A 284,188-nucleotide genomic window follows, 5' to 3' on the forward strand; every position below is an offset into this window, starting at 1 on the left:
CAGCTCAGGCTCCTTCCCTGCCAGTGAGGTGACATTCCAAGTCCCAAAAACCAGAGTTGGTGCCCGAGGTTTGGGTCGGCCGGGCACTCGGCCCCGACCACCGCCCAAATCACAGTGCACCGGCCCCTTACGGTCTCTCCGGCAGCTGGTGAGCCCACCGAAGAGCGGCTCCACGTCTTGGCTTCGGGCTGAGCCCGGCCAGGCCCCATGGACATAGACCTGGCCACCAGGCGCTCGCATGTGAGCCCCCCCCCAGGCCTGGCTCAAGGGTGGGGCCCCAGTGGCCCCATACCGGGCGGGATAAATGAAAACCTTGATTTAGTAGTCATCATAAGGGGCTTTTGAACCGCACTTTGTCTCCTCTGTCATCCAGGACCTGTTTGCCATGGGAGACCCTACCAGGAGCATACAGCCCCAGGCAACATAGCTCCTGAAATCATTCAGGCACTCAAACCCTTCCACCACATTAAGGTGGCGGTTCAAGGAGGGGTCCACTTGCCATTTTCGCCTTTTTCCCATTGCTAGAGGACCTGACTTAAAGGAGTCACAGATGTATCCTAAAGCCTGTGCAAAGGAGCTTTTAGGCGGAATGCAGTGTGCATGAAACTGATCCCACCCTTTAAGCCCGAGGTTCATCTGCCATAGCCTAGCAAGCTGGGATGGTGACAATGAGTTCCTCAGGCCATAGGTTTTATCTCTGAGTTTCCTTCTCCTAGGCAGACTGCTGACCAAAGCTGAAGAGCTCTGCCTCCCCAGCTATTTCAACCATAGCTGGTAGGCACCTGTTACAATCCACAGTTAACTGGCAGTACGCTTAGTCGTTCAGATCTCTGTGGGTACCTGACACTCTTCTGGTGAACTCATCATGGACAATCATGCCCCGGAGACACAGTGTTAGCATCCCCCTCTCGTGTGGTTTGGCCGGCCAGCTGAGGCCGTTGCCCAGGGTGTGAAACTTGAAGCCAGCAAGTGAAAGATTTAGGAGATGGATGAGGACCAGTTTTTCCATCCATCTTACTAGTAGGATGCAGCTGTCGAAAAGCAAAGGTGCTACCCCTACCCAGAGCCCCCCCACACATGTACTATTTATTGATAATATAAAAATCTGTGTCATTGGTTTCCTGCATTGTATTTGAATTTTAATGGGTTAAAGAGCAATCTTTCAATGGACTGGGAATTTTAAATGTCACAATTCCCAATACACAGTGGCCTATTTGCATTAGCCACACCTACTGTGGTGAGTGCTGTCATGTTCCGTGTCATTTTAAAAAATGCATTGTTCCTCTGTTACATCCCACTCATCACTGGAACCAGAGCTTTGGTGGGAATTTCATCTGTGTTGGCAGTCCTTATGCAAGTTTTATTGAGGTCTGGTTAGTTATCACAGCTCAGTGTGAGAGTCTGTAAATTTCTCTCTACTTCTCTGAAAAATCTGCATATGAGATTCCCAACACCATTGCAGCCAAATAGAGACAAACTGAACACCCAGCAGCAAAACTTAATCAGCATTCATGTCTTTCATAACTTTCAGTGCTGCTGTTCAGAGCTGATGCCTGTGTCTTTGCTTTTCTGTTAGATGGGTTAAGAGTTAAGATTAGGGTTAGGGTTAAGGGTATGAGTAGGCTTAATTTTGAAAGGCCATTACTGGAACAATGAAAGCATGACTGTGCTGTGCTACTGCTCTTGCTTTATATAACTATTTCTTTCCGCAAGGATTGTAAAGGGTCCTTATTCATTTTACTGACAATGATCTAGTTTTTGCCTCTGCACAGATAAAATTATGTCTTTAATTTGTGAAGCACAAGTGGCAAGAAAATAATCCCAAAATATCATGTTGAATAAAATGCTGTGTGGAGCACCAGAGAATCTCATTCATGTCAGTGCATCATCGGTGTGCCAAACAGTCTAATTTAATCTGATGTCATTTACAGCTGCTAAATGTCAAGTCTGTTACTGCTACCAATACAGTGTGGAACCACTCTGGTACCTAGGCACAAAACCTTAGCTGGCAGTCCCATTTCTTCCCCTTCCCCCTTGCTGCTGTTTCTGCTGTTGTTATTGTGCAAGTGGACAAACATAAGCACATGAAAAGGCAATGGTTTCAAGGTTCCATCCACTGCCTCATTCAGCAGCACAATGGGGTAGCAGATATCAGCTGCACTTCTCTCTAAGGCCAAAAGTAGCTTGTTTGCACCTGTAACCATCCACAGCGATCAGGGTGGGAACTTTCAGTCCAAATTTTTTGCTGCCATGTATGACTGGCTAGGCATGCAGAAAATCCACACTACACCACTGCACCCCCAGACTGATGGCCCTGTGGAGAGGTCCAACCGCACAATTTGACTGCAGCTTGCTATCATCACTGCCGATCATCAGCATGACTGGGACAAGCATATCTCTCTTGTTCTGATAGCTTATCATTCTGCGGTTCAGAACTCCACAAACTGCACCCCTGCTCTGCTGATGCTGGCAAAGGAAATCAGGACACCCATGAAACTTGCTTTTGGTGAACCGCCAGACTCTTGCAAGCTGCAGGACCGCTTAGAGAGCGCCCACGCTTTTGCGAGAGACCAACTGGAGAGAGCAGGCATACAGCAAAAGCACAATTAAGACGTCAGAAGCAAGGGGAGACATTTTGAAATGGGAATTAGTTTGAGTGTATACCCCTAACCAGAACAAAGGCAGGTGCCAGAACTTGCCAGCCACTGGGAGGGCCCATGTAGAGTTCTAGAGCAGGTAGGGGAGGTAGTCTAAAGAGTACGGGTTCCTCCGAAGGGTTGGAAAGTTGTCCTACACAAGAACAGATTTGCTCCATATAGAGGAAATGCCATCCCTGTGTTTGAAAGAACCCCACCCTTACCATCCGTGCTCTCGAAAGAAATGGATCCCCTGCCACCTCCTGATTTGGCACCTCCCAGTTCCCCTAGAGCCACATCTGACTTTTCTTAGGACACTATTCTAATGGGGAATCCTGGTTTTTACTCTGAGGAGGCCCAAATAAGGCCAAGGAGACAAAGGCAGAGGCCTGCCATTCTAAATGACTTTATTGTGCACCCACGGGGTCAGGGGTTTTCATAAGGGGGAGGGCATGGTAATACCTTGCGGTATTATTCGTTATTTAATTGTAAATAATTGTTGTTACGATTGTGTTTTATACTGTCCTTTATCTAGGGCATGGTTGAGAGAATGCAAGTAATGTGAGAGATGTGGGAGTGTGCATGTGTGAGAGCATGTGAGAGAGTTGAGAGAGAAGAGCTGTGAGATTTGAGAGGGCACGCATGGTCTGCTAGACTTGTTTTAGTTGTTACTGTCATTGGTTAAAGGTGGGGCATGGTGGTGCAGGGGGTTTGGCTGGGGCCTGCCATGTGGTGGGTCTGGGGTTCCAGTCCTGCTTGGGATACCCTGCGATGGACTGGTGTTCCGTCCAGGGTGTCCCCCCTCCCCCTCCAGCCTTGCACCCTATGTTGCCAGGTTAGGTTCCAGTTCGCCGCGACCCCGCTTGGGACAAGCGGTTGAAGCCATTGTGTGCGTGTGTATGTGTGTTGTTGGTTACAGATGACATAGCAGTTCATCTTATTATACAGAACCTCAATAAATCCCAGTCCTGTTAGAATTACCCCAGTGTGATTCCAAACTCCTTTGGGTTCTGTACAATATGGACAGAACCACTTCAGAAAAATGCCCCTTAGTCCAACCAAGGATTCAAGTCTGAGTAAGATATTATGGTGAAGGACATATGAGCAGTTGCCGCCTGCTGTGTCTCTTCATTGTTCCAGTACCAGGCATCTACAGCTGGGACTTCAGTGCATTCAGGGTGCCAGGGGAATAGGAGAGCCTGATAACTTAGGATACACTGGAATGGGGTTAGTCCAGTAGAAGTGTGTGGGAGAGAATTATGGGGGTATTCTGCCCACGGTAGAAACCGGGCCCATCGATGTTTTTGGCCGCAGTAGCTCCTTAAAAACCTACGAAGGTCTTGGTGTAGCCTCTCCACTTGTCCATTGGCCTGTGGGTGGAAGCTGGACACTCCCAACTTCCTCCAGAATGCCTTCCGCAACCGCGACGTGAACTGCGGTCCCCTATCGGACACTATGTCCTCCGGGAGACCATAGAGGCAGAATACGTTATGAAACAAGGCTTCCGTTGTCTCCAAAGAGGACGGGAGCTGCAATAACGGGATTAGCCAACAGGCCTTTGAAAACCGATGCAGGACGGTGAGGACGACGGTTTTACCTTGGGAGACCGGGAGTTCCACCAAGAAGTCGATCGATATGTGGGACCAGGGCTGCGTCAGGACTGGTAGGGGCTCGAGCAACCCCGTGGGCTCCTGATTTGAGGCCCGAGCCTGGGTGCATATCTCGCAGGCCTCTACGTATTATGTATCGTTGGAGACCTGGGCGTCCCGCTGTTGGGGAGTCGCGCGCCCACTGAAGGAGAGATAGTCGAAGACCAACAAGAACATACTCCTTACCTGCTGGCTTGTCCGTTGGCCCCGGATCTCCTTCTTAGGCTGCCTGGAGCTCCTACTGAAACTGCCATCAATAGATGGATAGGCACCACCACCAGCCGTTTGGGTAGGATGAGTTCAGGTACCCTCGGGTCTGGATCTTTGTCGTAGACTCGGGACAGGGTGCCGGCTATGATGTTCTTCATTCCCGGCCTGTACGACACTGTGAATCTGAACCAGGTAAAGAATAGTGCCCAGCGCGCCTGGCGTGGATTCAGACGCCTCACCATCTGCAGGTACTCGAGGTTCCGGTGGTCTGTGAAAACAAGGAAAAGGTGCTCAGCGCCCTCCAACCAGTTTCGCCACTCTTCCAGGGCTAACTTGATTTCCAACAGTTCCCAGTTATCAATATCATAGTTACTCTCTATCAGGGTCAACTTATGTGAGAAATACGCATGGGGTGGAGCTTGGGTGGTGTACCCTGTCATTGGGACAGAACTGCGCTGACTCCTACCTCCAAGGCATCCACCTCCACCACGAATGGGAAAGATGGGTCTGGATGTAGTAGGATCCAGACATGTGAACTGTTCCTTGAGGGTCTGGAAGGCCTTCAGTACATCTCCTGTCCACCCCAGCCTCATTCCCTTTCCCCGCAGCAGAGCTGTAAGAGGGGGCTACCACCGAGCTGAAACCTCTGATGAACCTGCAGTAGAAATTGGCAAACCCCAAAAAAATGTTGCAGGGTCTTCACGGACGTGAGTTGGGGCCAGTTCAGCACGGCTTGGACTTTCTTGGGGTCCATAGCCACTCTGTCAGCCCTCAAGATGAACGAAAGGAAAGTGACCTCCTCCTGATGGAATAGACATTTTTTCCCTTTTACGTAGAGATGGTTCTCTAGCAGTCTCCACAGAACCTGGCACACTAGTTGTATATGCTGCTCCGTTGTGCGAGAATAAATCAGAATATTGCCCAGGTACACCAAGACCCCGTGGTTAACCATGTTCCCCAACACATGGTTAACAAATGCCTGGAACACTGACGGCGCGTTGGACAGGATAAAACGGCATGACTGTGTACTCGTAGTGATCTAGGGAGGTGCTAAACGCAGTCCTCCACTCGTCGCCCTCCCAGACCAGATTGTACATGCTGCACAGGTCCAGCTTTGTGAATAACCATGCTCCGTGGACCTGTTCCAGTGCAATGGTGATGAGAGGCAGAGGATGTGGGTATTTTATGGTGATCGCATTCAAGCCACGGTAGTCGATACAGGGATACAGCCCCCCTGTCGTTTTCGCAATGAAAAAAAACCTGGCGGCTGCTGGGGATGTGGACGGCTGAATGATCCCGGAGGCCAAGGCCTCTGTCATGTATTCCTGAAGAGCCTGCTGTTATGGTAATGACAATGGATATATTAGACCGCGAGGAGAAGTGGTGCCCGGCAACAGATTGATCGAGCAATCCCAGGGTTTATGCGGTGGGTAGAATGGCTGCTTGGCTCTTACTCTCGGCTCTTACTACTCGGCTCTGTGAGGGCCTGATATTCCGCAGGGATATCATAGGCCATAGCGGTGTCAGGGCTCTCTATGGAGATGGCCCAGCAATGGAGGGCTAAGCAGGTGTTTGTGCACTGAGGTCCCCAGGCCAGCAGTCCCCCCAAGCTCCAGGAAAACAACAGGTCATGCTTGGCCAGCCACGTGAATCCCAGTATTAATGGCGAGTCTGGGGCCTGGATCAAAACGTGAGGTCCTCCGTATGCAATGCATAAATTGTACCTTTGCTGAGATGTACGTCACTTTGGACAAAAGCATCTGCTAAATGAATAAATGTAAATGTAAATGTAAATGTATGGGGCAGGGAGTTGGACCAGGTCCTGCTCTCTGGTGGGTCTGGGGTTCGAGTCCCACTTGGGGTGCCTTGTGGCGGACTGGCGTTCCGTCCTGGGTGTGTCCTCTCCCCCTCCAGCCTTACGCCCTGAGTTGCCGGGTTAGGCTCCGGTTCCCCGCGACCCTGTATGGGACAAGCGGTTCAGAAAATGTGTGTGTGTGTGTAAATGTATGGCATACCCTGACTCCTACTCACAATGGCAGAGTCTGCCTCTCCACCACACCCAAGCCCAAGGACTGCCCGTCCAGAGCACTGATCCTCAGGGCTATACCACACTCTTGCACCAGGATGCCCTGCCTTTGAGCAAAGGCCGCATTCATAAAGCAGTTGGCCGCCCTCGAATCTATCACAGTGCGCACCTGTACCCAAGTGGACCCAAGGACACCTCTATCGGCACCATTAACTGGGTATTTGAGCGGTCTCAGGCACTCACCTCAACTCCTGGGTGGGGTTTCATGGAGGGCCGTCTAGCAGGGCAGTCTGCTCTAAGTGCCCAGCCTCTCCACAGTACAGGCACAGGCAGCCCCAGAGCTGTCGCTGCCACTCTTCAGGAGTCAGCCGCCCTTGTCCGAGGTGTAGTTGCCCTGGCGCCTCCTGGTTGCCAGGAGCGGGGGGGCCCGGGGAGCAGCAGTTGGTCACACGCAAGGTGGTCAATGACCATTTCTATAAAACGGTGCAAAGTCCAGTCCTCTCCCCCGGTATGCCAGTTTGGCCTGGATCTGCGGGTGCAACCCGAGCCTGAAGGTTGCCAGAAGGGCAGCTTGATTCCAGCTGCTCTGCTCCGCCAGGGTCTGGAATTCCAGGGAATACGCTGCTTTGGTCCAACTGCCCTGCTGTATCATCATCAGGTTGCTGGCTGCGCGAGCTGAGAGAGGGTGGTCAAACATCGCATGAAAATGGGTGTGGCCCAGTCTAGAGTGGGTCCAGTTAATAATGATATTACATGCGCTATTCGGCTGGCGTCCCTCTGATATACAATATGTAAGGCTGGCTCACAAAGACAAGCTCACAGTGCATGAGGAACCCCCGGCATTTCTCCAGTGAACCAAACCTTTCAGGCATGGCCAACTGGGGGTTCGTCACTGGTGCACGCGTGGCGGCGTCTGATGATGTGGGAAGTGCTGTGGAGGCGACGATGAGGGGCTTCAGCTGCAGCTGACGCAGTAGCAGTGGTGGACGCCTCGGCAAGTTCAGGAACTGGTTGCGCTGGCATCAGAGCCTGTAGAGTTTCCAGGATCTGCCACAGCATGTGATTGTGAGAGCCCAGCAGGACCTCCTGTACAGACACAGCCTTTTGCAGGCACTCCAGCTCAGCTGGATCCATAATGGTGGAATCTACTGTCAGGGTCACGGACAGGAGACGGCAGATAGGGGTTGGACACAAGTGTGGGTGCTGTTGTTTCGGTGCCAAAACACGGAAGCAAGCAGAGACCAAGGTCGGGGACAGACAAGGATCTTCTGAGGTGCGAATGTCGTTTTAAGGGGGGAAGCAAAACTCAAGAAACTGATAAACAATCCGAGGTCAAAAAGCCAGGAGAAGCAGGAACTTTAAACAGGGAATAGGATACTGGGAAACCAAGCTGCTGAATACACAAGCCAAAGGAGAGGCGTTGTAGATTATGCACCCGTTGCTGTGACGGCACTGCCTTTATACTGGGCCATGTTAATTGGCAACACGTGCTGTCACTGAGCCGGTGGTTATGGGCGTGACAGATGATTAAGATATTTTACAAATTTGGGAAGCTGCAGCTTTTTCTAAATTTTTGGATAAAATGCCAGATTAGAGTTAATTAGGGCTACAATTAATTGGATCATTACAGAAAAGTTCAGTTTTCTTCAATAACGGTCCAATAACGGCAACTTTAAAGGCTTCGGAACATAGCCATGAAGTAACAAAGTATTAATTATATTAACAATAGGTTCCGCGAGAACACAAACTTCGTTTTTAAGTGATTAAGTGGGGATTGGGTCTAAAGGGTAGGTTGTACAATTCATTTAGCAAATTAGGACTGTAAATTTTTCTAAAGTAATTAAGTTGAATTAGCTGTAATGGTGCAGACAACTTGTAATATTATCTAAGCCAGAACCCCTTAAACTGGCTAGGAATAGAATAAATGGTCACTGCCATGTTCCGTGTCCAATTGTGAGAGGACGGACCCTAGTGCAGGGCGAACAGGAAGTTTATTAGGGAAATCCAATAACTGTGTTCACAGATAGGCAAGGGTCACCGAGGGACAATCGTCGTTGAAGGGGAAGATCCAGGAGGCGAAGTGGAAACTAAGGCAAGGGTCCAGGAACACAGGAAAGCCAACCAGGTAGGAGAGTTTAAAGATCAGGGAGCAAGGAGCAGGAGGGCGAGGGGCAAGGAACAAGGAACGATGAACAAGGAGTCACAGAGCAAGGTGTTTCGTGGGAAGCTTGGGTGCGAGAGAAATTAGGTTCCACATCAGACTTGGTCCTGTCGCCCCCTTTTATGCTCCCGTCCGGACTGGTTCCCAGGTGTAGCTCGTTGCACCAGTAGCATGGGCATGGCAGTATCCCCCCTCCAGGAGCGGCTCCAGATGCTTGGTGAGGGCCCGGCGGACAGCCCCAGGTCTGGGAGCGGGCCGGTCCAGGTGTTCCCTATGAAAAGTAGAAATCAAGTCGGGGTCTAAAATGTCTCGAGCTGCCACCGATCTCCGTTCTTCTGGCCCGTACCTCTCCCAGTCTACGAGGTACTGAAGGGTCCCTCCCTGGCGGCAGGAGTCCAGCAAGGAGTGGACGGTGTACACCGTACCACTCCCGTCTGGTAGGGTTATTGGGGCAGGCAAGGCCAGCTGAGGCTGATGTAGCGAGGTGGCCACCAGTTTCAAAAGGACACACGAAATGTTGGGTGAATTCTTAGGTGTTGAGGCAACTGAAGTCTATGAGACGGGCGTTATCCGGCGGAGTACCTTAAATGGGCCTAAATACTTGGGGCTGAGTTTCTTTGAGAGGTAGGACCCTTGGAGACCCCGAGTGGACAGCCACACTCTGGCCTGGCACAAAGGAGAGAGGTTGCCGGCAGCTGTCTTCCTGCTGCTTGATACAGGTCTGTCTTTGAAGAAGATGCTTCCTTATCATCTCCCATACCTTCCTCCTGTCTCTGTACCATTCATCCACAGCAGGCACATTACTGGGACCAGGGTGCCACAGGAACAGCAGAGGTTGATAACCTAGGACACACTGAAAGGGAGAGCACCCTGTGGAGGTATGGGTCAGTGTTTTATGAGCATACTTGGCCCACGGGAGGTATCGGACCCATTAGTGGGGCTGGTTGAAGCAGTAGCTCCGAAGGAACCTGCCGATATCTTGTTGAAGCCTTTCAACTTGTTCGTTTGCTTGAGGATGGTATCCTGAGGTTAGACTTACCGTGACCCCTAGCTTCTTCTAGAAGGCCCTCCATAGCCTGGAGATGAATTGGGGCCCCCGATCAGAAACAATGTCTTCTGGGAGACCCTGAAAGTGAAAGACATTTTGAAACAGCAATTCAGCCGTCTCTAGGGCAGTGTGTAGTTTCGGAAGGGGAACCAAGCGGCAACCCTTTGAAAACTGGTATAGCACTGACATTATTGTGGTATTACCTTCCAAACTCAGTAGGTCCACCAAGAAGTCTAGAGCTATATGGGACCACAGGCAGTTAGGAACAGGCAGGGGTTCTAGGAGACCTGTGGGTTTCTGGGTAGACGCCTTTGATTGAGCGCAAGTTTGGCAGGCCTGCACGTAATCTTGCACATCTGCCTTAAGTGACAGCCACCAAAACTTTTGTTGCAACAGCGTCTGAGTCTTGCTAAACCCTGGATGCCTGGCTGCGGGATGGTCATGTGCCCACCGGAGGATGGTGGTTTGTAAGTCCGGAGGGACATATTGTTTGCCGGAGGGTTTACCTTGGGGGTTCTGGCTCGGAAGCTTGTGCTTGGCTCAGGTCCTGAGAAAAGTCCCATTGCATCGGTGCAACCAAGCAGATTCGGGGTAGGATGTAATCAGGTTCCTGGTGGCCATGTCGCTCCTCATGCATTCAAGATAGGGCATCCGCTTTGGTGTTCTTGGACCCTGTAGGTGACTGTGAAGACAAAGCAAGAGTAAAAGAGCGCCCACCGAGCCTGTCGGGGGTTTAGGCGATGGGCAGACTGAAGTATTCAAGGTTTTTATGATCAGTCAAAACAATAAAGGGGTGTTTGGCACCCTCTAACCAGTGCCGCCATTCTTCTAACGCCAATTTTATGGCGAGCAGTTCCCGATTTCGCACACACACACATTTTCAGAACCGCTTGTCCCATACGGGGTCACAGGGAATCGGAGCTTATCCGGCAACACAGGGTGTAAGGCCAGAGGGGGAGGGGACACACCCAGGACGGGACGCCAGTCCGCCGCAAGGCACCCCAAGCGGGACTCGAACCCCAGACCCACCAGAGAACAGGACCGTGGTCCAACCCACTGCGCCACTGCACCCCCTCAGTTCCCGATTTCCAATATTATAATTCCTCTCTGCTGCAGACAGTTTTCTAGAGAAGAATGTACAGGGGTACATTTACTGGGCTGGCCTTGGCGTTGAGATAGGACTGCTCCCACTCCAGTCTCAGAGGCATCTACCTCCACGACGAAGGGCAGCTCCGGATCTGGTTGACATAGAATGGGCGCTGTTGAGAACCGATGTTTGAGGTCATCGAAGGCACGCAGGGCTTCTTCCATCCAGGGTAGTCAGGGTGTCTTGGTAGCTGTCAAGATCATTAACGGGGCAGCTATTGAGCTGAAGTTTCTAATGAATCGACGATAAAAGTTAGCAAAGCCCAGGAAGGGCTGAAGCGCTTTAGTGGTAGTGGGATGGGGCCACTCTAGGATGACCCTTACCTTCCTGGGGTCCATCGCTATTCCATCACAGGTGAGTATGAATCCAAGGAAGGATACCTGTTTCTGGTGAAACTCACACTTTTCTAACTTTACATACAAGCGGTGTTGTAGCAACCTTTTGCAGTACCTGTCTGACTGTATGGGGGTCCAGGGCCGCAGAGTAGATCAAGATGTCATCTAAGTCACCTCACCTGTCACCTCAACTGGCTCCTCTCGATGCGGAGGAGCAGCAGCTCTACTCCGAGCTCTTCCCGGGTGACTGAGCTCCTCACCCTTGATGACGTATATATAAGCTTGCAAATAAAAAGAGGCAATGCAAACCGACTGGGGAGAGACACCCAGCTGTTTGGGGCTCTCCCATCAGCCAGTGTTGTCGTGAAAAGTCTCTACATGTCTGAGTGCTTTGTACGGATCTCCTGCGGATGATCGGTTCCAGAGAAGGAAATACAGTTTCTTTCACATAACACACTTTGTCTTTCTTTACACTTGGAGATTTAATGCGTTAGAGTAATGGTTATGCAATAAGTTACTTCTCATATTACTGCAGAAAATAAAAATAGAATGAGAAATTGCTGTTCTCTTTGTTTGTATATTTGGGTGCTATAATATGCAATGCCTTAAACATGCCATGTGTGATCCTGAGAGAAATGTGCAATCTGCTGTTGAGAAATTGTGTTCATCCTTGTAATTCCTGAGAAAGGAAAGTTGACCAGGGCTGCTGGCTAGTCTCTCCTCAAGTTCAAGTGCATCTGCAAATCTGAGCCAATCATGCGCTCATCCCCTCTAAGACAGATTTGTTGCACCTTATTAAACATGTTTGATTTTTTACAGATATTTTGCTATTCTGTCTGTTTGACCACAAACACCTGAAAATATAACTTTGAGGGTCACCATGTAAATCCATTATGTCCTAAGAACAGTTTCTGTACTGTGATGGCAGTGGTGTTAATCTATTCGTCGCAGGCCTGCTGTGAGGGCAGCCATAACCAAGCATCTACTTAATCTAATAGTATTACCAAGGCTCTTTGTGACAGCCCTTTCTTTCTTTTACCTTTTTCAGCTCCCATATCTTTGTGTGCCTTTCCCGCAGATGGCTCACAGCAGCACAGGAACAAAGCACATTGTGGATGCCTCCACCTACTGTCTAGTATGAGAACACATGGAGTTCCAACACCCACTGGATGAAGCCAGGGTCCATCAACAGTCAAACACTTGACATCCAAGAGTGTACAATAATCAATACATTGTGTTTGGTTTAATTTCCACACAGTTATGTTAGATTGGACAAATGGTAGCCAGGTGGGCTGACCAATCAAATCATACACATAATCCATGCAGCTATATGTGCATAGTCTCTCTGAATATGTCATGTGTATTTAAAATGTGTATCCTGCCTCAATTCCATCTTGAATGCATAATACAAGTTAGTTCATGTCCATGTGAAAATACATATTAGGTGAACATTATGTTCTTTGCAGATTCCTTTTTTATAAGTGATTTACTACAGTTTTAATGTATATATTTATAGAAGCAATTCAGCGGTACAGCATTTACTGTATTCCTGTTGTAATAAATAGTTTTCTTTAACTCTGACATATGCATTCCCCTCTTTAGTGCAATTCATGTCTTCATGTGTTCACTAAGTAAAACAAACTAAGCAACAGCATCCATACGTGAAGTAAGTATGATATAAAATGTACAATATTGAAAAATATTAAAGAAAACTATTGAAAATATACAAAAATCTGCTTTAGGTCCTTGAGACAAACTGAAATAGGAAAATTTTCGAGATCAAATTGTATTAGTTTATTCAAACTTCTGTCTAATTTGAACATAATTATGGAGATATCCACTGCTGACAAGGTCGTGCATTTATTTACATAAACACTGGAACTCTACAGTATATATAGAGTATTTTTAATATGGTCATTTTTTTCTAAATCGCTCTTAGTTGATAGATGTAAAATCACAAGTGGTAGCAGTAATAAATTCCAGTATGTAATTGTCACGTCCACACCCACACTACGGTCAGCAGCACCTGGCTCCGATTAAGCACCTGATGGTAATCGGAGCACTCGACTTTATAAGACACTCCTCAGCCCCTTCTCAGTTATGGAATCTCATTGGGACAACTGGCCCCTCTTCACTAACAGCACTCATCACATTCCATGGCCTTTTCCTCCTTTGTCCTCGTATCCTGTTCTTTGTTCCCTGGTTCTTGACCATTCGCCTTGCTTCCCAGCTTTGTTCAGGGAGCTTCACTTTCAGCCTGACTGCCAATCGATTGACCATTTGCCCAACCCCAACAATGAGAACAAGTACATCCTCTTGGCCCTGAATGAACGATCCTGCACTTGGGTCATGCCTTCCCCATGTCCTCTGCTACACATGACAGAAGATTCCATCTATGACATGGACCCAGCAGCAATGGAACAACTGCGGCAGGTTGTCTCTTCCCACGGAGTTGCCCTCAAAGCCCATGATCAGATACTAAAACAGATATCGGGCACCCTGCAGAAACTCATGCGTCGGTTTCAGCCAGAGAAGGACCTGAAAACCGAGGCGCCACCGGCTTCAGTGCGAGAGCCCAGGTCATTACCGGGCGCTGTTCCATGTCCCAGCAATAGTCCTCCGGCTCACCACGCCCACACCGTATGACAGCGACCCAGGAACATGTCAAGGGTCTCTTCTGGTGTTTTCCAGCCGACTGCAGGTGTACAGCACTGACACCAGCCGGATAACTTATGTGGTATCCCTGCTGATGGGGACCGCCCTGGCCTGGGGCACCACTGTTTGGAAGCCAAGTTCCTATGAACAGTTCAGAAAGCAGTTTGAGGTCATTTTTGATCACCCCTCTGCCAAAAAGACTGCAGATTGTCTTCTGCTGAACCTGCAACAGGGCGAACAGACCAGTTCGGAGTATGCTCTGCAGTTTTGCATCCTGGCTGCAAACACCCAATGGAACACAGCCACACTACTAGAGGGTTTTTGGCAGGGACTACCGCTACAGGCTCGGACCAGGACAGCTAACTCTCACAGAGAGACATTGACATGTCCAAGGGGGCCTCTACTGCAGTGGTTCTAGCCACTTTTTTGCAACCTGTCCTGAGTGCCCGTCCCCAGGGGCTACCCGAACGCAGCATGCAGGGAGTGACCTCTTCCATCCAGTCTTTCAGTTCACTGTTCCCATTGTCCTTTCCTGGAAGGGAGGGGCCCGCCAGATAGTCACAAGCACGTTCATAGACTCCAGAGCAGCCAGTTCTCGTGTACCTTGACAACATTTTAGTGTTCTCGCGCTCACTGTCCAAACACGTGCAGCATGTACTGCAAGTCCTCAGCCACCTTTCAGAGAATAGTCTCTTTGTCTAGGGTGAAAAGTGTCTTTCACCAGGAACGTGTGGCTTTCTTGGGCTTCATTCTTGCCCAGATGGTGTGGCAATGGATCCAGCTAAGGTATAGGTGGTGCGCGATTGGCCTCATCCCAATTCTGTGAAGGCTTTACAGTGGTTCTTGGGGTTTGAAAACTTTTACCGCTGGTTCATCTGGGATTTCAGTAGATGCCTCTACAGTGCGAGTAGGGGCGGTTCTGGCGCAACAACAGGAGTCCCTTGCAAAGCTCCACCTCTGTGCATACTTCTCCCATAAGCTTTCACCCATCAAGCATAACTATGATATCCAAAATTGGGAACTCCTGGCTATCAAATTGGCGTTACAGTGGAGGCACTTGTTTGAAGGGTCTGCTCACCAGTTCTTGGCCCTTATGGACCACTGGAACCTAGAATACCTTAGAACACCCTGTCGACTGAACCCTTGACAAGCCCATTAGGCCCTTTTCTTTACCAGGTTCTGGTTCAGCATCTCATATCGTGCCAGCTCCAAGAATACCAAGGCCGATGTTCTGCGCTAACAGCACTCACCACATTCCATGTCCTTTTCCCTTTCGTCCTCGTGTCCTGTTCTTCGTTCCCTGGTTCTTGACCATTCACCTTGCTTCCCCACTTCATCCACGGACCTTTGCTTTCACCCTGACTGCTGATCAACCGACCAGTCGCTTCTCCCCAACAACAAGAACAAGCCTAGCCCCTTGGCCCTGAATGAACGATCCTGCACTTGGGTCCTGCCTTCCCTGCATCCTCTGCTACGCATGACAGTAATTATTTCAAGTTTAGCCAAACAAGAAATAATAAACTGTTAACAGCACTTCAGCTATGTGTATTTATTCCAGTATATCACATAACAATATATAAATTCTACAATATATACAGAAATAAAAGATTTAGAAAATAATACAAATGAAGGCATTACAGTTTTTTAGTTTGTATGGTCACAAATTTACAGTCATTACTAAAATCACAGAAATGTGGTTAGTTTAAAATAGTAACACATGGGACAGGATTTCTGTACTTCCATTAAAAGAGGCACCTAACAAACAGCTTGTAGACTTTGAATAAAAAACACTGACACATATGGTATGTGAACTCCAAAGTACAATCACTTGGAGTCTATTCAGCCATAGATGACACCATGGTATATAAAACGTTCTGACTGAGGCCTTGGTCTTCTTAAATCTTTGTCGTCGATCCCACACATACAGCACTTTGGATGTAAAAATCACTTTGTTTGCAGAAAACTTCTAGCAGAACTAAACAAAAGTACTTTGTGATCGTTGTCATCAATAGCAAGCATGGGTATTAGTTTGTGAGAAACAGTCTACAGAAGCTGGCATGTGTCTTTATTGCAGCTCACCTGACATCCATCCACTACATAGCTGTCCTACACAGAGTTTGTCACTCAACTTACATATACCATTTAGTGACACTGTCCAACATGTCAACTTACAATGATAAATTAGTCTTAAGGACTTCCTCATTTATACAGCTGGGTAATTTTTACTGCATTGATTCAGGGTAAGTTTCTTAATCAACAGTCCTATAGCAAGAGGTGGGATTCAAACCTGGGTCCTGTGAATGGAGAATAGGAACTTAACCTCTGTATCACCTGCAGCTCTGCAAGTATGACTGATACATGAGAGACTAATGTGAGACGCTGGTAAAGGTCACAGGCTTTCTATGTAAAACATTTTGGGACGTGGGAATGAATGAATGAATGAATGAATGAATGAAATTAACAGTATTTAAATTTTGTTATATACATTTTGTTTTTATTTTATGTTAGTATTTATTACTTTATATGTGTAGCTGTATCTCGGAAATGTGTTTGTTATAATTGGAACAGTTTACAATTTGAAGTATAAAACATTTGTACTATACCTAGTTTAGTATGTCAGAATCAGGGAATCCTGATGTTCCTCAGGAAGTTGATTGTTCCACCACAAAAAACTTAAAGCCCTGAAAAATATGTGGGAATTTGGTTTTTCTTAAATTTGTAAGTTTTGTTTCCCCAATGTATGCAAGATCACAAACAAAAATGATAGTTAACTATTAGTATATCACAGCTGGAAACTGGGGAGAGGAATACAAAAAATTCATGGCTGTGGAGAAAGAGAGAAAAACCACCCTCTGGAGGTCTGAGTACCAGTGGCTGCGCCTCCATCCTGGGAATTTTACTGTCATAACATGGGACCTGTGTGGATATTTCTAGTGTAAAGTCCACAATGTCCATTACAGGAGAGTTATAGTCGAGGGTTTTGAAGCTGTTGCCCAGGTCTGTGGTGTCCAGCCTATGAATTGCTTGCTGTATTTGCCTGCTAAAATTAGTGGAAACGAACAGAAAGTGTGTAGAACTGGCAGTGGTGAGCTTTTGGTCAATGTGTATGCTAGTGGTCCATGTGTTCATCTGCATAAAGAGCCTGCAGCACATGTTTACATGCTTCTGCCACTTAAAGAACCTCATGCTTTGCTGGTCTTTGCCTGGCTTATGCTACTTGATTCGAAACACTCCTCACACAAAAGATATCAACAGCTTGTGGCCATCAGGGAATTCACAGGTAAATGCACAACATTCCCTCAGCATGGCCTGGTCTCTCATATTCCCTAGACTCACATACTCTGAGGCTGGACCACCCACGGGAAAATGCCAGCACCCCCTGAGAATGCCATTGCAATGTGCATTCTAAATCAGGTCATTGTTGTAGAAAAGGAATGCAAAAAAAGGTTCTGAGAGGTCAGCATTGGATCAAAAATTCCAATGTTCCTGTGGGTTCATAAAAATCTCACAGTCCAGCTAACTTTTTAAATGAACAGTAAAAAGTCAATTTTTATGTTTTTTTGGGTTTCTCAGCATCTCTTTCTCATAGATGTTCTTATACTGGTTGATGTTTGCTGAGTACAGCCTCATACCGCAAGCCAAGAGCCCCTCACTGTGGCATCCAACAGTACTTCACTTCCAAGCAAGGCAGGAGCTCTTCAGACACATGCCTTGTCCTCCTCCTGCTGCTCACAGTCTTCCAGGCTCATTGTGACAGCCATGACCATACTTTTGGCTCCTTATGATCCATCCTTTCCCTCAGAACCCTCTATGGGAGCCAGGGACTCTTCTGTGGTGGGCGACTGAGCAACATCTGGCCCATCTGCTAATAGAAAGGGGTTTGGGGGACCACATACACGAAAGTTAGTGGGCTTAACAAGAAAAAGAGATGCATTCTTGTCAACGACTCTACAGTAACTGCTGACGCTATTGAGATCCTGATCTATCTATCTATCTATCTATCTATTGTCTGTCTGTCCATATTTAGATAATAAAAGGGTCAATTTGTTATCAAGAATGACTAAGCAAAACTGTATGGTTGATTGAGAATAAATAAATGCAGCATTCTGAAAAGTAAAATAATTTCTGTGTCTATGGCCCAAAAATCTGCTAGCATTTAATAAACCAGACAAATTACATATTTCATTCATGGGTTTTATATTGTACTTTAGGCCTTTCATAATTACAAAGCTAAAGAATTCAGTCAAAATAGAGCTAACATCAGCATTCATATCATCATTTTTATCTCTGAATGAATTTGGACTAGATACTATACTTAGTATGTGTGGCAGTTTCAGAAATTACACTGTGAGGCTCAGGTTGGCCTCAAGTCAGATCACAAGTGTCTTCCTCTGGTTAGAGCTTGGAGAGCATCATGTCACACGTGTCAAATCCAGTAACTCCCAAGAGTGGGGGATGAGTCTGTGGGGTCACTGGAATGCCTCACCTGTGAGGGAGAGTTCAGCTAGCTTCAGTGGCAGGTCGGAGGGGCTCACTCCTGCAGGGGAGCCCAGAATGTCTGGGAGGGCATTGCGGCGGCCCGAACGCCCCGAGGATGCAAAATCTAGTACTGGTTCCACCTCCGTCATCTCCAGGTGGCAGGAAGTAAGGCTTTGAGTGACACAAAGAGAGAGAAAGGACAGTGATGTTATGCAGGACAGTACTATTATGTCTTCACAGTATATTACACAGCACCCAACACACTTTTTGACACTTCAAAGTGGGTAGCTCAAAACATCTTTGCAGCAGGTGGCATAGTGGTTAGAGATGCTACCCTGCACTCAATGAACCAACCTTCAATACCCCCGCTGTAGTACCCTTGATCAAGGTACTTACCCTGAATTGATACCGTACAAATTACCTGGAGGTATAAATGGGTAAATCAATGCAAGTAGACTTAACAGTGTAAGTGGCTTTGCATCATCTAAGTAAATTTATGTAAATGCACCATGAAGCAAGGCACCTGAGTAGGCTCCAGAACTGGAACCTTCTAGGTAGAAATGGGTGGGAGAGGAATTGTGGAAAGCAGCACAGAGGAAGAAGTTAGGAGAGAAAGTAGAGAGTTGTGTAGCGATGAAAGTGAGGGAAGAGGGCAATGGCAACACAGGGGAGGTAAAGCACAGTAGAGACCTTGAGATCTCTGTGCTCTAGATAAGCCACTCCTACTTCTGCATGCTAATTACTTAGAGGTGGAGTGTGTGAGCAAAGTAAACTTCAACCACACTCTACCAGAGGGAGTGCTATATTGTAAAAATTTCTATTTAACATCCAAAGATGTTGCATAAAATACATAAATAACACATTTATGCAGCCATGAACAATGTTATCCAACACACACACACACACACACACACACACACACACTAGCTGAAGCCACTTGTCTTGAACGGGGTCACAGTGAACCGGAGCCCAACCCGGCAACACAGGGCACAAGGCTGGAGGGGGAGAGGACACGTCTATGTTAATGTTAAACTTGCTTTTCAAGGATTTTGATATTCCCTTTCTTGTCAGCAATAGCCCACAAATCCATGCTCTGCTTTGGGAAGGAAGGATTTGGTCAATGCCCTGGCTTTGTGCATGTTTCCATGGCAATCCTCAGACCATGTGTCTCAGTAGTTCAGGGTTTGGGGGTGGGGCTGGACCACATGTGCACATCCTGTGGTACTGTCCACAGACACACAAACACAAAAGATGAGCTGCAGTTTCTATAGCAACAAGCAAGAAACCAGCTCTGGCATAGCAACAGATGAGTTCACAACTTTGCTTTTTTTCCCCAGAGAGTTCTTTAAATAAATCCCTGTCTCTAGCATGCTGAGTGTAACCTCTTTATTCCTATCATTGGAGCCAAGGACAAAGAGGTGAGGCTCCATAGAGAAACACTCAGCGAGACGAAGCCACACTGTGTGATGTTATGATAACCCAGCACTCTAACTAGAAGCTTCCTGGGCTGGAGGTTTAAGAGGTGCACAGGGTGGAGGCCCACCTATCAACACCGTCAACGTGACCCACCCCAGCACTGCACCCCACTGGCTGGTGATATTTCTCTTGATGCAGAAGGAGGGGTATGTGAGCTGAGTGACTTTAATGACACTCTCAGCAAATTACATTCTCTGAAATAAATTGAGTGAGGCTTAACCAGATGTTACAGGGACAATATGGAACTTTATTCCAGCTCAGATTTTTTTTGAGAAAATTCGTGGCCTTCAATTTTTCCTCACTAAGTGGCCATGCAACTTCAAAATTACCAAATACATTATACATGTTTTACCAATAAGCTCTTCTCCCTGGGAAGATACGTATGTCGCTGCCACAATGCCCCACCATGAAGTCACACGGTGGAATAACTCTGGTATAAGGAGGATGACTAAGTGTCACTGCTCCTCACTAGATGGGATCAGAATGGTGTTAACCATTTTTTAGACATAATGAGAGAGGTAATATATTATCCTATGAACAGTTCAATGACTTGCATAGTTTCCCTGTCCAAAACTGTAACAATAAATATATGTGTTTAATTTTTTTTTCGAAGGGGGTGCGGTGGCGCAGTGGGTTGGACCACAGTCCTGCTGTCCGGTAGGTCTGGGGTTCAAGTCCCGCTTGGGGTGCCTTGCGATGGACTGGCGTCCCGTCCTGGGTGTGTTCCCTCCCCCTCTGGCCTTACGCCCCTGTGTTCCCGGGTAGGCTCCGGTTCCCCGTGACCCCGTATGGGACAAGCGGTTCTGAAAATGTGTGTGTGTGTGTGTGTGTGTGTGTGTGTGTGTGTGTTTAATTTTTCAAAAAACATATTAAATAAGCCCAAGAGGGTAACTGTTTTGGAATTTCTATGCTATGAAGATTAACTGAAGAATGGCCTGGAACGTGTTGTTTAAATACTGCAACTCAAATAAAATAAAAGAAATAGAGTTCAAAACTCTTCATAACATTTATTCAGTAAACTCTTGATTCTGTAAAGTGTGGAGGATGTGTGTGCATACAGAGCAATTTACAGTGTAAATAAATCATGGAATTGGATTGTTTAAGAAAAATTAACCTACAACAAAAAGCAAATTACTAATATGCAAATACAACCCCCTTTTCCAAAGAAGTTGGGAGAGTATGTAAAATGCAAAAAAAAAAAGCAATTATTTGTAAATTGTCTTTTACCCTTATTTAATTGAAAACAGTACAAAGACAGATATATAGACATTATATAACAGATAAGATGGGATATTGTTTCTGGGTTAAAAAATGCAGTTTTTTTTAAATGACAAATTATGAATTAACTATGCTTAAAAACCATTTTTTGCTCAAAATGTAAAATATCTTCAGACAAATTGTAGAACAACCTCACACAGCACCATGTTGTACTAGATTGTCTGCGATCTCTGAATATGTTGCTCTAGTTTGTATTATCATTTGCGCAAATGGTTCCAGAGTGGACATTTTTTTCCGAAGAAAAAACCGCCAACGAAGCTCACTTTCACGTCCAGGTTGGGCTACTTGTTAGATGTTTACATTTATTTTTTTAGCAGAGGCTTTTCTCCAAAGCAACTTCCAATGAACTCTGTGTAGTGTTATCAGCCCACACACACCATTCACCGCGGTGACTTACACTGCTAGATATACTACTTACAATGGGTCACTCATCCAGTGGAACACACACTCTCTGTCACTCACATACTACGAGGGAATCTTAACAGCTTGTCTTTGAACTGTAAAAGGAAACCCACACAGACACGGGGAGAACATGCAAAGCCCACACAACGCATGGATCGATACGGATGGATCGTAATCATGGTAATCGATATGGATTGCAACGGATCGAACCCACATCTCGCACCACCCAGGTGCTGTGAGACCAGCGCTATCCCTGTGCTATCCTGCTGTTAGATTGTAAATACTGAGGGCATTCATCATATTTGGTATTGTGATATTTTGATTTCTACAATTTGTACGATAAACAAAAAGAGAAAGTTAATAACCAAGTTGCCAAGTTCTTCTTGTTTTCTTGTGTGTCAGTCAGTGTGTGCACAGAAACAATAAAAAGCCGTTTTTCTCATTTTATGCTATTTAAGTCACAATTTGTTTTTCATTTCTAAAACAAGAAGCGAATGGAGGCATCGTAATTCACATTTTGTTTTTCAATTTCGAATCAAAGAACGAATGCAACGTACAGCACACGGACCGATCGATCCAATCATTCCTAGCTGCGGATCCCTTTTGTTGTACTTCAGGACAGACTTGCATATTTTGCAAGTGACAGTAGCACAAGCTTCATCTTTACTGAAGTATTTTCACACACTTGATGAACCGCTGCTGGTTTGCTGCAATGACCCACCATTCATGGATGCTCCCCACCTGTTGTCTTCTCAGAAGCGTCCATGTTGTTAGTGTCATAGAGCAGTATTGTCGACAAATCGACTAGTCAACTAGTCTGTCCAACCCCTCCAGTACACATTTCCATTTTGCGTCAGTCCATCTCAGATGAGCTTTAGCCCAAAGAAGTTGGCAGCGTGTCTGGATATAGCTGTTGTATAGCTTTAACTTTATGTAGTATAGTTTTAACTTGCACGTGTAGTTATTGGGACAAACTGTGTTTACTGACAACAGTTTTCAAAAGTACTCTAGAGCCCATGTGTTTACATTCATTACAGAAAAATGGCGTTTTTTTTCTTCAGTGCCGTCGAAGACCACGGACATTCAATACTGGTTTGTGGCCTTACCTTTTACACACGGATTCTTAGAATCTTTCAATGATGCTATAGACGGCAGATGGCAAAGTTCCTCGCAATTGTACGTTGATAAATGTTGGTTCTAAAGTGTTTTAAGTATTTGCTCATGGAGTTTAGAACGAAGTGGTGAGCCTTGACTCATCCTTGCTTGTAAACAACTGAGTCTTTCATGGATGCTCCTTTTACACCCAGTGATGACACAGTCACCTTTTCCTATCCACTTATTTACTTGTGGAAAATTCAGGGTTTTTTTTTATGTTCCACAGGCAAACAGATGCCTAAATATTGCTTATATTTACAAATTTTTAAGTTTATGAGGTACAACATTAAATATCTTGTCTTTATACTGTTTTCAATTAAATATGGGTATAGCCAATGGTAGGGAACAAACTAGGTTTGCTTGAGACTTTCAGGTCTGAAGCTATGTCTCCTTCTCCCAATGTAATGCATAAATTGTACTTTTGCTGAGATGTACGTCGCTTTGGACAAAAGCATCTGCTAAATGAATAAATGTAAATGTAAATAAATGTAAATATTTGCAAATCACTGATTTCTGTTTTTATTTGCATTTTACATACTGTTCCAACTGTTCCTGGAAATGGGTTGTAGAAAGCAATACTCACTGATACCCCTTAATTGATATTCATTTCTATATGTGCAATTGTAAATGTACATGTACTTATTTGTATATACTGATCAGTTTGAAGTACTCTTTGAATTTTATAGAAATTGCCTTTATTTTTTTTTTTAGAGGTTTATAACTCAATTTGCAGAATATGCTTCATTTTGATACTAGTTCTTTGGAATGAATCCTGTTTCTTTATCTAGTCTGATGTGTATACTATGATGTGCTTAAGGCCTCCTACTCCTGCTTGTATATAAATATTATTATTATTTTTGTCCTTCTAAATTAAAAAAAGGTGTAAGCTGTTGTGGCACTGCTGTCCATCTACACCAGGACCCCCTGTGCGGGGCTCTGAAGGGTACTTGACCATGCTAATGGACAGTGGTTCCAAACAGCAGGCCACATGTGATTCTGATCACAATGGGTCTTTCTAGGCTTGCAGAGCTTAGAGGTTCCCTCACCACCCTCGTAACCCTTGCTTTTCCCCAACACAGCACTGAGTTTGTGGTGTGGAGGACGGAATGGGCAATTAATGTGTGGGCTAGAAAGTATCTCAGTATTTTCAGTTCCAGAGAGCTTTGTCAGTGGTTCACTTCCTGAACATGTTTGCACTGTTTTGAAGAGCTGATCAAAGCCCTGGATTGTTAGGCAGTCACAAGGGCATGAATTAGGTCTTCACATACTAGGACAGAAGACATGAGGGAAAATTAAGAGGAGCAAGGATTGGTGTGGAGAGCAGACCAAATCTAAGTATTTACACAAACAATAACATGGCAACCTGAGGACTCTGCCCCTGTGGTAAAGTAATTGAATCAGTGACATTTGACAAGGAGCAGGGGCAGGGAACAGAGGGATAGGATGCAGGTGGGCTTGGACAAGGGGGTCCCCTCAGGATGCTTGAAAAGTGGCTTGGCACGTGGGAAGGACGGTTATATGAATGTGTCATTACAGTATCTGCCTGCTGGCATCCTTGGTCACTGGGGAACAACAGGAGAGGAATAAGCTCTGAAGGACAGTAGGAAGGTAGAGAGGTAGAGCCACAGCCAGCACCATGTCAGAGAGGCCTGCAATTAGACACATTCCTCCAGTTCCCTCCAGCCACCACACCTCCCTACCTCCATCGCTACCACTTCCTTTCTTAGATCTCTCATCTTCCTTTGCATCCCATTCATAAGCTCTTCCCTTTTACACCCAACCTCCCTCACTGCCCTTCTTCAGCACCTGTGCCCTTAATATACCACCTAGGCTTAATAGCGCATCTTCTCTGGTTGTCCACTTTTAATCTGTCCAAAATATGTAATTTCTCCTAGGAATAAAAAAGTATCTATCCACTTTTTTTGTGTTTATTGTATCCTCCATAGGGGGTGCGGTGGCGCAGTGGGTTGGACCACAGTCCTGCTCTCCGGTGGGTCTGGGGTTCGAGTCCCGCTGGGGGTGCCTTGCGACGGACTGGCGTCCCGCCCTGGGTGTGTCCCCTTCGACTTCGGCCTTACGCCATGTGTTGCAGGGTAGGCTGCGGTTCCCCACGACCCCGTATGGGACAAGCAGTTCTGAAAATGTGTGTGTGTGTATCCTCCATCCCTGTCTTTATCTGTCTGCAATTTCAATTTCAAGAGTTTGTCATGTGTACAGTAAACAGTTCGTTACACCGTACAATGAGATTCTTATTCTGTGAATCCTCTCCGCAGTCTATGACATAAATTATAAGGACATAAGGAAAGAAAAACACAAGGAAAACAAGGAAAACACAGGGCGTAAATCACAAATTTACAAAAATTACTGCTAGTGCAAGGTCACAAATTACAAAAGTTACTAAAATTACTAAGATTACTATTAGTGCAAAAATCCAAGAAACGAGGTTATATACATATATAAAGTGTGCAGTGCGCAATATAAACATAGAAGTCATACACGTGCAAAGTCCTGGAGAGGTAGATTGGGTCTATTCACAGTTGAGGTGGGGTGTGCATTTGTGTGCGCAAGGTATGTGAAGGTAATCTGTGGTCTCTGATGTTATTGGCGTTGTGGATGTGTATGTGTGTGTAGGAGGGATGAGGGGTAGTCGACACCTCTCAGGCTCAGAGGGTGAACTGTGTCTGCTGTGATGGGTGGAGAGGCAGTGGATGGGTATTGTTCTCAAGCCTGATGGCCTGTGGGTAAAAACTGTTTTTCAACCTTGAGGTTCTGGCTTTAACACTCCTGTAGCGTCTGCCTGATGGTAAGGGTGTGAAAAGGCTGTGCTGGGGATGACTGTTGTCCTTGATGATGTTAATGGCTCTCCTGATGGTTCTGGCCTGGTATAGGCTCTCCAGTGATGGTAAGGATGTTCCAGTGATGGTTCGAGCAGCTTTCACCACTCGCTGTAGTGCCTTACGATCCTGTACGGTGCAGCTTCCAAATCACACTGTGATAGAGCTGGTGAGGACACTTTTGATTGCACACCTATAGAAGCTTCTGAGGATTTGGCTTGGAATGTCAAATTTCTTCAGCCTTCTCAAGAAATGCAGACACTGACCTGATTTCTTGACCAGACATGATGTGAGACCAGGTGAGATCCTCAGTAATGTGAACACCCAGGAATCTGAAGCTGCTCACCCTCTCCACCACTGTCTCACCAATATGCAGTGATGAGTGTTGCTCCCTCCTTCTCCGTGGATCTATCATCAACTCCTTTGTTTTGTTGACACTGAGGGAGAGATTGTTGTCGTGGCACCGCTTCACTAGGTCGGCCACTTCCCTCCTGTATGCCGACTCATCGTCTCCCGTTATCAGTCCAATGACTGTCGTGTCATCAGCAAATTTGATGATGCTGGTGTTGTTCTGGGAGGCCACACAATCATGGGTGAAGAGTGCGTAGAGCATGGGGCTCAGCATGCAGCCCTGCAGAGTTCCTGTGTTTATGGTTATTGACCTGGATGTGTGATTCCCAATTCTAACGGACTGGGGTCTGCCCGTTAGAAAGTCCAGAACCCAGTTGCAGAGGGTGTGTGGCACACCAAGATTGTGAAGCTTGTTGATGAGCTTCGAAGGTATTACTGTGTTGAATGCTGAGCTGTAATCAATAAACAGCATTCAAACATAGCTGTCCTTGTTTTCCAGGTGGGTGAGGGCAGTGTGTACTGTTGTGCTGATGGCATCCTCTGTGGATCTGTTCCGTCTGTATGCGAACTGGTGAGGGCTCAGAGTGTCCAGAGTGATGGTCTGGATGTACCTCATGACAATTCTTTTGAAGCACTTCATCACTAATGGAGTCAGTGCAACAGTTCGGTAGTCATTGAGGCAGGATGCTTTGTTGTTTTTTTGGGAGCGGCAAGATAGTGGTCCTCTTTAAGCAGGTGGGAATTGAGACTTGTGCAAGGGACAAATTGAATATATCCGTAAAGACATCAGCTAGCACCGATGAGCAGGCTCTAAGTACGCGTCCAGGGATGTTGTCTGGTCCGGCTGATTTCCATGGGTTTGTTTTCCCAAAAGTCTTTGCCATTTCTGCAGATGTGACCGTGAATGGTGGGTTCTGTGTGTTCCCACCAGTCAGTTTACCACCCAGTGGTTCGTTGTTCAAGACCTCGAAACGGGCAAAGAATTCATTGAGTTTGTCAGGTGTGATGCGGCTGTCAGTGATCTCATACCTGCTTCTGCTCCAATAATCTGTGATGTTCTGTAATCCCTGCCACAGGCGCCGGGTGTCAGCAGTAGTGTAATGACACTCCAGTCTCAGTCTGTATTCCCTCTTGGCAGCCCTAATGGCTCTTCGAAGATCATACCCCCATCCCTCCTTCTTCAATTAAGAAGTTTTATATTTTCTGCAGGGGTTTTGCATACCTTTTGCAGCTACAAAGCTAAACAACCAACGTTAACAACTGCTTGTCCGGAGCAGGATTGTGGCAAGGCAGAACCTACCCGGCAACACAGGGTGCAAGGCCAAGGGGGGAGGGGACACACAAAGGACTGGACGCCAGTCTGCTGAAAAGCAGCTCAGACCCACCACACAGACATGGGCCAAACCCGCAGCTCCACCGTGCCCCCCCTCAAAGCTAAACACTGTAGTCAATAATGGAAACCTCATATACATTAATCTTAGTTTAATTGTGTCTAATTTTGGATTAGATGACATTCAGTACATCTGACTATTCTTCCACCAGGCAGCAGTGTTACAATGAGAGGGATGGCAAAAAGTCACCCAAATGGCAGGTGCCACTGTGCCACCCTCTGACACACTGGAGGGTTCTACACTTCCACAATGGCTGACCAACCTCAATGCGGTACTGATTCAGATAGTGTTTGGGGGCAGGGTTGACAGGATAAGAGATTTTGCTTTGCATGACTTTGCCTTTACATTCCTCAAGAATACCAGAAAACCACAGCACCACCCATTGCTCACATAGGATGGTGATTGCAGAGATGCTCGTTTGAGCATCTCAAGATGCAATGGGTGCGAGGTGGTGATTGAGGGACATGGAGGTGCTGCCACACTTCCTGTTTGAACTTATGGCACACAGCCCCTGTAGCGGAAGTTAAAGTCTATTTCCAGTCCTAGGAAAAAAAGCAGGCTGCCGGAGACACAGAAGGGGCAAGCAAATCTCCTTGCTCCCCCAAATGTCAGCGCTCACCCCAGCCCAACCCCTCAGGCCCACAGAAGCATGCCACAATTAGCATCCAACAGGTTCACAGCAAGGCAGCAATCAAAAGAGAAAGAGAGGGCTAATGAAGTGATGAGAAAGATAGAGGACAAGATGGAAGTGTAATCACAAGTGAGACTTACTGACAAACCATTTCCTTTGGCCATAGAAATTAACAAACCACTGTTCCTTCCTTATTTGATTCACTTAAGTGCCATGCACCGCTGAATATCAAAACAGATGGAATATAACATGAGGAAGGTCACCCCAGAGGCAGGTCATTGAGTGGGAAGCTAAGTAAAGACAACTGGAAAGAACTCAAGGTTAGATAAAGGCCACAGACACTGGAAGGATAAGGTAGTGGTTAGAAGTGCTGCCTTGCACTCAAAGTATCCAGGTTTGAATTCCACCTCCTGCTGTAGTACCCTTGAAAAGGTACTTACCCTGAACTGATACATTAACAATGATGGTTGATGTACTTACCCTGAAAAATGAGAGCAAACAAGCTTACTAGAATAGTCTTATATTTCATATAGATGCATTTTGGCAGGAGGCCTTTGTTGTATCTTTTATTGTTTGGGTTGGTGCTGTTTGATGTTGTGTGGAAAGGTGTTTGTATTTGGTTGCCAACTTGTAATTGCTGACAAGTGATTGGCACCAAGTTAAAATTGTACAATTTAGAATGTGATTTATAGAACTTCCACTAGATGTCCATACATTAAATACATTCTTTGTTTTAGCAAAAATGCAATAGTAGTAGAGAAGAGAAGTTTGCCTCAGATTGTACAAGTGGAGCGACAGATGTTTTGTTGGCATTTTAATTAAATGTAACATTATTAGAAAACCCAGAAGTTGGTCTCATCATTTGTGAACTCAAGATGCTGCAATGGGGTTAGTGACAGCCTTCATCAATATCAGTTATTCTGTGCAGCTTGTGTGTGCTTTTTTATTTTATCCTCACTTTGTATATACCAGGGGGTCCCAAGCACTTAACTTGCTCTTTACATCCTGTTGAGCACATCTGTTCTTTGAAATAATTTCCCTAAAGAATAAATAGCTAAATCACTGCAAGCTGCCTTGCACAAAAGCATCAGATTAATTAACAACAACGCATGTGTCACAACCCACAGGGGTAATACCCTTCAGGTCAGAGGAGGCGCCACTCCCTGCCGCTGACCCAGAACCAAGCACATGTCCACGATTAGGTACTTGCTGGGGTATAAAGGGAGCAAGCGGCAGATGATGGGTTACGGATTCTTGATCAGCATTTTCATTATACTCTCCTAGCAATTCATAGTCTGGTTCCTAGGTGTTTATGTTCCAGTCCCGAGTGCCCATTCTGTCAACTCCTGCCTCTTGTTCTCCAGTCCTGGTCCAGCGTTCCAGTCCGTACTTTCATCACACCTCAGGGTCCAAATCGTACTCAGATTCGCGTTTCACTGTTCACTTTTGTACAAACTGTTTCCTTGTCAGGGGGTGCGGTGGCGCAGTGGGTTGGACCGCAATCCTACTCTCCGGTGGGTCTGGGGTTCGAGTCCCGCTTGGGGTGCCTTGCGACGGACTGGCGTCCCGTCCTGGGTGCGTCCCCTTCCCCCTCCGGCCTTACGCCCTGTGTTGCCGGGTAGGCTCCGGTTCCCCGTGACCCCGTAAGGGACGAGCGGTTCTGAAAATGTGTGTGTGTGTGTGTGTTTCCTTGTCCTGCATTTCTTGTTTCACCTCCACAAAGTGCTTTCCAGTTTGCACAGTGCACTTTCAATGTCACTCTGCATGTGGGGTTATTCTACTTTACGTCTAACAGCAATGCGCGTCCGTGTCGGACTCCCGTCCGGACGCTACAGCATCATGGAACTTGTGGCACTGAGATTCAATGCTGCATTTTAGTGATGCAATTCATCTGCTACACAAATATTTATAAATTTGAGATGCTTTTAAAATAAATTGAATACTTTTCTCCTAAACAAACTAATTTAGCCGACACCTGGTCCAAGGTGTGTTATAGTGCTGCAGTTCCCTACAATTTATCACACGTTTAAGCAGCATGACCATGAGCATAGCAATGCAGCACACTGGTGTGGATATTGAAATTTTATATACTGAAAGCCTGTTTCCCATTATTTTAAATGTGAATAATGCATTCCCAGGGGGTTGCAGTGGTGCAGTGGGTTGGACCGGGTCCTGCTCTCTGGTGGGTCTGTGGTTCAAATCCCACTTGGGGTGCCTTGCGACGGACTGGCGTCCCCTCCTGAGTGTGTCCCTTCCCCCTCCAGCCCTACGCCCTGTGTTTCCAAGTTAGGCTCCGGTTCCCCGCGACCCCGTATGGGACAAGCGGTTCGGAAAATGCACGTGTGTAATGCGTTCCCAGCCCATCCAAAGACAGTGTTTGTGACCCCTGGGAAAATGTGAAACACCTATAATATATAACCATCAACCCATGATTTCAGCATAATATAAAACTCATATGTATACTGATTCATTTAGCAGATGCTTTTATGTTAAGTGATGTACTTTCTCATTGTTATGAGAGATACAACTGTTACCTTTGCTGTCCTGTTTCCAGACCATGCTCAGAAAAAAGAGGGCTGTTTTTTGAAGTTATTACTTCAGTCATTACTAAGGTTATTTGCACTTTTCCTTGTGAAAGCGCAGTCCTCTGCAGAATGAGCAGTAACTCAAGTACAGATACACTTTGGATAAATTTCATTATCCTTTTGTTACTACAAAAACTTAATGTTCTGTAAAACATGAACAATTGTCAAAAGCCAAGACCCATTATACTGAAATTTTGGATAAAGATTTTGTAAATTGAAGGATGCCTGTGCTTAGCTTCCCCAGTTCACCTGAAACACAAGCCTTTGTACATGGTAGGAAACCAGAGCACTAAGAAGTAATTCATATGAACATGGTGAGAACATGCAAACCACTGAATAGCGACTCAAAGTCATGGTTGACTGCATGGCCTGGCACTGAAGCACAAGTACAGTAGTCACCCAGTATCTACGGATTTGTTTTCCGAGGTTTCAGTTACCCGTGGTCAACCACAGTCCAAAAATATTAAATGGAAAATTCTAGAAATAAACAATTCATAAGTTTTAAATGACCTGGTAGGGTCTCCCATGGCAGACAGGTCCTGGATGACAGACGAGACAAAGTGCGGTTCAAAAACCCCTTATGAAGGAAAAATCAAGGCGTCCGTTTACCCCGCCCGGTATGGGGTCACCGGGGCCCCACCCTGGAGCCAGGCCTGGGGGGGGGGGCTCGCATGCGAGCGCCTGGTGGCCAGGTCTATGCCCACGGGGCCTGGCCGGGTTCAGCCCGAAGCCATGACGTGGAGCCGCTCTTCGGTGGGCTCACCACCTGCCGGAGAAACCGCAAGGGGCCGGTGCATTGTGATTTGGGCGGTGGTCGGGGCCGAGTGCCCAGCCGACCCAGACCTCGGGCGCCAACTCTGGTTTTTGGGACTTGGAATGTCACCTCACTGGCGGGGAAGGAGCCTGAGCTGGTGCGGGAAGTTGAGAGATACCGTCTAGATATAGTAGGGCTCACTTCCACTCACAGCTTGGGTTCTGGAACCACTCTACTCGATCGAGGGTGGACTCTCCACTATTCTGGCGTTGCCCAAGGTGAGAGGCGGCGGGCTGGTGTGGGCTTATTAATAGCCCCCCAGTTCAGCCGCCATGTGTTGGAGTCTACCCCGGTGAATGAGAGGGTCATCTCCCTACGCCTTCGGGTCAGGGAACGGTCTCTCACTGTTGTTTGTGCTTATGCGCCGAGTGGCAGTGTAGAGTACCCGGCTTTTTTGGAGTCCCTGGGGGGCGTGCTGGAAAGCGCTCCCACTGGGGACTCTGTCGTTCTACTGGGGGACTTTAACGCCCACGTGGGCAGCGACAGTGATACCTGGAGGGGCGTGATTGGGAGGAACGGCCTCCCTGATCTGAACCCGAGCGGTGAGTTGTTATTGGATTTCTGTGCTAGTCACGGTTTATCCATAACGAACACCATGTTCATGCATAAGGGTGTCCACCAGTGCACTTGGCACCAGGACACCCTAGGTCGGAGGTCGATGATCGACTTTGTAGTCGTTTCTTCTGACCTTCGGCCATATGTCTTGGACACTCGGGTGAAGAGAGGGGCTGAGCTGTCAACTGATCACCACCTGGTGGTGAGTTGGATTCGATGGCGGGGGAAAAAAGCTGGACAGACCTGGCAGGCCCAAACGCATAGTGAGGGTCTGTTGGGAACGTTTGGCGGAGGCCCCTGTCAGAGAGGTCTTCAACTCCCACCTCCGATAGAGCTTCAACCAGGTCCCGAGGGAGGCGGGGGACATTGAGTCTGAATGGACTATGTTCCGCTCCTCCATTGTCGGTGCGGCGGTTCGGAGCTGCGGCCATAAGGTCTCCGGTGCCTGTCGCGGCGGCAATCCCCGAACACGGTGGTGGACACCGGAAGTAAGGGATGCCGTCAAGCTGGAGAAGGAGTTCTATCGGGCCTGGCTGGCTCATGGGACTCCTGAAGCAGCTGACAGGTACCGACGGGCCAAACGGAGCGCGGCTCTGGCAGTCGCCGCGGCAAAAACTCGGGCTTGGGAGGAGTTCGGTGAGGCCATGGAGGAAGACTTTCGGTCGGCCTCAAAGAGATTCTGGCAAACCGTCCGGCGAGTCAGAGGGGGGAAGCGGTGTTCCACGAACACTGTTCACAGTGGAAGTGGTGCGCTGCTGACCTCAGCTGAGGATGTTCTCGGGCGGTGGAAGGAGTACTTTGAGGATCTCCTCAATCCCTCCGACACGCCTTCCGTAGAGGAAGCTGAGGCTGGGGACTCGGAGGGGGACTCGTCCATTACCCTGGCTGAAGTTGCTGAGGTAGTCAAAAAACTCCTCGGTGGCAAGGCTCCGGGGGTGGATGAGATCCGCCCCGAGTTTCTCAAGTCTCTGGATGTTGTGGGGCTGTCTTGGCTGACACGCCTCTGCAGCATCGCGTGGAGTTCGGGAACGGTGCCTCTGGACTGGCAGACCGGGGTGGTGGTCCCTCTTTTTAAGAAGGGGGACCGGAGATTGTGTTCCAACTACAGGGGGATCACACTCCTTAGCCTCCCTGGGAAAGTCTATGCCAGGGTACTGGAAAGGAGAATCTGACCGATAGTCGAACCTCGGATTCAGGAGGAGCAATGCGGTTTTCTCCCTGGCCGTGGAACACTGGACCAGCTCTATACCCTCACTAGGGTGCTGGAGGGTTCGTGGGAATTTGCCCAACCAGTCCATATGTGTTTTGTGGACCTGGAGAAGGCATTCGACCGTGTCCCTCGTGGCATCCTGTGGGGGGTACTTCGGGATTATGGGGTTCGGGGCTCGTTACTATGGGCTGTTCGTTCCCTGTATGACCGGAGTAGGAGCTTGGTTCGCATTGCCGGCAGTAAGTCAGACCTGTTCCCGGTGCATGTTGGACTCCGCCAGGGCTGCCCTTTGTCACCGATTCTGTTCATTATTTTTATGGACAGAATTTCTAGACGCAGTCAGGGAACGGAGGGTGTCTGTTTTGGTGGCCGCGAGATCTCGTCTCTGCTTTTTGCGGACGATGTGGTCCTGTTGGCTTCATCAAGTCAAGACTTGCAGCGTGCACTGGGGAGGTTTGCAGCCGAGTGCGAAGCGGCGGGGATGAGAATCAGCACCTCCAAATCCGAGGCCATGGTTCTCAGTCGGAAAAAGGTGGATTGCTCCCTCCGGGTTAGGGGGGAGTTGCTCCCTCAAGTGGAGGAGTTTAAGTATCTCGGGGTCTTGTTCAGGAGTGAGGGAAAAATGGAGCGGCAGATTGACAGACGGATCGGTGCGGCGTCCGCAGTAATGCGGTCATTGTACCGGTCTGTTGTGGTGAAGAGGGAGCTGAGTCGTAAGGCGAAGCTCTCAATTTACCGGTCGATCTACGTTCCTACCCTCACCTATGGTCATGAACTCTGGATCATGACCGAAAGAATGAGATCGTGGATACAAGCGGCAGAAATGAGTTTCCTCCGCAGAGTGGCTGGGCGCACCCTTAGGGATAGGGTGAGGAGCTCAGTCACCCGGGAGGAGCTCGGAGTAGAGCCGCTGCTCCTCCGCATTGAGAGGAGCCAGTTGAGGTGGCTCGGGCATCTGTTCCGGATGCCTCCTGGACGCCTCCCTGGGGAGGTGCTCCGGGCTTGTCCCACTGGGAGGAGGCCTCGGGGCAGACCCAGGACACGTTGGAGAGACTATGTCTCCCGGCTGGCCTGGGAACGCCTTGGGGTTCCCCCAGAGGAACTGGAGGAGGTGTGCGGGGAGAGGGAAGTCTGGAGTACTCTGCTCGGACTGCTGCCCCCGCGACCCGGCCCCGGATAAAAGCGGAGGAAGATGGATGGATGGATGGAAGTTTTAAATTGCGTGCCATTCTGTGTTGCATGATGAAATCTGGCACCAGCCCACCTGAGATGTGAATCATCCTTTTGTCCAGCGTATCCATGCTATATATGCTACCCCCCCGTTAGTCACTTAGTAGCCATCTGAGTTATCAAATTGACTGTCGTGGTATCGCCGTGCTTGTGTTCAAGCAACCCCCTTTTTTTCAAAAAAAAAAAACAAAGCCAGTACTTATGAAGACCTGGGCATTGGTCCTTAGTCTTTATAGGGGAAAAAATATATAGGGTTCGGTACCTTCTGGGGTTTCAGGCATCTGTTAAGAGTCTTGGAACATATCCCCTGCAAATAAGGGGGTAACTACTGTACTACCCACTGAGCCACATTAATGTATAGACATAGAATGCATCACTGGTAACTACACACACACACATTTTCGGAACTGCTTGTCCCATACGGGGTCGCAGGGAACCGGAGCCTACCCGGCAACACAGGGCGTAAGGCCGGAGGGGGAGGGGACACATCCAGGACGGGACACCAGTCCGTCGCAAGGCACCCCAAGCGGGACTCGAACCCCAGACCCACTGGAGAGCAGGACCCGGTCCAACCCACTGCGCCACCGCACCCCCCACTGGTAACTAATAGTAACAAAATTTAAGTACACCTGGGAGGAAGAGCCTCTGTGTACACCGAGTACTCCAGTTTGCTTTTCAAAGCACCACAAAACTTCTACTGTGGGAAAGAGGCCATAAAAACAGGAATACTGCCAAAAGCTCTCCTATTTAACCATGCTACGGATATGGTTTCACAGCAGTGACACAACAACATCTTACAAAGGAAGAGAAGCAAGGGCCAAACAGTGTAATTTTCAGAATGTGCCCATAGTGTACTAACCTTTCGAAGGTCCATGTCAGTCTTACAGACTAAGATGAAGAGCTCCATAACCAGGACGAAGCTCTCGGCCCCTGGCTGACCATCTGACAAGGTGCAGCTGGAATACATCAGCCATATACTGAGCCAGTTTGCATTTATGTATTCATTTAGCAGATCCTTTTCTCCAAAGCAACTTCCAATGAATACTACATAATGTTACCAGCCCACACACCTTATTCACCAAGGTGACTTACAATGGGTCCCTCAGCCATACATCAGTGGAACACTGTCACTCACACACTGTGGGTGAAGCTGAAAAGCATGTCTTTGGACTGTGGGTATAAAGTATTGAACATTTTGCACATATCTGTGCTGCACACAATGGAGTCACTCCCATGAGGAATGGGGCACACCAAGTACTCACAAGCAGTATTTCTATTAGGTGCTTTGACACAAGTTTGCAGCAACTTACTTTCACCTCAACACATATTCAGGCACAAAGCATAAACTGGAGCCATAAATGCTACGACGCTCATTTTTACAGGTTTCTCACGGACCACAAATATACAGTTTCTGAAAATAAACTTCTTGTTGGCCAACAGTCCTTGCTTCACCATGTGAATTAAAGTTTTGAAGTTGCTATGGGTCCACATGTCACCTTGCACAGCACACATCTGGAATTATTCTCATCACGTTTCTCGGTCACTTCACAGACACCTTAAAGTGACTGACATATATTTTACAGACTTTAAGCTGATACGCTGAGACGGACATTTTACCAAAGCAATCTGAAGTAAAAATTTAAGGGTACAATGGCAGGCCCGTTCTAGGATATAAATGAGCACATGTTCTGCCAGAAGAGCAGTTATATAACCACCACTGCACCCACAGCCCTGCACCTCTGGGATACATTGCTCTGAGTCTCAAATCCATGGACAAATAGCTTCTCTGTACCAACACAAAGACCAGAATGTGCATTTATTCCTGCCACTCATTCTTAATTTGACCTCCCTGCATTATGCCAAATACCATCCTCCTGTTAGTGGCGGGGTCTCAGAACAGACAAGTAAGCCATAGTGTGAAGAAGAAAATCCCAGACCATACTAAATACTTAACTTCCATCTCTCTCACCCAGGCCTTTTATCTTGGTTCAGCACATCTCCTTCAGTGATCCCTAGCTGTCTCACAGCCTCCATTGTGCTACAACACACGCTTTCACTTAGGCCTCACCCATGGCTTACACTCTAGTTGTTAGCCAATGCTGAACACATGGTATGGTGCGTAAATCCCAAGTTGGTTTGTGAATGCTTTGAAGCCTTTCACAAATAGCAGCTTCACCAGCCCTGGCTCTAACCACCACACTGCTCCCCTCACACACTCCCCAAATTTTCCCCTCAACTCTTCAGACTAGCTGCTTAAAAAGTTCTCTACAACTGGCAGTAGCTTGTCCTTGTCAGTCCATTAGGGCAGTAACACGGGCTGGCTGTCCATTAGACAAACCCTCCTGTCTTCCATCATGGGCTGCACTGCCTACCCACTTACACTGACCCCAGCTACACCTGTTAATGCTTAATCTTGCCACATATTCCACCTCTATGCCCATTTTATTTAGACATCTTCATGCACACTACTGTAATTACTTGTACTGTACTGTTTGCATATTATCTATTATGTCTTTCTCAAACTGTGTCACTTTATGGTCACGCTACCACTTCAATGCTGATAGTGTCTGAAGGATCATCAAACATGTCAGATTACTTCTATGTGCAAATGTACTTGGCCATGGTGGAGGGTTGAGACACTGGGACTTACAGTAGGTGCTTTGTCTGATGGTCCTGCATCATTCCTATAGATTGTCATGCGTCTGAAGTGTGACATACATGCAAATCCTCCTCAAAGTCATTGTCAGGAACCTTCATTATGCAAACTTCTCGCACACTTTTGTTATGGACTGCTCTCTTGTGTTACTGAGATCTAAATGGAGTACTTTTACACTTACACTTATCAGTAAAATAGGAAGTGACTTCCTATATTAGGGCCATCATGAGTCATTAGCGGTAGTCTCCTTTTGAGTTACCCTGATTATCTGAAATGACAAAGTACTCCTGATTCCCCATGCCACCACAATAATTAATACATTACAAGAGTAATTCATTTTTAATGTTACTGAATGTCTCATGCTGAAATTGCTGAAAATAATGGATGCTCCCAGGTGGTACAGCTTTTTCCAAGAGCAACCTGATGCACATGACTCAGGGTGGAGACATAAAGCCTTGTGATGATATCAAGGACTCTACTATAACTTAGATGAACATATTACAGGGACCATTATACAGTTACAGATAGGTACATATCATTTGGGTTTGCCAGTCTAACTTCAGGCATATTGCTATTTTGGAATCATCAGCAAAGATTAATAAGGCCAAAGGACAATTAAATCCTGGACATTACATTTTGAATCCTTGTTGCACTTAATGAGATTTCTTATGGGAGTATTTTCTAGGAAGTTTTGTACACATTTTTTGTTGGTGTTGTTAAAAGAAAATAGAAACACGGATTAACAGAACAGCTGTACTGCAATGTTTCAACAACACAATGGTTAACGCATGTGTGGCCAACCCTGGTCTCCAAAGCTCACTAGATGTGTTGCCTCTGTTTCCAGCTGAGCTGTTAATTACCTTATTGCCTATACAGGCTTTATTGATGAAAATTTTCACTGAATTCACTGCGTAAAGTTCAAACTGGTAATGTGCATTTGACAACAAAATATGTCCCTGTCATGTCCCACAGGGTCACTGCCCCTCCTGGTCAGAGGCGGTGCCACTCAGTGCCGCTAGGGAACAGCCACGTATCACCTCACAGTCTCATAGGACATGGAGGTATAAAAGGAGCCAGCGGAGCAGAACCAATTGCGGATTCTTAATCAGCAGTTTCATTGTGCTCTCTTGGTGATTAGTAGTCTCTTGTTCCCTCAGTTGGTTTCCTAGGTGTTCATGTTCCAGTCCCGAGTGCCCGTCCTGTCAGTTCCTGCCTCTTGTTCTCCAGTCCTGGTCCAGTGTTCCAGTTCGGTATTTCATCACGTCTCGGGGTTGCGGTCATACTCACAGAGTAGCGTTTCGCTGTTCACCGTAGTTCAAACACCGTGTGTGTTTCCTGGTCTCGTGTTTCCTGTTTCACTTCCACCGAGTGTCTTACAGTACGCACAGTGCACTTTTAACATCATCCTGCACGTGAGGTCATTTTATGTTTCATCCGTGTTCGGACGTAATAGCACATCCATAATAGCGCATCCGTGTCGGACTCCTGTCCGGATGCTACAGTTCCCTTTGCTTATGTACATAAATTAGCAAAATAAACTAGTAGTTTAGTTTAGAACACTTACTTATTCAAGAATGAAAAATGGTTAAATACAATTTTTGTTCCTGGGTAGTAAGTGTTATTTCCTAATTGCTTATGCCTAAAAAATATAGAAATCGGCAATTATTCCCTTAAAACTTAGCTTTTGTGACCAGAATAATGACATTTTGAAATTGACCTATTTGCACATTTTTATTTACATAAAGTCAGAGAAAAACAACATATGAATGAAAAATTAACATGCATTTATACCAACCAACATCAACAACCGCTTGTCTCGAGTAGGGTCCCAGCAAGCCAGGGCCTATCCCAGGGGCGCAGGGCATAGGGCTGGGTGGGGTTGACAGCCTGGACAGGACGCCAGTCCCTTGGCAGGGCACCCCAACCACACAGACCTGCCACACAGCAGGCACCAGCCAAAGTTATACAAAAATGAACACAAAACATTTAGAAATGAGTAGTTTTTGATATTAACAATTGTACTGTAAATCACTTTCACAAATCAGCCCCCCACGGTGGCACAGCAGGTTTGGCCGGGGCCTGCTCTCTGGGGAAGTCCTGCTTGGGGTGCCTTGCAACGGACTGGCGTCCCATCCTGGGTGCGTCCCCTCCCCCTCCAGCCTTGCGCCTTGTGTTGCCGGGTTAGGCTCCGGTTCGCCTCAACTCTGCTTGGGACAAGCAGCTTCAGCCTGTGTGTGTGTGTGTGTGTGTGTGTGTGTGTGTGTGTGTGTGTGTGTGTGTGTGTGTGTGTGTGTGTCTGTCTGTCCGTGCGTGCGCGTGCGTTTGAGTATGAATTAGCCCTCATATATAGTTTGTCATCATGTTCTCATTATATGCTCCTTGGTGGCGGCATTCAAAATCCAGTATATCCTAGTGAAAGCACTAGCCTTGCTCCTCTGAATACACTCCCATGTTCTCCTTGAATTTATCAAGATGAGCATCAAGGATATGGACTCTGAGGGGCATCCTGCAGCCCATTTTGGGACAAAGCTGTCCCAAGCTGCTTTCTCTTTCCTAGTGAGCTTCCTGCGGAATTCCTTGCACCCGAGGATTTTCTTTATCTGTGGTCCAACAAGGACAAGTCTTTGACCTTTGCCTCAGACAGCTTAGCGAAGAAGTCTTGAAGATACTTGAAGGCCGCAGACTCGTTATCTAGAGCTGTGACAACTTGCTTCATAAGACCCAATTTTATGTGCAGTGGTGGCATCAACACCTTTCAGGGGTCCTCCAGTGGCTCTCACTTGACGTTGTTCCTCCCCACGGAGAACTCTGTCCAGTGTGGCCAGTCCCGCCTGTGGTAGTGTGCTGCGGTGTCCCTGCTGTCCCAGAGGCAAAGATAGCAGGGAAACTTGGTAAAACTGCCTTGGGGACCCATCAAGAATGCCACCATTTTGAAGTCTCCAAAGACCTACCAGCGGTACTCATCATACTTCAAGGCATCTAGCAAGGTCTTGACACTGTTGTATTCCTCTTTGAAGTGCACCGAGTGAGCCAGGGGAAGAGACAAGTAGTTGTTCCCAATATGAAGCAGCATGGCTTTGAGGCTCTTGGATGAGCTGTCAATGAAGAGGCACCATTTGTTTGGGTTACAGGCAATTCCGATTGCCTCGAACAGACTGGTCACATTGTGGCAGAAACAGAGCCAATCTTGATGGGTGAAGAAGCTGGAAAAAGCTAAGTGACGCTTCCTCGGATCTGTGACTTGCACACTTTCATCTAACAAGTTCCACTGCTTGAGCCTAGATGTCAAAATCTCGGCATTGAACTTTGTGAGACCAAGATCTCTGATCAAGTCGTTGAAGTGTTTTTGGTTGGGGAACTATGGATCTACAACATCTTCTCCCCCTCTGACTTGTTGCTCTCTTCTGAGTCTAAAGACGGCTGCTCTCTGCCAGTGTGGCACCTGGGCGATGGATGATGTGCGGATACATGATATGTGCATACTTGCCAGTCCGAAGGTTGGAATGGTCCACCATGCAGAAGTAGCAACTGCTTGAGTGGTCAGTGGGTTCCTGCCAAATTCTTGGGATAGCAAACTTCATGGCTTTCTTTTCCCCTCTGTACCATCCTGCAAAAGAACAAAATAAAAGTGTGATTATAAAAAAATTATTTCACCCATGACTAATGTGTAAAAGATTCTTGTAACATATTTCAAGATATATTTTTTCAATAACATAGAAATTTTTTTTAAAAATTATATAACATAAAATTCCACCATCCAAGCAAGAAACAATTGTCTGTCTTACCTTCCAGAGTTTTTTGCAGTGCTAGCAGGTGAAATAAGGTGCCCAGGGTTTGTCTTGATCCCCAACAGGCATGCTGAAATATGCCATGTAGGTCTCACACCTCTTAGCAGATGCTGCCACAGAGTACTTTTTTGCTCCTGGCTTGATAAATTGGCCACAGACATAGCAAAATGTGTCTGCCGGATGCTTGCAGTCTCTTTATGCCATCTCAGAAAAATGCAGATATGTATCCACTTAGGCAGCTAGAACTAAACTGAACTGGTGGGCTTAAGGCTCCTGTATTTATACTACTATAATTTATATTACTGGAAAGTTCTAGAAAATTCTATAAAGTTTTTAAAAGTTCCCAAAAGTTCTAGAAAGTTCTATATCAGATACTTAGCACTGAATCTATCTGGAATGTTCTGGAAAATAGGTACATTTCAAAATATCAATGTCCTGGTCACAGAAGCAAAGTCTGAAGGGAATAATAGGCATTTTATATACTTTTTAGGCATACACAATAAGGTATTAACACTTACTGCCCAGGAACAAAACAAAAGTAAAAATTTGTTACACGGTGTAGTCATATATTGAATTGAAATAATTAGAATTATGCATTTTACAGATTAAAACAAAACGCAGGAGAAGCTTCTTTACTCATTTCTCAGTTATGACAAGGTTGAGCCACACCACTGTGAGCCCTTTGTGATGTATACATACCATCCCACCTATCTTTTTTGTTAAAATAAAAAACCTGGCGTTTGCTGTTTCCATGGAAACGTATTATACAGCCACGACCAGGGAAATGAACATTGAAAGTAAAAAGTTGCTGCCTGCATGAATATGACAAGAAAAATGTCAATGCATTTGTTTTATCTCTCAGCAAAAGATGAGATCGATATGACTGTTGCTTTGGGCATCTGAGGGTACCACAGTGACAATGATGGATGAATTGAGCATGCTCTCATAACTGCAATACATAAACTGAACAAAAGGTATGACTTCAAAGGGATAGTGCCCTTGCTAAAGGTATATATTAAGGATTAGCTAGTACTTGTTATGTAACATGGCCTCTGAACGTTACACTGCATTGCAGTGGTACAACCATCCCCCACCCAGATGACCTACATGCCCCAGAAGGAGAGCTTCTCGTTGCATCATAAGGGTGCAGGAGTCCTGCCACGCTATGTTCCTGGGACCTGAGGTGCCAACCACAGGGGGCTACAATACCATCATCCATAACCCTAAACACACTCGGACGTGAGATTTTAGCAATGCACAGTCTACAGCAACTGCAGAAGAGCCAACAAGCTTTGCTGTTCCTGGGGCCAGTGGCTTCCACTTGGGCACAAACATTCGCCATTTAAAAAAAAAAAAAAAAAGCACTCTTTTGGTTGTAATCAGGGTTGAGCCATTGTATCCAGCAGGGTAAATGCACCACAAATTTTTTTTTTGTCCATTTAACAGCCTAACAAGCTGTAGGAAGGTGTTCTTCAACGCTTCACATAATTTATTAAAATTACCCCACTTTAGTTGCTGTTGGAAATAACTGAAATTTAGGTCAGGGGAGGAAGGCCTGAATTTTTTGTTCTTTACACTCCCTGTGTGAACACTGCAAACATTTAGTTTGGTCAATCAGGTACACCGACTGGTGAGGCTGGACACCGGAGTTGTCAAGGCACCACAAAATGCTCAGATCCCATGTCCGCATCCCTGAAGCTAAGCCACATAGCTACACCCCTGGTGGAAAGAGGACCAAGAGTGTATTTCTCTGTTGTTTTGCTGTTGTATTACTATTATTATTATTACTAGGGCACAGCGGGTAACACCAATATCTCCTGGGTTGTGCATCCAGACATATGTTTGAATGCATCTCTGTCTGTTTAGTGTTTGGATGTTCTGTCCTGAGTTTCTTCAAGTACTGTGGTTTCTTTGTACAGCCCAAAGACATTCATTTCAAATTAATTGAGGAGTCTAAATTACCTGCATTGTGAGTGTGTGAGTAAATGAGTATGTGATTTGTGACTGTGCATGTGACTGGCATCCTATCCAGGTGTACTGTACTTAAGCTTGAATCCTGTGCATTAGACAACAGGACACTGATACTAGATGGATGCATGAAGTACTATTATTATTACATTCAGTATTATAGTCACTTTCGCTAACTGCTTGTCCTGGCCTGGGCAGGCTGGAACCTATCCCAGAATCACTGGGTGGTATACCTCTGACAGGATGCCAGTCCATTGCAGGGTAACTACACATACTCACAAACACACAGATGTGCGCGCGCACACACACACACACACACACACACACACACACACACACACACACAACTATTCGCACACTATAGGCAATTCACCCAAACTGCATGTCTTTGGACAGTGAGAGGAAACCAGAGCACCTCGCAGAAACCCACTCAAACATGTGGAGAACATGCAAACTCTACACAGACTGAGCCAGATTCAAACCCATGTACAAACAGCCCGAGCACTGTGAGGCACCACTGTGCTGCCTATATTTGATTATACATTTTTAATTAATTATTTGACAAAAGCAATGTATATCTACGGTGACAGCATTTTACATTGCTGAATATTTCACTGTTGAAACTGAGGCTGTCTTTCAAAAGGGTACAACAACAGCATCCCTCTTTGGACTTAACCCTGCAAACTTTTTGTCCTCTGGTCTAATTTCCAGATCAAGCACTAGAAACAGGCAAGGACAAAAACCAAGTAACAAGTACCAAAAAAACCACTCCCCACACCATTATACCATCACCACTAGCCTGTACCAGTTAAGTGTGCCTAATAAAGAGGCTGTTGAGTATATATTTGGGTATAGCAAACCTACTTACATATATAGTTCTCTCGCTGCCCTTTCATATCAGGTTGCTGAAACCAAGTAATACAGCTGGAATGTAGTAGGGGAAGCAAGGTGGCATAATGGTTTTACCCGTAGAATTGAACACAAAGGACGGGTTTGATTCTCACCTCTTCTGGTAGTACCCTTGAGCAAGGTGCTTACCTTGAATTCCTCCAACAAAAAAGTACTCAACTGCATAAATAGGTAAATCATTATAAAGAGCTTAACATTTTAACTTGCTCTGGAGAAAATTGTAAGCTAAAACATAAAAGTAAATGTAGCCACGATGTAATTGAACATAAAAATGCCCTGGTTCTGTCCATCATCCAGAACCAGGGTTTAAGCTATGACAAACCATAAACTGTGGGGACCAGCAGGTGGAATGACTGTGGAACCAATATGTAGATGAGCAACAACAGCTGGTAAGCAGTTAAACTATCCACAATAACATGTTTTAATCCATACAGTACAAAGTGGGAGAATTAGGTAAGGAGAGCTTTGAAGCAAAGTCCCACCCCTCGCCTGCCACAAGTTTCCTCTCCATTCCCAGACTCTTTCAGACCTGGATTCTGCTTCATAGACACGGAGGTTAAATATACCATAACATCACTGTTATTAACAACTTCAAACATTGTAATTCACAGCGGCTGCACCGGTACCTATTTAAACCCTGTACATAAACAGGAAGCAGCAGTCACTGTCACTCCCTATGAAAACTAATGGGCAGTACCGGAACACAGCTGAGGAAAGAGAGTAACAAGAGGAAAACAGACATGGGATGGAAAGAGAGGGTTGGGAGAGGTAAAGCATAGCACCCATTTGCACAGAAACACACATTTGAGCCAACAGCAATATACATCCCCCAGTGGTAATTGTTACCATGGTTGCTTTGTTACAAGAATAAGGCACAACACTTGCTCCCTCTGTAAACCACCTTCTCAGAAATAGTTTTTGGAAACTTGAGTATAAGTGGCAACTGGCCCTAGGGGATTCTGGGACATCTGTGCACCACAGAATCCTCACCCTGTCAGAAGAGCTCTTCCAGGTTTGGATAGGTCTGGGTTCCTGTTTCTTCTGTCACTGGGTATAGGGCAGTGTGCCCACATTGCCAAGGGTCACAACAGGCATGCAGACATTCAACCTACAGTGCGACCACAAAACCATTTCATACACATTCTTACAGATAAAGTCCCTTGTCATTCCTTTATGGTTCAAAAAGCAATATGTTGACTAGCATTATCAAATACCGTGTTTTAAATGCAAATTCTAAATGTTTATTTCTTGATTCCACCAAGGAAACTGTTTGACTGATGCATTTCTCGATCCAAAAACAAAATGTTAAATATGCTACTACAGACTGACCACAAAATAATAGACTTAAAAGACCAAGAATTCAGAAAGGATTTAGGACCAACCACACACATTTTCAGAACCGCTTGTCCCATACGGGGTTGCGGGGAACCGGAGCCTACCCAGTAACACAGGGCGTAAGGCCAGAGGGGGAGGGGACACACCCAGGACGGGACACCAGTCCATCACAAGGCACCCCAAGCGGGACTTGAACCCCAGACCCACCGGAAAGCAGGACCGTGGTCCAACCCACTGCGCCACCGCACCCCCGGATTTAGGACCAATACTTTCCTTTCCTTACCTTTAGCTGACATGTCACACAAAACCTTGCTGAGCTTTACCATGTTGTCAAAGAACTAGTTAATCAAAGCAGTACATTAATGTCGTATGACATATTATAAATAAGGCCATAGATGAAGATTCTCTGACTGACTGGGACAATGTAACATTCGTTTTTTTTCCCTGAAAAAAAAAAAAAAAAAAAAAAAAAAAAAAACGCACACTTCCCTGAATGTATTTTCCACATATGTGCATAAATAGTGATTCATTTTGTTGATTCATTTCACTGCAGAAAATATGTTTTCTAATTAGGTATTTTACACAGCTTTTTGTCAAGAGAAGCCGAGAAGTTGAGAAGTTTGCAGAAATAATCTTGTTTTTTTTTTTTCACAAGCCAAGCCAAACATTGTCCTTGATAATCTCTGGTCCAGTGGATTGTATTTAAAATATGAATCCAAAGTTTAATACACTAAAGGGGATCCATCGATCTGGCCAGAGATGCTTAAAAATTGAAACCTGTGTTCAGCACCCCTTGGGCTGACAAAGTCATTATATATAGAAATCACTACGGTTCTGTATTATTATGATTGTGAATTGTCATTGTGAATGATTAGCATGTAGTCTTGTTTACAATTCTGCCAGACCAGATATGGCGCATAAGCACAGTGCTATTAAGGGTACAGCCAGGCTTCAAAAAAACCTCCAAGTTACACTAGGAATCTGCAGCTAAAGCCCATGCCCCTCAAATACTGGACTGGTTTTAGCATATGGTTCAAAATATCATATATGAAGTTTGAGTCCACTTATCTAATCCAGGATCAGAATCTGGAAGCACAATCTAATTCTAGGTTTACATGGTAGTGGTTAAGGTTGCATCCATCTTACTTTATCTGTATAATGTCTGTCTTCCTTCAGTGATGGAGAATCTCCTGATCCATCAGTCTGAAAGATCACCAGACTGAGTGTGCGCTGGAAATTGTGACTGGCACCCGTTACAAAAAAATCTATCACAGCTGTATCCAGTAACAGATCGCTGTAGGTCAGCACGTAAGTTAATTATTTCCAACAGAATGCTTCATGTTTCATTCTTACCAGTATGTTTTCAGCATTGGTAAAACCTGGCCAACATCAAAAATCCCATCACCAAATAGCAAAAGATCAGCATCTTTGGAAGGTAGCTGACATAAAAATACACATACACTTTTTAAAAGCACATTGTCTTGGTGTTTCTGTGACTTTGTTCTCCAGAAACACTCAGATGTAGTACAGAGGAACACAGTTTTGAAACAAAGCATTAGCAATTCTCAACAAACAAAAGTATTTATGTTTGCCGACAACAATCTCATCTGAAATTTGCTTTCGAAATTGTATTGCTCTTTCTACATTGTAACCCAGACCGATAACAAGAGGAAGATGAAAGAATATGTAAAGGTGACATATAGGGTGTTTTTTAACCTCAGGGTATCAAACACACGCATGTTTGATCCAAGGAAGGAGGGCAGTCATGACAGGGAAATTGAGTGACCAAGTACTTGCAAAGCCTATCTCAGGAATGTTGTGATGGGGCTGACGAATCAAAGGAAAAATAACTTCTCCTTGGGGAATTCATCTCGGAAGCAAGAGTGAGCAGACACATTCCGAAGAGAGAACTTCTACATCCTCTGATGCCAGGTGTCTTTTATACCATTACATAGCTGCTGGTTTCATCCTCAGATATCAGCTGTTCCCAAAAATCCTTTTCGATTCCATTTTGGTCTTGAACAAATATTCGGTAGGATGTTTTAAGACAGGTCCCATGCAATTAACTAAAATAACATTAATGAATGCAGGTACGAAAAGTAAAGCATAGAGGTTCTCAGTTCTGGCTCCATTGTGGTGGAATGACCATCCCCTCTCACTCAGAACTGCAGAAACTCTGTCTACATTCAAGAAGAGTCTGAAAATTCACCTTTTCCGGACTTACTTCGCCCAAGATCTCTCTAGCTCATGTATGGTGTAAATGTTAATGCACTTTATGATTATCCCCAGATAAGCCTTTACACAGCTGGTACTCCTGCATTGTATGTGAATGTTCATGTGCCTTTAAAAAAAAATAATAATAATAATTGTAGGAAGGTTGTCAGGATTCATCTATCCTGCTTTTATGCACCTACTCGAGCAATGAACATCGGTGCATCAAGTGGAAAGTAACAAACTAGGTTTACTTAAGAATCACGTCTGCCGCTATGTCTCTTTCTCTTAATGTAATGCACAAATTGTACTTTCACTGAGATGTATGTCACTTTAGAGAAAAGCATCTGCTAAATAAAAAAATGTAAATGTAAATGAATTAATAACTCTCCAACGTCTTTGTTTCCATGTCAGGTGTTTAAGGCCTTCACTTATCTTCACTACCATCCCACGTTTATGATACCCTCGAAGGTCAAGGTAACAGGGGAGTGAGAGGTTAGCATTCTTGCTCCGAATTCAATTCAATTCAATTCAATTCAATTTATTTTTATAGAGCGCTCTTCTCACACAGTGACACAGAGTGCTTTAACACAGGCGTAAATCAAGAAAAACAAATACATCAGACACAGAAAAAAGAAGACAGTTGACTACCAACTATCATAATATAACGCTTTTATAAGGCTGTAAGTATGCCTACTGACCACGGAGGAAAGGAACAAAAACTCCCAAATGAAAATCAAGGGAGAAAAAACCTCTGGGAGTCCAAGAACGAACAGCCCCCCCAAGTAGATAAGTGGACAAAGACAAATACATTCACATCCCCTGCCCTTCCCTACCCAACTTGGCCGTCTACCAGAATCTTCTAGAAAGAATACATTAGCTTTGTCTGGACACATTTATCTGCAGATTAAGCATTGCCCGGGGACTGCACTATGTACTGGAAGAACATCGCCAATTAATGATTAACTATTACTCATATTTCTTCCTTATTAATATTTGATGAAGTCTTTTATATCTTGCATTGTGGATGGAAGACATGAGTTAATAACTTACAAACGATAACAAAAATTTTTACGGCTACAGATGGGAGAAGTTGGGGGAGGTCACAGGTCAAAAGTATATACTCAGACAATAAGGTTGTATCATGTTGCCTTGCCAACTCTCTATGTTGCTTGGGTGTTCATGTGTGTGCGAGTGAGAGGATTTGCATGACGGAGATGGAGAAACAGAGTCATTTGGACTATGCCTGTATTTGTGATTTTTGCTTCTACTAGTCTCATGAGTGGTTTGATGAAAATACACTTAAAATAAACTTGAAGTCTTAAGACATGTTTAGACCCCACACAGCAAACAGGCATTGAACAGTACAGCTGCAATGAAAGATACAGCTGCCCATTATTTGTACTATATTAATCATGCAACATGTGACCAGGGACTCACTACACACTAGTAACTGTGTAACAAAAATAAAACCTCGACTTGTTCCTGAACAGACCATATACCTGCACCAGCTGACTTGCTAAAAGAGACTTCATTTGACTTCACTTCTCTTTGTCTAGTAAGCATCACTGACATTGTTACCCTTTGTGTGTGTGTGCGTATGTGTGGATGCATTTATGGATACAGACTGACACTGGGTAACAGTGCAAGCATACGCAGATTGTAGTCATTAGAGACTAAGACCATAGTGATCCATCAAGACCCCCTCGGGAGCACATAAATGAAAACCTGCACTTGCAGTAAAACAAGCACTTCTTTACCTTCACATGATTCATTGTTGCATAGATTTCATCACTTTCAAGAAAATGACAAGCTAAATAAACAATATACACAACCTTATACTGATTTATCCATTTAGAAGACAGCAGGATATTCTACTGTTTCAATTCAGGTCAATACCAGATTCGGGGCACAGAAGCAGGAATGATATTCAAATCAGGGATCAATGAGATTGCAAGAAGACAGCACTAATTACTGCACTGCCCATTATACTCAGAAACAAACATAATACCAATAGTTGGTACAACCGTTTGTCTATCAAACACAAGACGGCTAGGCAACATCATGCCATGGTGGTATTTGGACAAGAATTGGAAAACAGTTAATGTAAATAAATATATAAAAAATTCAGCCAGAAAAAATAAATTTATTAAATCCGCACATTTTTGTATAAAAGCTCAAAACACAGTGACACTTTCCAAACTAATTTTACTAAATCACATCGTCGTGCATCATGCATTTTTGAAACTGTAAGTGGGAGAAACTTCGTTTCAATAACCCGCATTCAATTTCTGTGTGTTATCATCAGACGATAATTACACACACACCCGTCCTTCAGTGAAGCAGAACACACAACAAATAGGAGTAAAAGAAGCAAAGACCAACCTATTATGAAAGCGACGTTAGCGGATCGCTTCACACAGTGTGGATTTTTTACCTTTCGATGGTGTAAACATAGAGCAATGCTGGAGGGATGAGCGCCGACCACCCGGAGCTCACATCGTCTTAAACTCTTCGGGCTCCGGGACCCTGGAGAGAGAGGGTCGGTTGGTACTTACCAGGTATCACTGAGGGGACTATACCAAACCAACACTCGCGGGGGGAAGACCGCATTCAAACTACACACTCCTGTAACGACCTAACGAAAAGTGCTTTATCTGTAATATAAAATGTATGAAATTGGAACTGAACAGATGTCTGTGTCTTGTTATCTGTAATTTAGAAATTACTGAATGTCATTCTCATTCTCGACCTCTTCACAAGCCCCCGTCCATGTTTCAATGGTACGTCTACAGTCAGGTTCCATCAAGGGCATTTGCCGAGTAGTGTTGAAATCCAGTATGCGTTTTATCAAAACTGAGTAGATTGCCAGAGTCCCCGAGTTTTTCAACAGGTCTTTTTTATTTAACACCTTTTAATTTTGTTTTGTAATACCTGGGACAGCAGGATGCCCGGTGGTTATTGGCTTCATTTCAACTTAAATCTGAGTTGTGGGCTTGAATCCCCCCTGTGCTTCAGTGGGTACAGCAAGTGTGCCCTGCTATAATGATTGTGGTCGAGTTGGAAAACTTTGAAAAAGGAACCTGAAAAATAAAGGTTTATAATATTTTTTCTTAAAAACATACATCCACCTGAGCCAGGTTTTGTGCAAAACTGGTTGTCCGCAGCCCAGGCACTTTCACTCAGATGATGCTAGTTTTCCGAATATGTTCTGAAGATAACTAGTCCATCATCCTGAATTGCAACACACATGTAGGTCTGAATATTATTATGTAGTGATGTCAAGATGGCTTCAGTGAAGTCACTTTGTACACCTCTCGAACCTCCAGTGGTGGCTCACTGCTTGATCCAGTGGAGTGAGTCCTTGTGATCAGTCTTCGGTCCTGTGGGACACAAGAGTTTACATTAGTATGCAAATGACAGAGCTTGGTCCTGCACTCCAAGGTTTCAGGCAGTCTACATTACCATAAACTAACAAGGAATGACTGCAATGAATTGGTATGTATTGGGTCCAGGAAATGGCTGCAGTCAGTAGTGGGATCAAATAAGAGCACCTCATCTGAGAGAGAGTTTGTAGCCTATTTGTGTGTGTTATGAAAAACCAAAAAGAAGAGCACACATTTGTTCCCACAGAGGCCAACCATTATCAGCTGTTTGTTGTGTTATTTCTCAAGCTCCAGAACTTTTGGAAGTCTCAGGAGATGTATAGGATAGTTAATTAGAACAAAGACAGCAATTTTTCCCTTCATGGTCACGTTGATCTCCATGGCCTGCACCGTGCTATCTGTAATCGTTCTGCCTGAAAGGCTGCTCTAGGTTAGAAAATTAACTAGTGACAGAATCCTGTGGTTTTTAATTGAGGTTTCACTTCCCAGTTTACAGTGTATTGGTTATAACACAGGGGGGGCGCGGTGGCGCAGTGGGTTGGACCGGGTCCTGCTCTCTGGTGGGTTTGGGGTTCGAGTCCTGCTTGCGGTGCCTTGCGGCGGACTGGCGTCCCGTCCTGGGTGTGTCCCCTCCCCTTCCGGCCTTACGCCCTGTGTTGCCGGGTAGGCTCCGGCTCCCCGTGACCCCGTATGGGACAAGCGGTTCTGAAAATGTGTGTGTGTGTGTGTGGTTATAACACCAGTTTGAGTGAGGGTGGGGTGGACTGTGTGAGTCACTGTCCTCTTAGATCAAAGAATTTGAGTCCTTAGTTTCATTCTCTATGAGCATCCAGTGATTTATATTTTATGACTAAACAAGATTTGAAGTAGGGCACTGGGATGAGATTTGCATCGTGTATATGACACTGCTAGAATAGAAACACACACACTTTCTGAACCGCTTGTCCCATTCAGGGTCGCGGGGAGCCAGAACCTAACCTGGCAACACAGGGCGTAAGGGGAAGGGACACACCCAGGACAGGATGCCAGTCTGTCACAAGGCACCCCAATCGGGACTCGAACCCCAGACCCACCGGAGAGCAGGACTTGGTCCAACCCAGTACGCCACCGCGCCCCCCATCTAGAATAGAAACATTTTCATAATTTATTTTTTACTTTCATAAGGTGTGCTGCTAATTCTAAATAACTCAAACAACTCATGCATGTGCATTCACTGTGCATAAAGAGCATGAGCCAGTGACACTGGTTATGAACATTTGTTTTACTGATGCAAATTTCATAATTTTAAAGATGTTAAAACTAGTTCCACAAGAAATGGGCCAGGAAAGGGGGGCCGGCCCTCCAGGAGGGTGGAGGGGTCACATGGCCATGTTTTGCACCATACCAGCTCTCCAAGCACAAGTGGGCCAGACTGGGCCAAATAAGCCTTGTGGCTTCTTTGTGTGTCCCAGGTCCACTGACATTTAAATAATGCAACAGTTGCAAAAACTCTGGTTGTGTCATTGTGTACTATCAAAGTACTGTGCTTTCTTATTCCAAAATTTTTGCAATTATTTTCCTAAGGAATTACTTTATGTCTTAACTAAGGACATTGTGGCAACGAACAACTTAGGGAAGCAAATTTGGATTTGTATTTTTTTGCTGTTTTATTTGTTCATCATCAGCCACCTCGTCTATTTATTCTGCACAGCAAAGCAGCAAAAACAAAAAAAAAAATCTTACATTTTCTTCCAAAACACACACAATCCCACAGGGAGGACAGAGTGCAACAGAAGACATACTTGCAGGGGGAAACCAAATATTACAAACACATACATAATAACCCCCCCAGGAATTTGCATCAACAATACAAAAAGAACAAAGACAACACATCACAGGTTTATTAAATGCAATTAAAACAACACAAATACTCCATGTGGGGTAAAGGCGGTGTGAAGGGCCCCACCACCCCACTGGTAGAATTTTTTGAATTTAGCCATTTTTAACTCCAAGTTTTTTAACATCATGTTAAAAGCCTCTGTGCTCTTCAAGAATATATTGAATTCAAGTATTGAATATTTGCCAGAAGTTTGTTATGAATTTTTGTTGGTTCTCCAGTAATCCTGAGAAATGTCCCAATGGTTTGAAAATGGAATGTGTTGAGAAGTAAAAAAAGAGAAGAAGGAAAGTAAAGCAAAGTAAAACAGCTTAATTTTCACATGGTTTTATGAATAATGGTAAAGAGGTGTCAGCCACATACACCCTCAAGCTGTCAAATACATTGAGTTTAAGCAAATTGACTTCCTAACAACTGTTTAAACCCTTGAACCCCTCAACTATGATCCATTTCTGGTGTTAGTGCAGTTTTTTTGTCACTTTCTGATCTACTTAACAAGAAGCCTAAGGGTAATATCAAAAATAAAAAACCAAAAAGCGGCACAAAAACCAAAAAACTTCAGATAATACGAAACATACAACGACATTCACTGCAGACCGGGCGTGAGATCCGCTTTGAGGAGACTACAGTACTTGCACCTGCTCCTGGGTACAGGAGCCGCATAGTGAGGGAGGCAATCGAGATAGAGAAGCACCCCAACAATTTCAATCGGGAAGAGGGCTTCAGACTTTCAAGTGCCTGGACACCACTCATCTCACGTCTTCGCACCAGTCATAAAACAACCCGACCACCTCTCATTAAAACTCGGTTGATCGAGCCACCCTGTTATGAACGAAACAGCACAAAGAGAAAACACAGCAGGGGCACCACCTATTAGGACCATCCGCTATGACCTCCGGCCGCGTTCCCGTCCATAAATACAGCCACCCTCGTCAAACACGCCATTTCACATTTAACCTCCACAAGATGTGATCACACCCTGATGATGCTTCCAGCAAGAGAAGTGAAACGTCGGAACCAATGTCCCATACGCAGTTTAATCCAGAGGAACAAAACCTTCAGCAAGTTTCAAAATGCATAAAAGTTGAGTTAAAGTAGATGCAGAAAAAAGAATGTGAGACACTGGCTTAGAAATTAGGTCACGGATACAGCTTTTTCATTGATATAATGCTTATAAAGAGTTGGAAAGGGAGCAGAGCTGTCACAGTGTGGAAGGAAATGGGTGAGGAGCAGCTCTGCACTATTCCTGCTGCAGTCTGCCATCAATGATTAATTGGTGTCAATACGTTGCTTGTCAATCAGTCTTCTTGGGGCAGCAGGAGGGTATGATGCTTAGAGCCATTTTCTTGTAATTGGAAAATCCATCTATTTTCTTAACCGCTTAGTCCTTCTAGAGTTGCGGTGGCAATAGGGAGAGCAGAGAAGCCTAGACAACCCTGTCTCTTGCAACTTCCTCCATCTCAACCCGGGGGATCCCCAGCTGCTCCCAGGCCAACTGGGAGATATAATCTCTCCGGCGACTCCTGGGCCGACCTCAGGGTCTCATCCCAGTTGGCCATGCCTGGTATACCTCCAAAGGGAGGCACCTGGGGGCATCTTTACCAGATGCCCGAACAACCTCAACTGGCTCCTCTCAATGTGGAGGGGTAGTGACTCTACTCTGAGCTCCTCCCGGATGACCGCACTCCTCACCCTGTCATGGAGAGTGAGTTCCACCAGCCTGTGAAGAAAACTCATTTCAGCCGCTTGTATCCGCAATCTTATTCTTTCGGTCATTATCCAGAATTCATGACCATAGATGAGGGTAGGAATGTAGACCAACCAATACACAGAGAGCTTTGCCTTATGGCTCAGCTCCCCCTTCACCACTACAGTCTGGTGCAGCGACCGCGTTACTGCTGCTGCTGCTCCCAGTCTACAGCCAATCTCACGCTCCCTTCTCCCCTCACTTGTGAATAAGACCCCAAGATACTTCAACTCCTCCACCTGGGGCAAATTCTCTCCCCTTACCTGAAGGGGGCATGCCATCCTTTTCCGTGAGAGAACCATGGACTCAGAAATGGAAGTGCTGATCCTCATCCCAACCGCTTCACACTTGACTGCAAACCATTCCAGTGCATGCTGGAGGCATCCATGTGATGGTGCCAAAAGGACAACATCATCTGCAAAAAACAGAGACATTACCTTCCGGCCCCAACATAGAATGCCCTCCAGACCTTGGCTGCGCCTTGACATCCTGTCCATGAAAACCACAAACAGAAGTGGGGACAAGACAGAACCTTGGCGGAGTCCAACACTCACATTGAACAGCTTGACTTAATGCTGAGTATGCGGACACAGCTCTCGCTCCATGTGTACAGAGACTGAATGGCCTGCAGTAGTGGCTTCGGCACCCCATACTCCTAAAGCACCTCCCACAGAATTTCTCGGGGAACACAGTCATAGGCCTTATCCAAGTCTACAAAACACATGTAGACTGCATTAGCGAACTCCCACGCTCTCTCAATTATCTGTGAGAGGGTAAAAAGCTGTTTCACTGTTCCACAGCCAGGACGGAATCCGCATTGTTCCTGTTCAATCTGAGGTTCAGCTATCTGCCAGAGCCTCCTTTCCAGTACCCTGGCATAGACTTTCCCAGGGAGGCTGAGATGTGTGATACCCCAATAGTTAGCACACACTCTCCAGTCCATTTTCTTAAAGATAGGGACCACCATCCCAGTTTGCCAATCCAAAAGCAACTGTCCCTGAGGTCCATGGAACATTGCAGAGGTGTGTCAGCCATGACAGCCCCACAACATCCAGGGCCTTAAGGAGTTCTGGGCAAATCGTATCTATCCCCAGTGCTTTGCCACTGTGGCGTTTTCCAACTCACCTCACCCACCTCAGTGGACCAGGAAAACGGACTCTGATACCCTGGAAGCCTCTGGTCCTGACTCCTTTAACGGAGGCATACCTCTTTGGTTTAGGAGTTCCTCAGAGTGTTCCTTCCACCTCCCGACAATGTCCTCATTTGAAATCAGGGTTTCTCAACCTTTGCTGAGCACAGCTTGAGCAAAGCTCCTCCAACCCCTCCTGAGCTGCCAGAACCTTTTTGAGGCAGACCGAAAGTCATTTTTCATGGCCTCTCCAAACTCCTTCTATGCTCCAGGTTTTGTTTCTGCGACCGCAGCCGATACTGCCTCTTCTGCCTGCCAGTCCATATCTGCTGAGTCAGGAGTCCCCAGAGCCAACCAAGCCCTAAAGGCTTCCTTCTTCAGCTTGACAGCTTCCCTCACCACTGGTGTCCACCAACCAGTTCTTGGGTTGCCACCCGCTGGCACCAGTGAGCTTTTGGCCACAGGTGTGCCTGGCTGCTTCCACAATGGAGGTTTTGAACAGGGTCCATGTAGACTCCATGTCCTCTACCGCCCCCGGGGCATGGGAGAAGTTCTCCTGGAAGTGAGAGTTAAAATCATTCAGGATACGGTCCTCTGACAGTCGTTCCCAGTACATCCCCACGTACACTAATAAGCATCCTAGTGTTTGGACATGGTGTTTGTTATGGACAAACCATGGCTAGCAAAGAAGTCCAATAACATTTCGCCATTCAGGTTTAGATCGTTCAAGCCGTTCTTCCCAGTCACCCCACTCCAGATTTCCTAGTCATTGCCAACGTGAGCATTGAAGTCCCCCAGCAGGACTATGGAGTCTGTAGGTAGGGACCAATCCAGAATCCCACCCGCTCTCTCCAAGAAGGTTGAATACTCTGAACTTCTGTTTGGTCCATAAGCACAAACAATAGTTAAAGTTTTCCTCTCTGCAACCTTAAGTCGCATTGAGGTGACCCTCTCATCCACTGGGACAAACGCCAACTGAATGGCAACCAGCCGGGAGCTTGTGAGTATGGCCACACCTACCCGGCACCTCTCACCCTGTGCAACTCCTGAGTAGGAGAGAGACCACTTCCTATCGAGGAGTTTAGTTCCAGAGGCAATACTGTGAGTGGAGGTGAGCCCAACTATATTTAATTGGTATCTTTCAATCTTCAGCACCAGTTCCGGCTCCTTTCCCCCCAGTGAGGTTACATTCCACTTGCCAAGAGCCAGTTTCTGCTACAAGGGTCTGTGATGCCATCCGCCACCCTGCCCTCTCCTGCTGCCTGAAAGTCATTGCACCCATCCCCCATGTTGGACCTTGCAGGTGGTGGGCCCATATGGCGCCCCCATGTTGCCTTTTTGGGTTGAGCCCAGCCGGGTTACGTGGGCTGCCCGGCCACCAGGTCCTCACCTAAGAAAATTACTCCCAGGCCTGGCTCCAGGGTAGTTCCCGGTGACCCTATTCTGGGGAGGGTACATGTTGTACTCTTAATCTTAATGAATGTCAAAGCTACTCTGAAAACTACTCTAAAAGCTATTCTGACATGTTATACTTTAATTACAATTTCCATTCTTTCTCATGGAAAAAATCCTACTATACATTGCATGATTATAGGACATGTTTTTGATCTAAATTATCATCATATAGCAGGTTTGTGTCCTATGAAAGCAACACAGACTTGATTAAAAAAATCAGCTCACAAATTTTGCCTCAAGCCTTTGGTAATTCTCAAAAAGATCTGAAAACCTACACATTCCTGGCTTCCAGGATGTTAAAAACTACTCTCTTAGCACATTTTTGCTGAGTTCCACAAATTGTAATGTTTTTCTGACAAACACATATTGTCTCTACGTCAGTTTGATGATTGCAAAATAAAGAACTATCCTCAGTGTTCAGTGTTAGTGTTCAGTGTACTGCACAGAAATATTAAGTGCCTTTGAATCTGTCTCTTGGCAACCACATACTGAACTGTATTTTGAATCTAGAATATTCTGTGCACCACTTGTGTCTTTATGCTGTGCATCCACTGAATAGGTCCATCCATCTGATCCTGGTTGTCCTTATCTTTTTTCCCCTCCAACTTTTCCAAGCACACAGAAATTTAATATTGCATATTCTAAACATATACTGTATGTGGCCACAGCTATCAGGTTGTCTTTGTTGTTTAGTCGTGTTAAACATACAAAAAGTCATTCAAGAATTTGCTGCATTTCATTAATTTCTTACATCTCTAACTCCAAAACATGCTGTTTGAAAGTATCCCGCTTGCATGGTCTTCCGAACATCCAAATATATATGTCATTCAGCGAGAAATGAATTAAGTCATTTATTTGCATGCAAGATGGTGCACAAAAGAGGAAAGAACATGGTGACAATTTTTCGTATTGATTGAATAGGCACAGGAAAAGTTGAGTTTTGTCAAACATGTTATTGCTAGTAGCCTGGCCTGGTAGTGTTTTAATCATTCCGCATTTTAGAACAAGATTGCCAGGTTGTGATATTGAAATTATACTGACGATGGATTTTAGCGTACTGTAGATATTTTGAGCAAAAATGCAGTTGTTTATATATGTTATACACACAATGACTGAGGCTGCTTGTCCCAACCAGGGCCTGGCAAGCCAGAGCCTAACCCAGCAATATAGTGCACAGGGCTAGAGAGGATACACCAAGGGCAGGACACTGGTCAGCACCTCAAGCAGGACTCAAACCACAGATCCACCAAACAGCAGGCAGAGGCCAAGCCCGCTGCACCACCACAGCTCCCCTGTCGTATATATTATAGATATTGTAACGACCCGCGTTACTGTTTAAATGTAGATAGTTGCATTATGGGAAATAATGTTAAATGTGTGTAACCACTGGGGGCACTTAGGGGGAAAATGGTGGGGTGACCGTGTCTCTTGGTGTGTTGAGAGCTTAGGGGCGCTAAGGCAGGCTGGCTGTAAGTGCAGGTCTTGGAGGAAAAGGGGTCCTCGGACCAAGAGCATTCTTCCCTTTGTGTTGGTGTTCAAATAAACCGTTCGTTATGAACGCTGCCTCCGCGTCCTCCTTCGCCCCATCCAAACCCACGGCGCTGCGCGCCACAATATTATAATTTAATAGCTTTAAAACACCTAAATGTTTTGATGATACGGTCAAGCACGAGACGCATTTCGTTGTTACAGTGTCAAAAAGTCTACGGACAGTTGTGCAGACTGAACAGCTTTCCCTTCGCTGCGTGGTGTCTGATGACGTCATCGTCTGACCCCCCCCCCCGTGACGGTAAATCCAGCCAACAGTTTGGAAACCCGGCTAACAGGAAGTGTCCTTCTCTCCAAGCTGCGATTCAGCGTGAAGGAGGAAAAAGTCTCTGTGGCTCTTTCCACCCTATTGGCACGTTTTTGTGACAGATTGTGAGGGGAGAAGAACGCAGGAGAAGAGCAAGAGGTGAAGATGGGCGCTTGTCTGGCGCTCTGCTCCCTGGCCAGCTGTGTGAGTACAGTAACACGACACGTCCTCACGCACGGACGGAGCCGTAGCGCGACGCCTCTATCTGAGTCCTTTGCTTTTTCTAATAATCGTTATTCCCACGGACATCATCATGTCATGTGTAAAGCGCGTATTGTGTGCTTTCACCTGCCACCGGCCTCAGTTATGAGGATTTTTTTTCCGTTAACTAACGGTCTTGTCGCGCGACATCATGCATTCGATGATGTGCTAACCGAGTCTCGGAAACGCAGTGACAAGTCACAATGACCTCGAATAATATGGCATTCACTCTTAAAATATGAATGGTTTCTGGTGTTTTCCCAAATGCCGTGACGAGCGGAAGCAAAATCAAATTGTAAATTTTCCGTGTCGCTGTCAGTATGCCAGCTTTGTGCCAGGCAGTCCCCTGTGTGTATTTGGCCCCCCGGCGTCCCCCAGACCAAGTCACCAAACTATAGGCGTGAAACTAATTTTCAGAAACAGAGATGAATAGCGTTGCTGGTCAAACTTCCTGGGTTATTGTGAAATAAAATGTACATACAAGTATATGAGCACGCATACTCAGTTTTTATACTGTATTTAAGTAATGCGTAAAGTAAAAATTTATACGTATAAGTACCCTCTGGCAAACCTTGTCCATTTAAACTGAATTCTTTAGAATTCGATAAATCAGCAGCAGAACACCTGTTATACTTATTTAAGTTGGAATGAAATCTAATTTAAAAATAACTTCCTGCCCTCTGTTACTTTATAGTTTTATTTTTTGGCTAAATGCGCTATTTTAACATTAATTAACCTTTGACACAAATTGTAAATGTACCAGGGGATTTGCAGGATGCTGTGATGCTGTTCTTTGTTTCAGTAGGCATTATTGTCACATTTAAATAAAACAATTTTTAAATGATTATTAAAAATATTTATATATGGACCTGTTTATCTTAGACAATTTAGTAATCCACCAAGAGGCTTAGTATTTAAGGCTGTTTTCTTGCAGTCTGAAGGTTAGTTTAAACCCCTCTCCTGTACCCTTGAGCAAGCTGTTTACCCTGAATTGCTCCAGTAAAAACGTGTGTAAATATGTAGATCCTTGTAAAGTTGATCTAATTTTGTAAATTCCCTTGGACAAGATGAATAATGCATAAGAATCCTGATTCTGTCTGCAAAAGAAAAATCCATGATGCATACTAGTATTTGACATAAAACAAGCTTTATCTGCATCTGAACTGTTTCAAGAGAGTGTATATTCATTCATTCACCTAGTTGTTACTCATATACTGGGGACATGAACAGAAGCAGTAGCATGCATTAAGACTGCAGAGTTTATGGTCATTGTATATGCTTGACTACAGCATGTGTTAATATGCAATATGCAAGTCAACTGGTCATCTTCTGTTTTTCTCACTGTGATAAGGCAAGTATACTTCAGTGCTCTCACCTCTTTCACTGTGTCCATGCTGCTCCAGGTATACACTGATGTAACTAATGTCTGCACAAAACTGTTTTGGCACTTTCTCAGACATAACTTTATGATGTTCTGCCTGTCTCTTTATTCTCTTTGATATCACATGCATTTACCAGACCATCTCGCTCTCTCAGGCCTCGTGTCTCTGCGGCTCAGCCCCCTGTCTGTTGTGTGGCTGCTGTCCCTCCACCTATAACTCCACAGTTACACGGCTCATCTTCTCCTTCTTCCTGCTGCTTGGCACCCTGGTATCGGTCATCATGATACTGCCTGGCATGGAAGAGCAGCTACAGAAGGTAAGAGGGTCTTCTTTCTCTCAGAGGTCATACAAAGTGTGATAAACAGAGAGCTTAGGTTGTTGCCCTTTTTGAAAGGTTACCTTGTGGCTAAAACTGTGGCCTGCTGTCATGTTGACTGAAAGTAAAAGTAGACTTAGAAATGCACCAGGGCTTTGAGAGACCTCCAGATCTTACCTTACTGCAGCCCATGGTCTGCTCAAAAAAGCAGTCTTCTTCACAGGAGAGCTGTTTTTGCCTGGGTGGTTCTCTGGGAGATAGATAGCTTATTTGACCATTGTCCTTCAGGGCACAAGTGGAACCTTGTTCCAAATGTTGAGCGCTTAAATGACTGGACTCCACATCTAGTGTTAACCTTGAAGAAGTGTTCAGATACAAGTAATGGGAATATGAATCAGATCTTCTTAAAGGCATAGCTAGTTAATCCAGATTGTTTAAGAGAAGAGTTAAAGGTAGAAAGCCTCTGTGGAAACAAAAGGCTGTAACTCTGCTTAGAACAGCTTGACAAGCACTTTTATTGTAAACTGTGGAATTAGGTCTCATTAACACAAGGGCTTTATTTCCTCTAAAGCAGTGGTCTCCAACATGGTGCCGCGGACACCTGGTAGCCCACATGTAGTCTGCGAGTCGCCCACCAAGCACGTTCTATAAATAGACTGTTTTAATTATTGATTTTAGTTTTTTTATTATACTTACAAAACATTTAAAAGTGTTATGTTAACATTTCGTATAACATTAAAACATCAAATAATCATCATCTAAAAATTTTAAATATTTAGAAGTTTACGCATGTTATTGTTAACGTACGTTGTGTACGTTTCTCGTAGGCTATTCTGTGAGTGGAGGCGGTAGCGAGCTGACGGCATAAACAAGGTGAAATCAGCTATAACAAAATAACAACAAAGGATTAATTATGGCTGATGGTGCAACCGGTCCTGCAAAAAAGAAAAAGACTTATTAGCTTAACGAGGAGTGGGAGACAGAATTTCTCTTCACAAATGTCAAAGGCAAAAGTGTATGCCTCATCTGTGGGGCTAGCATCGCGGTATCCAAGAGACACAACGCAGAGAGACATTTCACCTCAATCCACAGGACCTTCAATAGCAGTTATCCACTAGGTACATCACTTAGAAAAGAAAAAGTTAACGAGGTGAAAGCAACATTAAGCAGGCAGCAATTATTTTTTACCAGACCCGCTAAGAAGTTACAGGCTACAACCGAAGCTTCATTTAGGGTTGCTCATTTTTTGACAAAGCACAAAAAAATCCTTCTTGGATGGTGAAATTGTCAAGGGAGCAATGACTGTGATAGCCAACACACTGTTTAAAGATCACAAGAATGGAGATGAAATCATGTCTGCAGTCTCCAATGTTCAGCTCGGGGCGAACACAATCGCAAGATGAGTCACGGCTGTGTCAGTGAACGTAACGAAGCAACTGGAGAAAGACTTAGGTTCGTGCAAATGGTTTTCCATTCAGTGTAGATTTTAGCTGATGGTTTTCATTAGAATGGTTTTCAGTGAAAGAGGAATTCCTGACATTACTGCCCCTTAAGACAACAATGAGGGGTGTTGATATTTATGATGCAGTTAAGAAGTACTTCATCAACCAAAACGTGCCATTAGAAAAGCTGGTATCAGTGACAACTGATGGAGCCCCTCTGATGACTGGCCGGCACACTGGATTCGTTGCGTTATGCAGAGGGGACCCGGATTTCCCAAAGTTTCTACATTACCACTGCATTATACACCAGCAGGCAATGTGTGCCAAAGTGATGGAATTTGATCACGTAATGACCCCTGTAGTTAAAATAATTAACAGCATCTGGTCAAAAGAAAAACAGCACAGGTCATTCAAGGTGCTTCTTGCAGAGCTCTCAGCTGAATATGGTGACCTGTTGCTTCACACTGATATTCGTCGGCTGAGCAGAGAAAGGATTTTGCAGCGTTTTTCTGCACTTTTGAGTGAAATCAAGGTGTTCGTGGAATCCAGAGAAGAGGATACCTCCACATGCTTGAAAACACTGAGTGGCTACTGGACCTTGCCTCCCTGGCATCACTGAGAAATTGAATAATTTGAACTGTGAACTGCAAGGCAAAGGTAAGACAATCAGTGACATGATCAGTGCTGTAAATGCATTCAAAGCCAAGATCAGCTTTTTCTCCACATATTTACAGAGGAAGAAATTGAATCACTTTCCATCCATGCAGTCAATGCTAAGCAACAATGCTTCTGCATCTGAGGTCTTTGACAGAGCATTGAATAAGTACTCTGAAGGCTTGACAAAGCTTGGACAAAAATTTGAGGACAGATTCAATGACTTTGATAAGCTGCAAACATGCGTGTCGTTCATTGCAAATCCTTTCATGCAAGTGGACATATTGTACATTTCTGAGGAACTAAGTGATGCATTGAACCTGGATTCTAGTGAGGTTGAGATGGAGATTCTCACTCTGCAAAGTGACATTAACCTCAAAGCCCATCAGGGGGCCGCAGACTTTTGGAAACTTGTTGACCCAGAGAAATACATAAACATTTGCACGGCAGCCATGAAAGTTGCTTGTCTTTTTGGTTCAACTTACCTGTGTGAATCTGCATTTTCAGATATGAATTTTATTAAGAACAAACACACAAACACAGAATATGCCTTACTGATGCACATTTTGAGGATTAAATTAGACTTGTAGTGTCAGGTTATACTCCTGATTATGGGGCACTTGTGGACATTATGCAATGCCAAGCTTCCCATTAAAAGGCTATTAGATGACCACTGTATTTTTTTTTTTTACCTAATAAAAGCTGATTTGGACAGAACAAAACACAGTCATTTTAAAGAAGATTTATTGTTGAAGATTTATTGTTGCAACTGTGACAAATGACTCTTGAAATTGAATGGCATTAAATTATTTACGGAAATGTGTTCAGTGCAATGTGAAAGAAAAAAATTATAAATATATACACACACACACACATTTTCAGAACCACTTGTCCCATACGGGGTCGCGGGGAACCGGAGCCTACTCGGTAACACAGGGCGTAAGGCCAGAGGGGGAGGGGACACACCCAGGACGGGATGCCAGTCCGTCGCAAGGCACCCCAAGCAGGACTCGAACCCCAGACCCACTGGAGAGCAGGACTGTGGTCCAACCCACTGCGCCACCGCACCCCCAAAACGAACATGGAGGATGCGGGCACAAATTATATATTTTTTTGAGTATATCAAACAAGTAGCCCTCTAGACAATTTTATCCCTTCAGGGAGCCCTCACTCACAAAAAGGTTGGAGACCCCTGCTCTAAAGGATGGTGTTTGTGTGTGTGGCTATATCTCTCACTCTTTATATCTTGTACATCTCAAGATCCCAGGCTTCTGCAAGGGCAGCAGCTCCATACCGGGTGTGGAGAATCATGTCAATTGCAACATCATTGTGGGCTACAAGTCCGTGTATCGTGTGTGCTTCGCCATGGCTTGCTTCTTCTTCATCTTCTCCCTCATCATGGCCCGGGTGCGCAGCAGCAAGGACCCCCGTGCAGCTCTCCAGAATGGGTATGCGCAATTGCAAACCTCTTTGGTTAAGTTGTGGGTTTCCAGCCCTCATCTTGGCCGGCTGGAATGTTTGCATGTTTTCAAGTTTGATTTAAATAGCTGACAGATTCAGTGCTGAGATAGTAGGGTATATTAATTTGATTAAGAAAGTAATTCAGGGCTTAAGTGCAAAGACGGAATGAAAACCTATACCACTGTGAGAACTGGGGACCGTTGGGCTAGCTGGCAATTTGTGAGCAGTAGCTCTCTGGTGGCTAAAACTGTCACAGTCACTAAGCAAAGCATGATATTCTTTTCCCTTTTTCCTTTGATGCTTTTACTGCAGATAGCTGCCCCTGTTTCAGAGGGGTATGCAAAGCTGCTCAGTAATCAGTGCACTTGTGGCTCACTGAGCCCATAATCTAGTCCTCCTTCTGCTAAGAGCTGCCAAACAATTTGCAGTAGTAGGTGTTTCACATCAGAAGAAAGTGAAGAGATAAAGGACTTTGGTAGCACTTGGCATTAGTCAAGGCCTACACAGATGAAACAGAGTATTCTCTGGTTCAGCTCGCTGCATTTCAAGGTTTATTGTGGGGTTTTGCTGAAGGCTTCAATGCTGTTTTCCCAGGTTCTGGTTCTTCAAGTTCCTGATTTTGGTGGGTATCACAGTGGGAGCATTTTTCATCCCAGATGGCACCTTCAGCACAGGTACTGTGGAAGAATAGCAATGACTCTTGCAGCTACTAAAGTAAAATATTAATATAATTGAGATTCAAGTAAAGCGCTATGTAGAATACTGCCAGCAATAGGAAGTCTGCCTAGCATTTCCACGAGAGACATCATCAGTCAGATTAGTGTTAGCTTCACATTTAACAACCGCAAGTTTGGAGGATAGGAGAACAGCAGAAAAAAGATTCCGAATTAGTACATAATGCTTAATAGGGGTGCCTGAAAAGTTCAGGAACCCATACTGTTTCCACAAGGCTCCAAAATCACAAGCAACACCAAAAGCGTACCTGAAGTCAGTGTCTTGAGGTAGTTTTCCCCACTTACACCAAGACAAAACAACAGGTTCTACAAAAGAGTTAGGAGTTAGTAAGGGAAAATCTGATCATGTCTTTGGACAATGACCCTTGATAAGAAAAGGGGTTGTTCGTGGCAAAAGGAGCACATGATCCTCTTATTTTCTTCTTGGGACAATCTGGGGTCCAGTGACCAGGCTTCCCAGAGTAAAAACACTGATTTGAGTCAGTTTTGGGGCCTTTGTTCTGTCCTCCAAGTTAACGGGCCTACCTCATCTGCTACCCTTATGCTGTCTTTGATGTTGACCCCAACCCTTAGGGTTCACCTGAATGGACATGAACTTGTCAGCCTTCTGCTCCTTTTTATTTTCTATTTGTTTACACAAATGGATAGCACACTAAGAACCTCTTCAGCTGGTTCCCCTCCAATGTCATACAGTACTTCTTTACTTCATCGCCTACCAAAGCATTATGAAATACCCTTAGTCTATCATCCTTTTCTGGATCCTCACCTGGCCACTTAGCCTTATTTGTCAAAGCCTCAATATATCTATCAGGTACCATGGCATCCAGCAACTGATTAGTGTCATCTCAGGTGGGTTTATGGCACCGAAAAATAACTCTGTCGCTTCTTAAAGTGTTCAGGGTTTGCCTTTATATCTCCCAACTGCAATGCTATGTCCCTAAATCTGAGACAGTCCATGGTGGATATATATGCACTTGGGTACCTAATGGTCTTGGAAACACCCTCTGAGGGAACAGTCTATCTGCCTCTGTTCCCAAATCAGTTGGCAGGGATTCATTAGGTTGTATACACTTTTTAGTCTTAGATCTCATAAGCACTGGTTCTGTTTGTGTATACTGAGGTTGTTTACTTTTAAGAAATTACTGTCTCAACTGAGCTTCGGGAGATGGGGGAGCCACTTAATAGGAGCTGGGATGCAGAGATGGACCCTCACCAACAGCTGAATTGGGGGTAGTTGGTTCAGGTTTAGATCCTCTGTATTCTCAGTTAAAGGTATAAGCCATGCCATAATGGCTGTCTCTAAGAACTTCTCATTTTCTCTCTGCCAGTTTGTCCTCATCCCTTACTTCAAAGACCCTTATAACTTTATTTCCATTCTTTATGCCAGTGAGAGCTGGGTGTACACTGGTTTTAAGCTGGTTCACTTAATTTTTTTTTCCCTTTTTCTTTCTCTTCTCTGTACTTTCTTTTTACTAGCCTCCATGGACTTTACCATCTTTCATCTGTTTTATCTCTCCACATTATAAAAGCCTTCCAATTAGCTCTTTTCCCTTTCTGTCCCAAAGCTTTCCGCAAACTCTCTAACTTGTCCCAGTCAAAACTTCCACTACAGACCCACAGTTTGTCTGCATCCTTTGTCAGCTGCACCCACCTGTCTAGTTCTTGTAACTACTTCAAGACCATAATTAGCATGCATATAAGACCTTTGAGGGGGTGCAGTGGCACAGCGGGTTTGGCCAGGGCCTGCTCTCCAGTGGGTCTGGGATTTGAGTCCCGCTTGGGTTGCCTTGTGACGGACTGGTGTCCCATCCTGGGTGTGTCCCCTCCCCCCTCCAGCCTTGCACCCTGTGTTGCCGGGTTAGGCTCCGGTTTGCCACGACCCCACTTGGGACAAGTGGCTTCAGACAATGTGTGTATGTGATAACACCTTTGAGTACCACACTGCGGTGGATCCTCCACTTTACTCTGCTTACCAACATTAGACCACATTGTGTTTTATTCTCTTCTATCCAACATACCACCACTTATGATAACCTCTAAGCAAGCAACCACTTTACACTAATATGCCTATGTTGACATTTACCATTTACCAAAACATAAATACAATATTCCCGCACCACGCAGAGGAATACAAAAACATACATGTACAGAAAAACATAAGACAAGTCAACATAGATGAACCGAAACATTGAAACAACACTCAGCCAAGAAAGACACTCGAAACACAAAATCCGCTCAAGCTTTTTGCACCTCTGAGGTGCTGACTGACCTCACAGTGGTCAGCCAGGCTTCTCTCCTGACCCACTGTAACCTGCCCATTGGGACTCGAACCCTTGGCAGTACTTACCTGCAGTTATCCATTCTTAGCGGCCTACAAGGCTTTCTCTCTCACACACTAGATCTGCCTGCTGGGACTCAAACCCATGGCAGTACCAGGCCTCGATAACAAACTTCAGTGTCTTTTGACCTCAGAGGATAAAAAAAAAGGCTTTGTGTCACCAGCAGACAAAGGGACTACCTTTGGCTTCTCCAGCAGAAGTGTAATGTTATAATTTGTAAGGACATTGTTATTAGTAGGGTGCTCGATTTCCTTGACTAGAAGATGCACACCACCAACTTGATGGTGGAGGGCATAGATTTGTAAACTGAGGTTCCTTGGAAAAGTGCTTAGTTGATCTGTTTCAATGTGAATATTCAACTGTACAAGTGGATACAATTTGCAAGTTTTCAGGGATACCATAGTAGCAGTACAGCCCTAAAATCTATGTAAATGTTGTTACCTAAAATAAATGTCTTGGTCACATGTACCATGTTAAGCCTAGCTTTTTTGCATAAATCCATGAATGTTATGACAGACTTCAGAAATTGTTAAAGAATATCTTCCAATGGAGCCTCTTGAGGAAGTCCTCAAGCTGTTGCTAATTTGACACGCCTCCACTCTGGCAGTAATTACGTTGCTAGTAACACTGGAGCCATACCACATTCTCCATAGTACTGAGCACATAGCACATTCCATATAGAATTGTAACAGTTGTGGCTCATTGTGTAGGTATTTGTGCTGGATGAGCTTCTTTAGAATTCAAATGACTTTATGCAGTTTTAGACTAGATGTTTGCAGACAGACTGATTCTTTGTTTTTTATTACCCAAGATTGAGTAAACTTTGAAATTGTAATTTTTCAGTTTCTTTCGGCTGCTATTCCTGGTGTGGGTCGCAGTGGTAGAAAGCTGAGCAGGCAGGTGCAGAACTTCCTCCTTTCTTCTTTCCTGGTAACAGTTCCTAACTCCTCCTGGGGAATCTCTAGAAGTTCACAAGCCAGCTGAGAGTTAGAATCCATCCAACGTGTCCTGGGTTTGCCCCAGACATGGAATATGCATGATGTAACTACAGTGAAATGACACAACCAAATTACCTTCACTTATTTGTTGCAATCCAGTGGTGTAGTGAATCACACACCTCTTCACCGTGTCGTGGACAGTGATCCTGCTGAGAGACTCATGATGGCTGCAAAATCATTTTCTTTTAGCCGTCACTCAAAGCTTATGACCATAGGTGAAAATGGGGGCGTAGACTGAGCTGAAAACTGAGAGCATTGTCCAAAGGTTGAGTTCCTGCTTCACCAGCACAGATTGGTACAGTGATGGTTGAATTACCTATGCTGCCACAGTCTCTTTCAACCTCTTTCCCATCACTCCTCAGCAAGACCTGTACTTTGAATTGTCTACTGATTGTGGGCAGTTTGATGAGCAGTTATCCTCCCCAGCTAGAGAGAGCAACCCACTTTTTTACAGCAAAGGATCATGACCTCAGACTTGGATTTTCATTTTAGCCAACATCACATTTGGCACCAAAATTTTTGAGTGTGCATCCAAGGAGATGTTTTGCTAAAGCTAAAAGGACAACACAGTTATAGGTTGTAGGTTATATTGACTTTTAGGTTGTATGCTAGTCAACTTTAGTACTAGTAAAGTCTGAGTTTAGTCACTAGTACTGCTAAACTCAGAAAACATTCACACTATTCAAAAGTTATATTAAACATTAAATTATGATAAAATGCAAATAAGTTCCCAGAATAAATGCTCAAATATTTGTTTTAACATTATAATAGGTGAGCATTTATTCTAACTTTTTTTAGTTAATGGAAATGGATAATTCACTATAATTCTGTCAAATGCTAAACAATATCAGATATTTTGATGATGTTGATACCCTCTAGTTTATGAGGCATGTCTAGTTAGTGTGTTACCTTAATGAAGCATTAAAATATCTCCAAACTGTTCAGAACTTAGTTCAACACCATGATGCTCACTTGCAAATGTGCATTTTGTTTACCCCTCACTACTTACAACTAGAACACCTCAGGCCAGTAGTCTTTTATGTGCTTTTGAAGTGATTTGTTTTTTAGAGTGCCATTGTAGTTCAAACCCAGCTTAGTCTGTGTGGAGTTCATGTTTGTTGTATGTGTGCATGGGTTTCCACCACAATACAAAGACCTGTCCTTCAAATGAACCGGCTATGCTAAACTGCTCATAGTTTCGGAATGGATGAGTAAACGTGTGTACAAGGTGTACCATTCTTAGCCATACGCCCTACCAGACTGCCACAACCCTAACGACAAGTGGAAAATGTGTGAGTCAGTGATTCATTTTTTAACCTCCGTAATGTTGGACTTATTCCCAAACATTTCACTTGCTGATAATGTTTAAAAGCTTTTATTCATACAATAACTCTTTAACTCTTACAGTATTTGATTCTCACAATACAGGAAGAAAAACCCATTGCTAATGTAGTAAATGTATTTAAACCCACATTCTTTTTCTGAGTTCACCTCTTTGGACACAGATAGTAAACTGGCTGTCAGTTAAGGTGGGATAAAACTCAATTTACTCTGATTGATCAGCACAGAACTCTGATTGACTTCAGATTCCACTTAGCAGAACCAGTTTATGTTGCCAGGGTTTAGTTTGTCTAGATCCCAGTGGGTCATGTCTGCCATTTGCCCAGGACTGCTCCTGAGTGCCACTTCATTTTACAGGTGCTGAATTTCATATCGCCGTTTCAGACTGAGCCCAACCAGGTTATGTGGTTGACCCAGCTTCCAGGCACTTGGGGCAGAGTCCAAGGCCTTTTTGAACTGTTTTTTGTGTAGACCCACCCCGAGCCTATTCACCAAGGGAGACTATACCAGGAGCACAAGGCTCCAGACAACACAGCTTGTGGTGCACTGAGACACAGGCCACACGCGCACGCCTAGGCTACAAATCTGTGTACTGGTATTAGTTGTATGTAATATGAAGTTTAAAAATGCCTATTCTTCCAATTATTATTCTTAACTTCAGTCTGGAGTCTATGTATAAAACAAAGTAAATATAGAGTTTGATTTATAGAGTCAGCATTGGGCTTTCCTTTACTATGCTTGATGCTTATATGCTGTAGCTCCTTCTAGTGGTTGATCACGGATTTGCTTCGATCATTTTTAGCATTGTACTCTTACAATTCATAATTAAAATTATTTAGCTGTTGCATTTTAAAAGAAGTTGTTACACAATTTTACAGTTATTTATACTGCGTTGTGTTCCTATTGTATCAGTTTAGGGTAAGTACCTTGGTCAAGGGTACTACAGCAGAAGCGGAATTTGAATCAGCAGCCTCCAGATTACAAGGTGACTGTCCTAGCCATTACCCTTTTTGCTGCTCATGTTAGTCTGTGCTACAATTTTTAGATTTTCTGTTGTGTTCTCTGAATAAGGGGGCAGTGTTTAAGTACATAATTCTTTTTCTAGCTTGCTGGTGTCTTAGAGCTCCTGAGCTCTGAGTTTGAAACCAGCTCATTCTTCATGGATGCTGCACATTATGTCTGTGTTCACATGGGTTTTCTCTCACAGTCCAAAGATGTGTTTCTGGTGAATCAGTAACTCAAAATTGCCCTGTGTGTGTGTGTGTGTGTGTGTGTGTGTGTGTGAGAGAGAGAGACTGATGGGCTAGTATGCTGCACAGGGTTTACTCCACTTCATGCCCTAGAATTCTGGGGTAGGCTCTGGATCACTGTGACACTGCATTAGTACATGTGATTATTGATAAGGGTTGGATAGATAAATAACTGGAGGTCAACTTGAGCTTGGTAAATTACCTCTAACAACCTAGCTGTGCCTTTGAGAAGGTGTTTCTGAGAGTCAGTGCTACTGCTAGTTCATCTACAAGAGTCTGCTGAAGGTCACACAGTTCATGTCTTCTTGCAGGCATTTAAAATCAAGAATGTGGTATTTCAGATCTGATTACCATTTTGGGGTTACCATGCTTAACCACTGTTTTTATTCATGTTTACATCACATGGTCCATCCTGCACTCATCCCAACAAACATTTCTGTTCTCAGCATCATTGTAAAGCTCAGGCCTTTGTACAGTCTTTAAGGTAAAAATATTATTGCCCAACAATATATAATATCTTGGGTTGTCTAGCACTGTTTGCATTGTGAAGTTCCTTAATAGTTGTTCACATAGAGATAAGAAAAAATCTGTCTTAGCAACAAGCCATTTCTACCAACCCACAAGAAGTACTTGATTCTCAAATGCTAGCCTCTGTTACAGCATCTAGGCTGTGGCACAGAAAGCAAACTCAGGGTATTTATTAAGAGTACACAGTGAAGTAATGGTTCTTTTCCCTTCTCCAACCTTTGTGACTGGCAGTGTGGTTCTACTTTGGAGTGCTGGGATCTTTCGTCTTCATCATCATCCAGCTCATTCTTCTCATTGACTTTGCTCACAACTGGAATAAGACCTGGTTGGAGAATGCTGAAGAGGGTAACAGGAACTGCTGGTTCGCAGGTAACAGTTCTACTGTGTTTGTGCAGAAGTCAGTATAACAGCACTGAGGCTCCTTTTGATCTTGTGCACTTTATCTATCTGGTTGTCATTCATGAATTGTGTTAAAAACATGAGAATGAGCCCTTGTGTCACAACTGTAATTTGTCCTCAGGGTTAGCCACTGTTAAATCAAATCCTGTCCACTGTGTTGCTCTTTTCTTTACATGACTGGAAAGCAAGTTGAATACTTTTAAGAAAGACTAGTGCTTGTGAATGAATGACTCTTTGTGGCCTGTAGGCCTGCTGTCCTTCACCTTCATACACTACACCCTGGCCTTCGCTGCTGTCGTGCTCTTCTACTTATACTACACCCAGCCAGATGCCTGCATCGAGCACAAAGTCTTCATCAGCCTCAACCTCATCTTCAGCATCATTATTTCCATCATCTCTGTCCTACCCCAAGTACAGGTACTGTGTTATAGTATATTTACATCAGGCCATCACATGGTAGGCACACACAGTCACTGTTACATTAAAAGGCCCGTAGTTTGTGAATGTCCCTTTTTGTACTGTGGGCGGAAACCAGAGCACCAAGAAAAGCCATGCAGGCTCCACACTGACAGGGTGGGAATCAAACCAAAGTAGAATAAGTTTATATCTGTGTGTTATCTGCATCAGGAAGTACAGCCTCAGTCCGGCCTGCTGCAGGCCTCACTCATCAGCCTGTACACCATGTACGTTACCTGGTCCGCCATGACCAACAATCCCGGTAAGTCCTTCAAGTCCCTGTAGACACTCTCCTCCTTGGCTAGGCTTCAGGTCTATTGCACACTGGAGTCACGCTTGAACCTTTTTTCTTCATGCAGCAGCATCAGCTGTAATGGTGCACGGGTAAGTTTGGGGCAAGAGCTACAGCTCAGTCCAGCCTTTAGGCTCCTTAGTGCTGGTGATTGTAGAAGTGCCTTGGAAATAATGTCAGAGCATAGCCTGTTTGTAGTGCAGTAGATCAACTTGCAGCATATCTAGCAGTTAATTAGCATGGGTGGTGGTGATTTTCACTTCCCTTCATGCTAATGGTCTACTTTCTACCTGTATGTTCACAGATCGTAAGTGTAACCCCAGCCTGCTGAGTCTGGTGTCCAACACCACCAGCTCCCTAGCCCCTACCACCTCCCCGGGCCAGGTGCAGTGGTGGGATGCCCAGGGAATTGTGGGACTGGTCATCTTCTTCTTCTGCACCCTCTATGCAAGGTATGAGGTACATTGTAAGTAGTTTGACGCAAGGGCATGGAACTGAGCTTTTCCCCCTTTGAAGGAAACAACTCCCTGACTAAATCTGCTTTGGGAATAAAACCCATTTTTATTTTCCAAGATTTTTTTTGTCAAATCATGCTACATAGTTTTGCTTTCATTGACTTAGGAGTGCTTTGAGTGTATACTCACTCTGTTCAATCTTTTGTTTTAGGCTAAATCTTTTTGTCCATTACAACATGATATATACACCTAAGTCTGCAACCCTGGCTTTGTTGAGCTTGATTGGATTAGTGCTGATTTGATAGCCATTAATGTACTAGTTAGTTTGCAGTGAGGCTCAGCCAGTCTGCGGTGTAAACTGGAAGCAGTGATTTCTGCATGTCTCACCCATCTACTCCCGATTGGTCAAATTATTTGGGGACTTTTTATTCTAGTCTGAGTGACCAATTTTGTACTGGGGTCTACGTCATTTTTGTCCTTCACGTGAAAAAAAGTTCCAGGTAGATTCAGCTTAATATTCATCTCTTGCCATGCAATGCTGTCTTTGCAGTGCAGACCTTTGGCATCTTTCTGTCCCCCTTCCATAGCATCCGCTCCTCCAGCAACACACAGGTAAACAAGCTGATGCAAACAGCAGATGCAACAGGGGCTGAAGGTGGGCTGTGTCAAGCAGTGGACAACGAGGAGGATGGCGTCACCTACAGCTACTCCTTCTTCCACTTCTGTCTGTTCCTGGCCTCCCTCTACATCATGATGACTCTCACCAACTGGTACCAGTGAGTGTCTTGGTTAGAGCAGTGTGAACCTCAAATGTGTTATGATATAGGGAAGCTTTTTACAGGGCATCAGGAGGGAGAGTGTTGCCTTCACTTGTGCTATAGCTGCTGCTTTGGCAAAAACTAATGTCCATGATATTTGGAATATAGATTTTTGATTTCTTTACTATTTTTATAAGGCCTTTTTGTGGCGTTCTCCACATCCCATATGTACCTACTTTCTATTCTCCTCGCAACCCTCTGTGTATAGGCCCAATACCACTTCCCAGGTCATGCTAAGCACTATGCCTGCAGTTTGGGTGAAGATCTCTTCCAGCTGGCTTGGCCTGGCTCTCTACCTGTGGACCCTGGTGGCACCACTCATCCTGACCAACAGGGACTTCAGCTGATCACAGGGTGGCACTGACAGCCAAATGTGTTTCTGTGTGTGTGAGACTGATGACAGGGTGAGTATCAGCACCTCAGTGAGAGGATGTGATCCACTTGCACTTTGGCATCTGCCTCTTACATCAGCCACACAGTCACACTGGCCAAGCCTAAGCTGTCAATAATCAAATCGATCAATAACTCAAAATAATGGATATTGAAAAACATTGTGTGTTTAATTTTCTCATTTTCTAGATGTCTACATGTTCTGAAATTTCTTTGGATGATTCTATGAGTGTATTAAGAGATTTGTATATCTTTATACAGATTTTTAATGAATTAAGTTTTGTCATAACTGTACAGACTTTTCAAAACTTGCAGGTAAGAGGCTTTTAAATAAAAAAACCCAACCCAATAAAATGCAGGTTTTAACCCTCAAACCAGAGGTCAGACCCTTAAAAGCAATGGATGCAACCAACACACACTACCTGTTGACAGAGCTTTTCACTCTGTTTTTAGCTCATTTTGCATTTTATTCAACCTTATTTAGCCAGGGCCAGAGAATGTATGTGTAAAGTATTAAGATTCCCTTCTTGTTGAGGTTATGAATAGCAACCAGTCATTACTGGAACACCACTTTTACGTCAGAGAGGCAGCGCCAAGATGATTGACAGGGGTATGATAACTATAAAGGGTGGTCAGCTGCTTTCTGTAGAGCTCCCTGTAGCAGCTGTGTAAAGAGGAGATAAGACTGGCTATCACAGTGATAGAGGCCCAGGAAATTGCAGAGACACTCTCTAACATTCCAGCAACATTTCTGTGATGTAGCAAGAATATGACAAGATGAACAGAGCTATACTGTGACTTATTTACACTTATTAGCAGTCGCTTTTCTCCAAAGCAACTTCCAATGAACCCTATGTAGTGTTATCAGCCCACACACCTTATTCACCCAAGGTGACTTACAATGCTAGATACACTACTTACAATGGGTCACTCATCTATATATCAATGGAACACACTCTCTCACTATGAGTGAACCTGAACAGCATGTCTTTGGACTGTGGGAGGAAATCCATTCAGACATGGAGAAAACATGCAAACTCCACACAGACTGAGCAGGGATCGAATCCACATCCTCTCGCACCACCTAGGAACTGAGACAGCACCACTCCTTGCTGTGCTACCATTCCACTGGTGGCATGTTCTCTGTAAAGTGTAGGATGCTGGTTCAGATGTACCCCAACCCATGGTTTTGAAGCCTTTCTTACTGTTTCGTGGAAAATAAGTGGTAGTTGTAAGGAGTAGTGGTTCAGGTTACTTGGCTGCTTTTTTGATATTCATATTTTCTTGTTTTTTATGCTAGATCTTATGTTAAATTGGTTTCTGCTCTGATAATTGAAGTTAATGCTTTTGTTAGTAGTTGTATAGATTCTCATTCAGTCCAGTGCATTTTCAGTGGAGGAATTATAAATGTTACCACTTCCTAAATTGGAGAGCTAGGTTTGATGAACTAAAAACAGGCTGTGTCTGTATAGTGGGCCAGCTACAGTATAGTGACATTTTTTGTATTCCGGTGCATGGATAAATTGTATCACCTATAAGTACTAAATAGTAAAAGTTGTGCAAAATTACGTGTTTTTTTTAATTGGTTTTTTTGAATGGTTACTTCTGAGGACAGCAGTTTTTGCTTTAAAAAGCTGTTAAATGACTAAATATGAAAATGAACTAATTAGCATGTTAACAGTCAATGTATCCCATTGTGAACAGTGAATAAAGCATGATTTTTTAATTGCTTTTAACTTATCAATAACAGGTGCTGTAATCCGTGTCATTAAATCTTCAAGTGCCTTTTTTTGAATCACCATGAATGAGCTAGATCTGTCAACGATCCATGTAGAAGTGCCTTCTGTACTCTGCTCCAAAAAACCCTAAATGACTGCAAGACTGTCATTGAGATTGTGGTCATGTGTTTCTGAATTTTCAGAATGTTCCTGATTCTCTCAAGTCAGGGGATGCATTGACTACTGTTTAATGCAATAAATATATTCCCTCTGGAAATGTATAATTTTAGTGGCTGCATTTGTGTTTGTTGTGCACATGAATCTTGTTCAGAATGACAATTGTCATTTTGACCGCTAGATGGAACTACTCCATCAATCTGAAATTACTCCAGTGAAACAGTAACAATGATGTGGGTTTTGCATTAATGATTAAAGTTTTTTAATATTACAACATTGGGAAACACGCATCTGAAAGAGTTGCACACTTCTCGGCTGACAAATTGGCATTTTGTTGTCAGTGCTTTTTCACCCTGCTCATTCAGTTTGTAGCCTAGAAATGTTAATTATGTAAAGGCTATGAAGACAAAAGCACTGAGAACTTGGTTATACACAACCAATAGTTGCTGTAAAAACTAATTATCTGAAAGTCCAAATCAGACTATTTGGTCCAATCCCAAACAAGAGCTGGTCCCCAGAGGAGGCGGTCCAGGCTCTGTAGAGCCCAATTAAGTCACACACACACACACACACACACACACACACACACACACACACACACACACACAGAGTCTGAAGCCACTTGTCCCAAGGTCGCAGTGAACCGGAAACTAACCCAGCAATGCAGGGCGCGAGGCCGAGGAGGGAGGGGACACACCCAGGACGGGACGCCAGTCCGCCACAAGGTACCCCAAGCAGGACTTGAACCTTAGACCCGCCAGAACGCAGGCACCTACCAAACCTACTGCGCAACCAGGCCCCCAGTTTAGTTACAGCCAAACATTTATTTTCAATGTATTAAAGGGTGTTATTCAATGTGAAAAACTGTGTCTAACTGATATGATTAGCCTGGGACAAACAAACCAGATGAGTCACACAGCGGCACGGTGCCCCACATGCTGTCCGCAGTGTTTGTCTGTGACTCTGCCTTCATGTCTCTGCTCCAGGAATGCCTGTCCTACTCACTTTTACCTCTTTCAGATACCAGAGACACTGAAGACAAGACATGTGTTACTTGCCTAGTAAACAGAACCACACCAACCCTGAAGCATTTCCCACAGCCCATTTCTGTGTGTGTGCACGCGCAAGCGGGCATGCACAGGTGCCCCAAAGCAACAAGACGTTACCCAGTTGTACGGTTGGTTGTTTGTACTGCAGCAATTTTAGGGTGAGTACCTTGCTCAGGGGTACTTCAGCAGGAGATTGGAATTGAAGCTGAATAAATTGGGTCCAAAGGCAGCAGCTCTAAGCACTATGTTACCCTGCTGTCTCCCAGTGGAATGTTTCTTCTTGCTGCTCCACACCATTGCTATGCAGTGTGCACCTGTCTAGTAGTGGCAGGTCTTTACTAACCCTATCAGCAGCAGCACCTTGCCCTCTCCAGCCTGGCTGAGCATTTACATATGACCTTTGACAGGGAAACAGTAGTGAAGGACATGGGGCAGTTTAGCCAAGGTCCTTACAAGAGGGGGAAACAAGGAGAATGGGTTCTGACCACACTGTGTCTAAAGGGCAGGAGCCATGAGGTCATGGATCCCCTTTACTCTTTGGCCCTGTGTGTGTCTGCACACGTGCACAAACCCCATGGAAGGGAAGAGAGAGATTGTGTCCAGTTGCCAGAGTACAACTCATAGACAGTTGTGGAGACTGAGCTTTCCACAAATGGACACCATTATCATACATGTAATGACACGTAGCCAGAGACCGTCTTTCTGACATATTAGCAATAATCATAGAAATACACAGTCTGACAAATGGCTTCTTCCTCTCTTACATACTCAGAGTTACAGACACCTAGCAACTGGCACAGCTTCGCTCAGGTGGGATGCTCCTTTCCTTCCTCCACAGACCTGTTGTGACCCCCTTGTGTGTAACTGTCCCTGTGTGTCTCACTGGCTCCCCTCACAAACATCTTAAAATTAGCTGCAGTCCCAGAGCATGTGGCAGCCCACATGCTTTCACTCCACCTCTTTCTCACTCTGTCCCTGCTTCCCCGCCTATCCTTCACCTGTGTGTTGCTGCACAGCAGACAGTGAGGGAGGGAGTTGTGGATACATACTGCATGTGCACACACTCACTGACCAAGGACCACCTGAATGATGGGGGTCATGCTTCATGCAGCTGCATCTGGGTCCCCCCAGCTCCCTCTGAGATGCTGGTAATTTCCTATTGACTCAGTGGCCCGGACCAGGACTTATTCTTTTTGTCATATGAATATGTTTCCATGCCTCTTTCTTCTATTAAGATTAGCAGAAAATGCATAAATGCAGGTAACATAATGAGGACAATTCTGCTTTTCTAGCTCAAACTCAACTTTTTCAGAGGCTTTGTATATCTTCATGAGCAATTGCTGTGAAATCTGAGAACTTCCACAGATGACCTGACTCGGTTGTACCGAAAGACAGAGATGTACAAAGTAAACAAGATGGGAGCCAGGACTGTCCCTTGAGGGGCCCTGTTGTGCTGCACACTGCCATGTCCAGCACATAGTCAGGCAGCCTTATCAACTATGGCCTGGTAGTCAGGTTGCTCACCCATGACACAATGGATGGGTGGGTCCAAAGCTTCTACCATAAAAGCCCAGATTCTATGGGTTGAACACACCGGAGAAGTCAAAGAATATGATCTTCACAGTGTAGCCTACCTTGTCCAAGTGGGAGTACGCTGTGTTCAAAAAGTAGACGATGGCATCCTCCACACCAATGTAGTCCCTATATGCAAACTGGAGGGGCTCCAGTGCAGTCTTGACCAGGAATTCAGGTGAACTAGGACCAGCATTTCAATGCTTTGTATTTTATGTGAACTCAGAGCTAACAGCCAGTAGTAAAGTCAGTTCTGAATGCCCAGGGGGTATGCACAGTCATTGGTACATGGACCTCCAGACATTTGTCCCCTCTTCTTCACAGCTGGCAGTTTTTTTCCTCTGTTCAGTTGCCACCTGGTTTATCTTGATATTGAGCTATATCTGTGACCTTAAAAAAGGTAAATCTGTACTGTACCATTCCCTTCTCTATTAGAACTATGTGGCACTACAGTGAGAAGAGCATTCTATAGAACTAATGCAATTTATATTATATTTATTCCCAAGCCAAGAAGAAAATTGTGAAAGCTGTACTCATATCAACTTTAAACCTTCCCTAGACATAGTAACTGCTGCTTAAAAACAGTGCCTCTGACCACAGACCAGACAGGTGCAGCTTTCTAAAGAAGATGACCACAAGCCAGATTCTTTGAAAGCCACAAAACAATTAATCAGACAAAATGGTCACCACCTTGCCAACTTCACGTCCCTTAGATATCCATATGTTTCACCCACTATGAGAGAAGTATCTCTTTTTCATCCATGCATAATTAGTATAATTTGTACCCAAGAAGTGAATGATACAGTTTTAATTGATTAATAATGAACACTTCCTCTGAAGTCCCGCAATGTGCTCAGCAGAACATCACAGGAGTGTTAATTACTGGCAGCACATTGCCACAGTGATGGCAGGGAATTGTTCCATCTTATCACTATAATTAGAATGGATCACAGTCATGGAAAGCACCTCATTCACTTCTCACTTCTCCTGGGGTTTGAACCCTGTCGTATCACCTTGTTCCATGATCCCGGTGGCTACTAGACCAACACTGGCCCTTGTCATAAGCATCTGAGACACCATATGTTGGAAAAACATAGTGACCTGCTGACAAATGTTGGGTTCAAGAAGTGACCAGGTGGGGAGTAGCGGTGTGGAAATTTACACCAGGTCTTCCTGTAAATCTTAAATAATACTAACCAAATAATGAAAGTCAAATGACTTTCTTCTCCTTAATAAAGAAACAAATAGTGATATTCAGTCACCACCCACAGGGACGATACCCCTACGGGCCAGAGGAGGCGCCACTCATTGTCACCAGCCCAGACCCATGCACCTGTTTGTAATCTGGTGGTTAGTGTGAGGTATAAAAGGAGCAAGCAGCCAAGGCTGGACTGTGGATTTTTCACCACTGTTCCCTTTGTGAGTGTCAGTTGCCTGGTTCTATAGTTGTTTATGGTCCAGTACTGAGTGTTTGTCTTGTCTACCCCTACCTCTTGTTCTCCTGTCCAGGTCCATCATTCCAGTCTGGTATTTTGTCACATCTTTGTATTGAAGTTCTGCTCAGATTTGTTTTATTTTTCACCTTTGTAAAAATCCACTGTTTCTTTGTCCTGTGTTTGTTTCACCTCTAGACTGTCCCTTACAGTTTACACTGTGCACTTATAAATACACTCTGCAGGTGGGGTCATACTTTTCGTCCATGTGCGGCTGTAACAGCAGCACGTGTCTGTGTCGGACTCTTGTTGGGATGCTACAGAATCAAGCAGAAGTGAAGATCACAGGATATAAATACAACTTAAATCAAACCTTTACACAAAGTTCTCAAATTCTCTACTTTAACATCAACCCCAGAGCCAAAGCTCACCCTTACAAAAGTGTTCTCTGAAGTTTCTCTTGCTGTAAATACAAAATAAGAGAAACTTCACTCTCCATTCTGTATTTTTAAAGTCCCTGTTCTTCTGAATTGGTTGCATCTGGTACTTTCCTCCTCTCAAGCCCATGCTAGGTGCAGCTGTGAGTCTCAGCAGAGAATGATGGTGGGTGGGTGTCAGCTATACAAAGAGACCTACAAATTGACAGAGGTAAGATGAACTTGTGTGTGTTAAGGGGGGTTCACACAACAATAGTGATTATGGTAAGCACTGTCAACATAGTAGATGCTCACCTACTTAAAAAGTGAGGTGTTTTAATTCATCCAAATGGTAATTGCATTTATATCACATTAAATTACACTCTGGGTGCTGTGGAGTACATTGAATTTTGTTTCTGCTGGTCTGTATGTGCAAACACATATTTACCTGGCATTACCTCATAGGAGAAGCAAAAAAAGGGCACTGGCAGGCTTTGGCCACTGCAGGCTCTGCTCCCCTGGCAGCTGCATTATGTCAGGCTCTGAGAGACAAGAATAGAGAAAACATGGAGAGTGAGCTTTTTCCTAAAAGGCTGGTAGAAGTGTGGGCCAGGGTGGGCCTGGATCTTTCACAGCTTTTCAAGCAGAAAGCAAGACATCAGCTTTTAAAGTAAAAGCTGATGGGTAGCTGCTTGGGAACAAACTGAAACAAGAACATACTGAAATGCTAAGACAAGCACTAGTCACCATGGTCAACTTTTCTGTGCATTGAAACTGCCAAATGTAAAACATGGAAGGTGACACTTTGATTAGTTTGTTGCCCTTCCAGTCTCCACCATCTGCTGAGGATCCCAGTCTTCTGTGACCCTAGTGACCCATGGCCATTGACTGTTTTTGTATTCTACTCTTCTACACTGGCGCATAGCTCTCTACAGTTGGCTGCATAGCTCACAGCGACCTCTAATCCAGTTATGTAACAGGGCAGAGCAGCCAGGACAGCGATGAACTGACAGCAGCCGCTCTCTTATGTAAGCCGGCTAGGATCATATTGTGGTGGTATGTGTATGTCCCTATCAGACTTGTACCCCTCTCCCATCCTCACCCCGGCCTGTTCTCTCCTGGGGCCCTAGCACTTAATGGGGTTCAGACCCACAGTCGAAACAAGAGGTGCAGTGATTACAAATGAGCTCCATTGAAGCATTGCTTTGATTCAACATTTCTGTTTTGCTGATTTAACTTACTTTATGCTGTCATGGCAACTGCCAACCAACCAAATCACCTGCCCCATCAGTGCCCCCATCCTCCCACTAGGACACTTGCATCATGATGACATCCAACAACACGAGACATGTTTTGAGGGGGTGTGGAGACTGTGACTCACACCCTATGGATGATAGAGACTGAACTTCATGTTGTGTGTCTGATTGACATGAAAGTGGCAATAAAGGAGGGGAAGTGCTGACAAAATTGACTGCTAGTGCTGGAGTCATGATGACATCCCCAAAGTTGCTGAAGCAGTGGCTGGCATTTGGTTATGCGGCCACAAAGATCCAACAGATCATTGCCGACTGAAACATTGTCCCAGAATAGTGTCAAACACGCAGTATTTACCCAGTAATACTGTACAGATCAGGGCAGATACAGACACAGACTTATTACAGATCATGATCAAATCCCTGGTAGTGAGAAATAGTAATGGTGGTATGGTCTTTATAATTCCATGTCTTCATAAGTCACATATGTCATAAATGAAGCACCACCTTTATTCCAGAAATTTCCACAGCAGACAAAGAAAATAGAGGGCACCAAGTAAGGTGTAACAGAGCCAGAAGACATAAATACCATAAAGTGACTAACAGAGTTAGTTTGAGAGTTTGGCCTGTGCCTGCTGTATGGTGGGTCTGGGGTTCAAACCCTGCTTGGGATGCCTTGTGGCGGACTGGCAACCCATCCAGGGTGTGTCCCTTCCCTCCTTCAGCTTTGCGCCCTGTGTTGCCTGGTAGGCTCCGGCTTGCCGCGATCCTGCTTGGGACAAGCGGTTGTAGACATTGCAAAAAATAACACAATAAAGAGTAAGTAAGGCATAATAAAAAAAAATTCATAATGATAGAATAAATTATAATGTAATTATGTAAAAGTATGAACATGCCAACAGTTCTCAAATGGTTGAGATAATGTTAGAGAAGTAGCAGGGTTTGGAGAGCAGGATGATCACTGTGACAGGGTTGACCTCATTCCTCAATCTGACTATAGGTGTGTGCAAACAGTGTGTTCCCCATGGTGAGGCAGCTGCCTGCTGCCAGGCTTGAACATACAGCTGTGTAGGAAGGTTTTGTGGTGTTCTCCAGGCAGCCAAAAATCTACTGTCTGCTTATAGAGGAAGGGCAAGAGGTGCTGGCGAAGGGGGGGTGCTACACAAGGCTTAATTCTCAGTAGCTCTTGCAGCATGAAGGAATATCTGAGGGGACACACACACACACAGAGACTTAGTTAAAGACAAAGCAAAGTGAACTAAGTGGAGATTATACCCAGGTGTATTACATCTCCATTGTGATAAACCTGTCATCTGTAGGAAGGAGAGTAAAGGCTTTGGCCAGGCCCACAGAGAAGGGAGCCAGACCCACTGCTGGTGTGTCCCTGATGGATAACCCAGGCAGCCCAAGCCTGTCATCATCCTAGAGCGCTCATCCTGGAGCGCTCATCCCACAGCCATTAGACCAGACACACTTCAGTTGTCATTGTAAGGACTGCACTGGACCAGGGCATGGGCTAAGACTGACTGTTCTTGCTGTATCTCAGGAAACAGTGAGACACCCCAAATGAGTGGAATCTGTGGGTCAACGGTGTTGAAAAGCAGTTGAAAATCAGCAACATAGTCCAAAACAAAGGTTAGCAAATAAAATAAATTTGTCTTTGTATAAACAGGATGGACCTATTTTTTGATGTCTTTAGTTTCACAAACAAGGTTTATATGACAAAAACAGATCATTTGTGGCTTATTTACAGTGCTAATGTGTCAACAAAGATCTCTGAAAGGAATCATATTCACATCCATAAAATGGAAAAAAAACAGTGAACTGATACTGATGTGAGTTCTGGAAGCCTCCTGACTCAACATTTTAGCCCAAGGCAACATGCAGTCATGTCCACGACTGGATATTTTACTGGGGAGATTCTGGGTAGACATCTAATATCAATATACAACAGTAATGCTCCTACTGGGATTCAAACCAGCAACTTTTAGGCTACAGGTTTGTGTCCTTTGCTAGGCCTATAATCTATAATTTAGCCCCATCAGAGGCATAATTTTGGGGGATATGGGGACAAATCCAAACTCAGTAAGTCCCCTCCAGTGTTTGAAGATGACCTTTGGTCCCTCAGTACCAGACAGTTTGTTTTTCCACTGAGCCTTATAACTATCCCACTAAGTAAATCACACCTTCAGATGCAAAGAATGTAAAACCACTTAGTGGTCTGGGTCTGTGTACTGGTCCTATCCATTGGTGGATTACTAAACTTTCTGGTATCAGATATTTCCCCACAGTTCTTGCGGAGTGAGTGCAATCCCCAACATGCCCTGAGGGGCTTTCGACACATTTAAATCACTTAGCACAGAATTAATGGCAAGAAAATGCATGGGTCACATGGGGGCTGTTATAGGGGTTAACCATAAGCAAAGGCTGCTGTTCAATGAGCCATCTCCCTTAGGGGGTCCTGGGAGGGGAGGATCGTGGCAATGTGTGTTAATTCACTCTTGTTTGCTGACAGCAATCCGAGTCTATGACAAGAAGTTGTGTGGATCATCATAAGAGAAAGGGGGTTAAAGAAGCTGGACATCAAAATTCCTATGTGGCCTGTCGAACTGTTGTTGTTTTAAGCAATGTTTCTTGTTTTCAGCAAATTTTCATTTTATCACTTCCACCAAATCAAACGGGCAGTGTTGGACAGGCATCGTAGTTAATGGACAGTGGGGTCCATCACAGAGCTCAAAGTGTGAGTGACTCATTTGCACCCAAGCAAACAAACCACTCAACTTACTTACACCACATTCAAATGAGAACAGTTTCTTGCTCCATTTTTAATTTCTGATTTTTGAATACCCTCAGACATAAATTACACAGTACAGTGGCTGTAGTTTTCACTGAGCACCAGGAGGCAGAAATAGGTTTGTTCTTTCCCTCTGGCCTCAAAAACTCTTGCTGTGGGTTGTCACTTGGTCCCAAATAATGCTCCCCCAGCAGACAGCTGCTCACAGAATTGCAGAAGGACACTGGTTCCATTTACAGTATCACGGCACAACATTATGTGCAAGCAATGAGGCGTGTGCCATATTGAAATGGTGGCGGCTTGAAAGGGAGTGATGAGTGCACCAATGGCCCTGTTGGGACCCTGCACAGGGAGCCCCACTGGCTTGTGCCTCTTGACATTTCTGAGGTGGTGCAACTGGTCGCTTTTCAGTGCTGCGGCTATGGTGTCTTCCATTAATTTGTAACAAACTATAGATCCAGTAATCATACAAGGTAACCACAGGATCTCAGTGAATGTAGGAGCAGATCCAGGACTAGACCCTTTGTTTTCTTAATTATAACAGAACCCAGTCTGGGAAAGCCCATGTGGTCACAGGACCCTTCTCCAGCAACAATGCAGCACTTATGGACTTCCTGGTGTTTTCAGACATGTAGCAGGAATGGTTCATGCCGGTCCATACCAGCCCAGGCCCTGGTCCAAATGTGTCTCATCTTTCTCATTGTGTTGTTCTGGATTGATATAAATACAAACACTATTTGGAAGAGAATCACTGCACTTACTGTTGGAAGCTTCAAATGATGAAGGATTACTAGCCTAAAGTCATGTAGGCTAGTGCTGCACTGGGCATGTAGGTGGCAGTCTACATTTACAGTCAATTGTTTAGCTGTAACACAATTTATAACAACTTACCCATTTATACAGCTAGGTAGGGGTGGCTGGTGGCGTCATGGTTGGAGCAGTTGCCTTTGGGTCCAAGGATTGCCAGTTCAATCTCCAGCTGCAGTGCCCTTGAGCAAGAAGCTCATCCTGCAATTGCTCCAGTACCTTTGCCTGGCTGCGTGCCTGGGTAGCTAGTTATGGACTGGTGTCCCATCCAGGGTGTGCCCACCTCTGTCTCCAGGATAGGCTCTGGCTTGCCATGACTCCAATTGGGACAAGTGGTTCTTGAAAGTGGTTGGTTGCTAGGTATTTTTTCCCACTGGAGCAATTTAGCATAAGCACCTTACTCAAGGGTAATAGGGGCAGTAGGTGTGATCCGAACCCACAACCTTTGGACTGGAAGGCAGCAGCTCTGCACTTATGCTACCTGCTACCATATATTGTGTGGATCATGTTTACATCCAACAAACAGGGATTTGTGTTATGTACAATTAAAATGTGAGCGCCTTGGGATGAGCGCTCCTGGGTGACTACAGGATTGACCTGCATGGGCTGTCCAGCCATGATGTAGAGGACAGGCTCCTGTGCTCTTCTTTGCAGGTCTGCCCAGAAGCTTCACTCTCTTCTGTGGAGATCAGAGAATGTCCAACTATGAGGTGTGATGACGTATTTCCATCTGCCACCTTTCTCAGTCCTTTTCTCTTTCACTTTCTGCACTGTATGCATGTGTTAGCTGTACTGATGTGTCTCTATTATTTGTAATTACCTGCTTGCCATGAGTCTGGAGTCTTCCATGCTCTTTTGGTAGGATAGGATAATACTTTATTAATCCCTACAGAGAAATTCATAGCGTGATGAAGAAGGTCCACATTTCTCCTTGGCTTGTGTCTGGAATTCCCCTGTGACTGTAGCTATGGCAGCTTTATTTACTCTTCCCCAGCACAGCCTACAAGACAATAATGTGCCACTTTATGAGTCACTTCTAAGCCACACCAGTAGATCTGCCAACAGCTATCCTCCTCTTGGTGTTGCTCCCAGAGGTTTTTCTCTCTGCATTTACTGTTAACAGCAGTGTTGTCGAAATGATACGTATGATCATATGTGCGTGTATGTGTTTTGTCTATTGTATGCTGCTGCAACCACACTTTCCGTTTGAGGTTAATCGTTTCATTCAAGTCATGTGAATTCAGCAGCGCTATACGAAGAGGCGCCATTGCAGCAAATAACACATTTTTTGTGTGCGCCCCTCCTCCCCGACTTCTGTCGACGCCCCCCACACCTCGCGCCAAACGAGAGGCCTTGGAATTTTCGGAATGTTCCATGACGTCACCTGACAGCGGCTCCCGTTAGTTAGGAGGCGGGAATTTGTACGGGAAATTGCGGAAACAGCTTTCGGCCAATGAAGCAGCGCTCTTCGCGTAGCCTTTTTTTATGGTTATTAGTAATATGCAAAAAGAAGGAAGGAGGGGTGGGGCCAGCAGTGCTGTCCCGTGCTGGGCGGCGCGGCGCGCAGTGTTTGCGTAGCGCAAGACGGGTGTTTTTGTTGTGCCGATCAGCTGGACGTTGTGGGGCCACGCTTCCAGCTGACAGTTAAAAAGGGGGAAGAGAGAGAGAGGAAGAGAGGGGAAGATCACCGGTGGTCTCTACCTGGATCTGCACGGACAAACGCACACACTCCGCCACATTCCAGAGGACATACTGCACCGGGGAGCGCGCTGCTTTCGCAAGTATCTTACGACACGGTCGCCTCAGTTACGACGTTCCCCGGTTTTATCATATCAATTCATAGGTTTTTTAAGTTTGATGAAGTATTTTATTTTTGTTAATTTTCATGGCCGCTTTCGGGTTGAAGAGGTTTACCGTATGAGGAAGGAGAGATGGACACAGCCCGAGATGAAGTCATGATAAACACACTGAACTCGCTGATGTGTTTTCACATGAATTCTGCACGCACGGTTTTATTTCTTTGATGTAAAACATGCAATTGTTCAATATTTCAGTCTACACTCGGTTTTGCTGGTACATCCCGCAGGTTCTGCTGGTGACCATTAAATTTGTATTTCTGTGTGGTGCGAAGCATCTGCGAACCGCTTGAACTAAGATTTTGGTGGCCAGATCGCTCGTTTCCTGCAAAATACGCACGAATAAGACGGTGCTGAATATGTCTGATCGACGTTCGGACTATACTAGATGTGAATGTTATTGAGCTGCAGAGCCGCGCTGTGTGTCGGAGTGTTGGCGATGCGCGCCGCATCCGTAGCCGGGCACGCGCAGGACGTGCGCAAGAGTCGTAACAGGAGAAAAGAGCATCGTTGACGTTGTTTAAGATCTTAACGTGTTGGTCATGTTTGCATTGCGTTTAAATAAAAACAAGACAAATGCTTAGAAAGGCAGGAGCTCTGTCGATCTGGCGGGTGGCCAGAGTGTGCGTATGTATTGCGCATCGAGCGGACCGTGTGGAGATACAGAAGAGCGCGCATGTGTCGTATGTGACAGACAGAGTGCAGCCAGCGGTGTGTACTTCATTACACCAGTGAGTCCGGCTGCGGGGTCTCTGCTATGTCTTATTTGTTTATTTTTTTCCTTTGGCTCAATTAGGACAGAACACCTTACGTTCCCCGTTTGGTTATTGTAATGTAAAGTACAGCGGTAATTTAATGTAAAAGCATGCAGTACCGAGGTGTTTCACAGCACTGGTGTCTTGGTAGACATTCACAGAGTGTATGTATAGTCTTGTGGTGTTTCATTGTGCAGTAATGTGGTGTTTTGCTGTACGGTACAGTACCATGGGGTGTTGGGATCTACACAAAGAGCATCTAAGGACAGAAACAGTCCTTGCATTATGTCAGTGTACACAAAGGACTAAATTTAATATTCAGATTTGGTGAAACTACTCAGTATCTGTGTATGAAGTCAGTCAGTCAGTTTCAGGTGGGTTTCCTCAACATCCTCTGGTTTCATAATGTTTATAAATGTACTGTAATTCTAAGCAATTCAACGCAAACGGACCACAACTGTTTTCCCTTAAAAGTCAGTAATGATTTCTGAAAACAGTCTTTGGACAGAAATGAAGAGCATACTTGTGTTACTGACCCACAGTTAATTTGAGACACATTTTGTAATATTTTTGCCAGCTGAAAATGCACAAAATGTGGTATTAGGTTACCACTCTAGGGTAAATTAGGCTTTTGGACTGGAGTTCAGAGTAGTATTATACTTGCATACAGGGCTGGTGTCTTGTTTACTATCGTACATTTTGTGTTTATGCTGCACTTAGGAATATTCATGCACTCAGAAATAGTGGTGGTCAAACAGAATTGAATATGGACTATGGGACAGCACTCGTACATTCATTTTTTATTGTAGGTGCATATAAGGGACCGTTATACATAGTTGATTTTTTTTTTTTTTTTTAGGCAGACTTTTTTTACATTCTACAAAAAATTTATTGATTTTTTTTTTCCGTTCTAAAGTGTAAGAGTAGAGTTCCTTGTAAGACTTGAACTGGCAAACTTCTTGGTTAATACTTACAGCTCTGCTGCTCAAATATGCTGGATATTCAGGTTCACTGAGTTTTGGTTTTAAGTTGCAAGCCTCAAAGCTCCCAGTACTTTATCAGTCTCTCTATGAGACTATTCTTTCTGACTGTATTCTTGTATTCTTTCTCCAGTTATAGACACTGAGAATTTTCTGACATTTTATTTGTGTTATTGTTGTGCATGGTCACGATGGGGTTGGTTAGCTTTACCTGGTCTTGGCAGGGTTTGCTGGGACATAGTAAATTTTCTATGACAGCTGTGGTGTCCAGGGAAAGGGAGAGCAACTCACTGACCTGTCCTAGATAGAGAGATTGAGATTTTCACCTAGCATCTCAGCTGAAAACTGTGTTGTTGTGCTTACCAATAACGTGGGTTCAATTTGCATATGATCAGATCAGTTACACAATGATAGGATTGTTTTGGTGTATGTCTTGCTCCAGTATCTCGGGCAGTTTACAACTGAGGTGTCAGCCACTGATATGGAAATGAGTGGCTGTGTGTTTTGGGTATTTCCTTTATTTCTTTGTATTGTTGAAGATGTTTCCCAACTGTAATTTTTAAAGGCCCTGATTGGCTTACATACACACAATGTCTACAACCACTTGTCCCGTGCAGGGTCGCGGTGAACCGGAGCCCGCGGTGAACCGGAGCCCAATTTGGCAACACAGAGCGCAAGGCTGAAGGGGGAGGGGACACGTCCCAGGATGGGATGCCAGTCTGCTGCAAGGCACCCCAAGCAGGACTCAAACCCCAGACCTCCCACAGAGCAGGTCCCGGTCAAACCCGCTGTGCCACCATGCTCCCCTATTGGTTTAATCATTAACAATTCTATGTGTGTATTTTCACTGGCAAATGGAACTGTGTGGTTCTTGCTTAAGAAGTTAGAGTACACTTGATTGTGATGGTGATCAGTGTTGGACCTCTCTGCTTGGTAGCTGTCAGTCCCCTCCGGCTATGTGGTTTACAGTTACATGTTATGCAGACTGTACCCATGTGTTCAGTGTGCAGACTAGAATATGCCCGGATGTGTGTTGCTCATGCTGTGTCCACATGCACACTGCACAAATGTCCATGACACAGAGCACATCACGGTAGCACTTACGATTAGGCTACTTTGACCCCTCTGTGAGCAGGTAAAAAAAGCTTCAGCATGAGACAGGAACAGTACTCCTAGGTAAACCATCTAGACTTATGCTAAGCAACTAGAAGCCTGGCTCGAGTGATAGCTATGATGCCATGATAGCTGTGACCCTGCAAGGAGGGAGTGTAGAAAGTCCTGCTGCCTCTTGAAACCACAACATTTACATTTATTCATTTAGCAGACGCTTTTGTCCAAAACGACTTACATCTCAGCAAAAATACAATTTGTGCATTACAGAGAAAGAGACAGACTACATTTACCTCTGAAGCAGCACTATTTTTATGATTTCATGTGGCAGCCTCTGCTTTTGATTGAGATATTCCTATGCTTTTTTCTTTTTTTTCCAAACTGGATGGAATAATGCACTGAAAATGACAAGAGCTCAGCTCAGATCCTCTTAGTTGTGTGACTTTAACTGAAATGTAGTCTCTGGAGTGCAGGCTAAGAAGGAGCTTGTGGAAGCCAGCTCATTTCATTCTACTACCTCATTTGCCTGAGACCAGGTTCTCTCTGTCTCTCTGCTGATCGTAATAAATGTAGCACTTTTTGTGATAGTTTGTCTCCAGTCACCTTGGGTTCCTTTCCATGGATGGGGCATTGAGGTGTGGGCCACTCAGAGAGGATGGCAAGTGAAGGGCCTGGCCAGAGCTTCCAGTGGTGGTAATGCAGCAAAGCTTTCCAGATGCAGAAGTACCATAAGAAGTAACACAATTACTTTTTATCAAATCAGAACAAAACGTGGCACACTTGCAGAGCCGCTATTTCCCCTGGAATGAGTGGTTATGTGCCATGCCGACTGATACAAGTGGCACAGACTCAGCATGTGGCCAGGAGGAAACTGCACCGTTATTTTCCCCAAATTACAAAATGGTTCCAAATCATGAAAAAAGTGCACTGCTTATGCACCTAGTCTTCTTTTTGATTCATTTTATTGGTTATGTGATTCATTTCAGCCACACAGTTTTATTGATCACATCTCATGCAGAAAGAAGACTATTTTTGCGTTTTTATGCTGGACTTAGATAGAAAGGCATCTGCAGGGGTGGGGGTCTCTTGTGCAGGCACTTCTATGAGATACATTTGAAGCTGGCCACTGCTTCACCTGAGATGGCCAAGAGATGGCAGGGAACCTGTGCCTGCCAGGCCTTCACAGGAAGTTTGGGATTCTGGATCTGAGGGCGTGTTGACAGCCTCGTGCAGTGTTGAGTGGCCTGGAAGAACTGCAAATTAGGATTCACTCAAAGTTGCTAATTAGGGATCAATAGCATAATGTTGGACATTGGTTTGCGCTGATGTCTGAGCCGGGTCTAGTTATGTGTATCCCTAAAACTATTAGCCAAAAAATAAATAAATGACATGACACCAGGAATTGTGTCATATGTACCCTTTCTCTTAGGCCTCAGGACTAATTTCTTCAAATGAATTGAAAAATAAAAATGGAACTACATTCGTTGAGAAATGTGCAGTAGGTATCTGGCCAGCCGCGGTGGTGCAGTGGGTTGGACCGGGTCCTGCTCTCTGGTGGGTCTGGGGTTCGAGTCCTGCTTGGGGTGCCTTGCGGCGGACTGGCGTCCCGTCCTGGGTGTGTCCTCTCCCCCTCTGGCCTTACGCCCTGTGTTGCCGGGTAGGCTCCGGCTCCCCGCGACCCCGTATGGGACAAGCGGTTCAGAAAATGTGTGTGTTTGTGTATCTGGCCAGCAGCTGCTGGCTTTCTTATTTGATAGTGTCAGTGGCTTATGCCTGTTTTACTGTCATGTGAGATAAGATGTCACGGTGAAATACAGAGCTGCTGCATAACCATGGGCACAGGTGGCCAGAGGATCCCTGTCCATCCTGGGAGACAGTTATGGGTTTGTCTGCTAATCCTCTGGGCTGGACTCCCATCAGAGTTCAGCAGCGGTCCTCTCTGGGCTTGGCCAGTTATGCCAAGGGGTAGTCTACCATTTTGTGTCAATGGCTTCAGGCAAGCTTGATGACCCTGGGCCCTTGCTCAAGGAGAACAGATGGTGATGGATTTTGTGCTCCTGTAACACATGAAAATGCAAATAAAACCTTTAAGGGTGTGGTAGTTCCGTGTAACACTGTGTGCTTTACTTGCATTTTTAAAGGCCTGTGGAAGGAGAGTGAAAATGAAAGTGACATGAGAACCTTACCTTTGTGGGGTTGCAGTTGAACCTTGAGGTCTAAACTCTCTTTGTTCAAGAACTTTGTTTTAATACCTGTTCTACTTCTTTTTCATTTCAGGTTTTCTTCTTCTGTTATTATTCTTACTTTAATTTATGTAACGGATACTATTCTTCAGAGTAAGTTACAATCTTTAGCTACTACTCACATTTACCTAGCGGGATAATTTTTACTGGAGCACTTCACAGCAAGTACCTTGATCAAGTGTACAGTAGCTTAAGGTGGGATTCAACCCAGGGTCTTATGAGTATGAGGGTTTTTTTTTTATTTTATTTTTTTTTTTATGGTGGTTAAACACTTTAATCCCATTTTATAAGATATTTTACAGTTTCATTAATTTTTAACCATTTTTACCCATTTTTGCAGCCAGTTGTTTTGAAACCATTCTTCTGAGTTCCTTTCTCAGTGGTGCAATAACAGGAACTTAATAAACTTTGAGCCTTAGCCTGTTGTTGTTGTCTTAGGGCAGTGTTTTCCTAGGACAGCTACTGTCAGTGGATGTCATGGATGTTGTGGATGTCGTGGATGTCCCTGCATGTAAGCACTGTGGATTAAATCAGCCTCTTCCCCAGAAGAGAACTGTTCCTCCAGAGCCCCTTGTTCTCTGCTTGGATTCAGTCCCAACATGGGAGTTTGCCTGCTGTTACTAGATGCAATACTCTGTGAAACCAGAGGCCCCATGTAACCAGAGCCCCCCGTGAGGCTGGCTGTATGGGCACTTTGCTTTGAGGATGCACCCCCGCCTCTGAACGGCTGGTAGTGAGCCCATTTTAAATGCATCAGATGTCAGTGGGAATGATATGACAGGTTTTTCAGCAGTACAACATGATGTCTCCTTAGGACACAGGAGAGAGAGAGGCAGAGAATGGAAATACAAAATGACACATAGCCCTAATCATCACCTCGGCTGATGGCTGCTTCCCTAGCCACTGCTGGAGGACTTTCCTCAGTACTGCCATCCACTAGCTGATACTGAAACAAAGCGGGATGAAATGCAATGTTAAGGGACCTGTCATTCTCCAATGTTTTCTTGCCTGCTTCACAACAATGCTGAGAGCCTCATTCTGCACATGGGCTTGATGGCATCTTTACCACGCAGCTATCCTTAACGTGCTCTAGAAAGAAGCTTCAAGGTCAATATCACTCTTGGTTGACATGTCACTTACGACATGGAGCAGTAATGTGCCCATGGAAAACGTTTGGGCAAAATTTCAACATTTGCAATGTTTTGGATTTTTATGAAGTCCCCTTACTCCCAAGTCCATGCCAGTCTCACGTATTATGCTTGTGTATGTTTGCAAGTATGGTTTTGTTTTCTATTAGTGGCCTTGCTTATTGGTACAGATTAAGTCTGAAAAACAAGCTATGATATGAATTGCATCAGTGAACCCTACAGGCAGCAGATGGCATTGTACTTAAGGGGCTAGTCTGGGTGTGTCCTCTCCCCCTCCGGCCTTGCACCCTGTGTTGTTGGCTTAGGCAAGATCTGTTGATGGCTTTGTAGGCCATAACTAGAGTCTGCAATTTGACCCGGGTAGCTAAAGGATACCAATGCAGAGAGACGAGGAGGGTAACATGGAAATGCTTCACTAAGTCAAACATGGCTCATGCAGCAGCATTCTATATCACCTGGAAAGGTTTGATGTCAGAGGCTGGAAGGGCAGATAAGAGAGAGTTGCAGTAGTCCATAGCCTGAACTGGGAGTTGCTTAGAGTTTATGATGTAAGGTCGGATCCTGCAGATGTTATGCAGGATGTATCTGCAGGGCTGGGTTGTGGCTTTGGTATATTGAGCGAAGGACAGACTTGAGTCGATTATTACTCCCAGGCTCTTAGTCCATGTGGTAGGCAAAATGAGCGAACTGTCCAGATTGATCGAAAGTTTGAACAGTAGGATTAACCAGCTGGGAGGTGAAGGATCTCTGTTTTGGAGAGGTTGAGTTGTAGGTGATATCCACACAGCGATGTCCAAGTGACAGGCAGCAATGCATGAGGAAACATCTGTAGCTCTCGGGGGGGTAAAAAAAAGAAGAGCTGGGCATGGGATAGCATCCATCCATCCATCCATCCATCCATCCATCCATCCATCTTCCTCCGCTTACCCGGGACCGGGTCGCGGGGGCAGTAGTCCAAGCAGAGCCCCCCAGACTTCCCTCTCCCCGCACACCTCCTCCAGCTCCTCTGGGGGAACCCCAAGGCGTTCCCAGGCCAGCTGGGAGACGTAGTCTCTCTAACGTGTCCTGGGTCTGCCCTGAGGCTTCCTCCCAGTGGGACATGCCCGGAACACCTCCCCAGGGAGGCGTCCAGGAGGCATCCGGAACAGATGCCCGAGCCACCTCAACTGGTTCCTTTCGATGCGGAGGAGCAGCGGCTCTACTCCGAGCTCCTCCCGGGTGACTGAGCTCCTCACCCTATCCCTAAGGCTGCGCCCAGCCACTCTGCGGAGGAAACTAATTTCTGCCGCTTGTATCCACGATCTCATTCTTTCGGTCATGATCCAGAGCTCATGACCATAGGTGAGGGTAGGAACGTAGATCGACCGGTAAATTGAGAGCTTCGCCTTACAACTCAGCTCCTTCTTCACCACAACAGACCAGTACAATGACCGCATTTCTGCGGACGCCGCACTGATCTGTCCGTCAACCTGCCGCTCCATTTTTCCCTCACTCGTGAACAGGACCCCGAGATACTTAAACTCCTCCACTTTAGGGAGCAACTCCCCCCTAACCCGGAGGGGGCAATCCACCTTTTCCCGACTGAGAACCATGGCCTCGGATTTGGAGGTGCTGATTTTCATTCCCGCCGCTTCGCACTCGGCTGCAAACCTCTCCAGTGCACGCTGTAAGTCTTGATTCGATGAAGCCAACAGGACCACATCGTCCGCAAAAAGCAGAGACGAGATCCTGCGGCCACCAAAACAGACACCCTCCGTTCCGTGGCTGCGCCTAGAAATTCTGTCCATGAAGATAATGAACAGAATCGGTGACAAAGGGCAGCCCTGGCGGAGTCCAACATGCACCAGGAACAGGTCTGACTTACTGCCGGCAATGCGAACCGAGCTCCTGCTCCGGTCATACAGGGAACGAACAGCCTGTAGCAACGAGCCCCGAACCCCATAATCCCGAAGTACCTCCCACAGGATGCCACGAGGGACACGGTCGAATGCCTTCTCCAGGTCCACAAAACACATATGGACTGGTTGGGCAAACTCCCACGAACCCTCCAACACCCTACTGAGGGTATAGAGCTGGTCCAGTGTTCCATGGCCAGGGCGAAAACCGCATTGATTCTCCTGGATCCGAGGTTCAACTATCGGTCGGATTCTCCTCTCCAGTACCCTGGCATAGACTTTCCCAGGGAGGCTAAGGAGTGTGATCCCCCTGTAGTTGGAACACAATCTCCAGTCCCCCTTCATAAAAAGAGGGACCACCACCCCGGTCTGCCAGTCCAGAGGCACCGTTCCCGAGCTCCACGCAATGCTGCAGAGGCGTGTCAGCCAAGACAGCCCCACAACATCCAGAGGCTTGAGAAACTCGGGGCGGATCTCATCCACCCCCGGAGCCTTGCCACCGAGGAGTTTTTTAACTACCTCAGCAACTTCAGCCAGGGTAATGGACGAGTCCCCCTCCGAGTCCCCGGCTTCAGCTTCCTCTACGGAAGGCGTGTAGGAGGGATTGAGGAGATCCTCAAAGTACTCCTTCCACCGCCCGAGGACATCCTCAGCTGAGGTCAGCAGCGCACCACTTCCACTGTAAACGGTGTTGGCGGAGTACTGCTTCCCCTTCTGACTCGCCGGACGGTTTGCCAGAATCTCTTTGAGGCCAATCGAAAGTCTTCCTCCATGGCCTCACCGAACTCCTCCCAGGCCCGAGTTTTTGCCGCGGCGACTGCCGGAGCCGCGTTCCGTCTGGCCCGCCGGTACCCGTCAGCTGCTTCAGGAGTCCCATGAGCCAGCCAGGCCTGATAGAACTCCTTCTTCAGCTTGACAGCATCCCTTACTTCCGGTGTCCACCACTGTGTTCGGGGATTGCCGCCGCGACAGGTGCCGGAGACTTTATGGCCACAGCTCCGAACTGCCGACCCGACAATGGAGGTGTGGAACATAGTCCATTCAGACTCAATGTCCCCAGTCTCCCTCGGGACCTGGCTGAAGCTCTGTCGGAGGTGGGAGTTGAAGACCTCTCTGACAGGGGCCTCCGCCAAACGTTCCCAACAGACCCTCACTATGCATTTGGGCCTGCCAGGTCTGTCCAGCTTTTTTCCCCCGCCGTGGAATCCAACTCACCACCAGGTGGTGATCAGTTGACAGCTCAGCCCCTCTCTTCACCCAAGTGTCCAAAACATATGGCCGACGATCAGAAGAAACGACTACAAAGTCGATCATCAACCTCCGACCTAGGGTGTCCTGGTGCCAAATGCACTGATGGACACCCTTATGCATGAACATGGTGTTCATTATGGACAAACCGTGGCTAGCACAGAAATCCAATAACAACTCACCACTCGGGTTCAGATCAGGGAGGCCGTTCCTCCCAATCACGCCCCTCCAGGTGTCACTGTCGCTGCCCACGTGGGCGTTAAAGTCCCCCAGTAGAACGACAGAGTCCCCAGTGGGAGCGCTTTCTAGCATGCCCCCCAGGGACTCTAAAAAGGCCGGGTACTCTACACTGCCACTCGGCGCATAAGCACAAACAGCAGTGAGAGACCGTTCCCTGACCCGAAGGCGTAGGGAGACGACCCTCTCGTTCACTGGGGTAGACTCCAACACATGGCGGCTGAACTGGGGGGCTATTAATAAGCCCACACCCGCCCGCCGCCTCTCACCCTGGGCAACGCCAGAATAGTGGAGAGTCCACCCTTGGTCGAGAAGAGTGGTTCCAGAACCCAAGCTGTGAGTGGAAGTGAGCCCGACTATATCTAGACGGTATCTTTCAACCTCCCGCACCAGCTCAGGCTCCTTCCCCGCCAGTGAGGTGACATTCCAAGTCCCAAAAGCCAGAGCTGGCGCCCGAGGTTTGGGTCGGCCAGGCACTCGGCCCCGACCATCGCCCAAATCACAACGCACTGGCCCCTTACGTCCTCTCCGGCAGGTGGTGAACCCACCGAAGAGCGGCTCCATGTCATGGCTTCGGGCTGAGCTCAGCCAGGCCCCGTGGGCATAGACCTGGCCACCAGGCGCTCGCATGCGAGCCCCCCCCCCCAGGCCTGGCTCCAGGGTGGGGCCCTGGTGACCCCATACTGGGCGGGGTGAACGAGATCCTTGATTTAATAGTCATAAGGGGATTTTGAACCGCACTTTGTCTTGTCTGTCACCCAGGAGCTCTTTGCCTTGGCAGACCCTACCAGGGGCATTTAACCCCACGCAACATAGCTCCTGAGATCATTCAGGCACTCAAACCCCTCCACCACTTTAAGGTGGCAGTTTGCGGAGGGGGTATATGGGATAGCAGTGGTGGAAGAATCCATGGAGGCAATAATAGTACTGAGCCCTGTAAGATGCCAATTGAAAGAGTCTGAGTAGATGATTGGGAGCCCTGCCGAACCATTTGGTAGAATTTACCTGGTTGGTAGGACTCAAACCATTTCAGTGCGATTCCTTTGATGGTAAGCAGTCCAAGAGAGGAGAGTAGAATTCGGTGGTTAACAGTGTCGAATGCTGCAGACAGATCGTGGAGGATGAGGAGAGAGGAGTGGAAGGTTGCTCTAGCCAACTGGAGAGCCCCTCATACTGCGAGGAGAGCTGTCTTGGTGTAATGTGCAACTTTGAATCTAGACTGATAGCTGTCGAGGAGATAATTCTGAATGCAGATAGTTGTTTACAGGTTGCCTGTTTCAGAGTTTTTGACAGAAAAGGGAGAAGGGAGACTGGTCTGTAATTCTGGACTGAGTCTAGGTCCACAGAGGGTTTCTTTAACAGCAGTGAAATGAGGACAGTTTTGAAGGTGTATAGGGCAGCAACCAGAGGCAAATGAGGAGTTGATCTCAGAGATAAAAGAGAAAAGTTGTGGGGAAACGTCTTAGGAGAGGCGAAAGGATTGTGTTGAGGGAGAAGGTGATCAGTGATTTCAATTTCTAACAGGAGTTCACATGTGGAGAACATGACTTTGCAGGGAGGTCCAGCATGATCAGGGCAGGTGGATACTGAGAACATGTCTGTGATGGAGTTGACTGAAGAGCAAGGCAAAACTGCCTGTTTTTAGAGAGTAAAGAGGAGGAGGAGGGCAGAGTAGGGATGAGAAGGTGGAAAAAAGTCTGTGAAGAGTTTTTGTAACATTGAGCATGGTACTTGAATTGAACTAACCTGAAAAGAAACTAAGCCTCTACATTTAAAGTTTTTATAAAAGCACTGCTAAGTCTTAAAGTGAGCTTTGCATTGAAGCAGGACTGAAAGAAGTGTATACACATGCTCTGGTCATTTGTCACAAACACCTTGCTAGTATTTGGCAGGACCGCATGAGGACCGTGCAGGACATTGAAGTAAAGTAAAGGCTCTGTCATACTCTGTAGAAGGAGATGGGGCGTGTGCTTTGTGACATGGCACATTATCCTGCTGGAAGTGTCAGTCTGAGAAAGGCTGTACTGGCCATGAAGGGATGTATCTGGTTGACAACAGTGTTGTGGTACTTTGTGGCTTTGAAGGTAATGCTAAGTTGAGGAAAAAACCTAATTCAAAAAAACATTCCGCGCACCATTATACCACCAACACCAGCCTGTACCAGTCAGGTGTGCTCAATAAAGAGACCACAGAATGTACATTAAAACACTTAAATCCAGTGTGTAATTTTATTTATGTGTCTCAAATCCTTGTGTGTTCCTGGTTTCCGCTTGGCTCCTTAGCAACAGAGGATTATCAGCTCTTCATGCTTGTGCTTTCCTAAATGTATCCTTCGGGTGGAGCAGATGCACTTAGTTACCCCCTCATGATACTTTAGCTGTCCATCCCCAGGCAACGTGCTACAAGCATATGAGATCCCTCTCTCTTGGTGGGGCTCTTTGTCAGACATGTGTCAGCACTGTTTCCACCCTTTCATTGCTCATTCTCTCTCTAGCTTGGCCGCATACCCCTCTCTGTCTGTCTGCTGCTCTTGCCCTCATTCCATAGGCTGTGTCCCTTGTCTCTGCCATCTCTCTGGCATGTCTCTGCCTGCTGCTAGACCTGGGAGGGTGTAGCCATTTTCCTGCTGATTCCTGCCATTACCCAGTGTCCCTGCCCCTGAAGCTACATTTCCTCTATTATTTTCCCTGGCAGTACCAGTTAGATGATGCTGCAATGGTACCATCAGATTTCTCCTACGCACAAGCTGCTAGACCACCCTTTCACTTTGAGTCAGTGCACTATGAAACAGGAACCTTCTGGGACCTACAATGTTTTCATTTCCTTATAGAGAGGGACCCCTGTGTGGTTGTTGGAATAAAGACGGTGTGTGAGGTTGTACACATGGGCTTGCGAATCACCTCAGAAAAATCCTAAAAGCAGACTTTATTGGGTCGTGGTTACATTACCATGACATAAACTTCCTTTTTAATGCCACACAGTTTTAAAAAAACTCTTTTTTTTTTTTCTTCAACTTAAATATGCTTTTAAATTCCACTTGTATGGGGTAGAAATAATTTATTTTAGCTTTTCTGGTTCCAAGTTTTTTTTTTTTATTTGCATCATTTTATATAGTGGTTTTAATGTAGTGATCTTAGCTGTGGTGCAAACCAAATAACAGTTCTGTTGTACAAGATATCACACATTCCCAGTCAGGATACTCATCAGTGTGTTACAGCGTAATTTAGAAGCTTCAAAACCACTTTGGCCTTGTGAAAGGGAATCATAACTGGCCGAAGGTCTGGGATGATTGACAGCTGTTGAATATGCTTTTAAATTCCCCTTATATGGGGTAAGAATAATTTATTTTAACTTTTCCTGTTCTAGGTCCCCTCCCCCCCATCATTTTGGATCGTGGCCTGTTGTCATTCTCCTGTCACTACTTGCTATCCATCACTAACGTGAGATCAGAAAGGAGGAGGCAAAAACAAGGAAAATTAGAGCATTTCATGAATGAGCCTAACAACAAGGAAGCAGGGTGAATGGGTAAATCGAGGAACATTAGACATATTTTTATGCTTTTCAACCATATCATTGTTGAAATATACTGTTTCATACATATCAAGGTGCTTAAGTCCTTTTGGTTTGATCAATGTGAAGTTGCTGATGAAGTTATAGAGTCTTAGGTTTAGTGTTTTGAGTTATGTGCATTTTTTGTAAATGATGGAAACAACTGGGGCGCGGTGGCACAGTGGGTTGGACCGGGTCCTGCTCTCCAGTGGGTCTGGGGTTTGAGTCCCGCTTGGGGTGCCTTGTGACGGACTGGCGTCCCGTCCTGGGTGTGTCCCCTCCCCCTTCGGCCTTACGCCCTGTGTTGCCAGGTAGGCTCCGGTTTCCCGCGACCCCGTATGGGACAAGCGGTTCAGAAAATGTGTGTGTGTGTGTGTGTGTGTGTGTGTGTGTGTGTGTGTGTGTGTGTGTGTGTGTGTGTGTGTGTGTGTGGAAACAACTAAGCCATTCATCACATTACCACACATGTAACTTGATGTGATGGGGGGATGTGCACCATATAAGTTGGGTGGCACAGTGGTACAGCAGGTAGCACTGCTGTCTCATAGATAAAGTGTGTTCCACTCTGTATGGATAAGTAACCCATTGTAAGTAGTGTATCTAGCAGTGTAAGTCACCTTGGCCATTAAGGTGTGCTGGCTGATAACACTACATAGTATCCATTGGAAGTCACTTTGGAGAAAAACCTCTGCTAAATAAATAAGTGTAAATGTTATTAAAAGTGATATGTCACAATTATAGAGAAAGAACATGTGTGCAGGGATGGGGGTAATTGCTTGTTATTTGAGTCCAAAATAGTGTGATACTGTAAATGGATTGCATTCAGTGTGTTCCTGATGTGAGCATGCCGATTAAGTGTATAGGGTCTCTAAGTGAGGTCCTACAGATCCAGGCCTAGTAGACTGAATTTGTACTGTTGGCGGTTCAGTTACTCTGCTTACTTGTGCTTTCACCTGAACCACACTTTCAACCAGCCAATCCCCAGAATGACAGCAGAGTGGCAAATGCCACTTTTTCAAGTCTCTGGTGTGATCATTGATTATGTTCAGAGAACCTCAGAGGGAAATGCCGGTTGTTGTGTCTCCAGTTTAAAAAAATTTAAGTAAAAGAACACCAGGATACAACTTTACAGGCATCTACACATACACACACCCTTAACTACATGAACAACTCACAGAACATATACAGGGCTGCATATGCATTTATACAAGTAACCATATGTAACACTTACTAAAATATTTCAATTGCATACACTTTCTTGGACAAGTGTGGCTAGACAGAGCAATATTTGCTTTTCTCAGAAACTCATATACAGTCAAGGTATATAAAAACATGACAGACAAATATGTGGAATATACAGTATATGAACACTGGTGAATATGTACTAGCACATCACTACAAATGCACAATCACAGATGTGCTGGTGTTGGACACACGATCACAAAATCACATGTGCTGGCACTCGACTACATGCTCTTCTGAACAGATTGTGTGCAGGTGGTAGAACCGCTATGTGAGCAGTTTTCTAGAGATACCTGTGATCAGTAATGCAAGGCTGCAACACTTTGTTCTAGTGTTTCTGTGCTAGCTGCGTGTGACACCCCTCCATCAGGAAGTCATTGCTGAACCATTATCCAATACTGTGTGAGGACACTAGAGGTTCTGTTCTTGAATGAAGCAGGGCATGGAAGTATGAGGGACGGAGGCTCCCTAAACCTGCTGAAAATGTTCGTGAAGGACAACACACTTATCCTAATGTGAGCCAGTCCTGTAAGCACAGTGTACTTGGCTAGGTAGGGTGAACAATATCAGGATGATTATTATTATTATTATTATTATTATTATTATTGTTATTATTATTATTGTTGTTGTTGTTGTTGTTGTTGTTGTGTTGCTCATCTGACAGCGTTACAAGAAATTAATTATTCCAATTCCAGTCAAGTACACTGGCAGTATATGTTACTGGAGCTGTTTGCAGTAACTACCTTTCTAAGGACTATAACAGTAGCGTGCTTGCAGGTTTCAAGCCCATGTCCTTAACCTTGTCCATGGATTTGTGTGCCCATGGGGATATAACCTGTTCTACAGCAGCCAGTAGGTGTGTGCAAGTTTTTACCTCTTCTATAGTCCAGATATGAAGGTCTGGCTGAGGTTTAATGATTTTCTGAGTACTTGCTGTTGAGATAAGAGGTTAAGAAGGAGAAGACAGCTGTCTGTGTGGGGTGTAGCTGAACTCTTGTTTTGGCTGGATCTGTAGTAACTGTTTATGCTCCTGTCTAATAGGAGCAAGAGATTACGTATAGGGTAGATAGCCTTCCGGTGGATCTTTTGATGTTTATTAGCTTATTTCGACACAGTAGGAGCAGGAGTATATGTGGTTTTGCTCCAAGCTAACAGCACCTTCACTCAGAAGCACAGTTTGCCATCTGAATTGTAGCATTCCTGTGATTATTGTTACCTTAGTTCATGTCTCTCCCCGGGACCAAGAGTGCCGGACATATTATAGTAAAGTCTGCAGTTTGAAGCAGGCTGTTCAAAGTTCTCCCCCAGACTATATTTAAACACAAGAGGTTTCTAGGAACAGAAAATAGGATTTACTCTAAGTCCAGTTAACATTCTTGTGGGTTGGTTTTGATGCTCTCTCTGAACCCGTGACACTTGAAGCAACATGTGGAAAGGTTACTCTGTCATGACAGTGTTCAGGTACAATAGAGCTACAGGAAGCGCTTCTGCATTGACTGGAGGAAGGGCTAAAGCAGTGAGGCACTGGATGTTTTCTGGCTAATAAAACCCACATCTTTTTCCACATGCGGGGTGTACCACCTAATGAAGATGTCATGACTTGTCAGGTGGTTTATCTGATGTATTTTTTTTTCTTGCCTTATGCCTGTGCTAAAGTGCTCTGTGTCACTGCAAGAGATGAGCACTCTATAAAAATAAATTGAATTGAATGGTGGGGGAAGGAATATTGTTGGTGGGACTATGGAGACTTTGTCCATTAGAAGAGACCCCATTTGGAGAGGCAGAACCTGTACAGACTTTGTTGGGTGTTAACTCGGCAGGTGCTGTTATGTAACCTTTACAAAAGAGGCTGGGACTGTTGGAATCCTCAAGATGCTGTTGTGTGCTGGCTAAATTCCATCAAGGCAAATAAATGGATTTGACCAGTCTGACATTTTTCAATGAGGTGCGCTATCGTCTGTCTTATCTTTAACTTTGGTTAAGGTCCATTTTGGCAAACTGCTGTGTTGATATTGGGAGAAGCTGATTCTATGTGCAGAGCTGGGGAAGCACTCCAGGGCTGTTATAATAAGTATTACAGCGGGTGAGGCACATTCCTCCCAGCTAAGTCCTCCGAAGTTTGACTGCATAAAATAGTGGTGGAAATCAAAATTCTGCTTACTTGAGGCATTCCTGTAGCAAAACCTAGAATTCTGTAGGGAACTCAGAACAGTGACTGGGATTGTGCCTTACTGTGCACAGTTGAGGAAATGGCGTGCTCATTTCCTGCTTCTGTAAGTGTTTTCAGTTGCTGGCTGAATTCTGTTCATCCATCTCTTTATAGACCATGCTGATGGCTGAGCGACCAGTGGTCTTGTTTCAGATCGGTGTTGTGAAGTCTTCAGCGCAAGAGTTCTTTAGTTCCCCAAGATTGCTTGCTTGCTTTAGTAAAATTTGCATCAATGGAAAGTCATCACAGAATGATCACATGGTTTGGCTTCAGTGCGGGTGAGAATTATAGGTTGTTTTAAATTAATGCTAAACAAACTTTGACATATAGCAACTGCTCCGTCCTTGGAAAAAAATATACTCTCAGCTTTGATCAAGTACACACACACACACATTTTCTGAACCGCTTGTCCCAGACGGAGTGGTAAACCCCATCCCCTGTGTTTGGCTTATTGCAAAAGCACAGTAGTTACAAACAAAAATGTGTGTACAGAGAATGTGACACATCAACAATTAAAAAATCTCAGGCAGGGAACTGCAGGTGTCTTTCCTAGTCTCACTACATATAATCACTTTGTGGGAAATGGACCTTTTGCTGCCAGATCTCTCAGTGGTTACTGAAAATGTTTTCCTTCTCTGACCAGTCCTCCTCTGAACCCCCAGCCTTACCGTGTGCTCCTGCACTTGCGGCAGTCTGTCACAATGGCACCAATGCAACACTTTCCCCCTTCTCAAGATTGTTAGCCTGTCCCTAATGCTGTTGGCTTTTCCTGTGGTTTTATTCATGACTGTGTTTTGTTTTGAAATGCCATGTCTTGAATAGCAGGGGAGCGTGGTGGTGCAGCGGGCTTGCCCTGTGCTTGCTCTCTGGTGGGTCTGGAGTTGAAGTCCCACTTGGGGTACCTTGCGATGGACTGGCGTCCCTCCTGGGTGTGTCCCCTCCCCCTCCAGCCTTACGCCCTGTGTTAGGCTCTGGCTTGCCGCTACCCTGCTTGGGGCGAGCGGTTTCAGTCAGTGTGTGTGTGTGTGTGTGTGTTTGTGTGTGTGTCTTGAATAGTAGTAGCCAGACAAATATTGAAGTATATGAATGCAAATATTTGACTTTAAATGGACACTTGAGCCATTTTAAAAGGAGATGTTCAATTTTATACTGCTGTTTTTTTCCAGTGCGCATTACAGGAGTAGGGGAGCCAAGAACCTGTAGACTCTTGCTTTTGGACCCTTTGTAGGTGCGACAAGAATGGACTGTAGTGCTCTCTCAAGTTTTTTACATTTATTTATTTAGCTGATGCTTTTTTTCCAAAGTGACTTGCAATGTTAAGGTACAACTATTTACCTGTTTATACAGCTGCATAATTTTACTGGAGCAATTTAGGGTATGTATCTTGCTCAGGAATATTAAAGCTCTAGGTATGAATTAAACCTGCAACCTTTGGGTGAAAAGGCAGCAGCGCTAACCACTGTGCTACCAGCTGCCCTCAGTGATCAGTGATGAGTTCTTGTAGGTGTCAGGGAGCAAGGTCTTGTATGCCATAACCAGAGTCCTGAATGTCATACAGGCAGATACAGGAGGCCACTAAAGACAGATGAAGATGGAAGACACATGGGGTGATTTGACAGGTTGAACACAGCTTGTACTCTGCTTTTCTTAATCAGACCATACTGTTCACCTTGCCGCTGTCTTGAGGTCTTATCTTTCACCTTTCCATCATCTTACAGTCTAGCCACCATTTTTCAATACAGTAAATGCTTCCTTTTTTGTTGTCTTTTACTGACATTGTCTGGTAGTTAGTCAAGAGTCAGTATTTGTGTAGTTCTGTCTCGTCTCTAAGTCCCCATGTTGTTTTCTTCAAGGCAGGCCCTTGAACTCCCCATTGAGGCAGATTGCACTTCCCCCACTCAATTCTGAAAGTGTACAGATTTCTCCCCTTCCCTGTCCCTCAAATAGTGGAACTACCAGCTGTAATGCTGCTGAAGGTAACATTATGGAATATGCAGGGGATGCAAGCAATGTCAGTTATGTAGTCATTATGGGCAAACCAGATAAGATACACAGCTTTGGGCCTCATGATTTTACTGTGTGTGGGTGGTTTGGAGAATGCATGCAATGCAACCAAGGCAGCCTCTGTGTCCACCATCTTGAACATTGCAGTTAAGGATCACTGGTAACACTAATGCCAACACAGACATTACAGTAACAGTGCAGGAAGAAGCCAGCATTTATACTTAAGATATAATCCAGCAAGAATAAAGCATACAGAAATTTATTGTCCATGATAACTGCCACTCAGCAGAGTGTTTCACACTTTAAGGAGAGTGGTCATCTATTTTGCTTCATCTGCTCTCCTGGAACAATTAAAATGACTCACTGTGGCATGGTGCACGCATGCTAATGCTAGGTGGTGCTTGCTCACTTTGGACACAAGAGGGTTCTTGAGCACCAGTGTTGAGGTTATCAGGTGAAGAACATTCAGAGTCTAGCAGTCTCATTTGTGATGTTTGGTCAAAGATTTGTAGTGAACTTGATTGAAATGTTTCGTTTAACAGCCTGGTTTGCTGTTGATGCTTGGAGACACTGATATCAACAGAATGTAAGATCTCACAGCAACATGGAGGCCTGGAATGGACTATTAAGGGCTTAATGTTTGAAGGTGGCAATGAAATGGCTTTGTTTCACCTTGCCTTGGTGTGAGACTGTGTTTATGCATCTTCACCAGTGCAGTGTAAGTTTCTAGGTTGTGCGAGTTTAGAGTTCCTGGGTGTTCTGTGCCTTGTAGCTCAGTAGGATGGGTTTTTACCCTGGCTTGTAAAAGATATTCCCTGCTGATGCTATAGTGTACATATCTGTCTTCCCACTGACAGTTGATGAGTTCAAATGTTTGGAATCCACTTGGCCTCTCTCTCAGGAACATGACAACATGGCAGGGAAGAGGGGAGTCGGCACAGAATGTAGGTGTGCCAGGTGGCACTGTGTGGGAGAAATTGATGAGTGACCCTTAGCGATATGTTGGTTGGTGACACGCCTCAGGACTCTTCCTGGCTGCAACCTAGCAGGCCTTCAGTGGGAGTAATATTGCTATGGTGTCCACTCTGAATCGCTCTGCCTTGCTTCCCTGCCTGCTGGACCGCCTTCTGGATCCAAGATGATGGACTGGCTTGTTTACTAATGCACTTATTGGATAGGCTGAAGGACAAGCATGGCACCGATTGTAAATCTCCAGTGGGAGAAATTTTCACTTGAAAGTGCTTGACCTCTGTCCTTAGGCTTGACCTGTTCTTTAGACTTAGCTGATTTTGCTGAGCAGTTTTGATAACCAGTTGATAACTAGCTTTTTGGTTTTGTAAACTGGCTGATGGTATGCCAGTTGGTTATGGTAATCTAATAGCCAGGTTTGTCAGTTCATTTTTACGTTGTCTTTGTTCATTGCCTGCCATCCAACCCACCCCTTCAGATGAGTTGTGGAAGGGGGTGGTCTTCTAGAGATAGTATTACTCCATATGGAGCCATTTGGCTCACATCACTGCTGTTGTGGCTGCAGGAGAATGGGTGTCAGCTCCCTCACCAGAAGGAACAGTGCCTTCTTCCTTCCATGCCTATTGATTATTTCACATCTGTCTCACATTCTCCCTGTGTGCCTTTCTCTCTCACTGTTGTGCTCTCAGAGCCTGTGGATCTGCATGTGTCTTCACATACTGTCTGGATGCATCGTCTCATGTAGAGAGAAGAGGGATGGGATAATGTGTTCAGAATCATTGTTTGTGCGTGTGTGTGTGTATGCGTATATTGCTTGTTACTGTGTATGTGATTTTTCTCTCCTTGGCCCCCTACCTAACACATAAACAGGACCATCATTCTTCAGGCAATATAGGCAGTGTTTGTGATCCCATCTTTCTTCATCTATTTTCATCTGCTTTTGTTGGCTCAGGTTTCTCCTTTATTGTTCTTGATAATCTTTCTCTCTTTGTATTTCTTGTTCTTGCTATCACTTTCTCTGTCCTGTTTTTCACCCCTCTATGCCTCATAACCTTTCTGCATTCTTTTCATCTGTAAAGCATGCTTTCTCTCTCTTTTTATACCCAAAAAATAGAAGGTTCTCTTGTCATATTATGCACAGTTACTGTGCAGTGTTACACAAACATAACAAGAACGCTCCATTTTAAGTGCTACGGTGGACTGGGACATCAGTTGGCAAAATGTGTGAAGACTGCCATGGGAGGAGGCTTTCTCTCCACTTGGGGAATTGTGGTCCATCTGGCTTGGTCCTGGTATTTAAAGTGTGACTATCTGGCACTAGACTCTGTTTAAGGTGTATGTTGGAGTAAACTGCACCGTTCTAGCTGTGGTGGTTAAAGGTTGTATCTCTCTATGTGGAATTTTGCTTATGAGCAGAGATAGGTGCTACTCAGGCTAGCTTCTTGCCACTGTTTCTAATTATTTACTGGGACACTTGTTTGGTAAAAGTTATGCAGTAGTCCCCCCCTTATCTGCGGAAATATGTTCCAAGACCTCCAGCGGATGCCTGAAACCGCGGATAGTACTGAACCCTATATATTGTATACTATGTTTTTTCCTATACAGAAGAAGAAGAAAGAAGACTAAGGACCTAGGCCCTCATAAGTATTGATTTTTTTTTTTTTTTTTTTTTTTTTTTTTTTTTTTAAAATAAAGTTATTTTATTTAAAAAAGGGGGGGGGGTTACTTGAGCACAAACACTATGATACCATGACAGTCGATCTGATAATAGAAACGACTACTAAGTGACTAACAAATGGGTAGCGTATACAGCGTGGATATGCTGACAAAGGGATGATTTATGTCCCGGGCGGGACAGCACGAGATTTTATCACGTTACTCAGAATGGCACGCAGTTTAAAACTTATGAAGTGTTTATTTATGGAATTTTCCATTTAATATTTTCGGACCGTGGTTGACCAGGGGTTACTGAAACTGTGGAAAGCGAACCCACCGATAAGGGGGGACTACGGTGTATACAGAAAATATTGAAAAATACAGTATGCCATTGCATTACAGCTCTCTACAGCCTACATAGCTGTGGGCCTTAAATGACTGTACACATGTTTTACAGCACAAGGTGGCATGTGTGTTTGTTTGCATTGCACAGGTATGGGGCCTTGTTCTTCTTTATGTAATCCACGGGCCACCAACTTCATGAATCCTTCTAACAGGACAATCCCCTCTGTTATGAGTGAGGGACAACCAGAAGCCCTGATCCTTCTGTGAGACATTCTGATTAACCCTTGAGGGTTATTAATAAGTGAATGGTGCTTTATTAATCTCAGAGGGAAATTTGGCTTGTTGGCGGCAGCAGCATACAATATACAACATACAAACACAGAAATGTACATGGATACATAAAGTGAAGTAACAGAGATAAATAAGTTGATAAATATGTTGGGTAAACTAATAAGTTATGTTAGTAAGTGAGTGTATTTACGCAACTGAAGTCAGGTGGTGCAAGGTGTATTGCGATGGCACAGAGCAACTCATGAAGAGGTCACCCCACCAGTAATGTGTGAACTCATTGTAGAGCCTGATGGCTGCTGGTAGAAATGATCTCCCATAGCTCCTTGGAACACCACACCTAGACCATCCTGTTGCTGAAAGTGCTCATGTGTTTTACTGTGGTGGTGTGAAGAGGATGGTAATCGTCCATGATGAATTGGTGTGAACTCATTGTAGAGCCTGATGGCTGCTGGTAGAAATGATCTCCCATAGCTCCTTGGAACACCACACCTAGACCATCCTGTTGCTGAAAGTGCTCATGTGTTTTACTGTGGTAGTGTGAAGAGGATGGTAATCGTCCATGGTGAATTGGACTGCATTTAGTATCTGTTTATGTGAGTTGTTCACTGGGGAGTCCTGCTTCACTCTCAAGATGGAGCCAGTCTTCCTGATTAACTTGATTCTGCTGGCATCCTGTGTGGTACTGGTTCTGCCCCAGCATTCCACTGCAACAAAGATTACACCAGCAACAATAAGTGCTAGAACATCTCCAACAGAGTCCTTCACACTCTTAAGGCCCTGAGCTTCCTCAGAAAGTAGAGACAACTTTATCCATTCTTGTAGAGGGCCCCAGTGTTCAGTTCAGTTCAATTCATTTTATTTTCATAGAGTGCGTTTCTCACTCAGTGACACAGAGCGCTTGAACACAGGCATAGAACAAAGAAACAAATGCATCAGGCAAGGAAACAAAGAAACTACAGAACTAACGTAATGCAGTGCTGTGAAAAAGTATTTGCCCCCCTGCCTGGTTTTTTTTTTTTGCATATTTGTCACAGTTAAATGATTGAGATCATCAAACAAATTTTAATATTACACAAAGATAACCTGAGTAAATACAAAATGCAGTTTTTAAATGGTGATTTCATTTACTAAGGGAAAAAAGCTATCCAAACCTACCTGGCCCTATGTGAAAACGTAATTACTCCACCCCCCCCTTGTTAAATCATGAATGAACTGTGATTAACTACATTTTTTGGAAAGCTGAGTTAAATTTCACTTGCCACACCCAGGCCTGATTACTGCCAGACCTGTTAAATCAATAAATCACTTAAACAGAACCTGTCAGACAAAGTGAAGCATGCTAAAAGATCTCAAAAAGCAACACATCATGCTGCGGTCTAAAGAAATTCAAGAACGGATGAGAAACAAAGTAATTGACACGTATCAGTCTGGAAAGGGTTACAAAGCCATTTCTAAGGCTTTGGGACTCCAGCGAACCACGGTGAGAGCCATTATCCACAAATGGAGAAAACTTGGAACAGTGGTGAACCTTCCCAGGAGTGGCCGGCCTACCAAAATTACTCCAAGAGTGCAACGACAACTCATCCAGGAGCTCATAAAAGAACCCAGAACAACATCTAAAGAACTGCAAGCCTCACTTGCCTCAGTTAAGGTCAGTGTTCATGATTCAACAATAAGAAACAGACTAGGCAAAAATAGCATCCATGGGAGAGTTCCAAGGCAAAAGCCACTGCTGACCAAAAAGAACACAAAGGCTCGTCTCACATTTGCCAAAAAACATCTTGACTATCCCCAAGATTTTTGGGCAAATATTCTGTGGACTTATGAGACAAAAGTTGATCTTTTTGGAAGGTGTGCGTCCTGTTACATCTGACGTAAAACTAACACAGCATTTCATAAAAAGAACATTATACCGACAGTCAAACATGGTGGTGGTAGTGTGATGGTCTGGGGATGCTTTGCAGCTTCAGGACTTGGACGACTTGCCATAATTGATGGAACCATGAATTCTGCGCTCTACCAGAAAATCCTGAAGGAGAATGTCCGGCCATCAGTTCGTGACCTCAAGCTCAAGTGCACCTGGGTTATGCAGCAGGACAATGATCCGAAACACAGCAGCAAGTCCACCTCTGAATGGCTCAAAAAAAAACAAAATTAAGGTTTTGGAGTGGCCTTGTCAAAGTCCGGACTTAAATCCGATTGACATACTGTGGCATGACCTTAAACAGGCCGTTCGTGCTCGAAAACCCTCCAATGTGGCTGAATTAAAACAATTCTGCGAAGAAGAGTGGGCCAAAATTCCTCCACAGCGATGTGAAAGACTCATTGCCAGCTATCGCAAACGCTTGTTTGCAGTTGTTGCCACCAAGGGTGGCACAACCAGTTATTAGGTTTAGGGGGCAATTACTTTTTCACATAGGGCCAGGTAGGTCTGGACAGCTTTGTTTCCCTTAATAAATGAAATCATCATTTAAAAACTGCATTTTGTATTTACTCGGGTTATCTTCGTGTAATATTAAAACTTTTTGTTTGAAGATCTCAGTCATTTAACTATGACAAACATGCAAAAAAATTAAAAAAAATCAGGAAGGGGGCAAATACTTTTTCACAGCACTGTACATTATCAATGCTTTTATAAAACTATAAGTAAGCTTACTGGTCAGGGAGGAAAGGAACAAAAACTCGCAGCTGAAAGTCGAGGGAGAAAAAAAACTCTGGGGGTTCAAGTGCCAGTGGCTGCCCATCCCTCCTTGGCATTCTAGATTTAATAAGAATTCTAAGTTTACAAGTAATAATGGCATTGTTGCTGTATGGTAGCTTGCTTTCCCAGTTCAGCAGGGTACTGTATATCTCGTCCATCATGGCGGTTGGTCATCATCTTCAGTCAGCATGGGGTGCTTTTGTAATGGCCTGCCAGCCTCCTCAGGTCTTATTGTAGGGAGACAATGCTCAAAAAGAAGAAATTGTTAGTAATTTATAACTTAAATAAGTTTAATACGCTTTGACACATAAGTGGGGAAAAACTGAAACACAGCCAAGTGGAATTAAATTTCGTTGCAATATGCCCGAGTGAACATGTAAGACTTTACTTTGGATTTGAAGTCTGATACAGACGGGGCATTTCTGATAGTAACTGGTAGACTATTCCACAGTTTAGGTGCTCTATAGCTAAAGGTGCGATCTCCTACTGAGTTCTTATTAATCTCAGGTTCTTTAAAGTAACCTGCATCCAATGAACAAAGATATTGTCCTGGGATATAAGAATCAATAATCTCACAAAGGTAAGCTGGAGCAATGCCATGTACTGCCTTATAGGTCAAAAGTAGGATTTTGTAATCAACTCTAAATGTAACCGGGAGCCAACGCAGCGATTTCAGTACCGTGTTATATGGTCATACTTCCTGCTACTAGTGACAATTCTCGCAGCAGCATTTTGTACCAACTATAACCTGGATACAGTTTGGTGTGGAGAACCTGATAGTAAAGCACTGTAGTAGTCCAGCCTGTGTGAAACAAAAGCGTGAACCAGTTTCTCAGCATCCTGCCTACATAGGAATCGCCTTAATTTAGCTATATTTCTCAGCCGAAGGAAGCATGATGTAGTCAAAGCATTTACATGAGATACAAATAACAGCAAGACACCGAAATACTTAACACAATCTGTACGCTTGAAACTTATACCATTTGTGATAAAGATTAGCGTGATTGTGTCAAGAGTTTTGGCATCGCTGCCCACCACAAGTACCTCTGTTTTGTTGGCATTTAGAGAAAAAAAAAATTTTTACTCATCCATAGTTTTATATTAGTAAAACAATTAGCTAAACACACCACGTGTGAGGGGTCATCAGGCTTAAACAGTTTTTTTTCCATATGAATGGAAACTTACATTGTGTTTACGAATGATGTCACCCAATGGTAACACATAGACTGGCGACAATAATGGACCCAGCACAGAGCCCTGTGGCACACCATATCGAACCGTAGTTGAGATGGAAGGGGTGGAGTCATCTGATTTCGATACAAATTGTTTATGGTTAGTTAAATATGAGTCAAACCACTTCAGGACAGTACCCCTGTTGCATGTCCCCTTTAGCCTGCTCTCCAGGAGTACCCACTGGTACTTATATGCCTATCATTTTTCCCAGGCACATGAACCTCCTGACCTCCACCATCATGCCAGTCCCTGATACACCCTACAGTATCTTTAAAGATTTATCTACTGCAGGTTTGTCCAGCTAAAACAAAACTGTCAACTCGTGTCTGTCCTGATACAGTGACTTGTGACTTAACAGCACATCATACACAAATAGATGCTTGTTGGTTTTAATATTTAATGTTTCATTCAACAAAGGCAATATAAGTGCACGGCATGTAACATCTTATATCAAAGACTGTACACAAGGCCCAGTCCCAGTTGGACTCACGGGGTACCAAAACGTGTTTTTTCATTGGGGTTTTCAAGTAGGCCCCTCCCTTCGTCGGTGTTTCATTGACATTGGCCTGTGATGCCTCAGGAAGGCTCAACAATAAAGTGTGGCATCCCAAGCAACCCCCATCCGCACACAGCAGATGCACCATTTGCAGAAACCATTACCGTAACTCAAACCATCCTCATCAACACCAAACCTCAATATGTACTACCAACATGCTACTCCTAATTGCAGGTCACTCCCTGCCTACTTTACCAAAACATTACTAACCTCCCTCCAATGTTGCAAATATTGGAGTTCTTGCAGTGAAAACAAATAAATATATTTTTCAAAACCACTTAATAAAAATGACAATCTGTTTCCCATTCAGTAAATTCAGATTAGACACATCCGTTTGAGATTGTTTGTTTGATTTATTTCATATCAGGGTTTTATTATACATGGTACCTTACTATAAATACCATATACAGTAGTCCCCCCTTACCCGCGGGGGATGTGTTCCAAGACCCTCAGTGGATGCCTGAAACTGCGGATAGTACCGAACGCTATGTAGTATGTTTTTTCCTATACATAAGAAGACGAAAGAAAACTGAAGCTCAATGCCTAAGTCCTGATAAGGATTTTTTTTTTTTAAAAATTGTTTTTTTAAATAAAAAAGGGTTACTTGAACACAAGCACTGTGATACCACAACAGTCGATCTGATAACCAAGACGGCTACTAAGTGACTAACGGATAGCGTATACAGCGTGGATACGCTGGACAAAGTATCTGTATTATCTTTTGCTGCCAGATCTCTCAATGGTTACTGAAAATGTTTTCCTTCTCTGACCAGTCCTCCTCTGAACCCCCAGCCTTACCGTGTGCTCCTGCACTTGCAACAGTCTGTCACAGTGGCACCAATGCAACGCTTTCCCCCTTCTCAAGATTGTTAGCCTGTCCCTAATGCTGTTGGCTTTTCCTGTGGTTTTATTCATGACTGTGTTTTGTTTTGAAATGCCATGTCTTGAATAGCAGGGGAGCGTGGTGGTGCAGCGGGCTTGCCCTGTGCTTGCTCTCTGGTGGGTCTGGAGTTGAAGTCCCACTTGGGGTACCTTGCGATGGACTGGCGTCCCTCCTGGGTGTGTCCCCTCCCCCTCCAGCCTTACGCCCTGTGTTAGGCTCTGGCTTGCCGCTACCCTGCTTGGGGCGAGCGGTTTCAGTCAGTGTGTGTGTGTGTGTGTGTGTGTGTGTGTGTGTGCGCGTGTATTATCTGTTTATCTCTTTGTTTACTCTATTATCTGTTTAAATAGTTTTAATTTTCTATTTTTATACTTTATACTTTTATACTAGCGTTTGTGTTTTATATTGTTGTCTAAAGGACTCAGGGAATACCACTATAATTTTGTTGTATTGAACAGCAGTACAATGACAGAGTCTTCAATTCATAGGATGATTCATGTCCCGAGTGGGACAGCATGAGATTTCATCATGCTACTCAGAAAGGCGCACAATTTAAAACTTATGAATTGTTTATTTCTGGAATTTTCCATTTAATATTTTTGGACCACGGGGTAAGTGAAACTGCAGAAAACGAATCCGCGGATGAGGGGTGCTACTGTACCGATTGTTTCCTAATAGCAACCAGTTACTGTATTGCTTGGTAACATCTAGGATTAGAAACTACTTTTTAATGAGATAAATTAACTGGAGAATTTGTTTTGTCTTTTTTTGTGCAGCACCCCCTTAAACACATTTTTCTGAGGTGCCATAGAACCTGAGGAATTTCTTGATTTGTAGGGTGATCATGGAATATTTTCATTTTAAAATTTGTATCTGAAGACCATGATACTCTCAGAGTAACAGAACGCACACTAATCTGACTGATAAGTTACCTAAATGTAGAGCACAGTTCTAGAACACTGTATGAATACAGAGAAATTACAGATTTCAAGCAGGGGAACTCAAACCAGTTCATATCATATAGGACATTGCAAACACACATCCCAGTTACTGTTTTTGGCACTGTTCTCTGTTTTTTAAACCAAAAGCCTGCAGTTTAAACTTTTTGGAGTAGCTGCAATGATCTATGATGATATTTATTTACATTTGACAAACATTAACAAAGGTGTCTGTAAATTGACCTCCATTGTCTGCTTTCCACGGGAATCTCAGTAGGGTAAAAAAGGGGATCTGTAGAATGGGGAACACAAGCACCCTTCTCTGTTAAAAGAACACACCAAACCAGATCTGTTATTTATAGTTTATAGTTATGTTGATTGCTATTCTATATGGAATGTAATGCTTTGGGTTTCAGTCATTTTGGGTAAACCCTTTTAGGGTTTTCTAGATGAATGTACTGTCTGAAGTGCTGGACAAGGGTTTAGTCCACATCTGTGCCTGAAATTATGTTTATTGTTATGTTATGCAGAAATATAAGCTACTGTGGTTAAAGGTGTCTGCTTAGCAAAATGGTAATGTAACCAATGTATGAATCTAGTGGCTCGTTGCCACTTAAAAGCCACTTAAACAAAACAGTAGCTTTCTGTGCTCAGATCCTGCTGCCAAAACTTTGTTTCTGGTTGTCTGGTAACAGGATGTTGAGAGAGATGTGGTTATAGGGTGGCACTGAAGATCTGTGCAAACTGAAACACCAGTTTCCCAGTGTGCTGGGGCTGTCAGTGTGCCACAAGCAAAGGAGAAAACGTGCGCAAAGAAAGGTGCTGTCTATTTGTGTGAAAATATACTGTGCAATTGAGCGCATGGTACCGATTGTTTTCAGCCATGTGCGGAGTGTACGCCGTGATTTGTGGGCGTTGGCTTTGGACACAATGGCAGGCAGTGTGGGACGATGTGCTTTATCACAGTGCCAGTGGTTCCTTCATGTTTTTTCACACCTTGTCCACATCCTTGTCTTGGATGAGCTGGTGGTAGTCAGAATGTTACTGCACCATTGCACTCGTATGAACTGAGACATACAAACTCAAGTAACAGATGAATGTGTGGTGCTGAGCAGGTTGTCATAGGCTAGGGTGCAGACTAGGATGCAGAAAACAAGAAGACAACAATTAAGTTTTATATGCTATCCCAAACCTGAGCTTTAAGTTGCATTACTTTTATTTAGTGAATTCTTTTCTCCCAAGTGACTTACAATGTTAAGGTGATTTACCCATGTATATAGTTGAGCGGGGGGGTGCGGTCCTGCTGTCCGGTGGGTCTGGGGTTCGAGTCCCGCTTGGGGTGCCTTGTGACGGACTGGCGTCCCGTCCTGGGTATGTCCCCTCCCCCTCCGGCCTTACGCCCTGTGTTACCGGGTAGGCTCCGGTTCCCCGTGACCCCGTATGGCACAAGCGGTTCTGAAAATGTGTGTGTGTGTGTGTGTGTGTGTGTGTGTGTGTGTGTGTGTGTGTGTGTGTGTGTATAGTTGAGCAGTTCAGGGTAAGTGCAGCAGGGGTGGAATTTGAACCTTTGTTCTTTGAGTATAAAGCAGCAGGTCTAATCACTACACTGCCTGCTGCCCTTTGGTTCCAGTTTTGACCATATATTGTCAAATTTTAGGTTTTCATATTTTCTCATTTTCTGGCATAACATTGTGTTCTCAGTTTAACATTCCTCTGTGATGTGCCCTTTCTGCAGAAAGACCTTGGACGACTTCTGTAACTGGTACCCAGATGATGGGATTGATACTCACTGCATGGACTGGTTCATCAAGGAGCTGACACAGTGGATAAAGGAGCAGTGACAGAGTGAAGACACACAGCGGTAGGTCTGCCTGTGGTACTTCAGTTTGACCATTGGCTCATGCCTGTGAAGTTCAGCTCTGCTTGCTGGACAGGGTCTGAATTGAGATTTGATGGTTTTCCCCATTTTCTACCTTAGGACAGGTTGTGTTGGCTCCTGTTGTTGTGGAGGGCGAATGTACATGGTGGCTGCTGGGATGTGGGTCAAGCTGAAAATGGCTGGAATGTTCCTCAGAAACCAAAGATAATTGTTTGCTTGGTTTGCTGCCTGGCACTAAGTGCAGGCTTGACTTCAAATCAAGTCAAATCACTTTATTGTTACTCACCATAATCACAAGTGTACAGGTGGTGAAAATCTTTGGTGTGTTCTCCACAGCTGTTCGCCATGAGTTACAGATACCAACCAACCAACCAACCAACACAATAAATGCCTGTACAGTATGTACAGTGTGTACAGTATTCACATACTGAAATATGCAATGTTCAATGTTAGTGGTAAAGCGCAGTGCATGGGAGGTAGAGTGAGTAGTGCATGTGGTGGCATTATTAGTTATTTGTTGGAGATCAGTAGTCTGATGACCTGTAAGAAGAAGCTATGCCGCAGCCTGCTGGTGAAGGATTTAAAGCTGCGATTACTGTCTGCCTGATGGTAGCAGCAGGAACAGTCCATGGCTCGGATGGCTAGAGTCTCTGATCTGCTGTTCTTTCCTCACACACCGCCTAGTGTAGATGTCCTGGAGGGAGGGAAGCTCACCTCCGACAATGTGCTGGGCTGTCCACACCATTTTCTATAGAGCTTTGTAGTTGAGTTGAGGGTGGTGCTGTTCCCATACCAAGCGGTGATGCACCCAATAAGGATGCTCTCCACGGTGCAGGTGTAGAATGATCTGAGGATGTTGTGGCTCATACCGAACATCCTCAGCTGTCTGAGGAAGAAGAGGCACTGGTGAGCTTTCTTCACCACTGCCTTAGTGTGTGTGGACCATGTGAAGTCCTCAGTGATATGTAAACCGAGGAACTTTGAAGCTGTTGACCTGCTCCACTGGCATCCTGTCAATGGTGAGGGGGGTGTGCACCTCTTCTCTGTAGGCCGTCTCATCATTGTTGGTGATCAGACCTTCCACCGTTGTGTCATCCGTGAATTTGACAGTGACACTGGAACTGTGTGCGGCCATGCAGTCGTAGGTGTATAAGGAGTACAGGAGAGGGCTGAGAACACAGCCCTGCAGGGCTCCAGTGTTAAGGGTCAATGGGGATGAGATGCTGCTGCCAATTCTAACCACCTGACATCTGCCTGACAGGAAGTCCAGGATCCAGCTGCAAAGGGAGCTGTTCAGGCCTGAAGTTTCAAGTAAAGCTTGGAGGGCACAGTGGTATTGAATTGAACAGCATTCTCACATATTTGTTCTTTTTGTCCAGGTGGGAGCGGTGTGTAGGGTGAAGTGTTTTACAGATATTTTACATGTATTTTACACATTCAAATATGACCATGAATAAATCTGCACGAGTGTGCCCCCCCCCCACAAGCCACCATGGTCCCACCCAGGAGTGCATCCAGCACTACCTTGGGCCTTTTGTTTTCTTTCCTTGTTAGGTCTTTCATCTCCTATTTTTCTGGTCTGTATTTCCCAGTGTGAGTTCTTTCCTCAAAGCCCTCCTCTTACCTTTTTGTCTCTTCTCTTTTTGCGTTGTTTGTTCTTTCCCCTCTGCTGACTTCCCTGTCTTTCACATCGTGTCTTAACCTCACTGGTTCAGAGCTTAGATCAAGGATGTTCTTAACCCCTGGTCCCCTTCAGCCCACCTGGTGTGCTCATTAACTAGCTCCTGCTGTCCCACCAGTCAAAGTCCTTTGGGTGGCTGTAGACCTCACTGAAGGCCTGCTGTGGCTGGCTCATACCCCCACACTGGTGGTGTGCACAAGTGCTCTTTCCAGGGAGCAAAGAAAAGGTGTGTTCAGATACTGACATAAGGTCACACAAAGGGCATATAATTTTAGAAGCTTTAACTTATGCACAAATGGGATGGGCTGCAGAGGGGACTGTCTTTGTTAAAGGTCATGCAACTGATGTGGTTTCATCTGAGTATAAACACAGGTTGATTGAAGGGACATGAAACGATGCCTGTTGAACAGGGACTGCTAATAGCAGAGCTGTGTGTGTGTGTGTGTGTGTGTGTGTGTGTGTGTGTGTGTGTGTTGATGGGGTGGGAATGAGTGGTGTTCTTGGGGACCTTTTTGGCATCTGACCATTGGTGGGGGTCTTCCCTCCTTCAAGCATGTGCAGCATGTTGCCAGTGTTTACAACCATATTCCACAGGGGGTTAGGGTTAGAGATCAGACATCGGACAGTGTCTGCAGCACGTGACTTTGTCTGAAATAGAGTAGTGAATTGTAGGTGTTGCAAGGCAGGCCTGAGTCTGTGAAGAGGCTCCTGAGGGCTGCTGCTTTTATCAGCTAGTTTCGTAAGGTGTTGCAATGCCTAACACAGGAGGTATACCCAATGTACTGACAGACAGAAGGAGGGAAGGTAGGAAGCCAGCAATCACCAGAGATCCCCCCTCTGTGAGTTTGTGTGTCTATCTGCGTGTGTGAATTAGAGGCCTGTGCTCGTAACTTGACACCACCCTGCTTGCTTGTTTCACCCACTACTAATGAGCTGTGCACTTCTCTCCCCAGACACACACAGCTGACAGTCATGTTTGGGGCTGACCGAAGAGCACCCCCTCATACAGGGTGTCCCCTGGAGCTGTGGTCACACTGCAGTGGTCTGTATCCTAGAACAGTTTGTGCTCTGTGTTGCAGCCAGGCTGCTGCCCAAACCTAAACCCCCTGTGGGCACATGGGGGTGGGGATGTTGTTACACACTCCCTGTCCCCTGCTGTACAGGCGCCACTCTTATTGATGGTTTTCTGCGACCTACTGATGCAAAGTAAAGCGGCATAAGTTGGAAAATGAAGAGCAGGTCAATGTCCCACAAGAGTTGTACCCCCCAGAAGCCATGTGGATGTGTGCTTCCACTTGGCTGTAGCAAACGTGTTTGGCAAGTAGGAAGGCTTAAGATTATACAGCTGTGCTACTCTGGAATTGGAGCAGAGAAATGCTGCAAGTTTCTTGTATGGCAACCTTAATGTGACATAAATATGACTTGAAAACTGTAAGACTGCTGTGCCATATGTGTTTTTCGGAGGAGCCTGACTTCTTTCTGTGGCGTTTGGTGGAGTACACCTGTATCCTGGAGAAGCTCTTAGTTGTGTGTAGCAGAGTGGCCACCGTGTGTTTCCTGCCCATACAGTGTTCTCCAAATGTTGCCATGGCATCATAGCAAAACTAAAGCTGAAAAACAGAAGAGAAACCGGAGCAAGAAACGACACATTTGGCCTGTACAGACACATTTAGACATTGCGTTTTTTTTTTTTTTTTTAAAGGTGCTCCTTGGCATGTTACCACGTTCCATTCTGACAAGTGTCAGTTGGTTGAAAATCCCCTTATACTGTGTTATATAAGCCATAAAGATACAGAAACAATCAACATGCATGAATGCTATACTGACTGAAAGGCTTTGTTATATTTTTCACTAATTTCACACATTATTAATAGAATAATATATTGTATGTACAGCTATGTAATTGTTTTCATGCTGCAATATTATTTTCACTTTCATTTCTAAGTCTCTTAGTTCTTTCTTTTGCTTTTTCTTCTCAGTGCTGCCAGAACTGTTTTTTTCCTTGCTATTTATTTTAAATGTAAAGTAAGTTAGAGGGAATCGGAAATTAAACGTTTTGTAAACAAAAGCCAAATTGCTGTTAGACACAAACTCTAAAAGAGACTCAAACAGTATGAAATATGATGCCTTGTGGCAGCGCGGCTAGTAGATGTCATTGCACACCAGGTGGAGCGTTTGTCCTTAGATGTTACAACCAAACGTCAAGACTCACAACGCAGGAGACAGCCAGTACGTACTTGTGCTCCTTTTATTTAGTTGTGTTGCAGACAGTGGAAAGGGTCATGGGGGAGGGAGTGGAGGAATGGGGGGAACGGGTACAGAGAAGGGGGGTCTCATTGGGCGTGTGGGTCTGTGCGGGGTCATCTTGGCTCCTTATTCTCAGTGTGCGTATCGTGCATCCGCCTCTGGTTCATTCGCCGGCTCCATCTACAACCTTCACTGTTGGGCACAGGGGTTAAAATAGAGATGGTTATTAGCCCCAGGTGTGGCGAGTCCCTCCCTTTCTCCTCCCCCATCTCTGGCAGCCTGGGCATGCCACACTGATCCACCACCACTCCCACAGCTCCACCTGGAGGGTCTCTCCCCTCCACTGCGAGAGAAGATCAAGGACACCCAGATCTGACCTCAGCTGGTGGACAGTTTGAAAGGCTGCAGGACCAGATACCAACGGGTAATACGCTGATTAGAGTCCTTCATGGAGTGTAACCACTGTAGAGGGGTGTGGTCCGTGCAGAGATGGAACTGCCATCCCAGGAGGTAATAACAGAGGGAGAGGATGGCCCATTTTATCGCGAAGCACTCCTTGTCAATAGTGCTATACTTCTGCTCTTGGGGAGCCAATTTCTGAGTAATGTGCAGAATGGGCTGACATACCCCCCATTTTTTTGGACAGGACCGCCCCCAAGCTCAGATTGGATACATCCGTCTGCAGGAGAAAAGGTACAGAGAAGTCAGGATAAGCAAGGATCGACTCCTCCACAGAGCATTGTCTTAATACGATGGAAAGCAGTCTGGCACTCCTCCATCCACTGGACCAGAACCGGGGCTCTTTGTCGGGTGAGATCTGACGGGGACGGTCAGGGTGGAAAACCTCGGAATAAACCGTTGGTAACAGCTTGCCACCCCCAAGAAAGACCTCACCTATTTTTTGGTCTTGAGAACCGGATAAGCCGCAATGGCAGCTGTTTTGTCGATTTGAGGCTGATTTTGCCTGTTTCCTAAGAGGAACAACAGATGTCGTACCTCACTCCTCCCAGTTGCACACTTCGCCGAGTTTGCCGTGAGGCCCATCTCCCGCAGGGACTGAAAGACTGCTCGTAGGTGGGTTACATGCTGTGGCCTGTTTGGACTATAAATGTTAACATCGTCCAGGTAGGCTGTAGCATAGCTGGTGTGGGGTTCAAGAACCTTGTCCTAAGTCACTGGAAGGTGGCTGAAGCCCCATGCAAACCAAACAGGAATGTAACAAATTGGTATAAACCAAGAGGAATGGAGAATGCAGAGATTTCCTTGCACTTAGGCAACAAGGGAATCTCCCTGTAGCTCTTGGTGAGATCCAGTGTCGAATAAACACAAGCAGTGCCCAGTTGGTCCAGCTGCTCATCCACCTTGGACATGGGGTAGGCATAAAATTTAGTGACTGCATTGACCAGTGGTAATCCACACAAAAGCAAATGGAACCATCCAGTTTTGGATCCAACATCACTGGGCAGTACCTTAAGCTTATAAAGGCTGACTAACATACGTGACATAAAAGTGGTTCCCTGACCTGTGAGAACTTCTTTTGGTACCCCCACCCTTGTAAATACCTTAAACAATGCTTCTGCCACCATGCAAGCTGGCATATTCTGCAGGAGCACCGCCTCTGGGTATTAGGTGAAGTAATCCACAATTACCAGCACAAATTGGAAAGTGCGCGCTTCGCTCCAAGAGTCCAATGAGGTCCATCCCTACCTGATTGAATGGGACGTCCATTAACGGGAGTTGGCCCAGGGGCATGCACGGGACGACAGGTGAAGTCACAAGCTGGCACTCAGGACAAGCCGCGCACCACCAGTGGACATCCCTGTGAATACCTAGCCAAAACAACCATGGCTGTAGATACCTGTAAGAAACGAAGCGGGAGACAAGAGGTGCAGTGCTCGTCGGTGAAGTGTTTTATTTAGTGTGGGGAGAAGGAAGGGGGTGGAAAAGGGGGGCCAGGGAACAGGTAGGATGGGGCTTCGTGCGGGTCAGTGGGACAGGGAGCCTCGGGTCGGTCCGGATGCCAACTTCATCTTCGGGTTCGGGTTCAGGTTCGGGTGCGTGCCTGTCTCTCTGAATTCGCTCTCCTCCTCTGTCTCTTACCCCTACTGCCAGGGACCGGGGAAGAAATAGGGAGGATAATCAGCCCCAGCTGTGGCTGCTTTGCCCCCGTCTCCACCCCCTTCCCGGGCTGCCTTGGCATGCTACAATACCATAGTGTTTTGTCCTGCTCAAGGTGCCCTGCCATGGGGTTAGAATGGGCTGCCTGGAACAACAACTCCCGGCGGTCCTGATGAACTAATAATTGGAATGTTTCCTTCTCCGTTCTAGGGTCCTGGTGTACCCTATATTCGTGATCATTTATTCAGTTCAGTTCAATTCAGTTTATTTTTATGGAGCGCTCTTCTCACACTGTGACACAGAGTGCTGAAAAATGACAAAGGGCAAAGAAACAAATACATCTGGCAAAGAAGCAAAGAAAACTGTTGACTACAGACTGATGTAACACATTATCAATGCATTTATTAAAACTATAAGTATGTTTACTGGGGGGGGCGCGGTGGGTTGGACCGGGTCCTGCTCTCCGGTGGGTCTGGGGTTCAAGTCCCGCTTGGGGTGCCTTGCGACGGACTGGCGTCCCGTCCTGGGTGTGTCCCATCCCTCTCCAGCCTTACGCCCTGAGTTGCCGGGTAGGCTCCGGTTCCCTGCGACCCTGTATGGGACAAGCGGTTCAGTAAGTGTGTGTGTGTGTGTGTGTGTGTGTGTGTGTGTGTGTGTGTGTGTGTGTGTGTGTTTGTTTACTGGCCATGGAGGAAAGAAACAAAAAAACTCCAAACTGAAAGTCAAGGGAGAAAAAACCTCAGGTGTTCCAAGTGCCAGTGGCTGCCCATTCCTCCTGAGCATTGTAGATTAAACAAGACTTCTAAGTTAGTTTATAGGTAATAATAGCATTGTTACTGTATGTGGACTTTATTTCTCAGTTCACCAAGTTATGTGTCGTCCAAAAGGGCAAAGAAAGAAATACATCTGGCAAAAAAACGGGTAGGTGACCCACTGCCTGGGGTGCATGAGCATCCCATCTATTTTAGCAACCTACATGTCAAAGGGTGTCATCCCGAGATTATTTGGGTAGAAAGTCATTCACCTTTTCGAACCATGGTGTCTGAGTTAGTAAGCCAGAGGAGTCGAGTCAAGGTGCACTGTTTCCAGCAGGGGAAAAGAGAAGAGGGATACCAGGCAGGGCAGGCCGAAGGCCAGGGACCGGAAGGGGTCCGAGGAGGGGCTGTCACGGCTACAGGGGAAGAGGTGCCCAGCGTTGCAGCCAGGTGATTCTCGGCTAGCCTGATAACCTCAGTGAGTGATCCTGGACGATGGCACTGCAGCCAGTTGTCATGGCAGCTGACATGGCTATCATAAACATCCCCAAGGCCATCAGCTCCACAATTTTTTTCCGGCTGCTTTTGGTCCAGCTGCAGCCACCTTTGGGCGAAGTCCAGTACTTGCTGGGCAAGAGGGAATGGGTGGGCCGTCTCATCCCAGTGCAGGTTGTGCAAACCTTGTTGTTGTCCTTTGCGAGTAATCCCCACCTGCTCCATAATCGCCTCCTGGAGGGCCCCATAGAAGCCTACCACAGCTGCAGGGACCTGCTGGGCCATCGTCAGGGCCTCCCCCGTGAGCAGAGGGTTGAGTCGCAGAGCCCACTCCTGGCCCTGTCTATACCTCCAGGCCCTGGTGGTGCACTTGAAGACCTCTAGGAAGGTCTCCAGGTCATCCTCCGGGGCCATTTTTGGAAGATGGATGGGGGCAGTTGATGGCTGAGCGGTGTGGTCTGCGATCACCGCCATAGCCTTCAGCAGTGCTTGCTGCTCCGCCAGTTGAGCCACCACCATGGCATCTATGGATTCCTGCTGTTGGAGGTAAATCTTCTGTAGGAGACGCTCCAGCTGCTCACCATCCATCGAAGCACTCCTGGGCTTTGGCACCAATGTGACACACGATATAGGAGACACCTGATACATGTTTGTGCTCCTTTTCTTTAATTGTGTCGCAGACAGTGGAATGGGTCATGGGGGAGGTAGTGGAGGAAAAGGGGGGACTGGGAACAGGTACAGAGAAGGAGGGTCTTGTTGGGTGTGCGGGTCTGTTTCTCCTCCCCCTTCTCCGGAAGCCTGGGTGTGCCACAAAAGCCTATGTGATAACCATCATAAGTCCGGGTTTTCATAAGTCGTGGATCAATTGTATTTAGCTGACAGTAATAATAATCACACACACAAACACACACACACACACACACACACACACACACTTGCTGAAACCACTCGTCCCAAGCGGGGTTGCGGTGAGCCGGTGGCTAACCCGGCAGCACAGAGCATAAGGCAGGAGGGGGAGGGGACACACCCAGGATGGGATGCCAGTCTGTCACAAGGCATCCCAAGTGGGACTTGAACCCCAGATCCACCAGAGAGCAGGGCCTGGCCAAACCCGCTGCGCCATCATGCCCCCCAATAAATAATAATAATAATAATAATAATAATAATTTTTATTAATATGTTAACAGACTTCTCAGCACCTTTTGTAGTGATTTTAGATTTTTTTTCTATCCTAGATCCTTACCCTAATTTGACCTAAATCCTGGAATTTACCCCTTAACCAAGACATTCATGACTCTTGAGCTGGTATAGTTTTAATACCAGCTACAAAGGTGTGAAATCCAAATAACTGTAGTAGTAGTAGTAGTAGTAGTAGTAGTAGTAGTAGTAGTAGTAGTAATAATAATAATAATAATCTTTCATTTTCATTCTGTGTCTGTTTTTGCCTTCTTTTCAGTACTGTGGTTGTCCTATCCTGTGATGTAAACACTCTAGTACTCTAGGGCCTCCTAGAGAATTCCCTTCCTGGGAATTCTGACATGCTTGCAGTGTATCTTTGTAGGTGTGTATGTAGCTGAAAGACCAGTACCACAGACAACACAGAGCTAGAGTCTGTGGGCACAGGAGCCGTTGTCCAAGCCCAGGGGGCTGATCCATTAGGGGCTGTGAATGGTCATTCGTTTCATACATCAGACGGCTGGTTTGGAGGGTACTCCGCTTGGTACTCTGTTTCATCTGTGGGCTTCCTGGGAGGCTTAGGTGTCCTCAAGGGCATTGTGGCACCACTAGGAGAGGTAGGAAGACAGAGCTGCAGAGTGAGGGTTTTACACAGAAGCAGCCAGTGTGTTCCATAGTTTAGGAACCCTGTAACACTGATGTCGCGAACAACAAACACACTGGTGTCTTGCAAACAAAGAACATGACTTGCAATGTAAATGGCGAGCAGATTGCTGAAGTAAGACGGAACTAAGCCCCCCTTGTAGGTGATAAGGAGTGATTTGAAGTTGCGTCTGCATGACACGTAGCCAGTTTAGAGAGCAAAGAAGTGGGTGATATGACATCATTTCATGGAGCAGGTGACAATTCTCACTTCTGCTTTTTGCTTACCGCCTTTCTCCAGGGTAACTTACATTGCTAGATACACTAGGCTAAGCAGCTGACAAATATCTACCATCAGAATGAGAAAGCAATGTAACACACAGACACACATTACAAGAAATTTAGAGCAGCCCATACACCAGAAGGACTCTTTAGGGAAGCTCCTAAAATGTATTGTTTTTATGATTATGATTATGAGCATGTTATTTTTTCCATTTGCATCAACGGCTTGTCCAGTTCAGGGTCTTGGTGGGCTAAAGTTTATCCTGGCAGCATTGGGTGTGAGACGTTGTACACCCTGGATGGGACACAGGTTCATCACAGGGCAGTCACGCAAACACACACTCATTCACACAGGATGTGCAATTTAGAACCAACAGTTCACCTGAAACATGTTTTCTGACTGTGGTAGGAAGCCAGAGCAGCTGGAAGAAATCTGGGAACAGAGTAAGTTGGATATGAACCCATGTCCAAACCTACAGGCCAGGAGATATGAGGCACCAGTATTACTCTCAGTGTCACACTGCCGTTTCATAATGTGCCAAATATACTGTATAGCATATGCAATAAGGTTATGGTTGATACTCCTGGCTCTTTAAAACTGTGGCGCTCTGTTGTTCTGATTTGTTTTGAATCTTTCCTGGCTGTTTGCTAAGATGTGATGTGGGCCTCATCAATTATTTAAACACATAGGTCAAGGAGTGTCAAGGAAAAGCTGGGAAGTGGAGGGAAGTTGGGGAGTTCATCTTGAGAGACAGGCCAGAGAGGTACAGCTAGCAAGCACACTAATGAGGCAGCTGCTCCCCAGGGGGTGCTAGCCGGGCCAGGCCTGCAGTAGCGCTGTCAGTCAGGGAGGAGGCAGGCCTACCATTGACACCTTCAGCATGATACTTGCATCACAAGCTGCGACAGGTGGCACACAGTCCTCTGGTGCACTGCTGATGCTCTGACAGGGTATGTGATGAAACAGTAATGTGTTTTTTACATCCAGCTGTTGCAATATAAACATTTGCAGGAGTCTATAAAAGTACAGTGAGTGCGTTTGAGTCCTGAAACTTTGCACGGGTCCTCTGGTGAGTTTCAGATCTCCTGGACAGTTCACTTCGGGTGAAGAAAGCAACAAGTCTATTCTGGTGTGTGGTATGAGAGAAGGCTATGCTGGTAACAGTAAAAGTGGCTGATACAGCAGAGCCTTAGACAATCTGTGGCTTTGCACATGTTTTATAAGCTTGTGAGCACTTAATATCTGCAGAGCGCTGGTTTTTGGCCCCCCTCTCTGGCCTGTGTGCTTAGCCGCTTTTGGAGAACAGAAGAGATGAAGGTGCGTGATTGAAAGACCTGATGAGTAGCAGGTGGTGTCTTAAACTGAGAGCGGATGCTTGTTTTGGGGTGCTTGATTGTCAGGTTCTCGCTACATTAACGTTTATTTATGTGACACTTTTTTCCAGAGGGATTTACAAAGGTACCTAGAGCTGATTGGCATGATTTACTCATGCGTACAGCTGGGTGATTTTTTTTTTTTAAAATAAACAATCCAGTATAAGTAACTTGATAAATGATGATTACACCACATAGAGTTCATTGGAAGCTGTTTTGGAGAAAAGCGTCTGCTAAATAAATGAATGTAAAAGTAAACGTAAAGGGTAAAACAGCAGGAAGTGGGATTTGAACTTGGTTCCTTTGAGTGCAAGGCAGCAGGTCTGAATCACTATGTCTGTCACCTGCTGTCCAAGGTTTGGTACCAAGGAATCTGTGAGTTAAATCCTGAATAGCAAATGCTACTGTTATGGCTGAAGAGGGGCACCAGTGTGTTGTAGGAGCATGATCACATTACAGTGAAGCAGAGCAGGGTTGACGCAGAGAGCAGTATTTGTTGTGAGGGTTGACACCTTAGTTGGGAAGGTGGGGGCTGGGGGGGGATACCCTGCTGATGTGAGAGGAAACTATGGGGTGCAGTGGATTCAGTGAATGCCTTACTGTCTGAAGGGCTCAGAGTCCAACTTCATTTGACTTCTTATCCCCTCACTGTGCTGTGTAAGGAAGGACACTGTCTGGCAACATGAGTCTGAGCTTCATAAGCACTTGTGACGGGGGGTTCATGATAAAAATGGCCTAAAAAAAAAAACCCATTACAGTGGGGTCCGTGTACGTTGCGTTCATTAGTTTTTTATTCGAAATTGAAAAACAAAATGTGAATTAGGTCCGTGTACGTTGCAGAAAAATGAGAAAAACTGCTTTTTATTCTATGGGGGGTGCGGTGGCGCAGTGGGTTGGACCACAGTCCTGCTCTCCGGTGGGTCTGGGGTTCAAGTCCCGCTTGGGGTGCCTTGCGGCGGACTGGTGTCCCGTCCTGGGTGTGTCCCCTTCCCCCTCCGGCCTTACGCCCTGTGTTGCCGGGTAGGCTCCGGTTCCCCGTGACCCCGTATGGGACAAGCGGTTCTGAAAATGTGTGTGTGTGTGTGTGTGTGTGTGTGTGTGTGTGTGTGTGTGTGTGTGTGTGTGTGTGTGTGTGTGTGCTTTTTATTCTTTCTGAGCACATACCAAAAAGAAAAGGACTTGTTTATTAATTTTCTCTTTTCGTATTATCATACCAAGTGGAGAAATCAAAATCTCACAGTACCAAATATGATGAATAAAATGTACATCTCATCATGCTCTACCACCACTACTGGCTAGCAGTTAAAACTTCACGATGCTTCACACACACACACACACACACACACGCACACACACACACACACAATGTCTTCAACCGCTTGTCCCAAGCAGGGTCGCGGTAAACCAGGAGCCTAAGCCAGCAACACAGGCACCTCTATCAGGACACTTGAACCCCAGACTCACCCCACAGCAGGCCCTGGCCAAACCCCCTGTGCTTTTAACACCTTCACTTTATTAGTAATAAGATTCTTAAGAAGTAGCACCTGAAAAATCCTGCCGATATTCTTGGTGGACATGTCATCCTCCCTTACTATCACTCTCTTGCTGCTTTTGAAAAGCATCTAGTGATCCATATTAACTAATGATTAACTCAGGGCGAAGCCAGCATATTCGATGAAACCACTGATGGTTTATGCATGGTTTAAATTAGTTTACATCCACGTTGTTCAAGAATTCCACAAAACGAAATAACTCAAAGTCAAAAAATAAGTTGGCAAGAAACTGTAAATGAGGCATATTTGAAATATTTTGCATTTTGAGCAAAAAATGGTTTTTAAAAATAGTTAATTCACAGTTTGTTTTTCATTTTTAAAACAAAAAACAAATGAAGGCATCGTAATTTGAATTTTATTTTTTAATTTCGAATCAAAACACGAATGAACGCAACATACATGGACTGAGTGGCCATCTCCTTTTTTTTGAAGTGCTTATGCTCATTTTACACATAAAGCACACAGCGCCTTCCTGGGATTCTCCCATCTTCTCCTCCAGTATTATCTACCCACCATCCTCTTGCTTGCATCCTGGCCGCTCCCTTTGACAGAGAGACAGACGACTGCTGGTCCTCTTATGGTGCAAACCTCTTTTGGCTGTGGTTAATGCAAAGCTCTTCATCAAGCGTGCAGATTCCCTGCCAGGTGGATCAATACAGACTTGGCGATGGGAATTAAGCGGCCCTCACCAGAGCCCATCCCTTTGATTTTTGTTCTTCTGTCTGAGATGAGGCAGTGCATTCTGGGTAACATTGCCTGCCTTCCCCTTTAGGCTTGGCTCTTTGCTGCAGTTTCTGTGCTCAGCCTGGGGCTTCTTCTGAACTTCTTGCCAACTGCTCTGCTGTTTTGCGTAGTGAAAGGCCAGGGTGGGCACACCCCCTACCCCCCATGTGTCCCCCCCACCTCTCACTTTGCTCTTAGCCCTTGGCAAACTCCTCTTGAGTCTCATGCTGTGTTGAGAGTACTTGGGCGCAGTGACCAGTTACCATCCTGGAGGATAAGTTTTACAGATTGCTCTTCTAATAATAAGTCTTTCAATTTTCCACATTTCTGGAGCTTGCTGGATGTTTATTTGAAGTTGTGAATATTATCTTGTCATCGGCAGCTTCCCATGACTGTGTATGTTTCCAGTGCACTGTCCGAACTTGACAGTTTGTGTAGCATCCACTGTACCCACATTTTGCTTTTGAGGTGTGAAGGTTGAAAAGCAGTGGCTGCTTGGGAGTTGAGCCTGTAGCCTTTCAGCAACAAGTCTAGGTCCACAGTGCTAAGGAAGTAGGAAGGGGGACCTTGCTGTGTCGAGAGCTCGATGTGCGTGTGTGTGTATGTGTGTGTGTGCATATGTGGGAGGGTGCAAGGTCAGAACACTTCATCCCCAGCCACTAACCAACCTTGTGCTCTATTACAGTGCCATTTTAATCCTGGAAAACCAGCGGCGGGTGTGTGGTGTACACTTGTTTCAGAGAGCAAAGTGGATGCACCCTGGCAATAGTCCACTGTGTCTCACATGTGGAAACATTTCAAGTTTATTGGCCTTTTGCTCTTGCATTTGTGCTAAGCTAGTTATTAATATATGGAAAACTAATTATTAATATAGGGACAGCTTGTAGCATAGTGGTTAGAGCTACTGCCTCTGGATTTAAAGGTCGCAGATTCGATCCCCACCTCTGGTTGTAGCACCCTTGCGCAAGGTACTTACTTTAAATTGCTACAGTAAAATTACCCAGCTGCATAAATAGGTGAATAGTTGTAACCTTAAAATTGTAAACCGCTTTGGAGAAAAGCGTCCGATAAATGTAATACACAAATTGTCTGAAAAGTTTTTTCAGCATTGAAGTCACCTAAGGTGTGCCTTCTGCATGTGTTGTGAGATAGAAGAGTGTGTGTTGTGTGAGTGTGGCGGTCACTTTCCTTGTAGGTTACATGCTGGTGAGGTGAACACATCTTTCTGGAAATCTTGTGTCAGTGTTGATTAAAGCAAGCATATATTCTACACATACAAACACTATGCGAACCGTGTAGACATGAGGAGAATGCAGAGATTTCCATGTTTGTTCCAGATTTGCTTTTGGATCCCATCCTATCTCACCAGATACACACCTGATTGATTTGATATCCAGTGACTGGCCAGGTTACCACAGTAAACAGCAGACCCATTCATGGGCAATTCCAGCCTTGTGGTACAAATAATAGTTAGGCAGAGCAAAGCTGTTGCCACATGGTCACATTAGACTTCTATGTTCAGTTATATGAAGAATAAATGATAAAAAAAAAGTTCTGAATTATTCAAAGGATTTGATCATTAAAAGGGTTGTAAATAAAGCGAGAAAATAATGAAATTTTTCTTAAAAAAATCACTGCTTTGGGGCACGGTGGTGCAGCGGGTTTGGCCAGGTCCTGCTCTCTAGTGGATCTGGGGTTCGAGTCCTGCTTGGGGTGCCTTGTGACGGACTGGCGTCCCATCCAGGGTGAGTCCCTGCGCCCTGTGTTGTTGGGTTAGGCTCCAGTTTGCCATGACTCCATGCGGAACAAGTGGTTTCAGCCAGTGTGTGTAAATCACTCCTTTGCCCTCCTTTGGTCTAATTCATGTGTGTAATTTGGTCTCATATTTGGCTTAGCGGGGCACTGGTTGAGAGTGACACATCTGCTCTTTGAATTGAAATGTTTTTAGTAATCAGAATGTGGGTACTGTGTTTATGGCAGCACAACAAATTAAATTTATCATTGCATTTAACAGTAGTTGGAGTTTCAAAAGTGTCTGGGCAAAGGAGAGCAAACAGCAGTACACATGTTTGCTGCAGTGCTCTGACAGCACGTTATGTATTCACACATAAGTACATGTATACGAGCAGAGACAATATTTGCCAGTTGATGAGGTATGAATACGATTTTAATCGACTCTGCAGATTGTATTGGTGCGGGATCTTTCTTTTTGGCAATACTGGCCAATGTCTGGCAATATCTGCCTGCCAGAGCTCATTTGTGTTTTGATCACTTCACTTTTGAGCATACACAATTTATACCTTTTCTGCTCAGTAAATTGAAGCATATTAGCTTGTATTATTTTTAGCATTAATACAAATTGCATGGTAACCCACTTGAAAGGTTCTATGATCTGTGCTTTGAGAACCAGTTTGACTGGGCAGAAATGACTAGGGAGAAGTAATTTACATGCATCTGTCATTATGATTGTGTGTTGATATTGTGAGTTACATGAAGTGCCTTTTAAGCACTGGTGATGAACTGCTATCTTCTCTGCTTTGTCATAAAGTAATTTTGTGTCTTTTTCTAGTAGAATCCCAATGGGCTGTCCCCTGTTGTTTTCCTCACTGGAGTTGGGCCATCCTCTTTCTTCCTGTACCCATAAGGATGCATCATTGGCAACTTACCTCTGGTCACTGGGGCCTGTACAGTAAGCCAGCTACTCAAAGCTTTGGACAAATCCATAGGTAGTGGCCACAGAGTCCCACTTCACATTGTAAGGCCTTTGGGGTCATTGCTCATCATCTGCCAGCTGCTGCCTCAGCCACAACTTTGTCTGCTTTCATATTCCATCCTGGTGTCAGGGCGACTGGCCCTATTGGTAGAGCTACTCTTTTTTTTAATGTTTATTTATTTACTTGATGTTTTTCTCCAAAGCAACAGGCTGTGTTAAGGAACTTCTACTGATTTCAGTGTTTATACAGCTTGGTAATTTTGATTTGAACAATTCAGGGTAAGTACCTTGCTCAAGGGTCTTAGAGCAGCAGCAGCTGCTTTAACCACTACACGGCTGTGATCTAAGACTTAAATATTAGTATACCTCTCTGCTGCTGTCGCCTGCTTTTACCTTGTTGCATACGTGTAATTGAATTTATATCGATTCGTGAAATGTCTGGAGGTCGATTTATGTCAGTCCAGTGGTGCCACCAATGTGAGGAATGATAACACCATCAGTTCCCTTTGATAAGTGAAGCAGGATATCGCATAAGTGTAAGCTCCGCTATAAATTTTTAATCATGACTGCAGTTGTTGGTAAACATGCTGGAATGTTCTCAGTGAGCCTGAGAGCTGTGCAGGCGCACTGATTGTTTTCTGGGCATCCGTTTTGGTTGGGACCAGGCTGCGCAGAAGAAGCACTGGGAGTTTTGGCATTATAGGTCTCCTGAACACGCACGCACGCCATGCCTCAGTGTGTTATCAGCGCAAAATAGTCATAAGTTAGAGCTTAGTCATCCATATGTGCATTGATTGCTCCCCAGTGGCACAAGTTATCATGGATTTGTGTGTGCATGTGTGTGAATGGCTGACCTCGGGGGACTGAGGTCTCAGAGCAAATTTTCAAAAACTTCCATCCATCCATCTTCCTCCACTATCCGGGGCCGGGTCGCGGGGGCAGCAGTCCGAGCAGAGTCCTCCAGACTTCCCTCTTCCCGCACACCTCCTCCAGTTCCCCTGGGGAAACCCCAAGGCGTTCCCAGGCCAGCCGGGAGACATAGTCTCTCCAACGTGTCCTGGGTCTGTCCCGAGGCTTCCTCCCAGTGGGACATGCCCGGAACACCTCACCAGGGAGGCATCCAGGAGGCATCCAGAACAGATGCCCGAGCCACCTCAACTGGCTCCTCTCGATGCGGAGGAGCAGCGGCTCTACTCCGAGCTCCTCCCGGATGACTGAGCTCTTCACCCTATCCCTAAGGGTACGCCCAGCCACTCTGCGGAGGAAACTCATTTTTGCCGCTTGTATCCGCGATCTCATTCTTTCGGTCATGATTCAGAGCTCATGACCATAGGTGAGGGTAGGAACGTAGATTGACCGGTAAATTGAGAGCTTCGCCTTATGGCTCAGCTCCCTCTTCACCACAACAGACCGGTGCAATGACCGCATTACTGCGGACACCGCACCGATCCGCCCGTCAACCTGCCGCTCCATTTTTCCCTCACTCGTGAACAGGACCCCGAGATACTTAAACTCCTCCACTTTAGGGAGCAACTCCCCCCTAACCCGGAGGGGGCAATCCACCTTTTTCCGACTGAGAACCATGGCCTCAGATTTGGAGGTGCTGATTCTCATCCCCGCCGCTTCGCATTCGGCTGCAAACCTCCCCAGTGCACGCTGCAAGTCTTGATTCGATGAAGCCAACAGGACCACATTGTCTGCAAAAAGCAGAGACGAGATCCTGCAGCCACCAAAACAGACACCCTCCGTTCCCTGGCTGCGCCTAGAAATTCTGTCCATGAAGATAATGAACAGAATCGGTGACAAAGGGCGGCCCTGGCGGAGTCCAATATGCACCGGGAACAGGTCTGACTTACTGCCGGCAATGCGAACCAAGCTCCTGCTCCGGTCATACAGGGAACAAACAGCTCGTAGCAGCGAGCCCCGAACCCCATAATCTCGAAGTACCCCCCACAGGATGCCACGAGGGACACGGTCGAATGCCTTCTCCAGGTCCACAAAACACATATGGACTGGTTGGGCAAACTCCCACGAACCCTCCAACACCCTACTGAGGGTATAGAGCTGGTCCACGGCCAGGGCGAAAACCGCATTGCTCCTCCTGAATCCGAGGTTCAACTATCGGTCGGATTCTCCTTTCCAGTACCCTGGCATAGACCTTCCCGAGGAGGCTAAGGAGTGTGATCCCCCTATAGTTGGAACACAATCTCCGGTCCCCCCTTCTTAAAAAGAGGGACCACCATCCCGGTCTGCCAGTCCAGAGGCACCGTTCCCGAGCTCCACGCAATGCTGCAGAGGCGTGTCAGCCAAGACAGCCCCACAACATCCAGAGACTTGAGAAACTCGGGGCGGATCTCATCCACCCCCGGAGCCTTGCCACCGAGGGGTTTTTTGACTACCTCAGCAACTTCAGCCAGGGTAATGGACGAGTCCCTCTCCAAGTCCCCAGCCTCAGCTTCCTCTACGGAAGGCGTGTCGGAGGGGTTAAGGAGATCCTCAAAGTACTCCTTCCACTGCCCGAGGACATCCTCAGCTGAGGTCAGCAACGCACCACTTCCACTGTAAACAGTGTTTGTGGAACACTGCTTCCCCCCTCTGAGTCGCCGGACGGTTTACCAAAATCTCTTTGAGGCCAACCGAAAGTCTTCTTCCATGGCCTCACCGAACTCCTCCCAAGCCAGAGTTTTTGCTGCGGCAACTGCCAGAGCCGCGTTCCATTTGGCCCGTCGGTACCTGTCAGCTGCTTCAGTGGTCCCATGAGCCAGCCAGGCCCGATAGAACTCCTTCTTCAGCTTGACGGCATCCCTTACCTCCGGTGTCCACTACCGTGTTCGGGGATTGCTGCCGCGACAGGCGTCGGAGACCTTATGGCCGCAGCTCCGAACCGCCGCCCCAACAATGGAGGCGCAGAACATACTCCATTCAGACTCAATGTCCCCCGCCTCCCTCGGGACCTGGCTGAAGCTCTGTCGGAGGTGGGAGTTGAAGACCTCTCTGACAGGGGCCTCCGCCAAACGTTCCCAACAGACCCTCACTATGCGTTTGGGCCTGCCAGGTCTGTCCAGCTTTTTCCCCCGCCATCAAATCACCAGGTGGTGATCAGTTGACAGCTCAGCCCCTCTCTTCACCCAAGTGTCCAAGACATATGGCCGAAGATCAGAAGAAACGACTACAAAGTCGATCATCGACCTCCGACCTAGGGTGTCCTGGTGCCAAGTGCTCTGATGGACACCCTTATGCATGAACGTGGTGTTTGTTATGGATAAACCGTGACTAGCACAGAAATCCAATAACAACTCACCACTCGGGTTCAGATCAGGGAGGCTGTTCCTCCCAATCACGCCCCTCCAGGTGTCACTGTCACTGCCCACGTGGGCGTTAAAGTCCCCCAGTAGAACGACAGAGTCCCCAGTGGGAGCGCTTTCCAGCACGCCCCCCAGGGACTCCAAAAAAGCCGGGTACTCTACACTGCCACTCGGCGCATAAGCACAAACGACAGTGAGAGACCGTTCCCTGACCCGAAGGTGCAGGGAGATGACCCTCTCATTCACCGGGGTAGACTCCAACACATGGCGGCTAAACTGGGGGGCTAATAATAAGCCCACACCTGCCCGCCACCTCTCACCCTGGGCAACGCCAGAATAGTGGAGAGTCCACCCTTGGTCGAGAAGAGTGGTTCCAGAACCCAAGCTGTGAGTAGAAGTGAGCCCGACTATATCTAGACGGTATCTCTCAACCTCCCGCACCAGCTCAGGCTCCTTCCCCGCCAGTGAGGTGACATTCTAAGTCCCAAAAACCAGAGTTGGCGCCCAAGGTTTGGATCGGCCGGGCACTCGGCCCCGACCACCGCCAAAATCACAATGCACCGGCCCCTTACGATCTCTCCGGCAGGTGGTGAGCCCACCGAAGAGCGGCTCCATGTCATGGCTTCGGGCTAAGCCCGGCCAGGCCCCGTGGGCATAGACCTGGCCACCAGGCGCTCGCATGCGAGCCTCCCCCCCCCCCAGGCCTGGCTCCAGGGTGGGGCCCCGGTGACCCCATACCGGGCGGGGTAAACGAAAGCCTTGGTTTTAGTTTCTTCATAAGGGGCTTTTGAACCACACTTTGTCTCGTCTGTCATCCTGGACCTGTGTGCCATGGGAGACCCTACCAGGGGCATATAGCCCCACGCAACATAGCTCCTGGAGTCATTCAGGCACTCAAACCCCTCCACCACGGTAAGGTGGCGGTTCACGGAGGGGTTTTCAAAAACTTATGAAGTGGAATGTATTTTTAATAAGTTGTATTCATTATATTACAGGTTTTCCCCGTTATTTGAAAGAGTGTTCCTATGAAACCTTTCAAAAGCCAAAATGGCGTAAAGCGAAGAAGCAATTACCATTAATTTACTGGCAGTCCCCAGATTACGAACAAGTTCCGTTCCTAAGTCTGTCTTTAAGTAAAATTTTTTTGCAAGTCAAAACGGCTAGGTATAGTGGGTATCTAATGTGAGGGGTGCGGTGATGCAGTGGGTTTGGCCTCTGCCTCCTCTTTGGTGGGTCTGAGGTTCAAGTCCTGCTTGGGGTAGCTTGTGAGAGGCAGACTGGCATCCTGCCCTGGGTGTGTCCCCTGCCCCTCTGGCCTTGCTGTGACCCTGCTTCGGCCAAGCGGTTTCAGACTCTGTGTGTGCGTGTGGGTATCTGACATCAATTCATTTTTATAGAGCGCTCTTCTCACGCAGTGACACGTCAGTTAGTCAGATGTTTGTCTTAGTATATCGTATACCTTTCTATGCATAAAAACATTAAACACTTCCGGATACACTAAAACATCTTTAATATAACAGTAGAGTAATAATATTATTATTATTATTATTATTATTATTATTATTATTCATACAATGTAAAGGTGTAATGATAATAATAACAATCACAATAATAGATGTAACTACATACAGTATTTATAACGGAGAGAGAGACATAGTAAGAGATAATAAATGTTACTACAGTGTTTATAATAGAGAGAGAGCTAGCGAGACACTGGGACACAGCCTTTTACATGCTCCTTTTTTTTCGCTTTGTCCTTTAAAGTTGTCCTGATTGTTGAAAGACTGTAACCTAACGCTTTTACAATGTTCGTTGGCGTTTCACCTTTCTCCGATCGCTTTATTATGTACATCTCACAGAAATGTCCTCACATTTACACTTTGGTGCCATGGTTATGAGGGTAAAAACAAAAATAAGAAAGCCAAATACAGTAACACATATGAAACACTTAACAGAAACGTGGTCTGACTAAAAAGAACCAAGTTTTTGTCTTTCTTTGGGTTGACACTCCTACGAACTGACAATCTGCTATAGGCACCCAATGTTTTGATGCGCATCACAAAGTAGCGCTTGTTTTTATTACAAATCATTGTATGTAACTCGAATTTTTAGTTTACAGGGGGTGCTTCATGACTATCCATCAGCTTACCATCAAACCTCTGCAGTTGATACAGAATGCTGCTGCACGGGCTGTGTTTGACTTCCCAAAGATTTCCTTTGTATCTCCTCTACCCGTTTCTCTGCACTGGCTTCCTATAGCTGCCCGGATCAAATTTAAAACCCTGGTTATTGCCTACAAATGCATCAATAGAACTGCTTCTAGTTTTTTACAAGACTTGATCAACCCCTACACCCCTACCAGACCGCTTCTTTCATCTACTTCTGCCCAATTGGTGGTCCCAGACATGAAAGGTAAAGCATGGAAGTTCTCAGTTATGGCTCCGTTGTGCTGGAATGACATCCCCCTCTCACTCAGAACTGCTGAAACTTTTTCCACATTTAAGAAAGGTCTGAAAACACACCTCTTCCTGACTCACTTTGCCTGTGATCTCTCAAGCTCATGTATGGTGTAAAAGTTCATGCACCATAACTTTATGATCATGCCCAGATAAGCTGCTGCTCCTGTATTGTACGTAAATATTTGTGTACCTTTAAAAAATTTGTAGGAAGGTGATCACGAATTGTCTGCTGAGTTTTATGCACCTACTCCTGCAATGAACATCGGTGCATGAAGTGGAAAGAACTAAATTTTCTTCAGAATCACACGTCTGCAACTGTGTCTCATGTAATGCACAATTTATTTCTCTGAGATGCACGTCGCCTTGGTGAAATGTGTCTGCTAAATTAATAAATGTAAATGTAAACTTCAGGTTGTACGTAAACTGGACGTTCGTAACCCGGGGACAGCTTGGATATGGCAATTTTATTTTCATTCACCACGATTGAAACGCTTAATTACGTCCAGTTTTATGCTAAGCATAACACCCTTACGAGCTTTCTTGGGCTTTTTTGATACCTTAGGACACATCTTGATAACGGATGCAGAAAATAAATTGAAATAAAGCACGGATGCTCACAGACACAGTTAAAATTTATGGCTGCTTGATCCTGAGATGCTGAGTGTAGTTCCAGGGTAAGGAGCTTGGCGGTGCCACTCTCACTGCTCGGGGTGTGTGCTGCCTCCATAACGGCTCGCTACAAATCAAATGCTGAATGCTATTTTTGCTTTTCGCCTTTCTTCGTAAAAGCGAAAATCCTCTTCGAATTTCTTTTAGTTAGCGGAAACAGATACTAATGTAGTTCTTTCGTAAAAGCGAAGCTGTGTAAAGCGAACTTTCAAAAAGGGAGGATACCTGTATGTTATATTCATTTTTCTTGTACTGTCGAAGTGAGATTATTTTCAACTTCCAGTGTGATTCCAGTCCTTGCTACTACATTATAGTTCTGTCACTATGCTCTTCTGTGGGTACTGCTAGAGCCTTGTGCAGTTTCCTTCAGGATCAATTAAGCTGTCTGTCCGTTTGTCTGACAGACATACAGATAGATAGATAAATGGATCTTCATAGAACATGCTGCCCTTTCCAGTCCCAGGAAGGCATTACAGTTGTACCCATCTGACAGTTCCTTGTCTGACATACTGCTTGTCACAGTTTACGTGAATGTCCAATTAAATGTGTTACTTGTAAAAACTTATCCAGAGTTGACCATGCTGTAAAACTGTGGAAGCCCTTATACATAACACTGGTGGAATAAGTGTCCTATAGGAATGTAAGGTGAACATGTATGCAAACTTTTAAAAGCATATCGTTATGAAAATGAAACAGTTCACCTTGACACATTTGGCTCCTAAGGATAATTTGTTTAAAAAAATTACAGTTTTATGTGTAGAGAAGTCAATGAGTTATTCAGCCCAGAAAAGAAATTTGTTGTAAATATGGAAGGGCCTTTGGTTTAGAGATTTGCTGTATGGGTATATGTTTAATGAACTCATATTGATGTGATTCAGTCTTTCTCACTAATATTATTTTTCCAGCAGCAATGTTACAAAACCAGCATAAATATTACAGCATATCTGTAGTTAACATATAATATAATATACATCAATTTTCATTAACCACTTAAGGTCAGGGTTGCAGGGGTACAGAGCCTATCCTGTAATCACTGGGTGCAAGGCTCAGGGAGGCACGCCCTGGACAGGATTCCAGTTAATCGCAGGGTAGCCACTCACAAACAGTACAAGCAATCTAGAGCTTCCAATTCGCTTGAACTGCCTGCCTTTGGACTGGAGGAAACCAGTGCATCCAGAAACCCACACGGACACTTGGAGAACATGCACACTTTACACAACCTGACCTGGATTCAAACCTAAACCTGAACAGCTTAGGTGCTGTGAGGCAGCAGTGCTACTTGCTGTGCCAATGTGTTGCCATAATATAATACAATACAGTACAATGCCATGTAGTACTATATTGTACTATAATGTACTTTACTGGGGGGTGCGGTGGCGCAGTGGGTTGGACCACAGTCCTGCTCTCCAGTGGGTCTGGGGTTCGAGTCCCGCTTGGGGTGCCTTGCGGCGGACTGGCGTCCCGTCCTGGGTGTGTCCCCTTCCCCCTCCGGCCTTACGCCCTGTGTCGCCGGGTAGGCTCCGGTTCCCCGTGACCCCGTATGGGACAAGCGGTTCTGAAAATGTGTGTGTGTGTGTGTGTGTGTGTACTTTACTGTACTGTACATTTGTATTTGTGGGGCCAGTTCCACTCTCACTGTATCTGAGGGCTGGGAGTGTTGAACCATAGACTCAGTACATGACTGTTACACCATGTTTTAAATGATTGTGTGTGCCTTTTCATCTCTGATAACTGTGACTAATTCACCTTCTGTATTTTCTTTAATCCGGCGGAATGCTGATGCTATACGAGTACTTAGGTGGCTGGGAAATCTGCATGTCATGTAGCACCTCTGTGCGGCTGAAACAGAAAAACTCCAAGACTGTGGGCTAATTGACAGATAGAAATACGTCAGACACAAACCGCATGTTTACTGCTTATGTAAAATAAACTGCTTTTTCTGTTAGCCAAAATGAATCATTCTCAGAATGTCTTGATTAAAGGCATATAGTTCTGAGGAAAAGGGTCCCTGTCTATTTTTTTTGCTCATTTACATGTTTTTTGTTGGGGTTAGGGTGCATTTTTTGAGGTCTTTTTGGGAGATATAGCAACACACAGAGGAGAAGGTTTATAATAGTAGTATATCATTTCAGAAGTTGCTGTCCTGCCAAAATCTGTCCAAGAGCAAAGTGTGAAATTAAATTGGAAGTGTTGAAGAACCCTGGGAAACATCTAGAACTCTGTTGCCTTGCCCATGAGAAAGAAACTTCTCAGAAGTAGGATCTCTGGGGCTGTTAGGAGGAAACCTGCTCATTACATGCTCATTTCAGGTTTGCCAAAATGAGTCTGGGTCATATTTGACATCTCTAACTATATTTCATGGACTTCCTTTCCTTACTGCATTCTTCAGTGCAAAACATTTGGGATGTTTTGCTGCATTTGGAAGTGGATGACCTGACGTCGTTGAAGGAACCATCAGTTCAGCTCTTTATCAAGAGCTGGTGGCACAGTAGTGCAGCAGTTGGAGCTGGTGACTTACAATTTCTGGGCTGGACATGTGTTTGGACATAGGTTTAGATCTAGCGCAATCTTGCACGTTGCCCCCTATTCTCGTGAACTTCCTCCAGGTGCCTTGCTTTCCTCCCACAGTTCAAGGAGAGGTGTTTCAGAAGAATTAGTGTTACATAACACTGTTCAATAAATAAATGACAAATGTATTGTGGTTGTGTGGTATTTGTTCAGTCAGGGTCTCTTGTCTAAAATAACATGTTGGCTGAAGGTGTGGTAACATTCACAGTGGGAAAATGTGCAGTGGCACATGAAATCAGACAGGGGGCCACCATTGTTTCTTGGCACTGTACATGTCTGCAGCTGGCTTTGAAATGTCAGAAAATGAGTAAGTAGAAAGTGGTTTATCACTTTCTGAATGTGCAGCTAGGGTTAGTTGTGTGCTGGTGCTTTCTGAGACATGAATAGCTCATTTCAGTATTTGTATGGCTTCATGGTGGGTTGATTGTCTGTTAGACCTACAGATTGCATTACATCTTCTCCTTTTCATTTCCTGTTGTAGTTGTTCATTTTAGGGGGTCATGGTGGTGCAGTAGATAGCACAGCTGCCTCACAGTGTCTTGGCTGTTTTGACATAGGATGTAGGTTCGATCCAGGCTCAGGCTCTGTGGATTTCGTATGTTCTCCCCATGTCTGCCTGGGTTTCCTTTGGGTGCTGTGGTTTCCTCCCACAGTCCAAAGACATTTAGTTCAGGTGAATTGGATGCTCTAGATTGCCCATAGTGTATGTGTATGGCTACTTTGTGATTGACTGGCACCCTGTACAGGATTTAACCCTCCTGCCTTCTTCTCAGTGATTTCAGGATAGGCTCCGTAGTGCCAAGACCCAGACCAGGACAAGCAGTTAAGGAAAGTGAGTGAGAGAGAGTAGTTTCACTGTAGATGGTGAGCTTGACAACAGCTTTTCAATAGTATTATTATGTGCAGCTGGCAAATATAAGCTATAAGCTTGTGCTAAATATGTGCATGAAAGCAATTCACTAGTTCTTGGCTGCTGTGGGAATCAGGGGTGCAGCTGCAGTTGGAATGAATGGTTAGAACTGTGGCTTAGTGACATGGCAAAGTGCAGCAAAGTATGATGGGGGAGTGATGCCATTCTGGGCAAGCTGCACATGAAAGATGGTGCTTTGGAAGATTGCTTTTGTCAGCCTAAAGAGGCTCTTCCAGTACAGGCTCTCCTTGACCTGCTATGGGGTTCTGGTCCGGAATCAGACTTTATTTACATTACATTTAGCTGACACTTTTTTCTCAAAAGCAATTTACAATTATTTACTCATTTATACAGCTGGGCAATTTTTACTGGAATAAAATAGGGTAACTACATTGCGCAAGGGTACTACACCTGGAGGAGAGAATTGAACTTGCAGCCTTTGAATCCAAAGGTAGTATCTCTAACCATTACACTACCAGCTGTCCCAGGTTATTCATTCACTCAGAAGTGTGTTAAAGGAACTGCTTCCTGTTTTTGTTAAACTGGCACCTCTATGCAAGTGGGCTCGCAATGCAGCATTTACAGCCTTCTTGTACCTTCTTTCCATTGCTGGCTTAGTAGTGACGCAACAGACATTAAATGTGTGGATCAATAATATGGCAACATGCTGCTCCAGCATGATGTCTGAGGTGTGAAAATCCCACAGTGATACAGTGCCACAGGTGTTTGTGTCATGCTCCCACTTGCCCTTTCCTCCCCCCCGACTGCTAGCGTATCCCATGGGAGCCACCTTGGTGACCCACTTGTTTTCTGAGAGACCTGGAGACTGGCAATGTTGGCTCAAGAAACAGGAATGTGTAAGTTAGCTGTATGGAGAGACTTTGACGAAAACTTGGCCATTTTAAGGAACAAGGTTCGAGAACAGGGGTGATGAGTGTCAAGTTGTGAAGCTTAGAACCACTTTTGGATGACTCTGGTGTGGTTGCTGCAAGCAGCAGGAGCACAGCACAGTCCTTTTAGCTCTGAACATACACATCCTCATAGTGACCCCTGCTGCACTTTATATAAAATATGTCCACTTCCAAATAGTATAACTTCATCTTTTCATGTTATGAAAATTTATTTTATTTTCCGTCTTGTTTCCTCATTACGTCACCAAAGCTCATGTAATGATCAGTGAATGTGTAGCTTTGGCGTGCTTGAGGGAACCAGTTGGTACCCATAGATATCAGTTGTTTTCTCATTTTTATTATACTGAGAAGGCAGTATGCCTTTATACAGTCTGGGTTTCATCCAAATAAATATGCTATGAACATGGTCAAAGGGGGGTTTTGTTATTCCCTGTTATTTTCTCATGGATGCTGTTTGTGCTTGTTAAAGTTTTCCCCAGGTAGCTCCTGTAAAGCTGAGTCAGTAAAGTGATTCCTTCCTCTGCTTTGCCTCTTCTAATGGCCTTCCACTCTGCGCCTGGGAGATGCATTGTGGGTAGAGGGTTTGCAGAGAGGTGCGCCTGCAGCAGTGAGAGAGAAGTAGCTTCCCCGGAGCCAGATGTTTCTCACACCACACTAGCTGGACTCTGGTGGCCTAGGAAGATCAAGTACATTGAAGAAGGAAACTTTCTGAAGGCCTCCTGGTGGGGGTTGCTATGGTAACAGGTAGTCGAGTCTTATTTAGAAGTGGAAATTATTAAAATTTGGTAAAAATAGAAGTAAAACCAATTTTGTATGGACGATCCAAATGACTTTACCTGACTTTTAAGTCTCCACTGTTCTTAACTTAGAGCTTGTGTTGCATGGCTGTTATTGATCTGTTTCTGGGAAGCATCCCTTCGCAGTTGCAGTTGTATGCTCCTGGATGGATAATAACTGATTGCATAACACTGGTTTTGGGAAAATTAGAGCATTGGGGAGATGCCCTCATTACACCTGTCCTTTAACTCAATTTTACACTCTAGGATCCATAGGCTGACTCCTCACCGGTCAAAAATAGCAGTCTGTGTGCACCCCTCTTAGTGGGTGTGTGACAAGGTAGTGTCAGGAGCTTGCTGACTCAAAGCCAGAGTGACTCTGGTGGAGAGGGATGGTCTGGGGGGGGTTACAGATCTTTTGGAAAAGGCCCGTGTAGCTAGACGGTGCAAATACTTTGTGCTCGTAGCCTGTGGGTTGCAGAATCGTTCTCCACCTTGCACAACTATACTGCAAGAAGTGCAGATGTCACATGAGGAGACAGTCTCTAGCAGAGTATGCTGCTACCTGTGTACCATATTCTGTCAGGGATGGTAACCACAGGTTTCATATTCATGGCCCCTGCATGCAGTTAAATACAGTGATAGACAACCTTTGAGCTTCGTGTAATCATTTTAACTTAGTTTGGTGAATGAATCAGTGGCACCACTGTTACTTTAAAGAAGCCTGTGAAATAATTTTGTAATAACAAACCGATAGGTCTGGTTGCTTCAATCTGGTCAAGATGGACTTTGCTTCACAAAGTATAAGACAAAACAGGACTACAAAACACTGCTATGAAGTAATATAATACTAGAAATGTTAAATTTTATAAGCATGTTTAAAATGTTACATTCTTTTAATTATTCAGAAATTGCATGTATTTGCATAACAAGCACGATGGATGGAATTTCCGGGCTCTGCATGCATTTGCCTGCATGTGCAAAGTAGGTAAATTCCCACTTTATTTTCAACAGATTAACATTTCCTGGTTGAGATGAAGAGGTTCACAACTACACAGATCGCCATGGTTGTGCTACACAGGGGTGGCAGTGTAGAAGAGATGGTCTTCACCTTGTGCTGTGTGGGTGACGCTAAGCGCAGTGTCCTTTTACACATCATGAGCTCTTTGAAGTTTGAAAACATTTTTCCCCCCTATGTGAAGCAGACAGAAACCATTCATGCTGCTGCATTGGCACACTATTTAGAGCTCTTCATTTGTAACTTGAATGTCCACATTTCCAGTCAAGGTTCTTGCTCTGATGTGATGCAGTCAAAATACCCTGCTGTTTAAAATGGTAAATCACTATAAAATTAACTGTTAACATTGCAAAGGGCCTTGGACAAAGGAGTTAAGAAAGAATAAATAAAGGTGAATACTGGGCTGCTACTCAGAGATCATGCCTGACCATCAAGGCTTATTGTCATAACCTTCTGCTGCTTATTATGTCATTACTACTTCCAACCCCTGTTTGGGAGCTGGTACAATTCTGATGGTGCAGCGCCATCGCACTAGCTCCTGTCCCATCTGCATGTAAAGGCTGCCTTCAGCACTGTTGTGTGCCAACAGTGCACCCTGTCAGCCATCTTTGGTGCTGCAGCTCACTTCATGATGGCTTTACATATTCATACTTTGCACATGTGCTGCAAAAACCATATATGCTGGGCTTTTTATGTGACAAGGGGAAACTGATGGCTCAGAGGGCTCTGGTCATGAAGTAGGAAGTGAGAGCAAAGATGTGCCCTACAGATGGGTGTACAGGGTCACTTCGTCCCTCTCCCTGCCCCTGATAGGATGTTGTGTAGTGTGGCCCAAATACTCAAGTAAACACTCTAAGGTTGCAAAAGCCTGTGTGTTTGTATGTGTGTACTCACCCCTGTACACTGTAGCACAGACTCACAGATATTTTTGTGAAAGTGAAAGAAACCATTCATAAAGGTGAAATAAGGCCTAGGTGTTACAGCATGGCCCTGTGTATGTGTGGATTTCTGTAGAAACACGGATAAAGAAGAGTCATTATCATCATAGCTTGACTTCGCGAACAAAGATTTAGGAAGGGGGCTGCCCACGTCTGCTGCAACTCGCTGATGGCTGACGAGACCAGTGCGGGTCCAGCTGCAGCGGCTGCAAGGGAAAGTCTCTTCTGGGTTTGGTGCTGCAGTGTCACATTTCTTCCTCCATCTCCTTTTGTCCTCAAGACCCACTCTGTGTGCGTTCTCGAAGGAAGAGACAGCCTGGTGAATGGTGTGTCTTCAGGCTTCGTGGTTGGAATCTAGAGCAGACCACTGGTGGTGGTCAATGTAATGGTGACCACGGTATTTCTTCAGAGAGTCCTTGTACCCCTTCTTCAGAGCCCCTCTGTTGCGGTGGCCAGTGGTGAGTTCGCCATACAGCACAATCTTGGACAGTCGATGATCCTCCATTCTGGAGATGCCCTGCCCAGCGCAGCTGCGTCTTCATCAGCATGGCCTCTATGCTGGTGACCTCCGCCTGTTCGAGGACTTCAGTGTTGGTGATGAAATCATTCCAGTGGATGTTGAGGATGGTGCGGAGGCAACGCTGGTGGAAGTGCTCAAGGAGTCGCAGGTGGTGACGGTAGGTGACCCACGACTTGGAGCCGTAGAGTACGGTGGTCAGTACAACGGCTCTGAACACACTAATCTTTATGCCTTTCTTCAGATGTTTGTTATTCCAGACTCTTTTGTACAGTCTGCCGAATGCACTGTTTGTCTTTGCCAGTCTGTTGTCAATTTCTTTGTTGACTTTGGTGTCCAAGGAGATGATGTACCCCAGGTAGCTGAACTGGTGGACCCCTTGTTCTTGTACAGGGTGACAGTGACTGCGTCACGGAGGTCCTGAGGTAGTTTGCCTTGTTCACAGCACCAGACAAAGAGCTTGTAGAGTTTGGTGTGTAGTGCTGGGCCCCCATCCTTCCAAATCTCAGGTGGGATTCCATTGACTCCTACTGCCTTGCCACTTTTCAGCTGCTTAATGGCCTTGACAGTCTCTTTTAGGGTGGGAGTCTCATCCAGTTCTGTTTTCTCTGACTGTTGTGGGATGCGGTGGATTGCTGAGTCTTGGACCACGCGGTTGACATTGAAGAGAGTCTGGAAATGTTCCGACCACCAGTTCAGGATGGACACCTTGTCTGTGATGAGCATTTGGCCGTCTGCACTGCGCAAGGGACTCTGAACCTGGTGTGAATGGCCATACACAGCCTTCAGGGCTTCATTAAACTCTCTGTAGTCACAGATGTCTGCGCAAGGCTGAGTTCTCTCTGCGAGGTTGGTCCACCACTTGTTCTGAATCTCTCGAAGCTTGTGCTTCAGGTTGCTGTATGCAAGGCGGAAGGCTGCTTTCTTATCAGGACAGGATGGTTGAGCAAGGTGCGCTTGGTGGGCGTGTCTTGTTTTCGCCAGCAATTCTTGGATCTCCTGACTGTTTTCATTGAACCAGTCTTTGTTCTTCTTTGTGGAAATCCCTAGGAATTCTTCAGAGGTCTGCAGAATGGTGGTTTTTAGGTGTTCCCAAAGTGCTTCTGAAGAGGGGTCTATAGGGCAACCAGGACCCTCAAGTCTCGACTGAAGATTCACCCGGAAGTCAGCTTTCACTTCGACTGACTGGAGGTTGCCAACCTGAAACTTCTTCCTTGGAGCCCCTCCCCCTATTTGGCTTGGGTTTAAAGTGAAGACAAAGTGTGCAGCGCAGAAGACAGTGGTCCATCTGACACTCTGTGCTGGGCATTACTTGGGTGAGTAAGACGTCTCGAAGGTCTCTCTGGCACACCAAGATGTAGTCTATGAGTTGCCAATGCTTGGACTGAGGGTGCATCCAGGTTGTCTTGAAATTGTCTTTCTGTTTTAATGGTGTTGGTAACAGCAAGTTGCTGCTCTGCTTATGACTCTAACAAAAGATTCCCATTGTCATTGTAGTTTCCAACAGCACATTTGCTAAGTACTCCTTTCTAGACTTCTGATTCTTTGCCTACTCTGGCACTGAAGTTTGTTGAGGATGATGACCTGGATGTCTGCAGGGGCATTCTGTATGACGTTGTACAGATCGGTGTAAACTTGTCCTTTTTTGTAGGGTTCACTTTGAGAGTTGGGGCATACATACTGAAGAGTGTGGCATGCTGCTTGTTTCAAAGCGGCAGGCGCATGGTGATGATGCAGTCTGAGTGACCTGTTGGCAGGTTTTCAAGTTTGGAGGTGATAGAGTTCCTGACCGTAAAACCAACGCCAGAACGGCATCTCTCAGTCTCTCGCTTGCCTGACCAGTAGAAGGTGTAGCCTGCGCCATGTTGTTGAAGGTTGCCTTCCTCTGGGAAGCGGACTTTGCAGAGAGCAGCGATGTTGACATTTAGCCTTGAAAGTTCATGGGGAACTACAGTGCAGTGTCGTTCTGGGCAACTGCTGTCTGCTGTATCAAGCATGGTTCTGATGTTCCAGCATGCAAGCTTCAGTCCTAGCACACCTTATGAGGCAGGTGTGTGCCTTTTCTTTTTTGTTGTTCAACCGCGTTTGAAGATGCCTGTTGGCCGTGGCTAGCCAACTGGATAAATGGAAACGAGCTTTGGTTAGGCCACCTTTTCTAGGCCCCTCTCCATGTGGAGCAAGCAGTGCTGTCCCTAGAGAAGGCTGCTTGGTCGTTTAAGGTGCTGCCGAATGATGTTGTTGTCTCCGGAGTCAACATCAGGCGACCCTTACACCTGGACCATCTGTATGCAGGATTGGTACTGCGGCTTCCCCTGTCATCTTCCACCTGCCGTTTCGCCCCTTTCTCATTGCTGCAGGGCTTGATGTTGCTCGTCGACATGGACGCACCCTTTGAACTTGCACAGTGGAGTTTTTAGGTAGAGTGCAGTGTGTGCAGTATTGACCCCACCCTTTATACCTGGGGTTCATCTGCCATAGCCTAGCAAGATAGGACAGTGACAGTGAGGTCCCTGGGTCATAGGTGTTATATCAGAGTGTTCATATCCTAGATAGATGGCCTGACAGGGCTAACAAGCTTCATCCGCTTGGGTTTGGAGTCAGAGTTGTCCTGCTCTTAGGCTGGCTGCCAACCAAAACTAATGTGTCTGGCCTACCCATCCAGTTATACTGTCGGACACTTGGTCACGCCATGGCGTCGCAAGCTCTGTGAAAACGGGAAGGGGGGACTGACGAGAAGGTGTTGCTATGGACAAATAGTCTAGGAGAGGCCATTTACATCGACTTCCTGCCTAGCGAGCCAGACAGCGGCCAGGCGGCCATCACTACACTGGGATGGAGAGACGATATATTGTGCATGCTCTTTCCCTTGGTGAGCGGGACATCTGGCCCATACCTCACCCCCCCCAGTCATTATACAGTGCCTTGCAAAAGTATTCAACCCCCTTGAAATTTAGCACTGTTTTCTAGATTTCAAATGATACATTAAAATGTTCTCCCAGTCACTATTTTTACTGAGATCTATTTTACGCTAGCAGTCTATTTCAAAAGCTAAAAGTTATTTGCCCTCAGATATTAAAAATAAAATGTAAAACTGAAATGTGCTGCTTGCATAAGTATTCAAACCCCTGTGCTCCAAAAGCTTAAAGTGAAAAATAGTTCCCAAACAATCTAAGTGCTTAGATGTCCCAATGAGTGCTATTATCCATCATCAGGAAGTAGAAAGTGCATCACAGTACACAGTTTTCCTGTAAAGAAGGCTGTCCAAAACTTATCTCCCGAGCAAAATGTAAACTGGTAAGGGAAATGTCAATGACGCCAGCCATCACTTTGAAGGAGCTACCGAAGTCAGTTGCTGAAACTGGGGTACATGTGCACGAGTCCTGAATATCAACAGCTCTTCATAACAGTGGCCTGTTTGGGAGGGTAGTAAGAGAGAAGCCATTACTTAAGAATATACTTAAAAAGGTATGTCTGGAGTTTGCCACAATACACGAGAAACACCCAGCTAGGATGTGGGGAAAAGTGTTGTGGTCAACTGAAACCAAGACCAATGTATAGCACAAACCTTACACTGCCCATTCCTCAAAAAACACCATCCCTACAATGACGTTTGGTGGTGGCAGCATAATGCTGTGGGGATGCGTTTTATTTTTGGGGATTAGGAATCTTGTTAGGATTGATGGAAGAATGGATGGAACTATATACAGGGAAATACTGGCATCAAATCTGTTCTAGTCAGCTCAGAAACGGAGGCTTGGGAGAAGATTCACCTTCTAGCAAGACAATTATTACAGTTACGACGGCAAGGCAACACTGGAGTGGTTCAAATCTGTTGTTGCAGCAACAAAAGGGGGGTCTACTAAATATTTATGCTTGAGGACCAAATCTTTATGAAAGCAGCATTCTTCCAGTTTTTATTTAAAAACAAAAAAAATCTTTTCACAAATTATTTGCTTTGACTTTGAAATTAACCTGTTAGAACACTTAAGTTTACAATAAAAATACTTATTGGAAAAATATATTCTACATATGCACATATCTTTTGAAACCCAGAAAATGGTGCTAACTTTCAAAGGGCTGGAATACTTTTTTGCAAGGCATTGTAAGTCAAAATTCTGCCCATTATGACATTGTTGTTTTCTGTTATGTTGTTGTTTTCTGCTTTCTATGGCTCCAACACTCCTACTCCTTCATCCACAGTTCTGAGGATTTGCTGATGTTATTCTCAGCGTCAGAAGTCTATTGCATTCTGGGAGCTGGGTAGGGGAGCAAAGCACTGAAAGAGCTGTGTGTCCAAGGCTGGCTATCTGCCACCCCACAGCCCTCATCCCCTCCATCTTCTCCGGATACCTCCCCATGGTCCCCAGAGTTGCTCAAGAACGGGGATATGGGGGGCACAAGAAAAGTATGGAGGAGGGTGTGGTGAACTGGCACGGGTCTCAATACAGGTCTTTGTACCTTGGACCTAGATTATGAAAACTGGCTCCGGTCAGTCCATATTACCTATGTGAATATTCGTTTGAGGGGGCTCTATGTGCCAGAGATGGAGCCACTGTTTGCCCACAGAAACTTGCTGACATCCTGCGGCTGTTGTCAAGTGTTTGTATACACTTAGCCTCACTTGTGTGCCTGTTTGTTTATTGCGGCCTTCTGGTTTGTTGAGGGGTCTCAGGAAGGAGTCCACATCCATCTGAGCTCCAGAGCAAATCAGTTTGTCCCACCATCAGATAAGGGCCACTTACCAGGGCTGCCCCAGTTACTCTACATTCAATTAAAATTGCTTGTATTTCCCTAGGTGGGGGTTCTGCCCTCACTTCGTATTTCTATCTTTGCTCAGTTCAGATTTGACAGATAATCTGGGGTCTGTTTTCCGGTATTATAGTTATAATGGTTAACTGTTGTGATAGTCATAACTTGGCTGAGTTTTCATTGACCAACAGTTATTGCAGTGCTAAAATATTAAACAAAGCTGTAACTAATGGTAGATGGAGGGACCACTGCCATATCCTGGGACAAAGGATTTCGGATGTAGAAAAGTCTCTCTTCTGAGGTTCCCTTCATTTGTCCACACCTAAATGTTACTTTCTCTTATGAAAACACAGATGGGTTCGAACATCAGCTGAAGCCACACAGATACATGCTGCAATTTTCTTTGGCACTGTGACTAATTATTTGTATTGTCCCTCTTTCCCAGCATTCCTTGAGTTCCTGTTTCAAGATGAAAGTATTGTGTTTTCCACCACGGTTGCTGAGCTCGACTTCACTCCCTATCTCCTCTCTTTCATTGTTTTCTTTGTCTGCGAGTCCGCAGACGTCCATGTCACTTCCTCCCAGTGACCGCTTCCTGCGTGAGAGGTTCAGTCGGAGTGGTGGCAAGCGCAGTGCTGCCATCTCCGTGCTGCTAATTATAGCACCATGGCCCACGTACCTCTAGCAAAAAGCGTAGGCTTACAGAAAGAATGCATTGTCTAAAAGTAGCTTCCTACTTCTATTTTTGGCTGCCCCTTCCCCCACAGCACACCACTCTCTCCTCTACTGAAATATCTTTTTCTTCACTTGCTTTCTATCACGTGTTGAAGATTTGCTAGGCACCCCTACCCCTTCCCTGAGCAAAGACAACTGAGTCCTTTTGTGATGTTCTTCATGTTGGTTTTGTTTTGTTTCCCCTCCATCTCTCTTGGCGTTCATCCATGTCTCGACAGTGCCATGATCCATGTTTCAGCGTTTACAGCTCATATGATGCTGCCCAGCTTATAGTAACATGGGCTCTTTGTCACTGGGCTTGGGTGGCATTCAGAGCCCCCTGAATTATGTGGTTCATGACTTTTTGTAGTTGTGTTCTCCCTGCATTGTCTGTGTCACTGTGGGGACATCAGTCAGAGCAGAAGTAGAAAGTCTCTTCAAAAGTTTCTCTGCTGTTTGGAGATTTAGAAATAACACTTTCATGACCATGTATGTTTGCAAATGAACGGTATTGCGCGTGGTGGATGATCATTCGTACATTTTCAACATACAGAACAACATCAGAGTGGGGGAAAATCCACAAAGTATGGCAATAAATAAGAACAATAATGGAACACAATAGAATCAGTACAGTTACTTGCAGGAATCTGTGTTAATGTAGTGGGTCCTCTTTATGTAAATGTAATAAAGAGCAAGACCTGGTTTGTTACTTCAAAAGTTCATCAGTTGAATGTGGTTTGAAATTAGCCAGGGGCTCGGCTTCAGTTTTATAATTCAATAATGTTCTAATTCTATACTGTTGCTGTAGGTGTTATTGGACTAAGTGACTGTACTTTGTGAGTCATGTTCTTCATGTGTATCTCTGTCTGCTGGTGAAATGCACTTCTGTATGCTCCAACCTGTAAATCACTTTAGAGAAAAGCATTTGCTAAGTGTAAGTAACATAAGCGCTCCACCTTTACCTGTTTCTCTGTCAGTCCCATGAAGACCACGCTGGAGGACAGCCTCATGTGTGCACCTCACTGTTCTGAATCCTCTGCCATGCTATTTATGACCTGCTTTAAGAAAATACAGTTAAGAACTGTGGCCAGGTCTTGGGCAGAGTGCTCACAGAGTTATGTTAGTGATTTGCAGCTGCTCTCTGTTGGTATGTCAGGTGTGTATTAGCTCCGTGAAGTTGGCCCCCTTACAGACAGCACCGTATAATAATAAACCGTATGATTCGTTAGTGTTACTTTTGTGCCGTAAAAATAAGAATTTGTGCCGTTGCAGTTTTTGAGATATTAACATTTATTTATTTTGGGAGTGAGGGGGAGTGCGGTGGCGCAGTGGGTTGGACCACAGTCCTGCTCTCCGGTGGGTCTGGGGTTCGAGTCCCGCTTGGGGTGCCTTGTGACGGACTGGCGTCCCGTCCTGGGTGTGTCCCCTCCCCTTCTGGCCTTACGCCCTGTGTTACCGGGTAGGCTCCGGTTCCCCGTGGCCCCGTATGGGACAAGCGGTTCTGAAAACGTGTGTGTGTGTGTATTTCGGAAGTGACGTCACTCCAGCCCCCCTTTAACGCCCCAGGAAGTCGAATTCAGGCTCATTCGTTTGTGCTGCATTTGTACTGATTTGTGCTGTTCAAACCGTGTTTCTATTTCCTTTCATTCTGGCGATATTAAAGGTTGTTTATATGACACGTGATGTCACTCCAGTCCCCCTACAATGCTGCAGGAACTTGAATTTGGGCTTATTCGTTTGTGCTACCTTTGTGTCGATTTGTGCCAGTCACACCGTGGTTCTCTCTGTTACTTTTTAAATATTAAGGTATATATTACACGTGACATCACTGCGGTATCTCAGATTTCAGGTTTTAAGTGATTATATGACACGTTATTTCTGGCGATGTAAATGACTTGCAGTCCTTATAATACTACTGCCTTTTACCTGTCCCACCTCACTCACCGATCCATCACCCTACATGACCACTGGGGCCAACAAGTATTGCTCCTAAATCTGCCGCATCCTCATTTTGTCAAGAGTATTCTTTTTCTTTCTTTCTCTTCAGCCATGTGTGTTAGATGCTTATTTTAAGCTTTTAAACAGGAGATATAAAGCCCTATGAGTGCCACGAGTGGACGAACATGAGGTGAGAGAGGGCAGCATAATTTTTTACACAACCCAAGTGTACAGTGTTCTCTAAATAGCTGGAGAAGGGGGAGTGATGTAATTGCGGCTGGCAACAACAACTCCTTGTCCTTGGGGATCACAATGATGATATAGTTTCTTTCACATTTTGCAACGTTGGGAAACTTGGAATGTATTTATTTTAGGGTGGCGGACATGTGTGTTTCAGTGCTGGGGGATCTCTTTCTGGGGCCTCTCGTAATACCCCCCCCCCCCCAACACCGTGTCAAAGGACAAACACATCGTACATTGACTGCACCACCAGGCAACCTGATCACACCTGAAACACCCCCTCAGTTTGAGGGAACCACTTTACCATCACATAAAATAAATTGCGTTCAATTAGAGTGATGGTTTTAAAAATACAGTGCAAAAAAATGTATGACTACACACACACACACACACACACACACACACTTTCTGAACCGCTTGCCCCATACAGGGTCGCGGGGAACCGGAGCCTAACCCGGCAGCACAGGGTGTAAGGCTGGAGGGGGTGGGGTCACACCCAGGGTGGGACACTAGTCCATCACAGGGCACCCCAAGCGGGATTTGAACCCCAGACCCACCGGAGAGCAGGACCCGGTCCAACCCACTGCACCACCACGCCCCCCTCCAAATGTATGACTACTATTATAGAATTCACATACATATTTCCAGACAATGTAAATGTAGCTTTATTTATTGGAATTGCAATATGAGGGCAGAAGATAGAAATAGTCTGGATTATGTTTTGTTTCATGTAGACATTGAAGCTGGATCTTATGGATGAGGTTTTCATCTGCTTTCTGGCATGGGAAGGTAACACAGGACAGGGCAGAGATGGGCTATTCGATGAACGGCTGACTACAGGAAGAAGGTGGTGTCGCACACTTGTAGGGAAACTGGCTGAGCCAGCCCTGGACCCATCTCATTTTCTGGAAAGTCCCTTCCCAGTTCTCTGCTTAAAGCAAAATTAATAACAGAAGCAAAGAAAACACCTTGGCTGTCACTTGGCACCCACTGGATGTAGTGTGTTGCATCTCCCTGTTGCTGGCTGCGGGCTGCTCTCACTGCTCACTCATGCGCAGAGACAATCAGAGGAACTGAGAATGGAATGTGTAAGTGACCAAACAAGTTGGCTAAGCTCTGCGGAACAGACAGGCTGTCTTCCTCTGTATGTAAGCCCTTGCTGCACTTCACCCATGATTCTCCACCCAGCAGGGGGAATGGAGGCCAGAGAGCAGAAGGATGGTGCTGAAGAGGTGGTACTGACTTTTTGAGCAGGGAACAGTGAAGGCGAAAGAGTGTTGCCACTGTAGTAATAATAATAATAATAATAATACCTTTATACAGGGTGTTTCATACAAAATTTCAGCTCAGAGTGCTTTACAAAAAAGAAACTGACTCACAATAAAAATTCAAACTGAATATGTAAAAATCAATAAGTAAAAATAACATTAATGTTAATTAAAAGCAGAATGAAACTTATGTTTTGAGCAGCTGTAAAAAGGTGTCTACAGAACGTGCCTTTCTAATATACAGTGGGATTTCATTCCATGATTTTAATGCACAGCATCCCAAAGCTGCCTCTGCAGTCATCAGATGTGTAACCTTAGGAATATTTAGTAAGGTTGCACTTGAGGATTTGACGGTGTAATTCAGAATGTACTCTAAAAAAGACTTTCTGTAATGTACTGTGGTGCCAGTCGTAAATAGACTTTGTGAACTAACACAAAGTTCGTACAATGAGTTGTATAAATAATCTGGTATAAAGCTTACAGGTAAGAAATGATATTTATGGCATACAGGTGAGTGGCCCTTTTTTTTTGTCTGGATTCGGGTTCAAGTTCAAGTTTATTGTCATAGGTACAATTACCACGTACAGGTATTTTGAAATTCTTCCTGAATGCTTCTCCACGGATTATGGACAAAGACAGAGACAATAGAAATGCTGCACAAATAAAACAATGACAATGACAGTGAGTAGTGCAACAGCAATAGCGATAAATAATGATAACAGTAATAACAATAATACCAGTTGACAGCCAGAGAACTCAGAATAAGAGAATGAGAATGCTTAAAGTGGCAGTGTAATTTACCAATGTGCTTGGGAGGAACAGTCCAACTCTAGTTACTAAAGGTGGCACATTGATTAGAGTTATATACTCTTACAGCAGTGGGGTAAAAGCTGTTCCTGTACCTAGCAGTGCGGATTCGAATAGACCTGAGCCACTTTGCAGATGGCAGAAAAGAGAAAAGTGCCCGTGCGGGGTGACTATGACCTTTCATGATGTGCATCGTCTTTCTGAGGCAGCGTGTGGTGTAGGTGTCCTGGACTGCTGGTAGCTGTGTGCCAATGATTCCCTGAGCTGTTTTGACCACCCTCTATAAGGCTTTCTTGTCCTGTATGGAGCAGCTGCCACCCCAGGATGTAATACACCCTGTGAGGATGGACTCCACAGCACACCTGTAGAAAGTGGTGAGAACTGTAGTGGAGATCCGGTCTTTCTTCAGATGCCTGAGGAAGTGGGGACGTTGATGGGCCTTTTTGATGGTTGATGCTGTGTGCTCAACCCATGTGAGTTTGGCAGTGAGGGTGACCCCTAGGAATCTGAAGCTGTTGACCCTCTCTACAATGTCCCCTCCTATGTAGATGGGTGCATGAGCTGTATCCTGTTTCCTGAAGTCAATCACCAGCTTCTTAGTTTTACTGACATTGAGAGAGAGGTTGTTGTCCTGGCACCACTCTCCCAGGAGCCTCACCTCCTCTCTGTAGGCCGTCTCATCGTTGTTGGTGATCAGACCCACAATGGTAGTATCGTCAGCAAACTTTAACTGTTGGAGCTGTGACTGGCCACACAGTCATGTGTGAACAAGGAGTACAGCACTGGGCTCAGGATGCTTTCCTGTGCAGTGCCAGTGTGGAGGGTCAGTGGGGAGAAGGTGTTTCTGCCAATCTGCACATGCTGGGGTCTGCTGGTGAGGAAATCCAGGATCCAATTGCACAATGTGGCACTCAGTCTCAGCCCTAGTACTTTGTGGATCAGCTTGGTTGGGATGACAGTGTTAAATGCTGAGCTATAGTCCACAAATAATAGCCTTACATAGCAGTTTTTATTATCCAGGTGAGACAGAATGGTGTGAAGTGTGTGTGATATTGCATCTTCAGTGGATCTGTTGTGGCGGTAGGCAAACTGCAGTGGGTCCAGAGTGTCTGGGATGGTGTCCTTAATGTGTCCCAGCACCAGCCTCTCAAAGCATTTCATTGCAATGGGGGTCAGTGCAACTGGGCGATAGTCATTAAGGCAGCTCACTTTGTTTTTCTTAGGAACAGGGATAATGGTGGTGTTTTTGAAACAGGTGGGTGCAGTTGAGCTTTTTAAGGAGGTGTTAAATATGTCCGTGAACACAGCAGCCAGTTGTTCACTGCATGTTTTTAAAACTCGCCCTGAAATTCCATCCGGACCAGCAGCTTTGCGGATGTTGACACGGCTAAAGGTTTTTCTCACTAATGCTACAGAGATGGTGAGACTGGCGTTATCATGGAGCACAGTGGGGATCCCCACTGGGGGGTCTTTGTTCTCTAACTCTAAGCGGCCATAAAACGCGTTCAGTTCGTCAGGGAGAGACGCGGCGGCACCTGTCAGTGTCCGCATCTGTGGTTTATCTGTTAGTGTTTGGATTCCCTGCCATAGCCTACATGCATCTTGAGTGCAGTTAAACTCTGATTTCACCTTCCTGCTGTATTCCTGTTTCGCGCTGGCGATGGCTTTGCGAAGCTCATGCTTGCTCTTGTACGCATCCGCGTCTCCGGACCGAAACGTGCAAATTCGCGCGCGGATCCTATTCCAACCGTAGCATTCTCCTTCAACTGTAGTCTGTCAGTCAGCTTTTTGGAAGACAGGCATATGGGTCAGATTTTCAGCATCACACATCACACAGTGGGGGGAAAAGCCCTTGCTTTTGCAGTATTTCAGTATTTCACTCACGTTCCTGAGTTCAGGAGCATCTGTGAATCACTGGTCTGGGACACAGGACATCGTCTACCATGATGCAAACATTCTACTAGACTGTAGCTGTAGGATCCTTCCAAGGTCTCTATGCTGATCAGGACACGCTGTGTGGATTGACAAGAAAATAGTAGCCTATACTCTACAGACTCTGTTTTCCATCGTACACTATATCTCTTACTATTATAGGTCGTTAATAACACTTGTTTTTGCTGTGATCCATTAAAAAAAGAAAAATAACAAAAAAAAAGTTAAACATTAATCTGTGTTACGTGGTGGATAATATATAAGATCTTGATGTTCGCATGAGTGAGAAGTACCTTTATTTGTCATTTTGTCTTATAGAAGTTCTTGAGTGAAAACTTTACAGGATGACTACCTTCATTCTGAGTCATTTCCTCCTGTGTTTTTGGCTACCAGTGACATTAACATGGCATATTTTTTCTGTAAAGCCATAGATCGTAAGTTCTCAAGTCTAAGATGCTACAGATTCATTTGATAATGTTGATTCACATGTTTGCCAGATGCATATAGATTACTGAGCAGAGGGTGACAACCTTTCCGGACCCAAGTGAGTGAAAACTAGACGTGACAGTCTGGAGGAAAGGTGACATGACACACAGCACTTTGTATATTGATCCAGCCAACTGTTTGCACCACTTAACTATAGGTTCAACTCATTTGACTGTTATGAAAGCATAGACTGGTAAATCAGCACTACCCTCCTGCACTCTCAGAGATGACTGATGGTGACTGGTGAAAGAAAACACCAACTGGGGTATTGTGCTGGGGTTCGATCCTCAGCATGCACAGCAGCTTGCAGTGCTCACTTCCTCACAAGCTGGAGACCTTTCCCCTATGTAATGACTGCCTTTTCTTTGACTCCATACTGGCCCCCACCATCTATGGAAAAAGATAAATGTGTCATTGTCATTTACAGGTGAAGTGTGTTGCTGGGGGGTGCAGAAAATGGCAGGAGGAGGCATAACAAGACAAGGATCAAATCTGCCAGGTGTCCATTGTAGGATCTCTGTGCTTGGCTAGGACTCCCCCCACTTGCCCATACATGGCATGTCCTGCTCATTATGTCTGTTTCCCTTGGCAACATTTGTGCTGAGACACTACTGCTTGCAGAAGGTGAGTTTTAGTGGGGGCAGCAAAAAGCATAATTACAGCTGCATTGTGGGATTTCTCCTGGTCAGCTGAGAGTGGCAGTGACTGCTCCTCAGCACCTCCATGCAGTAAAATAAGGGTGCTATTTTGGTACTTGCTTTGGCTGTGGGATCAAACATTATTCCTCTCTTCTTGCTCAGTATCTGTTCACCATCATCCACTTTATCCTGCTTTTTCTGCATTGTCTCCTGGATTTGTCTTCTTGGGGCAGAAGTGTGGAAAAAAAAAAGAAAAAAAAGGCAACTTTGGATTTTCAGTCACTCCAATAACTATGGTTTTACTAAGCCTTTAGTGTCACATGTGACTATGTTTTTACCGGTAAACAATACGAGGTCAAAAAAGCTAGGAGAAGCAGGAACGTTGAACAGGGAATAGGGTACTGGGAAAACAAGATGCTGAATGCTCAAGCCAGAGGATGGTTGTTGAGATTCTGCACCCGTTGCTGTGATGGTGCTGCCTTTATACCGGGCCGTGCTAATCGGCCATAGGTGCTGTCGCTGAGCTGGTGGGTGTCGGTGTGACAACCCTAAATGATGCCTTTTATCAGGAAAAATTTGTGTGAAACATTAAAATATGTGAAACGTTAAAACGGATAGAATAACAATTTATATGTGAAATAAATTTTAAAAATTACGATTTCATAACGTAAACTTGTCATGATAGTGTGCTTGGACTGACTTGAGGAAGATAAGGTGGTGGCATTAGGCAGAGGAATGCAAAGCGGATGTTGATAGAAGGGAGAGGGTGACATTTTTAGCTCTTGCTTTTATTTAATCTGTCATAAAATAGTTGCACTGCACTACAGTTTTGCACAAACAGTGCAAAAGAATATCTTTATCTTTCACCATGTTCCATAACACTTCCAACTGTTTTCCCAGACTACTTCTGCATACTTTGTCTTCTTCACCATCTTAGCTAACACTTTTTTAAAATTGTTTCCTTGGGAGGCATTTTTCAGAAACAAAGCCCTGTAATAAATACCTGAATAACTAGACAATGAAACTGCAATAGTACAAAAGAGGATACAGACACCAACTGCTGGTTATGCAAGCCAGACCGCAGCATGCTGGACTGCAACTGAGAGCCTGGGTATGCAGTTCCACAATCCAGTTCATTCACAATGTCTCTCATAGAGCCACTTGGCGCAACTTTCAAATGCAGTATCAGTTTGTCGCACCAGACCGAATGTCACCAGCGTGGACTGGGTGTTGCAGATTGGATTAATGAAAATCTGGACCGATAATTAATAAGTAGTATTAACAATTGTGGACTGAAGACGTAGTACTAAAAAACCATATATCGGGAAACTGAATATTGGGGGATGAGTGTATATTGTAGAATAATGCTACATGAGCTTTGTAACTTTATATGTATATATTTCATTAGGCTCCTGACATAGATGCAGTCCATGGGATTTTCTGGATTCCAGGGATACTCAGTACGGTGCAGCCAAAATTGTGTAGAATATTTGGAAGCCGTGACTTTTTATGTTTTTTTACTCCTGCCTGTGTAATTGTCTGATCTGAATGTAGTTGAGTTGGGCCATTCAATGGACCTCTGTTCATGCAGAAAAACAAGTGACAAAAAGGACAACGGATGTGAGAAATCCCCACACAGGAGCAGCCGGGTTACAGGCACCCTCCACAAAGCTGGTATTGAAGCAGCCACAAGCCAGTCGCGGGCAGCCCGGCAGAGCTGAGGGCTGCTGCCAGCAAACGTAACAACACTGCTGCTGAGGCCTTGTGAGGGAACTTGACCTGTCTGATTTTTTGGGCTGGTTGATTAGGAGGGTGAACTGGGGGATTGACAGTCACAGAGGAAAGGAAAAGCAAAAGAAACAATGAGGAAACAGGGAGAAAAATATAGAGATAAAGCAGAGAGAAGGATGGACAAATACAAAGGCAGAATGTGTATATGTGCAAATAAGGGAATAGGAGAGGATGTGAAGGACAGTATAGTAGAATGAGAACCAAATAGTATATAGAAAGAGTTGATCAACAGCACCATTCCTTCTCACATTGCACTAGTCCTACAGTGCTAATAATTCTAAACTGCCAGGGATGACAGCAGTCCAGCTGACCTAATGTCAGTCAGTCAACAGTCTTTGTAACCGTACTGGCTTACTGACACTAAGCAGCACCACTCTGCTGTTTGCAGCACTCAATACCATATGCCCCAATGACATCTCATAGAAATTTATTCATTGCTGAGTTTTTCTTTTGCTTTCATGCCTATTATGTTGATTTTGCTTTTTCCAGGTGGTTAGTCTAAAAAGCAGTTTTATTTGGTATTGGGTTTACATTTATTTATTTAGCAGACACTTTTCTGCAACTTCCAATGAACTGTATGTAGTGTTATCAGCCCACACACTTTATTCACCAAGAGGACTTACACTGCTAGATACACTACTTACAAAGTGACCACTCATCCATACATCAGTGGAACACACTCTCTCTGTCACTCATACACTGTGTGTGAACCTGAACAGCATGTCTTTGGACTGTGGGAGGAAACCGGAGCACCTGGAGGAAACCCACGGAGAGAAAATGCAAACTCCACACAGTCTGACCAGGGATCGAATCCACATTCTCTTGCACCACTCAGGCGCTGTGCGACAACAGCGCTACTCGCTGTGCCACCGTGCCACCCATTTCTGTAGCTGTAGGGTAGTTTTTCCTGTTGAAGTCCTTTGTGGGTCATTGGTCCTTCCTTGTTCTCCATGCCTCCTTTTCAGACCATAAAGGACCTGTTGCCATAAGTCTGTTAATTACTGTGTGTTTGTGGAACCATGCTGTCCTCTACACTGTTCTTATCCTGTTCCAAATACTGACACATGCAGCTGTAAGTTTTAACAATTAATATTTACAACATATTTCTAAGTAGAATGGTCAGGTCAAGTTTTAATCCAATATTTCTATTTTCCAACATCCTTTAAAACTAAAAACTTAACATCCAATAAAAACACTGGCAGAATGTAGGTTCCAGATGAGAAAACTAAAGTTTTTTGTTATTTTTACAGTTGTATATATTGCTATTGCTATATGCTTTGCATATTTCTTGACAAATATTTATTATGTGAGTATATGATATACAGGAAGTGAAGCTAAGAAGTATGCTGACAGATGGCTCTGAGAAGACCACCCCCCTCATTTTTTTTGGTTAAATAGGGAAAGAATGACTCTTGAGAAACAGACATCCGTTGAATGCTTAGCATAAGCTGCAAGAAATTAGAAGTGAAGCTTAGAAGTGTTGATTGTGAATGTGGACAGAATAGAACTGCCAAAAAAAGGTTTGGGGGACTTACAACAGGGCCTTGGAAAACCCTGTATTGACCCAGAAAAGGTTGTGTCTTTTAAAAAGTACATTTGTCATTTGATAAAGCAGGGAAAGTTTTTTAATGAAAAATTTACAGAAAACTTATGTGTACTTATTTGGCTGGCACTTTTCTCCAGATTGACTTACCATGATATACCTATTTATATACTTGGATAATTTTTACTGGAGCAATTTAGGTGAGGTGGGATTTGAACTTTTAAGGGGTCTTTGAAGTGTAGGGCAGTGGCTCTAACTCCAGTGGTACCTGCTGCCCTGCATTTTACCATACACTTACAACATCATACACAGTAAGGAATGTAAGCTCTTAAAACTGTATTTTTTTAGTTCTAAATGAAAACTATGGTAACTATTCTACTCTTGATGGAGGAGCATGTTAGAAGTCAGCAAGATCTAGCTTCTCTGCCAGTACTACTCTTGGATGTACTTCAAAGCATGCTCCTTTTACTAACACTTTTATCTAAAGCAACTTAGTGTTAAGCTACTTACAATTATTTACCCATTTATACAGCTGGGTAATTTTTACTGGAGCAATTATAGGGTAAGTACCTTGCTCAAGGCTGTTACAGCTGGAGGTGAGAGCCAAATCTGCGATCTTTAGATCCAAAGGCGCAACTCTAACCACTACACTACCAGCTGCCCCCTATTTATTGTCTCAGCCTTGTCAGTAGTGGAAATTGGTTAAATCAGCAGGTTCATTTAGTGCACTAGAATGATGCATGCTCGGCTCATGCAGGAACCCTGGGAAGTTGTGGCCTTGTCTTGGAAATCATCAGTGGCTAGGACTTTGCTCTCCCTCTCTCTGTGCATGGGGCTATGCTGATATTTTCTATACAGTCATGGTTCTGGCCTGCTGCGGCATGTTCTCAGATATAACCTCTGACCGTGTCGCCAGCTAGAAGGTGTTTTCCATGTCCTCACACCGCTGCTATGCGCTCCTCTCCTTGGGGTTCTGTATGTTTGAAGCTCCGCCTGGGATTCTCTGCCCCAGCATGGCCCCTGAGGCAGGATGTGGGCTGTTCCCAGTGAGAGAAACAATGGAAAAAATCCACCACACACACACTCTTACCTGTATATACAGTAACTGCCCCTACCTATCATTACTGAAGTGTAACTTCAGTCTGAAGAAACTTCCCATGATGTCACTGCCCAAATATGGAGTTTTTTTCTTTTAATTTTTTTTTTATTTTATACTTGTGTGCCCTTCTTGCCTCTCTTGACAGTAAAACAAAAAAGCATGAGGGAGAAAAGGAGAGTCGCCCATCCACAGGATCCCCTACATACATATGGAGGGACAAATGCTGACAGCTAAGAGGAGTGGAGACATGTCATCAAGCAGGAAAGAAAACAAATTATTGTGCTGCTCACATTGACAGACTCAGCTCTTAGCATCAGTTTATCAAGTAACACCCCCCCATGCACACAAAAACACATACACTCGACACACACTGTTCTGATTCTTCTTCCGGTCTTGTTCTTGTTGGCCTGGCCACTATGTGGTACAGGAATTCCAGTTGAGTTGGGGGGGGCTAGCTTTTGAGGAGGTGGGACATCCACTACCTTTGAGCTGTCTGTCAGCTGTTTTCGAATAGCACTGATATGTGTCACCATCTCCTCGTTTCACAATCACAGGGTTCTGGTGTTCATTTACTGCTCTCTGCATCACTCCCTCCTTGCCTTTCTTTCTTTCTGTCTCTCTCTCTTTCTCGCTCTCTCTCTCATTTGCTCGCTCACTTGCTCACTCAGTCACTCACACACAAACATACATACCCACACTCTCTCTTTTCCACTCAGATGCTCTGGCTAATTTTGGAAGATGACGACAGCACTACCTGCTCCCCAGGTGGCAGATGCAGGTGACTTCCCCTTGATCAGCAGCAGGGCCGGTTGCCGTGGGGATACCCAGCCAGGTTTGCGAGCACACACGGTAAGTGTGGGGACCGCCTGGCTGCCGTCTCCCTGCATCCTTTGTGTTGCTGTGTGCGGGGGTGCTGCCTGAACCCTGTAGAAGAGGCTGGGGCTGTCTCACTCTTTTAATGAATGAGCTGCTTGTGCGAGAGTCCTCCCGCCACTCGCTTGCTCGTCCGCCTGCCCACCCGCCTGCCCGCTGTGCTGTGCCTTGTCGTTGGCTCTCTCCCCAGAAGATCCAAGAACCGTCGTGCCTGTGCGTGCATTCGTGCGTGCGTGTGTGTGTTGCCTGCCTGGAAGGGTGTTTTTTTTTTTGAAAAAAAACAGGCACTTACTGGCTACTGAGAGAGTGGGAGAGTGGACACCCCAATTGCCCTGCTCTTCAGGTAGGAATGGACCCACATCTGCTAGCTACATTGACGTTTGTTTATGTAGCAGATGCTTTTCTCCAAAGCGATTTCCAATGCATACTATGTAGTGTTATCAGCCCGCACACCTTATTTACCAAGGTGACTTACACTGCTAGATACACTACTTACAATGGGTCACTCATCCATACAGCACTGGAACAGACCCTCTCTGTCACTCAAACACTAGTTCCTTGCCAAACACCGACTGCTTGGTTTAGAAGGTAGCTGGACTGTTGTTGCACCTCCAAGGGAGGTAGAAGACCTTTTCCTTGAATTTCATATTTCACCCAAGATTTCAAGACTTCATGATGATAACAGTGAAATACCTAATGTCAGGAATGATATGATGTATTTTGTCTTTTTAGGCATTATCCATTTGAAATAATATAATTATTGTGTGAGTGATATCAGTTTTTTTTGTTATTGTTTGTCTTGATTTTGTTGGAGTGTTACTGTCTTTCAGTGTGTGATATTTAATGTGGAACAGCTGAATTTAGATTCATTCATTCAGCAAGTGACTTACAGTGTTAATCTACTTAGACTGATTTACCCATTTATACAGCAGGATAATTTTTACTGAATCAGTTCAGGATAAGTACCTTGATCAAAGGTATTACAGGACGAGGTGGGATTCAAACCTGTGTCTAAAGACAACACCTCTATCCACTACACTGTCTCTGTATCTGTTGGACTAGTTTAAGAGGGAAGAATGTAATGTCTGTCAGCATTGTACCTTGGTCAAAAATATTACTTTGGAGAACATTGTTTCTGATTTGTAATAGTAGCTTTGTAAATTTTTTCATTTTGTGAGTCTGTGAGAGAAGTGACTCCATAGTGGTGACGGCTTGGTCCTGATCCTTTCCTAAGCCCTCCCATCACTCTCACCTTGTTTACTGTGGACTAAAGTTTGCCACCCTAGATAAATCAAGACGTGATGGTATAACTTCTTCAGTGACATTTTTCTGTCCTAATGTGTCCTTTTAAAGATCAAATGAAGGACTCTTCGTTGAAGCCAGTGGAGATCCCACTATTTTAAAGGTTAACAGGCACAGAATGGAATGGAAAGGGGTTTGGGAACTGAAAGGGTTTTAGCAGACACTTTTGTCCAAAGCGATGGAAATCTCACAAAACCCATCAACCCAGATGCTCGTGGACTTTACTTGAATTACTGGATCTTTCTGCAAACCGTAGAGGGGAGTCACCTGGAAGTTTGGATGCTGGTTTTGCTGATTTTGTGTTTATTCTCAGAGATTTTGCAGATCTTCTGGCAATTCTGCATCATATGAATGGATTTTGAATTGAATTCACTTGAATGACATTAGCTCCAGTTCATTCATGATCAGCTGTGTTTTTTTCTAGTGGGCTTTCTTAGGACTGTTAATGTTTTGGAAAGATTGTGGGGTTTCTGGTGTGCTAGTGCTGCTGTGGTTGCTGCTGATGGTTGCAGAGGTGCCTCTTGTGTCAGTGGAGTTCTGTGCACCCTGAGGCTCTGGTGGAGCACTTTCAATAGCACTGAAGACCTGTGCTCTGTCTTCCCTGTCTTCCCCAGTGTGTGTCTGGAACTGAGTGCCGTTCTGAGTAGTGAAGTTCATTGAAGCAGGAAGGTAATGGCTCCACACTACAGTGCCATTCTGTGGGCTTTTTTGTATGGTATCGAATGCCACCCAGTCTGACAGAACATTCCAGAACAGGTGGGATGCAGAATAGTAGCATCGTAGTTCGTCAGCAGAGTCTGAATCTGCTTGATTGTGCTGCATAGTGGTACGTTGTGTTCTTGTGTTTTATTGTTAAGGTACTGGTACTATTTGACCATTCATTGTTCAGACATGGTTGTTTCTTGTTTTTAGTATGTAGCAGAAGCCACTCAAGTTTCTTTGTCTAATTTAATTAATACATTTGTGTTTACGTTTATTCATTTACAAGATGATTTTCTCCAAAGTGATGTACAAAAATTGCATTATTTCAACAAAAGGAGGGATTTGGATGCAGACACATAATTCTTGAGGACAGTCCATTTATCACATACCACCATGTGAAGCAGTGTAGATTACACAAGTAGGTATTTCATTATTAAAGAAATTATTAAACTGTTATACAAATTATCACAAATTATACATATTGTTATTAATATAACCAGATGAGAAAAGGAAGAGTACCCGAAAAGCTGAACAGAGTTGTTCAAAAAGTTTGGGGAACTCTGTCAGAGTGGCTGCGTGGTGTTGTTTTAAATGGGTGTGGCTCTTTTTTGCATTTCTCATACCTGTCACAATTAAATGAAATTACAGTATAGTATGATACTAATGAAAAACACTGTATTGTGTTTGTCAGCGTGTGTACTGTGGGAGACAGGTGTGGTTGCTGGAGATGAAACATGAAGTTCAAGCCTTTCAATTCCGTTGACCAACTTCCATCTCCTGCTCATGTTAAAGAGAGGATCAGTTCCCTATCACCACATTCACCGGGCATTTCTTAATAAAAATATAACCCCATTACAGTCATTTCCAGTTTTAATTGTCAAAATGAGAAGAGCTAAGGTAACATGGATCTCCTGGTCCTGACCTCCTGGATCACCCTTTTGATATCACCATCATGTGGTGCTTTCCTGTTTTACTGTAATTGCAATTTTTCCCTGGAAAATTCTATATTTTCCTGAACAGTAAATCTTGATGCTGAAAAGCTGAAGTTTCTGGTCTGAATGTTAAGTTCCATTTATTGTACATCATAATGGACAAGTCATCATAGTGGACACATGTCAGAATTTCTACTGTGTGACTTTTGTCAGAATCAACTACTTTGTGACTAAATATTTCCTTTACAGAGCCAGAGCCGCTGGGAACTTGCTCATTTGTGGGAAGTCTTGGCAAACCTTCTAACTAATGGTGTTGGTATTTTCACTTCTGTTTTCATTTAGCATAAATCATATTATGGTGCTTTGGAACATATGTAGAATCACCTAGATGTTGGGTTTTGTCTTTGTTGTTGATTTATTGTGGGTATGACTGAAATGTGAGAACATGCTCTTCACAGCACCCAGAAACATCACATCCTTAATGTTTCTTATAGTTAACGTGTGTCTGCTGTTTTTGGGAAAACTCCAAGGCAAACATCCATCATGAATTGAACACTGTTGATGACTTTGCTGAAAGGCTACTGTTACACAGGGTGCATATCCCACATGGATATGAGGAGACTCTTGCAACAAAGGCTTTGGCCTCTCTGGCTTGTTGACTGCTCTCCAGCGGCCTATCTGCTGCTGCCACATGTCTTGCTTGCGGGGGACCAGCTGGCTCAACATGGACCCTACCTCTGAATGCTGCAAGCTTTCAGTGTGTTATACCTCTAACATTTCCCAGGATGAACTCATTCAGTGAAGTGCAACAGCAGTATGACCCTAGACAGGTGCTTCATTCAGTTGTCCTGATGGCAAAATTACATGAATTAAAATCATGTCAGACTCAAAACACTAACACTAGCACAGTATTTTCTCATTTTACCCATAAAACCATAAGGGTGCTGATATTTGCTTACAAATGTGTTATTACAAAAATAATATGGTATATATTTTATACCATTATTAAAAAACATACCATTGTGTGTGTATGTATATAAAAGATATGGTGTATAACTATGTAGTTGCCCTGTTTTGCTATTGTCTAATTTCTCCTCTGTAACTTTTATGGCCTTTTTCTCAGGCACCATTAATATATAGCTGATGATAAAGGGAAAATGAATCCAGTAGTGGGCTCATCATACAGCAGCTGTCAGTCAGTATGGAATTTCCACAAATTATGACTCCCTTTAGTGAGGGCAACATTGAATTTATTTTAAAGCTTCAAAATTACATTTTAACCCAAAAGTACCTTATTTGTCAAAATTATGTGATTTGGGCATCTGATCTGTTATGGCTTGGTTATGCTATAGCTGGTATTGCAATAGAGCTACGAAGACACTGAATAATGTGAAAAAAATATGTTCACAACTGAAGTAGAAGAAGGAACTGTATAGGCAGGACAACGTGACTTAAATTAAGCAGAGAAACCCCTGATACTGTGCTATTTATGCCGTATATGAATTGCCACGATATATATTTTAGGAGGGGGATGCGGTGGCGCAGTGGGTTGGACCGGGTTCTGCTCTCCGGTGGGTCTGTGGTTCAAGTCCTGCTTGGGGTGCCCTGTGACAGACTGGTGTCCTGTCCTGGGTGTGTCCCCTCCCCCTCCAGCCTTACACCCTGTGTTGCCAGGTTAGGCTCTGGCTCCCCGTGACCCCGAATGGGATAGGCAGTTCAGAAAGTGTGTGTGTGTGTGTGTGTGTGTGTGTGTGTATTTTAGGAAATATTTTGCATAATTTGTGAGGTATTGATGGCTTTACTGTATTCAGCTGAACAGTATTTTCATATGTATACTATTTTGAAGAATGGGTTTTGTCTTTTTACAGTTTGGGTTCAGAATTAAATCTTCACTTGATTCTGGTGACATGTGAGATGAGAGGACCATGCTGCTCTGCTATTTCTCAGCACATTGCCAACAAAAGGTTACTGTGGCTACAGGGAAGATGATATTATGTGTGCTAATTGTGAAGGGGTGCATTGCATGTTGGGAGTGATATCAGAAGGTGTCCAGTATGTTGGGCACCTGGCATACCTTTAAGAACGATGCTGTTGAGTAGCAACCATTGTAAAAAGGAACGGAGAGGCAGGTCAGTGTGGAGGGGGTGGTTGTGGAAGGGTGGGGGCAGGACCATCTCCTACTTCCTCCTCACCAGCATGTGTTTGTACTCAGGGAGGATGCTGTGGGGATATATTTAGACCTCCAGCTCTCCTTCCATCTGCTGCTGCTCGGTTTAGGCCCGTTTCCATAGGAACCATCACCGGACTCCCTTAGATGGCAGATGAGGAGAATGAAAGGCGTTTTGGAGAAAGAGTTTTTATTCTTCTTCAGGCACATGCTAGTTCTCCCTCCTCTACTCATGGACTTGTGCTGCATGTTTTTATGAAGATTTTGTGGTGCTAGGGTCCTGTGCCATCGGCAGCTAGGAGCATAACTGCAAACGTTTCATACACCTCCCACAGATCAGCGCTTGCCACAACCTTTGTATAACCCCTATGGATGAAGAGAGCAGTCAGCAACATTTTACAAAAACATGGATCTACTGGATTTGGCTGGCAACTGTGGTTGGTACTGGTGGAAGTGGGTCAGTGTCATGAGAACAAGGTTTCCGAACACTCCCGGGATGCAAATGTGCCACACTTCCCTGATATGAGCAGTGACTTATGGTATGACATGCTGACTCCACTCTTCTGCCACAGTGTTTTTTTTGGCTTCAGGTTTCACCCAGGCTTTTAGTACATCAGCTGGCTATGGATGGCGAGCAAAGAGTTGAGAGGGACTGACATGAAACAGGGTGTCTCTTTGTGTCCCTGGGTGACGTCTTTTCATTTCCTCACCTTTAGTCAAGACAATGTATGCAGCTGGGATTTATTGCTGCTTAGTGGAATAGGTAGGGTTCTGGGTCAAAGGTCATCAGAAGTAGATGGCAGCATTCCCAAACCACATATTTGTCCTCTGTTGGCCCAGGTCTAGTACTTTAACCATCATTCCAGCCTGCTCTATCAACAGGGCCGTTGCCATTGACGCACCTGTCCAATGTTGCTGGATAGCTTTGTTCCACATGTGTTACTGGTCATCCCTGTCCCAGTCCTGATCCAGTTTGTCAAGGAACTCAGAAATTAACTCAAAATCTCGCACCCCCTTATTGTATATGGATATTTATGTCAAGGGGGCGCGGTGGCACAGTGGGTTGGATCAGGTCCTGCTCTCCGGTGGGTCTGGAGTTCAAATCCCGCTTGGGGTGCCTTGCGACAGACTGGCGTCCCGTCCTGGGTGTGTCCCCTCCCCCTCCGGCCTTACGCCCTGTGTTGCCGGGTAGGCTCCGGTTTCCCGCGACCCCGTATGGGACAAGCGGTTCAGAAAATGTGTGTGTGTGTGTGTGTGTGTGTGTGTGTGTGTGTGTGTGTGTATTTATGTCAGTCTACAAGGTGCAGTTAACACATGCTAAGCAAGGTGACATTTCAGTTGTTAAATCTGCTTGTGCCTGGCTGTCACATGAAATCTACATCAATATCTGCCAAACTTGCAGGAGTTCTTCGAAATATTCCTATATTTTTGGAACAATTAAGTACTTCTTGCCAAAGTTCAGTATATGAAGTGTATTGGGTATATGAAATGTGTGTGAAACATGTTAGTGCCTGTGAGATGTAAAGCTGTGCTAAGCATTGTGGTTATCAGTGCTTTTAGGTACCTTAGCAGTATGCTCTAGGTGAGAGCTACCCAGACATATGATATATGTTTTTTTTTAATGCCTCTCAGCTGGAGTAGAATAGTTATATGTGAGATTTTGAAATTTGAGCTTTATTTATTTTTTGTATGCCGTTATTGGCATACTTGCACAAGCTTTGAGTTCCATCCTTTAAAATACTTCATGCAGTGCCTGTCTGAGCCTATGCCACATTTTTATTTATTTAGCTGACACTTCTCCAGAGCAACTTAAAACATAAGCAAATTAAAATTATTTACCCATTTATACACCTGGAAGGTTTTATTGGAACAGTTTAGGGTATGTGCCTTCATCAAGGTTACTACAGCAGGAGTTGGGATTCAAATGTGGGTCCTTTGAGTGCAAAGTAGTAGCTCCAATCACTACACCACCAATTGGCCCTAATCTGAGCACAGTATTCAATCCAAGTCCACTCTACTGCCCAGTCCAAGTCCAACTTACTGAAGACCATACCAACCAGTTAAAATCCACGCTAGTATACAGATGGACCAGTATATGTGCATCAAGCTTAATATTTTTCATATGACAGTTCAAGGTCAGCTGTTGTCAGTGCAGTATTCTATGTGACCTGTCACTCTGATTGCTAGAAGCCATCATTCCCCCCCATAGTATAATCTGCTATACCCCTACAAACATCCACACATATGTAGAGACATACACACACACACCCACACACACACACACCTTAATGCATATCCAATTTACACTACATGTGTGATGAAGCCCATGCATCTTGCCACCTCCTCCCCATACTAAAGGTGCTGCCTTCTCCTCAGACAGCTGGTTTACATTCTCTGCTACCTTCTCATTGTATCTGACAGTATTGTCACAGCACTTTGCTTGTTTGCATTGCCCAGATGGATGTCACACTGCTCATGTTTCCACTGATTTACACACTGTGCTTATGGATCTAGGGTTTTTTGAACAATGTAAAAAGGCTGACAGTGAGACTATAGAGTGTTCATTCAAGTGAGGATCCATAAGTATCTGCACAACCTTCCTGTTCCATGATGGCTTCTTTAACCAGCTGCTATAATGATCACTGCACCACCACTGCAGCTTCCACACACTGCACTCTCTAGTTCCGGGTTTAAATCCAAGGTTCAGATCCCTTGAGGAATTGATTTTAGAATGGCTCATTTCATACAAACATGCCAGAGCACAAGCCTCTCTGCTTTCTAAGTGCATTAAAACCCACTGTCAGGCGCTAACACTGACCAACAGGACTGTTTCCTAACAGTGACCATACACTGCTGGGGGCACTTGAGGCCATCAGCCCTCATCAGTTGCACAAAGTTTCCCCAACACTGACCAGTCTCTGACTAGTTAACACACTGTGACTCTGTGGCTAGTTGTACACTGTGTCTCAGACTAGTTAATGCTATGACTAGTTGAAACTGTTTCTCTGGGACTAGTTGTTGTGCACTGTGACTGGTTCATGCACCCTGTGTCTCTGACTACTTGCTGTACGCCATATGTCTGTGGCTAACTGTCGCTGCGTGCTCCTTAGCAGTCTGTTGGAGCAGTGCCGTTGACCTCATCATTATTCAATGCTTCTCCCATACACAAAGCTCTCCTGCTTGCCTTGTATGCCCCCGAATCACAGACTTCACATGAATCTGTTTCTGCTGACTGCAGCCCTCTGTCCTCCTCACACACACTTTCTTATCCCCCAATGTATGTAGTGTCCACCCTGATCCTCAATACTTGGAGTCCTTAGCAAGGCCACTCAGGGGTGTTGATGCTGAGGAGTTTTCACTCTCGTGCCCAAGAGACAAACAGATAGAGACTCAAACAGTGGTCACCTGGTGCATGGCCCACCTGGGTCCACAAGCCACTGTGCTGTCTGAGGAGAAGGCAGCACTTTTAGTATATGCAGTTGCTCCCATGTGAGTGGAGTCCTCTACTGTTGTGCAGTGCAGATGCCCCGCTGCAGTGCACAGCTTTGTTTGATGCTCTTTCATTTTCTGCTCTAAGCACAACCTTACCACTTAGCCATATGCGTCAAAACAGAACTAAAATGAGCTGAATCAGGTGGGGGTGGGGGAGGGGCATAATGGTAATCCAGACTCCCACTTGTGTACCAAAAACACAGGCTGAATCATGGACCCTCCCCTTGTGTGCTAGACCTAGGGGTCCTCATAGTGATGCCTGTTCTGATGAAGAGCTAGACGTTTGTTTCCCGATTTTACTAATAAAACATCTGCAGTTCTCTAACATGTAGACCACTGCAGAGGGTTTGTGTATGTGTATTTGTGTGTGTGTCTGTGTTTCATTGTTCGAGGTACAGGAACACTACACTTTAGCTGGTGAATACAAGTGCATACCCTTGTGTGGTCTGTCACACAAGACCCATGTGACAGGTCTCCTGGTTCAAAGTGGGCTGGCCTTTAAAGCTGTGCTTCCCTATCCTGGGGCTCCAAGCCAGAGGGGACCCCCTTTTGACTACCCTGAATCTTCCTAATTGCTCTATTTAAGAGGTACTTCAGTGGTTTAGGCCACGCTTCCCATCTGATAGTTGGGCTTGTGTGCATATTTGAACGTGCAGAGATCCCTTACAAGGGGATCCCTCACAACACCAGCTCCTGCTTCTCTGTCTGCCATTCTCACTCTCCGCCAACAGATAAGTAAGTGATCGCTAGAAATTGTGACCAGCATGTTGTTCCCTCCCAAATGTGACAGCTGTTGAAAGCCTACCCATGGGGCTGCACTGCCTTCTCGGTGGGTGGGGGTGGCAACATGCACTCCATATTCTTGTTTTCAGATGGCATTGTAGGTTTTGTCATTACTATTTTTCATTTTCTATTAACCACTTCTCTAATGGTGGGCCACTATTTAAGAGGTTTTTTTTTTTTTTTTTTTAAAAATATTTTGTAAACTACTCACCTTTTCGAAAATCTTAGAGTTATGTTTTTGGTATAAAATTTCACCTGAATGACCACATTGTAATACTGTAGCAAGCAACTGAAAATGAAATCTTAGGGTACAGAGCCTTGGCAAACAGAAATGCAAAACTTGATGTGTTGCTGCATCTTGTGCTGGATTATAAAAGTCCTGGCAATCAAAGTTCTGTACGTGTTTTTTACTTGGTATTCTTCCTAGGTTTTTGGATCCATCAGTATACACATTTTGATAATCTGCTCTTTTCTGATCTTTGCAAAAATTATCAAAACATACTGGTTAGTAAAAACAGTATGGCAACTGCAGTAACCATCCTACATCATGAAAATGTTTGGTGTCATTAGACCATTGCAGATATTAAAACTGAAGCTGAGCTAAATTATCATAAGGGATGGGCTTTGGCAGTGATATAAAACTCATGTACTGTACATCCCTGAACTGGCTGCTACAAGTCAGTGAAACACCATAACTCTCAACTTTGCTCTGAAGTTGATAAAAGATATCAGGTTGTAAAATTATGAAAAGAAGTGTAGTCATTCGGTTACTTTAGTTTACTCATGTGCATAGCCCCCTGAAGTACTGCTTGCAGCAGTTACTTCTTTTTATTTTACTAAGAAGAAACAGTTTTAAAGAAACACATGAATACTATTTAGAACTGGCAAGTATTTTTGCAGTGTTTTGTGATTGTCCTCTTATTCCAGCATAAGTGGTACACCCAAAATGCTCACCTGCATTTACATGGTATTAATTGTTGCTGGGGCAGTACAGCCATAAAAGCATTATCTTTTTCAAATGTGGAGGGAGTAAAACAATTTATCTCTTGTAGCCATTTAGTATAATATTATATAAATCTGGCTTATTATAAAAAGACTGGCATGGTGGTGCTCTGATGACTCACATTTTCTGTGCATTTTGACCTTGGTTGAAATCCTGCTCAGTTTGTTTGGAGTTTGCATCCTGTTATAGGGAGTTTCCTCCCACTGTCCAGACATGTACACACGCACACACTGTCTGAAACCGGTTGTCCTGAGCAGGGTCGCGGCAAGCCAGAGCCTAACCTGGCAACATAGGGTGCAAGGTTGGAGGGGGAGGGGACACACTCAGGACGGGACGCCAGTCCGTCGCAAGGCACCCCAAGCAGGACTCGAACCCCAGACCTGCCAAAGAGCGGAACCCAGCCAGGCCCGCTACGCCACCGCGCCCCCCTCTCCAGACGTATACTTCATGTTAATTGGTGACTCTAAATTGTCTTTAGTGTGTGGATGAGTGGGTGGGTTAAATGTATGTGGCTATTCTGTAATAGATTGGTGTTCTTTTCTAGGGTGTACCCTGTCTAACCTCATGCTCTGTGCCTCTCAGATAATATCCAGACTACTATGACGTTGAACAGAACAAGCAATTATTGACAGTGATTGAGTGTAACAGTTGCTACACCCTTCTGGCCTCTTTTTGATTACTTATATTTTACTTCTGCCTGATGCACATCAAAGAGATGCTATCTCATTATTCATCAGAATAGTGTTTATTTATGCCATGGATTCCAAATGGAATGATGAAAGATATATTTTAATTATTGCTTGCTTTAGTAGCCTTTGAAAGGCATTTAAAGGCCCAAATACTGCCATTTTGACAGTCGCTTGGACTGAGGTGTTGGGAAGAGGATGAAGACATTGTCTCTGCCTCCAATTGTCTTAACTGGTCATTCTTTTTATCCAAGTGGGCTAGCTGTTTTTGACCCTAGAGCAAGTGCTAGCAGATTGTCCAACTGAGCGTCATTCTGCATGTAAATCGAAGCTTTTTTGAACATTCTTTTTACTGGAGCTGTGCCTCTCCTCCCAGATGTCCCTAATAACATCTAGGATGCCTTTAGGTTGATGCCCACAGAGGACCTTGAACAGCGAGATGTCCCACCACTGGGTTTTAATTAACCACTTGAAAGAAGGGTTTTTTCCTGTTTTAGGGTAGGAATAATTGCTTGATATCTTTGTCCGTTGCTGTGTTATGACTTACCCAGTAAAGAAAGCTTATCGGTTGATGGGAGTTCACTAACTGTTAATCTTTTCCACTTGGTTGTAAACATCGTGTGGGGTATCATTCTGAAACTATTTGAAAGAGTAATTGCTTACCTCCACAACCTGTGGTGACAGAGGTACGGGATCAGACTCAGGGTTTGAAGTACTTGGGGGTCCCTCATCCTTGGTGCTGGTGCACATGTACAGTCCTTGTGTCTTAGTGAGATCTCCGCTGTTCTTAGCTTGATGTCAGTGCTGCAACCCCGCTTCTTCTCATGTGGAGATGTTATCTTGACATCACATTTGTTATCACATGATACAATATTCACGGCTGACAGTCTTCTTTGGTAGGCTCAAGACAGATGTTGGGCTCACTAAGGCTGGGTTCTCTCTGGGGGATGTTGGTTGGGGATGTTTCATAGGGCATGGAGGGGCATGACCTTGTGGAGTCCCAAAAGAATTTGTTTAAGGAGAATATGGCACACTGGCAAGTGATCAGTAATCTGGTGTCTGTCTGCCCTCTCAAGCAACAACCAGTGGGTACAGGAGTTACGTAGCGGTGAATAGATGTCGGGAATACATGTCTTGAACTGGATTAGCAATGAGAGTAGGTTGGATGAGGACGCCTGTGTATTTTTGTCTAATATGACTAGTGAAACTCTGGCTCAGTATTGTTCAGAGAACATATACACAGCGCATGTTCCCCTGTGCATTTTAAGCGGTGAATAATTCACCCTGGTGATTAACTGCAAAGTCATTTTTCTGTATGTAGTTTTTTTTTTTTTTAAATCTGGGCCTTCACATGATGTGAGGAAGGGGAAGAGGAATGCTGGAGAATACAGCAGACCCAGTGGAATCTGTTGAAAAGGTCATTTAAGGTGAGGACCTGGAGATCTCAGTTGTGTCATCCCACAAAGAGAGTGAAAAGACTGGATATCAGTCCATCACACATCATCTCTGCAGAAAGCAGAACTCTTAAACAACAAAGTGATAAAAATAAAGAAGTGCACCACGTGTGCAAACATGAGAATTTGCCTAAAGTATTTGCACTGATGGTGGCACAGTGGGTTTGGCTGGGTCCTACTCTCAGGTGTGTCTGGGGTTCAAGTCCTACTTGGGGTGCCTTGTGATGCACTGGCATCCCATCCTGAGCATATCCCCTCCCCCTCCAGCCTTTCACCCTGTGTTGCTGGGTTAGGCTCCGGCTTGCTGCAACCCTGTAGAGGAGAGGTGGTTTCAGACTCTGTGTGTGTGTGTGTGTGTGTTTGTGTTTGTGTTTGCACTGATCCCCCAGTGGATGGTAGGATATGTTGTGACTGCTCTATAAATGGTCTTAGGTGTGAATAGTGTACAAAGGGCAATATTTAGGAACAGACAGTGTAGTGACTTGTGATGAATCTACTTATTGTTGTGAACCTCATATCATATGTTCTCCTGTCCCTTTTTCATTACTTCTTTTTTCCTTTATCAGCAGCACCCCCTAGTGTTTGCATTAGGTTTTATGGGGACATTGTCTGAGAACATAGCCCTCCCCATACTCCATTCATTGATTATCTTTTTGCTCTCCAGGAAAAGGCAGGGGGTACACTCAAGTTCACACGTTTCTCCACAATCAGGCTGATTGCAGTATAGCAGTAAGATTCTGTACTGGAGATAATTTATCCGCTTCCAGGCTTGGCCTGACTTGAAAAACAACTTGTGTCATTTTTCTGAAGGCTACTCTGTACCATATTTGCTGGGCTGAAGTTGAGTTGTCTGGCTCATCACCCAGCTCAGTAGGCTTTGGTCAGAGTACTTTTTGTGCCTGTTTCTCATATATTCCTCAGACAACTGTGCATGTACCTGTTAATGTGTTCTGGGTTAATTGATGTCCAGCAGGACAGATGGCCTAAATTGTGTCCAGAAGTCTTACTCATTAACAGTAGCATTTCAGTGGTGAAGTTTTATTTAAGAAATTTTCTCCATGGAATTAATTTTAGCATCCATGTTTAGTTTGACCCCTGGTAGCTACATAGTGGGCATTGACAGACTAACAGCAATTGCATTTTACTGCTATCTTTCGTTGTCCAGTTAAACTCCCACACATAGTAAAAGTGCATAAATGAGAGAAGCTGCTACCCTCTGTATGGGAAAAGTAGTTTATTGTTAAGCAGAAGACAAAAAATTACTGATTACTTTTGGCTTGTTCAGTGAAGTTATAGATGGACATGTATTACTTAAAAACAATGTAGAAGTAATTATCTGGACTCTACAATTTAGACCAACCCTGGAAACATGACTGTTAATTTGGTTTGAAAAAAAACACATCTTTACCAAGCATATGACTCAGTCACATTGGGACTTGCACTGGGCATGGAGTCTGGTGCCTCTGCAGCCTACTATTAAACATTTGGCATCCAGGGGCTGAACAGTCATTCATTCTGTTGCCTTCAGAGATAATAAATCCAGTTTGATACAGTGCTGAGCTGTGAATGGCCTCAGATGGACACACCTGTGAGTAAGGTCTGAGTCTTGGCATGCACCATGATGATGGGGGTAACTGAGATATCCTCATATGAATTTGCTTCAGAGTTCTGGCATGGGGTTGGAAACACCCGGGGACAAAAGTGGAGATTAATTTACTGTCCTTGTTGTATTGCTCACTGGCATTCATGGGCTGCCCTTTAGGCATTTCTGTCTATCATCAGATGTTAGTAAGCTTCTTGACAAGATTACACTTAATGAAACCTGAATCTGAACCTCTAGACTCAAAGTCATTTCCCAGGCATAAAAGAAAGGTATACATATGTCATATTTTGCACTGCTCTGATAAGGTGACCAGTTTCCCACATTGCTTCAAAACTGTTAATGTAAAATCAGTCATTGAAAAATTGCAAAACATGATGATTTTAAAATAGGAAAATCACTAAGAGTTTGTGTTGGCACAATGGCAGTCAGTTTCATTGATATCTGAGAAAGCAGCTTACATAGAAGTGTTTCCTCTTGACTCCTCCAGTTCAGATTGTCCATGTCTGGCTGTTCCATAGATTTCTTTTTGTAGTAACCATTGACTGCAATTGTCAGAAACCTATTAGACACATTATCAGACTCACAGCTGGTTCATACATTTACATTTTATTCATTTAGCTGACACTTTTGTCCAAATCAACTTACAATGTTAAGGTTACAATTATTTACCTGTTTATACAGCTGGGCAATTTTACTGGTGCAATTTAGTACCTGGCTCAAGGGTACTACAGCTGCAGGTGAGGCTCAAACCTTCAACTTTTGGGTCTAAAGGCAGCAGCTCTAACCACTACACTACCAGCTGTCCCTACTCAGTCTAAAGAATCACTATAATAAATGTAACTTTATGAAGGTACATGATCTTAGCATGATTTTAGGTGCAGGTAGCTGCACATTTAGAGGCAAACACCAGAAAGAAAAATGTAGACATTCTTTTACAGTGAAGTGATACATAGGGAAAGGCTGTGTCGAAGAGAGTAAAACCTCCTTTATTGTACTTTCATGAAATCAGATGTGAATGTTGAATAAGACACTGCAGTAGTCAAGCTTCATTTGGTATAGGGATTTCCAGAATGTTAATGGAATTGCATTTGTGCATTTCCAGCAATGCCAGTTTGGCAGTGGTGGTAGGATTAGAACGCAAACTCCCTATTTAAGGATGTTTCTGCTGATCTGTTTTGAAGAAATGTTGATTCCTCTTGGGAACATGCCTCATGGAACAGGTAAACATCAGGTATAATAATAGTTTTCCATTTGAGGTAAGGATAATCTGATCTGTGCTGTGTCTGTGTTTCCACAGAACCAGTGAAGTGACAACCAGCTGCAGCAAGCTAAGAAGAATCTGAGGAAACTGAGACGCTCAGCTTCACAAGAGCAGACTGTCTCCACGCCCAGGCTTACTGTTGTGCCAGACAGTGGATGAGCTCACAGATCAATCCAGAAGGAGGCGTCGACAGCCTGGAAGGCAGATTATTTAAAACATGGGGGGTTCACAATGCAAGGGCAGTCACCCAGTGTTTGATAATGGACCCATGTTTCCTTCTTTCCTTCTCCTGGTCCTTCGTTGATGTTGTCTGTTTTGTACCATTGATTCAGTGTTTTTGGTCTAGATGGATATTATAGAAAGAAACCTTTTGAAACAGTAATACTGTGGAGTAAAACGAAGGGAATAAGATTTAGTCATTTTTCATAGGAAACCAGCACCCAGTATCCTGATCATTTCTTAATGCCATTACATTGAGTGAGAGCTTTGTTGCTAAATCCATGAAGCTGTATGGTCTGATTAAGGAAGAAGCATTCCCAGTGTGTATTTAAGGCCTCCTCCCCACTCTATGGAGGCCAAGCACAGCCAGCCGGCCGGTGGGGAGCGGTCCGGAGGGCAAGAGCAGGCCCTCTCCGAGCAACCTCCTGGAGACCGTCTGCCTGAGCAGCTCCAAGCTGCCCCCCAACTTTCCCACAGCTCCCATGGCCGTCACCAACACCGGCAGCCCAAGCAGAGTGACCTGCCACGGCAATTCCTCCGGCTGCAGCAGCAGCAATCTTCTTCTTCTGGAGCACGGGGAGCATGGCAGCTAACAGATGCACCTGGACCCTCAGGAAGGAGCTTCCCACCTTCATCTCTGTCATCATCTTCCACACGGGACTCACATGTCCAGGTGCTCCTGCCCCATTGTAGCCAAGAAATCCAAGAGACCGCCCCACCCCGACGAGAGCGTAAGCCCCAGAAGCCAGGCAAGTACGTATGCACTTACTGTGGTCGTCCATGTGCCAAGCCCAGTGTTCTCCAGAAACACATTCGATCTCATACTGGAGAACGGCCTTACCCCTGTGTCCCATGTGGGTTTTCCTTTAAGACAAAAAGCAACTTGTACAAACACCGAAAGTCCCATGCTCATCGTATCAAAGCAGGACTGGCCACCAGCCATGAAGTCTATACTCTTGGTGGATCTGAGACGGGAACGCAGGGGGAGGACCCGGAGGAGCCCACAGAAGGGGAAAGCACAGACTCAGAGGATGAAACGGGTCAGCATGCCCTGGCATCCTCCCATGAGAGGGTGGGACCACCGAAAGGCAACAGTACGGAACTGTCAGGTTTAGAGGAGCCTCAGCGGGCAGAGGACTCCCAAGTAGTGAAACAGAGGCTAGCCATGCGGCTGAGTGAAAGGAAGCGTGTACCGTTGGCCTCTTCAGATGACCCCCCATCCTCCCTTGGCCCTGGGAGCAAAGGTAGCACAGAGTCAGGCTACTTCTCCCTTTCTGGGAGCACTGAACTGTCCCAGGTGAGCCCTCCTAACACTAATGCCAAATCCTATGCTGAAATTATCTTGGGTAAATATGGACGTGTGGGGCAGCAGCAAAGGGGTCTTTATCAACAACACCTTCAGTCCTCATCCACATCTTCTTTAGGGCAAGAAGAGAAGGGCATTCCTTTCACAGTGCCCAAAACACAGGTCATAGAACACATTACTAAACTCATCACCATTAACGAAGCAGTGGTGGACACCAGTGAGATTGATAGTGTTAAGCCAAGAAGATCTTCCCTCTCCAGAAGAAGCAGCATTGACCCCAAAACAGAGGTGCCAGGACCCAGTACCAGTAGCAGTGGTCCTTTGAGTGTAGGCAACTTTACGGGCGAGTCATTCCATCCCAAGTTCTCCAATCTTGGCTTGTTGGCTGGCCAAACTTCCACAGTGCCTCTTCTGAGAAGTCAGTCAATGCCTTCATCAGCAGGTCAGGGAGATTCTGCCACCACATCTTCCCGCATCTTCCGCCTCAGTCATTCCTTTGATGAGCGGCAGGCTTCAGCAGCAGAGATCCGGGTGGGCCATCATCACCGCATGCTGAAACGGCAACCCGCTATTGAGGTGCCTCTTGGAGCAGAGTTCATTCCTGAGGAGAGTGTCCCTCTTGCCTCGTCATCCACCACCACAATACCGTCAGACCCAAACCGAAAACAGAGACGTGGACCGAGACTTTATGAGTGTGAGGCCTGTGGTGCTCGTTGCAGGAAACGTGAGAGCTACGAGACACATCGACGCAGCTTTTGTCCAGCACGTCAGTCTGAAGAAACTGAGAAGGTACTTGAAAGTGGCACTTACCGGGAAGACAGACCGCAGATGATGCATTATAAATTCAAAGCTATGGCAATGGCCATACGCAAGAGGAGGAAAGAGGAATCTCTGGAGGAGGATCCTCCCAGCCCTGGGCCAGCTGCTGTCTCCTTCCCGCTTACTGCCTCCACCCCAGTACAGGGTCGAGAAGAAGTCTTTGAGATTGACAATTCCTTGGGAACGTCATCATTAGCAGAACAGGACCAGAGTAATACTTGGAAGGAGATCTCAGTGATCCAACACACCAGCTCATTTGAGAAGCAGGAGAGCATGTCCATGGAGTGCCAGGAGAAAGAGAAGTTAGTTGGTGTGCCACCTACTGTTGAGGAACACCAGTTACAGCCACAAACCCAGCAACAACCCCCACCAAAACCACATTCTTTTTCCCGCCTGGTTCGCCAACCTAACATCCAAGTGCCGGAGATACTGGTGACTGAAGAACCAGATATGGACATGGTTTCAACATCAACTCCAGGCACATTGTCAGCTAAGGAGCCAGAGAAGGTGGAGGAGTTCCAGTGGCCTCAGAGGAGTCAGACCTTAGCCCAACTTCCAGCTGAAAAGCTGCCACCAAAGAAGAAGCGTCTTCGTCTGGCTGAAGCTACCCAGTCCTCGGGGGAATCGAGCTTTGAATCTGTTTCACTTCCTCGCAGTCCTAGCCAAGAGAGCACTGTATCACACACCTCCAGCCGATCTGCCTCCTTTGAGGAGTCAGGCAAACCTGACTCTGAAATGCAGCCAACCACTTCCTTGTCAAGGACCTTACAGGGATGTCACATGCTTACTGTCCCTTCTGGTCCTCACCAGCACCACCACCCTCACCGAGAGATGAGACGCTCAGCTTCAGAGCAGGCCCCAGCAAGTGCTCAGCACCCAGCCCAAATTGTTGAGGCTCGGAGCAAGTCTTTTGACTATGGGTGCCTATCCCCACAGCGCTCCACTACCACCTGGAGGGAAAGGAGGAAGTGTCTACTGGTGAAACATGCCACGCTAGGGGAGCCGGACCAGGAGGAGCAGGTTGTCTGCACTTCTGCCAAAACTGGAACAACTCTGGTGTGCATGTCCATCCCCGGCCATCTTGAAGCTCCCCCAGCTGAGTCCAGCATTGCGCACAGTTCTTCAAGGCTTAGCCCAGATTCCATGGGGAAGTCTGTTCAAATTGCTTCATCTTCAGTGCCTGCTTTATCCCAATCTGCTTTCCCATTGCCTGCACAAACTTCTGAAGCATTCTCCCAGGGGCAGGTGGCTCAGCTCTTGCCTACCACCACAGACATTACTGATGTCCTGTCTGCTCAGATTATCCCCCAAGCCTTCCTGCAGACAGCCGCACCGCTTCTTCATCCAACACAACTCCACATTACGGATCACCTGAGTCTACCGGCCCAGTCCTTCCCATCCTTGCTCCCTCTGCAGTACCCCTCAGGTGCTGCCCAGGCCCTCTACCTCCCTGTGCCCAGTGGACTGACCCTCCAGGTTTCCACAGAGCCAATCTGTGGGGACCCTGTGGGAGACACAGAGCTGTCTCCTTCCTCCTCACAAATCTCTGTCCCTTACCAGCACCCTCCACACCCCCACCCAGTCATTGCTCCTTGTCTAGAGCAGCTTGCACCTGTTGTGTCACTGGTTGTGCCAGTCCGCCTCCAAACCCACGTGCCCACTTATGCCAGTGCCATGTACACAACACTGTCACAGATTTTGGTCACCACGCGAGCCCAGGAACCTGTCTGCTGTTCTGCCGTGGTCCTTGTGGGTAAACTAGAAGAGCATAAGATGCCTAGCCCATACTTAACAATCCCCACCACAAAGACCAACCTCCCCATAGGCCTGCCCTTGGAGCTACAGCTCAGGATGGGTTCAGAAGAAGGGTATGGGTCACCAGGTATGGGCGGAAGCAAGCGCATGCTGTCTCCAGCTGGCAGCTTGGAGCTCAATGCTGAGGCGCAGCGGCAGCAGAAGCGTGTGAAAGAAGAAGAGGGGGATGAAATTGACAAGGACAATGAGGATAGACAAGGAGGCAGGGGAGAAGTTAAAGATACTCTGGCTGTAGAAGCTGCAGTAACAGGTGAAAGCAAGGAGGAGGAGGTGGGAACATCAAAACAGGACGAGGCAGATGTGGTCAAGAATAAGGAGGCTGTTGAAAGTTGCACTGAACCTTCTGAAAAGGAAAAAGAGGATGGGGCCTCAAGTCCAGAGAGACAGAATGACCCAGGGTACCCGAACCTCCACACCGCCACTTCAGTCAGCTGGTGCTATCTGAACTACATCAAGCCCAACCCTTCTCCCCAGAGGGATGTCCGGGCCTCAGTCTATTCCTCTTGGTGTGTTAGCATGCACAACCCCAACCTCCCAGGGCTCTCCACCCGGGCAGCGCTGGCACTGCTCCGTTCCAAGCAGAAGCATGGTCTGGAGACCTACACCATCGCTGCAGCAACACAGCCTGCCACAGGCAAGCTGGTCACAGCCAGCATCCGGAAGCCCAGGATGTCTGAAGTAAATTTAACAGCTGTCGCAATTAGTTTACAGAGCCAATACCATTTTCCTATGATTGCTTTAATGCTCAATTTAATGTTCAATAAATGTAGTATAATGTAACACACATTCTTTAATGAGATGTCTTCTGTAATAGTTTTTAGGTAAGAATGGAGTTTTGTTTTGATGAGAATGCTATCAAATTGCTTTTATTTGAAGTAAACTATTGAACTACAAAGAACTTCAAATATTTTTACATATCCATTAATCAGTAAAATGAAATTATCTGATTTTATACATTGAGATAAAATTTGGAGAATGTATCTCTTCAATATATTTCTTTCTAAACACACCTACATATGCCTCATTTGCTTGTTTTTTCATCAATGTAGGTACGGACGACACCACCCCATACCCCTGCAGAAGGGAAGGAGGCACCATTAGCTGAGAAGAAGGAGGAGGAAAAAAAAGAGAAGAGAGAGGAGGAGGCTCCCTACACATCAAAACGTAGTGAGCCGCCCCGTATCCGAATCTTTGAGGGCGGGTAAGTATGACAAGCTGAGAAGGGTACAGGAAATCTGTTTTCACTAGCTTCATTGCAACTCAATGTGGAAGAATAGCAAGGACTATTGCAACTAATAAAGTAAAATATTGTATTAATATAATCAAGATTCAGCTAAAAGTGCTATGCAGAATTCTGCCAGCTATAGGAAGTCACGAAGTGTTTTGAAGTACCCCGTGAAGAAGACATATGTTCATGTCCAGAAAGGCTCATGTCCATGCCATAGTTGGGACTCATGAACTAATCAGAAAACTGAAGAAAGAAAAGTGGTCTCTTATGAACTCCTAATAATCTATAAATACTGTGAAACACTAAGACATCCAAGAATTAGAAAATACAGTAAAACCCAAACAAAAATACATAGAGGAATGATTTAAGGCTGGCTAGGGAGTTGATCTCGGGTGTATCTTGGCACCACTGCCCATGAAGATAAGCAAGGTGCAAGAGTAATTAATCAGAACAAGTAAGGATTCTTCAAAGGGAAATGTTTTGCTAAGCTGACCAGGATTTCATCACAGATGAACTTTCCAGAGCCTTCTACATCAGCCATTAATCATCAGCAATATTAAATCAGAAAAAGACATTTTGTTCCACAGAACTGCATCAGTGTCATATTATTATTATAATAATAATAATAATAATAATAATAATAAAATCCTGTTTTTTAAAGGTGTTGGGAGTATTTTTGCTTTATAAGTAAAAATGTAAAGCAATTCAGATGTTTACTTAAGCACTTTAAAAATTCTGAGTAGCATAGTCAAGGTGGAGCATAAAACCATTGAGTAATACAGCATGCCTTCCCCTTATTTATGTCCAGTAGGAGGCTTTAATGGAGACACAATCTGGAAAGGAGTGCATATTTGTTTTCTCTTGACACCATTATCCTGCACTTAGGCAAGGAAGTGCCTGAGGGCTGAAATTCTTTAGTACAGAGTACTAAAGAACATGTCCAACAAACAAACCTAAACAGTAGTGGGAGACATGTACCTCATTTCTCTTGTGTGGAGCAGGGTTTGGACTGTAGAGTAACACTGGTTTGTATTGCTGTTCTATCCTCTCAGTCCCTGAACCACCTCATCCAACAGTGCAACTTCTGTGTTTGACGTTATTTTTCAGTTGTATCATTTGTCGCTTTCGGGATCTGTTTGTCAGTGGTAGAGTACTATGATTCAGTCCTATATATTACTCCACATTTGGCTATTTGTATATTTTGTTATTTCTACAGCTATTTTAATTGAACGATGTTTCTTAAAATAATCACCGTGTAACTGCTTGCCTTATAATTAAAATATGGAGACTCAGGTTGATTTTATTTTATCTGAACATCAAAAATGATGATTGAAAATTAAAAATAAGAAAACAAATCCATCAGGCAGTTATGTGACAAGAACTGGTCCCTGCATTGTTTTGCCCTGCTTCTCTTCCACCAAAAGCCCACTAAATTACCTCACTTTTTGTTGACTGCATGTCATATCTTACATTGAGTGCTCTCTGTTTTGGACATTGTTTTAGTGTTCACAGTGCAGTCCTCTGTTTCTTTGCTGATGCATCTGGAAAAGAACTCCTTGTCTTGTGTGCCATGTAATGTTGTTGGTTGATTTCAGTACCCTTTTTGCTCAGAGAGTGACAGAGAAACAGACTAGAAAGACTGTAGCTTGCAAACCTGTGTGTGCCTTCTTGAGTGTACTGGGCAGTTAGCGTGGTGGATTTGATGCAGGAGGACACCAGTGGACAAATGCTGTCCCCGGCAGTTCAGTGTGGTTTTTTTGTATGCCCCTTTGTGGGTCAGATGATAGCTCACCTGTCAGTCAGAAGATCTTTGATTTCAGCCAGACAATCTTAAGCTCTCAGCACAAATCCCATTGGGCCAAATCTACCAGTGACCCTCAGGGTGGGGAAATGGCCATATTTGAAAAACCCATTCTCCATCAAATCCCTTTACATAATGTGCATATTGGCTGTCTTCACATGGAGAAAAGTCAGATTATTTAAATTTGTTGGGAGATGGAAACACTTTAAAGAATCTTCTGCTGGAAAATAATCAAACCCCTCTCCATCATTTTAATGAAGTCAGGCTGAGACCAGATATGTAACTGCTGAAGCTAGGGTTTCACAGTGAGTGATGGTGTCCTGTTTGTTTGTGTTACCTGAAAGCAGAGCAGTTTCACAATGAAGAAGAAAGAGCCTTCATGGAAAGTGTATACCTGCTTGTGGGAGCAAAAGAAGGAGCGGTACGGAAGGAGAAACAGGGAGTACTGGATGTGTCTTTGAAGGTGTTAAAAGAAAAGCACTGAGTGGCAGCATTAATTAGGCTTATTTACTGGAATCGGATGCAGAAATGGGGCATAGCTGACCTGCGATGGAAAACACCCTTCTCTCCTCTTCTTTGGTCCTATCATTTTCTTTCTGCTGCCATCCCCCTACTGTCCTTCTGTCTCTGCTCCTCATCACCACCTCCTCCCGTCAAGCTTTCTCCTCCCTTCTTGCTTTTTTCTGTCTCACTTTGGTCCTCCTTTTTTTCAGTTTTGCAGCCCTCACCTTCATTCTGGACTCCCTCCTTGTCTCTCCCTCTCTCCTCTTTGCAGTTCTCTGTGATGCACAAGGCAGACTCTGTGCCCAGGATGCAGCCTGCCATCAGAGAGGTAGACCGGTCTTTGCTCCTTCCCAATCTTCTCAACACCTCCACCTGTCCCAAATCTTTTTTGCAGTTTATATATCTGCTGCAGGGTTGAGAAGGTCATGGATGGTTATTTTTTTGTGAGCTATTGCCCGTTTTATATTTTATATTTATATTTATATTTTGAATACCTTATACTTGCTGCATACTTGTTCCCGTACTGCAACAATAACAGATACAGAATTATCTCTGTCCTAATGTGTCGGGGCTCGGTGTTTAGTGTACCATTCACGCTCACAGCCTCACTTCCAGTTCTGTTCATCTCTTTAATGAAATGATCTCTGTTTATCCTTACCACATTTTCAGCTGGAGTGTTTGCATGAGCAGAGGCAAAAGCAGCATGTAGCTTGATGGAGCTACTGGACTGATGTAACACAGTTGTCGAAGGAAAAGGGAGCCAGACTGACTGATGAGAGTATAGAAAGCCCTGCTGGTGAAGACACTCTCTCAGTGTGTGGTCGTGTGTGTTCACCTGCTGCTTTTTTGATATATAGTTATTTTACCAAAACAGGAGTATGTGTGCACAGGCTTACACATCTTCAGTTATTGCTGCTCACTCTCACATATCTTCTGAAAAAGGCCTGGGCAAAATTCCATGCAAACACATATCAGTCTCCTTTTTAAGTATGTTAGGCTGCTGACCTCATTCTAACACACACACAACCTAATTTCTCTAAATACGTAGCAGTTCCATTTGTTTTTTTTTTTTTTTTTTTAAATTAATTGACTGTATGTTTTCATCCTTATTCAAGAAATCTTTATGAGATGGAGCCACTTTATGCTCTGAAAGACATTAGCGATATCCAGATGTGATCATGCAGTCAACACACGATGCAATCTTCAGCAGTAACAGCTGGTGTTCAAAAGTCCAGTCACAATGCATGGAGTGTGAAGACAGTGCATTTGGTACCAGTAAAGGAGTGAAACTTCTCCTGGGCACAAGAATACTGGCATGAGGTGGGACCACTGTGGAGCTACTTTCTGTGCTAGCACCTCTAGTTCTAATAGTGTCAGCAAATTTCTGAAAGTATAGCCACATTCAAGTATTTTGCAATATTTTTCTTAATGTCTTTTACTTTTTGTGTCTTTTTGGAGTTTTACTGTGCTCTGCATATGTATCCATTATTGACTAGACTACACTTTATATTTGTTATGTAGTAAACTGTGTGGTTGTTCTGGTTCCATGAATATAAGGTGACTTAGTATATGCAAGTTGATTTTATAGAACCTTCTGGACTGGCCTGAAAATATGGGTCAGCAAGGAGTTACTTTGAAGGCTCACATGCATGACAGTTATAGGTTGACTTGGAGTGTAAATAAGCAGTCTTGTCTGAAAATGTCACATGAAGTAGACTAGACTCGGCATGCTCTCAAACTGCAGAATGTCCAGCCAGGCCTATGTTACTTGGGTCTTTCTCTCACTGCCTGTACATTCATCTAATGGACATCAAGCAGAGATGTAGAAAAATTCTTGCCACCTATCACATTTCTATGTGTGTTTGTTCCTGCCACCTGCTAAATAGACAGGTCTTCTGATTGTTGAAAATGACTTGGTCAGCTCTTCCCTCATGTGGACATCCTTGGAGTTGTCCATTTGGGCTTCTTTGCACAGTCTCTGTGGTGACAGGCACCCAAGGCTGACTCAGCCCATGTCTCATGGTCACACTGAAACAGTTCATACACAGGCCCAACCCCCCAGTCTCTCCCCATCCTACTTTTTGTGTGCCCATGCACAGGTCCGTGTTTCAGAACACACACTTAAGTACACATGCTCACACGCAGTTAGTGGAGCCACACAGAGGTTTCCTGGTCAAAGACTTGGTTCTGCTAGTTTTTAAATTTTTCCCCAGTGAACATACATGTTGGACAGCTTTGGCAGCCCCAACATTGCAGACCTGATGAAATACTTTGAACAGTGCTGCTACATAACTGTCAGTATCGGGCCCGCCTAAATATTTGCAGAGATATTTCATGTAAATAGTTACATATAGACACCCCCCTGAAGGTTGCTAAAATTATTCACTTCCTTATGTCCAAAGTTGTGATTTACAGTATTTTAATAGATAGATATGAAAATATTTAGGAGAAAATGTATATATTGTGTTTATATATTGTTGTATGTCAACTTCAGTATCTGGCAGCATTTCTTAATACAAATTACTCTTAATATTGTGAACAATAGCCAAATATGCAGTCCATTCAAGCTTCATGGCTTAGAAGTAGACATGAGCTTTACATTCCTTCAAGATACATTATTGTTTGGTAAAGATTAATAGGCCAGTGATAAAATTGGCTTTTTACGGTGTTCTAAAACATGCCTGTGTTTGCAGCGTGGTGTAACATGTTTTTATGCACCACAAAACCCTCCCTCAGGCAATGGTGTTAATTTTTTTGGGCAGCTGGCCCAAGCTGGGTTTCCCCACCCTACCTTCTTGTTGTCGTTGGCAGGTCCTTCCAGACATGGGGACAAAGGCTGAATTTTCCTCATTTCCATTTTCAGAAGCGGCAGTTACAATGAGGTTTGTGGCGGAGGAAGGTGTGTGGAGATGCTGTGAAACCATAGCTTCGGCTGTCTCTTGGCAAGGTGGGAACTACGGTAATGGGACCAACAGGGGACATCTGCCCACCTCGCCTTGCAGTTTTGGGCTGTTGGAGATATAGGTGTGATCAAACCAGTAGAAACCTTACAGGAAAAGCAGGTGTTACAATATTTATATGGAGAGCTGTTGGAGAAGTGATAGGAAATATCTGTGAATGATTTTGAGTGTTTAAGACCAGGTTGAGCACCTTGGCCAGGCACTCAGTAGTATTACCAATTCATTGACTTTCCTTTTAGAAACCCATGAGAAGTAGTATTTATCATGCATAAAATTGTCACATCATTTACATGATTTGTTTGGCAAGTGCGTTTATCTGGAGTGTCTTGCATATCGTTTCATTTTTTATCAGGATTTTCAATAGCAGTTTTGCATCTTCTAGTTGAGTAACCTTCCTTTTTGCTTAAAGTTTTAGTTCCTTCTTAACACTCACACTAGAGGATTTGTAGTAGAAGAAGCAAGATGACCTGAAAAAACGAGCCACAGTCTGCAAATCAGAAGTCCAATACATCAATTACATCATACATACATCATAACTCTGAGATCATAACTGTTGAACAACAGATAAACAAACCTTCATGCAGCTACTTCTGTAATGTAATATAAATGTTTTTTTAAAAAATACTATTAGGAAAGTGATTTGGAATTGTCAATATTCAGATAAACTTTTTATGCAGCTGCTTGTGTGATGTATGTTCATATGGTGAAAAGTAACAAACTAACTGTACTTTAGAATCATGCATCTGCATCTAAGTCTCTCTGTTAATGTAGTGCACACATTGTATTTCGTATGAGATGTACGTCGCTTTGGAGAAAAGTGTCTGCTAAATTAATAAATGTAAATCAGTTGTCCACCTGTTCTGTGATATTAGTTTTGAAAGTGCAGACAGCGATAAATAATGGCTCATTTGTATTCCTGGATTTTACTTTACAGCAATATTGGAAGGAAGACAGAAATGATCATTTCTCTTCTGTGAATGTCAGGTCTACAGTGTGAACTCTTAGGCTGGCGTGGTACACACCTCTACATCTCGATAGGTGAAATCACTGCACTTATATAAAGTTCCAAACCATCTACAAATGACTGTAATGCAGTGGTCATATGTCCGTGTATGCTGGCTGTATGTATTTGGGAGGTGGAAACAAACAGACAGATCCAAACACACACAAACAGAACCGACTGCTCTTGAAGTTACGAGAAAATGAAAAAAGAGAGAAATCCTAGAATACTTGACTGGTAGTCTGTTTGGTGAAGGACAACATTCTCAGACTGAGGGAGGATGGCAATGATGGGAGTGACCTTCAACTTTTTGTGACAGGTTATGAAATTCCACAGAGCATGTCACTGGTATACTGCTCCTCAGGCCCGGGAAATCACAGCAACATTGCCTTCTTGTCAATGGTATGAGCAAGCAAGGTGTGGTCTTCACTCTGTGCTGCATGTGTGTTTCTGCAAAGCCCCAACCCAGTGGTTTCTGCTCCTCTTCCTGTACCCTTTGGTCCCCTGAAGTGCTCTGCCCACTGGGTCTTGGGGACCTGCCCTGCACTGTTTCCATTCTGGCCAGGGGTTGGTCAGTTGCCCTACCCAAGGTGGAGGTAGGCAAGGTGCAAATGTTTTAAAAAATGATTTAAAATTTATTTACAGATTTTTAAAAGTTTACAAATTTTTTAAAAATATGTTTATTTTCATCATATCTAAAAGCACTTGAAAACAACTTTAAATTTCATCAGCACAAAGTAAATTTTTACATTAGTTTGTAAAGGACTCTCGGATAATTACATTTACATTTATTCATTTAGCAGATGCTTTTCTCCAAAGCGACGTACATCTCAGCGAAAATACAATTTGTGCATTACATTAGGAGAAAAAGAGACATAGTTGCAGATATGTGATTCATAAGTAAACCTAGTTTGTTTCTTTCCACTTTATGCACCGATGTTCATCGCACGAGTAGGTGCATAAAACGCAGGATAGACGATCACCTTCCTACTATTTTTTTTTTTTTTTAAAAAGGTACATGAACATTTACATACAATACAGGAGTAGCACATGTGTAAAGGCTTATCTGGGCATGATTATAAAGTCACGGTGCATGAACATTTACGCCATACGAGCTTGAGAGATCATGGGGGAAGTGAGTCCAGAAAAGGTGAGTTTTCAGACCGTTCTTGAATGTAGACAGAGTTTCAGCAGTTTTGCGTGAGAGGGAGAGGTCATTCCACCACAGCGGAACCAGAACTGAGAACCTCCGTGCTTTAATTTTCGTGCACGGGACCACCAAGCGAGCAGAAGTAGACGAGCGAAGGAGTCTGGTTGGAGTGTAGTGGTCGATCAAGTCTTGTAAATAGCTAGGAGCAATTCTATTGATGCATTTGTAGGTAATAACCAGGGTCTTGAATTTGATCAGAGATAATTAAACCATAATGTTTAAAACAAAGGTCAGCTTTAAACAGCTAACACATCCAAAAACATCAAAAATTAAATTACACCACAATGTTTGGATAATAGGGGGTGCGGTGGCGCAGTGGGTTGGACCGCAGTCCTGCTCTCGGGTGGGTCTGGGGTTCGAGTCCCGCTTGGGGTGCTTTGTGACGGACTGGCGTCCCGTCCTGGGTGTGTCCCCTCCCCCTCCAGCCTTACGCCCTGTGTTGCCGGGTTAGGCTCCGGTTCCCCGTGACCCCGTATGGGACGAGCGGTTCCGAAAATGTGTGTGTGTGTGTGTGTGTTTGGATAATGCTGAGATTGTAGCCTTTCATTCACAGATACCAACAGTTTTACTATGTGTTTCTTATGGCTCACCCTGTTCAATGTTCTTTTTTAGGGCCTTGAGAAACACATGTTTTGTCACATTTTCTGTGCCGAGCCTATTGCTAAGTTTAGATCAGACAAGTTCATATGTGCTAAAGACACACTCTACGCCTGCAGAGGATATAGTGGCAGAAAGAAGCTAGTTGACAGCAGCCATAGATTTTGCATCAGTGGGATTGCTTAACAATTAAGATTTAATAACTTTTAACATTTTCAGGAAAGAAACAAATACTTCGGTAATATTGCTATTAAAAAACATTTGGAGTAACAGAGAGCACTAAAAATCCAATAGTATAAATTGAAAAATTCCATTTTTTTTTTTTTTTTTTTTTTTTTTTTTTTTAAAAACAAAAATCAAAAAAATCACCAACTAAACTACCAGTCCATTCCAGTATCAGTGACTGTCACAAGCTGCATCTAAACTGTTTGACATGTCACCATGAGCTGTCCACACTGCTTGCTGTTATTCGGTCACCTCCAAGCCAAAAGACAGACACTACCATGGATGACATGGTGGCACAACAGATAGTGCTGATGTCTTATAGTCTGTGGGCTATGCACGTGGGGTCAGTCCCCCTCTCTGTGTGTGTGTGTGTGTGTGTGTGTTACACTACTCTGAAAATGTCTTTAAAATGATTTTTTCCAAACAAAATTATTGGCTGTGATTGAACTGAACAGTTTTCAGATGTTCAATAGGGTGGTGCAGTTTTGCATGCAGGCAGCTGATGGTGGACATGCAGTGGCTTGCTGAAGCGTTGAACATGTCTTCATGGCACTCCGGCGTAGCGGAAGTAGCATTCAGCAGGGAGAGCTGTGTGTTTGGGGACAGGAACTTATGAACTGACTCTGGAGGCAATCAAGATGAATAAGAATGAAACACTTCATCTGCCTTCTTGGTTGCCAGGTAACTTCCTTTAGAGTCTCCTGCCTGTGAGCCCGGCCGGACCGAGAGGGAAGGAGAGTTGCACCACATTTTGCTGTGCTTCTGGAGCAGTGAACAACAATGGGGTGAAGGTGGTGCTTGGCCAAATTGCTGTCTGAGCAGTGATCTGTGTTTGGCCCTTCTTGGGGTCTTTGGTTCTGGTTTACTCCTGTGGAAGTGTGCTGATGTAATAGGCACATCCAGCTGACAACCCCTGTGACAATGAGAGTCAAAATGATTATCAGGGACCCTCCGATGTGTTGACATGTGAACAGACTGACACAATTCCACAAAGTTCTTATTCTAGGTTAATATGTAGGCTGATGCATGCTCTGTAATTGTGCTCTTTGTTTCAATTTATAGTTACTATCAAAGCTATAGTTCCTATACAGGGTGAGCCATGGCATTTCATGTTTTGATATAGCGAATCTCGTTCTGTTGTACTCTTTGCAATGAAATAGATAGAAAGAAAGCATAGACCAGCATTCTTGAAGTGTGTGTACCAACATGGTTGGGATGCTGCTCCACATTCGACTGGTGTGGCTTTGTAACTATGGCATAGGCTCCTCTGCACAGCAGCTGAGGTGTGAAATGTTTAAACAGCTTGTCCTGTCTCTGTTATTGTCTCCTTTCCTCTCCTGTGCTCACAATTAGCAAACTTTCCATGTTTGATGACTGTCAGCCATCATTTTTTCCCCTCACACATCTCTTATGCAGTGCTCTGTGCCTCTGCCTTTTCTTGTGTTCTGCCACCTTCCCTTATCTGCCCACATGTCCCATTTCCCACCATCCTCCCTTCTGTTCTCTTGCTCCTGTCTCCCACTCAGTTTGGCTCCCACCCCCTCACCTTCTGTCATCCCTCCACCCTTGCCCTCACCCATCTGCCCCACCCCCTCCACCCCCACATGCCCAATGCCATTGGGCACTCTTCTCACTATTTTCTCTCTCTCTCTCTCTCTTTCTCTCTCTGTACACACTACTCAGGTACAAATCTAACGAGGAGTATGTGTACGTACGCGGGCGAGGCCGGGGAAAGTATGTGTGTGAGGAATGCGGCATCCGCTGCAAGAAGCCCAGTATGCTAAAGAAACACATCCGCACCCACACCGATGTCCGGCCATATGTCTGCAAGCACTGCAACTTTGCCTTCAAAACCAAAGGTGGGAATGGGCTTTGTTTCACTGTCAGCCCAAGGATGCCCTGGATTGCTCCTTCTGACCTGTGCCTACCTTCCTGCAGGGAACCTCACAAAACACATGAAGTCCAAGGCTCATGGAAAAAAGTGCCAGGAGATGGGGGTGCCTGGGTCTTCCTTAGATGAGCCGGAAACAGAAGAAGGAGGTGGGATCCTCTGTCTCCTGGGATAAAATTGTGGCTGTCTGTTGGAGTGGGGCCACAGTGCTGTTATGAAACAAGCTGGTCATTTTTATGTCTGTGTGTATGCGTATGTGTGTGCATGCATGCCCTCATGTGTTTCAAGTAGAGTATAAAGGTTTTGTCACCTTTTGTCACTGAAGCACACCCTAAAACTGAAATAGAATAAAAATAAAGTGCGCTGATGCACTCTCACACCCACGCATAAGAACTTGATCAAAACAGTATGTTCTATCTCTCCTGTGATGGTTAGAATAATGATGCTCTTCTTTGATCTGGTGCTTGTACAAATATTATCTAATCATCATCTTGTAAATATCTGTTGCAAATTCATATGCCATTTATATTGGCATTGCTTTTTGATGCTGCATTCTACATTAGACAAATTTATGGAAAGTACTTTTTTTGTGGCTCTACAAACTGGTACAGCTGTTTACTTAAGCAAAGCATTTGAGGGAGATTATGTAATGAAGAGTAATTTACTGCCTCCCAGTTGTCAAGCCAAAAAAAGGAAAGATAAATGAGTAACAAAGTGTTTTATTGAGTCATCTCTCCCAGTGCATTCTGGGAGGTGCCGATGGGTACACAAAGCTCCCCAAGCTGTGCGGCACATGAAAAAGTCTAAGCTGCTGTGAAGCGAAGCAGTCGCTACAACCTCTGCAGTCTCTCCAGTGCTGTAAATATAGTTCCCCTTCCTTGCCACCTCTCTCTCCGGAGAGGGCTGATGACCCTGCATAGCCAAGGACAGTCCATTGAAGCCGTCTCATGAGCTGCTGCCTAGTATAGCTTGTAAATGGAGTATTCACAATTCTATTATAATTAAACCCCTTCTTCACAGGTATTTATAACATTTGTTGCTGCTGAAGGTAACCTTTGCATGAATTTTACCAGTTTTTTTCCTTTCCAGGCTCATATTCCTAAAAATATGGGTTTCCGTGTGGGTCTTGTGTGTTTCTGTGTCCTGTGTGTTTTCGTGGTGTGGTGGAGTATTACTGCTTGCCCTATTAACTGGTGTGTGTGGTTCCTACTGACAGTTGCCATTCCTCTGTTGAACAGCTGGGGGCAGCGAGGAGCGAGTTGGTGGCTCAGAGGACCAGGAAGAGCACCAGTTCTCTGATGTGGAGGACTCAGATGAAGATGAAGACAATGAAGAAGAGGAGGAAGGGGAAGAGTCTTCATCACACGATGAGCCTCCCTCATCCTGCTCCCCTGATACTCGCCTCTCCATCAGTGGTCGCTCAGACTGCGGTCAGACCCTGCAGCAAGACACCCCTGATCCAGGTCTCCCTGCCACCCTGGAGAGAGAGCTCCAGGACTATCCATCACCTCGGAGGCCCTGGCCCAGTGGGAGGGATGCCTCCCCGGGCAGCAAGAGGGCATTATTTGCCCGGCGCCATTGGGAAGCCTCCCCACGGGCCTTCTCCCCGAGCAGCGAGGGCTCACCGTTGCGCGGCCCATCCCCAGGTCGCGAGGTGTCCCCTCTACGTTGTCTTTCCCCTCGGTTGGACCTGTCTTCACCTGGCCGCCACCTCTCCCCATCCCCTGAAAGGGGCCCGTCTCCTATCCGGCCTGTCTCACCCCATGGCTTGCTTTCACCCAGCCGCTACACAGGCCACTGTGTTCTCCCTTCCCCCGCCCCAACCTGTCTGAGACCTCAGAGCTTTCCCGCCACTCACCCCAGAGACACAGCTGCACCTGAGGCTGCTGAAAGCTGGCAGGTAGGTCTCACTGCCACAGGCAGGGCTGTATGCCTCCCTCGTTTCACTGCCACTCCTACGCTGTGTGGCGTCACATCAGTTGCACAACATAGTTAGTGAGAATAGACAGTCATCCCCATTCAGCTGCTGGTTTCTCAGTCCCTGTGCTTTTTACCTTCCTCATGTAATCTCTCACTCTGAAAGACATTTATATAGCTTTCTTGCATCTGTCAAATTGGTGAAACCTTTTTCAGTTTAGAAACATAGAAATAAATATCAGGTAGTAATTAAAGCTTAATTCATAGCCTGTGGTAAACCACATTCAGCATAAATTTACACTAGTTTTTCTGTTTTATTTTTATGCCTTTCTTTTATTAGAGACGGTGAAAACGGATGGCGCTCTGCTTCACTCTTTACTGAACAATGCGTTTAAGTCATAAGTTTAAAAAATAATGTTTCAAAATAACGATTGCTAAATATACGGTCCCTTATTTGCTGTCCAAACAGTATGCTCCACTGGGGCCCGAAGGCACAGCGCTGCGGTTTTCATCATGACACCATCTGACCTACAAAGAGTGCATCCTCTGTAGTGCTTTTCCAGGTGACTGTGACCTTCAGTGTGATCCGCAAATTTAACGTCCTTCTGTTTTCTCTGCCACCCCCACCCTTCCCAAGAAGCAGGTTGGCTACCTGAGCAGGGGTCTCTGCCTCACAGCTACACGTCTGTCCCCCTCAGCAGGCGAATTCCCAGGACATACTCCGCCTCGGACCGTGGACCATGTCTTCAGCCACCTGCCTCTGCACTCACAGCAGCTCGTGCGGAACCCCTGCCTCATGATCCCCATTGGCGGGATCCAGATGGTGCAGCCGAGGCCCAGTTCCCACCCTAATCTGCTCCGCTGCCCCACAAACACCTCGCCTACCTCTACCTGGGGGAGGGGCACTGACCAGCCCTTGGCCAGCATGGAAACGGTGCAGGTGGGGTCCCCAGGGCCCACCAGGCAGGGCACTTCGGGGGACCAAAGCGTACAGGAAGAGGAAGCAGGAACCAGTGGGTCGGGGTTTTGTAGAAACACACATGAGGCACAGAGTGAAGACCACGTCCCTTCAAAGACACTTGCTCCACAGACAGGAACAGAGGAGCTCAAAGAAGCGGGCGCAAAGCAATATGGCAGCTCACACTCTCATTCCCAGAGCAGCGCTCCAGTTGTGGAGAGAGCAAGTGGATTGAGCACGGAATGTGGCTCCGAGACAAGGTTGCCCTCAAAGGCCAACCCCAGCCAACCAGCTTCTCCCCGCCAAAGAACTAGTCCACTCCTTAAGGAGGGGGCATCAAGGGAGAGGCACCATGGCCAAGCGCTGCACTCGCCCCTTGAAGGGACCCATGAAGCTGGAGTCCAGACTAGTAAAAGTCAGAGTGAGAACTGCAAAACAGGAAGCACTTAATCTCCACCCATAATTCTGGGTACAGAGTCACTAAAGATCTTTTCTGTTACTTTTTTTGTTGTTTTTTTTTTATGATTTTGTTTTTATACACTTTATGACACTGCTGTTTACTTATGTTGTTTCCTTCTGCAATATTTAGGATTGTTATAAGATGCACCCTTATTACGGATACCATTTCTGTCAATCTGTCTATCCTTCTTTAACTTTTATCTTGCTGTTGTCATATCTGAATAAATGAACATATATTATATATAATGAATACACATATTTGTAAATGACCAAAATCAATACAGAAAACAATATTTGCAGTTTTGTTTGTTATTCATTCAGTATTACTCAAGTTGTAGTTTATTGTGCCTTTTTCGGTCCAGGTTTGTTGCTTGAAATGTACACAAAAAAAGTTAAAAGGCTGTGAATTTTTTAACATGTTTTGTGTTTTGATTGGTAGGCAGTGGAGGGTGATGGGGTTTTCTTTCGTGGCCATTTTAACAGTCAGGGTAAACGACAGACAGCAAAGACTTGTGAAAGAAAGAGACCTGAAGAGCAGAAACAGAAAGATTTGCAAAGAAAATGCACTGAAGTCATATTTTTTTATTACTAAAAATGAAGATGTTATGTCCATGTACAGAAAAAAAGTTTATGGTCAGTATTTATTGCAGCTTAAAAACAAAAATGCTTCTTTTTTTTTACATTTCTTTTCTAAAACATGCAGTTACCAATGTAAATTACCCATATGTCCTCTTTTTGATAAAGTTCTTATGACTTGAACTACTAGGTTGAGATACTAGGTTGAGACTGGTGACAGGAATGGGGGTTGGGGGACTGGCTCAACATCCAGTTGCCCTGTACGTTTAGAGCAGGGCTCCTTTCTAGTTTCTAAACCAATAAAATCTGCACTTGACTTTGCTGGAACCTTGTGTTTGTTCTCTGTCTCACTCTCTGTTTACCTCAAGAAGATAGTACACCTCCGTGCAGACACTTGAACACATTTGTACAAAATGTGCAAAAAGAATTGCAAAGTACATTTTATTACGTCAAGTAAGTGACACGTGAAGGTCACACTGGTGTATCAGTCCTCAGACGTAGGCTCGAATCTGATACAGGAGGTTTGAGTTTACATGTTCTGTCCATATTCATAAGCACAGCTATATATATGAAGGCCATGGAAGGCCATGGCTGCACCCTTCCTTACCATGAAAACTGCAAGAAGTCACTGAGAATCCAGTTTGAATTGACCACACTAACCCTTACTTGGCTCATTGACTGACTTATGACCAAAAGCTTGTAGGTTTAAGTCCCAGCTGAGTACTGTAAACAGGTTACTGTATAAAAAATTCTGTTGAATTTTCTGCAGTTTTGGCTAAATTAAGATACTAATCGAAGAGGAAAGCTTTTCTGCAAAAAGTTACAAAAAATGTTATGTTGAATGAAGGGACAAGTTCTCCACAAAGTTTTGAAGGAAGCACCTTTCTCCCACATTACTTACATTACTCGCACAGTGTAAAACTTTTTGTCTTCAGCTTTAACCTTCCAGAGAGCTCTCTGTGTCTTTCTGTGCCAGGTTAATGCCACAAAGTGAACAGTCATCTTCTGTGTGGCCTATGTCTTGATGCAGCTGGCCAAAGTATTAATAGTGGGCACAGATTGACGATAGCCTCGTTGCACTTATTTTCTCAATGAGGAAAAGTTCACATCTGCAGAATTTCACAAATAATCAGGTGTGGACAGAACAGATCTACAGTAGACCAAGCTCTCATTTTCCTGCATCGTATCTGCAAGGCCGCTGAGAACATTAATTTTCAGAGTATGAAGGCAAGTTGCTAGGATACCAAACATAATAATGCATTTTCTCTGAATGAATACCTGACAGGGAGCAAAACTCGGGGGAAGAAAAACTGTTCGGAGCTTACCTTTCAGTACTGGAAGCAGGAAGAATTGTAGAAGTATAACCAAAAAGTTGCTGATTTGCATCCCACAGAGGGTTTGCTGCAAAACATTAGCAGGATGTCCAGCTAATTACACTGGTGGGGATGTCAGCTGTGGGAATTACACCACAGTATAATACAGTACAGTATACTACAGTACCAGCTTCTGCAAGGTTATGCAAGTCCATCCATTCATCCATTTTCTTTTTCGCTTGTCCAGGTTAAACAACCAAAGAGTCTTAAGACAATGTAAAACTAAAAGGTCTGGTGGACTCCTCACTCTGATACTTCACTTGACACCAATGCCCCTCTTACAGGCTGGACATCCTCAGTAAGACTGTACTAGACCTTAGAGACACAGTGGGCCAAATTGCTGATGAAACACACACACACACACACACACACACAGACACACACACACACACACACATTGTCTGAACCGCTTGTCCCATACAGGGTCGCGGGGAGCCACATCCTAACCTGGCAGCACAGGGCGTAAGGCTGGAAGAGGAGGGGACACACCCAGGACAGGATGCCAGTCCGTCGCAAGGCACCCCAAGCAGGACTCGAACCCCAGACCCACCGGAGAGCAGGACCTGGTCCAACCCACTGTGCCTCCCCCCCGATGAAACACCATTGTTTTTATTTTTCATTTTGCTCTGCGAACAATGCAATATAACTGGTTTAGCATTTTTACACGCAGCAGATATTTCACTGGAAGGCTGTGCTTTACTTACTTGTCTGTGTCCTTCATGGACGGAGTTGATCTTCAAATCCCTTTGGTCTTGTTCATACCCAGAATCCATAGTCGCCGTGCCAGTCTAGATGATGACTGCCCCACATGTGAGCCTGTATGACTTGTTGGCTTTTAGTTGGGTTTCTGCCAGGGTCAAATGTGACGAGTAAAGGCAGTTGGTTGTGAAATACCATCTTGAAAAGTGGGTCCAGCGTGTATTTGAGAGGATTTGTATGTGTACGGATGCAGTGACACCAGAAACACCTGCTTGTATACATTTCCCTTGGATTCTGATCTCACTTGTTAAGGGGTGGAAACTGTGGTGCAAAGGCAAGCAGCTCCCAGCATCTAGAACATGCTCCCATACATGACCAATCCAGTATACTTGCTGTAAAGTTTTCACCGTAACTAACAATGTTTTATATCCAAGCCATCTGTTTAAGTTGTTCTTCACTTTCTATTTTTAAGTAGTTGTTGCCAAACTTTTTGCATTTCGGTTTGAAGCACAGCCCTAAAAACTTCAGCCATGATGGAACAAACATACCTCTGAAGTATGCCATGGTAGTCTTGCTTGGCGAGATCACCATGGATGTGGTAAAGATCACCAACTCTGAGCAGCAAAGCTGCCTCACACCATGATGCTGCCCCTACCATTTGAGTCATCATTCCCTAAAGGTGACTTCCACTCTTCAAACAAGCAGTTTGATTTCAAGAAGCTCTACTCAGACTGGTACTGTGTGTAGATGAGCTGCAGTGATTGCGGTGAAATGTTTGTCAACATCAGGCCACAGAAAGTCCTCTGTCTCCTGTCCCACAACCCATGCAGCATCTCTTACTCTTTGCTATGCCTATTACTAGCAAACAACCGTTCTTCCAGAGCCACCTCCTCTAAAGATTTAAATGACAAATTAAGACATTTAAATTCATAATCACAGTTTTGATCAACAGCATAAATGAAGCTAATTAAGCACAATTTAATTAAATTTCTACAATGGCATGTAGCATATGTTTGCTTTCCTGGAGAGGAGCTGCGAGACCTTCATCCATGGGACATAGTCTCATTATAGAGTCCAGCTGTCACTTAAAAGCTTTAACTAGTTTCCAATTGAAAGCTCCTGTTTGTCAGCAAACAGATATGAAGTGAGGGGGCATGAAGTGAGTGGGAGGGAGAAAATGCAAAAAAATTCAGCATTGCAGTACAGCAGGGAAAAGGAAGGAGCAGGATGGGAAGAGCAGCAGCCCGTTTTCATGGGAGAGCCACGGAGCTGCCTGGGGTTCCAGCATGTTTCATTGAGTGCAGTACACGTGGCAGATCAGGACCTTTAACGCACCGCCCCCCCATCTCTATCACCTGATGCCCAGTGAAGCCTTTGTCCCTCATTGAACACTGCTGAGAAATAAAGGAGCGACAGAAGGTTATTTATTCTTGCCAGAAATAAGAAAATGGGTTTTTTGCATTTTCTACCATGAGCTTTGTCTACCCCCTGCTGTTTTTGTTTGGAACTGCAGCACAGTCAATCGTTCATTTCGATCCTTACAATGAATTCAAGCATTCTCGGCAATAATGATGGCTTAAAGGGAAATATTTTGAATCGTTTCATATAAGATCACTATCATTTTCATACACAATAATGTGGGAGAGGCAAATTACAACATTTAGCATTAATCATATCTGAAAACTGTAAGGTAGCGTATTAGCTTCTGTTTAAAGGACCCAGGTACAAATACTTAGTGAAGTTACTCTGAACTGCTTCAGTAAAAATGGCCTGCTGTATAAATACACACACTTTCAGAACCACTTGTCCCAGGGAACCGGAGCCTACCCGGTAACACAGGGCATAAGGCCAGAGGGGGAAGGGGACACACCCAGGACAGGACGCCAGTCCGCCGCAAGGCACCCCAAGCAGGATTCGAACCCCAGACCCACTGGAGAGCAGGACTGTGGTCCAACCCACTGCGCCACCGCACCCCCTTGCTGTATAAATAGGTTTGTATATATACAAACTCCAAAGGTTTGTATATATTGTGAGCTGTTTAGGAGAATAATTATTAAAAAATGAAATAGTATTGTAGAAATAACTCCTCAAATGACTTTTCTTCAACTAGTAAATAAATACCCCTGTATTGTGTATATTTCAGGGGTGGTTTTTGTGCCATTTCTCTATTCAGTCAGTCTGTGTCTAGTGGAGGACTGGTTCCAGAAGCCATTGGTTATGGATTGTTCTCATGGATGGACTGGAAAGATTTCTCTGTAATAACGCTCCCGCATGAAAACAGTAACGTAGTGTCACGTTCTGAGTGGCTCTCTGTACGTGGTGTTGTTATGCAGTTAAGCCACAAGATGTCAGTATTAAACCAATTTATGGTTATATGTCAGCCACAATGCAACGCCAATCAGCTTTGTAACAGACTTCTTTATCAAAACGTACTGAAGTGCTGCTACAGGTTCAATTTGGTTCAGTAATTTTCTGCCTTAAAAAATTCAAATGGTAGATTTTCGGGAGTAAAAATCCAAAGGCTTTTTCAATTCAAATTCTGTTGACCCAGCTGTGACTCCACAGGCTGATTAATTAGAGGAAAGGAACAACTACATGACTGAAAAGGTCATCGAAATGTAACATTAGATTAATTCCAGACAATATGAAAATGGGATGCAAAAATAAAAGATTTGCAAATAGAGGTCTCTTAATCATGGAGTATCACCCACACACACACTGGCTGAAGCCACTTGTCCCGTGTGGGGTTACGGCAAGCCGGAGCCTAACCCAGCAGCGCGGGGCGCAGGGGACACATCCCGGACGGAATGTCAGTTCGTCACAAGACACCCCAAGCAGGACTTGAATCCCAGACCCACCAGAGAGCAGGCCCTGGCCAAACCCGCTGCACCACTACACCCCTCTCCAACATACATACTATATAAAAAAATATTAATTGCTTTTAAGAGTAGACTAAAGCAATTGTCACTGGATCCTGTGGATAATGATTGAAAAACTGTGAAGAAGGATGAGGTCCTGATTTCCCTAAAAATAGTCTAACTCTTGTATGTCACTTTAGAAACTAAAAAGCAGTACACAGCATAATATAGCAGGCTGCAACTTTACATGCAAGCACACTGGGCAGGAGACTGAAGTATGTGTGTGGACCCAGTTCCAGGATCTTTATTGTTGATACACAAGGGAGTAGGTAAGAGAAATGGTCGGGGACAGGCATGGGTTGATTGATGCACCAACGTTGATCTCAGGGTGAATTTGGAGTCGTGGTTGAGGAGGCGATGCCTGAGTCAGCAGGCATGGACGTCGGGAACGAGGGATGGAGGAGGATTGGGGACTGGCAAGGATGGGTAGGTAGTCAATAGTTCACTCTTAAGTGCAGGAGATACAGGTGTCTCGGGTGAGATTTCGCAACGAGGGGGTGCAAGTGTAGCTTCTTTATACCCTGCTGCTCTGATTTTGGACAGGTGCAGGCGTTTGGAGTGAGGTCCTGGGCATGACAGACTGCTGATCAAAGGGTGTTTTACAGTGAGTTATTTTAGATTTACACTAATTTTGCTGGTTTTCACATTAAATTTGACTTGTTTCTGTCAGTTCTAACTATACATGGGTGGAGACTGAGAGAGTAAAAATGGCACCAGTATTGTTTCTATGTTACTTTCTTAGATCATCGGAGTCCCTCTAACCACCATCAACACCTCATACAAAAACTGCAGCATCCGCAAAACCATCAGCATTGTGGACAATCTCTCTCACCCCTCTCATGGACTTTTTGTCCTTTTGCCATCTGGCAGAAGGTACAGGAGCAGCCGTGCCACCACCAACAGACTCCACAACAGTTTCTTCCCTGAGGCAGGCAGATTGCTCAACACCCTACTGCCTCCCAATGCTCACCTGGCACAGTCAAACAGCTAACCCACCATGACTCCATACACTACAAACTGCCTACAGTTCACAGCCCATGTCCGCATCCACATCCTGTCCTGTGTATTTATTTACTGTCTTGTACTCCTGTTCTATGTTGCACCACGGTCTCCGGAGCAACGACATTTCATTCCACTGTATACAAGCTATACAGAGGAATGACAATGAAAACAACTTGAACTTCTTGTTGTGGAAGATAATGAAATATAAATTCATATGTGTGGAAAAGTTATTGAATTTCACCCTTAGCTGAAATGACTGCAACTAAACATTTTCTGTCTCTGTTGACCGTGGTCTGATAAGGATGTTATTGTTTTTCTCTCAGCCTCCATTTATATACTGCTAGAACTGACAAAAACATCTGATTAAATTTTCTATAAAAAATGTATATAATCTGATGTACAAAATCCTTTTTTGAGGCATGCTATATAATTTAAATTCCACAAAAGGGTGAAGAGTTGCTTTAGAAAAACAAGTTGGCCAAATAATTAGCTAAGTAATTAAATACTAATTAAGACTATTTCATTAGTCTTAGTAATATCTTATTTCCAAGGAAATTTACAAATATATATTTTATTGACCAAGCCAAATGAATAAACTGTCTGAAGTACAATACTGGGTTGTTAGTGAAGTTAAGCTGGATTGCAAATCATTACAAACCAGTGATGACTTTCTACTGAATTTGTCATTGGTTTCAACTGTTTCAAGCTACAGTGGTAAATGTACACTTTTTCCAGTGGAACATGTTTCACTGCTCAGTTGCCCACTATTTTTCTCTCTCTCTCTAAGCTCAGTGTACTGTAGCTACAGGGAAATCACTGTTTATCTTAGTGCCTAAAGCCAAATTTGACATTTAAACTGGCTGTTAAGCTGAAACCTAAAGCAAAAGAGGGAACTATTATGCATATCATTATATTGAATGAGAAGACTTTACTGAGAGCCATGTGGTAAGTTATAAAGATCTAATGGAAACAAAGAAAAGGTGTAATGATGTTTCCCAGAACACAGTCATGGATTTGGATTCAACTCAATCAACTCACAGACTGAATGGCCATCGTTAGAACCATTTGCCATGCCTAGTGCCATAATGTTTGGAGTAAACAATAAAATACATATACATACACTCTCTCTCTGAACTGCTTGTCCCATACAGAGTCATGGGGAAGCGGAGCCTAACCCGGCAACTCAGGGCATAAGGCTGGAGGGGGAGGGGACACACCCAGGACGGGACGCCAGTCCGTCACAAAGCACCCCAAGCGGGACTCGAACCCCAGACCCACCGGAGAGCAGGACCCGGTCCAACCCACTGCGCCACCGCACCCCCTTACAATAAAATATTAGCTAAAAATTTCTTATACATAGCACACTGAATGCACTGTCCTTTGCTTTACTAATGTTGCTAGATTATCATCACTGTGTAACTATGTTTCAGTGAACTCTGATTTATAGTAACACACACACTTTCTGAACCACTTATCCCATACGGGGTCACGGGGAACCAGAGTCTAACCCAGCAACTCAGGGCGTAAGGCTGGAGGGGAGGGACACACCCAGAACGGGACGCCAGTCTGTTGCAAGGTACCCCAAGCAGGATTCGAACCCCAGACCCCCCAGAGAGCAGGACCCGGTCCAACCCACTGCACCACTGCACCCTGATTTATAGTAACATTTATTTCTTTTTTGTTTTGTACTTCCACATATTGTATCATAACAGACATACCAACTTGAGCACGAGACACTTTGCCGTGATATGTTAAGGAGATTTAAGAGCATACTGTAAACTCTGTAAAAGATCTTTGTCTTTATAGTCCACATCTCTACATCACAAATACATTCCAAATATTTTGGAAATAAATTCAAGTGTTCTTTAAGTATACTGCAGTGTATCCAATTCTATGGTAAAAGCAATCATGCAAAGCCATGCCAAAGAGCGTGACTATGTGTGTAGCTATTCTGCAATGGACTGGTATCCCATCCAGGGTGTATCCCTTCTAGCCAACCACCCAGCAGTTCTAGAATAGGCCTTGGATTACTACAACAAGGGCAAACAGTTAATGTAAGCAGGTGAAATGTACAACAAATGTAACACTTCTTTTACTTTGTATAATTACAATAAATGATTAAAAATCCATTTAAATACACACACACACACACACACACACACACATTTTCAGAACCGCTTGTCCCATACGGGGTCACGGGGGAACCGGAGCCTACCCGGTAACACAGGGTGTAAGGCCGGAGGGGGAGAAGACACACCCAGGACGGGACGCCAGACCGTCGCAAGGCACCCCAAGCGGGACTCGAACCCCAGACCCACCGGACAGCAGGACCGTGGTCCAACCCACTGCGCCACCGCACCCCCCATTTTCCCATTTAAATAATAACTATCTTTATTAAAAGTAATATGATATTGAAGTACCACTAAATATTAAGTATAAAAATGGTTACATGCTCCACAGCTCAGTGTAAAAATATACATCCAATATTTTTATTTTTTTGCCATAGTCTGCATTCTGGGAGAAATTTTGGAGTTTTAGGTTCCCAGAAAGTATGTTCCTGGAGTTTACAGTATATTTTAACACATCTGCAGCTGAAATAAATCAAATTTAGAGTTGAAGCCATATGGGCTTTTCACACGTTTGTGCAGGTTTCCATTCTGGTGCGTTGAAATACAGGAGCTAAGAAAAAACCATGTAGGAAATATGATTTATCAGGATTTATTTGTGCAGCACTTATCAAGATTTTCCTAAAATAACCTTTAAAGTGCAAGAAAGTTTGGAAAAACTGATTATTCTTCATTACTTCCCACCACATTGAATGAACCACTTTGTAAAATTCAAAGGCAAACTTCATAATTAACAAATACTGATATGTCCATGTCCATGTCCATCCATCTTCCTCCACTATCCGGGGCCGGGTCGCGGGGGCAGCAGTCCGAGCAGAGTCCTCCAGACTTCCCTCTCCCCGCACACCTCCTCCAGTTCCCCTGGGGAAACCCCAAGGCGTTCCCAGGCCAGCCGGGAGACATAGTCTCTCCAACGTGTCCTGGGTCTGTCCCGAGGCCTCCTCCCAGTGGGACATGCCCGGAACACCTCACCAGGGAGGCGTCCAGGAGGCATCCGGAACAGATGCCCGAGCCACCTCAACTGGCTCTTGTCGATGCGGAGGAGCAGCGGCTCTACTCCGAGCTCCTCCCGGGTGACTGAGCTCCTCACCCTATCCCTAAGGGTGCGCCCAGCCACTCTGCGGAGGAAACTCATTTCTGCTGCTTGTATCCACGATCTCATTTTTTCGGTCATGATCCAGAGCTCATGACTATAGGTGAGGGTAGGAACATAGATTGACCGGTAAATTGAAAGCTTCGCCTTATGGCTCAGCTCCCTCTTCACCACAACAGACCGGTACAATGACCCCATTACTGCGGACGCCGCACCGATCTGTCCGTCAACCTGCCGCTCCATTTTTCCCTCACTCGTGAACAAGACCCCGAGATACTTAAACTCCTCCACTTGAGGGAGCAACTCCACCCTAACCCGGAGGGGGCAATCCACCTTTTTCCGACTGAGAACCATGGCCTCGGATTTGGAGGTGCTGATTCTCATCCCCGCCGTTTCGCACTCGGCTGCAAACCTCTCCAGTGCACGCTGTAAGTCTTGATTCGATGAAGCCAACAGGACCACATCGTCCGCAAAAAGCAGAGACGAGATCCTGCAGCCACCAAAACAGACACCCTCCGTTCCCTGGCTGTGCCTAGAAATTCTGTCCATGAAGATAATGAATAGAATCGGTGACAAAGGGCAGCCCTGGCGGTGTCCAACATGCACCGGGAACAGGTCTGACTTACTACCAGCAATGCGAACCGAGCTCCTGCTCCGGTCATACAGGGAACGAACAGCTCGTAGCAGCAAGCCCCGAACCCCATAATCCCGAAGCACCCCCCACAGGATGCCACGAGGGACACGGTCGAATGCCTTCTCCAGGTCCACAAAACACATATGGACTGGTTGGGCAAACTCCCACGAACCCTCCAGCACCCTAGTGAGGGTATAGAGCTGGTCCAGTGTTCCACGGCCAGGGCGAAAACCGCATTGCTCCTCCTGAATCCGAGGTTCGACTATCGGTCGGATTCTCCTTTCCAGTACCCTGGCATAGACTTTCCCAGGGAGGCAAAGGAGTGTGATCCCCCTGTAGTTGGAACACAATCTCCGGTCCCCCTTCTTAAAAAGAGGGACCACCACCCCGGTCTGCCAGTCCAGAGGCACCGTTCCCGAGCTCCACACAATGCTGCAGAGGCATGTCAGCCAAGACAGCCCCACAACATCCAGAGACTTGAGAAACTCGGGGCGGATCTCATCCACCCCCGGAGCCTTGCCACCGAGAAGTTTTTTGACTACCTCAGCAACTTCAGCCAGGGTAATGGACGAGTCCCCCTCCAAGTCCCCAGCCTCAGCTTCCTCTACGGAAGGCGTGTCGGAGGGATTGAGGAGATCCTCAAAGTACTCCTTCCACCGCCCGAGGACATCCTCAGCTGAGGTCAGCAACGCACCACTTCCACTGTAAACAGTGTTCGTGGAACACCGCTTCCCCCTTCTGAGTCGCCGGACGGTTTGCCAGAATCTCTTTGAGGCCGACCAAAAGTCTTCTTCCATGGCCTCACCGAACTCCTCCCAGGCCCGAGTTTTTGCCGCGGCGACTGCCAGAGCCGCGTTCCGTTTGGCCCGTCGGTACCCGTCAGCTGCTTCAGTGGTCCCATGAGCTAGCCAGGCCCGATAGAACTCCTTCTTCAGCTTGACGGCATCCCTTACCTCCGGTGTCCACCACCGTGTTCGGGGACTGCCGCCGCGATAGGCGCCGGAGACCTTATGGCCGCAGCTCCGAACCGCCGCCCCAACAATGGAGGCGCGGAACATAGTCCATTCAGACTCAATGTCCCCCGCCTCCCTCGGGACCTGGCTGAAGCTCTGTCGGAGGTGGGAGTTGAAGACCTCTCTGACAGGGGCCTCCGTCAAACGTTCCCAACAGACCCTCACTATGCGTTTGGGCCTGCCAGGTCTGTCCAGCTTTTTCCCCCGCCATCGAATCACCAGGTGGTGATCAGTTGACAGCTCAGCCCCTTTCTTCACCCGAGTGTCCAAAACATATGGCCGAAGATCAGAATAAACGATTACAAAGTCGATCATCGACCTCCGACCTAGGGTGTCCTGGTGCCAAGTGCACTGGTGGACACCCTTATGCATGAACATGGTGTTTGTTATGGATAAACCGTGACTAGCACAGAAATCCAATAACAACTCACCACTCGGGTTCAGATCAGGGAGGCCGTTCCTCCCAATCACGCCCCTCCAGGTGTCACTGTCACTGCCTACGTGGGCGTTAAAGTCCCCCAGTAGAACGACAGAGTCCCCAGTGGGAGCGCTTTCCAGCACGCCCTCCAGGGACTCCCAAAAGGCTGGGTTCTCTGCACTGCCGCTAGGCGCATAAGCACAAATGACAGTGAGAGACCGTTCCCTGACCCGAAGGCGCAGGGAGATGACCCTCTCATTCACCGGGGTAGACTCCAACACATGGCGGCTAACCTGGGGGGCTAATAATAAGCCCACACCTGCCCGCCACCTCTCACCCTGGGCAACGCCAGAATAGTGGAGAGTCCACCCTTGGTCGAGAAGAGTGGTTCCAGAACCCAAGCTGTGAGTGGAAGTGAGCCCGACTATATGTAGACGGTATCTCTCAACCTCCCGCACCAGCTCAGGCTCCTTCCCCGCCAGTGAGGTGACATTCTAAGTCCCAAAAACCAGAGTTGGCGCCCAAGGTTTGGGTCGGCCAGGCACTCGGCCCCGACCACCGCCCAAATTACAATGCACCGGCCCCTTACGATCTCTCCGGCAGGTGGTGAGCCCACCGAAGAGCGGCTCCATGTCATGGCTTCGGGCTAAGCCCGGCCAGGCCCCATGGGCATAGACCTGGCCACCAGGCGCTAGTAAACGAAAGCCTTGGTTTTAGTTTCTTCATAAGGGGCTTTTGAACCACACTTTGTCTCGTCTGTCATCCAGGACCTGTGTGCCATGGGAGACCCTACCAGGGGCATATAGCCCCACGCAACATAGCTCCTGGAGTCATTCAGGCACTCAAACCGCTCCACCACAGTAAGGTGGCAGTTCACAGATATGTTCAGTCATTAATAAAAATTCAAAGTGTGCCTATGAAATAATATAATGGCAGGTAAAAACTTTTTTAATGATAACTTTTTTGAAGCACACATACCTAACTAGTAATGTATAAATTATCTGAGTTGTGAAACTTTTCTTGACTGGAAACCCATGAAGAGTTAATAAAAGAATGTTGTCTCACCACAAGCCACAGAGAACAAATGAAAGGGTTAGCAAGAGGCCAAACCACAGTCCTGATGTATGAATGATATGGATGAATAAATAATGATTAAAGCAACAGAAATGCAGTGAATCTCCCCTGGTAGTGTGAACCAGTCCAGATTATTGGCAACTACTGAGCTCATTCTAAAGAAGAGAGAGATGGATAGATATCACATTGTTTAAAATGTATGTCTGTCACCATGGTTACACAACAAGCATGCAGGTGTTTTGAGAGGAGTGTGAAGTACTGCTTGGAACCCTTGCACTGAGACCTTCTTCATTATTCCCAAATTTGGAGCTGTCGCACCATTTCATTCGTTGATTCTACCCTGAGGGGCTTCCGGAAGTTTCTCCTTTGTTTTTGCCCTCATGGTATTGGCTCCTACAGAGATGGCTATCAAGCTGTCTGGAAACCTGTTTACATTCCTGGGCATATAGGCAGGCGACACAGTCAGCCTTGTGGAATGAGTGTGGAGTGTGGGTTTGAATGTAGATTGCTGGGAAGGCAGAAGTCCTCAACCACCACAGCAGGAAGTAAAAACAGGACTCATCACCCCCTGCAGCCCTGATAGGATGCCCTTCTAGCCCTCAAGTCTCATGCCCTCGGTAATGCCTCCTGTCTCCTGGGGGATAAGAAGAGCACACAGTTTCACAATTAAGTGTCACCACAGCAACAAAATGTGTCCAGTTGTTAGTTTGTGGGTGTTTTTCGGCCAAATGTGTGCTCCACTTACTCAGTCATAAAACTTAAACATTAACTCACATGCTGATATTGCTGGGACTTGACTTAAGGTGCACAGTGTGACTTGCATGGAAATTGCACCTGCATGGGTGTTTAAAGCACAGTGGAGTGACAGTATATGTTAGACATAAAATGTACAGGGTTGATTACATACTGTGTGGTTATACCTTATGTCAAATCTCTGGCATATAGAATAATGTGACATAAGTCATATAACATGAAACAGCCAACCATTGACGACACCACTGCTACGCTTATATACACATCATTAGTTACAGTTTTGAGGGATGAGAGTGAGTAAGATCTTCAACCAGATTTCCAAGGACTCCTAAGAGAACTTATGAAAGGACTGGAAAGGAGAGTACATTCAGTTATTGGCACATGTGGAGGAAGACTGTAACAACTGCTAGGCAACATCTATTTTTAAAGCCTAATTTCTTCAAGAGGGAGGTTGACAACTCCTCAGTAGTGACATGGGCATGCCAAGATGAGCAAGAAAGTAGAGGGGATCTAATGAAATCTAAATAAAGAGACAGAGCCCTGGATGTATCAGTTAGCTGGGGGGTGGCCAGGAAGTCCAAGTGAACTGCAGTTGATGTGTGGATACCTTGCACACTGATACAAAACAGTTCAGTGAGGGGAAAAATAATACAAAGTTTGTACAATAAAGATGAGAGTGGAAAAAAATAATTAATTAAATGCCAATGAAAGCCAATTTTCCATACGGTGTAATTTTGTGATAAAAAAGTTAAGTTGGTGGGCAGCACAGTTGCTGCACATGAGAAGTGTGGTCTTTAAAAACAGGCAAGATACTTTCTTTCAGTGCTTCTGTGTGTTTTTTCCCTCAAGCGAATGTTTGCGACACTATTATTTCATTCACAAACACCACATTCATGTGAAAGGAAGCTATAATAGAATCCAGCAAGTTTAAAAACTCGTCTTAACATGTATAAAAGGCGGCATTTAAAAACCAGGTAAAACACATATTTAAAAACCAGGTAAAACACATGCACTGAAGAAAATGAGTTTGTAAGTAGCATTGTGTTTTAATGCAGAAAGCTTTCCAGAAATAGGTTAAAACAGCAGTCTTCTTCAAAACAAAATACACACACATCCCATGGAACCAAAGCCAACCCAGTAACACAGGGCATAAGGGGAGGGGACACACCCCAGACAGGACACCAGTCCATCACAAGGCACCCCAAGCAGGACTCAAACCCCAGATCCACCGGAGAGCAGGACTGTGGTCCAACCCACTGCACCACCACATCCCCTGTCAAAACAAAATAAAACATAAATAACATATAAAGATAATAAGAAATGTTCAGAAAGACACTGCTTTGTTACCACAGGGTTTTCCACAGTTGAAAATGTTAAAAATATTACCAATATTAGAAAAGTTCGGATAACCACAACACCAGATATAAGAAGGTGTTATTAAAATGTAACAATGAAATATGCATTGAGACAAACTAGAATTTTTTTAGTTCTTAAGAAATACAAAAAAACAGTCCTATAGAAAATATGTGGTTGTTATTATCATGTGGGAAGGGGGCAGGGGGGTGCAGTGGCACAGTGGGTTGGACTGAGTCCTGCTCTCTGGTGGGTCTGGGGTTTGAGTCCTGCTTGGGGTGCCTTGCAACAGACTGATGTCCTGTCCTGGGTGTGTCCCCTCTCCCTCCAGCCTTTTGCCCTGTGTTGCCGGCTTAGGCTCTGGTTCCCTATAACCCCATATGGGACAAGTGGTTTCAGATGTGATGATGTATGCATTATCATGCAAAAAAAATCTTTTGCAAAGAATTTCTCTCTTCTAACTTTATCAGCCTTATTTTTTTGTCCAAAAAACATTTAACTAACTTCTTAAAAAAAATAAATGACAGTAATTTAATTTGATGCCCTCATAATACATGATATGAGTTATTTGAGGGATGGGTATAGAACAAATTGCTTTTTGGCAATTCCATCCATAGAGTGCAAGGCGGCACCTCTAACCACTATACCTGTTTCCTATGAATAACAGTAGGAAAAGAAAACAATCCAATGAGATTTTGTAGTACAAATAATCCACCCTTAAAGTAATAGCATGTTTGGCACCTCAGTTTAGTGTGGAATCATGGAAGGATGCTGTCTATAATGTGTGTACTGTATAAACAGATAGGGGCCATGGCCACTGATTTCATTTCACTTTCAGTTGTCTGACACTAGTTTCATGATGGGAGAATACTACTGTGTGTGATTGGTCAGGTAAGGGAAGGTGGGGCTAAGCATGAAATGCCCTTAACTGTCACTGATCTGCACTGTGTAAGTAGATATGGGTGAGGTTTTTAAAAGAAAAATAACAGCACATTCCTTTCTCATTGTGACTAATGAGTCACAGACACTGTGTACAACCCAAAAGCAGGTAAGACAGTAGGCAGCCCAGTCCCTAGACCTGCCCCCAGGTGGAAGTCCCCTGTAGCCATATGAATGGCTCAAGTGCACATCTGTAAACTGGGAACGTTACTTGGGTCATCACTTCTACGGAGTTGATAGTTCAAACCATTTAGTGGAGATACAGGTGTTGTGGAGGACAAAGAGTCCCAGTGAATGGGAGCTCACCATGTTGTGCTGGAGATTTGCGTGACATTCGGCTTCCATGCTTTTCACTTGATGCATTTCAGCCTAGAGCATATGAAACCATAGAATGGCAAAACTCACTCATCCTCAGTTTGTTTGTGGTGGCCTATTGTGTAGCTCAATCAACCTACTTCCCTTGGGCAAAGGGCTTCCCAGCTCTTTGGGAGTTATGACACAAAGGCATGTCAAAATTGTTTTTGTATTGAAATACTAGCAATAACTATATCCTATTTTCATATAATATTTATTGATTTTGACATTTATTTGAAACTTTATTCCAAAGCAACTTACAATGTTTGTCTACTTACAGTTATGTAACTGGGTAATGTTACTGGAGCAATTCAGGGTAAGTACCTTGCTCAGAGGGGGGTGCAGTGGGTTTGGCTGGTGCCTGCTGTGTGGCAGGTCTGGGGTTTGAGTCCTGCTTGGGTGTGGTGGCCCTGTGTTTGCCTCCCCTGCCATGCAGACGAAGAACCTGGTAACCCACCTCTGTTTCCTCCCTTGACTTCCCTTGAAAACCATGTGAGTGGTCGCTGTGGGTCGGCTTTGACTCCACGCTTACCATACCATACCTTGGTCAGATGAACTACAGCCAGAGGTGGAGGTCAAACCTATGGCCTTTGAGTGCAAAGGGAGTAGCTCTAACTAGTATGCTACCAGATGTCCCTGATATTGTTTTCATAATTTATTTAGCCATCCTTTTCATCATCAGTAATTAATAGCATAGCAAACTTACTGTTACTTTAAGAGACATCTGTATTTTGCACTTCCGAGGAACTTCAGCTGTGATTATGCACCTTGGCATTTACTGCCAGGGGGGTGCAGTGGCGCAGTGGGTTGGACCAGGTCCTGCTCTTCAGTGGGTCTGGGGTTCGAGTCCCGCTTGGGGTGCCTTGTAATGGACTGGCATCCCGTCCTGGGTGTGTCCCCTCTGGCCTTATGCCCTGTGTTACCGGGTAGGCTCTGGTTCCCCACAACCCCATATGGGATGAGCGGTTTCAAAAATGTGTGTGTGCATTCACTACTCATCTCATTGGGGAGAGTTCTTTACATTTCCTGGTAATGGGGAATTACCCCTTTAATTAAATGGGGTTATTCCTTAATTTCCAGTAATAAAATACAAGAAAATAAGGTGCTGCTTGTAGATGTTAATGTTTGTATTTCATTTGTCTTGTAAGCCATGGTGATTGGAATGGGGATTTTTAAATAAATGCACATTAGTAATATTATTTTCTTTTCAGAGTCAAGTGGATTCCTGGAAACAGAGTGCATGTCAGTTCCAATCACGGAAGAAACAGAAATGGCGATAAACAATTTTTTTAACACTTTGACTCTCTTGTGGTTTTAACAGCTGTTGCCAAAAAAATGAGAAGATTTTGGCAGATCTGCTGTAGACTTTTTCTGCAGCACAAGAATGGACAGGGCACGTAAAATCCACCGGTGTTTTTCCTGCCTCCTAAGAAATGCTCTTTTTGCTAGTGTGTCCACCAGATTATGCATGTGAACTGCAAGTGAGCTGTTTTCAGCTCATTCTAATGCTGACACTCTAGGAAAATGCCTCTCAGTTTGCCTAAATTAATGTGTATCACTTGAGTGTAATTAGTTTTGGACTGCAGCTGAGTCCCCAAATGACAGTTGTTCTATTGGTGATAAATTCCCACATTATAAAACTCACATTAATGCCAAGACCTTGGAGTTATCCGCCATTTATTTATCAAGATGTTCCCAAAGGCAATTTCTTATTCTTGTGTGCGGTCAGAGGGAAAGGCCCCACGGTGAACAGTAATGCTTCTTGACCACTGGACCAAAGCATTTGTGTTGAAAATAATATTACTGTTGCTTCCAAAACTTTCAGATACTCATCTCTTCCATTATTCTTGTAATTCCATTGTGAAAAGTATATCCTGATCAGGAAGAAAACCACAAAAAGGGTCCTATAAGAACCCAACATTCTGAAATTATTATTATTATTATTCCTCTCAGTCAAAAATTTCTAACTAGTTCTTTATTAATTCAGATTTAAAAGAAATTCACTTTGAAATTCCAATCAGTGCAGTTGTTATTATTATTATTCAAGTTGAAGTTCAAGTTCAAAGTTTATTTTCATAAGTACAAGTACCGTGTACAAAGTACTATGAAGTTCTTGCTTGAATGCTTCTCCACAGACTATAGACCACACAATAGATAGTACTACACACAAAAAAAGCAATTAATAATGCCAATGACATAAATAGCCAGAATACTTAAAAGTGACAATGCAAGTGATTTGCTTGGAGGGATCAGTGCATATTCTAGTTGCAAAAAGTGGCACATTACTGAGTGTTGAATGCTCTTACAGCATTTGGGTAAAAGCTGTTCCTAAACCTAGCAGTGCGGGTTCGAATAGACCTAAGCCGCTTTCCAGAGGGCAGAAAAGAGAAAACTGCTCGTGCAGCGTGGCTGTGATCCTCCATGATTCGCTTTGTCTTTCTGAAGCAGCATGTGGCATAGATATCCTGTACTGCTGGCAGCTGTGTGCCAATGATTTTCTGAGCTGTTTTAACTATCCTCTGTAGGGCTTTCTTGTCCTGTGTACAGCAGCTGCCACACCAGGATGTAATACACCCTGTGAGGACGGACTCCATAGCACACCTGTAGAAAGTGGTGAGGACTGTAGTGGACATCCTGGCTTTCTTCAGATGCCTGAGGAAGTGAAGATGTTGATGGGTCTGTTTGATGATGGATGCTGTGTGCTCAGCCCATGTGAGTTTCGCAGTGAGGGTGACCCCTAGGAATCTGAAGCTGTTGACCCTCTCTACAATGTCCCCTTTGATGTAGATGGGTGCATGAGCTGTATACTGTTTCCTGAAGTCAAGCACCAGCTCTTTAGTTTTACTGACATTGAGAGACAGGTTGTTGTCCTGGCACCACTTTCCCAGGAGCATCACCTCCTCCCTGTAGGCCGTCTCATCATTGTTGGCGATCAGACCCACAGTGGTGGAATTGTCAACAAACTTTATGATAATGTTGGAGCTGTGACTTCCACACAGTCATGTGTGAACAAGGAATACAGCACTGGGCTCAGGATGCTTCCGTGTGGAGTCTCAGTGTTGAGGATCAGTGGGAAGGAGGTATTTCTGCCCATCCGCATACACTGGGGTCTATTGGTGAGGAAATCCAGGATCCAGTTGCACGATGCAGCATTCAGTCCCAGCTCTAGTAGTTTCTGGATCAGCTTGGCTGGGATGACAGTGTTAAATGCCAAGCAATTGTATTATTATTATTATTATTATTATTATTATTATTATTATTATTATTATTATTAGTAGTAGTAGTAGTAGTCATAGTATTCCTGTCTATATGACTAATAATGCATTACTATAATGTTGTTATGTGTGACTGCAAACAGTATTGCTGTCAACTGTCACCTCAAGTCTATTATAAACCTCCTTATTAATAACTAAGAATAATTAAGAATTTCTTACTGATTTGTATATTTTGGTCTTTTCTGGGGGTCTTTTTTTTTTATTCAAATTCAGTTCATAATAAGCCTTGACATATGCCTTACCCCCAAAACCCCTCCCCTTCACATGCCCTTTTTCCTCTGACTGCAAAGTAAGTGGACTGGAGTTCCAGGACATGCCCCAGTGACTTCACTCTTCATGCAGTGTTCACTGTTGTCTTTCCAGCTGTTGCGTGGTAAAGCACATGCAAAACAGGGACTCTCCTGTAATCTTCATTCTCTTTCCTGTGACATTTTGAGGCCACCTCCACATGCTCCACTATATCTTGGAATGGAAAGGGAAAAAAACAGAGCTGTTCTGACACATTCCAGTCTCAGCCGGTGGCAGAGCTCATTCCACTGGCCAGGTTTGGAGGGAGCTCTAAATGTCCCATGTTGCTCCTTTTCTTTCTTCCATTGTTTTTACCCCACTGACCTACAGGAGAGACATGGCATTTCTGGAATGCAAAGGCTACCAGTCTGCAGGATGACAGTTGTGTAACAAAGGAACAAGTCCCACATGGGCGGGGTTGAAGGGAGGCTAAGAAAGTGTGTGGGGGATTAATGGGAGTGGCTTAGATGACATCACAGATGCCTGGGATAAATAGGAGCAGTGAATCAGCCTGTTTTCAGACGAGCACCTGTATCTCAGCTCTCAGTAGCAGAGGTAAGCTGTGTTACCTGATTTGTGGATTTATTAACAGACGTGTTGCAAACCCTGACAATGGCAACCCTGAGGACCCAGTCCCTGGCATTTTTGATCCTCACCCTCTGTGTGTTCCTGCAGGAAGGTACGTGTGCGCTTTGCCAGGTGGATCGCACATAGACACAAACTGCACTAACTTCTTCAGTGTCTCGCTTCGGCAGCACATATACTAAAATTAGAACTTCTTCAGTGTCTTTGTGAACAACAGGAACCAGATGAACTTTAGTAACATTTTAGCAAGTGCATGGTAATACACTGTTTGTATATGATCAAATATAATAATAAATAACTTATTATTTAGAACAATATATTTGTTTATTGTTACAATAAGATTATAGTACATTTTTACAGTAATTATATGCACTTTCATACATTTTAGGCAAATTTCGAGGTGTTCCTGGTACAATGCAACATTCTAGTTTTCAGATCAACTTTTTTGTGAATCCTTGTTGCACTCTTTTTCAGTACCTGCTTACCTGTGTGTATGTGCTTCAACCTCTTACAGGGCTACTTGCTTATGCTTGTAACAATCTGTGAGGACCACAGGTGGCTGAATTGCATTGCAGCAAATAGTGTTTGACTGTTTTGCTGTGAGAATGAAAATAAGGGATTGGGCCAAGCGAGACCTGTGTTTGGGCCTCTCCCTTGCCCCACATTCAGGGCATTAGGGTGGCGCACTGACAGCAAAAGTCAACAAAGGCTGCGTACACACCTGGGACAATGTACCTGCTGATGTCAACATTGAGTCTGTTTTCATACTCCAGCCTCACTGCACAGTCAACTGTAAATACACTTCACCGGAATCCCATTGCTCTTTCAGGAAATACAGTCTCCTTCAGAATAAATGCTCATGGGTTTTGCAGAGTTAGCCCCTGAATCTGTTGTCAATATCCGTGAAACAGTTTTCACTGGCACTGGAGCCTGTTATTCCGCCAGTTGCTTAGTCCCATACCGAACTGGCTGGATGCCACGAACAGATGCGGTGGGACAAGAAGTGTGTGACTCAGCGCGTCTCCAAGCATGACTTAGCAGTCCCTTTTGGTACATTTATGTAAAGAATTTCTTTCACATGTCCAAATCATCTCTTCTGTGAACACTGGATAATGATGCTCCACAATCTCTTTCTCTGTAGGGTTTGGACACCCCTTGTTGAGGCACACAGACTCCAGTGCCCACCTGGCCCCTCAGCATGCCAGAGTGAAACGCTGTTCCTGCAACAACCAGATGGACTCTGAGTGCCACTACTTCTGCCATCTGGACATCATCTGGGTCAACACTCCTAGGTAGGCCGGTGACCTGCTGTGACCCAAACCCATACCAGCATGACATAATTAGATGGTATTTTTTTATGACCGTAGATGGTTGTCACTTTTGTGGAACACAATTCATTATTAGTGCTCTATGACATACATACCTATGCTGCAGCTCTGTTCAACAGCACAAAAAGAAAATGTTTTTGAAATGTTCTATCATCCAGACATGTAAATAGCATGCGGTTTTCTACCATTTCTAACTCCTACATGAATAAAGATGCAAAGCAAGTTAAATGTCTTTCTCAAAGGTACCTTATAAATGCTCTTTCTTGAAAGCCCCTGTTAAAAGTCAAACCCAAGATCTTTGTCTTATTAGTTTCTGGAGTACAGGTAAACTGGCTCTTGGGTTGAAGGTGGCAGCAGGAGAGGGTTAACAGTCACAAGTGAAAGACTTCTGTTATCGATGATATGGTCATCAGTATTGTTACTTAAAGTCTTGATAAGAGGCCCCTATCTTGGATGCATTCAGTTATGTATCCATAGACCTGAGACATAAAAACCTCTCCTTGTTCTGGAGAAGGAGGCAGGTCATAGCCCTATGCCTGGCTGTACTGACACTCTTTCCATTCCTCATGTCTCCACAGTAAGACCACTGTGTATGGCCTGGGAAGTCCCCTGTCTCGTCGACGCCGCTCAGCAGGCCGCTGTGCCTGCACTGACCCGAATGATCGCGTGTGCACCGACTTCTGCCACTGCAGGTGAGCTCACATCTTTGATGTGATTTCTCTACCTCTCTTGCTGCTCAGTGACCAAAGTGGTTAAAGCCTCTGGGGTAAAGTGAAAGGTTAAAAGGTTGCATGGTCATTCAGCAGCTGCCATCTTGAGGCTGGTAGAGTGAGCACCCAGAAGATATTCATACTACCAATTTGGTCTCCACAACAACAGACAAATATCGTGTAGGATTGCAAATGGTATTTGAATGCTATTTTTAGAAAAGGCTTTTAGTGGTTCTAGAAAAATATGTTTAGGGAGGGAGTGTCCTTTGAAGGACTTTTCTTCCACAGGCTCCCTCTGCCTGAGGGCACGGATTAGTCTGAGCCTGGCTCTGTTGAACAACATCTCCCCAACAAAACAGAAACCCAACGAGAAGTGGTGGAGATTAGTGCAGGAAAGTTATGGGAGTTTCATTGCACGCCACTGGGAGATATGAGTCAGGGTTACCACTGAGTTATTGCCCCGATTTACCTTGTCAGTACCCCACCCTGGCAAGCCCTACCAAGTGGGGAAAGGCACTGCTGACAGACTCTGCATGATACATGCAGCAACAGGGCTAAAAGATTCTTTGTAGAAACAGGTGATGGAAGCAGACCAGGCAATACATGGAGTCACGGGGGTGGGTGGAGGGTAGCCCACCAGTGTCTGTCATCTTCCTGGGGCTTTTCCCTCACTTGCATGACCGTTCCTAAGCCTGACTTTGCCATGCTGTTGCCCACAGCTCCTCCAATGCCACCCCACTACAGGCAAACCCTCCAAGCCAGGTCTGGGACTTACCCCCAAACAGAACAAGCTCCAGCCTGCTGGCTTCCCTCAGGTGAGCAGAGCAGATGAAGCATCAAGGGCTCCACATGGCCTGGAGTCTGTGTGGCTCTGGGGCATGCGCTAAATGCAACTGTGCTAACCAAGCCTTCCCATTTGGTGTCCTTAGGGATATAGTCAAGACCAATATTGAGACAGCCAAGCGGGGTGTAACCAGGAAGAAAACCCCTGGGTCCCATGGGCATCAAAACAGATAAAGCTGGTGGAGTTCACTGAGCAAGAAGATCGAGCACCTGACCAAAAACCTGATGGTGGAGGAGGATGAAGGGTCTCATGCCTACTGACATCCTCTTCTCACATGTGCCCTGCCATCATGGTACATGACCAACAGAACAAAGAAGTGAGGAGACATGGATGTGTCAAAGAATGCCAGAAACATTCTTTACGTTAACTACTTAAGGGTCAGTTACCGGGAGAGCGAAGAGACTAGGAGAATCGAGCACTGGGGATGGCAGTGTCCCAGAGCCTAACATGTCTGTCTCAGTCAAGTCCTAATCCCTTCATGGATTCCGATGTTGGAAGCAAGTCTTTCCTCCCACGCACACCCTGACTTGGACTTCCGTAAAGAGCGCCCCTCAGTCATAGGACTGGAGACAATGAGACCACACAGTCTGCTAACTGCAGTGCTCTCTGTTCACACAGGCTGTCGACACTGCAGATGTCTGTGTAGCTTTTATACCACTGGTCCTTATTTCTAATGTAGAAGTTGGAGCTGAGAACAGTCACACTACACTGTGCTGCCTGCCCTTGACTGTGGCCCAGTTTATGATGCCCACAAAGTTCTACAGGTCCTTCAAAGCAGCGCAATGTGTGATATAAAGAATTCTGAAACAAAGTTTGCTTAATATCAGCTTTCATTCCATATATGGACTGATAACCAAAATATCTTGCAAGATTTAAAAAAAGTCATAGCCACAGGGATTGCACCTTTCTGATACTAAAAAGGGTTCCTCAGGAGATGAACTGTGATTATGGTTTCAGTGCCTTTGTAGTGTACTCTGTCTCTCGCTGGTGGCAGTCAACACCAAGTACTATGTGCTAGTGGTCTTACATGATGCTTTTTCTTCAGTGTTGGAGGAGTTGAGAGACTGGGAAAACATACAGCTTCCATTATCTTGCCTTAAATGTGGCATTATTTTCTTGTCTTAATCCAGAAGCATCTGACTTGTAGTGACAGAAATGGATGAACCTCACAGCTAATTTTCATGTAGCTGACACTGTTGTGCACTGAAGCAGGGGGTACTACTGAAGCCTGACACCATGTCTCCAGCATTCAGCCCTACTGCATACCCATTGCTGCTAATTTGTGAAGCTGGAGGCGAAGGTTGAGATAAGAGTACATCTGTGGAAAGGTTGGTCAGCACACAAAAAGCCTGTAGCGCTAGCCAGCAATTTGGCAAGGTAACAGTGTTGCATTGCAGTCTACATGTATAACTGGAGAGCCTTTGCTTGAGAATAACACAGATCCAAAGAGATTGCCCTTTTGTTAATTTTACGGGGGATCTGTATTTCCAGTGCCTTCCTCACTTAGTGTCTCTGGCCCGATATTTTCTGATGATGGATGTGTTTCATGTTCTACTTTGATGTGCTTATTGTTTTCAGTGGCCACTAGTTTCAATGGTCTGAGGCCTTGCCAAAAATCGGCAATTGTTTTGCAGATATTTATTGTTTGCGACATATGGAAAACTAATGCCCTAATTACTCATTAGGAAAGATGTATGTGATTGCCATGCAAAACCAGTTGTTCATTGTTATGTTGTTTTACAAATCTGCTGTATGTGACAGGAGTGATACCAAAATGAAGTTTCTTAAATTTTCTCAGTCAGATCTCTGGATACATCACTCCTGGATATTTATAATCAAACTGTTTATTTAATATGTTTGAGTCTGATTTTGGTGTATTTAAGCTTGTGTATAGAAATACAATTCAGTTATTTATATTCAATGTTAATTTAAAGTAAAGTAATGTAAAGTTTATTTTTAAAGAAAGACACAAAAACGTGAAAATGAATCAACAATGAACAGTTTGTCTTTCTGAAAAACTCCTGCTTTTTAATTTCACTTGTTGGTGTTTATGTCTGCAATTTTTTTTATTTATTCATTAAGCTTTGGATTTATATTTAATCAATCAAGTGTTCATTTTATTTATACAGTCACTGAACTTGCTTCATGAAATATAAAGCTAAAATAAATTCCTATTTATTTGCCTAAAAATTTGTGCTTTTTGTTAATATGGTACACAATAAAGAAAAAAACTCAGAGAAATTAGAAGGTGATTACATTGCTGTAGGTCAATGCAGAGCACTGTCATGCACAATAACATGTAGTTTATTCTACATAATCACCAGATAACCATAGTGGTATATTACCTTTACAATGGCAAGAGCTCGAAAAAGCTCTAAGATCACATACATCTGGAATTATAGCGCATTTTTTATTTTTTTATTATTATTATTATTATAAAGCTATTCTGCTTATATTATACACAAGCACGCACGCACACACACACACACAAAATACATGTATATATAATTTATGCTATTATACATGTTTTCTAAATATTTTTAATACATATGATTCCTCAGAAGAAAGAGAAAGACACAGTACTATCAATGTTCAATAAATACATTACTAACTGAAAGGAAAAGTGGATAGCAGGGTTTAGTGGTTAAAGAACTGAAAGTAAAAGTTTGGGTTCTAGTCCAAGGAAGAAACTCAATCTAAATGTTCATTAACTGGTACACATACACAAGGGTAGGTTCTTTATATTTTGATAAAGTTGTCTGCTGAAGATGTCATTTTAACCAAAGAAATCAGAGGCTACCTTTTGACTTTAATTTGGAAGTGAATTGGATAAAATCACCTTTCACACTGGTATGAAATTTTCATGCATTTTTCATGCATGAATACAATCGACAGCTTGGAGGGGGAAAAACCATGAGCTCGCAACTTAAGCATGACTAACCATGACTAACCAGCATCATGTAGACCCACATAAACAAACCCCTAGGAAGACCTAATAGGAGGTGAAACAGTTCCTCTCTAAGGTGAATATGAGAGGTCCCCAGATGAGAGGACAATGTAGGTACCGGGGGTTGTTTTTCACACATGTCCACTGTACACACACTGTCAAGCATGTTTTTAGTTGTAGGCCAAATGTGGTATCACATCCTGCACAGGTGTTAGAGAACATATTTGCAGCTGTCCCTATTTGTTTTCATTCTTTTCTGGGGATGTGTGCTTAAGAAAAACATTTCTATGTCACTGTGTCAGATCTGAAGTAACTTAATTGGTCTGAACAACAAATTGGCCTTAAACTTGTACAAAGCCTCATTTATTTTGTTTTCAAAGCAGCACAGTGGCGTGCCAGTGATCAGTGTGAGATGTGTGTGCAAGCTTTTGTACAAGATTTTAGTGAAGGGACATGCAGAATTAGTAATGTGTCATTTACTAAAGCATAACTTTCTGTAAGATAATAGGAGAAACAAAGGTGAGACAGCAGAAAAGGGTAATATGTTTGCTTTTATTAAATGCAATTAAAGTCTATAAAAAATAATGCTGGATCAACAGTGTCTTTGATCATCTTCCTTGTTTCAGACAAAGAAATTCTCTGGTGCTTTAGTCTTGGTTTAAGTTACATATTAAATGGATTAGGTTGGATTTTATTGGCTGCAAGGGGTTTACATCTCCTGTAATAACGAGATATGCCCCTTATCATCCTGAAGCGCCCAGTAAGTTGTTGGTGATTTCTAGCCGCTTCAGAGGAGTGTGTGTGCTTGCAATTTGTTTGTTTTCACAGGTCTGGAACCAAAAGGTTTCAGGGGTCAGCTTAATGTTATATAAAAGTGACAGCTGTGGGTTTCTGTGACTGTAATCTTTGAACTGAAGTGTGCTTTTCATACACTTTCAGAAGCCTGTCAGTCAGAATCATCATGAAGGATACTAACATACATAGCTCACTGGCATTGTTATAAGGCTGGAAAAGAGAATGACTGAACAAAAAATAATTTTCTCTATACAGTCTGCAATATGTCCATCTAACCATGAACTTGTTGTGATGGAGCATAATATGTCAGTACTCTTTATTTACATTTACATTTACGTTTATTCATTTAGCAGACACTTTTGTCCAAAGCAACATACATCACAGCAAAAATACAACTTATGCATTACATTAAGAGAAGGAGACATAGCTGCAGACATGTGACTCAAGCAAACCTAGTTTGTTACCTACCACTTGCTGCACCGAGGTTCATCGTTCACACACACACACACACACACACACACACACACACATTTTCAGAACCGCTTGTCCCATACGGGGTCACGGGGAGCCGGAGCCTACCCTGGCAACACAGGGCGTAAGGCCAGAGGGGGAGGGGACCCACCCAGGACGGGACGTCAGTCCATCGCAAGGCACCCCAAGCAGGACTTGAACCATAGACCCACAGGAGAGCAGGACTGTGGTCCAACCCACTGCGCCACCGCACTCCTTCCGGTTCATCGTTCATGTTCATTGTATTTTAGTTACAATCAGAGAGTCAATTGCAAAAAGAAGGACAGGCACATAATATGCAACTATATTTTATTTAGAAAGAGATTTTGTCCTTGTGAAAATGGCTAGGGTGGAGAAATGTACCCCTTATACCATCAATACCCCCATGATAACTGGAATTTGCAAATCTTGGGAGTGACATCTTAGACCGAACCCCTGTCCACACCCACCTGTCAATGATATACAAGACAAATAAATCCCCTCCATGCTGTCGCATGCCCTGTTTTCGGGAAACCGACCACCACCACACCTACACCTCTCTTTCATCCAAATGTCCCTTTGAGGGGGTTCAGGAACACTGCTTGATGGCAGGTATGAGCAAAATAAAAAATACACTGAGCATTAACCCAAAATTCCCAATCATATTTTAATTCTTTGAACTCCTGAAATACGTTACTTACGTGTTACAGCAGCAGAACTACTGATGTTATCTTATAGTGAGCACAGCCATCTCAGATTAACAAAAGTCTTGTCACTATATGGGGCAGTGTGAGGATGGCTGGAGATGCAAACATGTAGGTCTGGTTTCATCTGTCACCGACTCTCCTGCTACAGTGCAGTGCTGAGGCTCTTTGTCTGCTTTCCACTTGTTTACCTGGGTTTGTTCTCACTGAGAGACAGAAGCTGTGTCTGGAGATAATGATCACTTCAGTGGATTTCTCCTCTTCTTGGAGACAGAATGTGAACCTCCCTCCTGGATCACAACCGCTAGTTTCCTAGCCCAAACCCACAGACATCGTTTTTACACTAAGACTTGGGCTTTGTTTTTGTATGAGAGCAATGTTATCCTTCAAGCCTGGAATAACACTCGGCACCTTGGTCTGTCCTGTCCATGTTTAAATACTGGAAGTTTATTGTTTCTTAGATGTTTCTTATCCTTAAGAATCATACATCTGCAGCTATGTCTCTCTTTCTCATAATGTAATGCACAAATTGTATTTCTCTATAATGTATGTCACTTTGGAGAAAAGCATCTGCTAAATGAATAAATGTAAATGTAATGTAAATCATTGCACTGAAGTGTATGTATAGAAAAAACTGTTTTATATATTTATACTAGATGCTATCTGTGATCGTAGGCGTTCATATCACATTCCAGTTGTATTCCCTGCTTTCTGTACAAGGCTGTAGTAATTTGTGCTGTATTCGATGGTATGGTAAACTTTCAACTGCTTTCAAGTAATTGTTTTCATCCCATATTGCCCTGAACTGATGTGTGACAGCAGTAACAAACATATATTGTAATTAAAAAATCATTAAAATCACTACGTATTATAACCTATATGATCTCTGTCTTAGAAAGCTGTGTTTACTAGACATGTCCACACAGGTCTTCCTCTCCACAGTAGAATGCCCTGGAGGGGGATGCAGCCACTGGTACTTGATCCCCATAGATTTATTTTTCTCCCTTTGGCTGAGAGTTTTTTTTTTGTTTTTCCCTCCACTATTGCCCACTGGCTAACTCCACAGTTAATTATATGTGTTATAACTGTAATCATCTATAATTTTCACTAAACTTGTTCAGTGATCTGTATCACACTGATGAGAAGACCACACAATAAAAGTAAATTGATTTGAAAAGTATATATTGCATGAAGGTCAACAGATCAGGGTAAGTACGGGTTAAGGAGTGACATGTGAAGACTGCTCGGTTTAAACGGAGGGACTTCTGAGATCTCTAAACGCTGGCTACCTTGTGATGAGACTTTGGGCCAGGAGGTGTTCCTTTTGTGTTACTGCCTCATTTTCTCACAGCTACTAGGGGCCAGCGGGGGTCATTTTGGGACTTTGGCTATTCCTCAACACCCCTGTGGTGTGTGGTGCCCGAGCTCTTTTCCACCCCTCCATTAAGTCAGGCCTTGCCTTATGCAAGCCCAATACTCCTTGCTCTGTCTCAGCATGTGAGAGAAAAACAGGATGCTTTTTTCACATTCCTAGCGCATTCCTACCCCCCCCCCCCCCCAAGGTGGGATTGAGAGAGAGGGAAAACATAGGAAAATACAGCCAAGCTGAGTCTCAATAAAGGGAACTGATATAGAGTTTACAGGGGTTGATAGTGGGCTGATTAATCGCTGGATTGTCTTTGGCATTGTTTTGTGTTGTTCCTTTCTTTCTCCCTGTTGCTCTTTATTGTTCCCCGACAAATGCGAGTGTGTGTCTGTGTGTGCATGTTTGCTGTTGTTTTGTCCTGCTGACTGGACCACACTGCAGAGGGAAGCCTCTGATTACAGTAGAAGCCGGTATCGGAACATTCCGTCTCTTCCTGGTTTTGTTTGGCGAGAGTGGTGCCGACGGCCTCCCGGCGCTCCTGTCAGATACCAGGGCCCCGTCTGTTCCACTGGCCAGTCAGGGCGGGTGCTAATGAGGGCTAGGGGACTATGGCACATGGGACACTGAGACTGCGGTCATACATCTTCTTTAGAGCGATAAAATAGCTGCAGGTTAATTTCCAGACATTTTGAAACAGAAATTGACAGGGCAGGGATGTCACCAAACCTCTACTTTTGATGTTTCCAGATATAAAACTGGATTGTAATGTAGAGCTCCAAATATGCCAGAGCTATCGTGGAATGTTTTCTGAATGACTCACAGCTGAAGCCGTCATCTTGCAGTCCTGATGATGGCCTCATCCTTGTGCATCAAGTTAATAGGACCTTGATAATATCTAACAGGAACTGGCTACCTCTGTAGCTGATGACACAAGTGTTCTAGAGTGCTCTAACGTTTTGTGTTCCTCTCCTCGAGGAACATGAACATGTATGCCAATCCTCAAAAGGACTCTGCAGAAATACTACTGAAAAAGGTAATAAATCAAAACGCAGAAAAAGTTAGAAAACCAGAGCTTCTCCCGTGAAATATAAAGTACTACAGAAATGAACATAGTGCATTCAAAAAGTGTTCGGACCCTTTCACTTTTTTATTGTGCTGCCGTATGCTAAAATCATTTAATTTTTTTCCCCATCAACTTAAACTCAATACCCCATAACGACAAAGCAAAACAAGATTTTAGAAAATTTTGCAAATTTATGAAAAATAAAAAAACCGAAATATCAAATGACAAATATTTGCTCACACTTTCTTAATGCATCTTACATTTTTTATTCATCTAGCTGACACTTTTCTTTGAAGCAACTTACACTGTTAAGCAACTTAGAATTATTTGTACAGCTGCATAATTTTAGGGTAAGTACTTTACTCAAGGGTATTACACAGGCAGGTGGGACTGAAACATGTGACCTTTGGATCCAAAAGCAGTAGCTTTAACCATTATGCTATGAGCTGTCATATATACATGCACCTATAGTACAGAAATTACAGATACATTAAAGGGGAGCTTTGTTGCTTTAGAACAAAAGTGTCTGCTAAACAGGCGGGGGTGTGGTGGCGCAGTGGGTTGGACCGCAGTCCTGCTCTCCAGTGGGTCTGGGGTTCGAGCCTGCTTGGGGTGCCTTGTGACGGACTGGCATACCGTCCTGGGTGTGTCCCCTCCCCCTCCGGCCTTACACTCTGTGTTGCTGGGTAGGCTCCGCGACCCCGTATGGGACGAGCGGTTCTGAAAGTGTGTGTTTAATAAATGTAAATAAAAATACAATTTTTTTGAAAATAAAAGTAGCATAAAAAATTACATAAGCAATTAAAAAGATACATTTACAGTACAATAAAGTAGTCTATTTTGCTTCATATCTTTCTGTAGTAGATAAGCAGAGAAATACAGTTCAATTCAATTAATTTTTATAGAGCGCTCTTCTCACACAGTGACGCAGAGCACTGAACAAAGGCATAACACAAAAAACTATTAAACAGTTGACCATATAGTAGAGTAATACATTGTCCATGCATTTATTAAAGCTATAATTATGCCTACTGTTGCACAGGAGGTGTCACACGGAATCAAAGACACTGGGGCAGCTGGACCCAAGTGCAGGATTGTTCGTCAGGAACCAAGGGGTCAGGTGAGTTCTGATTGTCAGAGAAGGGCAAGAATAGGTCAGTTGGTGGTCAGAGTGAGAGCAAGGATCCATGGACATGGTCAGGAGACGATGCAAAGGGTTGAAAGCCGGCAAATGGAGACAGGAAGCAAGGAGTGAGGAAGAACAGGCCATAACGCAGACAGGACGGTTGTCTCAGCAAAATTCCACAACGGAACGGGAGCTGAGGAGGGTCTTTTAAGGGTATGTGTACTGATTGGTGTCTGGTCCTTGATCTGTGTCAGGTGCTGTCGATTGTGATGTGGGCATGGATGTGAGGGGGCAGTTATTGCATTTATTCATTTAGCTGATGCTTTTCTCCAAAGATACTTATAGTATTAAGGTAACACTTATTTACCCATTTCTACAGCTGAGTAATTTAATTGGAGCAATATGGGGTAAGTATCTTCTTCAAGGATACTATAGCCAGAGGTGGTGATGGAACCTGCAAGCTTTGAAGCCAAAGGCAGTAACTCTTGTCACAGTATTAAAGAAGATTCTAAGAGAAATGATCTAACCATCTACAACTGTCTCTCCTGTTCTGGGAATTAGAAAACACAAAACTCACTCACTCACTCACTCACTCACTTACGCTCACACACACACTCACACACACAGAGTCTGAAACCGCTTGTCCTGAGCAGGGTTGCGGCAAGCCGGAGCCTAACCTGGCAGCACAGGGTGCAAGGCTGGAGGGGGAGGGAACACACCCAGGACGGGACGCCAGTCTGTCACAAGGCACCCCAAGCAGGACTCAACTCCCAGACCCACCTGAGAGGAGGCACAGGCCAAACCCACTGTGCCACCGCACCCCCTAAACCACAAAACTGGTATTCTAAAATAACACTGAGGCAAGAAAATAAAAAATCCCCTAGCATTACCTCATGGTGTGTTATTCTTTGCCACACACATATTTTAGAGAAACACAGGGCAATTTTGCGCAAATATCAAGAAACCAGCTATACAGCCTTCATCTATAGCCGACTGGGCTCAAAACTATTTTGAAAAACTATAATTAAGATTAATGATAAAAAATTGACTTATCAACAGCAGGTCCCACAAGGGACTTGAATAATCGGACTGCCAACATGTGATAAAATGTTTTATTACCTTTATTTTGCATATGTCGCTATAGCAGTTGGGTAGAGTACAGGTAAAATATCGCTTTCTCTGCTCTATTACAAGTTTTACTGTAACATTCACTCCAAAAGTGGATTAGCATAAAATGTGCCTTTACAAGCAAAAGCACCCACAGGTCACAGATGACCAGTTCAAAAATAAATTAGCACTATAATGCTCCACACTATAGTTTTGACTTCTGGAATTGAGAGTTTTATCCATGCACTACATTGTGCCACAGGACACGTACACCCGATGACCAGATAACCACATTACAAAGAAGATGGGACTTGAAGCAACATCTTGTGTCTCAACATAAGCCATTCAAGTTCTGTAAACAGCAAATCTGCCACTGATGCACAGAACCCAGATAGCAATCTTAATTTCACATTCAAAAGCTTACTGATAGACATCGCATGTTAGTGTCAGTGTACTGCGGTAGTCTGCAGTATGTGAAGTATAGCAGAGGGGAAATAATGCAGATCTTGTACAGGTCAACAGTTGCCTCATAGAGTATAAATACAGACCCCAAAGGTGGCCACTCGTCAGTAGCCTGAATGAACCATATGCTCTTTTAACAGTTGAATGATCATGGTGTCTTATGGCTGTGAATATCCCATTTATCCAATTCTTCACTAGGTCTGAAGCCAGGAAAGTTGGCAATTATTATTCAGATACCTTTCTTGATAACTTATTTTGTGCAACTCGATGGTCAGCTGATCTAAAGTCCCCCAGTACAAGCTGTGTTTGACCTACCAAAGAATTCACAAGTATCTCCCCTCCTTGTCTCTCTTTTCACTGGCTTCCTGCAGCTGGTCATATTGAGTTCAGGACTCTGGTTAAGGACTACAAGACACTCCTTGGTCAAGATTAGCACCCTGGTACCTAATGGACTTGATCAATCCCTAAACCCAAACCCAGGAAACAGTGCTAAACTTGTTTATCTCAGGCTACCTGTCTGTCCCGCTCTCAAGGAGTTCAAAATCAAATGTCTGTTGGTTGTCAGTTTTGTCCCGAGTGTGGTGCAACAATCTACCTCTCTCTCCCTCATAACTGCAGAATTCCTCCAAACATTCAAGAATAGTCTCAGAACACTTTGGCTCACAAGCTCCTGGCAGCTTGTTAACATAGTCCATTTCCATCTGTTATTTTTATCTATGTAGTGACTAGTCCAGGGGCAGCTAGGAGTGTAGTAGTTAGAGCTACTGCCTCTGGCTCTTGAGATCACAGGTTTGATCCCCACCTCTAGCTATAGTACCCTTGCACAAAATACTCACCCTCAATTGCTCCAGCAAAATTACCCAGCTGGGTAAATAATTATAAGCTTGTAATAACTGTAACTTTAACATTGTAAGTTACTTTGGAGAAAAGCATCAGCTAAAAAGGTGTAGTCATGTGTCCGTTATACATATAGCTATCTGTACTAGCAAAATATTGACATCAAGCAAGCCGTAATCATCTGTCTGTATCTAAAGCTCTTTGTTGTAGAATGTACACTTGTTTACTCTGGTTGTGTGTTTAGTAGAAAAGCGTAGTTGAATGAATAAAAATGCATGTAAACCAGGAAGCTGTGGAGCTGCTAACAGTGCATGTCTTCGGTATGTTTGTGGTTCTTTGTGCATTGTAGTATTTATTTGTGTGTTGAGGAGGTGTGATAGCGCAGCGGGCATGGCCGGGTCTTGCTCTCTGGTGGGTCTGGGGTTCAAGTCCTGCCTGGGGTGCCTTGTGACGGACTGGTGTCCTATCCTGGGTGTGTCCCCACCTCTTCAGCCTTCTGCCCTGTGTTGCTGGGTTAGGCTCTGGTTTGTCGTGACCCTGCTCCGGATATGCGGTTTCAGCCAGTGTGTTCAGTCTTCCATACATGTTCCAGTAGTTACTGAGGTCTGGAGCTCATTGGTCGGTACAGGTGCAGCAAGTACAAATATGCAAGACAATAGGTGTTGAAATCATTAGACAAACATAATTGCATGCAACAATGAAGAATTTCAGATGCCTGCCAAAGTTAACTGCACAATAGCACTGGACTTTAAAGTGTTACAGCGGGTTGAGTTGGACTAATTCCTCCTGCAGGTCGCATACCGCCAGGGCTTGCGTGTGGCTCAGTCCACAACAGGATGGGCCTGTTTCCTCTAGCCAGCATTCTGGGCAAACAAATGATCCACTCTACTGCTCTCTGATGACCCCCTCCCTCTAAACACACTCCTTTGCATTGGTATTGCTGCTTTTCAAGAACTCTTCATGTGACACAAGGACTGCACCATGCTCAACATTTGCCTGCACAATAGGATTCCCCAGTAACAAAAACTCATTACTTGTGACTAGCTTTCTATTTGTCACCTGTTAAAGCACCACTATCCCAGTTCCATCACAACCTGGGCTGGGCATAACAACAAGGCCTTGTAGTGGTTAAGTACCGAAATTCTAAGAGGTAGGAGTGTTTGGGTCTCCCCTGTGAGGAAAGTTCACATAAGCTTCACATTCCACTCATTCCGAATAGTCAGGAATTTATGGAATCTACACATATGTGGTCCCACCTTAAAGAAGGCATTGTAACCACATCGTCAGAGATGTAACACCATGCTGTCATATCCTTAAATAGACCTTGACCTTTAAATGTGCGTTGAATCAGTGAAGGCTGCAGAGCAAAAGGATGGTTTAATCTGCCTCTTGTCTAGCTACGGTCCTTCTGAAAATATTTGCTCTTCATAGACTAGTGTTTCTACAGGAAGTAGGAAGGAATGATGAGAAGGGCAATGAGAAAAACATGCAGCCCTCCCTCAACACCCTCCTCTTCTTATTTCCTTACTCCTAAGTTGTCTTTCTCCTTCAAGAGCTAACCCTAAACCCTTAACCTTCACCTCAACCCTCTGACATGTACTGATTCTTGCAGTGAGGTCAGGTTCCTGTATGAAAACTTATAAAAACATGCTTTAGTGATCCAGTCAGACAGAGACTCTGTGACAGAATCTGAAAACAGATTTTATCATCTTAAAGGGTGTAGAGGAAGGTTTTGAAGGCTTGTGACTGTCTTTTACTGCCCAGCTGTTGGTACTATATATGATGGTAATGAACACTGTTTTTATGTGTCTGATTAAAGTTTAATATGTGATTCCTAGCTCCAAACATATTGGTCAGATTGGATATGCAGGAAGAAAACTATTCCTGTGTCAACTGCTTCCTTTTTCCTCTTTTTTGGTGAACACCAGGACTGTTTACAACCATTTTTCTACAGATAATCAGATGATTATCAGGTGCTTACCACACCAACTACATTTTTTGGGCAAACATATCAAGTGGTTGGTTTTCCATTCCTCTCATACATGCTGGTAACTGAACCTTGATGATTTCCTTCTAGAGTGGAGGAAGAGCTATTACCAGGGATTCAAAACAGAGTGTTGATAAGGAGAGCTTGTGTTTCTATTTTAAACAGTACACTTTTTATCCTCCACTGACATTGGGGTGGTTCCCATCTAAAGTCTTGCACATATGTCTCAGGTGAGGTCCTGTCATAATGGAGGGTAATGAATCTGCTCTGGTTAAGGTTTAACTCCTATCCCCAGTTCTCATTTGTTGCATACTGAACATTGATGATGTCTGACACATTATTAAACCAAGTGCAATCACTGTACCTTATCCAAAAGGATCTTGGTGAAAGATATACGGGTGGAATATGAAAAAATGGTCATGCTTTATTTTTATTTATTTTGCTTCTGGGATGCTCAGGGTGCTGGGAGCACACCAGTATGATTTGGCATCAGATACTAACTGCCAAGAAGGAAAAGAAATCTCCTTATGGTGTTTTTGGACTTGGAAAACACTTTTGGGTCAGCTCCGTACAGTTTGCCATGGGAGGTGTTCAGGTTTTTTAAGGTCCCTGAGAGTCTTACGCGGCTGGTGTAAGCCTACTTTGGAGATATTCAGTTTTGTTTTAGTACAGAAAGCTATACAATGTCTTGGCATTGGTTGCAGGTTGGAATCATGCTGGATGTACAATTTTGCCATTGGCTTTCACGATGGTAATAGAAGTTATTGTAAAGGCTTTCAAATGGGTTGCTGGTGGTGAGAGGCTGCAGGATGAGATGTGCTTATCCCCTATTAGAGCATTCATGGATGATATGATGACGGTTATGGCTACAGCTCCTTGTACTTGCCATTTGTTGTCTAAGCTCAATGGTAATTTGAAGTGGGCTAAGTTGATGGTTAAACCGAGCAAATCATGAAGTCTCTCGATCGTTGGTGGAAAGGTGGTGCAGGAAAGGTTTTGTATTAATTAGGAGGTAATTCCATCGATTCTGGAAAAGCCAGTTAAGACTCTGGGTAGGTCATATAATTCCATGTTAATTCATAAGGAGCAGGCTGTGGCACTAAGGGAGGTGGTTGTGAAGGGTATTAAGAGCATTGATGTGTCCTTTCCTGCCTTGGAAATTGAAGTTGTGGTCTCTGCTGTTTGGGCTGTTGCCATGCATAAAGTGGTCACTTACCATATATGAGTTTTCTGTCCGAGAGGTTGAGAAGCTTGAGAAGGTCATTAGTAAGGCAATAAGAAAGTGGCTGGGAGTGCCATGCTGTTTAAGTAGTGTAGCGTTGTATAGTAAGAGTGTACTGGAGCTGCCGGTGCAAGTTTGGTTGAGACATGTAAGTATGTGAAAGTGGGTTTGGAGATGACTTTAGCAGAGTCGAAAGATGGGCTTGTAATTAATGTGGCAATGGCAGTAAGGACAGGTAGGGGATGGAACCCCAGAGATGCAGTCCAAAGCGTGAAAGGTGCTCTGCAGCTGTTGGATGTGGTTGGACATGTGCAGAGGGGGAAGATGGGGTTTAACTCTGGATGTATGCAGCATTTGTGGAGTGCTGCCCCGGAAGCAGACAAATGGCGGCTGGTTGTTGAGCATGTCGGGGAGCAGGACGAGGAGGCGAGGCATGTGAAGGTGGTCGCATTGGTTAAGCAAGGTCAGTGAGTAAGCTGGGAAGGTATGGAAAAGAGGAAGCTCTGCTGACAAAATGTGTAGGCTATGGAGGCAAGTTGCATTAAGCACGACATGCTGCCAACTCCGGATGTTAAGCAGGTGGTGATGGTTGTTGAAAGTTATGTAGCAGGATGGTGACATTGAGGCACATTTTGTTAGGGTGTAAGGATAGCTTGGCGCAGGGGCAGTATACTTGGTGCCATAATCAAGTTCTTAAATGTTTAGCATGCATTTTCGAGAGCAAGCGGCTGTTGGTGAATTCTTTGTCTGTTGGCAGTATAGGTAAAACAACTGGATTTGTGCAAGTAGGAGAGAGTAACACTGTGCAAGAGCGGATACATGCAGATATGGTGGCAGAGGCAAGAGACCTTGGGTGGTGGGCTCATGTGAGACCAGTAGAAGTAGGTGTTAGGGGGTTTTTGGCTAAATCAGCTACATCATTGTTGGGGAAATTTAGTGTTAGAGGCCATTTGTTAAGGGTGGTGGTGAAGGATCTGTCTGAGATTACTGAAAAGGTGAGTCAGTGGTTATGGTTGAGAAGAGAGCAGGCTAGCTGGGGTTACAGGTTGGAGGGAAGTATGTAGTGGTTGATAAAATTAGTAGCAGGTGGCTAGTAATGGGAGGCAGCTGGTGGTATGTAAGAAGACATGGCCTTGTTAATTAGGTTGGTTTAAGTTTGTGGAGTGGTGCAGTTTTTGCAGTTTTTATTGACTTGTAAGGAGGTATGGTGGAATCTGGGATGGTCTGAGTTTGTGAAGGTATTTATGGAGGTGCAGTTTAATTGGTGTAGTTGAGTTTGTGGAGTTGCTGCATTTGTTGAAGGTGAAGGGTATCTAACGTGTATGGATGAAATTACAAACCTCATTTCTGGAAAAGCTGGGATATTTTCGAAAATGCAATAAAAACAAGAATCTGCAATTTGTAAATTCTATTGAACCTTTATTTAACTGACAAAGTGCAAAGAAAAGATTTTCAGTGTTTTCACTGACCACCCTAATTGTATTTTGTATATATAAACAAATTTAGAATTTGATGCTTGCAACACACAAAAAAGTTGGAACAGAAGCATGCTTACCACTGTGTTACATCACCTTTCCTTTTAATTACACTTTTCAATTGGAACGTGGTTGCCATTGTCTCATTTTCTTCATGATGCACCACACATTTTCAATAGAAGACAGATCTGGACTGCTGGCAGGCCTGTTAAGCACATACACTCTATGTCTACGAAGCCACCCTGTTGTAGTATGTGCAAAATGAGGCCTGACATTGTCTTGCTGAAATAAGCATGGACTTCCCGTTAAAAGACGTTGTTCTGATGGCAGCATATGTCTCTCTAAAATCCCAATATAGGCCTCCGGGTCAATGATACCTTCACACATATGCAAGTCACCTATGCTGTGGGCATTGATATACCTCCATATCATCACTTTTCGCTGATAAGTCTGGATGGTGCTTTTTGTCTTTGACGTGGAGAACTTGACATCTGTTTTTGTTGAAAACAAGCTGAAATATGTACTCATCTGACCACAACACATGTTTCCACTGCCAAGATGAGTTCGGGCTCAGAGAATGATATATGGCCTCCTCCTTGCATAATAGAGTTCCAGGATATATTTCTGGATGCAGCAGTGGACTGTCTTAAGTGACAACGGTTTTCTGAAGAACTCTCAAGCCCATGTGGCTATATTTGTCACAGTAGCATGACGGTTTCTCATGAAATGCTGTCTGAAGGCTCGAAGGTCACGCACATTCATTAGTGGTTTCCGGTCTTGCCCTTTACGCACTGAGATTTCTCTGGATTCCCTGAATGTTTTCACAATATTATGTACTGTAGATGGTGAAAGACCTAAATTCTTTGCAATCTTGCATTGAGAAATTTTCTTTTTCAACTGATTGACAATTCTCTCACAAAGTCTGAGACAAAGTGATGAGCCAGAACCCATCTTTGCTTGTAAAGACTAGGCCTTTGGTGGATGCTCCTTTTAAACCCAATCATGATACCCTCACCTGTTATCAATTAACTTGCTTATTGTGGAATCTTCCAAAATGGTGTTACTACAATATTCTATAAACTTTTCACTCTTATTTTGCCCCGTCCCAACTTTTTTGCGTGTATTACAGGCATCAAATTCTAAATTTGCTTATATTTACAGCCAAAACATTGTCATTCCTTTGTACTTTTATCAGTTAAAAAAAAGGTTCAAGAGATTTTTACAAATTGCAGATTTTATTTTTTATTGCATTTTAGAAACTATCCTAGCTTCTCCAGAAATGGGGTTTGTATTTACATTTTTTTAGTTAGCTGCTGCTTTTGCCTGCTCTGTGGTGGGTCTGGGGTTCAGGTCCTGTTTGGGGTGCCTTCTGGTAGACTGGCGTCCAGTCCAGGGTGTGTCCCCTCTCCCTTCAGCCTTGAACCCTGTGTTGCTCGGTTTGGGGGGGGGGGGGTGCGGTGGTGCGGTGGTGCGGTGGACTTGGCTGGGTCCTGCTCTCTGGTGGGTCTGGGGTTCATGTCCTGCTTGGTATGCCTTGCAACAGACTGGTGTCCCCTCCCCCTCCAGCCTTGCACCCCGTGTTGCTGGGTTAGGCTCCAGTTAGTCGTGACCCCACTCCGGACAAGCGGTTTCAGCCAGTGTGTGTGAGTTGCTGCTTTTCTCTAAAGAAGACTTACAGTGATTTACCCGTATACCACTTGTATAGCTTTTACTGCAACAATTCAGGGTAAATACCTTGCTCAAGAAGACCACAGCAGGATTTGAGCATGGGTCTTTTGAGGGCAAGGCAGCATAGTCCTGATGGATGTGACAGCTTCAAACAGGAGTGACTATGACCTGGTGAAGAGAGCAACATTGTTAAGCATGAACTTGTGAGATAAAATTAATCACATGCGTTGTCATGATGAGTATGATGATGTCATGTCATCTGTCACAACACAAACAGTTTGTGTCATTCCACAGAAACTTTCTGTGACACTGTAACAGGTAGGCTGCTGGCATGATGTGCCTGTATGGAATATTGTGTCTTAATTTCCTAGCATAATCTTTCTCCTTGTTGCCTCTATTAAACCATGAATCTCAAATCCTTTGCTGTTTCTCATGTATTCCTTTTATTCCATTTTGAGAAGGCTTGCATTCAAATCCTATTTAAATGTTAAAGTAAAGTATGTGGGCAAACAAATGGCTGTGACCAGGACACATTGCTAGTGTGAGAGAAAAATAAGAAAAGTGGTACTGGAAAGGCTGGTACTGAAAAAAAAAAAGAAAATAAATAATGTTGGCAGGTTGAGAAATATGCTGAAGAGGTGAAGAGTCCTTGCTGTATGATGCACATAACTTACTTTACCTATTAAGAAATGTAGTAGATATGTAAGAAATTAGAAGCATGCACAAGCTGAACACACATCGATCATGCAGAAAGAAAGCCAATGAGAAATATTATCATGTATGTGGCATGCGCTTTTGTAACTATATAATATGTGTGTATTGGATGCTTGGGGAGACTCCCTAGACACTGACAGAGGGGACAGGGGATTCTCCCTCCTGCTAGGGTGAAATAAAGTAAAATACTCTCTCCTATCTTGGGTCCTTTGTTTGAGTTGTGTTGAATTTCTTCCACACTGGTTACTGTTTATTTTACATTATTATTCTCTACTGGGGGGGTGCGGTGGCGCAGTGGGTTGGACCGCAGTCCTGCTCTCCGGTGGGTCTGGGGTTCGAATCCTGCTGGGGGTGCCTTGCGACGGACTGGCGTCCCGTCCTGGGTGTGTCCCCTCCCCCTCTGGCCTTACGCCCTGTGTTGCTGGGTTAGGCTCCGGTTCCCCGTGACCCTGTATAGGACAAGCGGTTCTGAAAATGTGTGTGTGTGTGTGTATTCTCTACTGTGGGGGGTGCGGTGGTGCAGTGGGTTGGACCAGGTCCTGCTCTCTGGTGGGTCTGGGGTTCGAGTCCTGCTTGGGGTTCCTTGCGGCGGACTGGCGTCCCATCCTGAGTGTGTCCCCTCCCCCTCTGGCCTTACGCCCTGTGTTACCGGGTAGGCTCCGGCTCCCCGCCACCCCGTATGGGACAAGCGGTTCAGAAAATGTGTGTGTGTATGTGTGTGTATTCTCTACTGTTATTCTTCATGACATAAAGAGCTATGAGGCAGGTTCATAAAGGTTTTTGATACAACGTAATGTGTTTTCTCTTTTGCAGTGCTTTTATGTCATATAACAGTACTGGTAACTTTCATAAACACTGCATGCTTTTCCCTTATGACAATTTCAGAATATCCACTTTTTCAAGTCAAACAGCTAGGTTTTACCAACCTGAAAAGCTCAACCACACATTTAGGAGCTGGTTATGTAGTAATTTGAACTGTCAACTTAAAACCGGAGGACTTGGGTTTAAATCCCACATCTTGCTGTTGCACCCTTGAGCAAGGTTTTTGCCCTGAACTGATATAGTAAAAAAACACCTAGCTGTATAAATCGGAAATAATAGTTATAATACTTTAACTCTGTAAGTCGCAATGGAAAAAAAAACATTAGCTAAATGAATAAATAATTCACTGTTTTGAACTTATTTCTTTGAGAAGAGTGCAATACAAGTCTTGGGTGAATCCATCTGTAAACAAGACTGAAACTTCAGGCTATACTGACAACTATTTCGGTAAGCAAAGTACACACTGTGGTGTCCGAAAGGAAGGTACACTCTTCTTTGGAGGTTTTACTGAAATAAAGCACTGGAACACTCAGAGTGCACAAATAAAAGAGTTTATTAAGAACAGTAGCTCATGTCACAATCTCACTTCACACCGCGGAACCTCATCTGTTACCCCGCGAAAAAAGCCTGCGCTATATATAGTGCAACCTATAATAATTCCTGCTTAAATTACGAATTAACCAATGACAATTGACTTTTGTTAGCTTACACTCTACAGGCTGGAAGGACCCTGCCTTTTACAAAACTCTTAATGATTTGTTCTTGGTGTAAAACACCACACACCTTATCTGAAACAACTCGTCCCATGCAGGGTTGCAGGGAGCTGGAGCCTAACCCAGCAACACAGGAGGGGACACACCCAGGACGGGACGCCACTTTGTCGCAAGGCACCCCAAGCAGGACTCAAACCCCCACCCCACCGGAGAGCAGGACCTGGTAAAACCCACTGTGCCACCGCACCCCCTACAGTAATCAAAGTAGGATTTTATCATTCTTTTTCTTGACACACCACTTATTTCTACAAAGGATTGTTCACAGTTTGCATGTCCAGTGTAATGTTCTCTGACTGACCATAGATTCTGACACAAGTGTATTTCTTAAGTGCATTACATTCATTATTTTTGAGCTAGGTGTCACTATTAATACTGGTCTGGTAATTTTTTCTGGTCTATTTGTGCATCTTGTACTGGGTCAGCAGAAGGGCTACTAAAAAGAAGAGCAAGCTGAGGGGAAACTTTTTAATGATCATTCCATTCTCTTTTGCTGCAGAGAGTGTAGAATTAATGAATATTTAGTTTCCACTCTTTGGTTACCGTTAAAACTGGCCTTTTCTGGTCATACACAATAATCAGTTTCCATTACTATGAGCAAACATGAGGAATTTGTAGACAAAAGTACTTTTCCTTTGTGGGTGTATTCCAAGCAACATTACACTTCACCTGTAATTATTACAAGTAATCTGTATTCTGTTATACAACAAATAGATTATTATCAGAGCTGTGATTTATGTAAACTGGGATTCTGTCAAATATACACTTTTATTTGCAAAAAAACTCTTCAGATACACAGACACATTTTCAGAACCGCCTGTCCTATACAGGGTCACGGAGAACCGGAGCCTACCCGGTAACACATGGCGTAAGGCCAGAGGGGGAGGGGACACACCCAGGACAGGACGCCAGTCCATTGCAAGGTACCCCAAGCAGGATTCGAACCCCAGACCCACCGGAGAACAGGATCTGGTCCAACCCACTGCGCCACTGTGCCCCCACTCTTCAGATATTTAACGTCAAATGTTTGCTCCCTTGATTTGTGTAATTTAATCTTGTTCTAACTTCATCTGCTTTTAATAAGATCTTTTGTTCAACATTTCTGCTTGATCTATATTAAGAAGCATGTTGCTTCCCTATTGACTTGTTCAAGTATCAGTATCAGTAGGGTAGTAAGATACATATGTACCTTTCAAATCAGATATGTGGGCGAAGTCTTCAGAGGAAATTCCACCAACCTTGTTGGTATCACAAATGAGGTTTGTGGAAATAAATATGAGGAAATGCACTTTTTTTTGTGACAGTATGTCACTGAAATTAAATATTTTAAGGGAAGAGGATAATGTTCTTATTGGTTATTATCAAGGGGGTGCGGGGGTGCAGCAGGTTTAGCAAGTGCCTGCTCTCCGGTGGGTCTGGAGTTTGAGTCCTGCTTGGGGTGCCTTGCAACAGACTGGTGTCCCGTCCTGGGTATGTCCCCTCCCCCTCCAGCCTTGCGCCCTGTGCTGCCGGGTTAGGTTGTGGCTCGCCACGACCCCGCTCAGGACAGGCGGTTTCAGACAGTGTGTGTGGTTATTATCAATGTTTTTCATTTTGGCATTGATAATATGGTATAGTTATGTGTGAAACCATAAAGAAAATTGTTTTCTTAATCCAGTTATCAGCTTCTGCTATACAGTTGGGACTCCCACACCTCTTCTTCAATTTATACAGCCTCTTTTCTCTGCACATCATGGGACTTATTCGACAACACACTGAGGTCAAAATTTTTGTTGTTAAAGAGAAGGGGGATTTTTTAATCAGCTAGTGTTCTCCATGTTAGTCAAATCATGGCCAACATCACATAGGAGTGCCAGGCAAACCCTGGGAAAAATTGTCCACATTATATAATGATGGGGGGTGTGGTGGCGCAGTGGGTTGGACCAGATCCTTCTCTCTAGTGGGTCTGGGTTTCGAGTCCCGCTTGGGGTGCCTTGCGACGGACTGGCGTCCCGTCTTCGGTGTGTCCCCTTACGCCCTGAGTTGCCGGGTTAGGCTCCGGTTCCCCGCAACCCCGTATGGGACAAGCAGTTTAGAAAATGTGTGTGTGTGTTTGTGTGTGTGTGTGTGTGTGTGTGTGTGTGTATGTGTGTGTGTGTGTATATAATGATGGAAAACATTCAAACACCTTTGTGCAAATACACTGGTGAGATTGTTCTCCATAACATCTTTTCCCAAAGATAGGACTATAGACAATGCGAGAAAACAAGTGTTTGTAAACCATAAAGAAGAAATAGGACAGGTTCTAGCATGACCCCAAAATAAAGTGAAACGGGGGTATCCCACATACAGCCACTCTTTCAGGGAACTCTATTAATGGCATGCAGTTTTAAATGATCCGAGGTGGGTGGTAATGAGTTACTTTTACTCCATTACTTGTACTTAAGTAAATTTCTGGAGAATTTGTATTTTCAGAGTAATTTCAACACTTTCTCATGTTTACTCAAGTGCATTTGTAAAGAAAAAATACTTTTACTTCATAACATTCCTGTCAACCTCTTTATTAAAGATACTCCTTGACTTACAATGGTTCAACTTACGATTTTTCGACTCTACAATAGTGAGCTGGCGATAGACATTCAGCAGAAACTGTACTTTGAATTTTGAATTTAGATTTTTTTTCAGGCAAGCGATATGCAGTGTGATACTCTCTCACAATGCTGGGCAGTGGCAGCGATCCGCATCTCCCAGTCTGCCACTTGGTTGCTATTTATATACCCCTCTGTATCTATGTTGTGTTTTGTGCATCCATAATGTTACAGAAATGCCCATCTGTGTCTTCTGCTACTGGTGAGAAGAAGAAGAGGAGGGCAATTATTTTTGAGGAGAAACTCAAGATAATTGCCCAGCATGAAGGCGGCAAGCCTGTAATGGCCATCGCACGTATGCTAAGCTATGATGTTCGGTAGGTTAGGTGTATTAAATGCATTTTTGGCTTATGATACTCTTGACTTACAATGGGTTTCGTGGAACATAACTCCATTGTAAATCAGAGACCACCTGCACTTCAGAATTTTTCATATTTAATTTTTTGATCTTCTCTCCTTAAAGCTAATCAACCCAGTATTACCATGACATTTTCTCACATCTTCCAGCTCTGGTCAGCTGTCAGACAATCACATTTATGGTGAAGCATTGAAAATATGTCTTCATTGTCAGCTGACTCCTTTGGTTAATTTCATTCACCAAATACGCTAGCAATGACACCAATCACAGTTTGGTATTGACAAATCAGAGCTATAGTTGTTTCATTCTGCCTTTATCGGCAACTGAGTTGTCTCATCCAAGGAAGTGAGTTGGAAAAGACTTTAGTTTAAATATGTTTAATACATGAGGAACGCCTTTTGTATTGTGAGATTTGCAGACATTCCCACAAATTCACCTCCTCCCTTACTCCCCTATATCATCTTTAACCTCAGAAATGGTCCACTCCCACATTTAAGCACCTAACAAGGTCAACTGTTAAAAAGTGTGCACATATAAGAAGCAGGAGTTATACGTTCTGGAGCTGGACTCTCCACTGTACAGTTGATGGTTCAAAAGATTCAGTAAGACAAAATAAAACTTCAAAAATTTTAATTAAAATTTCCATGACCTTTGAATGACCTTATAGAACTTTATGGGATATGTGTGTGAAGTGATTCTTAACGTCATGTAGTATGATGCATCCCAGACTGTGCCAGCAGGTTCTTCCTGCTCTCCGTGTCCTCACCTACCTGGCACCAGGCCAACGGACGTGCTCTTTGGGAAGCAGTTTCCTGCTTGGGCCTGATATCATCATCACATGGCATGAGGAGCACCCTGTCCCCACAGTACAGTGCACTGAAAGATTGTGTCTCTCTCATGAGATATGGTAATGCTGTGTCCCAGGTAGGCTTGTGAGCTTAGTGCTTGCAAGAGATGTTCTCACCTTGTGACCCTTCACAGGCTGAGTCTGGCTCCATCTGTTGAGGCCACAGCTGTGAGACTTTCAGATGAGTGGGAAGTGCTCTTGATGCCAAGACTGGGGACCTTGAATCACAGTGCCCGACAGTATTGGGCTTCCTTCTGGCTCCTCTGTATCCACAGCATCTCTGACTAGATCTTGCTCATCTAAATGGAGAGTTTGCAGAAGTGCTCCACACACCTGCATTTGTGCAAGAATACATCACGTAATGAACCTTTATGCACTCACTCACTGTCATTAACTGCTTGGCCTTGTCAGGGTCACGGCAGCTCAGAGCTTCTCCTGGACTTACTGGGGTCTAAGCTAAGAGGCATAAACCCTGAATGGGATACCAGCCATATTGCCCACACTAGCCTTTAGCTCTCAGTTTCTGTGGAAAACACAGCAGTGAATGCCTAAAACTTTTCTAACATGCATTTTTACAGATATTTAAAAATAATTGTTCTAAAAAATAAAATTCAGCATGAAATGACACATATACTTACTACGTTATATATTCCTGCAAAGCAACAGTATTGAAATAAACTGGTAGTGCTGTCATATTTTGGTCCAACTACATTTACTTAGATTAATTTGTTACATTTATAATAATTCCTTTTTATTTGCCTTCATTTTGACAAATACTGTCACACCATGGCTTACTTACTTGATTTTTAGAAGGAGTCAAAAAACAGAAAACATCAGCAGTGTATTATTAGAAAAAAAGCAATTACAGTTGTCCTTTTACAAATGAACAAAGATCAGTGCAATGCAGATGATGGAAAAAAGATGAGGACATGTCATCTGTGAGCTTGAGTAAAATGCAAGACAAAGCCAATGAAGCTGAACTGTAGCATATAGAGTATAGATATGTGTGTAATTAGTAAATTTATATATACATATTTTTCTGTTCCATGTGTCCCATTCAGTTTATAATGTAAACTGTCTATAATTGTTTATCCATTCATACAGCTGGGTAAATTTATTTTGGCAATTTAAGTGATTCTGCAGCTGGAATTAAGATTTAAACCTGTGACTTCTGGGTTCAAAGGCAACATGTGTAACCACTATACTACCAGCTGCCCCTAAAAAGGCACCTATATAATAAAATATAAATATAAAATAAATATATATATAAAAGGGGACTTGAGCAGAAGGCCTGTTCTTTCTGATGGTGGCTCACCTGAACTCTAGGAGGTGATGGTTGGTAACAGAGAGCCCTGGGCAGCATATTTTTCTGTACCATGGTACTTTGTAGTCACACATTTTTCTCCTGCTCTCACACTCACTGTTATAAACAGATATTCAAACTCTTGGATTATTGTTTTGTGTAACACACACACACACACACACACACACACACACACACACACTGTCTGAACCGCTTGTCCCATATGGGGTTGCGGGGAACCAGAGCCTACCCAGCAACACAGGGCGTAAGGCCAGAGGGGACGGGACGTGACGCCAGTCCGTCATAAGGCATCCCAAGAGGGACTCGAACCCCAGACCCACTGGAGAGCAGGACCCAGTCCAACCCACTGCGCCACTGCGCCACCGCACCCCCTTTTTTGTGTAACACTTATAAATAAATATGTGAGGTCCCACACTGCCACAGTGTCATTATCCAGAATGCATGTAGGCCTCCTGTTATTACAATACATTTGATAAATGTGGATAAATGTCATTTTATATTCAGCAGCTGTCACTGTGCCCATGAGAAGGAGCTGATGCAACAGCGGGGCAATTTGTACCCATTAGGGAAGTTTGTCTGCAACCCACAGTACTTGTGCTCATGAACAATGACTTGTTGACTTAGAATTTTTTTATTGTACAGGCAAGGAATCCTTAAATATATGTATATGTGGGCAAAGAACACAAATACTACATAAAACTACAACTGATGGGACCGGTAGAGCAAGGGTTAGCAGTGCTGCCTTACTGTTGACCAAGGTTCTAGACACACTCCTGCTGCAACACCCTTGAGCAAGGCACTTAGCCTGAGTTGATACAGGAAAATTGCACAGCTCTATAAATTGGGTATTTCACTGTAAGTAACTTGACATTGTAAAGTTATCTGTAAGAAAATTGTCAACTATATAAATACCACATTTCAGTATATGAAAATAAGAAATAATTCTACGTAATGATCATAGCGAAATTGCATTCTCCTGTAAATGAAATTATTTTCAAACTACTGAACATTTTTTTTAGTAAACACAATCCATGGCCCAGGAAACGATCTCAAAAAACAACGTTCTGACTATCAGAGCCAAATTCTCTAATCTGGGATTTCCACCTTGACCAAGTGATTTAAAAAAAAAAAACTGAATCTTCATCTTTTTCCTACGCTGCCTGTGGATATGAGACATCCCCTACAATGGAAAATGCTGTGGGTGTGGAGGGACTCAAGGAGTTATTTGCCTCACATGCCCAGCCAGGGTATCATGGGGGTTGAGTGCAGCAGCACCAAATGCGTTCAAATGGAAAAGTCAAGCTAGTAGGTTACAGCACTAACACATCGCTGACAAAGGACCTCTGAAACTGTAGCTAAAGCTAACAAGAATATGACATAATATAAAGTGATGAGTAGTTTTATTTTTTTTCACTTCTTTTAGGTTTTTATCAGTGGTTTGGCTCAGGCCTGCCATGTATGTAGTGGGTCTGGAGCTCGAGTCCTGCTTGGGGTGCCTTGTGGCGGACTGGCATCCCATCCGGGGTGTGTCCCCTCCCCCTCTAGCCTTACCGGGTTTGGCTCCGGTTTGCCGTGACCCCACTTGGGACAAGCAGCTTCAGACGCGTGCGTGCGTGCGTGCGTGCGCGCGTGCGCGCGTGTGTGTGTGTTTACAATCTTGCTCTTTTATATTGTAATAGAACAACTGAGGGTGAGAACAGCAGCAAGACTCCAACCAATATCTTGTTTATATCGTTATTGGCTGTTTGTCTAACCCTTACAGTATGAAATCAGATTTGCTTTTCTCAACGGATGACATTGCCATCAAGAATGCTTTCAGTTATAAAAGTGGAAGAGAAAAGGGAGCAGTAATTTTCCCACATGATGCAGGTTACTGTGTCATTGTGTTTGTACCAAAGAGTATGCACTGAAGACAATATACTGTATGTCAGCAGCTCACATCATCGCAGACAGTTCAATGGCCGGTTATGAACTTTTAGGCAAAACATGTACATCACAGGGCAACAAAGAAATTTCTATTCAGGTTTTTAGTATGTCACTGTTATCACACAAGTTTTATTAGTTGCTAAAGAGACATTTACATTTACCCAATACTTTTCTCCCAAGGAACTTACACTGTTAAGCTACCTACAACTATTTACCCTGGGCAATTTTAGTGCAGTAATTTACGCTAAGTACCTTGCTCAAGAGCATAACAGCAGAAAGTGTGAGATGAACTTCCAATTTTTTGATGTGAAAGCAACACATCTAAATAATATGCTATCAACATGATAAACCACCATCTTGTTAGTATGGAGAAAAATGCCATTTGTTTGTACATTTTTTGCACACATACTGTAGTTACATAGCAAATTCTGTGTGTGTTTGTGTGTGTGAGTCTTCCATTCCTGAAAACATGAGTGACTCATTGTATGTAGTGTATCTAGCATTTTAAGTCACCTTGGGTATAAAGATGTAGTCTGAATACTTTATACTACATGGTGCTCATTGGAAGCTGCTTTGAAGAAAAGTGTCTGCTAAATTAATAGATGTAAATGTTATGCTGTCCATTGTAACTACATGAAAACTTTATCAAGAACCCATTGATGAGACTGGGTGTTCTCATCACCTGGTATTCAGGCTCCTATTTCTACATATAGTAAGTGTGTGAGTGACACAGAGAGAGTGTGTTTTGCTGATGTATGGATGGGTGACCCACTGTAAGTAGTGTATCTAGCAGTATAAGTTACCTTGGTGAATAAGGTGTGTGGGCTAGTAACACTACATAGTATCCTTTGTAAGTCGCTTTGGAGAAAGCGTCTGCTAAGGGAATAAAAGTAAAATGTAATGTAACAAATGTATAGTCAAAATAAGGTATTTACTGTTTTTACTTATTTAATCTTATATACTTAATACTTAATCTGAAATACTTCTACACTAGGGGGCTGTGGTGGTGCAGTGGGTTGGCCTACGGTTCTGCTCTCCGGTGGGTCTGGAATTCGAGTCCCGCTTGGGGTGCCTTGTGATGGACTGGCGTCCTGTCCTGGGTGTGTCCCTCCCCCTCCGGCCTTACGCCCTGTGTTGCCGGGTAGGCTGCGACCCTGTATGGGACAAGCGGTTCTGAAAATGTGTGTGTGTGTGTGTGTACTTATACATTTATTTTAACTTTTAACTTTTTTAATATTTAAAATACATAATGATATGCATTAGAATAAATGTAGAATGAATAGAAGCAATTTCAATCAAACATTTATAACAGTAGTCCCTCTTCTGGGAATTCCAAAGGTGACCAAGTCAATTCAATTCAATTCAATTTATTTTTATAGTGTGCTCTTATCACACAGTGACACAGAACACTTTAACACAGGCATAAGGCAAGAAAAACAAATACATCAGAACAAAGAAGACACTTGAATACACACACACACATTTTCAGAACCGCTTGTCCCATACGGGGTCACGGGGAACCGGAGCCTAACCCGGCAACTCAGGGCGTAAGGCTGGAGGGGGAGGGGACATACCCAGGACGGGACGCCAGTCCATCGCAAGGCACCCCAAGCGGGACTCGAACCCCAGACCCCCCGGAAAACAGGACTGTGGTCCAACCCACTGCGCCACTGCACCCCCATTCACTTGAATACAGTCTATCATAATATAATGCTTTTATAGAGCCACAGAGGAAAGGAACAAAAACTCCCAAACCAAAATAGAGGGACAAAAACCTCCCGGGGTCCAAGGGCTGCCCACCCCTCCTGAGCATTCTAGACTAAATACAACTTCTAAGCCAGTTTAATAATGGCATTGTTGCTATATGGTCGCTTGATTTTGCAGTTCAGCAAGGTACGTCTCATCCATCTGTGCAGTTGATCATCATCTTCAGTCCGCATGGGGTTCTGTCTGTGACCGTCGGCTGGCCTCCTTGGGTCTTAATGTAGGGAGACAATGCTCAACAAGCAACAAATAGTTAGTAATTTGTAACATAAACAAGTAAATTTGATATGCTTCGGTACAGAGGTAGGAAAAATGAACACAGTCTAGTGGAATTACATTTCGAGGTGGAATGCCTGAGTAAACATGTAAGTCTTTAGTCTGGATTTGAAGACTGATACAGATGGGAAATTTCTGACAATAACTGGTAGACTATTTCACGGTTTAGGTGCTCTATAACTAAAGGCGTGACCTCCTACTGAGGTCTTAGTGAAGAGTATCTCAACTCAGAACCTTCTGATCACAAGTGAGCCACGGTAGCGAAAGCATACAGAGCACCACTGACAGGCCCTGGGTGAAACGCAGAAGCTGCTTCAGAGCAGCATTATTAGATGCACACAGCTGCATTTATTCCGTTTCAGTTGTATTTTGAAGAAGGACAGCTATTTACAGTAGATGTTTTCCTTTAATACTTTACAATATGTGCCTGTGAAAATTACTGCCCAGGAAATTACAGCCATTAAAAAGCACCCTGGAAATTACATCCATTAAAAAGTATCTCTGTCAAGAGAATTCACATTCCATATTCATGCTTGTGACGCTTCCAAATGTCAGGGGATGAGACAAAAGCCACATTCCTGCCCAAGAGAAGCATTTCTTCATTCCTGAGCTGGTGTGCTCTGTTTTGTCTGTGAGTAAGAACAGAGATCCACTACATGTGGCTCTGGAAGTTATTTTTTTATTGAAATGAAATTGATATTCTCAAACATAAAATGACTTTGTGGGGCAACTTGAGACTTGAGATGACTTGAAAACCTGGCTAGTTTTCACTTTTATGATATATTGCTGAGGGGGGTGCGGTGGCGCAGTGGCGCAGTGGGTTGGACTGGGTCCTGCTCTACTGTGGGTCTGGGGTTCAAGTCCTGCTTCGGGTACCTTGCGACGGACTGGCGTCCTGTCCTGGGTGTGTCCCCTCCCCCCCCCCCCCCCCCCCCCGGCCTTACGCCCTGCTCTGGTTCTCCGCAACCCTGTATGGGACACGCAGTTCAGAAAGTGTGTGTGTGTGTGTGTGTGTGTGTGTGTGTGTGTGAGTGATATATTGCTAAAAGATAGTGCTTAGAAAGTGCAACAGCCTTAGTGAGAAAGAAGTGACATGAAATACATTTGACATATGTTTTCTTGCTTTCTATTGACTGCAGAAATAAAAAATCCTAAAGAACCCTTATATTTTTTATTCTAGGCTTTTCAGCAATAATCTTTAAATTGTTGCCAAAGCAGTAATGGGATGATGCTACATTTACAACCTTATCATTCTGAGATGCACCTATAAAAGAAACATTGTAGAATTTAAAATGTGCATCAAATGAGAGTTCAGTGGCACATTTAAAAGTTGCACAGATAGATGTCTTTACGCTGAAAACAATGGACAGAGTCCCCGTTGTGTCCACTATTGCTTTGTCCCACTCGTATATAGATATAATGTCAGAAATCTTTTTGGAAGAAACTGATATTTGACAACTGAAATCACACGGAGTTAAGGACCAGATGGCAAATGTACTCTTTCATAGGCATTGTTCTGGAACAAGTGGCGTGTCTCAGAAAGTCCCTATGTTCAACATACACATCATACTAATAAAGGCTGATACCTTCCCAGCTTTCTCTGTCCTTCTTTCCATATCTGAGCAGGATTCCCATTCCTAAAGAAACACTCCCCCAGCAGGCAAAAAGGAGGAACATCACTTGATGTAATGCACAAACCTTACTGCTAATATTTATTAATGAAGTCATGTTGCCAATGTCAACATTATTCCATAAAATTAGTCTTCATCAGGAAAATATATTTGTGCTGGATGTGACTAGAAAGAGAGAGGATTAGGGAAACAGTGTATACACATTTCAATTTTTCTCTGCATAAATGATGAAAAAGTATGTAAATGCTATCCCATCTGCTGAGTGCATAATAAACATGAATTGTGCAGTTTTGATAGCACAGCGGGACACAGACAGAAAAGCCAAAGGCTAGACCTGTGGGAAATGGAGCTGAGCTTCAGCTCATTTGTTGCATATCAGTAATATTAATAGGTTGTCTCATGAACCATTTGCAGCTTAGCATGTTTACAATCAGTAATCAGCATTTTACAAGTGTCTTTTCTTTACCACTATACATTTGGTGGCCCTTACACTACTAAACCTCCTTATTGTTCTGTCCCCCTCCCACCCTGGAAAAACATGCCAAAAATGTTGCAGTTTTTTTCACTGGATGGCAGCAGATTCCTGCCCCGAGTATTATTCGGGCTTCAAGCAGTATATGGGGTCTGACCAGATTACCCCTGAGTGTTCTTTGGAGTTATCCACTTTGACATAAAATTTTGAGCCTGAGTAATTGTCGGGGTTAATGGCAAGAAGGTTAAAGTACTCTGTTTACTGCACAATGGCATGTATGAAACAACACAATAATTTTGGTCATGGAAATGCAAATAAAACATTTTTATTGGGCACAGAAATTTTAACTGTTTCAGTAAGAGTATGGTCAGCCCCTGAAATGGATAATAGGTGGCAGCCACAATGAAAGGGTTCAAAAGTAAGCTTTAAACCTTGTTTGAACACCAAGCCAGCATAGTTTATGAGACAGTTCTCAGACCTGTACATGATTCATGATAAGAAATAATTGACTGCAGTCTCATCACTTTTTATGGTTGGCTGGTGGTTTGTGGCTGCAGAAAACCACATGGTTGCCACATGAGAGACAGGGGTCCACAGAACAACTCTGTGGCTAAATTTATTCATAATTATTCTTTTCAAAGATACAAACAGACAGATCTCTTCCTCTGTCTCAAAAGTGAATTTTACTTTGTAGATGATAAGATGCTGCATCTCCTTGGAGCAGATTACAAATCTACTTTTAACAAAAGATAACTAAATTTTTTATTTATTCTAATTCTTTAAAAATAGAGAAGAGGTTCTTGACCTTCTGTAGGTCAGAGACCCCATTAAGAATATGAAGCTGAAAACTAAAGAGCCCTCCTAGCCCATGAATGAATTCAAAGAAAACATTACACTGAGTTTATTGCACTGAAAATTGATTATCTTCACAAAGTTGTCAAATAGCAATAGCACAGTATTATTATTTTATTTTTAACATTTTTATTTTCAAAGCAAGCCTCACTTGACAGACCACTGAAACCCATCCACAGAGCCCCAAGGTGCCCAAGGACCGCAGGACAAGAACCAATGTGAAATTATGTCGGGTCAAATACCAGCTGAGCATTTTTCCTAAGTTCTTAAAAAAACTGATTCTACAAAGCATTGATAAAATATTTGCATTTGTAGCTCTTTATATAGGGTGTGAGCAAAACAAGCAATGGCACAGAAATGTTCTGAGGTCAACAGGTCCTTAATTCCAGCAGGTGTCACACATGAACATTTGGACAGGACAGACAGGAAAAACCAGGGTACACCACTGAGTGCCACAGTCATCCAAAGCACATAAAAAACAAAACTCATTGTTTCCTGGTGCAATCACCCTGGAACCAGCACACAAAGTGACAACAGTTCAATGTGAGGCAAAATATCCTACAGAGAGTTATTGTTTGTGAGATAATTTGATACAAATGAAAGCCTCTACAATGAGTTATCATCAACTCCCATTGTTTCAGGGCCTTGAGAGGGAATTCCATATTATGGCATCATGGCTGTCATTTACATTATTTGCACTGCAGTATCTTCCCTTCAGACCTGCTTCTACTTGCTTCTTGTGTTGTTTAACTGTGGAGCAAAGCTCAGTGGTGTCTTTGCCCTCTGAACCCATTACAAAAGCAGGTAACACCACAATAACAATAGAGAAAGGGTGCCAAGCATTACCCTTATTGATGGGGACAAACACAAGGCAAGGCAGTGAGTTAATGAGTCAAGTATCTTACAGAAACACCCTGCAATCCTGCTGGTGTTATACATGTGAAATAAGTTTAACTTCAAGTGACATGGTGCAAAGCTCTTTGAAAACATGCTGGAGGAAATACAGACAATGAAAATAAAAATACAACACAAATACAATGTCAGATACAAACATTATCATTTAACCCATACACAGGAAGAAGTGCATGTCCAGTAATTGTTGATAAGTAAGATCTTGGAAACTTTTTCTTGTGCCACTTTTGTCTTTGTCAGTTCAGTTCAGTTGAAAATGGGGTGTGGCAGGTGTAAAAATATGCTAGGGGCTGTGATTTGTGCCCATGAGCACTTTGTAAGAAAGTCCATTGATGACTGACCACTGTACCTGTCACCCCCACCCCACATGCTGGCTGAGAAAGAAAGGAGTACATTAGTGTCAATGTGCTGTTACAGCCTGGAACACTAGTGGCACCAGAACTTGAACTAAGAGAGGGGAAAACCGATGAATAGAAAGATTGCTGCAGTTTCATAGCTTGTGTGTTGTCTCCAGATTAAAGTTAAATCAAGAGATACCAGCAGAAACCTCAGATTTGGTCTTGTAATTTTCGAGAACAATCATGATGAACTTATCACCAAAAGTAAGTAAAGGCTTTTGTTGAAAATTATTTAAAATTATAGAAAATTACTTCTATTATGAGGGGGTGCGGTGGCGCAGTGGGTTGGACTGCAATCCTGCTCTCCGGTGGGTCTGGGGTTCAAGTCCTGCTTGGGGTGCCTTGCGACGGACTGGTGTCCCGTCCTGGGTGTGTCCCCTCCCCCTCCAGCCTTACGCCCTGTGTTACCGGGTTAGGCTCCGGTTCCCTGTGACCCCGTATGGGACAAGCAGTTCTGAAAGTGTGTGTGTGTGTGTGTGTGTGTGTGTGTGTGTGTGTGTATATATTTCTATTATTTAGAAAGAAAGGTGCAACTTGTGGGCAATGGAAATTACATACATATACACTTATTCTCCTAGCTAATACTTTTATGAAAGGGATTTACAACATTGTGATATTTTTCAGTTATTTACCCTTTTATAGAGCAGGGTAATTTTGCAGAAATTTTTTTCTGGGTTAGTACCTTGTTCAAGTGTATTACAGTATCAGGTGGGACTCAAAGCTCATTTTTTTAGATCTTAAGGCCCTGCCATGTTGCATACTTTAATATGATATTTGATGATTTTCCAGTATAAAACTGACACAGGGGGAGTTGGGTTGCTTTCTGTACAAAATAGAGTAGCGCTCCTACAGGCTTTGTAGATGACTTAATTAATTTGAAAATTCCGGCCTTCCAAGTGTCGGGCTGAGGTGAGGCAAATAATACACACACACACACTTTTGGAACCGCCTGTCCCATACGGGGTCACGGGGAACCGGAGCCCACCCGGCGGTAAATAACACACACGCACACATTTTCAGAACCGCTTGTCCCACACGGGGTCACGGGGAACCAGAGCCAACCCGGTAACACAGGGCATAAGGCCAGAGGAGGAGGGACACACCCAGGACAGGACGCCAGTCCATCGCAAGGCACCCCAAGCAGGACTCGAACCCCAGACCCACTGGAGAGCAGGACCCGGTCCAACCCACTGCGCCACTGCACAGCAAATAATGTGTTTTGCAAAAATATGTGTCCAAAATCTAGATGTTTCTTTTGAAAGTTGCTGCTGTTTCCTGTATGTATAGCTTCTGGACATTGGATCCCTGCCAGCTGTGTAAAGTACCCACCTGGAGTGCCATCACACTCCAGTCCCAGTGCATGCCCCTTATGAGTTCTTCATTGTCTTCCACTGCATTTTCTTTTCTTTTGTTGCCTCATCATGTTCATAGCTGGAGAACTTATGTGTATCTTTCAGACAGCAAGGATGGCATCTTTTCTCCCACTGGACCCATAGACTATTCCTCTGAGGGGGAACTGGAACTGGATCAACTCGCTCAAAGCTGCTGCATGGTCCAGTTGGCACATGCAGTAACCTGCAGCTCAGCTGTGATTGATTCAAGTGTGGTATTGTACTTCATACCAATACCAGCACAGAGTAAACATATGCTATATTGACAACATCGTTTGCCTTAAGGGGGTGCGGTGGCGCAGTGGGTTGGACCGCAGTCCTGCTCTCCGGTGGGTCTGGGGTTCGAGTCCTGCTTGGGGTGCCTTGTGACGGACTGGCGTCCCGTCCTGGGTATGTCCCCTCCCCCTCCGGCCTTACGCCCTGTGTTGCCGGGTAGGCTCCGGTTCCCTGTGACCCCGTATGGGACAAGTGGTTCTGAAAATGTGTGTGTGTGTGTGTGTGTGTGTGTGTGTGTGTGTGTTTGCCTTAATTTTTGTACTTGAATAAATCAGACCTTGAAACTAACACATAGTGACAGACATCATGTAGCACAGACTCTTTGGCTGACCTAACCCCACACTCAGTCCTAACCAAAAACCCTCAACCTGAAGGGCTTGAGGTAAAGAGCTTTTTAAAAATATACAGGTGAACCTTAACTGCAAAAATGAACCTTAACTGCAAAAATGCATCATACTAAGAGCATCCACTTATGATAATAAAACAGGGCACAGTGCAAACTCACATTGGGCTCCTTTACTTTGTTCTTTATCCGTGCAACCATCCATTTGTTTTCATTAACTTCTTGTCCTGGTCAGCATCGTATGGGCCTGGAGCCTTTTTGGGAATTACTAGGCATATGGCTGTGGGGGCTGTCTGTGTGGGTTTCCTGTAGGTGCTCTGGTTTCCTTCCATAGTCCAAAGACATACAGTTCATGTGAACTGCTATCTCTTAATTGCCCTTTTGTGTGTGTTGGGGGGTAGGGAGCCACCCTGCAAAGGACTGCCATGAACCATAGCAGCAATACACCTAATGACTACAGGAGGCACCACTTGGCCCCAGCAACCCAAACCTCTTTGTACTATCACAATCAATCAAGTAACACACACAAACACAAGCACAAACACACACTGTCTGAACCACTTGTCCCATACAGGGTTGCAGGGAGCCAGAGCCTAACCCGGCAACACAGGGCGTAAGGCTGGAGGGGGAGGGGACACACCCAGGACAGGACACCAGTCTGTTGCAAGGCACCCCAAGCAGGACTCAAACCCCAGACCCACCAGAGAGCAGGACCTGGTCCAACCCACTGCACCACTGCACCCCTCTTTCAATCAAGTATAAAACCAGCAAACAGATTGCGAATTCTTGATCAACCTGATACTTGCAATATCTTAGTGATCCTTGTTTACTCATCAATTACCCAAGTCCCATTCCTTGTGTGTTTCTTTTGCAGTCTTCTGCACTGCTGTCCAGGTCCTGTGTTCTGCTCCTATTTTTCATCACTTCTCCAGTTCATGTCATGTACCCCTGTTCTATATACAGTCTTTGTACGAATACCCAGTGTGTCTGTCTGTTCTGTGTTTCTATCACCCCTGCACTCTCTTTCCTAATTTGCACTGGGCACTTGTAAATATACTCTGCATTTGAGATCACCATACTTTATGTCTGAATCCAGATGTTACAGCAATACATGTCTATGTCCATGTCACGTCTGAATGTTACAAAGGTGTCTTGTCCAGGATGTATGCCCCCCACCTTCAGTTCAATTCATTTAATTTTTATAGAGTGCTCTTCTCACTCAGTGACACAGAGCACTTGAACAAAAGCAACGAATTAAGGAAAAAAGAAACAAATACAACAAAGAATACAGCTGACTACAGACTAGCATAATATATTATCAATGCATTTATCAAAGTTATAAGTATGCCTACTGGCCAAGGAGGAAAAGAACAAAAACTACCAACTGAAAGTTGAGGGAGAAAAAACCTCTGGGGGTCCAAGTACCAGTGGCTACCCACCTTTCTGGGCATTCTAGAGTAAACAAGACTTCTAAGTCAGTTTACAACTAAAAATAACATTGTTCCTGTATGATAACTTGATTTCCTAATTCACCAAGGTATGTTTTTCCCATCATGACAGTTGGTCATCAGCTTCAGTCAGCAATGGGGTGCTTGTGAGATGGCCAGCCAGCCCCCTCAGGTCTTATTGTAGGGAAACAATGCTCAACAAGAAGAAATTGTTATTAATTTATAACATAAAGAAATTAGACAGTTTAATACATTTTAATATAGAGGTGGAAAAAACAGAAATACAGCCAAGTGGAATGACATTTGTTAGTAATATGCCCAAGGGAACTCATAAATCTTTAGTCTGGATTTAAAGACTGAGACAGAGGGGGCATTTCTGACAGCTGCCTTATACATCAGAAGTGGGATTTTAAAATCAATCCTAAGTGTAACTGGGATCCAATGCAGCAATTTCAGTACCAGTGTTATATGGTTTTACTTCCTAGCTCTAGTGACAATTCTCACAGCAACATTTTGTAAGAACTGTAGCTTCCTCCACACTGACACTCAATGCTTCAAGGATAAGCTCCAGATTACTGTTACCCTGATTAGGACAAGCAGTTATTGAAAATGGATGGATGGCAACATACAGTATATCCTACAGAAAAACACCAAATATAGATTTTTTTTCAGAAATTGACCTGAAAGTAAATGGTTTATTTTACATGAAGCCACACACCAAACCACAGATTTTAAGGCTGCATGATTTATTTCCAAGTAAAACTTACTCTAAAAAATTTTTAAAAATGCTTTGCCATCGGACAGGGGGTGCAGTGGTGCAGTGGGTTGGACCGGGTCCTGCTCTCCAGTGGGTCTGGGGTTTGAGTCCTGCTTGGGGTGCCTTGTGATGGACTGGCATCCCATCCTGGGTGTGTCCCCTCCCCCTCCAGCCTTACGCCCTGTGTTGCCGGGTTAGGCTCTGGCTCCCCACGACCCTGTATGGGACAAGCGGTTCAGACAGTGTGTGCGTGTGCGTGTGTCTGAGTGCGCACACGTGCTTTGCCATTGAGAATGGAGCTCCTATAATGACCCAGACTAAGTGTTGCTCTATTCTCATATAAAAAAAAAACATCTTGAATAAAGGAAGCACATTTTTAAAGAACTGTAAGAATTACAGTCTATTAGTGTCACACCCACAAGCCAAGCAGCTGCACCTGACGGTAATCAAGGCCAGGAGTAAAGGCAGTGCCGTCTCAGCACAAGGTTGCTGAATCTGGCAACGCCCTGGCTTGCAATTTCAGCGGTTCATCCCTTGCGCCCTGTTCCTTATTCTCATGTCTACCTAGCTTTCGACCTTTGCTTGCTTTCCCTTGTTTTGTGTACTGTCTTGCCCTACAAACAACATTTGCACCTTGATCGACCTACGCCTGCCCCTGACCACTGATTTCGTCTGCCTCCGTGTGTTAGATTGGGAGATGACCTCACCTGCGCTTGGGTCCGAACCACCTACCTCCTGTCTCCCGTCACTGACTGTAATAATTAGTGAAAAACAGCAGCTATGAAAGGGATTTGTTTGGTGGACCTTGCGCATCATTCAGTCATGGTGTCCCAGTCTTTTTTTTTTTTACTGACAAGGCAGTAAAACAAGAAGATGCAATGAAAGTGTAACTAGCAGTTTGATTTGTACCAGTGCCAGTCTGAACAGAGCTCCTTTGGATCAGCTATCAAATGTGAACCAGCTGCCCGCTCATGGGCCAAAGCCCCTCCTCTGCAGGGTGCAAGCAGGGTAAGTAAGGGATGGGTTTACCTGGCTATACCGCCTGCAACAAACAGGCCATTAAACTCTGGGTTCTGTGACCTGTTCGTGTGCAGAATTTTAGATTTCCAAGCAGGAGATGAGGTCACTTTGTTATTCATTGTATTTCACACAATGAAAACATCTTGCCATGACAGATTCATTTGTTACAGTACCAGTGCAATATTGGGTGTATCAGCTTTATCAAAAACAAATGGATCGAAGCAGAGCTGGACTCAGAAATTGCAGTGTGAAGGTGGTCTGCAGTGCAGTGTCAACATTGGAATTATGGCCCGGGATTCCCGCAAAAACTAAAACAAAGACCTGATCACCTTCACAGTGGAATTAAGACACACAAGAAGACTGGGTGATGCAAATGAAATGTGACAATTCTCCTAGCTCTTTGAAGGAGCATGAAAAATGTGAGAAGGGCCTTTGAAATCCATGAGTTTATTGTGAATGTGAGACAAGTGGTTCAGAATGTCAAGGGAATGCAGAACTAGCAGTTGTCCTCTCCAGTTTCACTGGGAGCCTCAATGTATAGAGACTTCCAGATTAACCAGGGGATGAACTATATTTATAAACTGGATGCTCTAGTTTCCTCCCACAGTCCAAAGACAGGTTCCCCCATAGTGTGTGAGTGACACAGAGAGTGTGTTTCACTGATGTATGGATGAGTGACCCATTGTAAGTAATATATCTAGCAGTGTGAGTCACCTTGGTGAATAAGGTGTGTGGGCTGATAACACTGCATAGTATCCATTGGAATTCGCTATGGAGAAAAGCATCTGCTAAATAAATAAATGTAAATGTAAGATGAGCACCTCCAACCAAAACTGTCACGTGTGAGTGTGTGAATGAGTGACTGTATGTAGCCACACTGCAATGGACTAGAGCACCATCCAGGGTCCAGAAACTTCTTTCCATCGATCTGTCCTCACTGCTTTTACTTGCTACTTAGTTGGTTATTGTAAACTTTTCTAGTAGAAAGAGTATATGTGGTAGTAGTAATAGTATATGTTGTTCTCTATATCACACCGTGGTCCAAGAGCAATGCTATTTCAGTCTGATGGATGTTCTAAACTGCAGTGGCGCAGTGGGTTGGACCACGGTCCTGCTCTCCGGTGGGTCTGGGGTTTGAGTCCTGCTTGGGGTGCCTTGCGATAGACTGGCGTCCCATCCTGGGTGTGTCCCCTCCCACTCCGGCCTTACGCCTTGTGTTACCGGGTAGGCTCCGGTTCCCCGTGACCCTGTATGGGATAAGCGGTTCTGAAAGTGTGTGTATGTTCTAAACATATTGTGAAAGTGACAATAAAGTTGACTTTGCTGAAAGGGGTGTGTCTGTTATCACTTCAGTTCACCTATTTAGTAGCTGCTTGTCTTTTTCCTTGCACTTTCAAACACTCAGAAGAGAATCCCACCTTCTCCTGAAGGATCCAGAGCATAATAACCACTGTCTTGTCATTTGTGATTCCAATGAGATTTATATAGAAGAATTATTATGATTATTATTATTGCCTACTAAATCCCTTTGACCAAATTACACATACCTGCCAGCCAGACAGCCAGCCTTTATTTACACTGACCTGGCAATATACCTTTATTAACCTGACCTAACCTAAGCACCATTATGAAAAACAAAGCATAATATGTCATAAAAAAATAAAACATGAAGTGCATTGTACTGCTCAGCTCCATTGCCACCCCCACTTCTCATTTCACCCATGCACCAAGACAATGGTACTGTTGACCTCAGCACCGCCCACAGTGATGCAGCTTTATTGGTGGCTATAAAGTTAGAATAAAAACCACTGCAGTGAACTGATTTTGTGTGTTTGTCTTCTTCCTGGATATGAACACACACACACACATTTTCGGAACTGCTTGTCCCATACGGGCTAGCAGAGCCTACCCGGCAACACAGGGCGTAAGGCCAGAGGGGGAGGGGACATACCCAGGACGGGACGCCAGTCCGTCGCAAGGCACCCCAAGCGGGATTCGAACCCCAGACCCCCCAGAAAGCAGGATGCAGTCCAACCCACCGCGCCCCCGCGCCCCCTTGGATAGGGAATGGTAAACGGTAAAACTGCTGAACTGTCTTCAATCCTACTCTGTCCAAATCCCAGCATGTTCCAGGTCCCAGCCTGGCAGTTCTTGGCGATAGGCCCACTACCAAGTGCTACTTGGTGACCATCCCACTGATACTGTCAGTGACATTCATGCACATACTGTATGTTTGTTTAGTAATTCTTCATTTGAGGTCATCGAGAATTTTCTTTGAAAACCTTTAGAACCTGCAGACAGAGTTCAAGCACTCATAGACTTGTTAGTATTGACAAGTCCAAATTAATACAATCAGATCACGGTCTGATTCTAACGCTGTCTGTGTGACACTGCAAGGAGTCACACCAGGGTATTGTTATCAGCCAGAACCACAGCAAAACAGTGCTGACCGGAGAGACAGGGGCCAGAGTGTGATTATGCAGAAACACTCCATGTATAGAAGTTTGCTTGTTAAAATGCATAGTTTTCAGCAGCATGTTTATATGTATAGTTTCTAAAGGAATGATGAGATAACTTTCAGTAAATGCCAGGGCTGAGACATGGTATAAAGTGGAATACATAAACTGCATAAGCGTTCAGTATGATGAACTCAGTATGCACTAAGGAAGAAACAGCTGTCAGTAATTACAGTGTTTTGGGTCCGTGGCTGAGAACTTAAAATTTCAGCTTGTTGCCTTTTTTACCATCTAGGCAGATTTACAATCTGGAGTTGGTCATTAATAAGAGGGACTTCTCTGCATATTGACCACAGATAACTCAAATTGTGACAAAAGGATCGTTGTCACTGGACTTGGCTTTAAATCCCATTAACCCCCCCCCCAAACATGTTGTAGTGGATATGTTCTCTGTTCCACTCAGGGCACATGTTCCCTGTCTCAACATTTTAACCAGCTGTTTGACCATTGGCAGCTGTACAGAGTTGTGGCTCCTGTGAAATCATGGGGCAAACTAATTGCCATGGCTACACAAACCATCGGTTCTTTAAGGCAGTGACGCTGATGGTTCCAACGGGATTTTATAGCACTTCACCTGAACTGATAACAGCTGACCTGCAGTGGGGGATTTTCCTCAGAACTATTACTCGCTACTCATTTAAAAAAAAAAAAAAAATTCCAGTGCATCTGTAGCATCCAGCCACAGATAACCTTGGAGAGAACCTTGCACATACCTCCCAGATGAGTAGTTTTAGCTTAGAGAACCACACACAATCAGATGAGTAACCTCTCTGCCTCACACCCTGATTTCACTGTGTGCCACTTGTCTTTATCAATACCACACAGTCCAGATAAGATTGCAACCTGCAGCTGTTGCAATGACAGCAAAATACTGTCCAAGTGTCCAAGGCCCAGCAGTAAATAACCTTCCATTTACTTTCTGGATAGCCAGTACTCATTGTTTACAGGGTAAAAAATAACTAGCTGTGTAAATGGGTAAATCATTGTTGGTGGCTTAACCTTGTAAGTTGCTTTTGTAGAGAAGTGTCAGCTAAGTGAATAACTGAAAATACCATAAATGAATTACTGAAAGAGGGCAGCACATTGGCACAGTAGGTAGCACGAGTGCCTCACAGCTCCTGGGCTCTGAGTTTAAATGTGGGCTTGAAATCAAAGACACATTTTTTTAGGTCAGCTGTTGATTCTAAAATTGCCTTTTATGTTTGTCTGAGGGTGTAAGACAGCTAACGAATTTATGCACTCTGCTTCATACCCTGGGATAGGTTTTGGACCACCGTGTCCCATAGTCCTGCCTCACAAATGAATGGTAAAAAATGGTGATTAGAATTTATTTTTTGAACAGAGCAGAGGAGAACATTATGTTGTAGATATGTTTTGTTGGATTTCTTTACGACCAGTACTATATTGGCATCTGAAGATTAAATTTTGTGAGTCCTGAAGAATGATGCATTGTTAGGTGAAGGTACATTACCATTTACATTTACAGAAGGAGAGATTTGGGTGCAGACGTGATTCTAAAGTGCAGTTAATTTGTCACATTCCACCTAGTAGCTGCATAAAGGTTTATCTATTATTCAGCAATTCTAAATAGAGAATTGTTAAATATAAACATTTACATCACACAATCTGCTGCATAAACATTTATCCATTACTCAACAGTTTATAATGACAAAATTCGGCACAAACATTTTTTTACATGTTTATCATGGTTTTAAGAGATCAGTATATATCAGTTAATAGCACAGGGAAAAATCTATTATCATGAAAAAAAAGTCTGTGCACCTGAACCAACAAAATAATTCTCTTAAAAAAAAAGATAAAGTTGAATTAAATTATAGGCAGAGCAGTGAACATGCCATTAGCATTTAATTGTTTTTAGATATGTCTGCATCCATTTTGCACATAGTCTACACAACAGATACAGACGACACTCAAGGGGAATGCTTTGCAATAGATGCTAGTCCATGTCACTGCAAGAGTAAGGTTTTCTTTGTGTGGTAAAGGAAAAACAAAACAGAAGGCGGCAGATTGCCCATACATTTTGTGGTATAATATCATCAACCACTAGGTGGCGAATGTGAGACATATACTGGTTTTTATGCTTTATAAAGACTTCCCTTGGTAGAATGGTGGTTTGAGGGGACCCACCTTTCTGCATGCCCTACAGAGATGTGGAAATGATACAAAAAATTGCTTTGAACTCCAGAAGACATATCTGCCTCAAAATTTTGTTTACACACCACAGAATTCATAATGTGGGAATCTGACATTTTGGTGATACACAAGGACGTTCCCGCCCCCGCCAAAAATGTTCACACCCATGACAAGATTGGTGTTTGTAAGGTCCAACCCGATATATAAGTACACCTGTTTTACAATACACAATTTATGTAATTTCACGGGCCTATAGAGCCAGATGTGTTTTACTGGCACATTACACACACAACACACAAACATGATAACATGGTGCACTGCCAGGTCAAATACAGTGGATCCTTGGTTGGTGGACGTCTCTTTTTACGAAAAATTCGGAGTACGAAGTGCAAATATGAAAAAAAATGTTTCTGTATACGAATGGTGGCTCGGAATACAAACAGCACGCGAACAGCCTCAAGGTCATCGAATTCGGTATTCGAACATTCAGTACATATGATTCTGTTTATGAATAAATGTATTCGTAAACTTCTTCGGTTTTTGAAAGATTGCCTCTGAGCACAAACATCCTGTTTGAACCTGTACGCGTGGGTATGCTTCGGGAAGCATCGGGCGAGTAGGGAGATAACGAATACCCTCCACCAAGCATCAGTTGTATACGTAGCCTCACGTTGTGAACATCTCGTATCCAAAGCTCTTGTGCACGCATTCGAGAAATTCTTTGTGATTTTCTTTAGCATACGTATGTATTGTGCGTACCCTAAGCAACGATCTCACCCAAGAAGATAATAGCAGCATCTGAGAAGAAGAAGGTTGTCCATATCCCGATAGAACTGAAGAAGGAAATCATCGGGAAGCATGAAAGTGGTGTACGCGTGTCTGAGCTTGCCAGGATGTACGGCAAGTCAGCATTAACGATATGCACCATCCTGGCAAATAAGGAAGAAATCATGAAGGCTGATGTTGCAAAAGGAGTGTTAACAAAGTACAGTCTCAGGCCATCGAGGACGTAGAGAAGTTGTTACTTAACTGGATAAACGAGAGGCAGTTAGTGGGTGATAGTGTGTCCGAAGCTATCATTTGCGAGAAGGCAAGGCAGTTGTACATCGATCTCGTAAAAAAAATGCCAGGATCAACGGATGCGGATCTCGAGTTGTTTAAGGCCAGCAGGGGTTGGTTCGACAAGTTCAAGAAAGGAGTGGTATCCATAGTGTTGTGAGGCATGGGGAGGCTGCTAGCTCTGATAAGAAGGAGGCTGAGAAGTTTGCGGCCGAATTTCAACAGTGGCTGACTAGTGAGGGATACGTGCCACAGCAAGTTTTTAATTGTGACGAGACAGGCCTATTCTGGAAGAAAATGCCGAAGAGAACCTACATAATGCAAGAGGAGAAGTCAATGCCCGGCCACAAGCCTATGAAAGATAGGCTTACCCTCCTACTTGTGTGCCAACGTGAGCGGAGACTTGAAGATAAAACCTCTGCTGGTCTACCACTCGGAAAATCCTTGTGTTTTCAAAAAGTTTAAGGTCATCAAATCCAAGCTCACGGCCATGCGGAGGGCCAACAGCAAGGCATGGATCACCTGGCAGTTCTTTGTTGAGTGGATCAACAAAGTGTTCGGCCCTGCTGTAAAGAAGTTTCTGCTGGAGAGAAATTTCCCTCTAAAGGCCGTGCTGGTGTTAGACAATGCCCCTGCTCATCCTCCAGGCCTACAGGACAATTTGCTGGAGGAATTCCAGTTTATCAAGGTCAAGTTCCTTCCTCCCAACACCATTTCACTCCTCCAGCCCATGGACCAGCAAGTCATTGCAAATTTGAAGAAGCTCTACACGAAGGCTCTTTTTACGAAGTGCTTTGAGGTGTCCTCGGGGACAAACCTCACCCTCCAAGAGTTCTGGAAGGAGCACTTCCATATCCTGAAATGTATAAACCTCATCGACAAGGCGTGGGAAGGAGTAACAAAGAGGACCCTCTATGCTGCATGGAGGAAACTATGGCCTGACTGTGCCCCTGAACGGGACTTCGAGGGGTTTGAGCCCAAACCTGTAGAGAATGTGGTCCACAAAATTGTGTCTCTAGGCGAGAGTTTGGGATTGGAGGTGGATGGTGGATGAGCACAGCCAAGAACTCACGACTGAGGAGCTCCTAGAGCTGCAACAGGAGCAGCAGCAAGAGGCCACAGAGGAAATTTCCTTAGGGGAGGAGGAGGCAGAGGACAACATCCTTATTGCAGAACTTAAGAATATGGTGAAAGTGTGGGAAAGCCTGCAAGTGTTTGTGGAAAAGAATCATCCAAACAGAGAAGTGGCATGCCGTGCGATGCAATTGTTTAATGATAATGTTAGGCAAATGTTAAAACGCAGGCAGAAACAGGTAACGATAGAAAGATTTTTAGTGAAAAGAAAACAAAGTGATCCAAGTGAGCCTCAACCAGGTCCCAGTGGTTCAAGTGTGGAGGCATTAAAACGTGAGAGAGAGTACCCCTGAATCTTCACTCATACCGGATGTACTGATTGAAGGGGATTCTCCTTCCAAGCAGTAACCCCTCCTTATCCCCACCTCCCCATCGTCTCCCTTAAGCCACCAGGAGTCTCCACAAAGGTAAAGTTCAGTGAAATGTTCATTTTATTCTATTGTATTCTTCATTTATTGTATTGATTTGTCTTTTGTATTATTTAACATTGTGTTAGGTAGGTTAAACTATGGTTATTTTGTGTGATTTGGTTAGGAAAGTGATTTTTTTAGTAATATTTTTGGGGGCGTAGTACCAATTATTCTGTTATACATTATTTCTTATGGGGAAATTCGTTTCGGTGTACGAAAATTTCAGAGGACAAATGAATACATGGAATGAATTAAATTCGTAAACCGAGGTTCCACTGTATGATTAGTAAGTACAAATTCTTCAGTACAATACACAAAAAAAAAAAAAAACTGTTCCTGTAGCTTGATAGTTGTAACTCTTAAAACATAACAGGGTCAAGTCTTTTTTTAAAGTACTACATATGTAATTTTGTAACAAAATGACACAAAAGACTAGGTTTTTACTTTAAATGCTGTACTTTATTTGAACATGCCATTCCAGAAAATAAAACTCACTGATGTGACAAACTTAGGAGCACTGTCAAAGAGTCTTTATACTTATAATAATAGAAATAATAAATCTTGCAGTAAATCATGCCATTCTAAAAAATAAAACTCACTACTCAGACCTAAAGAGCCTTTAAACTTAAAGATCTTGACCTAAACTTAAAAAATCCATCCATCCATCCATCTTCCTCCGCTTATCCGGGACCGGGTCACGGGGGCAGTAGTCCAAGCAGAGCCCCCCAGACATCTCTCTCCCCGCACACCTCATCCAGCTCCTCTGGGGGAACCCCAAGGCGTTCCCAGGCCAGTCTCTCCAACGTGTCCTGGGTCTGCCCTGAGGCCTCCTCCCAGTGGGACATGCCCGGAACACCTCCCCAGGGAGGCGTCCAGGAGGCATCCGGAACAGATGCCCGAGCCACATCAACTGGCTCCTCTCGATGCGGAGGAGCAGCGGCTCTACTCTGAGCTCCTCCCGGGTGACTGAGCTCCTCACCCTATCCCTAAGGGTGCGTCCAGCCACTCTGCGGAGGAAACTCATTTCTGCCGCTTGTATCCGCGATCTCATTCTTTCGGTCATGATCCAGAGTTCATGACCATAGGTGAGGGTAGGAACGTAGATCGACCGGTAAATTGAGAGCTTCGCCTTACGACTCAGCTCCTTCTTCACCACAACAGACCGGTACAATGACAGCATTACTGCGGACGCCGCACCGATCTGTCTGTCAACCTACCGCTCCCTTTTTCCCTCACTCGTGAACAAGACCCCGAGATACTTAAACTCCTCCACTTGAGGGAGCAACTCCACCCTAACCCGGAGGGGGCAATCCACCTTTTTCCGACTGAGAACCATGGCCTCAGATTTGGAGGTGCTGATTCTCATCCCCGCCGCTTTGCACTCGCCTGCAAACCTCTCCAGTGCACGCTGTAAGTCTTGATTCGATGAAGCCAACAGGACCGCATCGTCTGCAAAAAGCAGAGACGAGATCCTGCAGCCACCAAAACAGACACCCTCCGTTCCCTTGCTGTGCCTAGAAATTCTGTCCATGAAGATAATGAACAGAATCGGTGACAAAGGGCAGCCCTGGCGGAGTCCAACATGCACCGGGAACAGGTCTGACTTACTGCCGGCAATGCGAAACAAGCTCCTGCTCCGGTCATACAGGGAATGAACAGTCCGTAGCAGCAAACCCTGAACCCCATAATCCCGAAGTACCTCCCACAGGATGCCACGAGGGACACGGTCGAATGCCTCCTCCAGGTCCACAAAACACATATGGACTGGTTGGGCAAACTCCCATGAACCCTCCAACATCCTAGTGAGGGTATAGAGCTGGTCCAGTGTTCCATGGCCAGGGCAAAAACCGCATTGCTCCTCCTGAATCCGAGGTTCAACTATCGGTCGGATTCTCCTCTCCAGTACCCTGGCATAGACTTTCCCAGGAAGGCTAAGGAGTGTGATCCCCCTATAGTTGGAACACAATCTCCGGTCCCCCTTCTTAAAAAGAGAGACCACCACCCTGGTCTGCCAGTCCAGAGGCACCGTTCCCGAGCTCCACACAATGCTGCAGAGGCATGTCAGCCAAGACAGCCCCACAACATCCAGAGACTTGAGACACTCGGGACGGATCTCATCCACCCCCGGAGCCTTGCCACCGAGGAGTTTTTTGACTACCTCAGCAACTTCAGCCAGGGTAATGGATGAGTCCCCCTCCGAGTCCCCGGCCTCAGCTTCCTCTACGGAAGGCGTGTCGGAGGGATTGAGGAGATCCTCAAAGTACTCCTTCCACCGCCCAAGGACGTCCTCAGTTGAGGTCAGCAGCGCACCACTTCCACTGTAAACAGTGTTGGTGGAACACTGCTTCCCCCTTCTGACTCGCCGGACGGTTTGCCAGAATCTCTTTGAGGCCGACCGAAAGTCTTCCTCCATGGCCTCACCGAACTCCTCCCAGGCCCGAGTTTTTGCCGTGGCGACTGTCAGAGCCGCGTTCCGTCTCGCCCGCCGGTACCCGTCAGCTGCTTCAGGAGTCCCATGAGCCAGCCAGGCCCGATAGAACTCCTTCTTCAGCTTGACGGCATCCCTTACCTCTGGTGTCCACCACTGTGTTCTGGGATTGCCGCCGCGACAGGCGCCGGAGACTTTATGGCCGCAGCTCCGAACCGCCGCCCCAACAATGGAGGTGTGGAACATAGTCCATTCGGACTCAATGTCCCCAGTCTCCCTCGGGACCTGGTTGAAGCTCTGTCAGAGGTGGGAGTTGAAGACCTCTCTGACAGGGGCCTCTGCCAAACATTCCCAACAGACCCTCACTATGCGTTTGGGCATGCCAGGTCTGTCCAGCTTTTTCCCCCGCCCTCGAATCCAACTCACCACCAGGTGGTGATCAGTTGACAGCTCAGCCCCTCTCTTCACCCGAGTGTCCAAAACATATGGCCGAAGATCAGAAGAAACGACTACAAAGTCGATCATCGACCTCTGACCTAGGGCGTCCTGGTGCCAAGTGCACTGATGGACACCCTTATGCATGAACATGGTGTTCGTTATGGACAAACCGTGACTAGCACAGAAATCCAATAACAACTCACCACTCGGGTTCAGATCAGGGAGGCCGTTCCTCCCAATCACGCCCCTCCAGGTGTCACTGTCGCTGCCCACGTGGGCGTTAAAGTCCCCCAGTAGAACGACAGAGTCCCCGGTGGGAGCACTTTCCAGCACGCCCCCCAAGGGACTCTAAAAAGGCCAGGTACCCTACACTGCCGCTAGGCGCATAAGCACAAACGACAGTGAGACACTGTTTCCTGACCCGAAGGCACAGGGAGACGACCCTCTCATTCACCGGGGTAGACTCCAACACATGGCAGCTGAACTGGGGGGGCTATTAATAAGCCCACACCTGCCCGCCGCCTCTCACCCTGGGCAACGCCAGAATAGCGGAGAGTCCACCCTTGGTTGAGAAGAGTGGTTCCTGAACCCAAGCTGTGAGTGGAAGTGAGTCCGACTATATCTAGATGGTATCTCTCAACCTCCTTCACTAGCTCAGACTCCTTTCCCACCAGTGAGGTGACATTCCAAGTCCCAAAAGCCAGAGTTGGTGCCCGAGGTTTGGGTCGGCCGGGCACTCGGCCCCGACCACCGCCCAAATCACAACGCACCGGCCCCTTACGGTCTCTCCGGCAGGTGGTGAACCCACCGAAGAGCGGCTCCATGTCTTGGCTTCGGGCTGAGCCCTCGCATGCAAGCCCCCCCCCCAGGCCTGGCTCCAGGGTGGGGCCCCGGTGACCCCATACCGGGCGGGGTGAACTACACACACACACACACATCTTCAGAACCGCTTGTCCCATACAGGGTCGCGGGGGAACCGGAGCCTACCCGGCAACACAGGGCGTAAGGCCGGAGGGGGAGGGGACACACCCAGGACAGGGGGGTGAACTAGATCCTTGATTTAATATTCATAAGGGGATTTTGAACCGCGCTTTGTCTCGTCTGTCACCCAGGATCTGTTTGCCTTGGGAGACCCTACAGGGGCATATAGGCCCAGGCAACATAGCTCCTGAGATCATTCAGGCACTCAAACCCCTCCACCACATTAAGGTGGCAGTTCGCGGAGGGGACTTAAAAAAACTTCCAGTGAATACCGAAATGGCAAGAAAGGGCAACAATACCCTGTTATAATGTTAAAGAAATTAAACAATGTTAAACAGTTTCAGTTCTTTTTGGTGGAAAGTAAGAAGCAAGCAAGGAAGAAGTCTGGCAGAAGAACTTTGTGTTACAGGTCACTTTTTAAGGACAAACATAATTGTTTTGCCTTTTTGGATATCTTCTGAGTTGCTGCAGAGGTATGTTGTTTTCCTGGTTGCAGCTGATTCTTCTCAGTTGTCATCTGAGGAAGCAAGTTCATGTAACGTGAATGTGAAAAGCAAGTTACAGACTTGAGCAAACACACACATTATATAATCTTAATATTTGAAGATCCAAACACAAAAAAAAAAAAAAAAAAATCAACAAGTGATTGTTATGATATTGTGATGCTTGTTATTGTTATACTAAAACACTATGCAATTAACAACAATTGTCAAAGGCCAACTAGATATTAAAATCCTTCAACACCAAACACTCTGGTCTCTCCTAAAAACTCCCTGAATAATATCCCCAATGATATACTCCCAAAGCAGGTTTGGGCCACATACAAGTTGACAGGCACAAATACAGAACACTGTGCCAGTAATCACCAGTGTCCTCATGGATAAGACTTTTGCCAAACTAACAACACACTGACATTCTTCAGCTAGGTCACATACTGAGAACATGTTTTTAAGATGCATTTGCATGTCTTAACAAAGACACTTCAAACAGTACAAAAGGTGCAGAACACTGGAGAATCCCCCCGGGTCACTCCCAGCCCCCCCACTGTGCCCCATGGTTGAGGGGCTACCTCTAACTCCCCAGAATTCCCCTCTCACACACTGAACATAAATGGAATAACGACCAATCAAGACAAGACACACACAACTATGTACGCATGAACACTTATATCAACTATTTACACAGCGCCATTACACTGACCCCCCTTCAGCCCTCCCCCCGGGCGACGTCTGGCTCCCATCCGCACCCTGTACACCACGTTGGACAGCCGGTCCAGGATGACGCAGGGACCCACCCAGTTGTCTGCGAGCCTGGGGCAGAGCTCGCGTTTCCTTCACAGGCTGTAGACCCACACACGATCCCCTGGGGCCAGGGGACGCCCGCGACACTGCATGTCGTACCTGCGCTTCTGCCGCCCCCCCGCCTCTATCAGATGGTGCCTCACAAAAGCGTGCGTGGACTCCAAGCGCTGCTGCAGTTGCTGCAGGTACTCCGGACCCGGTTCCCCACTCACCTCGGGCTCTGGCGGGCTACCGAAAGCTAAGTCCACTGGCGTCCTCAGCTCGCGCCCAAACATAAGCAAGGCGAGGGAGCAGGCAGTTGACTGCTGGACAGCAGAGCGGCATTCCCACAGGACCAGAGGCAGGTGTCTGTCCCAGTCATGCTGGAGCTGGGCGGTGAGCACGGAGAGCTGCGTAGTGAGCGTGCGGTTGAACTGCTCCACCAGACCGTTGCTCTGCAGGTGAAGAGGTGTGGTGAGCGTCTTCCGCACCCCCAGCCAGTCGCACATGACCTGCGGCTCAAAGTTCCTCCCTGGTTGTTGTGCAGCTCCTCCGGTGCCCCGAAGCGACAGAACACCTCCTCCACCAATTGCTCTGCCCTAGTAGCAGCACTCTGGTCTGGCATCGCGTACGCCTCAGGCCACTTGGTGAAGTAATCCATCGCCATGAGCACGTAGCAGTTGTCTCGCTCAGTCAGGGAGAAAGGGTCCCAGCACGTCCACACCGACGTGCTCCATCGGGGCACTGGACTGAAGTCATTGCAGGGGGGCCTGTGACCAGTCGCTCAGGCCCTTGCGTGCCGTGCAGGTGTTGCAGCAGTGCACAAACATCTCTATGTCCTGCCGGCACCCTGCCCAGTGGAACCGCTGGTGTAGCTGATGCAGCATCTTCGCCACGCCAAAGTGCCCGATGCCGGTGGGTCCGTGCACCTGCCGCAGCACGTCTTCTCTGAGAGCACGGGGGACAAGGAGCTGCCACAGGACTTGGCCGCACACTGACCCCTATCAACGGCGATACAACAGTTGTCCTCTTAAGACGAGACTGTCCCACTGTGAGCAGTACGACTTGTCGGTGGGTCCATGCGGGGTCACAGCAGTCCAGGGTGGGCGTTGCCCCGACCGTAGGAAGCCCCACACTATTGCCAGCTCTGGATCGTCTTCCTGGGCCTGGTGGAACAGCTCCGTGTCGTCAGCAGACTCCCCATCGCTTGCCGTGTCCGCCGTCAGCGCAGCACAGGTCTCGTCCCCTGCCCCTCCTCCAGCCGATCGCAGTGTCTGCACGAGTCTGCGCTGCAGGGGTGCCGAGAAAGGACGTCAGCGTTGGCGTGCAGGCGTCCTGGTCGGTGCTGGACCTCGAAGTCATACCCCTGCAGCAGTTCCAGCCGCTGCGCTATCTGCCCCTCCGGCTCCTTGAAATTTAGGAGCCACATGAGCAGGCGTGGTCGGTCCGCAGCAGGAACCTGGTCCCATAGAGACAGGGGTGGAAATGTTTAATGCTTGCCACTACGGCCAGGAGCTCTCTGTGACAGTAATTCTTTGTTGGGTGACTCAGCTGGCAGCTGTAGAATGCGACCACTCTCTCACTTCCATCTCCTGCCTGCGACAACATATCTCCAATGCCCCGATCACTGGCATCTGTGTCCATGATGAAAACCCTCCCCGGGATCGGGAGAGCAAGGATGGGGGCAGATGCCAGAGCCTCGCTGAGGTGATGAAAAGTGGCTGCGCACTCAGGGGTCCACTCGAACTGGGTGACCTTAGAGATGAGGCAGTGCAGCGGTGCTGCGATGTCGGTGAACCCGCGCACGAAGTGGCGATAATACAACACCAGCCCCAGGAAGCTCTGCAATTCTGACATGTCCTCTGGGGTGGGCCAGTCTCGCACCTGCCGCACCTTGTCAGGGTCCGTGCACACTCCTTTCGCGCCCACCACGTGGCCCAGGAATTTCAAACGGCGCTGGAGGAGGTTGCATTTCGATGGGTGCAGCTTCAGCCTGGCCACACGGACACCTCCTTCAGATTCACCAGCGCGGACTCGAAGGAGGAGGTATGCACCAGCAGGTCGTCCAGGTAGACAATACACTGCCTCCTGGGCACATCTGACAGTACCCGCTCCATCAGCCGCTTGAATGTGGCAGCAGCGTTACAGAGGCCAAAAGGCATGGCCGTGAAGTGCCAGAGGCCCCACCCCAGAGTGAACGCCATCTTCTCGCAGGCCTCCGTCGCCAAAGCGACCTGCCAGTAGCCACTCCGCAGGTCCAGAAAGCTGAACCACTGCGACCCCGCGATGCAGTCCAACGCATTGTGAATGCGCGGCAGTGGGTAGAAGTCTTGCTTGGTTACCACATTTAGGCAACGATAATCCATGTAGAACCGCCAGCTGCCGTCCTTCTTTTGTACCAGGACTGCTGGGGTTGACCAGGGGCTACTGGAGGGCTCAAAATGATGCCCGCTGCTGCAATCTCCCTCACCTTTTTCTCTGCAATCTGCCTCTTCGCCAGTGCTAGGCGATGCGGCCGCAGGCGCATGGGGGCCACGCTACCTGTCTCAATGTGGTAAGGCACCAGGTCCGTCCTGGTGCAGTCTTCAACCCTGGCCGTGAAGATGTCCACAAAAGCGTCCAGGAAATCCCTCAACTGCTCTTGCTGATCCTCTCCTAACTCCCCCCCGCCACAGCACCTGCACCGCTTTGCAAGTTGCTGCCGAGGGCTGTGTGACGCGCCCCACACCGTCGGCGCCCCCACTGTGTGCCTGGGGCTCTCCTTCCACCGCCGTTTCACGCACAGCCCCGGTCTCCTCCACTCATGAACCGGCGAAGAGGGCGCGTGCTTTGAGGATCTTCCGCCGCCGCCGTGTGTGAGTGAGGGCAATGGTCTCATCTGCCAGCTAGAGCTACCATCTACCCAGGTCCAGAACTGCCCCTGACTTGGCTAGGAGATCCATTCCCACCATGCATGGATACTGGATCTCCATGAGCCAGAATTAGTGCTCCAGCAGCTGGCTGCCCACAGCCACATGCAAACGTCTTTTCCCCCACATCACCATGGTTTTTCCTGTGACCGTGTGCAGGCTCGCTGACACCTCAGTCCATTCCTCGGGGGGACGGCACACCGTTCCAGACAGCACCCTGGTGTGGACGATCGTAGACCCCGTGTCTACAAGGGCTTTGCAAGGCACATCCTCTATTAGGTAGGGCAGCCGGAAGCAGCTGAGTTTCCCTAGGTGTCCCACCGGGAACATGGGTACGCCCCGAGAGGGAGAGGAGTCACAGGGCGAAGCCCTCCTCATGGCGCCGCCCCTCAGCCGTTTACCTGAGACGAAGCAGAGGCAGGCTCTCTGCAGTGATGCGCCTGCTGATCTCGTTTCCAGCAATGCCAGAATATGATAGGCGGCTGTTGGCGCGCAGGCGTTGCCTCAACTTGGCGCGCAACTTTTCCCTCAGCCTCGTCATCAGTGATGTTTTTCGTGCGTTTCGCCTCGCGCTGCGTCGCATCTAGGTTAGCTGGGGCAGCAAGCCTGACGTGCTGCTGCAGGCGTACCAGGGCGAGAGCTCGGAGGAATGCCTGCAGCGTCAAGTCTTCTTTGATGGCTGCGGAGTATTGCGGGTATGCCCGCCGCGCCAGGAGCTGGATATCCGCAGCCAGCACTCCAAGGGCTTCTCCTTTGCTGCATTGCCACGCTGTGAGCTGCCTGCGGTAAAGTCCGCTGTTTCTTGTTGGCCGAAATGGCATCTCAGGGCAGCCGTGAGTGCGGGCAGCTTGTGATGTTGGTCCGCTCTCACGTCCAGCAGGACGGTCAACGCTTTTCCCTCCAAGGCTAGCCCCAGCTGTGCTGCTGTAGTTGCCGCCTCCCAGCTGTTGTGTTGCACAGCTAGGCGGAGCTGTGCCTTGTAAGTTTCCCACGGCTCCGTTCCTGAATACCACGGCAGGCGGAGTGCTGTTCACTGGGGTGCTTCCCCCAAGGCTGGCGTGCTGGGCACTGGTTGGGGAATGTCTCTTTCTCCACATGCTGTTACAATGGCGATGGTCCCCACAGCTGCTCCAGAGCAGTCAGCAGTTTTAAAGTCCTCTGGTGAATATTCTCCAATTCCAGAGAATGTTCTGCAGTGTGTTCTCTAGATCTGTTCACTCAAACCCTGCTCCATCTCACCTCTGACACCAGTGTAACACCCCCCACCCCCATGAAGCTACTAGAAACCAGCTCAGAAATGTGGTTTTTATTAAACATGTACATGCCTTTTTGCCAGCAGTCTTGACAAAAACACCTCAGACAGTACAAAAAGGTGCAGAACACTGGAGAATTCCCCCCGGGTCACTCCCAGCCCCCCACTGCGCCCCACGGTTGAGGGGCTACCCCTAACTCCCCAGAATTCCCCTCTCAAACACTGAACATAAATGGAATAACGACAAATCAACACAAGACACACACAACTATGTACACACGAACACTTATATCAACAATTTACACGGTGCTGGTATAACTCCCCTCAGCGCCACTATAGTACTTTACAATGATGCCTTGAGCAAAATAGGCATTTGTTCTATTTTGACATTATCTCAGTGTTTTACTCATGAATAAAGAGACAGGTTTCACTTTTATATTGTTAACAAACCTGAATAACTGTGTGTGAGTTAAGAAGCTCTATGGATTGCTTGGCACTGGGAATGTGTGGTTGGGCCAAAGAATCCACTTAGCTAGTCTCCACTAAGGCTCTGAGATATTTCAAAAAATGCCTGTGTGAGCCAAGAAGTCCATTATGATCAGTCCAAGACATCCCCATGGGAAGTTAATTTATTTAATTGGAAGAATGTAGAGGTGTACATGAATCTTTAAATACAATGAGTCTTGGTTTCTGATACCCAATTTTCGACTTACAGAACAAAAAATCAGTATAACAAAACTTATCTAAAACGTGGTCCAAAAAATTCTAAGTCATGCATTGTCTGAGTGAAGTGAAAGTTTAGTAATGCACCATAGTTGGCATGTCTGCATCCAGATCTGTCAATCTGTTGGTGTCTCATGAATGTGAGAGTGCTCTAGTGTAGCGTCCGGACGGGAGTCTGACACGGACGCGCGTTGCTATTACATCCAAACACAGACAAAATGTAAAATGACCTCACGTGCAGTGTGATGTTAAAAGTGCACTGTGCGTACTGTAAGACACTCGGTGGAAGTGAAACAGGAAACACGAGACCAGGAAACACACACGGTGTTTGAACTACGGTGAACAGTGAAACGCTACTCTGTGAGTATGACCGCAACCTCGAGATGTGAAGAAATACCGGACTGGAACACTGGACCAGGACTGAAGAACAAGAGGCAGGAACTGACAGGACGGGCACTCGGGACTGGAACGTGAACACCTAGGAAACAGACTGAGGGAACAAGAGACTACGAATCGTCAAGAGAGCACAATAGAACCGCTGATTAAGAATCCGCAAGTAGTTCTGCTCCGCTGGCTCCTTTTTTACTTCCGTGTCCTATGAGACTGTGAGGTGATACGTGAGCGTTACCTAGCAGCACTGAGTGGTGCCGCCTCTGACCAGGAGGGGCAGTGACCCCGTGGGACATGACACACTGTTTTGTAGGTTGAATTGCAGGTGGGGATCAGACGTCCCAGCAGCAATTTGTGAGGAGATGCCTGTAGCTCCAGGGACAACAGAAAAAAAGAGCTGGATATTGTTGGCATAGAAGTGGTATGGGAATCCACAGCTTATGGTAATAGTAGGTTTAGCATAAGACATGTACACAGTTCACAAAGAGTCTGTTTCTTTTATCCTGACTCTAGAGCCCGTGTCTAGTAGCTCCATGGGGGGAACACACTGGTGTCAGAAATAAGATAGAGCAGGGTTCATGCAAACAGACCCAGAAAGCACATCGCAGGAGGGATTGCGCACCGGAGATGGAAGACCTGCAGCGGAGGACCACGGAACTCCTAACCGCCGTGGAGAAGCTGTGGGGACCACCGCCAGTGTAGAGGCAAGCGGTTTCCCCTGCGATGGCATGGAAAGAAACCGGCATGCCCCAAAACACCAGTTTCGGGGGAAGCACTGCAGCAAGCTGCGCTCCGCCTGCTGCAGTATTCAGAAGCTGAGCCATGGGAGACGGACAAGGCACAGCTCTGGCTAGCAGCGTGGCACAACGCAATGGTTGGGATGCGGTTTTCAGTGGCACAGCTGGGGATAGCTTTAGAAGGCAAAGCACTGTCCGTCCTGCTGAATGTGAGAGCGGAACAACATCACGAGCTGTCCAGCATCTCACGGCAGCCGTGAGATGCCGGTTTGACCAGCGAGAAACAGCGGACTATTATCACAGACAGACAGCTCGCAGCCAGGAGGCACAAAAGGGGAAGTTTGAGCGCTGGCTGCGGCATTCAACTCCTGGCAGGATGGGCATATCTACCCCGCAGCCATCCAGGAAGACTTGGAGCTACAGGCATTCCTCCAGGCGCTGGCCCCCGGAACGCCTGCAGCAACATGTCAGAGTCACTGCCCCAGCTAACATGGACACAGCGCAGTATGAGGCGGATCGTGCGGAAGACGTCCTGAGAGACACAAAGAAGGCCGTGCATTCTTGATGCGCACTGGAGGATGCCACTGATGACGAGGCTGAGGGAGAACTTTCGCATCAAGTTGGGGAATCGCCCACACGCCAATGGCTGCCTATCATCTGCTGACGTTGTCGGAAGTGAGGGCATCAGGTGCGTCACTGTAGGGAGGCCGCCTTGTCTCAGGGAAACGTCAGAGAGATGATGCCGTGAGTGTGGCTTCACCCTGTGACAGTGCTTCCCCTCAGGGAGTACCATCCTTCCCAGTGGGTCGTCTGGGAATGCTCCGCTGTGTCCTCATAATAGAAGGCGTACCCTGTAAAGCCCTCCCAGACACAGGGTCTCTGATCTCAATTGTCCGCACTGGGGTGCTGTCCGGAGCTGAGTGCCGTCTCCCAGAAGGACGGCCTGAGGTGCCGATGAACCTGGGCACGGTCATGGGAGAGACTGTGGCGATGTGGGTAGAAGACGCTTGTGCGTGGCCCAGGGCAACCTGCAGCTGGAGCACGAGTTCTGGCTCGCGGAGATCCATGCATTGTGGGGATGGACCTCTTACATTTACATTTATTTATTTAGCTGACACTTTTGTCCAAAGCAACTTCCAATGAACTCTATGTAGTGTTATCAGCCCACACACCTTATTCACCAAGGTGACTTACACTGCTAGATACACTACTTACAATGGATCACTCATCCATACATCAATGGAACACACACTCACTCTGTCACTCACACACTAGGGGTGAACCTGAACAGCATGTCTTTGGATCTCTTAGCCAAGATAGGGGCAGTACTGGACTTGGGTGGTCGATCGCTTCAGCTTGCAGGTGAGATGATCAGCCTTGTTCACCCCCCGCGGCGCTAGCAGGAAGTCCTCAAGGCATGGGTCCTCCTTCCCAGTGCTCAAGTAGAGAAGTCTGGGTCTGCACGTGGAACGGCGGTGGAGGGAGAGACCCGGGCACACAACGAGTTGGGACGCGAACGGAACGGGGGGGTGGCGCTGGCGTGGGTCACGCCCTGCAGCCCTCAGCAGCAACTCATGAAGCAGTGCAGGTGCTGTGGCAGCTCAGAGGGCTGGAGCTAGCGGAGAGACAGCGAGAGCAGTTGAAAGAGCTCCTGGATGATTTCATGGACATTTTCTAGGCCAGGGACGAGGACTGCACCAGGACGGATATGGTGCAGCACCGCATTGAGGCAGGCGAGGCGGCCCCATCTACCTGTGACTCCATTGCCTTGCGCTGGCGAAAAGGGAGATTACAGAGGAGAAAGTTAAGGAGACGCTAGCAGCGTGCATCATCGAGCCCTCCAGTAGTGCCTGGTCAGTGCTGGTGTCCCTGGTGCAGTAAAAGGATGCCAGCTGGTGGTTTTGCGTAGATTATCATCGCCTAAATGTGGTGACCAAACAGGACTCGTATCCCCTGACACACATTGAAGATGTGCTGCACTGCTTTGCAGGTCGCTTTGGCACCAGAGGTCCATGACAAGATGGTATTAACCCTGGGGCAGGGCCTCTTGCACTTTACAGTCATGCCTTTCGGCCTTTGTAATGCGGCCGCCACCTTTGAGCTGCACGGGTCCTGTCGGTTATGCCCAGGAGTCAGTGCATTGTTTATCTTGATGACCTGCTGTTGCACGCCTCCTCCTTTGAGCCCATGCTGGCAAATTTAAAGGAGGTGTTCATTGTCATCTGTGCAGCCGGGGTGAAGCTGCATCCTGCGAAGTGCAACTTCCTCCAGCAGCAGGTGAAGTTCCTGGGCCAAATTGTGGATGCGGATGGAGTGGCAGGTATTAAGAAATTTCTGCCCCTACCTCTATGGGATCAGGTTTCTGCTGTGGACCAACCATGCCTTGCTCACATTGCTAATACACTTCAAGGAGCTGGAAGAGCAGATAGCACAGTGGCTGGAACTGCTGCAGGGGTATGACACCAGCCGGGATGGCTGCACACCAATGCCGACGCACTCCCTCGGCGTCCCTGCGTTACAGACACGTGCAGACACTGCATCCTGCTGGAGGAGAGGCAGGGGACCGTGGCTGAGACCTGTGCTGCGCTGGCAGAGGACACGGAGAGCGATGAGTTGTCCGCACATGATGCAGGACTGTTCTGTCAGGCCCAGGAAGCTGACCCAGAGCTGGCGGTGGTGTGGGGTTTCCTACAGGCAGGGCAGCATCCACCTTGGACTGCCGTAACCCTGCACAGACCCACCGTCAAGTCATACTGCTCGCAGTGGGACAGCCTCACCTTACGAGGAGGTCTGTTGTATTGGCGGTGGGAAGGACTGTGAAGTCCTGTGGCAACTCCTCGTCCACTGTACCCTTAGATAAGATGTGTTGCAGCGGGTGCACAGACCTGCTGGTGTCAGACACTTCGGTGTGGCAAAAACACTGCACTGGCTGAGCCAGCTGTTTCAATGGCTGGGTTGCCGTCAGGACATGGAGTTGTTTGTGCACTGTTGCGACACCTGTACAGCGTGTTAGGGCCCCAACGACTGGTCACACGCCCCCCCGCAACAGCCCCCCCCGCAACAGCTTTAGTCTGGTGCCCTGATGGAGCATGTGGGCATGGATGTACTAAGACCCTTCCCCCTCACTGAGTGAGTAAACTGCTACATGCTCATGGTGATGGACTACTTCATTAAGTGGCCCGAGACGTATGTGGTACTGGACCAGAGTGCTGCTACTACAGCGGAGCGTTTGGTGGAGGAGATGTTCTGTTGCTTCGGGACACCGGAGGAGCTGCACAGCGACCAGAACAGGAACTTCAAGTCGCAGGTCATGAAAGAGTTGTGCGACCGGCTGGGGGTGCAGAAGATGCGTACCACACCTCTTCACCCACTGAGCGATGGTCTGATGGAACATTTCAACTGCATACTCACCACGCAGCTCTCTGCGCTCACCTCCCAACACCAGCGCGACTGGGACAGACATTTGCCCCTGGTCCTGTGGGCATGCCGCTCTGCAGTCCAGGAGTCTACTGGCTGCACCCCTGCCCTGCTCATATTCGGGTGAGAACTGAGTACACCGGTGGACTTAGCTTTCAGCAGCCCATTGGAGCCCAAGGTGAGTGGAGAACTGAGTCCGGAATACCTTCAGCAGCTGTGGCAGTGCCTGGAGTCTGTGCATGCTTTCACCAGGCGCCATCTGATGGAGGCAGCAGGGTGACAGAAGCGCACATACGACATGCAGTGTCGGGAGCATCCCCTAGCCCCAGGGAATCGAGTGTGGGTCTACAGCCCCTGAAGGAAATGCAGGCTCTGGTCTAAGCTCGCAGACAGTTAGGTGGATCTCTGTGTCATATTGGACCGGCTGTCAGACGTCATTTATAGGGTGTGGATGGGACCTGGGCATCAACCAGTGGTTCTACACTGCGGCAGGCTTGTTTGTTACCGTCCGCTAGGTCCAGCGGACTCACCGCCTCCACACAGACCAAGGAGAGAGCACAGGTTGCCTCCGTGCCTTAGGGACTTTGTGTTGGTGGGGTTGACAGTTGCCGGAACAGACAACTGCTAAAGGGGGGGCAATGTAAGGGTGCCGAGGGGAGCTGAAATTGCTCCATGTAAATAGTTGTTAGTAGTGTTCATGTCTATACATAATTTAGTGTTCTGTTGTGACTGGTTGTTTTATTATTTACTGTGTAGTTTGTTACGGTGGAATTTTGGGTAATCCTAGGAGTGGTCCCCTAACCATTGTGCGTGATAAGAGGCTGGGTGTGACTTATGGCAATTTCCTACTCTTCTGCATCACTTGTACTGTCTGTAGCATCTTTGTTAAGAGCTGGGGGACAGTCCTTTTGGGTATGTTGGTGTGGGGAAGACATGGGTCAGTTATATTTTTTGAAGCCAGAAAGGAATTGTTATGGGAAAGACTTTGTCTTGACAATGTATTTTATGTTATGGTTGTTTAGTAACTTTGTTGACCAACTGTAGGAAAATGGTGTTGGGTTTGTTTGATTGTGGATTTAAATGTATTGTTTTAGTTGTGTATTATTGATAACTTTAATAAATAAAGTTTGATGAAAAAAAAATCTTTGTTAAGAGCGTTATCAAAGACATGTTTTAGTGTCCCAGGTTTTTTTGTCATAGTGGATATTTATATTTGTTTTTAAACTCCGATGTTTATCACTTTGTATTAGTGAAATGAGATGTTTGGATGCGTGAATAAATGTTTATGTTGTAAAACGCCGTTATGATGAAATGTATTTTGTGTTTGTGATTTGTGATATAAAACATTGGTTTTAACTTTTATTCTTATGGTATCAAATAAAGTATGGGGAAAAAAATCAAAGACATGTACATAGTTAATAAAGAGTTCGTTCCTTTTATCCTGACTCCGGGTCT

General features: G+C 45.0%; 4 protein-coding genes and 1 long non-coding RNA gene across 14 annotated transcripts; 3 read left to right on the forward strand and 2 right to left on the reverse strand.

Annotated features, from left to right (window-relative positions):
* Positions 1–16,436: 16,436 nt before the first annotated feature.
* Positions 16,437–49,643, reverse strand: LOC108935806 (cAMP-dependent protein kinase inhibitor beta-like). 3 transcript variants are annotated; one of them, XM_018754681.1, is made up of 4 exons: positions 49,563–49,643; positions 40,398–40,521; positions 18,354–18,517; positions 16,437–17,729 (listed from the first exon to the last, which is right to left on the reverse strand). In XM_018754681.1, the coding sequence occupies exons 1-4, from the start codon at positions 49,579–49,581 to the stop codon at positions 17,647–17,649; spliced, it is 390 nt and encodes a 129-aa protein (XP_018610197.1). In that variant the 5' UTR covers positions 49,582–49,643; the 3' UTR covers positions 16,437–17,646. The 3 variants fall into 3 exon arrangements, with proteins under 3 accessions (XP_018610197.1, XP_018610198.1, XP_029110152.1); XM_018754682.1 differs by having other exon boundaries at positions 49,511–49,643; XM_029254319.1 differs by lacking the exon at positions 40,398–40,521 and having other exon boundaries at positions 49,563–49,624.
* Positions 49,644–58,517: 8,874 nt separating this feature from the next.
* serinc2l (serine incorporator 2, like) lies at positions 58,518–74,894 on the forward strand. Its single transcript, XM_018754799.1, has 10 exons — positions 58,518–58,717; positions 60,311–60,472; positions 63,829–64,016; positions 64,624–64,703; positions 71,451–71,588; positions 71,866–72,035; positions 72,246–72,336; positions 72,671–72,818; positions 73,409–73,597; positions 73,848–74,894. Exons 1-10 carry the CDS (start codon positions 58,679–58,681, stop codon positions 73,984–73,986), a joined length of 1,344 nt encoding a protein of 447 aa, XP_018610315.1. The 5' UTR covers positions 58,518–58,678; the 3' UTR covers positions 73,987–74,894.
* Positions 74,895–80,520: 5,626 nt separating this feature from the next.
* Positions 80,521–87,028, reverse strand: LOC108935822 (uncharacterized). Of its 2 annotated transcripts, none has more exons than XR_001966233.1 (3): positions 86,950–87,028; positions 80,853–80,936; positions 80,521–80,610 (listed from the first exon to the last, which is right to left on the reverse strand). It is a non-coding gene; the product is annotated as an uncharacterized LOC108935822 (long non-coding RNA). The 2 variants fall into 2 exon arrangements; XR_001966234.1 differs by having other exon boundaries at positions 80,586–80,610; positions 80,843–80,936.
* Positions 86,678–199,972, forward strand: hivep3b (HIVEP zinc finger 3b). 7 transcript variants are annotated; one of them, XM_018754704.2, is made up of 12 exons: positions 86,678–87,029; positions 117,029–117,154; positions 146,919–147,162; positions 147,396–147,851; positions 148,053–148,318; positions 164,353–165,056; positions 180,502–185,302; positions 185,674–185,825; positions 195,833–196,008; positions 196,088–196,189; positions 197,279–197,940; positions 198,595–199,972. In XM_018754704.2, exons 7-12 carry the CDS (start codon positions 181,034–181,036, stop codon positions 199,363–199,365), a joined length of 6,132 nt encoding a protein of 2,043 aa, XP_018610220.2. In that variant the 5' UTR covers positions 86,678–87,029; positions 117,029–117,154; positions 146,919–147,162; positions 147,396–147,851; positions 148,053–148,318; positions 164,353–165,056; positions 180,502–181,033; the 3' UTR covers positions 199,366–199,972. The 7 variants fall into 7 exon arrangements, with proteins under 7 accessions (XP_018610220.2, XP_018610218.2, XP_018610224.2 ...); XM_018754702.2 differs by having other exon boundaries at positions 164,924–165,056; XM_018754708.2 differs by having other exon boundaries at positions 164,924–165,056; positions 198,598–199,972.
* A 19,818-nt stretch (positions 199,973–219,790) lies between these two features.
* On the forward strand, positions 219,791–224,548 carry LOC108935803 (endothelin-2). Its single transcript, XM_018754679.2, has 5 exons — positions 219,791–219,941; positions 220,989–221,139; positions 221,754–221,867; positions 222,605–222,700; positions 222,815–224,548. Exons 1-5 carry the CDS (start codon positions 219,875–219,877, stop codon positions 222,900–222,902), a joined length of 516 nt encoding a protein of 171 aa, XP_018610195.1. The 5' UTR covers positions 219,791–219,874; the 3' UTR covers positions 222,903–224,548.
* The last annotated feature ends 59,640 nt before the right edge of the window (positions 224,549–284,188 follow it).

This window comes from Scleropages formosus, chromosome 8, assembly GCF_900964775.1.
Source record: "Scleropages formosus chromosome 8, fSclFor1.1, whole genome shotgun sequence".
Lineage (NCBI taxonomy): Eukaryota > Metazoa > Chordata > Actinopteri > Osteoglossiformes > Osteoglossidae > Scleropages > Scleropages formosus.

Bases quoted from the DNA above. Each gene is read 5' to 3' on its own strand.
- LOC108935803 (XM_018754679.2), top strand. From the start codon at position 219,875: ATGGCAACCCTGAGGACCCAGTCCCTGGCATTTTTGATCCTCACCCTC. The intron at 221,868-222,604 runs GTGAGCTCACAT...TGTTGCCCACAG, and splicing joins ACCGACTTCTGCCACTGCAG to CTCCTCCAATGCCACCCCAC. The intron at 222,701-222,814 runs GTGAGCAGAGCA...TGGTGTCCTTAG, and splicing joins AGCCTGCTGGCTTCCCTCAG to GGATATAGTCAAGACCAATA.
- hivep3b (XM_018754704.2), top strand. From the start codon at position 181,034: ATGGAGGCCAAGCACAGCCAGCCGGCCGGTGGGGAGCGGTCCGGAGGG. The intron at 196,009-196,087 runs GTGGGAATGGGC...ACCTTCCTGCAG, and splicing joins CTTTGCCTTCAAAACCAAAG to GGAACCTCACAAAACACATG. The intron at 196,190-197,278 runs GTGGGATCCTCT...TCTGTTGAACAG, and splicing joins GCCGGAAACAGAAGAAGGAG to CTGGGGGCAGCGAGGAGCGA.
- serinc2l (XM_018754799.1), top strand. From the start codon at position 58,679: ATGGGCGCTTGTCTGGCGCTCTGCTCCCTGGCCAGCTGT. The intron at 58,718-60,310 runs GTGAGTACAGTA...TCGCTCTCTCAG, and splicing joins TCTGCTCCCTGGCCAGCTGT to GCCTCGTGTCTCTGCGGCTC. The intron at 72,819-73,408 runs GTATGAGGTACA...CCCCTTCCATAG, and splicing joins TTCTGCACCCTCTATGCAAG to CATCCGCTCCTCCAGCAACA.
- LOC108935806 (XM_018754681.1), bottom strand. The intron at 18,518-40,397 runs GTATGCACATAT...TGTCACTCAAAG, and splicing joins TCCAACCTTCGGACTGGCAA to CCTTACTTCCTGCCACCTGG. The intron at 17,730-18,353 runs GTGAGGCATTCC...TTCTATTAGCAG, and splicing joins AGCTGAACTCTCCCTCACAG to ATGGGCCAGATGTTGCTCAG.